The following is a 267,481-nucleotide window of genomic DNA, read 5'->3' as shown; positions in this document are numbered from 1 at the left end:
ACTTAGGTCGAGCTTGGTAAACTGTTTGCCTTCTGTCAGTGAATTGAACAGGTCTTCCACTCGGGGAATTGGGTATTGTTCCAGTGATGAAACCTTGTTTACTGTTAATTTATAATCACCACAAATTCTGACAGAACCATCTGGCTTTAGAACAGGCACAATGGGCGCGGCCCACTCTGCATACTTCACTGGGGTTATGATACCTTCTTTTAAAAGTCGTTCTAACTCAACTTCCACCTTAGACCTCATGGCATATGGAACTGAGCGGGGCTTGTAAAATGTAGGATGGGCGTCAGCAGATACACGAATGGTTGCCTGTGCACCTCTTAACTTTCCCAATTCTTCTTTGAAAACCTCTTCATGTCTCAAGAGAACCTCTTGTAATCCTTGAGCTTCAGTTCTCACGTGTCTAATCTCATCCCACTTGAGTTTCAATTTCTCCAGCCATCCTCTGCCTAGCAGATTTGGTCCAGTTCTCTTCACGACCACCAGGGGCAGTGTTTTCTTCTGGTTTGCATATCTCACTTCAACCTGAGCTACACCAACCACTGTAATTTTCTCTCCGCTGTACGATTTAAGAGAGAGTTTACTTTCTTTAATCTGGGGTCGACTGTCTTTATGCCACAACTCCAAAAAGTGGTTTTCATTCATCTGCATCCTGTGTCAATTTCAAACTTCACTTCTTTTCTGTTAACTTCCACTTTTACTTCGAAGGGCTCAACTTTCTGAATAGACGTTTCCGTTGACAAACATGCTAGAGTGAATGCTTCTTCATCATGATCTGAACTATCTTCATCCTCTTGTTTTTCACATACCTTGTGTGATTTGTGTGACCGTCCTTGGCGCCCGCCTTGACGTGCTCCTTTTTCCTTAAGACTAGTCTCATCTTCCTTTTTATTTTTAGACCAGCACGCCCTAGCAATATGTCCTATTTTTCCACAAATGTGACATTTGGCGTCTTTAAACTTACATCCAACCGCACTGTGACGTTTGCCATGACATCGGTAACACTCACTCTCTCTATTTTCCCAATCTGCTCTCTTTTCTTTTCTCTCTGCCACCATGCTGTGACACGCCGCTGACTGTTGCAAGTCTGAAACGTTCCTGTTTGCAGCTTCGTCGGCTACAGCCATCTGAAATGCTTTTTCAAATGTCAGGTCACTCTCCGACAGCAGACGTCTTTGAATCCTATCGTCAGCGATTCCGTACACGAGACGATCTCTCAACCGCCGTTCCAGCGTAGCTCCAAAATTACAATCTTGAGCCAGGCGTCTGAGCTCTGCCACATATGCACTAACGGACTCAGCAGGTTTACGGGAACGAGAATCAAACTTGTATCTTTGCACAATCTCACTTGGTTTTGGATTAAAGTGCTCTTTCAGCCTTGTAACCAACTGACTGTACGTTTTAGAACTGGGCTTGTCCGGGCTCACGAGGTTTCTCATTAGCTTATACGTGGCTGGTCCCACCACGCTAATAAGTATAGCCCTCTGTTTAGCACCATCATCAATGTCATTTGCTTCAAAAAACTGGTCAAGAATCTCACAGTATTCTTCCCAAGTTTGTTCCTTAGCATCAAATGCTGACAGAGTGCCGAATGTCGCGCTCATGGCGGCCTTGCTAATCACCTCCTTTGGCAATCTCTCCTCCTCGTGTGTCTCCACCCGACAACGTGCGTCCTTTTCTTCCTCCGTCTTGACTCCAGTGCTTCCCGTTTCTAGCCAGTATCCTCGTCGCCAATATGTGATACCTTCACACTTAAGAAGTAGAGTCACTCTTAGCAGTTGTCTTTTATAGGTTTATTCTGTCTTGAACACAACTTAACACTACAGGCATCAACGTCTTCTCAACCTAGTCTTCTTCTCTAGAACTCTCCTCTAGGCTATTCCACTACTCCCTCTAGTGGACTGGGGTAATACAACTAAACTCAACTGAGTAACTAACTCAGTATACTACATGTGACAACCTTCCTGGCACTCCTGATCACCTGCGGTTGCTGCTGTGTTCCCTGTCTGAGGTCTTTAGCTGTAAGGTGCATAACTTCATCTATAGAGAAAGGAAGCAACAGTGATGGGAAGCCCCCTGCCTATCAGATGGTTTCTCAGAAACGTAAAACAACCGTGAACCTGCAACTTTCCAGTGTAATCCTTTCTGGGTGTGTCCAGATGAAATTGAGCCATCTCGACACACGTAGAAACCAATTTGCTGTCACATGATGCCAGGAGACACTGTTTTGAATAACTTTTTAGATCTCATTAAAAAAAAAACTTTATCCTGCTGACTTTCTAACATTTTGCCACTATCATTACATTGGGTTTTGAATGACTTTTTGCCTAACACATTGATTTGCATATTTTGAGTGTGTTTCTTTCATATTATGTGCACTAAACATTTCTTTTCAGTTGGTAAGTTCGCATCCCTTTTTGACCATTAACCACTTTCACATTTTGACCTTAGGGATTTCACCTCTCAAGTAAAAACGGGATCTTCACACTACTTTGTTTAACATTTTATTTGCTAGCATTATACCTAACATTAAAAGTTTTTTATTCTCATTGAGTTTTGGATTACTGAAGCTTGCATATTAATTAACATTTCATTCATTTTGTAGTATTCACTTTATATTTTACCGCCATTCATAGTATTAACCTTGCACCGTATTAAAGTTACATTTTATTGTTTGTTCACAGCTTACTAATTATTAAAAATAAAAACGCCGGCGTAAACTCCTAACACTTATTTTTACTCATTTAACTTTATTCATTAAAGGATTACTAACATTCACATAATATTTTCGAATCACATTTTACTAATATTAATTAACATGAACAATTTGGTTTAAAATTTCATTTATTTTTACTTTATTTTTACCTTATATTTTTTTGTTCCTTTTCAGCCTGTAAGAGGAACATTGTGGCGTCAACCCGCCGCCATTTTGGGGCCAAATGGGGCGCCCTGTTCGTTTTTACCTCCGATGAATGAAATGAAATGAAACCAACAAGCACCATAATGGGCCCGGGGGATGTTTTCCGAACAGTGGGCAATGTCTTCCTCAGGATGTGTTGCTCCCCGAATGTATGATGTTCTTTCAAAGTTGTGTGGTCTCTTAGATACCAAAAGGGGGAGTTGTTGAGACGTTTGCTCCAGACACGCACCATACATGCACGCACACACATCTACGGACACAAAGATTCTGCACAAAAGCCTTTTGTTTCATACGGACACTTTCTGTAGAAACGAAACTTAACTTTAGCTCATCGTCTTACCACTAGGCAGTGACGTAACACATCAGCAGACCAGGAGGCGGACTTTAGGATATAAGCAAGGTTTCTTCCGTGTTTGAGCAGATGCTGTATAGATTCGGGTCTTTACTATGAGGGGCCGTTTAGGACAAAATTTACGTTTTGTCTCTCACACACTACCAAAAACTCTCGCATACTCCAAAAAAGTAGCCACGCACACTCCAAAAAATTACGTTTTGTCTCTCACACACTACCAAAAACTCTCGCATACTCCAAAAAAGTAGCCACGCACACTCCAAAAAATTACGTTTTGTCTCTCACACACTACCAAAAACTCTCGCATACTCCAAAAAAATAGCCTCGCACACTCAAAAAAATTACGTTTTGTCTCTCACACACTACCAAAAACTCTCGCATACTCCAAAAAAGTAGCCACGCATACTCAAAAAAATTACGTTTTGTCTCTCACACACTACCAAAAACTCTCGCATACTCCAAAAAAATAGCCTCGCACACTCCAAAAAATTACGTTTTGTCTCTCACACACTACCAAAAACTCTCGCATACTCCAAAAAAATAGCCTCGCACACTCCAAAAAATTACGTTTTGTCCCTCACACACTACCAAAAACTCTTGCATACTCCAAAAAAATAGCCTCGCACACTCAAAAAAATTACGTTTTGTCTCTCACACACTACCAAAAACTCTCGCATACTCCAAAAAAGTAGCCACGCATACTCAAAAAAATTACGTTTTGTCTCTCACACACTACCAAAAACTCTCGCATACTCAAAAAAATTACATTTTGTCTCTCACACACTACCAAAAACTCACGCATACTCAAAAAAATAGCCACGCACACTCAAAAATTACTCACGCACATTCAAAAAATACTCAAATTGCGTATACACACACTACTAAAATGTCACACACACACACACAAACGTTAACTTTCTCGCTCACATACACTACTATCAGCTCGCTCACATACACTGCTAACAGCTCGCACATTCACAAACGTTAACTTTCTCGCACACATACACTGCTAACAGCTCGCACACACACAGACGTTTATCTCTCACATACACAAGACTAAAGTTGAACACACACACAGTACTAAGACTCGTTTTATGTATGTGTGAGAGCGAGACTTTTTATGAATGTGTGAGAGCGACACTCTTTATGAATGTGTGAGAGCCAGACTCTTTTTGAATGTGTGAGAGCGAAACTCTTTTTGAATGTGTGAGAGTTGTCACGGAAGAGGCGGGGCATAATTTTTGGATCAAACTGCGCATGCGTAGATCCTAAACTATAAGTTTCGATTGTTGACTCACTGTATGTTCTATTACTTAGTATATTTGTGCTTTTAAATATATATAGAACGTTTAACTTTCTTGTAGATTAAATGTGCTATAGAAATAAATGAATCTGATTGATTGATTAAAAATAGCAAAATTGCTGTAGTACAATCTGTCCACTGGGTGCCAGATTGTAGCACTGCGGGCAGTCGTTGAATCGTTTAATGCGCCTGTCAAAGTGCTGGTTGCCTCCGGAGAAGATAGAATGGTGTTTAAAATGGCAGCTGCCTGACCAATTCTCTCTCGTTTCGAATTAGAGTTAGCCATGTTCGGTATAGCAAACTCTTTCTTCTTCGGCACTAGTTGGCGCCGGTTAATAATTCCTGTAATACTGGCACCCAGTGGACAGATTGTACTACAGCAATTTTGCTCTTTTTAATCAATCAATCAGATTCATTTATTTCTATAGCACATTTAATCTACAAGAAAGTTAAACGTTCTATATATATTTAAAAGCACAAATATACTAAGTAATAGAACATACAGTGAGTCAACAATCGAAACTTATAGTTTAGGATCTACGCATGCGCAGTTTGATCCAAAAATTATGCCCCGCCTCTTCCGTGACAACTCTCACACATTCAAAAAGAGTTTCGCTCTCACACATTCAAAAAGAGTCTGGCTCTCACACATTCATAAAGAGTGTCGCTCTCACACATTCATAAAAAGTCTCGCTCTCACACATACATAAAACGAGTCTTAGTACTGTGTGTGTGTTCAACTTTAGTCTTGTGTATGTGAGAGATAAACGTCTGTGTGTGTGCGAGCTGTTAGCAGTGTATGTGAGCGAGCTGATAGTAGTGTATGTGAGCGAGAAAGTTAACGTTTGTGTGTGTGTGTGTGTGTGACATTTTAGTAGTGTGTGTATACGCAATTTGAGTATTTTTTGAATGTGCGTGAGTAATTTTTGAGTGTGCGTGGCTATTTTTTTGAGTATGCGTGAGTTTTTGGTAGTGTGTGAGAGACAAAATGTAATTTTTTTGAGTATGCGAGAGTTTTTGGTAGTGTGTGAGAGACAAAACGTAATTTTTTTGAGTATGCGTGGCTACTTTTTTGGAGTATGCGAGAGTTTTTGGTAGTGTGTGAGGGACAAAACGTAATTTTTTGGAGTGTGCGAGGCTATTTTTTTGGAGTATGCGAGAGTTTTTGGTAGTGTGTGAGAGACAAAACGTAATTTTTTGGAGTGTGCGAGGCTATTTTTTTGGAGTATGCGAGAGTTTTTGGTAGTGTGTGAGAGACAAAACGTAATTTTTTTGAGTATGCGTGGCTACTTTTTTGGAGTATGCGAGAGTTTTTGGTAGTGTGTGAGAGACAAAACGTAATTTTTTTGAGTGTGCGAGGCTATTTTTTTGGAGTATGCGAGAGTTTTTGGTAGTGTGTGAGAGACAAAACGTAATTTTTTGGAGTGTGCGTGGCTACTTTTTTGGAGTATGCGAGAGTTTTTGGTAGTGTGTGAGAGACAAAACGTAAATTTTGTCCTAAACGGCCCCTCATACTTTACACTTGACATCCACATAAGCCTGTAAGGGTAAGCGTCTCTTTCTTTTTAGCGCTAAAAAGAATAAAATAAGTAAACTCTGATTGTTCTGTGTTGGCTGATTTCCTGTTCGTGTGCTCACGTTTTGGGTCCGTCGAGTTTAAATCACAACAGTACATAGAAATTAGAAATACCTAACATCATGTGGACACAATAAAGGTCTGTTTGGACATTAGCCTGACAGAGTCTGAGGCTGCCCTCTAGTGGAAATCAGTGGAAGCGCATCACACTGCAAAGTGTTTAATTGAGTTGAGTCTTAAATGAAAGTGCATGAAAGGTATGAGAGTGGCCGTCACAGACACCAAGATAAACCAATGTTGAACTTTTCCCACCTTTATTGTTATCTATGCACTGTTGTACTTCATCAAATCTTTTTTTATATATAAAGGGCTTAAATAGCATAGCAGAATATGTATGTGCTCCTTTTCATAACTATGAAACTGTGTTTGGAATTAACTAGCCTGTTCAAACTGATGTCTAAAGGAGTCATGTCATCATTTAGGATACCTTTTATAAACACCAAACAAAGCAGGGCAAGTTCTGATATTTTCTTAGTCACATCTCAGAGCAAAGTCGTAATGGTACACTGACAGCTTCTATCACACAGATCTCACTGTCCATTAATATCAGTCAGGAGACTGATACAAACAATTTCCAAAGCTTTCAGATTTGCATGGAACAGCGAAGAATGCCATCAAGAAGTGGAAAAACGTTTGTGCAACACTGCCAAGACCTTTCCCTCCACAATGGATTAAAATCTGTAAATTGGTGTGTAAAGGACTATGTACAACGATATCCCTGAAATCTGACAAATTTGGAGCATTTTTGCTAAGAACATTGTGAAATTATTGCCACTGCCCACTTCATGAATAAGTCAATGTTGTATCTCAAAAGGCCTTCTGCACTTTGATCAGAAAAACATCATTAGGAATGTTGTTCAACAACTTCCTTTGCTTTTCCTCCTACCCAGTTTTCTTCCTTCACTGGTGACAAACGAATTCCTGTAGCAGCTCATCGTGTCACAATCTGTTTGCCTCACACCTCAAGTGGAAAGTGCCGTCTTCTCCAACACAAGACTGTTGGAACAAACTGTAAGTTTGCTTGATTTTAGGTTGTACTTTATCTTAAACAAACTCCTTCATTATTCTGTTTTATCATTCAAGGAGAAAACACTTTATTATTTTAACAGTTAATATTGCTTTTTTATTCTGAAGAGGAATACGGAGGATTACTAGAATATAGATGGACTTAAATAATTGTGGGTATATTTTTTCTTCATGAAACTGAATAATGTTTCTAATATCTTGAACTTCGTTTCACCATAAAATTCAGAAACAAAAACTTCCTGTTGACTCTGTTGAAATGGGTTTGATGTTGTTCAACAACTTCCTTTGCTCCTACCCAGTTTTCTTCCTTGACTAGAGACAAACGAATTCCTCGTTGAGCAGCTCATCGTGTCACAATCTGTTTGCCTCACACCTCAAGTGGAAAATATCGTCTTCTCCAACAAAAGACTGTTGGAACAAACTGTAAGTTTACTTGGTTTTAGGTTGTACTTTATCTTAAACAAACTCTTTTTAAAAATTCTGTTTTCTCATTCAAGGTGAAAACACTTTCTATTTATTTTAACAGTTAATATTGTTTTTTTATTCTGAAGAGGAATACTAGAATATACACGGACTTACATAATTGTGGGTATACTTTTTCTTCATGAAACTGAATAATGTTTCTAATATCTTGAACTTGGTTTCACCATAAAATTCAGAAACAAAAACTTCCTGTTGACTCTGTTGAAATGGGTTTGATTCTACTTAAGTTACACCTTAGTGGAGTATAAAATAGATGTTTTAGAGGTCTATTACATGGTTTCTTACTGGATATGCTAAAAGTTAATGATAGTTTTATATAAAAATAGAACATCATTTTAGTTAATGACTCTGAGATAAACAATGAAAACAGATTCCTGGAAACAACCGTTGAGAACAGAATGCTGCAGAACCTGCAACAACTACAGAAAGAAGGAACAAGTTTTCAACTGAAATGTTTCCTTGTTGGCACTAACTCTCTAACCACAAGAATTATGATGCACAAAAAGCCTCAAGTTGTGATCAAAGCACCAGGAAGCAATTTTATAACCAGGAACTGACTACAGAGATTGTTGGATGTGATGAATTTATTCATGAAGTTTTACAAAGTGTCTAATATCAAGTAAATGTCTGACAAATGTGTCTGGATGATGCTTTGGTGGTAAAAACTGACTCTGTAAGTGACCATATACTGTTGTATTTTCTGGTGATGTTGAGCCATTAATTAGTTTAATGTTCCTGGATTTCAGGTGGCAGATACATTTGAAACAACATTTAGTCTGACCTGAAGACAGAACTGATTTAATTTAGAGTAAATCAGTTCTCTGAATTAATATAATTATGCAATATTATATTAAATGCATAACAAAACTTTTAATATGGATACTTTTTTTTCTTGATGTTGAACTGTTACTGTGGAGTAGGTGTTATAGTTTGACCATGGAGGCTGCAGCTCCATGACTCCATCTAGTGGACTGATAGTTGAAGTACAGCAGTCTCTTCATTTGAACTGGCATTCTTTCACTACGCTTGATGTTCTTGAAACAACGTACTAGCTGTTTGCTTTCTTCCTGTTATCTAACATGAACGGAAAATGTTTCCTTGTGAATAGCTGGTACATGGACTTAGAAATGAAAGACATCATGTGGACACCACAAAGGTCTGTCAAGACATCAGTCTGGTACTCTGAGCATGCTCTCGTAGAAATCAGTGGAAGTGCATCACACTGGAAAGTGTTTTGTTCATTGAGTTGAGTTTTAAATGAAAGTGTATGAAAGGTATGATCATGGCCGTCACAGAGACCCAGACAAATCAATTTTGAAACTATCCACCTTTATTGTGCAACAGTGCCAAGACCTTCAACTTTACAATAGATTAAAATCTATTTGTAAATTGGTTTGTAAACGACTACACAGAAGCAATAACCCTGAAATCTGACAGATTTAGTGCATTTTTGCAAAGAACATTAAGAAATTATTGCCACTCCCCACTTGATGAAGAAGACTGTTGTAATTCATAAGGCCTTCTGCAATTTAATCAGAAAAACATCATTAGGAATGTTGTTCAACAACTTCCTTTGCTTTTCCTCCTACCCAGTTTTCTTCTTCACTGGTGACAAACGAATTCCTGTAGCAGCTCATCGTGTCACAATCTGTTTGCCTCACACCTCAAGTGGAAAATATCGTCTTCTCCAACACAAGACTGTTGGAACAAACTGTAAGTTTGCTTGATTTTAGGTTGTACTTTATCTTAAACAAACTCTTTTTGTTTGATTCTGTTTTCTGATTCAAGGAGAAAACACTTTATTATTTTAACATATTGTATTGTTTTTTTTTAATTCTTTAGAGGAATACAGAGGTTGACTAAAATATGGAATAACTTAACAAATCGTATTTTTTTGTTATAAAACTGATTAATGTTTCTAATATCTTGAACTCAACCTTTGGTTTCACCATAAAACTCAGAAACAAAAACTTCATGTTGACTCTGTTGAAATTAGTTTGATTCTATTTGCACTTTGACGGAGTATAAAATAGATGTTTTATAGGTTTATTACATGGTTTCTTAAAAATATACTGCATATGCTGAAAGTTTATGATAGTATTATATAAAAATAGAACATCATTTTAGTTAATGGCTCTGAGATAAACAATGAAAACAGAGTCCTGGAAACCACCGTTGAGAAGAGAATGCTGCAGAACCGCATCAACTACAGAACAGGAGGAACAAGTTTTCAACTGAAATGTTTCCTTGTTGGCGTTAACGCTCTAACTATGATTTATGTTATATCCAGGAACTAACTACGGAGATTTTAAGCTGTGATAAATTTATTCATGAAGTTTTACAAAATGTCTAAAATCAATCTGACAAATGTGTCTTAATGATGCTTTGGTGGTAAACACACTTTACTGCCATATTTTCTGGTGATGTTGATCCATAATTGAGTTTCGTGTTCCTGGATTCTAGCTAACAGATACCTTTGAAACAATGTTTAGTCTGAAGGTATAATTTATTTAATTCTAAGTGTATTATAGCCATTGCATAACAAAACTTTAGACAGTGTTATCCTCTTTGCTCTTTGAAATTTAACATTTATTTCTAGTCAGATTTTCTGTTATAAAGTCATCCAAAATCTAATGAGTAATTTTGAGTTTGATACTGTGAACATGGATAAAGTTCTTTCAGATGTTGAACTGAGTTATTGTGGAGTAGGTATCACAGTTTGCCAATGCAGGCTGCAGCTCAATGGCGCCATCTAGTGGGCTGATAGTTGAAGTACAGCAGTCTCCTCTACCTAACTCTTATCTGACTTAATTCAGCTGACACTGACTTTTTACAGCAAATCTGACCCAAAGAATGATCATAGCCACCGTGTGAAAAACTGATTTGTGTTTCCCCTGCAGATTAAAAAGGAAACTGTGAGCTGATGTGGATGGAAATTCAACATCATGGATCAGAAAAGAAACAAAAGGTCAGATGATCATCTGGTTCCTCACAGCTTTTATTTCATACACAATTCATATAAACAAATATGACAAAACAATAAATTCCCAGTATTTAACACATTTTTACATCTTTATTTAACAAACAGGTCACATAAGTGTTCTAATTTTAGAATACAATTAAAATTGTAAATGACATATTTTTATTTTTAAATGTGTTCAGCTGATGACTGTGATATTCATTTCCATGTCTGAAACCATTAATGTGTTTCAATGAACTACAACATGGCCCAGAATAAAGTAGTGATAACAACGTCTCTAGTTTGAGTTAACAAAATAAAGATTTATTAGTCCAGTAAGGAAGACAAAGGTGGAAGAATGTTGTCTAACAGGAAGTAACTTGGAGACCCAAAAGACCAGAACCAAAACCAGAAATCAAAAGAGCTCTCTTTAAATACTGAAATCATTTTTGAATGCAGGCAAGATGGGGTTTTTTGTTTTGTTTTTACCAGTAAAGTATATTTTAGAGTCAGATATTCTGTTGCGTCAAAATTTGGGTTACTGCATCAGTTTTATCAGGAAATTCTAAATTTGGAAAGATGGAATATCCCATATTTATAGAATCTCATTCAACACTTATTTTTTATTCAGGTCTCGTCGGCGGTCAAAAGCTAAACACAATGATGACTCCCCCACATCATCACTGAACCCATCAAAGGGAGACATCACTGGATTCAGCAGTGATTTGTCCAAAGACAAATCAGAACAAACTTCATCCTCAGACAGGTGAGCTGATTGTGACTGTGTAAAATTTAATTAACATGCATCTATATGGGCTGATTGATTTATTGCTTTGATGAATTTTTGACACTTTCAGAAGAGTTTTAACTAACAATTTGACAATTATTCTGTTTTTTAACAATGGTGCATAAAACTTTAATATAATATTTATTTTGTCTGAAATCTTTAATGAGTCAACAGTTCAATGCAATCGTCTGTCCACTGTCTCCTCATAGGACGTTTAACACAATACAATCAGCCTGTTTCATTTTCCAACAACTTTTCTTTTATCAGGATTCATCAGGATCCCAGCTGTATGTCCATCAGAAGTGATGTTACCAAGGACAAGAGTCCTAACTTTAGCTCAGAGATTCCGTCTCCACCTGAGAGGTGAGCTGTCTCTAATTTGTTGATTTACGCTGATTTAGCGGGTAATTTCTTGCTAGCAAGTTTTTTCACATGAGCTGACTCTTTTAAAAAACGTCTCTGTGTTCTTATGTGAAACTGTTTTGTTTTAACGTTCTACAAACAGTAAAAGTGTAAAGAAATAAGTGTTTTTACAAATACTACAACATCAAGTTTTACATTTCTGATCTGGTTTGTCCTGGGCCTCATAAAGTAATCTGTGACCCTAAAGAACTATTCTTTTCAGTTATGTATTGTTCATATGGTTATCCAGGGTAACACAATCCACCAACCACTTTGATCAGAGCAATTAATCTGAACTGATATAAACTGAATAGTAAAATATTTGAAGTATATTTAAGTATTCATGCAAAAACATTTCTACTGACTGTGAGTTAATATGACTTTTTATCCAACTAACCCTCACTTTCCAAGAGGTGAGCTGTTTCTAAAAGCTTTACCTAAATTTTTCCAAAACAAAATAAATATTATACTAAAGTTTTATGCACCATTGTTAAAAAAAAGAATAATTGTCAAATAAACATTTTTACAGACACATTTTACAAGAAAATAAACAATTTCACTGAAATAAAAATGATACAGAGATATATTCTAAACTGCATTATTTGATTTAGTATAATTATATATAATAAATAACATGTAGGATTTACAATGTTCACAATGTTTTGGAATATTTACATTAAAGGACAGGGGATGACTATTTTCTGGAAATTCTGGCTCTGTCACTGATATTTATGACAAACAACTAAATTGAGAATCCGACAAGAAGTAAAACGTTCTTAGTTATGAACCAGGTTGTATAAATATAATTTTTTTTGATGATTATGAAGTTATTTTACAGCTAGATTTTTTTGAATGCAAGCTCAGCTTCAAGACTTTTTTATGTTCTTAGACATTTATATAACCTGTTCTGACAACTTGGTTTCTTATTAGGATTCTTTAGGAACTCACATCCCTCAGAAGCTATTGGGTGGTATTGGTTTTACAAATAAGTAAATACTTAATCTTTTAACACGTCAGAATCAAATCATGAGTCACAGGACTTTGAAACGATTGTTTAGATAATTCTTTATTTCAAAGAACCAGTCTTGCTGAGGTGGTAACGTCAGCTTTTTTCTTATTCATGTATGTTTTTCCTCGTCTTAACGACTTTATTGTAGATCTGTTCTTGTACTATGACTTTTTGTGATACAAAAAGTGGGTATGCATTGTATGCAACACAAAGGCACCAAAACGATGTGAGAGGGGACATTTGTTTCTAGTCAGCATTTCTGTATTTAACAGCTGTTTGCTCTTGTATGAAATGATCAATTATAGAGGAACAGCACTGATTAGGCGCCCCTCCGCCTCTCCTGTCGCTTCCCATGACACACAGGTCGCATGGGCTCTCCCCTTTGAGAATGCACACAGGAAAAATCAGGACAGACAGGGGAAGACGACATGTTGGTCTAATATTAGCTGATTCTCCTGTGGAAGTGAGGGAACAGCTACTTAGTGCCAAACAATAATTTTTAAACACTGTACTAAAATCTTGTGAAGATTATCCTTTCTCCAGCTAGTTTTGCAATGTATGAGGTTGAAGAAGAGTCAGTGAGCTGAATTCATGATTTCCATTTATTAAGTCTAAAATGGAGCGTTGGTCCATTTTCATGCTTTTCTTATAGGCAAACACAGCAAAATGGCACCGAACAATAATAACCCAACTAATAAGTTGTTTATGGTGAATCATAAAGCTGGTCATTTATAGAAAATGGGTCACCAACGCTGTGTTTATTTTTATATTACATAACTGATATTTTGCCTTTATAAGACTTAGAAAAAAACAGTGGCTAGTATAAAAAGTATTAGGTGAAACTTTTATTAAGTTCCTTTAAAAAGTACAGACGTTATTACTTAATAAAAAAGATACATTTTAAATAAGTGTTACAAATATCTTAATTCCTAAACAGTAAAGCACGTTTACAAATGTTGCTGATTAAGGTTAACATCAAAGAAATAATGTTTTATGTTTAAATGTCTGTAATTGCTGCTACAGTAACTCATCCATAATGTGTCTCTTGTCGCTATCTGGGTTGGAGTGGCTGCTGGAGTCTCAGCTGCCTTTGAGTGAAGGCAGAGGACACCTTAACTGTTCTCCTGTCCAATACAGACACACTATGAAACAACCAAATATCCACACTTCTACTACCAGCTAGACAATATTTACCACCTAGAGGAGTCTCAAATAGGATTGAAACTGAGAACTCTAAACTAAGAAGTAAAAATATTTCACACATTTTTATATCTTTATTTAGCAAACAGATCACAGAAGTGTTCTAATTTTAGAATACAGTTAAAATTGTTTAAAGGACATCTTTTCATTTTTAAATGTGTTCTGTTTAGCTGATGACTGTGATATTCATTTTAGTATCTGAAGCCATAAATGTGGCTCCAAGAACAACATGGCCACCCCAGAATAAAGTAGTGATAACAAAGTCTCCAGTAATAGAAGGTAAAGATTTACATATTAGTCCAGTAAGGAAGATGAAGGTGGAAGATTGTTGCCTAACAGGAAGTAAGACATAAAAGACTAGAACAAAAACCAGACATTTCTGTTTGTCTTTATTATTTAAAGAGCTCTCTTTAAATAATAAAAGCAAGATTTATTTTTACCAGTAAAATATATATCAGAGTAAGATATTCTTCAAAATCTGGGGTACAGGACCTTTAGTTTTATCTTTAAATTCCACATTTCAATACCATTGATTATCCAATATTTATAGAATCTCATTCAACATTTGTTTTTTATTCAGGACTCATCTGCAGTCAGAACCTGATGATGTCTCCCTCTGCAGTAATTGGTCCAAAGACAGGCCTCCTAATGTTAGCTTAGACGAACCTTCATCTTCACACAGGTGAGCTGATTGTGATTGTGTAAAATTTAATTAACATGCATCTATATGGGCCGACTGATTGATCTTATAAACTTTTTGACACTTTCAAAGCACTTTTATCTGACAATTTGCCAATTATTCTGTTTTTAAACCATCTTACATAAAACTTATTTACTAATATTTATTTTGTCTCTGAAATCTTTAGAGTCAACAGCTCAATGCGTTTGTCTGTCCACTGTCTCCTCATAGGATGTGTAACATGATCCAGTCGTCCTGTTTACTTTAACAGATCACTAACTGATGTTTAATGATCAACTGAATTTAACTACATTGTATGAAAACTTCAGCTGACTTTCATCTGATGTGACTGTATGATTGGTTTGTATTAGAATTAGTTTTATTGATTTTAATGTAATTTGGACTGAAATGGATGAATACCTAAGAGGGTATTGCCACTACACAGTTAATCTGAACTGATATAATCTGAAAAGTAAAATATTTGAAGCATATTTAAGTATTCATGCAAAAAAATTTTTACTGACTGTGAGTGAATGTGACTTTTAATCCAACTAACCGTCACGTTCCAACATTTGAGTTTTTTTTAAACACTTTATCTAAACACTTTTTCCAGAACCTTTTACAAGGAAATAAACAATTTCATTGAAACAGAAAATAGTCATTGATACAGAGATCTATTCTAAACTGCTTTGTTCTATTAAGTACTATTATATATAATAAATAACATGGAGGATTTACATTGTTTACAATGTTTTGGAATATTTACGTGAAAGGACAGGTGGTTACTATTTTCTGGAGACTCTGGCTGTCACTGATATTTATTATTTATTTTTAACAAAATAGAGAATCCAACAAGGAGTTAAACGTTCTGTCATGGTTTGATTTAGCTTGCGGACCCACATGCAGAAACCACACGCTGGATGGAAAAGGTAAGTGATTTATTACAACAGGATAAATTATATTCAGTACTCCGGACTTCGGCAGGAGGGCGAGGGTCACCCGACCAGGTGACCTGAAACGAGAGCTGAATTATAATGGGCTCGGAGTGAGAGAGTGTGGAGGAGGAATCAGGAACTTTCTTACATTAGGCGTGGATCTTTCAGAGCGTGGGGGTGAGGTGCCAGGGTCCGGTGCGAGGGAGTGCTACGGTGCCAAGGGCGGGTGCGAGGCGGAATCGCGGGTGGTTGGAGCGAGATGGGGTCGGTGGAAACGGCGGAGCAGGCAGGCAGGTATTCTCGGCAAGTTCTTGAAAAGAGAAGACACAAAATTCTTTAAACAAACGAACAGGTCACAGAGAGCTAGTCGCTACGAGTTGCACAACAAAGTCCTAGAAACAAGATCACAGGTGAGGCCAGAGTGACTACCGGTATGCGTTAACCATCTAGCGAAGACTGAAGGGTTCTGCCGCTCCTATATTCCAGCACGCTGATGAGGCAGATCAGCTTCACCTGCGCTGGCTCCACAGACTCCTCACGAAGATCCTTGCTGAAAGAAGATGCAACACTCGCACTCACACTCTCATGCACACGCTCTCACACCGGAACTCTGACACTACCCCCCCTTCAAAGACCGCCACCCGGCGGTCGGGAAGATGACGAGCCACGAGATGCCTCGAAGCCCCTAATAAGTTCGGGATCCAAAATAAAGGAACGGGGAACCCATGACCGCTCCTCAGGACCATAACCCCGCCAGTCCACCAGATACTGAACCCCTCGCCCACGTCGGCGAACATCCAGGATAGCCGAAACGTCGTATGCCGGATGACCATCTATATCCCGGGCGGGCGGCGGGGGCTCGGAAGGAGGGCAAAGGGAACTAGAACGGACTGGCTTGATGAGGGAAACATGGAAAACAGGGTGGATCCTTAACCCCACAGGAAGCCGGAGACGAACTGCGGAGGGGCTGTGAACAGAAGTGATCTCAAAAGGACCAATGAAGCGGGGAGACAATTTGCGGTTAGAAGACTTAAGGTTGATATCTCGAGTGGAGAGCCAAACCTTCTGCCCCGGTGAGTACAATGGCGCTGGCCGTCTCTTTCGGTCCGCCCATCTCCGATTACCCTCTGCCATCCGGTTGAGGGCGGCTGTGGTCTGCGTCCAGATGTGCCTGCAGCGGCGGAGGTGATGCTGGACCGAGGTGACAGATGCCTGCTGGTCGTCCGATGGGAACAGGGGAGGCTGGTAACCGAGAGATGATTCAAATGGAGACAGACCTGTGGCAGCAGAGGTGTGAGAGTTGTGGGCATACTCCACCCATGGCAGGTGAGTACTCCAGGAGGAGGGGTGTGAGGAACAGAGACATCGGAGGGTCGCCTCCAACTCCTGGTTCAGTCGCTCAGTTTGGCCGTTGGTTTGGGGGTGGAACCCCGAGCTGAGAGTCACCTTAGCTCCTAAAGCGCCTCCGAACTCTTTCCATACTTTGGACACAAACTGAGGACCTCTGTCCGATAGGATCTCTGAGGGTATGCCGTGCAGACGAAAAACATGTTTAGTGAGGAGATGGGCTGTCTGCATAGCAGTGGGCAGTTTGCGTAGTGGAACCAAATGACAGGCCTTAGAGAAACGGTCTATGATAGACAATATAGTAGTGAAGCCCTTTGAAGGCGGTAACCCAGTAACAAAATCCAGTGCAATGTGAGACCATGGGCGTTTGGGAACAGGGAGAGGTTGTAGTAGGCCACTGGGGTGCTGATTACCAGTCTTATTGCGAGCACAATTCGGACAGGCTAGCACATAGTCCTTGACATCCTTGTACAAGGATGGCCACCAAAAGTGCCGCCTGATCAAGGAAATAGTCCTACTCACTCCAGGATGGCATGAGAACTTTGCAGTGTGGGCCCAATGGATGAGGCGAGCCCTGACGGTCGATGGAACGTACAGCCGGTTAGGCGGTCTAGTGGCTGGACCGGGTTCCGACTGTTGCGCCGCCAGTACTTCTTCCCTGATCCCCCAGGAAAGGGCGCCAACAACACAGGTAGGTGGAACGATGGTTGCGGGTGGAGTCTCTTGTTCCAAGGAAAACTGTCGGGATAGTGCGTCAGGCTTAGTGTTCTTGGATCCCGGTCTGTAAGAGATGGTAAAATTAAACCGGGAGAAGAAAAGGGACCAGCGAGACTGTCTGGGGTTAAGTCTCCTGGCCTGTTGGAGGTAGGCCAGGTTCTTATGATCAGTCCATACAACAATCGGGTGCTCGGCCCCCTCCAACCAGTGACGCCATTCCTCAAAAGCCAGTTTGATGGCTAAAAACTCTCTATCACCGACGTCGTAGTTGCGTTCGGCAGGGGAGAAACGGCGAGAGAAGAAGGCACATGGATGCAACTTATCATCACTGGATGAAATCTGTGACAGGACAGCCCCTGCCCCAGTGTCAGATGCGTCCACCTCAACTACAAACTGTTTCAACGGATCAGGCTGCATGAGGATGGGCGCTGCAGCAAACTTTCTCTTAAGCTCAAGAAAACTTTGCTCTGCTGCTGGCGGCCAACAAAAACTAGCCTTGGAGGAGGTAAGGCTGGTCAAGGGAAGAACTGTCTGGCTATAGTTTCTAATAAAACGGCGATAGAAATTTGCAAAGCCCAGAAAGCGTTGTAGCTCCTTTCGTGAAGTGGGCGTGGGCCAATCTAAGACTGCTTGGACCTTGGCCGGATCCGTCTTCACCTGCCCGCTCCCCAACACAAAACCCAAAAAGGCGACAGATGAGACGTGAAACTCACATTTCTCTGCCTTGACGAACAGTTGGTTCTCCAACAGTCGTTCCAAAACTAGGCGTACATGTCTCTTGTGTTCGGCAAGGGTTCTTGAAAAAATAAGGATGTCGTCTAAATAAACGAAAACAAACTGGTTTAAATAATCCCGGAGAACATCATTGACTAGAGACTGAAATACTGCAGGAGCATTTGTAAGACCAAATGGCATCACCAAATATTCAAAGTGACCGAGTGGTGTCCTGAAAGCTGTCTTCCACTCGTCCCCCTCTCGCATTCTGACCAGATGATATGCGTTGCGGAGGTCCAGCTTAGTAAATACGGTGGCTCCCTGAACGAGTTCAAATGCTGAAGCGAGTAATGGTAGGGGATATTTGTTCTTCACGGTAATCTGGTTTAGGGCCCGATAGTCAATGCATGGTCGAAGTGTCCCATCTTTCTTACCTACAAAGAAGAACCCCGCTCCTACAGGTGAGGTGGATGACCGGATTAATCCAGCAGCCAGGGACTCGCTGATGTATTTCTCCATGCTCTCTCGTTCCGGTTTAGATATATTGTACAATCGGCTGGTGGGTAATGGGGCTCCTGGAAGTAGATCTATAGCGCAATCGTATGGACGGTGAGGTGGAAGAGAGAGAGCTTTAGACTTACTGAATACCTGGTGAAGGTCGTGGTAATCCGACGGTACTCTGGCCAAGTCGGCTGGAGCGGGTTCCTCTGTAGACCTTGAGACGGCTGGAGGTTGAGCAGATTGAAGACATGTAGATAAACAGTAATTGCTCCAAGACTCTACCCGACCAGTCCTCCAATTGAGGTGTGGATTGTGGCGGAGCAACCAGGGATAACCCAAAACCACTGGAGACTGGGGGGTAGGGAACACAAAAAAGGTAATGGTCTCCCGGTGATTTCCTGAAACTAACAGTTCAATAGGAGTTGTTCGATGTGTGATGGCAGGTAGAGCCTTCCCATCCAGGGCCACGACCGGAACTGGAGCTGGAAGGAGAACAGTGGGTAATTGTAGTTGATCAACCAGGTTATTATCGACAAGGTTCTGCTCACAACCTGAGTCCACAAAGGCAAAAGTCTGAAAGGACCGGTTGGCAGTGAGTAATGAACAAGGTAGCGTGAAACGGGATATAGTTTTTGAGCCACCCACCACCGTTCCCGTAGCTAGTGGCGGGCTCTGGCTTTTAACAGACTCGGGCAGTTAGCCACATAATGCCCGACCTGGCCACAGTATAGGCAGGCTCCAGACCTTAAGCGACGTTGGCGCTCCTCAGGCGGGAGTCTGGTCCTCCCTATCTGCATAGGTTCTTCTCCGGTCTGATTGGCTGGGATAGGATTGAAGTCGGTCCTTCTTGGGGCAAAACTCGGCTCCTTCTTGGCCCGGGCCCTGTCTCGGATTCTATTGTCGATCCGAATTGCCAAGGCAACGAGTTCTTCCAAGGAACCGGGTTCATCCCTGAGGGCCAGTTCATCCTTCAGATCTTCGTTTAGAGCCTGAAGGAACGCCCCTGTTAATGCCCCAGCGTTCCATGTGGAAGCCGCGGCCAGGGTTCTAAAATCAATAGCAAAGTCAGCTACAGATCGATTACCCTGCTTTATACTCAATAAACTGCGAGAAATGTCAGCCGGTGACTCGGAATAACCAAAAGTCTGTGTAAACTCTAGTACAAACGAATCATAGGTTCGGTGAAAAAGATTGTGCTGGGCCGACCTAGCCTCTGCCCACTTTAGTGCTCTTCCTCTGAGGTTCCCCACCACAAAAGAAATCTTAGCACCGTCAGTCTGAAAACTCTGAGGTGAGGAAGAAAATACTAAGGAGCACTGTAGCAAAAATCCCCTGCATCTGTCGATCTCACCTGTATATGGTTCTGGCATGGGCGGTGAAACCTCTCTGAGACGAGCCGAAGCGGGGGGCGCTCGTTCCGGAGCAGCGGAGACGCCAGTCTGAAAGGAGGCGGGCGGAGCAGCGACTGGTGGCGGGTCTGCTGGAACAATTCTTTGGTGCAGGGCTGTGAGAATATCAGATAATTGCTCCAATCGCTGGTTAGTACTTCGTTGTTGATCAACTAGTGCGTTGAGCATGGAATCGTGGCGAGCGATGAGTGCGTGATCCAGACTGGTGTTATGTGGTGGTTCTGCTGGGTCTGACTGGCTAGATGGTTCTGTCATGGTTTGATTTAGCTTGCGGACCCACATGCAGAAACCACACGCTGGATGGAAAAGGTAAGTGATTTATTACAACAGGATAAATTATATTCAGTACTCCGGACTTCGGCAGGAGGGCGAGGGTCACCCGACCAGGTGACCTGAAACGAGAGCTGAATTATAATGGGCTCGGAGTGAGAGAGTGTGGAGGAGGAATCAGGAACTTTCTTACATTAGGCGTGGATCTTTCAGAGCGTGGGGGTGAGGTGCCAGGGTCCGGTGCGAGGGAGTGCTACGGTGCCAAGGGCGGGTGCGAGGCGGAATCGCGGGTGGTTGGAGCGAGATGGGGTCGGTGGAAACGGCGGAGCAGGCAGGCAGGTATTCTCGGCAAGTTCTTGAAAAGAGAAGACACAAAATTCTTTAAACAAACGAACAGGTCACAGAGAGCTAGTCGCTACGAGTTGCACAACAAAGTCCTAGAAACAAGATCACAGGTGAGGCCAGAGTGACTACCGGTATGCGTTAACCATCTAGCGAAGACTGAAGGGTTCTGCCGCTCCTATATTCCAGCACGCTGATGAGGCAGATCAGCTTCACCTGCGCTGGCTCCACAGACTCCTCACGAAGATCCTTGCTGAAAGAAGATGCAACACTCGCACTCACACTCTCATGCACACGCTCTCACACCGGAACTCTGACACGTTCTTAGTTATGAATCAGAATGTATAAATATACTTTATGATTATGAAGTTATTTTACAGCTAGATTTTGCAGATGCAACTTAACTTTTAACTGTCTTTTTTCTTTTTAAGAACTTAAACATTAATATAATCTGTTCCAAAAACGTTTTGTATTACCAGGATGTATCAAGAACCCAGTTTTATGTCCCTCAGAAGCGATGAAGGTTGTTTATGATGTTTAGGTTTAACATTTTTGACCTGGTTGATCTTGGGCATCAGAGTAATTTGTGACCCTAAAGAACTATTCTTTTCAGTCATTTATTGTTCCTAAGGCAACACAACCAACCAACCAATCAACCAACCACTTTGATCAGGAGTGATCACTGATTAGATTTGGAAAAAAAAAAAAACAGAGGAAAAACCCATTAGAAAGAACATTACGCTCCTTTTGAGACAAAGCATCAACTTACATCAGTAAATTCTTATTTTTGTAGGAAGGCTAACTCTGACATTGTCAAATCTATCGATTTGTTAAACTTCATGCAATTTCACCTGGAGGTCATCTTGAATCTATAAACAACCTTTCCAGGGTTTCCTCCAGAAAACTTCTTAAGCCTGGCTTGGCAGTCATTCATCTAGCTGCCCGTCATGTTTTTGAGTTGAAAAATGTTTAAAATGACGGGGAATTTTAAAGTATCACTTGATAATGATGTGTTATTGAAAGATTAGAAGATTAATATTTGAACACCAACTATCAAATCTTAAAAAATGCAAGCATTAAAAAACTTAAATAAATAAGCAATGTTTAGACTGGCAGTGACACAAGTAAAGCCTGGTGGCCTGCCAGGCTTATAATACACTGCTTTTTATCTGTACAGGAAGGTATAGGTTCATAATTCATTTCTGAGCACAATGCTGCACATTTTCCAATGACATTAGAAGGCAGAAATGGGATTGACAACATTGTGATACAAGTATGAAAACTGAACCTTTCAGAGTTTCAGTACGACTGATGGTGTTCTGAAAGTTAATCTCCTGCTCTCATATTTTCATCTGGAAATTCAAACACAGACATTAACTTATGAAACTTTACATTGTTATTGTTTTTTGTGGCCAGACAATGTGAGTTAATTCTTCATAATTTCTGCACAGATGGGACGAGCAGAACTCAGAGGTTCCCAGTGGCCAGTCTGAACAGCACACTGGAGAACTGGAATTTACATTTAAGGTCTGTACATCTACAACAACTACTTTATATTAGTCCTGTTCAGACATGATACCACTGTTTTATCAATCTTTCTAAAGTCTTAAATTTGGCACCACAATTTTAGTCTGATAATTCATTAATTTATTAATTTGTTCCAGCTGCTGAAGGAAAACATTGGAACTTATATGAATAACGAGCTAAAGAAAATCCAGGATATCCTGGATCCAAACAATACAGAATGTTTAGATAGTCAGTGGAAGTATGAGGAGGTGTCAGAAGATGAGGATGAAGAGATGATCAGGAGCAACAAGGAGGCACTTTTAAAGATCGCACTGAACTTTCTGAAGAAAATGAAGGAAAAGGATCTGGCAAATCGTCTGCAGAACAGTAAGAGAAGTTCTACAAATATTACACATGCTGAAGATGTTGGTGTCGATTCTAATGTGCATACTAACTCTAAATATTAGAAGATAAATCGGCAGGAATTTTTTTTTCTTGTTTCCTAAAGCTGTTTCACCTGTTATATGTACATAATCATAAATGCGGACAAAAATGTTTTGTATAAAAGGTGTAACATCTTCAAGAAACAAGAAAGAACATTCATTTTTATTTTATTCAACAAGCAATTTAGACATTAACATGCAATATTTTATTAAAGACACAAGAGGTGGGGCCACAAAGTCTGTATATGCATTATTTGAAAACATACAGAATTTTAATAAAATACTTATTTTTGTGTATATTTAGAACTTTATGCTGCAGTTTGCCAACGTCAGCTGAAATCGTCTTTGAAGAAGAAGTTCCAGTGTGTGTTTGAGGGAATTCCTAAAGCAGGAAACCCAACTCTTCTGAATCAGATCTACACTGAGCTCTACATCATAGAGGGAAGAACTGGAGAGGTCAATAAAGAACATGAGGTCAGACAGATTGAAATAGTGTCCATGAAACCACAGAGACCAGAAACAACAATCAGACAAGACGATATCTTTAAACTCCCACCTGGAAGAGTTGAACCAATCAGAACAGTGATGACACAGGGAGTAGCTGGCATTGGGAAAACAGTCCTAACACAGAAGTTCACTCTGGACTGGGCTGAAGATAAAACCAACCAGGACATTCAATTCATATTTCCATTCACATTCAGAGAGTTGAATATGTTAAAAGATAGAAATTTCAGTTTGGTCGAATTTGTTCATCACTTCTTTGCTGAAACTAAACATATCAGCCAGTTTGAACATCTCCAGGTTCTGTTCATCCTTGATGGCCTGGATGAGAGTCGAATTTCTCTGGACAACAATGAGATCCTGACTGATGTTACACAGTCTGCCTCAGTGGATGTTCTGCTGACAAACCTTATCAGGGGGAAACTGCTTCCTTCAGCCCGCCTGTGGATAACTACAAGACCTGCAGCAGCCAGTCAGATCCCTCCTGAGTATGTTGGCATGGTAACAGAGATAAGAGGGTTTTCTGACCCACAGAAGGAGGAGTATTTCAAGAAGAAGATCAGAGATGAGGAGGAGGCCAGCAAGATCATCTCCCATGTGGAGAAATCACGGACCCTCCACATCATGTGCCACATCCCAGTCTTCTGCTGGATCACTGCTACAGTTCTGGACGATGTGTTGAAGACCCAAGAGGGAGGAAAGCTGCCAAGCAGCCTCACTGAGATGTACATCCACTACCTGATCGTTCATGCCAAGATGAAGACAACAAAATATGACAAAGGGAAAGAAACTGATTCACCTTGGAGTCCAGAGAGCAGGATGATGATTGAGTCTCTGGGGAAAATGGCTTTTGATCAGTTGCTGAAAGGAAACCTGATCTTTTATGAAGAAGACCTTACAGCATGTGGCATTGATGTCAGAGCAGCCTCAGTGTACTCAGGAGTCTTCACAGAGCTCTTTAAAGAGGAGAGAGGTCTGTGCCAGGACAAGGTTTTTTGCTTTGTCCATCTGAGTGTTCAAGAGTTTCTAGCAGCTCTCCATGTCCATCTGACCTTCATCAAAGACGGTCATAATGTGATGGAACAAAAACAAGTATCTTCCAAGATTTTTACATTTTATAGCAAACCAAAACTAACAAATCTCCATCAGAGTGCCATTAATAAGACCATGACAGATACAAATGGACATCTGGACTTGTTCCTCCGCTTCCTCTTGGGTCTTTCAGTGCCGACAAATGAGAGACTTCTGGAAGGGCTGGTGACACAAACAGGGAGTAACTCACAGACTAACCAGGAAACAATCCAGTTCATTAAGAAGAAACTCAACGATAATTTGCCTGCAGAAAAAAGCATCACTCTCTTTCACTGCCTCAATGAACTGAATGATCACACCCTAGTGGAGGAAGTCCAGAAAACTCTGCAGTCAGGGAATCTCTCCACAGATAGCCTATCTTCAGCACAGTGGTCTGCTGTGGTGTTCATCTTATTGACATCAAAAAAAGATCTGGACGTGTTTGACCTGAAGAAATACTCAGCTTCAAAGGAGGTTCTACTGAGGCTGATGCCAGTGGTCAAAGCATCCAACAAGGCTCTGTACGTACACTTATTGTCAAACATGCACATTTTCAAAATACATTTAATTTTGGTTAACAAAGTCAAATTTATGTTAAAACAATTAAAAATTAATGTTTGAATTTAAATTAATTTAAAATGCCATGACCAGTTTTTCATTATTTGTCTTCATTCTAATTTAATCAATGATGTCACATATCTATTGGTGGATCCCAGGTTTAGCTGCAACAAAATCACCTCCTAAGTGGTTATTGGATCAGTCATAGTTTGTAGCTAAACAATAAGAGTGAATTTGTAATAAGGTTGTGACTTGACCGCAGCCTCCCACACAACATGTTAACTTGTTTTGGGCAAGAAATTCAACCCCAAGTTCCCAACCAATCTGTGTATTTATTTGTGAGCTGAAATGTAAAAGCACTTTTAGTGGTCAGTATCACTACAGTAGAAAAGTGTTTTATAAGTTCAATCTTAATCTTATGCGGCTTACAGATATGAGCAATATGTTGTAGTTATAAAAAAATAGTAAAACTAACTTTTTATCCAAGGTTTATGGATAATTGATGCACTTTATCTACAATGTTTCTTTAGTGCAGTATAATAAAAAAAATATGTGCTAATAGATAAGTCACATTTTCCCCTGTGATAAATATTTTACACCATTACCACAATGATCCAATTCACAAGAAAGACATCATAGTAAAGTAAAAACATACAATTGAATGTGGATGTTTATTTTACTGTTGTAGTAAAATCAATTATTTTTCTAATGCTAGTATTCTTATTTTTACTTTTAGGCTTGGTGCCTGTAATCTCTCAGAAGAGAGCTGCAAAGCTTTGTCAGAAGTCCTCAGCTCCCCGTCCTCCAGTCTAAGAGAGTTGGACCTGAGTAACAACAACCTGGAGGAGGAAGGAGTGAAGTTTCTATCACAAGGACTGAAGAGTCCACATTGCAAACTGGAAACTCTAAGGTCAGGATCACAACTTGCCAGGAAACTTTGTTTGTTCCATCTATATTTCTTCTACTGGGTGTTTTAAATTGTTTAATGTACCAAACACATAACCCTCTGTCATGCAATTCTTCTGCAACTCTAAAGTCATGCTTTAAAATGTTATTATGTCTACATTTACTGTATCTACCTTATTCCTATACTTGATGCTTTGCATGAGTTGTGCTCAATATCCAGAGCAGAATTCTTACATGTAAACATAAGATCTGCTGCAAAACCTATGCATAGGCCTGTCACAATAGCAAATTTTGCTGAGCGATTAATTGTCTCAAAATGTATTGCGATAAACGATAATATTGTTTGAAGATCTTTTTACACTGATTTAATGGAAATGACATAATAATCCATGCGATTTCCTGCCAAAGATAGATACACTTTATTTTCAAAAGAACACTAAACATTGGAACTGATAAACAAAATAAACAAAACAACCAAAAACAAAAATAAAATGGATTCTCAGTCTCCATTAACAAAAAACTCACTTGGAAAAAAAAAATTAAACAACATAAAGCCAAAGTGGAAATAAATACTGCATTCAACCAAAAGATTATGAAGTCTGTATATTATGTTGCCCTTCAGTAATAATTATATTTAAATAGAGAAGATGGGCACATCGACTACCTGATGCAATAGTTCACACTACACGATTTTTTGCTCCTATTTTTCCCCTTATGACAATCTTAGAACGTTGGTCTTTCTAAGATTGTGTGGTGTGTTACGGTAGATCGTCGTTGCCGCTCCGATCTAAATCAGGGATTTTCCCTGACTGGGAGCTTTAACTACACCCGTTGAATGTGACAGGCAGCCAATCAGAAAGCGCGGATTCTCCTCGTGCTTTCTGAGGGGAAATTACTGAGGGAATCCCAAACAGCTGACACGACGCAACCCGAAGTCCAGCGGACATTGGAGATGATATGTGGAAACAACATTAATGTTTATTCAACATGCAAAGAATATAGAAATGACAAGGGGAGGAGTTGGAGCGAAATTGCTTTTCAGCTGTTCTTCCTTAACGTGATGTAAATAGGTTATAATGATTTTCATTCAGTCAGGACTTTACAGCTGACACTAGCCACATGCATTACAGGTAGATTGTAGTAAAGCATTGATTAATGTCTGGTTTTAAAATTAGTTCACTGGACTTGTAGCCATTATTTTGTGCCCATTGTTGGACACCATACGGCAGGACCGAACCCGATGGAACCGTTGTACCTAGGATTTCTGTCGGCTAATGTGTGGTCTGTCAGGTTTTGAAAATGAGCCGACAATCGGCTGGCAGCTCTAAGATCGTGTCGTGTGCGCTGGGCTTTACACTAAGGAAATGAGGAAGGGAGGGTCAGTGGAGGGCACCGGAGTTGAGCCTTTTTTCATTCAGTCTCATTAGCTGAAAGAGAAAAAGGTCGGAAGAGACGATAGTGCCGATAATTAAAATGACGTCGATAGTTTTAAGTTATCGTACGATTAATCGATTTATCGTTTAACGCGACAGGCCTACCTATGCAGATAAAAACATATGGAGCTAAAACAGTCTCCTTTGTGGTTCTTGTGCATTTGTGAATCTTGTGCATTTGTGAATTATGAGACTGTTTCAGCTCCATAAAAACATGATGTAACATTCATTTTTACATTTAATTGGCAAAATACAAACATATGAACATGTTAATGCCCACATCGCTCAGCTTGGATTCTAGGGTTACAGTCATTAATATGCAAATGATAGCCTGCTAGTATGTTGTGGAACCAGACTTGTAGCTGCAATATTCTGAAGACATAAAGATAATATAATCTCATACTGATGTGGAGATTTCTATGCTTTTAATTCTGCTAAGACCACAGCAGAATTAAGTACAAAGCTGAATGTTTTAAGGGCTTATTTTAATTGTAGGTTTGAATGCAGTCTAGTATGAACAGATCAGAATGTCAGGCACTGATATAATTTTATTAATATCATAAAATGATTCAACTACAATATTTATATAATTGAATTATAACTTAACCCATAAAACCTAACAATGTTTCTTTGGTGGTTAATTGTAGCCCAACCACATAATGCAGTTTAAGAGTTTCCTCCTTGGGTCTTTTGTTTAGAAGGGGAATAGATATCCAGAGATAAAATTTTAAATTTTCCGCCACATTAATTCTTATTCTTGATTTATTTAAAAGCAATGGAAACTAAACCAAGGTTGAATGAACATATTTGTTTTACTTTGAGTAGGATCAACAACAGAACTTCTGGAAAGCTCTCTCTTAGGTCCTTTCCACTGCAGCCTTCCTCAGTGTAGAATCCACAACGTCTCAATTTTCTGACCAATCAAATTGTTGCTTTTTAATGCAAAACAATACAAAAGTTTTCACCAATGATGTAAGAATGACATGGTTCAAGAAATGATTGAGAAAACTGAGAAAGAAAACACAGGTTTTTATTCAGTGTGTTCAGACCATAAATCCTTATATTGTATGAAAGGTAGAAAAGCAACTTAATAGCAAATTTCAACAACAAAGTGATTCAAACTGCATGAATACATGAAACTTCAAAACAACATGACATTCCCGTAAAGAAATGAAATGTAGGAATACAGACTAATTAACAAAGATTATTATTATTATTATTATTAGTATTATTATTATACTAAATTGAAAGTAACACCAAACAGATGAGTATTTCTTCTTTATTTAAAGGAACTCAATGTTGTGGCTTTTTTGCAGTTTTCTTTAAATTTATAGGAGATTTTAGGAGCATAACTGAAAACTGTCTCTCTGTAAGGGTATTTCTAGCATCTAATCACACCTTAATATTCATCTATTTTTCAACAAACATAAAAAATAGTTTCATTCTTAACCTACAGAACATCACTTTTTTCTTATTTTTTTATGAATATCTATTTTATCATAGCTACTGTAATGTGATCATCTTTAAATAATTTGTTTTTCTGTAGGTTGTCAGGCTGTCTATTAACAGAAGAGAGCAGTAATCCTCTAGCTGAAGCACTGGGTCCCCGCTCCCGACTGAAAAAGCTGGATCTGAGCTACAATCATCTAGGATCCTTTGGGGATAAGATTCTGACAGATAAAAAATCAGAATCCAAACTGAAGACTGTCATCAGGTAGGCCCATAGAGATCCGTTTAAGATATGCATCAAGTACAGGTGTATTAATTTGGTATTTAGTTTTCTATTCATTCAACTCCTGTCCATATATAAAATAGGGCTAATATACCCAATATAATATAGGACTTAGGTTATTCGTCAAACACCAACAAAGGACTATGTCCTTCTTTGAAATTGTTTTTTTTTTCTGGAAAGCAAAATTATTGCTAAATTTGTTTCATTCTGACATATTGTCAGGTTTGACACCTATTAAAGACAAGTTGAACAAACACTTGAAGAGAGTTAGATTCTTTTGTACTCGCGAGGATAACGGACAGAGATGTGTTTACAGTTACAAATCTCCAACCGCTCTGAAACACATTTGTCCGCTCCTCTCTTTTTATTACTATCAGAGTCCCTATCACAGCAGGCACTGCAACTCTAAGGGGTGGGGACAGAACATGTAGTTGCAGTGCTAATGACAATCACTAACTAAACACATGTTATCTTGCATTAAAACACAGAATAAGAACAGAACAGGTCGTATATCTTCAAGGCGACGATTCTTCAGCTATCTAACAGCTCAAAGGAAGAAGAAGTCCTGCTGAGCAATAAACCCCGTGAGCACGGTTATCACTCTTCTCTTCAAGGAGGCCCTCTTGTGAAGAAGGAGATAAAGTAGATCAAACAATACAGAAACAGTCTTTATGATGAAGGAAAAGAAAACAATCAAGGAACATCATATAAGTAACACTATTGTTATAAATGAAACAACAAATATATGATAATATATATACATTTCACCTAACACATATCAACGTGTTACATGGTTATTTCAGAAATTCAGCTTCATTATTTCCTCCTCAATAGTCTTTTGTGTTTACTTACAGTCTCTAAAACAGCTGACCTACTTTAAAATTACAATTTCAGGTTCCCAAACAATACTGCTTGGACATTCATAAATGTAATTCTTGCATCTCTTAGAAACATTAACCATATCAAACTACAATGTAATGTAGCAACCACAGGACATAATTATTCTATTCAATTCTTGTACAGATTTTCTCTCAGTGCAAACTAATCCTTGTCCAAGATCTTCCACTAATAACATTGTTTCCATGCTGAATTGATGGCCTGACATTCACACACAACCCTATTCCCTATAATTTTGTGCTGCAGATTGAGGCCTGCAGGACCGAAATGGTTGAAACCTGGTTTAAGAAAATGTAAGTATCCGACTATAATACAACCCACATCCACATTCAAGCTGTTCAATCTTTTATTTCTGGAGTAGTCCAAGAGTCAAAAATAATTACTAACTGCAGGTGGATTGTGGTTTTTATCTCTTCTTTAGATTCCGTTCAACTCAAAATTGACGCAAACACAGTCAGCAAATATCTCAAAGTATCTGAGCAAAACAGAAGAGTAACAAACGGGGAAGCAGACGTGCCTTATCCTGATGATCCAGCGAGATTTGATCATCCTCAGCTGCTTTGTGAAAATAAACTGGAAGGTCGCTGTTACTGGGAGGTCAAATGGAAAGGGGCGGTTTTCATATCTGTGAGTTACAAAAATATTCAGAGGAAAGGACATAAGGATGACTGTGTGTTTGGAGGGAACAGTCAGTCCTGGAGTCTGGGCTGCTCTGATAGTGATGGTTACTCTGTTTGGCACAATAATGAGAAAACACCCTGCACCCCTACAGCGGTCTCTGAAAGAGTAGCAGTATATGTAGACTATGAATCTGGCATTCTGTCCTTTTACAACATATCCTCTGACAAACTGATCCACCTCCACACCTTCAACACCAAGTTTACAGAACCTCTTTATCCTGGGTTTACGTTATGGATTTCCGGTTCCACTGTGTTACTGGGTTCAGTGTAAAAAACCTCATTTAGTCAGAAAACAAACCCTTAACATCTCTAGCTAATGATGATAAAGTCCAAACATCACAGTACTTCAGACACATTTGTTTAAAATTACAGATTCCATTTTTATTTTTGAGTATAAATATCTGTCCCTAAGCTTTATCAATAGGCAATTTTAACAGAAATCTGTTTTATTTTCTGTGTAGTAAATATATTTTGGGGGGTTTTCTTTATACAATAAAATCCAAAGAACGGAGGGCAGAAGTTGCTTCAGTAGAAAAACTAGAGTCTATATTCAATTCTTAATATGTATTAAGCTGGTTCCCTAATTATTATTCTGTGAAGAAATAATTTGGCACTGGAATCTCAACTCCCAGAAAAATGCCATGTTTAAACATACTGCCATACAACAGGTCTCCCAATAATGGTGTAAGAAGGAATTCATGAGTCTGTGTGTAAACAAACCTTCAGGTCTGTTTGTTTCTGTTTGTCTTTTTAGATAAAATTTTAGTGTTTTTGAAAGTAACATTTTTATATGTCATGGTATGCTACATTTCGAGTTAATCACAATATCTTATGATTTATATGTTTTTATCGTTATTGTTACTACTGATGATATATGGTTATTTTGACCGGGATATATTGAAAACTGTAATGTTGTGGCTATTATGCAGTCGTTCATTTAATCAAACATGTCGTGACGCAGTTACATAAAAAATATCTTAGTGCTGTTAGTCAGAAAGGAGGACTTTCTCCTCTCTAAAGGATGGAACTATGTTAGAGAAAATGTTTATGTATTTTACAGAATAGTGTGCCTTTCATTTTCTTTGCTGTTACTGGGAGGTCAAATTAAAATGGGGAGGGGTGTTTCCTTTATAGTAAGTTTTTTTGAATCAAGAAACTATCTCGATTAAAAGTGTAATGACATAGCAACAGTGGCATGTTGCTATTCTATTTTCTCGCCTTGTCAGGATGACAAGAAGCACAGATAATTTCTGGCTACATATCTATATGTTGGGGTTTCTGTTGTAAAATTTATCTGTGAAGTTTAATCTTAAAGCAGTGTTTATTTTACTAACTGTTTTTCTGTTTATTCATATAATACTGTCATTAAACTGTGTTCCAGCAAAATAACTGTCAATCTTTCCCACCAGCTGCGCTATCCTCTGCTCTCATCAGATCCTCACTCACTGCAGCCAAACAAAACTCTCACAGTGGAGAGCTACTGTACATAGCTCACAAATACTTCTGTGTTACATTCACTTTCACTCAGTCATCTTATTTAAACAGTAGGTCATACGACATATGTATTTCACTGTTAATACAGACTACAACTAGTGATAGCTAATTATGGCTTTGTTGAAGCACTAACTGCTGATTCAAAACATGATTCCTCACTTGAGGCTTCAATGACACAATGCTCAAGTAGGACAACAAGTGGTTCATAAAATTAAGTACAGCTAAGACATATTGATTCTTTATCAATTTCCATCAATTTTCATAACTCCTATATACATTTAACTTATATTTTATGCAATGAAACAAATAGTGAAACTGTATTCATGAGATGTGCTTTACTAATAGACTCAGACTAATAGTCTTTATACGGAACTGGTATAATTGAATATTATTTTCAGGATTTTGGCAAACTATGTTTTGAGGTTCTCAATTGATTCTCTACAAAATACAAACCTTTACACTTCTAACTCTCAAGGCAACCGATAACAGCAACCGAAGCAGCTTACTCTGAGAAAGAAAATCTAATGAGGGTCTCACTAAAAGATTTACATATCGTAATCAATCAGGGGATTTGTGCAACATCTGAACTGCATCAAAAGTCCCTCAGGTGACGTCAAGGTCTATGTTACCAAATGATGCTGGTGGTTTAAATACAGTAGCTTTATACATTTGCTTACTGAATTACAGAACATAAATATCTCAGGTCTTGTGTGTCAGAACACCTCATTAATTATGACTCACAGTGAACTGAACATTCTCACAGCAATGTTGTCAACGAGTTACAACAGCATCAAAGATTGTCTGTCATTCTATCACAAAAAGCCAACCCAAAATTTAAAACCATTTTTTGTATGAATTCTTGTCTGACTGAGACTCTGACCAATGCAGATCTAGTCTGATAATATTATCACTAAGAATAAACATACTATAGGTGAGGTTGAAGAAGGAAAAAGAAATTTAAAACAAAAATCAATTTATACACCAACAGTAAAAAGCTGCAAGACAAGTATGTTTATTTTCAAAGTACTTATTTAGAGGCTGAAGGAGGGAGAAAGATGAGTAGGAGGAAAAACAGAATCTAAGTCCAACCAAAAATCTAAAGAAAGAGAAACAGTAATCTCAGTTAAGATGTTCAAATCAAGAGTAAATGAACTAATACAAGGAATAAACTAAAAGGGCAAGAGCTACATAAATAAAGAAATTATCAAAACATAAACAAACATTCTAACACCTATGATTTATCAATCATGACAAATATGTTTTAATTAAATCTAAAGTTTTTCATGAAACAGGAGAAATATTATTAAAAGCACTTGGCAGACGCAGCCTGGTTTGAGCGGGGAAGGTTTATTAAAGGCACTAAAGTTGGGACAGAACCATGTCTATATAGTCTATAAAATGAAATTAATTTTATAGTCTATATAGACTATAGACTAAGGGGAAATGTGTCCTAAGTAAAAAAACTATAGACTGAATTCTTAATATATTTGCTGAGCTGGTTACCTGTGAAGAAATCATTTGGCCACTGAAGTCTCAACTTCCAGAAGTGTGATCCTTAAAAATACTTCCATGCAACAGATCTCCTGACAGTTGTGTAAGTTTTTGAAATTACTTCTTGAAGCTACTGATTGTGTGCGGGAATCAGACCAAAATGGAGGTCAGAGAGGAGGAGTCTCATGGTGATAATGTTTAATAAAAAGAGGAATGAAAGACGTACTAGAAAGAAAACCAGACACCACGGAACAATAGGAACAATCCGACAGTGTCACAGGAAACAGAAAATCATTTGCAAAACTGTCATGATTTATGACAAGTCCTTGTTTCATTTGTAAAAATAAGACAGTCAAACTGATTAGTCATGTTGCAGGTATAACTGTGTACTCTGGAGGGATGTTCTGTTGTAAACTATGAATGTTGATCACAAGTATTGCAAATTGTAATTGAGAGATCAATGACATGAGACGGGACAACATTTAGATTTTGTTAAATAAAAAATATAGTTCCTCTGTTACAGCATGTTTACATACATCATTACGTTTTGGTTCTTTGTTGCCTTTTTGTGTAATAACAGATATTTCTTGTAATATATCTAAGTATTTACCTGAATTGTTGTTCGACCTTTAATATTTGAACATGTTCGTTATGATCATTATTCTCTTATAGAATAATGTTCAAATCAAGAATAAATGAACTAATACTTTTATTAGTTCATTAATAAATTGACTAATAACATTTGGACACATTTCTATCCAAACTAGATAGAAATGTGATATTAATTTACATGGCACTAAAAAGATAATATCTCTTCTCACACGCTCTACTGAAGCAGAAATGCGCAAACGTCTTCAATATTTCTGTTCAGGAAATAGCTTAAAGAAATTCTGAAAATGCAGATTAGACAACAGTTGACTGATATTTCTCCAACTGTAACCAGGTAACATCTCAGGTTGTTGTCACAACACCAGTCAGTCAGAAACAAATGATCAGAATATTTATTTATATCTGAATCAGAAACGTTAAATAAACAATGGAGAAACATTGTGCTGGTACAGACAATTATAAAACACAAAAAAACAAAACTTCATCGTAAGTTATATAATATTACATAAAGAGGTCACATGACTGATATGTTACTGCTGTGATGAACTGCTGAATCACATGATGAGGCAGGAAGGAAGGAAGGAAAAATGAAGGAAGGATGAAAGAAAAAATGAAGGAAAGAAACAAAGAAGGAAATAACAACTGTAGGTAGGTAGGTAGGTAGGTAGGTAGGTAGGTAGGTAGGTAGGTAGGTAGGTAGGTAGGTAGGTAGGTAGGTAGGTAGGAAAGAAGGAAGGAAGGAAGGAAGGAAGGAAGGAAGGAAGGAAGGAAGGAAGGAAGGAAGGAAGGAAGGAAGGAAGGAAGGAAGGAAGGAAGGAAGGAAGGAAGGAAGGAAGGAAGGAAGGAAGGAAGGAAGGAAGGAAGGAAGGAAGTTGAGTTTCCAGCAGAGAGACGGGAGGGCGCCATCCTTAAAACGCAGCAGGAGAGAGTTGATGGATGGAGCTGCTGCGGTGGGAAACTGCAGGTATAGTTTGAGGAAGGAAGTTTAGACGCCCAGGTTACAGAAAGAGGGCAACAAAGAGAGAAGTTTATTCAAACATTCACATCCATTTTTTATGTTTTCAGCAGATCAATCAGCTCATATTTCATCTCTGGACACGCACAAATCAAACTTCTACTTCTGCTGCTGCAGGTTATTTGACAGGAGTCTGAATTCAACAAGAAATGAAGCCACTGTAAGATTTAATTCATGAATTAAAGCATTGCTAACCCTTATGAAATTTTTATTAAAATAAAAAATATAAGGAGAATTTACTCTTTAGGGACATTGTCAGCGGTGAGAGACATAACAATATTTATTTATTTATTAAAGCAAATTAAAGTTGAGATAAAATCTGTTTCTGGTCCAGCACTCTTCAAAACTATAAGGTATAAACAAAACCTGAGATTCAGAACCACTTCTTGGACTACCTGGTCCATCTGTGACCTCAATTTAATCAGATGAACTCAACATAAATCAGATAAAATCACATTTTAATAATGAATATATTAAGCACAATATTTATACTGTACTCTTTCACTACACTTAGTGTTCTTGAAACGACGTACTTGCTGTTTGTTTTCTTTCTGTTATCTAAAATAAATGGAAAATGTTTCTTTGTCAATAATTGGTATATAGAAATTAGAAATGTCTAACATCATGTGGACACAATAAAGGTCTGTTCCGACATCAGTCTGACAGAATCTGACGCTGCCCTCTAGTGGAAATCAATGGAAATACATCACACTGCAAAGTTTTTAATTCATTGAGTTGAGTCTTAAATGAAAGTGCATGAAAGGTATGAGAGTGGCCATCACAGACACTAAGATAAATCAATGTTGAACTTTTCCCACCTTTATTGTTATCTATGCACTGTTATACTTCATCAAATCTTTTTTTATATATAAAGGGCTTAAATAGCATAGCAGAATATGTATGTGCTCCTTTTCATAACTGTGAAACTGTGTTTGGAATTAACTAGCCTGTTCAAACTGATGTCTAAAGGAGTCATGTCATCATTTAGGATACCTTTTATAAATACCAAACAAAGCAGGGCAAGTTCTGATATTTTCTTAGTCACATCTCAGAGCAAAGTCTTAATGGTACACAGAGAGCTTCTATCACACAGATCTCACTGTCCATTAGTATCAGTCAGGAGACTGATACAAACAATTTCCTGACTGATGGAATGTTTGTTTGACAAACATTCATTCTCCTGACAAATGACTGTGTCTGGCATATCTGAAGTCCAGATCTACTAGATCTGGACTTCAGATCTGCCATGGAACAATGAAGAGTGCCATCAAGAATTGGAGGAAATTTTGTGCAACACTGCCGAGACCTTTCCCTCCACAATGGATTACAATCTGTAAATTGGTGTGTAAAGGACTATGTACAACGATATCCCTGAAATCTGACAGATTTGGAGCATTTGTGCAAAGAACATTGTGAAATCATTGCCACTGCCCACTTCATGAAGAAGACAATGTTGTATTTCAAAAGGCCTTCTGCATTTCCATCAGAAAAACAACTTTGGGAATGTTGTTCAACAACTTCCTTTGCTTTTCCTCCTACCCAGTTTTCTCCCTCCCCTGGTGACAAACTAATTCCTGTAGCAGCTCATCGTGTCACAATCTGTTTGCCTCACACCTGGAGTGGCCAGTAACGTCGTCTCCAACACAAGACTGTTGGAACAAACTGTAAGTTTGCTTGATTTTAGGTTGTACTTTATCTTTAACTCTTTGTTTGATTCTGTTTTTTGATTGAAGGAGAAAACACTTTCTCTTTATTTTAACACATTGTATTGTTTTTTCTATTCTGAAGAGAAATGCAGAGGATTACTAACATATAGAATAACTTAACAAATCATGAGTATTTTGTTTTCTCATAAAACCGATTAATATTTCTAATATCTTGAACTCAACCTTTGGTTTCACCATAAAACTCAAAAACAAAAACTTCCTGTTGACTCTGTTGAAATTAGTTTGATTGTACTTAAGTTATACTTTGATGGAATATATAATAGATGTTTTAGAGGCCTATTAGGTGCTTTTTTAAAAAATATACTGAATATGCTGAAAGTTCATGATAGTTTTACATAAAAAATAGAACATCATCATTTCACTTAAGGACATTAAACGTCAACAAGTCCTGTAATGAGTCCTGGAAACCACCGTTGAGAACAGAATGCTGCAGAACCGCATCAGCTACAGAAAGAAGGAACAAATTTTCAACTGAAATGTTTCCTTGTTGGCACTAACTCTCTAACCACAAGAATTATGATGCATAAAAAGCCTCAAGTTGTGATCAAAGCACAAGGAAGTGTTTTTATAACCATGAACTGACCACGGAGATTTTAAGCTGTGATTAATTTAATCATGAAGTTTTACAAAGTGTCAAGTAAATGTCTGACAAATGTCTGGATGATGCTTTGGTGGTAAACACACTTTACTGCCATATTTTCTCATGATGTTGATCCATAATTGAGTTTCGTGTTCCTGGATTCCAGGTAACAGATACCTTTGAAGAAATATTTAGTCTGAAGGTATAATTTATTTAATTCTGAGTATATTATAGCCATTGCATAACAAAACTTTAGACTGTTATCCTCTTTGCGCTATGAAATCTAACATTTATTCCTAGTCAGATTTTCTGTTATAAAGTCATCCATAATCTAATGAGTAATTTTGAGTTTGATACTGTGAACATGGATAAAGTTCTTTCAGATGTTGAACTGAGTTATTGTGGAGTAGGTATCACAGTTTGCCAATGCAGGCTGCAGCTCCATGGCGCCATCTAGTGGACTGATAGTTGAAGTACAGCAGTCTCCTCTACCTAACTCTTATCTGACTTAATTCAGCTGACACTGACTTTTTACAGCAAATCTGACCCAAAGAATGATCATAGCCACCGTGTGAAAAACTGATTTGTGTTTCCCCTGCAGATTAAAAAGGAAACTGTGAGCAGATGTGGATGAAAATTCAACATCATGGCTCAGAAAAGAAATAAAAGGTCAGATGATCATCTCTGGCTTCTCACAGCTTTTATTTCATACACAGTTCATATAAAGAAATAAGACAAAACAATAAATTCCCAGTATTTAACACATTTTTACATCTTTATTTAACAAACAGGTCACAGATGTGTTCTAATTTTATAATACAATTAAAATTGTAAGACATATTTTTCATTTTTAAATGTGTTCAACTGATGACTGTGATATTCATTTCCATGTCTGAAACCATTAATGTATTTCAGTGAACTACAACATGGCCCAGAATAAAGTAGTGATAACAACGTCTCTAGTTTGAGTTAACAAAATAAAGATTTATTAGTCCAGTAAGGAAAACAAAGGTGGAAAAATGTTGTCTAACAGGAAGTAACTTGGAGACCTAAAAGACCAAAACCAAAACAGAAATTAAAAGAGTTCTCTTTAAATAATAAAATTATTATTAAATGCTGGCAAGATTTTTTTTTTTTACCAGTAAAATATATTTTAGACTCAGATACTCTTCTAAATCTGAGGTACTGCACCTCCAGTTTATCTTTAAGTTCTACATTTCAATAACATTGATTGTCCAGTATTTATAGAATCTCATTCAACATTAGTTTTTTATTCAGGTTTCATCGGCGGTCAAAATCTAAACTCAGTGATGCCTCACTGAGTTTATGTCTCTACCCCACATCATCACTGAACCCATCAAAGGGAGACATCATTGGATTCAGCAGTGATTTGTCCAAAGACAAATCAGAACAAACTTCATCCTCAGACAGGTGAGCTGATTGTGACTGTGTAAAATTTAAATAACATGGATCTCTGTGGGCTGATTGATTTATTGATGGATTTTATGTTTTTTTGACACTTTCAAAAAACTTTCTCTGGCAGTTTCCCAATTACTCTGTTTTTAAACCATCTTACATAAAATGTATTTACCAGTATTTACGGTTCAAAGTGATTGTCTGTCCACTGTCTCCTCATAGGATGTGTAACATGATCCAATCGGCCCGATTCCTTTAACAGATCACTAACTGATGTTTAATGATCAACTGAATTTAATTACATTGTATGAAAACTTCAGCTTTCATCTGATGTGACTGTATGATTGGGTTGCAATAGAATTAGTTTTACTGATTTTAATATAATTTGCACTGAAATGTATGAATACTTAAGAGGGGATTGCCACTACATAATTAATCTGAACTGATATAAACTGAACAGTAAAATATTTGAAGTATATATAAGTATTCAGGGCTGCACAGTGGCACAGTTGGTTTCACTGTTGCCTTGCAGCAAGAAGGTCCTGGGTTTGATTCCCGACCCGGGGTCTTTCTCTGTTCTCCCTGTGCATACATGGATTCTCTCTGGTTTTCCTCCTATAGTCCAAAAACATGACTGTCAAGTTAATTGGTCTTTTCTAAATTCTCCCTAAGTGTGTGTGTGTGTGTGTGTGTGTGTGGGTGTGTGCGTGTGGGTGTGTGGGGGGGGCGGGGGGGTGCATGGTTGTGTGTCCTGTCTGTCTCTGTGTTGCCCTGCGACAGACTGGCGACCTGTCCAGGTGACCCCGCCTCTTGCCCGGAACGTTCGCTGGAGATGGGCACCAGCACCCCTCCTGACCCCACTAGGGACAAGAGTGTAAGAAAATGAATGAATGAATGAATGAATGAATGAATGAATGAATGGATGGATGGATGGATGGATAAGTATTCATGCAAAAACATTTTTACTAACTGTGAGTCAATGTGATTTTCCAACCAACTAACCCTCACCTTCCAACAGGTGAGCTGTTTCTAAACCCTTTGCCCCAACACTTCTTCAGACACATTTTACAAGAAAATAAACAATTTCATTTAAATAGAAAAAGTCTTTGTATATGTACTGTATATGAAAGGACCACGGATTACTATTTTCTGAAAATTCTGGCTCTGTCACATATTTATGATTTATTTTAAACAAAATTGAGAATCCAACGAGGAATAAATGTTCTTAGTTATAAACCAGGTTGCATAAATATATATTTTTTTGATGATTATGAAGTTGTTTTACAGCTAGATATTTTCAGATGCAAGCTTAACTTTATTAACTTTTCTTTTTAAGTTCTTAGATATTTATCTAACCTCTTCCAACATTTTTTTTTTATCAGAATGCATAAGACACGTCTCCCTCGGCCCTTCAGAAGAGATTTCTCCAAGGAGAGGAGTCCTGACTTTAGTTCAAGGGTTCCTTCCTCACCAGTGAGGTGAGTTGTAATTAATTTGATGTACGCTGATTTAGCGGGTAATTTCTTGCTAGCATGTTTTTTCACATGAGCTGACTCTTTTAAAAGACTTCCCTGTGTTCTTATGTGAAATTGTTTTGTGTTAACTTTCTACAAACAGTAAAAGTGTAAAGAATGAAGGGTTTAACATTTTTGATATGGTTGATCTCGGACCTCACAAATTAGTGTGTGACCCTAAAGAACTATTCTTTTCAGTCAGTTATTGTTCCTATAGTTGTCCAGGGTAACAAGATTCACCAACCATTATGGTCAGGAGTGATTGATGATTAAGTTTGAACAAAAACAGAGAAGGAAGCCAATTAAAAAGAACTTCAGCTAAGCATCAGTTTACATCCGCTAGTTTTTATGTTTGTAGGAAGACTAACTGGCATGCACAAATCCATCGATGGATGACTAACTTGTTAAATCTGAGGCAAGATTCTTGTACAGCAATGTTCGCGCTATTGCAAAGCTCATAATATTTAATAATTTATTTGTACTAATCACGGCCACCTTCTATGATGCGAATATCAAAACAGTTGAAATGTGTGGTAGTAGCTCATTTTATTGTTTTAAGTCTCAAAACAATTTCCAAGTTTAGTTAGTTAACTCAATCAGTAACATTTAATCAAGACTGCTCAGTCTGTGGGACTCTCAACAGAAAAAAAGTGTACATGATTCACTGGGATGTAAATTTTTAAACTAACAGTAAAACGTTTTAAAATTTATAAAAATTATTTGACAACTTTTTCAGCTCGGTTATCAAAAGGTATATTTTTGTGAAAAACTTGCAACAACATTGATATATTCCAGCTTGTCAGAAGAGATGAAAAGTGCATATCATTTTACGATCACAGTAAAAAGGTTTCATCTACTGTATGTCTTGGCCTTTTTCTGAGAGCTACAGTTACTTGATTATGACAGACTACGGCCAGACCAAGAGTTTTTTTTTGCTTGTTTGCTTTAAATATGACAGTAAAGTTGTAATAATACAAGAATATAGCTAGTTTTATGAAGATTGACTCTTTTAACACATCAGAATTAAATCATAAGTCGCAGAACTTAGAATTGATTGTTTAAAGAACTGTTTATTTCAAGGAACCAGACTTGCTGAGCTGGTAACGTCAGCGTTACCAGCTATTAAAATTATGTTTTTTTTCTCATCTTTTAATGACTTTATAGTAGATCTACTCTTGCAATATGATTTTTTTGTGGTGCAAAAAGTGGGTATGCATTGTATGCAACACATAGGGGCGCTGCACTAGAGTGGGCACCAAAACGATGTGGGAGGGGACATTTTTTTCTAGTCGGCATTTTCTGTATTGAACAGCTGTTTGCATGTATGAAATGATTAACAGAGGAACAGCATTAATTAGGAGCCCCTCCGCTCTTTTACCTCCTCTCCCGTCGCTTCTCCTACACAGGTCGCTTAGGCACACACCCCTTCAAGAACACACTTAGGCATGTTTTTATTTTCTTTTAAATTAGAAATGTTTATTTTACAACAGGGATCTAAAGAGGGAAAAAAAACTATCCAGGGAGCAAAATAGAAAATGGTAGAGGAATAAAGATGTTGGGAGGGATGAAGAAAAGCTTTTCAAAGTGGTTGATAGACAGTAGGTCATGTTATTATCGACATATTCAGGTTAGCTTAAGCCAGTATAAAATGACAGATTGCTGTTGTTGTCTTGCAACTATTTGCATAGTTATTGGCCTATTTATAATATAACAGATAATAAAAAGCAAAATAAAGATTTAGGTTTATGTGTGTATTAAACAAATTAGTCTACAGTGTCACTACAGCCTGTAGACTCATAAAGGTTGGTGATGCTTGTTATAGAACTTGGCAGGAGGACACTTGAGTTTAAATGTCTTTACTCAGGATAGCATCTCTGCAGTGGTGTTGTCATATATCAGAACAGATGCAGTGTCCAGTCAGTAATTGTTATCCAACAAGGATATCAATTAAAATTAAAGTTTCATTTTTCTATATGGTTTGACTGCTGTATTTTTAAAACCTACTTAACACAAAATTCATGTCATTCAGCTTTGAAGAAGACATGAAAAGAGGACGACCAAGGAAGAATCAGCACAGACAGTGAAAGGCAACAGGTTGGTCTAATATTAGGTGGAAGTGAGGGAACACCTACTTAATGTCAAACAATAATTTTTAAACATTATTTTTAAAAACTGTACTACGGTCTTGTGGAGATTATCCTTTCTCCAGCTAGGTTTGTAATGTATGAGGTTGAAGAAGAGTCAGTGAGCTGAATTTAAGACTAAAATGCAGCACAGGTCCATTTTCATGCTTTCCTAATCTAATAATAATAACCTAACTAATTTGTTTATGGTGAATCATAAAGCTGATCATTTGTAGAACATGGCTCACCAACGCTATGTTTCTTTTTACATTACATAACTGATATTTTGCATTTTTTTTCAGGACTCATCTGCAGTCAAAACCTGATGATGTCTCCTACAGAAGTGAGGGAGACATCACTGTTACACGTTTCAGATGGATCGAAACAATTGCAACAAGTGATGTTTATTGTGATGTCTCCGCTTCACCTTTCCTTTGAATGGAAAACCTGGAAACATTAATAAATTGCCTCAGTGAATGAAGGATCGGCTGCTGTTTTCTTCCCCAAACTCTGTCTTTATATTACAAATTCTGAAAATTATGAAATCATGAAATCATAAAATCGTACAATAAACATTCCTTGGTGTAATCATGTCCAGTGTCCTTTTGTTATTTTAAAACAACCATAAAGCATCCACTTCAATGAACAGCATCAGTTCCCATCAGGAGTGACAGCATCAAATGTTAAATCAAAACATTTCAACAATAAATTTAAATCTCATAGATTTACATGAAAAAAACCCACCCATTTCTCAAGTGCAGCAATATTTTTAGGGTGCTAATTCCTTTGAATTGTAATTATGCTGAAAGCGTTAATCATGTTACCACTTATATAATTAAACATGGACATATTTAGATGACCGAATACATTTTAAGCTCTCATTGGCTTTGAATAAGCCAATAAGACTGACTGTAGAATTAAACAGTGAAATCAATTACACAGTGAATTTAGAGTAAGCAAACACGGATGACGATGTAGAAGCAATAGTGAAGTCTCTGGACTCATTTTAAGCAATAAAAGACGTAACAAAAAGAAAGGGTGTTGAATAAAAGACTGTGGGAGCAGCAAATCTATTTGCTGCACTATGCACTAACCTGGGCTCTCGGTTGCGTGATGTTAGCTGTTTGGGATTCCCCTTAGTGCTTACGTCACCGCGCTTTCTGATTGGCTACCGCAGGCTGAGTTCTCCCTCCCAGTCAAGGAAAACCACACATCCTGCGATAATCGGGCCAAGACTGAATATGCCCGATTTTAGATCGAAGTGGCCGTAATGTTCTACCGACTGGACCAGATCAGTCCTGACACACCTCACACTACTGGAGGATCGGTTACGATTATCGCAAGTGGCAACCTTAAAACTCCGAACGTTCTAAGATTGCCATAAGAGAAAAATCGGGGCAAAAAACTGAACTTATGCTAAGTTCCTAAAAGAGATCAGAGAAAGAAAATTTGACACAAGCAAAAAACAAAAAGTCAACTTAACCCTGGCTACTAGTCAAGAATATAGCTCAACAAGTTCCCATTGCTCCTCCTCCCACCTCTAGGTGACATTCCTGTAAGCAGCTCACCTGTTTCACTGTCTACTGGGCTCACACTTTGAGTGGAGAGTTTCTTATTCTTCTCTTTCAATGCTTAAGACTGTTTGAAGTAAGTTTGCTTTGTTTTATACTGAACTTTGAATTAAGGACTTATAACTCAAGTTACTGAATGTGCTGAGTGGTTGTAGTTCTTGTTAAGCTAAAAACAATAAGGTGATATTTGTAAAAAAAAAAAAAAAAATTGTCAATGAGCCTCTTAAAAGTTAAACCCATGGGAATACCAGACTTACAGAACAGGAAAAACTAGTTTAAGTCTGGCTTCTGAGTTTCAGTATGTTGCTCATTTTGATTAGAAGAGAATAAATGTAGTCATTTTATCTCCTTTATTTAAGGCCCTTTACCTGACGAAATCCATCACTAATTGCATTTCCAGTCCTAAAATCAGCAGCAAACTAATTGAGTATGAGACTTAGAACGTCGATAAGTCTTTAATGTATCATCTCTTGCCTGAAAAGGTTCAAATGGTAATTTGAGTAAATGTGAATAAACTAAAGCTCCACTTCAGTATAAATCTCAGTGGCATTTTTGCTTGAAAGGAATTGGAACAATAATCATCTCGTCATGGTTTGAGTCTTCTGTGTGTTTATTTTTGAGTTTCTTTGTCTCTGAGCCTCTGTGTTGTCCTGTCTCCCCTTGATTATTCCCAGGTGTGTCTCGTTCCCTGATTACCTCTTGTGTATTTAGTGACACCTGTGTCTCTGTGGGGTCCTCCGTGTCTGTCTAGTTTCCAGTTGTGTTGTGGATTGTGTTGTTCATTGCTCTCTGCTTCTCTGTGTTCTGAACTTTTGGATTTGCATCCTATTAAATCATCTATTTTATGTCTACCTGGGTTTGCTGCCTCTGCCTCACCACCACTCACACCGCTAAACCTGACAGTAGGACCCGACCAAGTAACTATGGTGAGGCATGCCGTTCACGGAGAATTTCATCTCAAATATGGACCCAGCGCATTGGGATGATTTATTATTTAACATCAGAGACTTTGTAGAGATTGTTGCAAAGCCATATTTCGCCCCCAGACGCCTCGGGGTAGCCACCAGGCTACTCCTGGTACTGGAAGGATGGTCAGACCAACTCCAGTCCCTGGGGTTGGCAAGGCTACAGCAGGAGGCAGAGTAGGAACGCCAGGCAGCTCTAGCCTTCATGGCTGGCGACCCTCTGCCTCCAGAGCCGGACTTCCTCTCCACCAGCCCAGCTCCAGCGTCTCCGGGACCAGCACCTCCTCTCGCTCCAGAGATAGCTGCCACTCCTGCAGCTCCCGCGTCCCCGGAGCCCGCATCAGCCACCGCTGCAGCCTCCGTTCCTGCCTCAGTTCCTGTGGCTATGGGCTTCCAGGTGGCCAGGCTGGCACCTGGCCGACAGGCGTCCAAGTTGGTGGCATGGCCTGCCCCAGTTAGTGGGTTATCGCTTTCTAGTGCTTCATTCGAGTCCCCGCCTCCTGGTGTTTCCAGTGACTCCATGTCTCCCCGTAGTGGTTCCAGTGCCCTCTCTGAGTTTCTGCCCCCTAGTGGTCCCTATGTTCCTTCGTCGACCCCTAGTGGCCCTTCGTTGCTTCCTAGTGTTCCTCTCGAGTCCCCGCCTCCTAGTGCTTCCAGTGACTCCCCGTCTCCCCCCAGTGGTTCCAATGCCCTCTCCGAGTTTCTGCCCCCTGGTGCTCCCAAGTCTCCGCCCCCTAGTGCCTTCTGCGTTTTCCGCCCACCCTGGTTGGGCTGATTTTTTTGTTGTTTCTGGACTCTTGGCCCCTTCCTGTGCCACCGCCCACCTTTTTGGGTAGTTTTTTGTTTTTTCGGACTCTGGCCCCACTTTTCAGTAAGCCTAGATTGTTGTATTTAAAAGCTTTTCTTTCTATTGGTTCAGAGTATCATTTTTGGATTAGCTGTATGCAAAAAAAGGTAAACATCAGACATACTTGAGGTTCCATATATAAGAGATTTTTCCAGCAGTTTCACATGCTGCATTAAGATACAACTAGTACACCAAGTTTTCTAAATGCCAAACAATTGCCATACTTACATTTCTCAGGAAATGTAAGTATGTTTTTCATTTGATTTCAGAAAACAAAGCAGCACACGGTGAACCATCTTCACAGTTTTACATCTCCAGAAGTCATCTCATTTTGAGGTGTCAATAAATTATCTTTTATTGTCTTCATTCTCTCCATCAGATTCCTGTCAACTCACAATCGATACAAACACTGTACACCAAGAACTTCAACTCTTTAAAAACAACAAGAATGTGGAACACAAGGAGGGAAAAAATACATATCCTGATCATCCAGACAGATTTGAAGATCTCTGGCCTCAACTTCTGTGTTCAGATGGTCTGAGTGGTCATTGTTACTGGGAGGTTAAGTGGAGTGGGACTGTTTTTATATCAGTGAGTTACAGAAGCATTGCAAGGAAAGTAGACAATGAAAAATCTGCATTTGGATGAAATGATCAGTCCTGGAGTCTGGAGTGTGCTGATCGTCATGGTTACTCTGTCTGGCACAATAACAATAAGACATGCATCTCATCTTCATCCCCCATGCTTTATTATCCTTCATGACCTTCTCTTTCTCTTAAAAAGTAGGAGTGTATGTGGACTGTGATGCTGGTATCCTGTCCTTCTACAGAGTGTTATCTGGAAAACTGATCTACCTTCACACCTTCAACACTTCATTCAAGGAAACTTTATCCTGGATTTACAGTCTGACCTGGTTCCTCAGTGTGTCTTTGTTGAGAAAAAAAATCTCCACTTTCCTTCATTTCTCAAATCATTTGCAAAACTATATGAGCATTTCTCAAAACGTTTAGTACAAAAAGCAAAACAACATGAATTGCCTGCAAAAGCCATTTCTCATTTCTCTCTTAGATGATCTTTCAAAGGTCAGTGCCTGCTTATGACAAGTCCTTGTTTCATTTGTACAGATGAGACAGTCAAACTGATTACCGTAGTCATGTTGCAGGTATAACTGTGTACTCTGGAGGGATGTTCTGTTGTAAACTATAAACATTGATCACAAATATTGTAAATTGTAATTGTGAGAGGTCAATGGCATTAGACTGGACAACATTTATATTTTGTAGAATAGAAAATGTAGTTCCTCTGTTACATCATTACTTTTTGGTTTTTTCTTTGTTGCCTTTTTGTGTAATAACAGACATTTCTTGTAATATATCTAGGTATTTACTTGAATTGTTGTTCGACCTTCAACAACAATTAACGAACATTTCAACATGTTCGTTATGATTATTATTCTCTTGTAGTCTGTGATCCTTTTTTGTTTTAGATAGAAATGTGATATTAATTTCATAAACACTAAAACATCCTATTCTCCAAAAATGATAATATCTCTTCTCACATGTTCTACTGAAACAGAAATGAGCAAACAATGTCTTAAATATTTTTGTTCAGGAAATAGCTTAAAGAAATCCTGATGATGCCGATTAGACAACAGTTGACTGATATTTCTCCAACTGTAACCAGGTAACTTTTATCAACAACTGTAACCAGGTAACATCTCAGGTTGTTGTCACAACACAAGTCAGTCAGAAACAAATTATCTGAATATTTATTTATATGTGAATCAGAAACGTTAAATTAACAATGGAGAAACATGGTGCTGGTACAGACGATTTAAAAAAACAAAAAACAAAACTTCATCGTAAGTTATATAATGTTCCATAAAGAGGTCACATGACTGATATGTTACTGTTGTGATGAACTGCTGAATCACATGATGAGGCAGAGCCCATCAGGGTTCAGTGTGGTGGCACTGGAGACTAAAGGGCATCTTCAACATGATCACCTGCAGACAGGTGAGCTGTGGTGGGTGTGGCCAGCCTGACATGGAGTTACCCTGCTGCAGGCTGAATCAGGATAAGTTTGGTATTAAAGTAAAATCAAGAGCAAACAGCAAAACACTACAGAGTCTTCATGCTGACTGAAGGTGGAGTTCTCCAGTCAGCGTTCGGGTCCGTCACAGTCCCGGTTCTTATGTGGGAGGAGGCCCGTCATAGCGCAGCATGACGTTGAAGGATCGGGCGAAGTTGTTGGAGAGCGAGCAGCTGTTCCCGTCGTCCATGAGCGGCAGCAGGAAGGCGAGGAGCAGCAGAGCGAGGAAGAGGAGCCACAAAAGAAGAGCCAAACGACAAATCCTGTAGAGCAGCCCACGTTTCTGAAAACAGAGAGAAGATGGAGCAGAACAACTCCACATGAAGCAGTGATGAGATGATGCGTTTAGATGTTTAAGTGACGTAGGACGGTGTTACCACGGTAATGTTACCTTTTCTGTTCTTGTTTCAGAGACGGTTCCCTTTACATTCTCTGCACCTCTCTGCAGAGGCAGAACATCAAGTATTAGATCGTTTATCTTGACTCCGTAACTCAGAAACAACACAAACCAATTCTGACCAAACTATCTGCAGCAGACTCACTGGGAGTTTACTGTTCAGATCGGGGAAATATCTCTGATACTTCAGAGTGGGCATTTATTTTATCCTTCATCTTGTTAAATTTATTATCATGGTAGGTATTTTGATTTATTGTTGTAAGAAAAAATTCCAATTAATGATGTCTAAGGCAAAACTTATTGTCGGGATTAATTTTTTTAGTACTTTTTTCCACAGTTTGTTCGATGAAAATCTCAATAAATGCCAATGAATTAAAAAAATTATTAAATATAGTTACTGTGTGCAGTTTAACTATACAAATAACACTTCTTTGTGTGACTGGTGTCCTAAAAAAGAGTATTATAAACGCGGATGATCAGTATTTGTGTTTGTGGGGCCATAACTGCAGCCATACAATTACCCAAAAACAAAGTAATTAATAGTTCTTAATGTCATTTTCATCGTTATCACAAAAGTACCACAAAATAACGTGATAAAACTTTATGTCTATATTCATAAGGTTTCTCTACACAGAATAAAACCTCTTTAGCAGCAGAAGTAAATTTGCCCTGCCCCCTGGTGGTGCACATAAACATTGCACCAACAGCTGAAGCCCATTCTACCAACAAAATATAAAAGTATCTATTGTAATATAATATCACTGCTGGGAATCATAAGATACATAATTTCTAACTTTTTGCTACAAAACTGGATTTATTTGAGGTGAATTTGGCCTCATTTATCTACATAATGGTTGTGTTGTGAAAACTGACATTATGGTGTTCTGGAGTTATAAACAAATAAACTGAACTGACCCTAAGCTCCAGTTCTTTCCTCTCCTCGAGTCCCGGTTTAGTCATGATGAGGTTGTTCTCCACTTCCTTCAGCTTGGACTTGTAGAGGGTCCAGCGGTATCGGAGGTTCTCCAGAGTTTCATCCTCACCTTGACTGCTCTGAGTCTGCTGGAGCAACAGCTGAAACATCTGCTGACCTTCAGGCAGCCTGGATATCAAAGCCTGTAGCAGAAGAGTTAATTACATGACATTAATAACTAGTCTATAATTAAGATATTAATAACATTACAAAACCATGTTTGAATAATAAACAAAACTGACAGGCACTTAACCCCAAGCTGCCTACGATCTGCATATGTGTGTATAAATGTGAGTCTGAATGGATGAACGTAAAACTCTGTGAATTTTCTGTCAATATGAGCTGCAACATGTTTGAACATTTCCCTAACATCAAGCTAAAAAATAAGTCAAAAAGGAGGTTGGAATTAAATTATGGAAAGATGAAAGCAAGAACTTACCAAAGTGTAGGTCATTATTTAGAAAAAATGATAAGAAAATATTTGATGGTTTCAAGGATAAATAACTTCAAATTGTGTTGCAGCTATTTTGGTTTTGTTTTCTTTCCTTTTATGCTTCTGTTTAGTGATTTTTACATAGAAAAAATGAAATATTTTGAGATAATTATATTTTGTAATGATGTATAAAGTGGTAGTTTAGTGGTGGGGATAAATATAAGCCTTGTGCTTCTGTCTGCATCTTTTCTATCAAGTTTTTAAAATAGTTGCAATATTTTAAAGTATGGGTAACAAATTATTAGATGACTGAATAAATAAATAAAAAAATTAATAAATCAAATTCTCTACATGTTATCTACCCTTTACATATATAATTACATTGTTAGCATGTTAATATAATACTACTTACATGTTTAACATGTTAAGATATGAACAATTATGGTTAGCAATACCAATATATGATTAATATGTGATTATGTTGTCAATATTTGGTTATACATAATTTATATGAATAATGTAATAATACTGCTTCACAATTAGATATGTTATAATTAAGAGACATTTCAGCTTTTTTAAAGATTTCACTTCATTTCAGTTTGTTACCTGCAGCGTTCCCCGTCGGGTCCGGATCTCCTCGGCACTGAGGGAACTCTTATCGGTTCTGGTTATCTTCATCAGAACTTCATTCTCTCTGGACAGCCACGCCTCAAACTCCCTCCAGTTGATTTGGTTTAGATCTCTGCTGCCCTGCAATGGCCAAACACAACCTGGGTCAGAACCAGAGCTGCTACTTCACGTTCTCTACCAGTGTGCAGCATCGGTACGTCTGTCATAGATGGAAAAACGATCCAAACAGATCCGATTAAATCCACTCAAACCTCAACAATAAAATCAGAAGAGGTGAGATCATCAGGCCTCATGTTTTTCACTATACAAATATCAGAGGGTCAGTATCGGCCGATACAACCCGAAACAGAAAAACAATGCAGAACTAACTTTTATTTTTTAAAAACACAGACATAGATCTACTGAGCTACAAATTTATTGGCTAAATTTTCAGTATATCACACTTAAATGCACCAACAACTCCACATGTCAAAACACAACTTTAATGTGTTCAGTCAATGCAAATAGAAGTAGAAGCCAATGTAAAATAAGTAAGAAAGAGAAAAAACCTTTTAAGTCAATTCAGCACCATTTTTCCTGTATCGGATCGGAATCAGCCGATACTAAACCTCAGATATCTGTTTTGGTATCAAAAGGGGAAAAAGTGGATCGGTGCATCTATAATCGTGTGTTTGTAAAGAGATTCAAATTTTTGCAAATTTTTCTTTTCCAGAATTTTAAGGCATAATTGAGAAAAACACTGTTTGGTTCTGAAAAGTTCTATAGAGCCAGTGAGGAATAACCAGATCAATATTCTTTGACAGGGACAAAGAAAAATATTTACCCTGCTATCATCTTCTCCTGAAGACGAAGCCGTCGCCTCGCTTCCTTCTCTTCCTGCTGTGAGCCTCCGTCTGGGTCCGTCTGTCTGACAGGTACCGGACAGATCCACTACCTGCATTATATGATCTGGTTCTGATTTAAATCGTCCAAAGCTCGCTGCTGATCCAGAGTGAATCTCAGTGGAGCCGCCCTGCAGCCTGACAGAACAAAAACACTCAGTCTAATGCCGAGCAGAACCTGATCAGAACCAGGGTTTGGGTTGAATCAGTTACCTGTTCAGATTCAGGCTCAGTGTGAGCAGGTCGTTCCAGCGCTGCCTCAGCCGCTCCAAGTCTTTCTGAATGTGGACCCGGCCGTCCGTTGAGGTTCTCCTCAGAACCTTCCCACCCTGAGCCTCAATCTGCTGCAGGTGGAGCTCCTTCTCTGGGAACTCCCCGAGGAGTTTCTGAGGAGAAACATGGAGGAGAGAGGAATTCAGGTTAAAAACACATGCATAAAAAATTAAACAAGATAAAATAAATATCTTAGTATGTAATTAATATAGAAAATGAACTTTTTAATTTCTAATTTATTGAATTTAACCTTGACTAATGAGTCTGTGAGGCAGTCAGGAGAGGAAGAAAAATGCTCACAGGTGTAAGATATTATTTTATGTCTTACTATTTTTTTTCTCCTCCAAAACCTCCAAATAATCTGAGATAATGCTCCTTCATCTGACCTGCCTCGGCATCGTTGACTGTTACAACATTCAGATGTTTAAATGTTAAACTGAGCTGAAGCCTCAGAGAAAATATCTGACTGATTCCTAAATCTGGAGGTTTTCTATAAAACATCACTGCTGGACTTTAACTTTAATTCTTCCATCATAAAAACTGTATGTCAGAAAATCTCAGAGTTCATTATGTTAGGTTGGAGTAGCTGTGCCGTTACCGTGGTTACCCCTAACTTTTGTTTCTGAGAGGTCAGAAGGTGAGCCATGCTGAACAGCTGAGATCCAAACACAGAATTGGATCAAAGCAGAATCTGACCAAACCTTTTAGGTCCAGTTATCAGAAACCGGTCAGAACCCACTCAGGTTCTGGGGATCGGTTTAGCTCAAAAACATGCAACTTTCTCTCTTCTTCAGAACCAATCAGAAAGCTGACCTGGGCTTCGGGTCGGCGCCCCTCCACACTCCATCCTCCTGTCGGGCTGCAGAACGAATCCAACTTCTGCCTCATGACCATGATCCACTTCTCCATGTTCAGAAGGTCGCCGTGGAAACACTCATGGTCCGAGACAATGTCATCACAGTCCTGAACTTTGACCTGGACAAGAAGGAAACATCAGCTCTGATTTGTTCACTTGTTTTCAGAAAGAAATAAACAAATAAAAAGATAAAAATGGAAGGAAGAATGAGTGGCTGAGTGGAAGGATGGAAAGATGGAAGGGAAGAAAAGAACAGGACAGAAGCAAGGAGCAACGGAAGAAACAGAAAAGGGAGGAAGGGAGGAAGAAAGGAAGTTAGGAAGGAAAGAATGAAGGACAGAAAAAAAGGAAGGAAGGAAGAAATGAAAGAAGGAAGGAAAGAAGCAAGAAAGGAGAGACAGAAGGAAGGAGAGAACAAAGAAGAAAGTAAGGAAGGGAGGAATGAAAGAAGGAAGGAAGGAAGCTCTATCTCACTGTGACTCTTCGGTGAAGCTCGGACCAATCAGCACACAGCTTCTCGTATTGGGTCCGGCTGCTCTGATTGGAGGAAACCAGCGTGTCCAGAACCGTCAGCTGGGCCTCACCGTCCTCCAGCTCCTTCTGCAGAACCTGAGCCCAGAAAAACACCAGGAGAGTGATGATGTCACACCTCAGAACAAAACTGTCCTTCAAAAAACAGGGCTGGTTGAGACCAAAGCTCCAGAATCAAGAGTTTTGATTCCAGTTTTTGGTAGAAAAAGAGAGAAATTATAGAAATTATTGAGCTTGTTTTAATTTTTCATGCAATTAATTGATTAATTGCTTCTTACGGTAAAATTAAAGCGCCTCCTGAGACTTTGTTTGAACTCACCAGCATCTGTTCCAGCTGGCTCTTCTTGGCCAGGATGTCTGGCTGAAGAACATCAGCAGCCAGCAGCCGCTCTCTGAACGCCGACAACGTGGCGAGGATCTGCTTGTACGCTTCGTCAAAGTCTTTGGTTCTGGAGATTAAACTCTGACAGACAAAGGGAACATCAGAACAGGTTGGAGAGAAACTGTCAGGTTGAAGCTCTGAGTGGTTTCGTGTTTAGTTCACTGACAGTAGGAGATAAACTCCTCAACCCATCAGACAGATGACTCTGACTCTGAGAACAGGTCGCTGCATGTTTCTGGATCATTAAGTTTATTATTGACCCAATCAGTTCGGCTGAAACTTTGCTCAATCAGAAACCGGAGAGCTGTCAGAGATCTCTCCGTTAGCAGCAGCAGAGCCCAAACTGAGCAAATATCAGAGGAGTTTCTGTTTCCTCTGCGAGAAACAGGAGCTGCAGGCTCTGAAAACCAAACATCAGCTTTCTGACGCAACTTTGACAGAGGCAGAGGAAAGAATACAGGATGAGTTTCCAGCAGAGAGACGGGAGGGCGCCATCCTTAAAACGCAGCAGGAGCGAGTTGATGGATGGAGCTGCTGCGGTGGGAAACTGCAGGTATAGTTTGAGGAAGGAAGTTTAGACGCCCAGATTACAGAAAGAGGGCAACAAAGAGAGAAGTTTATTCAAACATTCACATCCATTTTTTTATGTTTTCAGCAGATCAATCAGCTCAAATTTCATCTCTGGACACGCACAAATCAAACTTCTACTTCTGCTGCTGCAGGTTATTTGACAGGAGTCTGAATTCAACAAGAAATGAAGCCACTGTAAGATTTAATTCATGAATTAAAGCATTGCTAACCCTTATGAAATTTTTATTAAAATCAAAAATATAGCAAAGACAAAACTGCTGGTTCACAGACTCGAAAACAATTGATCGGATTAATTTTGACGAATCGATAACTGGAATAATCACCAACTAACTAACAGAAGTAATAAGGTCAAAACTGTGCAAAAATAAGTACATTTTGCACTTCAGATAAAAAGCAGCAGTTTTACCTTCACCTGGTCCAAATTCTGTAAAAACAAATCTTTTAAGAACTTTATGCTATCCAAATATGAATCAGTTAATACAAAAATAATCAAAACATCAGGTGTTTTGATATTAAAAGTATTTTTTTTCTTAATCAGGTGAGCACTAAAGGAATAATATGCTGCTGAATTTTAGGCAATAAAATATATCTATTTTTATTTAAAAATTGAATTTATTTATTTATTTGCATCTCTTAATTTATTTTTAATATTATATAAATAAGCTTAAATACAAAAATGTGCCAATTAAATAATGATTTACTAAAACAATCGTCAGTGGCAACTTTACTCAAAATGTTGGCCGTTTTTAGTTCTGTTGCATTTATTCAATCAGGGGAAAAAACACGTTTTCCAATGAATGGTCACAGCTGATTATTGGAAAATTTACCAGTTCAGATCAATCTTGCTTGATTGATTGCTGCATCTCTACTCATCTCCACCCAACAGAGACATAACAGAGAAGAGGAAACATCTTAGTTTTTTGGGTGTTACAGTAGGATGTTCCCCTTTAGTGGCTTTTATTTGTTTTTTTCCAATAAATGTAAACGAATCTAGTTCACATTTGTGCATCTCGAAAATATAGCATGTTTTAAATATTTTATGCCACAAAATGAAACTGATGATCGAGCATTTGAAGTTCATTTTCTTGACCACTAGGTGTCCTTCTTCAACACTGTTATTAAATAAGCAACAAATTGATTTATTTTTTTAAGTAAAGGTCACAGTTTTAGCCACAACTTAAACCAAGTTATAGTTTAAGTGGGATGAGTGGGCAACGTCGAGTCGCCCACTCATCCTCCTTCCCTTCCCACCCAGGTGGGCTCAGGTACCTCCAGCCTGTTCTTCCTCTCCAGCAGCTGGTTGTGCAGCAGCTCTCTGGTTCTGACGGCGGCGCTCAGCTCCCCCTGCAGATCGTCAGAACTCTCAGTACCGAACACCGAGTCCAGCAGGTCTCCTTTCACCTGCAGCAGACTCAGACGCTCCTGCAGCTCGGTGCTTTTCTGCAGGAGACCCTGAAGGAAACGGAGGAGGAGACAGAAATGATGCAGTTAGAGGTGAGACACAGAAACACTGCGTCAAACTTTGAGCTGAAGCCGATTTCAAACTGAACAACAATCAAACGGAGCTGCTGCACAGAAAACATTAAAACATTCCTGCTATATAAACTAAAGACATGAAGAATATTGTCCATTATGCTTCAGTTTTCATCAGATTCTGCAGTGAAACTTTCAGAGTCTGAATGTTTCTGGTTGCTTCTTTTTACATTTCATCATTTCCATGTACATTTTATGACTAAAATCAATGAAATACTTGCTTTTTACTAGTCCTGGGTGATATGGCTTAAGAATAAAATCTTAATTTCTGATTTCTTTTCCTCACTTTTCTTCCTTTAAAATTGCAAATGAGAGAAAATATATTTTATTTCAATAATTCTTTGTGTGACTTGACCTCAATTCACAGTTAAAATAAATGGAAGCTGTAAAACACTTTTGTCAAACAAGATGGTAAATTTTAGGTGAGTTAACATTATTCTAGAATCCCAAGAAGTGCATTGTTAAAAAATAAATAAATAAATCAAGATTTTCAAAAAATTTCATTTTCCAAGAGAGCATTAGTGAGGTCAGACGCTGATGTTGGTCGCTTAATTTAATCTCTGAGGTTCTCTATCAGATTGAAGCCATGGCTTTATTAGTCTGTCAATCAAGTTCCTCCAACATAAACTTAATCATTTATGTCCTGGTAAAGCTTCCATTTTACAACAGAAAGGGCCCACCCCCAACTTGTTTCTGCATTAATTTGAATCTCAATAAATGACATTAAATCTGTCAGTAACCAGATTCAAAACATAAAACTTGCATCACAGAGAGTAAATATATTTTAATTCCTTATTTCTGTTGATTTTGATAGGATGCAACCAAGGAAAAACCAAAATGTAGTTCCTGTGGAAAGAATAATATTACATAACTTCAATTAATAATTTATTTTTAATATTAAAATTTTGAAAATGTGATGTAATGGCCTACATATATAGTGCAAAGCATGCTGACTTGATAGTAGACAGTTACTGACACCTTCAGCAAGGAGGTAGATTGCTAAATAAGCTGAATGTTCACACAAAATGCTTTGAGCATATTAAGGGAAAGTTCAGTGGAAGGATAATATTTGCTAGAAACATCATCAATATCATGGAGCAATTAAAAAATCTAAAATTAATTATAACTTTACATAAACTTAAATTGTGATAAGGCAAATTAAATGTTAAAGACATGAAATAAATATAAATCATTATAAGACATTCAATTTTTTTTAAATTTATTATTATGACAAAGGAAAAGAATCACATCAAGGAACTCAAACTGTTCTCTGAACGTAGTTCATATATGTTCATACTTATCCAGACTTCAAAAACAATCAAATCAAATATCATAGTTTAAAAGACTCCGTAGGAACTCTGCAGCACAACACCTGCACATTAAAGATTACGTATCAGTGTGTGTGTGTGTGTGTGTGTGTGTGTGTGTGTGGGCGTGATTGGGGGTGGGGGTGGGCGTGGGTGTGTGTATGTGTGTGTGTGTGTGGGCGTGATTGGGGGTGGGGGTGGGCGTGGGTGTGTGTGTGTGTGTGTGTGTGTGTGTGTGGGCGTGATTGGGGGTGGGGGTGGGCGTGGGTGTGTGTGTGTGTGTGTGTGTGTGTGTGTGTGTGTGTGTGTGTGAGGGGGGGGGGGGTGCTATACCTGGATCTTCTGCAGCAGCATGGCCGTGTTGGAGAAGTCGTTGACGTTGTTGGAGGCCTCCATCACCTGAGAGACGGAGTTTGCCCACTGAGAGAAGCTGAGCAGCGGATCCTGGAGGAGACTCCTCAGCTCCAGCTCCGACTCCGAACAAAGTCTGGAAGCTCTGCTCTTCACACTGAGACACAGAGACGGGAGGAGGACGAGACAGTGGACACAGTGTTTAACAGACAGCTCTGAGACCGCACCAGTCTGTGTTTCTGACGCTTCGCCTTCAGACTGCAGTGGGATATATTCCTCTTTGTTCAGTCAGATGATGAGCGCTCTTTAAAGTTCACTTTGCAGCTTAGAAAGTTCGGCATAACTCACCACTTCATGAACTCTCTTTCCTTTCAGAACAAACAAATCTAGACGGTTCGGCTTTAGCTGCTGAAAATGAGCCTTTTGTCTCCGTCCAAGGTGAGAATCAAAACAAACACTAAGTTGTTATTTTCTGTTTCTCCATGGAAACGGAAAAAAAGACTGGAGCTTGTGTTTAATTCATTAATCCCTAATAACCTTCAGCTTTGTTCAAACCCGACAGATTTCAGAAAAAAACATCAAGCTGAAGCCGCTGAATAAAAAAAAAAACATGTTTATGTTTGACAACAAATTTAAAAAGTTTTTTAGCTAAATAAGGAAGGAGTCATTATGAAAAACAAAGTTTAGTGACACAGAACACTGAACATGGATCAAGTCTCTGGTTCTGGTTCAAATCTGATCGGGTCAATTTTGGTCTATTTTGGTAAAATAAAAAATTGCATAAATATTTAATGGGAAGAAACAAAGTTAAAATTCATGCTACAATTAGATCAATGATTATGTTTTGTCTTTTTGGTCAAAAACAGACCAAATAATAATATAATAATAAATAATGTAATACATACAGTTACAGGAGATTCTTCCTGTCTTAACATGAGTGGCAACAACATTATTTTCTCTTTTGGATCAATAACATATTTTTCAAAAGAATTGAAATAGAAGATTTTTCTCTTTTCTGTTAATGCTGTGTGGACTTAACTAAAAGAAAACATTTTTATACTGTTTATTTAACTATGTATTTCACTTTGAGCAACATAATACTTAGTTTGGCCCAAATTATTCATGCAGATCTTTAAGTGATATGAAAGATGACAACATCTTCAATCCTCAAAGACCCAAAGCTTAAACATAAATGATGAAAATAACTGAAAATGTGCAAAAAAAGCTGCTCAGCAACTATGATAATGGACTAAAGATTTTAAAAAGTATGGTAGTATAGTAGTTTTTCAGTCTACTGATGTGTCTTTCATATAATTTTATTGTCTTGTCATAGCCTTTGATACTATTTTTATATAAACTATAAATAGAGGCTAAACTGCATCTACTGGAGTTGCAGCAGCTTGCAGGTCTGAGCTCAGCTTCCTCCCAAACTGCGATGTTATTCAAAATTAAACAGAATGCAAAAGAAAAACCTGAGAAAGTTGCATAACTTTTTACTGGAAAGTGTTTCTTAAAAACAATTCAAGATTCAATTTGCCTCCGTGTGTTAAACAGGAAGCTAAATTACAACTGAACTGAAAAAACAGAAGCATAAGAAGCACTGCAACGTGTAATGACCACACTAAGTCCTCAGTTTCTTTAGAAATGCTAAAATGCTCGCCTCGACTCGAATAATTCGCCTGTTTGCTGAGCTTTTAACAAGTTCAAATCAAATGTTTCCCATTACTGAAGAAATTTGCTTTAAGAGTCACTTTTCAAGGCTGTTCCAGAAGCTCCCCCTGGTGAATGACGCAAGCTGTGGAAATAATAATGATGCTGCTGCACAAGTCAACAAAAACACACTGAATATAAACCGCCTGCGTCTGACAGGATGTTGATACTTGTGTTTAGACTTTCGAGTTTTACTTTAATGTGTTAAACGTTTCCTCAAAAACACAAGTTGTGGCAGAAAACCCATAACTCTAAGGAAAGTAGTTTTCTCTGGCAACTTGCATTAAATTAACAGATTTTTAATTGATTTTTCAGCTTTAGCAGTAGAAGTTGACTCAGCAGTCAGTAACAATAGCAGCATCTTTTATTCCACAGCAACGTTTCTGGACAGCAGGGGGAGTTTGTCTTTGTAATTTGTTTAATCTGAGGGTTTATTGTGCAACCTGGATTGTCAAACCCGAAAAGTCCTTTTTGAAAATAGGAAATTTTATTTTAAACTCCCTTTTCCTAATTTCCCAAAAATAGGATTTTTTTTATTTTTTCCAGGTAATAGGAAATTAGGAAATTTCCCCAAAATGTCCTATTTTTAAGAAATTTAGAACATTCGAAATGCACCGATCAGAATTTTGTGGACAGTTTCTGATCTTTCCGTATGCTGCTACAGATTTTGGGTTGATTTTGGCATTTTTTCATGTTTTCTTCCAACAATTTGTAAATGTATGTACAACAATATTTCTGAGCAATTCACTGTATGGCTCTGATATGTAAACAATCAATCAAATCCGCTGAGGTAACCAATTAAATAAACATCAGACATAATGAGACGGATCGGCTTCAGCTCAGCTTTACATAAATTTTACTCTCCTTTCTGTTAATAATTTACGTTTCATGGTTACAGCATGTTTTACAGCTGCTTTCATCAGATCAGATCAGTTAAATCAGCTGAGAAAACACGTTTCCATGGAAACGGCGGGATTTTTGATCGCAGAAATACACCAGCTGCGGCAAAACACCTCAGCTGAAGGTTTGACCGCAGGTTGCTCCTACCTCTGATGTTCTTTAACAACAGCCAGGACGCCGTCTGTGAGGTGGCGAGGATCCTCCGAGAACCTGAAGAGATCCTTCAGCTGAGACTTCAGCAGATCCACCTGAGTCTCTTTACCTGCCAGCGTGTTCCTCACACCCTGAAACACAGAGGAGCGACTCTTCAGGTTCCTGGGCTGAATCTCAGACAATCCCATCCATTTCAGCATCCCCGCCTCAACAGTCGACCCCACTGCCTTCTTCAAATCAAACTAAATTTTTGTCAAATGTTTCTGCTGCAAAAAGTTGTTTGTGCCGCTATCATTTTAAATGCTATTAATAAATATTTCCAGAGGTTATTAAAAATGTCTTGTTTCAGTCAAAGTCTGTGGTACAAAAATCTTCGCTGCACAAACGAGCACAAACTTAAACATAAATTAATTCAAATAAATTTTGTTTGATTTTGTCAATTTGGAGGCCAGTTGACCTTTGATGACCTCTGGAGACATTTATTTATATCTGTAACAACGACATCGGCAAAAACTAGAATTTTAGCTGCCCAAACATTTAAAAAAATTGGATATCCATTTTGTTTTATTTTGTTAATTTTGGGGGCTTGTTGAACTTTATTGACCTCTGGAAACATTTGTTAATTTAAAATGATAGCAGCATAAACAAAAATATTAGCAGCACAAACTAGTACAGACATAAAAAGAAATATTTATATCAATTCTGTTTCTTTTCTTTAAGTTAATCTCTGGTGCTCGCTAGAAACTTTTATTTTTATTTTAAAAACTATAATGGCACAAAAACATTTTTGCTGCACAAACGTAGCACAGTTGATTGACATAATATTTCGTTTGATTTTTTAAATGTGGACAGGCTAGTTGACCTTTAATGACCTCTGGAAACATTCATTAATAATTCTAAAATGATAGCAGCACAAACGTTTGCCACCAGGTTTGTTTAATATGAAGAAGGTGTAGAGGCGAACTTCACTGTGAAACCCCAACTTACCGAGTATTTCCTCCACCGACCCTCCATCTGCTCCTCGGTCATCTCCTTGCAGCTCTTGGACTCCTGGGTGTCGACCAGCTCCTGGTCCAGTTCCTGCAGCATCTCCCTGATCCGGCCGATTTCATCCCCCAGCCGCTGGCACCGGGTCGCGTACTGACTGTGGGAGTCCAAGCTGCAGCGCAGCCCCTCCTCGGCCTCACAGAGACCCTGCCGCAGGCGCTGCCAGCCCAGCCGCAGCTCCTCGGCCTCCTCCTGCACGGCCTCGGCTCCCGCCGGGGACGTGTTGGCTCTGACGGCGTCGGCCATGCCTTCGATGTGCTGCAGCGTCTTCTCCTCACAGTCCACGTTTTCATCCACAGTCTGAGATAAAGCAAGACGTTAGGACAGAGGGTTTACTTTCTTACCATATTTAACTGACTTTAATAAAATAGATAAAAGTCCATTTGGGTGCAGCAAATTCTGCTTTTCAGTAAAAGTTTCTGCATAAATGTGGCTTTACTAATTATCTTATCTTATCTTTACTCTTGATGGTAAAAACATTGACACTTTGTGTCTTTCTTAATATATTTTTCATTTTAAGAACATTATGTCAGCAGAAATTTTATTGTGATTAAAAATAAAAAGTCAACATTTGCATCAACAATTCTTTTGCAGCAGAAAAACTGCAGGTGCTCCAGAACCACCGAGTGTCTAACAGGGACGTACTGATCCACTTGTTCCCACTTTTGATGCCGATACAGATATCGGAGCTTTAGTATCAACTGATACGATACAGAAAAACAGTGTTTAACTGACTTGAAATGTCTCTTTTTTTAAACTCTAGTTTCTCCCTCTCACCTCTCCTGTCACTCTGCGGACCTGGAACCGACCAGCAGACGCTGACATGCTGTTGGCAGCGGTTTGACTGACCTTTAATGCTCTCAGTTTGTTCTCCGGCGTTTCTTCCAGCTTCATCAGCTCCGTCAGCTCTTTGGTTTTAGACACCAACCAGGACTGGAACTTCTGAACGTGGCTGTGGAACATGCGGTGCTCTTCGCTGAACTTCTGCAGCAGCATCAGTCGCTCCTAACCAAACAGGAAAACATTTTTAAAAAAGCATTCAGCGCGATGCAGAGGTGTTTTATGACCCGGTCAGGATGATCCGGGGTAAATCGTGTCTCACCTGGGCTCGGTCTCGAACTTCCACGTAGTCCTCCTGCAGCCTCTGCTGGGCCTTTGCGTCCACGCTGGGATCCTCGGTTCTGCTGTGCAGCGCGGCCGCCTCATCCAGCAGCCTCTCCAACAGAACCGCCTGGCTCTTGATGTCGCTGACAATCACCATCTGCTGCTCCACCTGCCACAGCTTCTCCTTCAGGCCCATCTGCAGCTCCACATCCAGGTCCAGGCTGCGGCGCTGCTTCGCCAGCCACAGCTCAAACTCCTCGTACGCCTTCAGGTACTCGCTCCAGTGGAGCCACACCCACTCGATCCGGCTGCAGAGACAGATATGTGAGGTAAACTTTACTTTAGCGCTGCAAATAAATTTTATTTTAGTAATCAATTATTCTGATAAAGAAATCTGAAGATTTTTATTTAACTATGTTAGCCTTTATTAATCAATGTTAGAAATGCATTAAATGATTTTAAAAAACAATTAGAATCTTATTTATTTAAAAAAATACATTTTCTTAATTTATTTAAATAAATAAAATTAATTTTATGTAAAATAACATTAAAATTAATTCTAATAAAAATGTATTTTAATAAATATTTTTACATTTAAAATAAATTTTAAAAAATTAAAATTTTTTAAATAAAAAATTTTCATTTAAAATTTGTTTATTTTTAACTTTTAAAAAATAACCGGTTTTTAAAAGTTTATATTCCAATAAACTTTTAAATAAAACTATTTAAAAGTTAACAGTTTGTTGATTATTATTATTTGGGGATTATCAGATTAATAACTAGATATCAAAAGGTGTTTAATAGGATAATTTTTTGTTCGTTTTTTATAAAATTTCAAAGCTAAAACTTCCACTTGAGGAATTATGGGTTTTCAAAAGAAGTTTTTATTCATATTAAAGGCAAAATGTATATATTTTTGTACAGTTTTGCATTAATTAATGCTATGACATTGTTCTATCTGCAAAGTCTGTTAACGATTAATTTATCACTAAATTAGTTTATGGTAATTTTAATAATCGATTCATCAGATTATTTCAGCTCTACTTTACTTCATTTTAACTTCCACTCTGTAAAATAATCAGCACCTTTGATCAGAGTCAGAAATCTCACATCATCTTTGTTCTCAGCTGGAATCTGATTAGTTTCTATTAAAGACTTGAAAAGGTATTTAATTCAAATGTTATTCATGCGGCTCCTTGTTTAACTCAAATGTTGAAGTGACATTTTGGAAAACATCTCGGTTGATTTGACATTTAGCTGGACTGCATGCCGACAACGTGACATTACAGGCTCTTTAGCAGCCGCCTCTCTGTTATCTGTCTGTTTCACATGCGAAGCCCTTTGAGATGTTTATGCTTCCTGCCGTGAGACTATTAACCTCTCATGATGTCTTCCTGGCATTTTCCTCCTTTCTAAATTGTTTTTTATTCCCAGAGTGAGAAAATAAACCCGGTTCTTTTATTTTACAGGAAAACAAGCAGGTTTACAGGAAAACAAGGAGGAATCAATGGTCTGATTTACTGGAGAATTATTCTGTAAGACGATTCACAAAAAACTTCTGCAGACAAACAACTGTGAAAACGTATTTCAGAGGCAAACTACAACAAAAATAAGTTGTATTTTCATCTCTGATATGTGTACATTTTTTGAAATTTCTGTTTTTATGTCAGAGTGTGACCTCTTCCTCTGAGAGGATCGTGAATATGCAGCTTGCTCTCTGATTGGTTGATGGATTCCACCTGACAGGTGATTGTTTCTCTGTGTCAGGCGTTTTGATTCATCTGAAAACAATCCCAGTATTTAAATGTTTCTGCCAACACTGAATTCAGTGATCCTTCCTCTTTTATGTTTATTTACATTAATGTCTCTCTGGATGTTGTCTGACAGTTCTCCTGAAACTGTTTGAGGAACTGAAAGATTAATATCCTATTAGCTGAGTTTTTAATCCTAAAAGAGGTTTCCTCCACCACACTGAAGGTTATATATTATGACTATACCTTCATCATAATATCAACATGTAAAACTAGGCATACATCACAATATTTTCTAAAACTGTGCAGCACCAGTGCAAATGTTATTTTTATTTAACTATTTGGTAGGAACATGTATTTTTAGATAGGTATTAAAATTAAGTGAACATGTGCAACAGGGTTTGATTTTAACAATATAATGGATGTGAAGTTTGTCTAAATGTGTTTATTCTTTGAATAAACACATTTTGCTTAGTCAATAAGTTATCGGTGTTTTCAGTTCTGTTATGTTGCTCTTGACAGTTGATGGTTACCATAGTAACCGGTAACTGACAGCTCCTCCCCCTCTTTTCTGTTGCCGTTGGTAACTGTGGTATGTATTAGCTTTAGCTCAGTGTTTTCCTTTCAAATATTATATTCTAACATATATTTTAGACAGATTTAATCATATATTTTGTAATATTTGTATATATATTTTTAACTGTTATTTTTTGTCCATTGTTATTGCTGCTAACTGCTGCCAACTGCTCATTGGGAGCCATTGCTTCTTTAGGATTATTTATGATATTTAATTTAATGTATAAGGGCAGAAGCTGCTGGACTGATGTTAACCACAAACTTGATTTCCTCTTTTCTTAGAATAAATACAGTGAACCTGAATGTGTCGGTCATGAAGGCAACCTACTGGAACTGAGATGAACATTGAAGGATTACACATAAATAGAAACATAACCAAATGTTAAAGAGAAGGGGGAAAAAAATCATTGCAGTTTGTTAGGTATTCATAGCCTGGAGAGTGTTTTTGTTGATATGGTAGAGGAAGGATAAATAATATAATAATAATAACGCTTTAGGGACAAGTATAAGCAATTAGCATGTTGTTTTAGCATTTAGAGCCGTAACTAATTTGCAGTGCCCATCCCTAGAAGAGCTTTTAAGTAAACAATCATTGAAATGCACAATTAAACACCAAACAGAAGGCAAATCAACATATCATTATAGAATTTGCTGCAACTAAAATGCCACAAAGTTTACCTCCAACACACTGATGCACCGAAGGTTACCTGTGACAGTGGGTGATGTAGGTGGTGGTCTCATCCCACTGGTCCTTCAGCTCCTTCAGTTTGATATTGGTGCTGTTCCTCAGCTCCTCATCGCCGCTCTGCAGAAGCTTCTCTGCAGCCATCAGAGCCTGGTCCACTATCATCCGACCATTGTGCGCCGAACTGTGGATTTTCTACAAAATCACACGTGAAAAACTTTTAAAATCCAAACACCTTTCAGCATTAAGACTCCTATCTCTAGCGACAGGAAGTTCTTCAATTATCACACAAAACCAACCACAAAGAACTTAACAACAACACCTCCTTCTTGTTTTTATGTTCCTATAACTTTGTTCAAATGTTCAGGTTTATTCTCCCCTGAAAAAACTACAAAAATCTGATTTTTCAAAATCTTTAAATCTGATTAAGATTAAAATATCTTTTCTCCTGAGATCAGATTAACAAGTTCAGCTCACTTAGATCCTGGATGTGAACCTCTAAATCTGTTGCAATAAGCACTGATTAATACTTATTGCAATTAATCAATGCAATACTTATTGCTTAAAAGATTAAGTGATTAATAATTTATCACTAGATTAATGAGCTTCATTAATCTAGTGATAAATGAGCTTCATCATTTCCATTTGCATGTTTGTTTTACTCGAGTTCTTCAGGCATTAAACTGGTGATTCTACCAAATAAAACTGAGATAAAACTAGATCAGAGAACAACAGAACACAAACAACAACATACTGCAGAGATTTGCCTTCACCATTCATTCTTGTCCTTCATGAGTTTCCTCAGATTCATTACTTTGTGCAACGCCTGAAACTCAGTGCAACAGCAGCCAGAGCCTAAAGGAAAATGTTGACAGATCTTCAGGAAGCCTGGAGACTTATTTAAATTATTTATAAAGATCATTTTAAAAGGTAAAGTAAAGGAAGCCTTTCTGCAGCAGCAGCAGGTTCAGAGTGAGGAGGTTTTATCCCCGTGTGAGTCGGATGAACATAGAGAAACAGGAACTCTTTGTAATAACAGCTTTTAGAAAAAAACAGACAAGAAAAACACTGCGGTCTCCTCAGAAACAACGTCTCTAAGACAAGAACATGTACTCAGATTTAGTAACTTTAACAGAATTACAACATAAATCATGAAGAATTTTAAACTGGTTCTGCCGCATGTTTCTGCAGAACAGCTGACAGACTGCAGTTTTCATGAGGGCGAGGCCTTAAAGTGAAAACAGGAGGCGCAGCGACTCGATGCTGATTGATGTTGTCATCAGCTGCAGGAGCAGATCTCTATGCTGGTTATTCACAGCCTGCAGCAGCTCTTCATGGAAAGTTTAAGATCTGCAGGAGCAGCAATGCAATTAATGAGTCCGACTTCAGTTAGGACAAAGCCAGCGGGGAGCGGCTCATAAAACTGCATGCATTCATGCAACCGGCTGTCAGATTGTCTCTACGGCTGCTTTAAGAATACTGATTTAAACAGAGATGAGATTCCCAGTTAAAGCAAATCAAACTGCATCTCTGTTTCCTGTCAAGGTGACTATTGTGCTTCCTTGAACAAGTTACAAAAGGTTTATGGGCATTATTTTTGCACAAAATCATTTTTAGATATTGAGATTTTAGTCAGCTCAGTTCTGCCCATCTTGAACTCCTTTCACAATGAGCTGAGTTAGGTTCTGTACCTTTAAATGCAAATGAGCTGCTGCAGGCCACGCCCCTAAATACTCAATGTTTGCACTTGCATGTGAAAATGGCTGCAAACTTGTCAGCAATTATACAATTGACTTATCATCCAGGTTACTGGATGATAAGTCAACATCAAAACACCTGTCTTATCCAGCAGCCATTGTACAGTGGTATAACCAGCTGACCACACTTGCTGGAGCTTCAATTAGGTTGTTAGGTGACGCCGCATCGATTGTGATTTAACAATCTGGAGGTTTTTGAAACAACTCCTTTTCCAGACACCAAAAACATAAACTTACTTATTTTTACTTATTTAAATAGTTGGGATGTTTTTAGAAGCAGTTGAGACCCAAATGAAAGTTAAAAAATGTGAATTTTTCATAAATGGTCCTCTTTTTTCAGCAGATAAAACTGGCTATAAAGCAGCTGAAGCCCACCTGAGAGTAGATAACCAATCTGAGAACAGGTAGACCTGGTGCTTTAGCAGGTAAAACTCACCTGAGAGCTCATCTTGCTAAGTGAAAGCAAGATGAGCTCTTGCTCATTTGTGACATTACATTCCAAAGGTTTTGGAAATGGCTCATCTTCCAGTCATCACTAAATTATTACTTACATAATTACTTATTTTTTTAAGCACTTTTTAGAAGCAGTTCAGATCCAAATGGAAGGACAAAAACGTGCAAAATGTGCACCGCAGGTTGGGGTTTGTATAAAAATCCTGCCACATATCCGACTAAATCCTACATGCAGACAGCATAACCCCATCAAAGAAAACCCGACACACCTCGGTTTCCCTGAGTCGGGCCTCCAGGGCATCTCGTGATCCCGCCGTGTTGTCATTAGCCTTGAGCTGCTCCTCGATGCCCTTCATCCAAGCATCGGCCTCCTGCAGGCGGGCGGTGAACTCCTGCTGCTCCTGCTGGGTCATGGCCGGACCAGAACCTGCAGAAAGAGGAATAAATCAGAACCAGCAGGAACATGAAGCTGTTCCGTCTCGGGTTTAATTCCCTGCCCAGTGAAAGCATCAAGGTGTAACCTTCATGTTGTGAGTCAGAGGTCTGCATTCTTCTTCTTCTTGATTGTTCTCCAGTAAAAACTTCATTAATTCTCCTGCAGTTTGTTGACGTGGGACAACAAAAATCCCAGGAATACTCTGTGTGGCTCTCAGGTCTGTGGAGGAACTCGTTGTTCCCTCTGGAGCTGGAACGTTAAAAGTTAAACTGCAGCGAAACACGAAGCTGGGAGGAGCCAACGAAACGACTTCTCCTTTGAGAGGCAGCAGAGTGAGAGCGGTTTTCCTGAATGACTCACTTTAACCACAGCAGCATTCCTCTTGGTTCTTTCACACCACGACTGCAGAAATTCTGAGTAATAAACTTAAATTTGGTTCAGATGGTTAATCCGTTTCCCTCAGGCTTTAACTTTGTAACTCTGTAGCTCTAAAGAAACAACCAGAACTCTCAGTTTGGATCTTTCTGAACTCGGCTGCTTCCAATTAATTCAACTGTTTTATTGTTGTTGCCTCACAGTTAAACATCACAGGTTAGAAATGTGTTTCAAACTAACAAAAATAATCTAAAAAGTTCCTCTCAACGTCTGGTTTAGTTTTCAGACATTTCTAAACAATCAAAAAGAGAAAAAAAATCTTTCTAATCCATCAAATGCACATTGACAGACGTTTGTCCTTCCAGAGCCACCGTACTTTCAGTTTCAAATCTGTCAAACACTTTAATTCAAACTGAAGAAAACATTTTTTTTAATCTTCACCGTAATTAAAAAGCTTTCAAATCTAAATATGAACATGAGTCTCCTCCTTTATATTAAATGTTATGTATGTTTTGTATAGTCTAAGAATTCTTTCCTTCAATCTCAGAATTCCAACATTTTTCTCAGGAATCCTGGGAATTATTATTTTAATCTCAGAGAATGTGCTTTTAATCTTAGAATTCTGACTTTTACCTCTGAATATCAACGTCAATCTGAATAATATCAACTTTAATCTCAGAAATCCTGCCTTTTGCCTCAGAATTCCTACTCTAATCTGACAATCTTGATTTTAATCTCAGAAATCTGGCCTTTAATCTCAAAATTCCAATTTTAGCCTCATAATATGTACTTCAATCTCAGAAATCTGGCTTTAATCTCTGAATATCAATCTTAGAATGTCAATTTGATATCAGAAATCTTGCTTTAACTCTCATAATTCTGACTTTAATCTCAAAGTTCTGGCTTTAATCTCGAAGTTCTGGCTTTAATCTCGGAATATCGACTTTAATCTTACAATTCTGACTTTTATTTTAGAATTCTGACTTAAACTTTAGAATTTTTTCAAAATTCTGAATTGTGAGATTAACGTCAGATTCCCCCCTCCAGTTATCCTAATCCTTATTTCAATATAACTGATAATAAATGACTTTTTAAAAAATTTAATCTCTTAATAATTTGATGTCCTGCACCAATTGGATCAGGCAGATGCATCCGGTTCTGTTATCAAAGGTCCGAACTGACTCACAGCAGCTGTCAGAAGATCAGAGGAAACAGGAAACTCTACAGGAAGCAGACCAGACCCATCCTGACCTTCAGTCTGCAGCCAGAACCGGAAGCCCAACGAGAGACCACAGTTTGGCGGCTACCCGTTAGAGTGACGCAGCTCTGTGACGTCATGTGTGTTTTGATGTTAATCCACCTGAGCCTGAAGGACAGGTGAGCTTTGATCTCAGCTGATCAGGTGTAACGGAAACTCTTAACAGGAAACATCTATGAAGCGATCCGGAACACACCGAACAGCTGCTGCGGCGGCAGCCCGAACTCTGTCTGTGTTCGGTCAACAAACAATAAGCAAACAGCGTGTAAACAGGTCCAAACAGAACACAAGCACTCACAGCTTCCGGCTCCGAGCGGTTCTCTGTCCGGCAGCTGCAGAGAGTTATCAAAACAGTCCGGGTCGGCGAGGACGGGAAACTTCCTGCTGACAGGAAGTGGAGCTCTGCGCTGCGTTCACTGACCGCTCGGAAATGAGGGAAAAGCTTCAGATATTACTCATGACTACAGGATTTTTTCACCGCAAAATAAAAGATGGTTGAAATGAGTAATGTTTGAGAGTCTGAAACAAAATATAGACGCGCAGGTTAATATTGCTGTTCCAATAATAGAAGAATAAAATAAGTCAAATTCACATACTCACAGAGGAATCTGAGGATTTCAAATGCATCAGGTTACACTGATGTGAAACAAAACAATGTTTTTGATTGTTTTATTACTCTACTCAAAGATTAATCAGCTATGTTAATATCAAGTAAATAAAGTTTTTGATAAATAAACGAGGAATTAAAAACCGATTTAATCATTTTATGTATCTCCTTTTCCCATTGTGTTTACTTTTCTCTGTGTACAGTTTCTGTTGTATTGCATTAGGTCTCCACCTTATTGGGAAAACATGCAATATGTGGTTGCACTGGTGAAAGTTGCTGTAAAATGAGCAATTAAAAAGTGTTATATGTAATTTTAAAAAATCCATCTAAACAAAAAGGTTTTATTAAAAATTTATTTTTCATTCTAATGTCTGCTGTTTGATTATTGAAATAATTTAGATTAGTAAATAAATTACTACCATTTTACCACCTAGTAAATTATTTTTAGACTACACTAGCCAACTGTTGTCAACCAGAATCTGAATGCATGATCAATAATTAACCAGCAATGAGTCCATGCAGTTGTGCAATTTGTTATGCAGATAGTTTAGAGCAGCGTTTCCCAATTCCGGTCCTCAGGCCTCCCTGCTCTGCATGTTTTAGATGTGCCTCTATTCCAGAGCAGCTGATTCAAATGATTGCATGACCATCAAGTGCTGCAGAAACCTGTTGATCACCCATATATTCAATCCAGGTGTGTAGCAGAAGGGAAACACCTAAAACATGCAGGGCAGGGAGGCCTGAGGACCGGAATTGGGAAACGCTGGTTTAGAGTGATATGGCTCATTGGATTAGATGAGAAGATTAGAAATACCTTTTGAAAATAACAACCTTAAACCAGGTGTAAAACATTTTCCTTTAATCCCATATTTCTCTGTTAAAATGTTTTTTAGTGGTATAATGGTTTTCATTAAGTGGAAAGTCATCACAGTTAAGAGTATCTACATATTGTGTTTTAATGAGTGATATGAGATACTTTAACAAAATAACTTTTCAATAAAATATGCAGTTAGCCAGCTAGCTAGCTAATGTGGTGAAAGAACAAATCATTGTGCTGCAGGTGGCCTGAAAATATTTATCAGATTTGGTTCCAGTAACTAAGATATTGTAAATTAACAGAGGAGGCACATGTGAAACATTTTGCCAAGCTTTGTGTCTGATTTTGTCTTGCATAAAGCAAATAGCATTTCAGAAACAACAGTACTTTTCCTCGAGGAAAATGTCCATCTATCAGTTCCAAACCGCCTTAGACACTCTTGGATTATGCAGCATAACTATTGTATTTTGTCAACCCTAATGACTCAAGATCTAGGAGTGTCTTCTGCATTTTTTGCAAAACATCTTTTTGTATTTTCTTGTATTAAAATTACTTTCGAGATTATACCTGATTCACCTTATAGGTCTGATATCTGGCAGAGTTTGATGAAACGACTTTATCGGGTTTCTCTGTGGAGAAAGACTAAGATGTTAGAGGAAGAGTGAGAGCAGAGAAGTCGGTTCAAATCCGTCTGAATCAGAGGCAGAGTCAGTATATTACAGTTATATTTAATACATCTTAACCAACACAGAAACATTCTTTATGTCAGATTTAACCAGTAGAAACATTTCACCGACAAACTCAAACACACAGCTGGGCATCAAACCAAAACTCTTCATCACCTGCAGATCTGAGTGTCTGCAACAGGATTCGATCTCAGTAAACAGTTTCCTCTGACACATCCACATCTCGACAATTCAAAAACATTTCATCATCTGTGGTGACGATAAATGCTAAACATTCATGTTTAAAAATAGATTGACTGCCATGTTTGGTGGAAAAGCACCAAGACCTCCTGCCAGCTGGCAGATGTGATGTCCAGATGTGCAGCTAGATGTAGAGCATCCACTGCAGAGCTGTGCTGCTGTGGAGAGACGTAACCAGATGTGTAGTCAAAGTAAAATCTGACACTGCTACAACCTTTGCAGACAGATGTTGAGCCATAGACTGATGTGAAGCTGCAGAAGCAGGTGCAGAGTCAGACAGATGCATACAGATGTGTCGCCTGGTCTCTGCAGTTCATCCAACGTTGTTTTTTCTTCTCATAAAGAAGCAGTTCGTACTCTTTAAATGAGCCACCATCAGTCATTCTTGATCAAATATAACCTTTAAAAACAATCACTTTGTTTCAACAGGTCTTTAATCTACACAAATACAAACTTTATTTTATAATACAGTGAGGTTTAGTGGAATAAACTAGTCCAGTAAATAAACACAATAAGTGTTTGGCCAGATTTGACAAAGACTTTTCAGCCATCAGATCTGTGTTCAGGCTCCATCGATGCTCACACGATGATCGACTCGCTTTATAAAACAGAATTAAAAGGAGCAGCAAAAGCCGCAATTGCTGCAAATCTTTGTACTCTGTGAAAACATTTACCCAGAAATGAATAAAATGTATTACTGTTTGTGTCTCCTCAGCTCTGAAAGCGGTCCATTCCTTAATGACGAGTGAAAAACTCTTCAGGGTTATGATTTCAGCTGTGTTTGTTTTTCTAGTTAAATATCTTCTGTAATAAACACCATCGTCTGTGAAGGACTAACAAAATAAAGCATCCCCATCCTCTCCATCAGAAATAACTCACGTTACCGTGACAACCTCCGCCCGGTGCTCCGTACCTGCTGCCGTCTTTCACATCTGAGACTTTAAAATTTCCTGAGGTTGAGCTCAACATGTTCATGCAACTCAAAAATTGAATTCTACAAAAGCCAATAAACCAAATCTGAGCGTTTTACATTCAGCTGGATTAAAACTTGGAATTTGAACAAAACCAGTTAATTTTCAAACCTGAGATGTTTTTCTTTTTTCCTGTAAATCATCTCTTCAGTTGCAGATTTTAGTTGTCCTGAACCCAAACATTCATAACTGACTGTAAGAAGTAACATCCGACACAGTTTGTGTGTTTCCTTGCTTTTACTGTACAATATTTATGAACATTCAAGCTGCTGTTGGAAAGAAATGAAACCCAGAAACAGAACTCTGGAGATGTTTTCAGTACCTCAGGTTCTGCTGTACTCCCTGTTCTTCCTGTGTAAGATAACCAACATTATTAACTCTTCATCTCCTTCAGGTTCATCACCGCTATTAGTTTCCACCCATTCACCCCCGGCTGTCAATCAGCAGTAAACCGACCAGTAGATGAGGTTGAAGAAGATGTACGATCCGGGGAAAATCATCCGGGAATATTTATCGATGGCGTGCGTGTTCTGGATGATGTTGAGGGCGCGGAGGCTCTTCCTCTTCTTGATGCCAGCGGACTCGGTGCTCATGGACAGGTGCACCACCATGTGCTCTGACTTCTCGGGAACTTTCTGCTTCTCCTCGGGTTCGTCCTCGGGAACCATCGGCTCCTCGGTGTAGCCGGCCAGGCTGTTGGTGTCCGCCTCGCTGTAGGTGCCGTCCAGCATGGTCATGGTTCGTGTTTGGGAGATGCTGCAGGTGCAGGGCAGCGACTAGGAGGGTAAAAATCACAAATCATGAAGACAACTGTCAACAAAATCTAGCTTACATTGACAGATTAAAACTGCAGAATTTTGATTTATTGTTGTCAGATAGATTTCAGTTATTGATGGCAAAAAAAAACTAACAGTAGGACCAGAATTATTTTTGTTATTTTATCTATTGTTTGTGCCAAGAGAAAATTAAAAAATATCAGTAAAATTCAGTTACTGTGTGCAGCCTCGTGGTATAAATCAAAGTTTTTTAGTGTAAATGGGAATATTTATCAAAAACAAAATTTGTGTTTGTGAGGATATACTGTATATGATTTGCCATTAAGTAGCAGCCATATAGTTGCCTAAAAAATAAGCAATAATTTTTTTTAATTGTTTTTATTATGTAAAGTACCTTGAATTGTCTTACTGCTGAAATCTGCTATGCAAATAAACTTGAGTGATTGATAAACTTTACCCGAAACTTTAATGTAGGTAAATTGACCTTGAAGAAGAAAGAACTGATTAGGGATAAAATATTACACTGCAAAAAAACAAAATTTTATAAAGTATTTTTAATCTAGTTTCTAGTGCAAATATCTTAAAATACTTGAAATAAGACAAAACGTACTTACTAATAGCTTTTCAACGAGATTTAGGAGATTATTTTAAACCATTTAAAATAATGGTTTAAATTACTTTAAACCATTAAAATTAAATTCTTGGCCAGGATATTTTTGCTTTTTTTAATTGTACAAAGTTCCCTAAATGTCCTGTGAGTAAATATTTTCCCCCACTTCTCCATAACAACTGGAACTTTCAATATCTAGCAAGTTATTTTCGAAATGTACCATCTATTAAAAGAGTGCCCCTCAGATTACAGGTGTAACTCACCTGGGAGCGCGCCCTCTCCCTCATCTTGCGCTCGCGGCGGTCCTGGACGGTGGACAGGTAGTTCACAGCCGCATACTCCAACACAGAGAGGAACACAAAGACGAAGCTAACCCACAGGTAGATGTCCACGGCTTTAATGTAGGACACCCGCGGCATGGAGGCGTTGACCCCGGTGATGATGGTGGACATGGTCAGCACCGTGGTGATACCTGCACACACACACACACACACACACACACACACACACACACACACACACACACTTGCTCAGTCTGACCACCAAACCACAGCCGTGTCTTCCAAACAGACAGCATTCCCCAAGAAACTCCTCAAACAGTCGGCGTCTTGGTTCTGTCAGGTGTTTTTACCTAACGAGACTCGGGCCGGCACGGCCCGTCTGTCGATCCAGAATGAGACCCAGGACAGCATCACCATCAGAGTGGCGGGGAAATATGTCTGGAGGAGGAAGAAGAAGATGTGGCGCCGCAGCGTGAAGTTGATGTAGAGACGGTTGTACCAGCCTGCAGACACACAGCGAGGGGTCACAGGTCAGACCGGACCGTTTGTTCCCTGTTTTCACACGTGTGTTAACAACACACCGAGTTTGTTTTCAAAGATGCCAGAAGCTTTACTTTAAGAAGAAGAAGCTTTATCATCAGCATGACACGAAATGATCAAATATTCATCACAATCTCTCAGAACCTGTCTGCCCTGCTCTTCGCCGCTGACTGAAGAACTTTCTGTGTTTGTCAGATGAATGCAGATTTATCAGTTTATGTTGTTCAGATGTGATTTGAGACGTGTTTCATTTCCTGATGCGATAATCAGGACCGCTGGTTAATTAAAGGGTGACCTTTTATTGAACAGGTTAATAGCCACCTGACTGGTATAGTGTTTAGTAGGTAGTATTTGATATTGTTTTGTGTTTATGGGCTTCACAAAACATGTTCATCGCATTTCCTACAAAAAAATCATTCTTATTTAATCAGACTTTAGTCTGCTCAGTTCTGCCTATCTTGAGGGTCTTCTGTCTCTTTAAATCCAAATAAGCTGCTGCTGGCCACGCCCCCAAAACTCAACAATTACACTCACATAAAAATGGCTGAAAACAGATGTGCAATTATACAACCGAACATCTTTGAAAAGTAGAAGTGGAGCCTCCTGCACAACCAACAAGAACACAGAAAGTGGTTTTCTGGATAAAAAACCATTTGTCTTTTCCAGTAGCCATTGTACGGCAGTAAAACCTGTTGACCAAACGTCAGCTTGGGTGATTGTGTCAATTGTTGAATGTGACATAACATTTATATCTCATTTTCCAGACACCAAAACACATTAACGTAAAAAAAAGATCTGGGTGTGCTGTTTTTAGAAGTAGTTTAGACCAACATGGAAGGTGCAAAAAGTGAATTTAATCGACATTTTATCCACTTTGTTCTTAAACGGCAGTTTTTTATTCTGCAGGTTGGTTAAAGGAATGTTTTCTCCTGGGAATAAAACATGATTATTCAACTGCAACAAACATTTTCATTCATTTTTAACCCTCCTCTTATCTGCTTTACTGTCTGAACTGCAGAACCCGCTCTGTTGTGGGTTTCTGTCAGACTGGAATGAAAAAAAAAGCAGAGAGGTGAAGCTAAAATAACAACTTTAATAAATAAAGAGGCTGTTGGGTAGAAAACCAAACAGAAATTTTAAACTAAGACTCGGGAGTAAGGTGTAATGCTACAAACAGTATGATCCAACAGGGGGAAAAACAAGAATTAGCAGAACAACAGAGCTCAGGTCCAACAGGAAAGAAAACCAGAACAGAAAAGGCAACAGGATTCTGCTATATACTCTGAACTAGATTTTTATAGTTCAGTCCCTTTCACAGCAGGCAGTAAAAAATTATTACCTCCGGCTGTTCTAGTTTCAAGATTAAACATGCAGGCAGAATGTGATAAAAGTCATTTTCATGTGATTCCTCCCAGGACCGAGTTGCCGTGGCGATAATTAGATCCGTACCCGTGCTGCTGTAGAAGGCCAAACGGGACGTGGTGTGAAACTTCTGGATGAGGAACTGGGACAACGAGATCCTGTCGTCGGTGCTCAGAGACTCATCGCCGCTCTTCCAGTACAGCATCAGGTCCTCGTCCGTGTACGCGTCTGGAAAACGTCACAAAAAAAAATGTATCCCGTGCATTAGGCAGCGTTTATCTGCAGGAGTAAAACAGTGAAGATGAGACAGAAATTAAAAAGTAATTTAATGATTTTTGATTCCAGAAACATGGTGAGTTTTGTTTGCAAACAAGAGCTGCTGCATGTTCTTTGGAAAAACTGTTTATTCTCTGCAAAAACACAAAATTCTACCAAGTGTTTTTGGTCGAGTTTCTAGCGCTAATATCTTATTATTCTTGAAATAAGACAAACCAACTCAAAAAGTAACTTTTCAGGAAGATACAGGAGCTTGTTTTAAGTAAACAATTCCTTATTATTCATGAAAAAGTACTTCTTCTAATGCCAGATAAATTAACTTATAACATCAAAAAAATGTCATGTTACAAGTTAAATAATTTTCCAATGGAACTAGTAATTTTTTATCAATATTGAGGAATTATTTACTTAAAACAAGCCTCCAAATCTTGCTGAAAAGTTACTTTTTGAGTTGGTTTTCTTATTCCAATATTTGCACTAGAAACTAGACTGAAATAATTGGTAAGATTTTGTGTTTTTGAAGTGGATTTACTCCTGAAACGACATCTCCACTTTGCTTTGCGGATGATTTTGCTCCGTGTTTCAGGGCTGAATCCACCGAGACGTTGCTTTACATCACATTCACAAAGCAAACAGCACTAATTACACCCTGGTGCGAACATGTCAAATCATGTGAACAAATTATGAATAATTCACACTTCTTTTGCATCAGACTTCAGCTTTCTTCCTTTAAAAATATGATCATGACTTTCCGTCACAAACACGGCTGATAAATTCTAGTTATAGCACTCAAAGAAATCTGAAGCTTAGTTCAGTTTTTAGACTTTCTTGTCCATGAAGGACAATTTGCTGCAATTAAAACACAAATTAAAAAAACAGAAAACAACCTCATTAACAAAAATCTTTCACAACAAAAAAAAGTGGGGTCATTGGAGTCCTAAGCCGGTGAAATTTAACAGTCAAGATAAAAAGCATCAGATTCTGCTTTTCTACATAATTCATACAACATGCTGGTCAGGGGCACCACGTCTATTCCTCCAGAGATACTATTCTGCAACTTTTATATGCTTCTTCAACATGCCTCAATCAAATGAATATTTATTGGGGAAAAAAGGTTTTTTGGTTTCTCTCATGGACAAAATAATGTTCAGTGTTGGCTCTCTCAGCTTCAGTGTTTCCAAGACTGGCTGGACTACGAAGCAGCCATATTATTTTCATAATTAATTTGATTTCAGTGCTGGAAGTGAAGCAGAGTCTGCTTGATTACTCTACAGCCAAAACATTTGAATTGTGAATTTACAAAAAGGCCCCATGAAGGGCCCTAACAGGCAGTTCAGGCATGAATTTTCATCTATTTGTGTTTGAAATATTGTAAAAGACCAGAGTCATCAAGTAGATGGAACATAAAAATATTTGCTGAAAGTTGGTGGTTAAAAGTGTTTGCAATGCAGGCTTTACAAAACACAAGTTAGAGATCAGAAGGTGACTTCATCCACTGATTTTCAAACTTTTTTCTAGTCTTAATCATTTTCTGGTGTTTTGATTTGTAGGTAAGACAGAAGCACTCCCAGCTAATATTATCTATATTTTCTTTGAAGTTATCTCATTATATTTGGATTTTCTATGAACAGTGTTTATTTGAAGTGATTTTTATCTACCGATGACTCAGTCAAGGGTCTGCATCACCTTTGCAATCAGCAGCTAAGAGTTTGGTTTTAGAAATGCTGCTCTGAATAATATTCCTCTGGTCAGACGTTTGTGTCAGCCCAGAGTACTCTGGTGAATAAAATATTTAAAAAAATAATGTTTTAGTATTTTATTATGTTATTTCCTTATGGTTACATCAACACACCTGCTGTGTTTGTGGCTGAAATGTGATCTGATGCAAAAAATAGATGCAAACTGCTTCCTTCTACTAGTGTTTGAGTTTGCATGCATTTAATGCAACCAGTTCCTGAATCCAGTGTAGAAATAAAGCAACTGATAAAACAGAGGAGATTGTACTGCTATGGATATTTTCCATTCCTCAGGTTTTGATTTAAATGGTTCCTTATGCATCTTCTCATGCTTTTATCAGTTGGCTTTTGCAGATCTGGTTAAAGAGGGAGAAACCAAGCGAGCTTAAGTTTTTTCGGACTGAAAACTACAAAAATCCAGAGATTAAAGGAGCTAATGAAGCTGATAGTGAATCATCTGCCACCTGCTGAGCCGGATGTAACTTCAGCTGTCCGATCTTGAATGTCTCTGATGGTTCAAACTGTGCCTAACATGATGTGGAGACATGAGCGGAGCTCCGTGTGGTCAGATCCTCACAGTTCAGACTCTTAGAGACCCACTGAGATGTTAGGAAGAGCTTCAGTCTTCAGCGGCGCAGCCTGCAGGCCTGTGCATGCTACATGCTGCAGGTCCAGCAGAGGGGAGCTGATGGATCTCCAGCAGCTCGTCGCAGTGACAGTGATGTTCTCTGAAGCTTGTTTGTTAGTAATAAACATGCTCCTGCAGCCATCTTCTTCTTCTCTGCTCTGGAACTCATTAGGAATGTGAGAGTGTGGCTCCCGCTGTGAGCTGCTCTGAACTCCAGCTGCTGCAGACGCTCTGCGAATTTGGGCTTTTATCTCTGTTTCTGCTAATTTTACAGCTTTCCAACTTCTGTTGATGTTTTGAAGCTGCAAAGAGCTTAGACTGGGGGAGGGGAGAACACGGGTGGGGCGGGGGGATCCTCGGTGAAACGGGCCCTGGTGGCTGCTGGGAAAGTGTTTGATGTCTCAGAAATAAAGACATGAAACTCAGAAAGTTTGTGCCTCATGTTTAGTTTTCATGTGTGAAGGTACCAACCACCTTCCATCTTCTGGTAGCATGCGTCAGCCTAACTGCTGGAAATAAACACCGAGAGATGAAGACGGAGATTTTTAACTCATAGTAGTTCATTTAAAGATTTTTAAATTCATCATTTCAGTTCAGACGACATGAAAAGCTGCAAATCCACTTCGGTTTGACTTTGCAACACCACAGATCTGTCCTGATGGGGGATCAGAGGTTCCTCTTTAATTTTAGTTTTATAACTACAAAACTGTGTTAATGCACAGAAGCTGAAATGTGTAAACATTATTTCTCCAGCTAGATTTCAAGTTCAAAAGCATTATACATTATATAAAAATGTACAGCTAACACTAAAGGCAACATTTTAGATTGAATCCTATGTATCCATTTCTGCTCTTCTCAGTTTTATGAAATGTTCATTGAGAAATATTTTTTTCCAACAAATAACACAGAAAAAATTACAAAATACAAAGTTAATTGATTTTAGATTCCCAAGAAACAAACTCAGAGCTGTTCTCTAAAAATGTGTCCGATGGCCTAAGGCAGGAAACCCAGAAGGTTTTATAGTTTCAAAGGCAGTTATTATCCCTGAGGCCGACCATCAGAAAAATTACAAAAAAACATCTCTAAAAAATGTTTACACTAAATTTTCTATCATCTAGCAAATAGAGCTAATTTTGGTAACTCCAACTAAGCTAAAATAAGAAAAGTTCGGTCTGATTTAACTTCAGAATGTGAGAAAAAAAGCGTATGTCTGTGCCAGTTCTCGTTAACTAAGTTGTTGGCAAAACCATTATAAGGTTAGGGGGCAATTACATTTTTTTTTTACTCAAGGTAAGACTGGTTTAGTTTAGTTTTCATTCTTTAATAAATAAAATTTGCTGAAAAAATGTATTTGCTCAGATTCAGTTAGTCTGATTGAAAGAAAAAAGAAGCAAAACCAGTAAATCTGTAAATATTATTCCAGGTTATTGAAGGTGTTCACCTCTGGAGTGCAATGAGGGTGAAAGGTACACAGCTTCAGCGAACAAAGCTGTTGACTCACAGCATTGCTGAATTGTGCAATGACAATGTTTTGGCACATTTTCCTGACATTTTGAAACGCAGGCAGAAATGTCTATAAACAGATTTCCTCCTAATTGGAAGCCTGCAGAGAGTAACGCGGGTTCATCCGGCTCTTCTGTACACCGTGATGAGAGCGATGCCAGTACTGCTGAAACTTGTGGGCGTTGTGTTGGGTGATGGGCCCAGATCAAAATCCCCTAATGCTGGAGAAAACCCAGCGATGAATCCCTGAAGTCATAATCAGCGACGCGCCGAGAGGAAGGTGCTCGAGGTTTGAAAAGCAGCCAGGCAGCACGAAATATTAAACGGCAGACGGATCAAATCCAGCCAGGTTAAAACAATAAAACATTCATGAACATGAGGCATGCAGGGATTTGTGAATGCAGGTGCACCGGTAGTATTTTTATTGACTTTCACATTTTATTGATGAAGCAAACTTCAAGAAAGCTGAGCAAGACTTGGAAAATGTTATTTATGTATGTATTTAAACCCCAACTTACAAATAAATAATTTTATGACCTAAATTTCAAATCTCTGCCTGGATATTTTGGCTTATTTTAAATGTACACAGTTCTCTAAATGTCCTGTGAGTAAATATTTTCACCCATTTATCCATAACAACTGGAACTTTTAATATCTAGCAAGTTATTTTCGCAATTTATTATCTATTAAAAGAGTATTCTTCAGATTAATTTCACTCCCTGTTATTAGTGTGAAATTACCGTAATAACCCGATATCAGCTGGAAAGCGCAGCGTCTCCCCATTCAGCAACCGTTGGAATTTTTCAGATAGCGCAAAGTGTCGCGGCGTTACGGTGCTGCAAATGTGACTGGATTGTTGGCGCTGCGTTCGGTCTGAAAGGCTTAAATCATCAGTTTTCCTGTAATATTAGCTTGTTTCTCCTCCATTAGCACACCTGCAGCACACTGGAAATCTTGGAAATGAAGGACAGTAAACGCTATGCTGAGGAGTGTGTGAGCAGCGCACACACAAGCATGATTGGCAGTGCTAAGACTTTCCTCCTGGCTCTGATTGGTTGTTTTTGACTGAGAACTGTAATTCTGCAGAGACAGAGAGGAAGCAGAGGAGTTTTATAAACTTCCTGTTTGATATTATAACAGTTTTTTACAAATATGTAAAAATTAATTTTTCTAAAAGCTACCAACTGCACCTTTAAAGTAACACTTTATAAATTACACTTCCTCTTGTGTTCCTCTACTTTCACAAACAAACTTCCTTCACCTCTCTGTCATCTCAATCATTTCAGCTACAGGTGATAAATTCACAGCTTTTTATCTTTATTATTTATTATCTTAATAGATTAGACAATAAAAAAATGCTTCTAGCAATATTATTCAAAAACAAACCTCTGTTGTGCCAAAAGAGACTGACTCTGATTGTTATGAATGATATGAGGGTGAGTGAGTTAGAATAAATGCTGTCAATTTCTGTTGTTTTTAACGGAGAAAACTGCTTTGAAATGCAAATTGAAACAAATTAAATAGTATTCAAAGGTTCCACTTTTTCACCTGTTTGTTGTCAGAAGACCTTGTTGCTTTGGCTCCACGTCGAGTTTAGCAGAAAAGCACTTAATTGCGTTGTTGATAATGAAATGAAGGCCATTTTTCTCTCACTGTGTTCTGATAATTAAAGTCATGTTTCATCTTCAGAGTGACAGAACCGAACCCGTTTACTCACAGCTCTCCAGCTCCAGCGAGCAGGTCTGAGAGTCCAGAGGAAACCGGCTGAAGTCCATGTTACAGGCCGCCGTCACCGTCACTCTGCACAGACACAAACAGCAGCAGAAACTCAGGCAGGAGGCAAAATCTCAGAGAAACTTTAAATGCAGATGTAAACGTCAGAATATCCCCCAAAAAATCATATTTCTTTCAGAATATTTTGTCACATCATAACCACAAATTTCACTCACAATACTACTACACAGTATTTTTATAGGCAATAATTGTAGATAGTTTTTCTTTTAAAGCTCAAACAGACATGAACATTTTGTAAATCTTGTACTTGACCAATTCAGTTGCACATTCCTCTGGACTGGAGTTTTTTGTATAATTACAACTTTTTAGTATTTTACACTTTATTCTGTTGATGTTTGATATTTTTGTGAGACTATTTCTTATTATTGCCTGTCACTTTGCTGCTGTTGCACAAAATTCCCCCATTGAGGGACAATAAAGGACATTTCTATTCTTTTATAGTTTATCATGATTACAAAATATATTTTTGGAAGTTGTCTATGTTTCTTCAACTGAATTATTACTATTTTGCAGCTAATAGGCTACTAATAGGCATCCATTTTTCTCTATCATGTTTTTACTCTATTTAGAGGATTCCGATCTTCGGACTAAATTGATTACATTTTAGTGACATTATCAGTTAATTTTTGTTAACATATTAAGGCTTTAGGAGAAAAAAATGTTTTCTAACAGAGTGTATTAATTAAATGTTAATTAAATTATTTCTGTAAGTTGAATAATAAACACTGATAAGGGTGAGTGAATGTAAATTGAACATTATGTCTTCATCTCTCCTGCTCATCACTCATTGATCTCAGATTATCAGGAAACCAGATGTGAGAACAAGTCATGCATTTTGATGCTCATGTTGCTCCGTAGTGCAGAAAGTTCACCTGATTGAGCAAAACCAATGTGATTTTTGGATTCAGCACATCAAAATTACCCTAAAACAGTTGAAAAACCCCAGTGTTGTATGCAATAAACACAAAGATCAGTGATATTCCTGAAACAAGCAGTTCCAGCTGCAGCTCTCTACCGTCTTCAACATCTAGAGACTTAGATTTTTACCCATTCATTTTTGTAAAGCAGCTCAAACTCAGACGGAGAGTCTCTGTAAACACCAAATTTCAAGTCTTGAAACAGATTTTCAATAAAAATTTCTGTCCAGTATGTTTCTTGCTGATGCCGTTTGTTCAGTAATGTTCTGGAAATAATCTCTGAGGCCTTGCATTGAATTTTTAAAGGTATGAAAATAAACAGGACTGGATATCGATGCAGAAAATCATCTATTATTTAAATTTTTTTATGTTGAAAACTGTATAACTTCCAATCCTAAACAACTTTCACATAAAATCACAATAAACTGCACTAAATTGAAATGTCAAATGCACCGATATGAAGCAATGGCATAAAAAAATGTTTTATTTTTTAATTTATGTTACTTTTGAAGATCATTTAATGCATTCCTCTAATTGTCCCATAGGGGGCGCTTCCCCCCAGTCGCTCAAAATGCATCAGTTCCCGCTCAGCTGGAAACACGTTTAGTTAATAAAAGTCTCAGCAGCAGCATTTAAGCAGAGTAACAGTTAACGGAGCCCCGGACGGAGTCCTGCTGTTCGTTTCTCTGAAGTTAAATCCTGACAAGATGAAATTAATATTCAGCAGATTTCCACCGTGGACTGTAAACATACTCAGCTCATCGCTTTGCCACTTATTGATCTTTAACTCATCTGATTTCTGCTGCCTGTCGAAACTGGGACAGATTTCCCGTCACGCAGCGGGGCAGCTGGAGGCCCTGAACGGATCCGGAGCAGCGGAGAAACCGAACCCGAAGCGTCACCAGAGCTTCCCCTTCACACCTCAACGTTTTCCCCAGACGTCTGTCAAATTTCGCCCCTTCTTCACAGGTCGATAACCTGTGGATCCGTTCCCATAGCAACTGTTACGATGGCAACTGGGAAGCTGAATGCCGGCACTTTTCTCCTGCCGATCCGCAGGGCGCAGCGTTATTGTGAGCTATTGTGCGTGGAAACTTCTGCAGGTTTAATGCGCTCGGTAAATTGTTGAAGTGGATCTGTGCAGCGGGAAACTGCAGGAAAACCATCAACAGAACAACTCCAAACTGTAAACAGGTAGGTGGTTTTCTTCAATCTATGCGAACCAATTACCTCAAAAAAATATATAAACACAAAAACAAGTGATTATGGGGCGCGAGTTTGAAAAGTTACACATAAAAACTAGAAAATTTCGGAAGAAATTTAGACGGGGCCTGCCAAGGCGCGCCCGTGGGTCTGGGCCCGGCGTTGTCACGCTACAAATCGGCATCGACGCTAAAGAACGCCGCGACGTAATCAGTGGCACGCGGAGAATCGCAAGAACGTTAAGTGAGGCGGACGTGCACCATTCAGTATTATAAAGTAAGTATATCAGCTAAAATCAGCAGAAACGCTAATGTTAGCGTCATTGCTTTCATCAGCATGTGGGAAATCACTAGGATATTTTCTGTAATTGATTTACTCCATTCAGTATACTAAACATTGCTAAAAAGTAAAATAAATAGCTAATAGCTTATTGAAGCTAAAATGCTAACGCTAATTAACCTTGCATTGAACTGTTCACAAACAGTTCAATGCTCATAAACTGCAGGAAGGCAGTTCATTAGCATTTACCTACTGATCGTGACAAATAAAAAATTTCAATAACACACACACACAACATATTACAGTTTAAAAATATATATTGACCTTATGTTAAAGATTTCTACAAACTTTTTACAGGTAAAGTTTACAATGAACCAAAATTACAACATTTAAAGAATACCATAAATTTAAGAATCTAATGTCTCTGCAATAAAAAGAAATTGCTATCTTTTTTATTTTACATGTGTCCTGTCCGGCCGTGTGGCACTCAGGGTTGTTGCCTGAGTGTCAAGGTGAGGCCTGACAGATTTACTGTCACAAGTGAAACATTATGGCTTTGCCATGATGATCCACTTGTTATAAATGTGAAACCTTTATAACTATATACATACATGAAAACATATTTTAAATTAATCTAATGTAACATATTGCAGTCTCTATACAATAAATGAAACCATCTTAAATATATACATACATCAAAAACTATTTACAACTATAAAGAATAACAACAACAAAAAAGAATCGCTTCTCCAAAGCTTTTTGATTTTTCCCAACTTCTTCTTAGGCATCCAATCTGGTGTGACACATCACAGACTGTATTAAAAAAACAAAAAACAGACAAAAACCAAATTAATATATATGACATTTTTAAACATTTATGTGATTTATGAATGAATAAACTAAAAATTAAACTTTGTTTAAACTAAGGTTTAAGAATGATTAAGATAGATATAAACACCAATGTCACCTAAGAAAAAAGGGCATATATCCACTGGATTCCTCCTATCAAACTTACATATACAACATCATCAATTTCAAATTAAAATAAACAAAATTAGCTTTAATTTGTTATCTACCTATCTAAAGAAACAGGAACTCCATCTTCTCCTCAGATTGGGTGTGGGACCAAGTCTATGAGCTAGGCAAGGGTTGTCCTGCACTAAAAATAAACAAGTCATTCCATCAATAGACATCTATTATCAACAACAACAAAAATGTAACTGCTTTTAAGGTTGCTACAATTTAGATACATTTGCTAACTCTCATGCGCCAAACCTCCAGGTCTCGTTTCCTCTCTCTTCTTAGCAGCCTCCAAGGATTGTTTGTTTGGAACAACCTGCAAAAACAGACTAAAACTGGGAGAAAAGAGGTTAATTCCATCAAAACAACACAAATTCTCAGTATGTGGAGGGAGTCCAACAGGACAAAAGTGAGTTCAACTTTTGTCCTTCTAGTGAAGTAACCCCTAGGGGGCTGCAGCAGTAAAAAGTGCAGTATCATTGGGGAGAGATGAAACAAGGAGAGCTTTAATTGAATGACGCAAATTGTGAAGAATAAAAAAAGAGTTTTGCAAAAAATTAACTTACTCAAAGGGTAACAGTTACTCTAACTGCATTAGAAAAATGAGGAAAATGCTATGTGCCAGATTGAAGACCAATTTGAAATAATTTTTATTTCAAAATAGAACAGAATATACGTGTAGTAACTGATTTTTTAATCTACCGCTTCCTGGTCCAATATTTCCAGCAACTACTCTGACAGAGAACCGATAAGTGTTTCAAGATCAGCCACTTTCGTATTCCCAAACCTCAAACAAAGTTTCATGGGCACATACAAACCCTGGTTATGAAGCCTCCTTTCTACGGAACTAAATAAGTATTGAAAAGATTTGCAAACTGTACAAGAATATTTTTATTCCTACAACAAAATCCACAAGCTACACTATAATTCACAAATGTGTACAATGAATAAATATATATCAAACCCTCTGCAACAATGATAGAGAAAAACAACCCACACTGCTTTCTCATTGCTGGATATACAAAAAAACCCACAGTCACATAAAATGATGCAAGATCTTTACATGTTCTCCAAAAATAATATCCTGTCATGAATTCAGGATTAAGATTTACAGTGCTTACAAAGTAATCATACTCCTTGAACTGTTCCATATTGTTACATTACAACCACAAATATATTTCATCGGAATTTAATATAAAAGATCAAGAAAAATACCCCTTATGAATAGGAAAATTTCAAGGAACATAACTATTTTTGGAAGCCACTGTAGATGCAGTTTATACTGAAGCTAACACACAGTATATAGGATTGTGGTAGCTGTAGTAAGCCTGCAAGACACCTGATTGGATACAGTATTCTGGATTGGAGATGTAAATGTGATCAAGGAGGGTACGTTTTTCTGTGGTTGCATCAGAGATGAGTTGCATAAAGCCTTTTGCTCTAAACAACTCATTCATGGCTTTTTTCCCAGGAGGAATAAGGTCCTCATTGAAGTCTCCCAATATGACAACGGGCCGAATATCCATTGAATTCAGGCCATCCAAGAGGTTCTGCAGATTTCTTAAAAATGTTCCAAGATCATAACTTGGTGGCCTGTAAACTGTCGCAATCAGTGCTCTGATTGGGGTTTCCACTTTCACAACGTTGAATTCAATATCTGTAACCTGGTTGAAGAATCTACGTTCCTGCGGTTGGAGAAGACTCCGGCAGTAAGTCGCTACTCCCCCACCCTCTTTGGTAGCAATGTCGACTCTGTTTGAGTAGGAGACATGTCTGTTCCGTGAAAAGAAAGAATAGCCCTCCATTTGGCAAGAAGCTGGAACAGAAGATCCAAATAAATGAGTCTCCGTTAGGCATAAGACATCTGCCAGCATAAGTTCATGATGTTGTTTCATGTCCTCAGAGTGACAGACAAGACCTTCGACATTGTGGTGGACAATTGTTAATGTTGCACCTTGATGACCAGACTGAAAATGCAAGAGTGGTCTGATATGCAAAAACGATGCTGATCTCATTGATTCCATAGCTGCTCTGATGTTTTTGTCAGCGTAGATCTTACTTTCATCAAAATCAATGATTTTAAGTCCTTCCAGGGAAGTTGTGCGACTGAGTGCCACATATGCCATTCCCGGTTCAAAAATACGCTTCAAAGAAATAACCGCAGACTTCATGGTCATCCCTTGGACTTTGTGTGCTGTACACCCAAAGGCTAACCTGATTGGAAATTGCCGTCGTACCACTCCCTTTACGCTACTCTGTTCCTCAAATCTCTCAATGTAAACAAAGCTGTCTGGTTTACCCTGAATCTTTTTTGTGTGTCCAGCGAGGGGATTGTCCAGTTTGAGTCCAATTAACTTTACACTATTCTTTCCATCTTTCGTACTGGTGACAATATCCGCAATGGTCCCAAATGTTCCATTAACAAGACCATCCTCTACATCCAAGTTTCTTATAATCATTACCCTAAAACCCAAACCAGCCTGTATGTTGTTAGACAAGTCTCGTTTGTTGCCCGCTATGCAACAGCCCAGATTAATCATGTTTCCTGTCTTTGTAACCCTTTTGTAGTCCTCTGCCTCGATATCAACTGTTACTACACCTAAAGAGGTCACAACTGCTGCATTATGGGTGTCCACCTGTTTGTTTGTTGCAAAAATGTGCAGAACATCCATTGGACACTCTTTTGAGTCAGTAACAGCTTGGATCAAAAGAGTCTTGTCATCCTTACTAAGTGAATCGGCTTTACCTTTAACTCGAATCCTGTTCAGGAGCTCTGCAAACGTTCGGTCATCTTTCTGCCGCATGATTTCTGTCAGGCTGATCATCTGGAAATTCTCATTCCAGATATCAAGCACGCCATCCTCGGCGACACAAAGCGGTTTTGATCGTCCAAGAGGAGGAAGTTGGAAGAAATCCCCCACAGCCAAAACAGAGACCCCACCCATGAACCTGTTGTTCCCCTTGATTTGTTGAAATCTCCAGTGAACATATGCAAGTAGGTCTTTGGAGACCATGGAGATTTCATCGATGATTAAGATTTCTACATTAGAAAGAACTGCCCTCACTTCATCCAATGAATTTCCAAGTCCCTTGTATGGTGGTTTTAAACTTTTGGGTAGCTTCAAGATGGAATGTAAAGTCTTCCCTGATATGTTGTACGCTGCAGTACCAGTAAAAGCTGTGAGGAGCACAGTGGGCTTGGACATGTCACCAATATCGAGAATTCTCGGAAGCTGGCGCAAGAGCTTGGTTGCCTCCTGATAAACACATTTGATGACATGAGATTTACCACATCCGGCTCCTCCCGTCAAGAAATAAAAGAATGGTTCTGGTTTCTCACCCCAGACGCGCTTCAGACACCAATCGCGAATGGCGTAAAACACGGACGCTTGAGTCTCATTTAAACTCCTGTACATTTGTCTGATGAAATCAGGGCTCAGTTTAGGAGCTTCAATTTTTGGCATGTCTACAGTGCTGACATCAATTTCATAATCTGGAATAGGGTCTTGCTCTTCATCTTCTTGCAATGGTGGTCGCTCAGCAGCGCATTCTAAACTGTCTACCTCAACCTCTGGTGCAAAAGTGTTCCACGCATTACGAACCGGTCCTTGCTTATTCAGATCTTCCATAATCTTATCAATTTTCTTACCTTGCCCTTCATACCTTTTGCAATTGAAATCCACATACTGTTTAACCCGATATCTACCACGAAAACCGTTGTTGTAAAAGGCTTCGTAGGTTGTGCATTCCTCATTTTTTAGGTCCTCATCTCGTCTATGAGGAAAATACAACTTCAGAAGCCGTCTGTAAAACTTTTCGGGTGTTTTTTTCTCAGAGAAACGAGTAAATCTAATAACTGCAGGTTTGCCGATAGTTCTTTTCTGGATGTATCCTGCATCATTAAGGAGGGCAATTGCATTTGGCCCTTCAATTTGCCTACCATATAGAACCCGGTATTCTGATGCAAATTCTGCCAGGCACATGTGTTCGAATTCTAATGTGTCTGGTCTGTTGAGATATTTTTCCGGCAATCCTTTCATCCACACATTCTCTTCATCTGGGGACATGTTTACGAGTTTACTCATCGGAAGACTCATTTTTATACCGTCTTCATCTGTTTGAAGAAAAAGGACACTACGAGAGGACTTTTTGAGAGGTAGGCTACAAGTGCGCGCAACGGATTCTTGAGCACTAACCTCTCTCTGTTTTGAATAAGCCTGCATGATCTTCTTCATCTCATCGCGTTGGCTAACATTGGCCGTCTTTAAATCATCAACAACAGACTTGAGGAACTGCGCCATTTCATGCTCTGGCTTGGCTATGTAGGACATCATGTACTCAATGCAGGTGTACTCATCAAGCACATACTGAATGTCCATGTTAGCATTCCATGCACGAAGGAGATCGGGGTTGTACCCATTGACCCAGCTATCTTTAGGATCCCGTTTCATCATTACCACCATTCCAGAAGTGAGAGCATCAACATGGCCATTGTACTCTATTTTAGTCATATTACAAGCCTGGAGTAACTCTGACAAATCCCTGAAAGATGATTTGTCATCTTTCAGTAAATCTCTAACTGTTTTCAGTTTCTTCTTAGCCTCTCTTTGTAGGTTTGAGACAAATGGTGATCTCGATTTTTTGGACTTTCTCCTACCTTTTGGCTTACTTTGCTTTGGTGTTTCATCATCAATTTCCAAATCAAAGTCAATTACTGGGACGGTGATTCTGGTGCGGTCCATTGCTAGTTTGGGGAATCCAAATCTGCATTCAACATTACCTTTTTTGCATGATTTTGAGTGCTTTTTGCTGTGCATTTGAACCTCTGTGACTATTTTGTGAAGCTCTGGATCTCTGGTTTCATCAGGCAACTGACAGGATATGTGACGATCGATGAACTTTATGACTTCACCGCAACATGAGGGGTCTTCCATTTCAGGTGCATCCTTAATCCATATCACAGCATGTATGTGTGGTGAACCCCTTGCCTGAAATTCTACACGATAAAAGTAATCGTCCACTGCTCCAAGGGGCTGTGCAGGGGAAAGAATGAGGTCTCTAAACAGTGCATCCACTCTCTTTTCAAACATGCGCATGACGGTTACAGGGTTGCTTCTAAGAATGTCACATTTTGCATTCCAGTCAAGCTCAGAAAAATCTACCTGCTCGCCATGTTGACCTTTGATGGCCTCAATGACTTCTGGCCATCTCATTTCAGCAGCAGAGAACGTGCAAAAGAAAGTGGGCTTTCCAAGTTGCCTCACCATGGCGTGCAAATCACGTAACCCTTTCTCCCAATAAGCTGGAGTTCCTCTTAAGGGTTGCATGAAACGGGTAGCCTCTTTATTCTGGATAAGTTTTTGCAACTCCTCTTTATCCTGCAGCATTTTGCTGGAAATATTTTTCCCATCTTTGGTGCTTGGTTTCCCTTTTCTTCTCTGAATGGACATACTACTATTGGCAATATGAGTTTCCGTGACAAACTGAGCAAAGAAAAGGTAACTCTGGTCTTTGGCAAACCGAGTATCTATTGAGAAAAGTCGTACATTGAAATACATACTCGGTGAAAGTGCAACACGGCGGGCTTCATCTAATGTGTTTATTCCAGTTGGGAAATGTACGGGATAAGCATTTGCTTCAAGTCTTGGAACACTGAAGAAGGAGATGGGCTTGTTCCCCTGAGCCGGCGCAATGCTGAAAATCCCTTCTCCATATGACAATACTTCCTGTGCTATGTCAGGAGGCTGCATGCAGGTGTCCAAGATCAGACCAGGTCGAAGTGCCTGATGCTCTATCCCTATGTGGTCAGGTTGCTGGTCTGCTTCTATATCCATTTCAGTCTCCGCTGCTTCTGTTTCCAAGTCCTCAACTGGCTGATCCTCTTGGAAATCTTCAAATGTTGCACTTTCATTTATACTTACTTCTTTGTAATCCGGATGACTCTCTTTAAGCTTGGTCAGTGCAGCTAAGACATTTTTCATGTTTACTGTGTAAAAGTATTGGTATCCTTTATACTTGGTTTTTCTCTTCAGCTTCACCTGTAAAAGCTGGGCTTCCTCACGGGGCCTCGGAAGACTGTTTACGACTGTTTCCATTTCAGAAGGAACACAGACAACCGCTCCATGTATTGCCCTTTGCTGTCCTTTGGGCAAGGAAACAATTTTTGCAAAAGGTAGAATTTTTGCAATTAATTGCCGTTCAAGTACATTCAATTCCGCAAGCTCTGGTGGAACAGAAGCTAGGTGAAGGTTATTAACAGCAGCAATAGATGGCATCTTTCCTCTGGTTAGATGGCTGTCACATGTGTAGCAGATCCACTCCCCCATCCTTTCTTCGGGTACAGAACATGGGGTTGAGCATGCAGATCCACACACATGAACATATGTACCGGTTAGACAATCAGCTACTACACGCATATTCTTGGTATATTTATCTCGTTTACAGCGCTTTACTTGATTGGGGAAAAGAGCTCTGTGACACACGGTGCAAACATATGTGGGTCCGTTTTTAATGTTCTTATAAAAGTTTTGTATTGCAGCTTTCATTTCCTCAGTTATCAGAGAGCTTGGAGTTTCAAGGTGGAAGCTTACGTTTCTTTTATACTTCCTTGTGATTCGCAAAGCATGCTGCAGTGTTAAATTTTGGGAATGTGCTTCTCTTGATAGTCTGCCTCTTCTGTTGGCAGCACATTTTTCTTTATGTTTTGCTCGATAAGCAGGCTCACTATGATACTTCGCCTTCATATATTCACGCATTGTTTTTTTGTGTTTGCTTCTGAAGACCGGATCGTTTCTGAATCGATTTCTGATATTTGATTTTTGTCTGCTTCTAAAGGCCGGATCATCTCTGAATCGATTCCTGATGTATGCTTTTTGTCTGCTTCTAAAGGCCGGATCATCTCTGAATCGATTCCTGATGTATGCTTTTTGTCTGCTTCTAAAGGCCGGATCATCTCTGAATCGATTCCTGATGTTTGATTTTTTTCTGCTTCTAAAGGCCGGATCCTCTCTGAATCGTTTCTTCATATACTCAGCCATCTTGGCTTTATGACTGTCTCTGAAGCTACGGACAAAATCGAATCTGTCCTTAATGTAATTTATTCGTCTCTTCCGGAAAAATGCATCTGTTCTATATCTGTTATTTAACTGATCCTTCCTCTCTACTTTATGAAGAATATAGTTTTCTTTTAAGGCCTGTAGCTTTTTGGTCCTAAATGTTGGAGATGTCAGATATCTTTCTTTTTCAGATGAACTTTGTTTCATTTTACTTCCTACATTCTGTCTCTGTTGTGTTTTGATCCTGTTTTTAATTTTTCTTCTATCGGTTTTTGGCACTTTTGACAAATTTGTAATGGTTGGAGGTCTCTCCTCTAATACGTTTGCAACTTCCCTAAGCCAAGGAGGCATTTCCTCATCAGACGGACTCTCTGATTTCAAAGCAGTTGGACTTACCTGTGTTGCTACAGGTGAAATGTTGTCAAAAGTCAAGTTCTGAGAATGATCTTCATTTTCCCTGTCAAAACCTACTGGCACAAACTCATAGGTGGCATTGGGGCCGCGATTTCGAAAGAGCTTCAATAGATGGCTGACCAAGTCAGACAGGTTGCAGAAAGTCATCATTACTGCAGTTCCACTGGGGTGGGGCAGGCCTGCTGAATTTCTTGAGTGGGAATCAAAAACTCCAAACCGACCGCTTCTGTCCCTGAAAACTGCAATGCACTCTGGAGTCACCAAAAGGAAAGCATGGGTTACATTTTCCGACAGACATTCCAGTTGCAGGGCAAGATGCAAACCCAATTGTCGAGATCCTTGAGTGCTCCTGCTACGAGCAAAAACATGACCTACCCTTAAACCAGTTGTGTGTACTGCATAGATGTTCCTATCGGTCAGTACATGGTCAGGCATCTGTTCAAACGTCAAGTGATTGTCACGAAATGTTCCATCACTGATCAGTTGCTGTTTAACGCCGGCATAAAGTTGGTCTCCTTTTTCAATCACTCTATCAAGCATCACTGTGTCAAACTGCAACCCCTCATTGTGGTAAGCTAAAAATGTGAGTGCCATGCATGTGCACTGGTGATTACGGGAAAATGCAGCATACCTCTTGTCGGCCTGGGAATGTGTAGCACTTACCAACAGGACAGGTGGACTGCTGATCCTGACTTCTAGTGCAGAAGCCTGTAACATAAAAAAATTTTAAAAGTCAGTATTTATACAAATATTCACCTTATCACTATCTACCACCAATTAGGCCTGTTGTAAACACATATTTTGTAATTGAGTAATCAATTATTCTGTTGTTAAATAGATTAATTGATATAAAATGTTGATAAATTAACCTAATGGCAAATACTGTCATTACACTAGTATTGGGTGGGATTTCAATATAAATCCATATGTTCATATTTGTGCATCTCAAATTTACTTTTCTGTAATTCAGAAATTAATCTTTAACAATATTAGCGCACTTTTTTAGCAAACCTGGAAAACCAAAAAAATTTGATATTATATTCAATTTTATAAAAATAAAAAATGCACAAATAATAAAGCAGCACCTCTACAAAGTCAAAAGCTGTGAAATACAAATTTCTTAAATATGTAAACTCACTTTGCACAGCCATATGTGCTCATGTGAGTGACATAATCTTTGGCACCCTTCTCATGAACAGAACCAAGTACGCCAACTTTCTCCACAACACGTTGCACTGCTCCACCCATTTGTTGTGACTGAGATGATAGGAAACAGTTACCTTGCAGCTCCCATCCCAAAAATGTTCCTCCTGTGGCACGGAAGAGGACTCGTCCTGGACGTTCATCGGGGGTACAGGACTCTGTGCCTGGCGACGAGCTTTGCTGTTGGTCTCTCTCGGCGCTCCCTCCATCTATAAATCAACAGAAGATATCATTTTTTGTGCAAAGTCAACATGTACTGTACATTTCACTATCTTAAAGTCTGATATATTTTCTGAAACGGTGTCACACCTGCTGCTCCACTGGATTCAGCTTGGAGGGGTAGGAAATTGGACGACGCCTGACAGTCGCCTTCTAATTAAAAAAATAGAAGAAATTATATAATTGTTAAAACAAACTTTTGCACATCAAATTCAAATCATTATATTTGTTAACATTAAATAAAATACCTTTTTCCCCTTTGGAGAACATGTAGGTAGCGGAGTTTCAAGGCCAGACGCAGGAACGATCCGGTCCATCTCCTCCAGCAACGCTGGGCTGAAGCACACAGGATTGGGGGGGATGGAAGAATCCAGCAGGTCTCCCTGTAAAATCAACTTCCATTTACTTTATAATCTGCACTTTAAAGAAAAGTTCAAATGTACAATCAGGGAGGCGGACACAAAATAAACATGTTAAAAAGTGAAATACACACATTGAAATATACAGTTGCAAAATTTTCATTAAATCAAATAAGCATGTATCCAGTACCTTCCGACCACCACCAACCACAGTCCAGGCGAAGGACTCCGAACGACGCGGAGCAGCCTCCTCGCTAACCACAACCATCCGGGGCAGGGGACGTCTCACCGGGGGGGGGGAAGCCGTCCCAGGAGGGGGATCAGCCAACATCACAGGAGCAGGAGATTTCGATGCACTTAACTCAAGTTGCGAGCAGACCGCCGCCTCAAGCAACTGAGCAAGGACCTCCATCCCAGGATGGTCGCTCAAGTGAACCTGCAGTTATAAACACATTTTATAAAATGCAGTATGCCTCAATAAAATGTTTACAATAGAATTATAAAAATCAATTCAACTTACGCCATCCCTGCTCCACAATGCCAGGCAGCTCAACGGGAAGTGTTCAGTGACAGGCAAGTACCGAACACCTATACGGAAAAGAAAGAAAATTTCATTCTAATTTTTAGTCACACTAACGATGTTCTAATTTGAGATATAGTAGATACGAAAGGAAAAATAAATAATTTTTTCATAGATCTGAACCCTGAAAACTATAAAATGTAAATTTGCTGAAGTTTTAGTCTAAACACAAATTGTGTGTGTCACTTACTTCTCTGACCAGCCACACGTTGAAACTCCTGCCGCAGCAGCTGTTGCACACTGACCTCCACGCAAAGGCGCGGTGGAAAGTCCACAACGACCACCTTTAAATTTCAAACCAAATAAAGGAACAAAATTAATATACGCCACGTTTTCTGATATATTTGATCATGGATAAATGCAGTGGATGTTATACTTACATTAGCAGAGAGGTTGCAGACGGTACTCAACAAAGCGTCAAACGCTGCTCCGGCCTCCACGACAGTCCTGCTGGCGGTTAAGTTGTTACTTGGGGCCAGAAGACAGATCACCTCGGGGGGCCGAGGCAGAACTGCATCCAGCACCTCAAGCCGCAACTCTTCCGCAGAGGCACCGGGGGATGCAAGCACCCCTAAGGAGAAGTCGCCCTTTGGCATGGTAGAATACCCATCCACAAAAGCACGCAGATGGGAATCACCAACCAAAAGAGCAAACTGAAAAATAAAAACAAACATTAAAGTTCGCTTATAGAATTTTTTCATGCAAACCAATATTTATATACGAGTTAAAAAAAAATAAAAAAATACCTTCTTCTCCAGAGCCCCGGCAGTAGGCAGAACCAACTTGCAGCTCCGTCTGGTCACCCGGGAGGCTGGCCACGTCTCCACCCGATGGCGACGCCCCGTCCCACGGCCTGTTTAGAAACGTTTAGTTATCAAGATTAGGCTTTTATGCAGGTGAAAATGTAAGAACAAAACAACAAAGATTTTATCTACATACGTAACCCAGGAGAGGTCGGTGGCACACGGGGCTCCTCCTGACGCACCACGGGAGGCGACATCTGCAAAAGAGTTATTTAAAAAATGTATAGATTAACTACAAACATAACTTGTTTTGGTTATTCTAAATAAATGATCCTGAACTTTTTATGAACATACTTGGTCGTGCAGTTCACCCTCCAGCAGTCGGGACATCTAAAGAGATAAGTAAAATTAGTAAAGAAAATAATTGTTATCATCCAACAGTAAGTTACTAAAATTTAAAATGACAGACATACCTTCTTTGGCGGAGACCGAGTTGGGTTCCAAGCGCTGGGTGCGAGCGGTGGTGTCCCAGGCTGTAAACACAGAAACTATTATAATCATGCCTAAAGTCTAAACTACATTAAGAACTACAGTTAGACAAAAACAATTACTTCAATGTGTAATTGTTATACCTTTGCGTCGACCGGCACAATCTCCAGCTTTCTCCATCTCACCTTGGCAGCCTCGGAGCGTCGTCCTCTACGTGGCATCCTGTAACAGCAGAATGAAAAAAGAAGACACCTGGGGGGGCGGAAAGCTGGTTATTCAAACAATATTATATGTGTTTGTGAATGCTTTTAACTCAATGTTACTATGTGCTTTTCTTAATATCTAGATAAAATATATCTCTATAGGATCAACAGGTATCAGTATAAGTGAATTAATTAGATGGTGTGATGATGCAGAGGTCAGATTCGTAGCAGGCAGCAGTGGAAAACTTCCAAATCACAAAGTCTCGCAGAAGAGAGAAGCTGTAAATACAAGCAAAATAAATTTCAATTAAAAAACAACCGTAAAAATATATCTATGTTAAAAATAGGTGAATATTTATTTTCTTAAATACAAGAATAAAGTTAAAACTGTTCTAAGGTTTCTAAACAAGGACAATATATTTTTCACAACTGGTGCAAACATAAGTACACTTTACAACTTGGTTAAAAATATACTTTAAAAAAACAGAGATGTTACATGTGAAGATACGAACAAAATTACGAGACTTAAAAACACTGCAGCACTTAATTAGCTTCCTGTGGGTCTAAAACATTTATCTTCTTTCCAGCAAATTTCTAGCTCCCATGATGCTTTGTGTGATTTATAGGCGTTACTTCCGCGCACATGTGTTTACATGTTAACAACTTGCTAACTGGCTTTCTTCAGAGTGTTACACTAGAAAATATGTGGGAGTTATTAGTGTTACACTACAAAATATGTGGGAGCTATCACAGCTTAAACGTGGCAATATGTGGAAATACTGTTTTACCACTGTACCACAAGCTGTTTTATTGGGGGAGGGATGGCAACTTGAAGAAATGGCGGCAAATAACCTGAGCTAGCATAGTTAGCTACTTTACTGACTCAGTTTCTGCGGCTGCGGGTTTTCTTCAGGTGGCTTTTTGTCCATACAATCACACTAGTACACATAAAGCATTTTGTGTTCTCTTTTCAAGTTCAGATTTCTTTAGCCGAAATCTCTTTGCTTCCTTGTCTTTCGTTAGGCGATGAAATACGTTCATGTTTGGTTCGGTTCAGTTCTACTCTAGTGGGCAGACTGTACCGCAGCTGCTGTGCTACAGATATTTCTCCGCTGATTTTCAGTAAAACTCTACAACGGAGAACCTGGAGGTTCTGGTTCGGATGAACAAAATAAACCCAGATATTTTATGTTTTATTATTTGAAATTATTGATAGGCCAAACATAATGAAAAAAACTCAGATCATGAAGTTATTTTATGTAATTCAAACAAAAATTATAATTTACATCATACCAAGCTAATATTATGTAGTTCTGCTGTTTTTCACTGTCGGCACAAGACGGCAGCTGAGAGTATCTGTATCCGAAGCAACTGAGTCAGTGAAGTAGCTTAATATGCTAGTTCCGGTTATTTGTGACAATTTCTGCAAGTCACAATAGCTCTAGGTTGAGGTAAAACAAAATTGCCTTATTTCAGCTGATCAGATTGATGTTAACAGAGATTTTATAGCCTAACAGGTTTCACGAAAGCCAGTTAGCAAAGTGCTAACATGTGAACAAATTGCGGTTCCATCAAGCTAGCAGCTACGCTATCAGAGCCACAACAAAATATCCCACAGCAGTCAAACTTTTAAAATCGATCACATTTCTTAAAGAACACATTACATTTAACAACTGTAAGCAGTTCTAATAATATAGTAATGAAATTAAATAGTATATTTTATGGACAGAACACAAACACTTCTTACCTTAACCAAGGAGAGTCGGAAGCAGAAAGCTCTTCTTCTTCTTTTTGTTTTTAATGGCGGTTGGCAAGCAACTTAATGGTGTGCATTACCGCCACCTACTGGTATGGAGTGTGGATCAGGGCGTGCATTACCGCCACCTACTGGTATGGAGTGTGGATCAGGGCGCAACTTAAAAAAAAAAAAAAAAAACCCAAAATATCTGGAATTTTTAACTGTAACTTATTCTTTAGAAGCCTATTATTATTATGCTTCATTTTAAAGTTCCAAACTAATTCCATGTGTAACAGTTACTCAGTTAACCGCTCCCCAATCTAAAGTCTTACATATAATCCTGTTACCTTCCAAAATGTAATAACCGCTTTATTTATTTTGTGTTTAATTAATATCTTATTAAGTTTAAATGTCTCTATATCATGTTTCCTTTGATGTTGCTCTTAATAATTCATTATATTTTTTCCAGACTTACAATACTTTATTTCCATAATTCTACTTTGTTTTAAGGACACCTTAGGTAAATGATCTTCCATTTCATTTCCTGCTATATCTTTATGAGCTGGTATCCACATAAACCTAATCTCTATTTTAGAGATGCTGGGTTAGACAATTCTCTTTTTGAGCCAGCTGGGGGAGACAATTCTCCGTTTTAGCCAGTAGGGTATTAGGGTGTAGGATTTGTACCATTGACTTATAATGGGTTTTTTTCCGTAGTTTTTTGCGAATTATGTCGCCATGTTAATCCCGAATCCCACCAAAAGTAATAGCTGGAATGGCGTGAATTTTCTGCACGTTTTGATACCTCTTTTGTAGGTGTGCACGCAGCGGTATGAGCCGCATTAACGGTTACGGATGAAAAATAAAGAATAACTAGAAAATTTCGGAAGAAATTTAGCCGGGGCCTGCCAAGGCGCGCCCGTGGGGTTTTGGGCCCGGCGTCGTCACGCCACAAGTCGGCGTCGACGCCAAAGAACGCCGCGACGTGACCAGTGGCACGCGGAGAACCGCAAGAACGTTAAGCGAGGCGGACATGCACCATTCGGTACGATTTAAAATTTTCTCAAGGCTTTTATTTTGGAAGTTTTGTTAAACTTCATTTCAAAGGGCCAAACTAATCCCATGCGTAATAGTCCTTGGGTTAAAATAGTTATATAATGCTGAAAACAGCAATTACATGATGTAAAAGTATTCAAGGCTTTTATTTTGAAATTATCAGTATGCTTCATTTTAAAGTTCTGAACTAATACCACGTGTAAGAGTGCTTTGGATGAAAAAGTCAAATAAAGCCAAAAAGAGCAATTACGTCATGTAAAAATATTCAAGGCTTTTATTTTGAAATTTTCAGTATGCTTCATTTCAAAGGGCCAAACTAATACCATGTGTAACAGTGCTTTGGATGAAAAAGTCAAATAAAGCCAAAAAGAGCAATTACATGATGTCAAAATATTCAAGGCTTTTATTTTGAAATTTTTGTTAATCTTCATTTCAAAGGGCCAAACTAATACCATGTGTAACAGTGCTTTGGATGAAAAAGTCATACAAAGCCAAAAACAGCAATTGCATGATGTAAAAATATTCAAGGCTTTTATTTTGAAATTATTATTATGCTCCATTTTAAAGTTCCAAACTAATCCCATGTGTAACAGTGCTGTGGATGAAAAAGTCATATACGGCCAAAAAAAGCAATTACATGATGTAAAAATATTCAAGGCTTTTATTTTGAAATTTTCAGTATGCTTCATTTCAGAGGGCCAAACTAATACCACGTGTAACAGTGCTTTGGATGAAAAAGTCACATAAAGCCAAAAACAGCAATTACCTGATGTAAAAATATTCAAGGCTTTTATTTTGAAATTATTATTATGCTCCATTTTAAAGTTCCGAACTAATCCCATGTGTAACATTGCTTTGGATGAAAAAGTCATATACGGCCAAAAAGAGCAATTACTTCATGTAAAATATTCAAGGCTTTTATTTTGAAACTTTTGTTAAGCTTCATTTCAAAGGGCCAAACTAATACCACGTGTAAGAGTGCTTTGGATGAAAAAGTCAAATAAAGCCAAAAAGAGCAATTACGTCATGTAAAAATATTCAAGGCTTTTATTTTGAAACTTTTGTTAAGCTTCATTTCAAAGGGCCAAACTAATACCACGTGTAACAGTGCTTTGGATGAAAAAGTCAAATAAAGCCAAAAAGAGCAATTACATGATGTAAAAATATTCAAGGCTTTTATTTTGAAATTTTTGTTAATATTCATTTCAAAGGGCCAAACTAATACCATGTGTAACAGTGCTTTGGATGAAAAAGTCAAATAAAGCCAAAAAGAGCAATTACGTCATGTAAAAATATTCAAGGCTTTTATTTTGAAATTTGCAGGATGCTTCATTTCAAAGGGCCAAACTAATCCCATGCGTAATAGTCCTTCGGTTAAAATAGTTATATAATGCTCAAAACACAAGTAGCTGATGTAAAAATATTCAAGGCTTTTATTTTGAAATTTTTGTTAAGCTTCATTTTAAAGGGCCAAAGTAATCCCATGTGTAACAGTGCTTTGGATGAAAAAGTCAAATAAAGCCAAAAAAGAGCAATTACGTCATGTAAAAATATTCAGGGCTTTTATTGTGAAATTTTCAATATGCTTAATTTTAAAGTTCCAAACTAATCCCATGTGTAACAGTTACTGAGTTAAATCAGTTATATACAGCCCAAAGCAGCAAGTAGTTGTAAAGGCCAGTTCTCAGTCCTGATCTGTTTCAACTGAGGATAGATAGAACTACAGTGATGCGTATTCGTAGTCCTAACCAGCAGCCAATAGCCTCTTGAGTTCCGTTGCTATGGTAAATAATGGTCTCAGCAGGTGTGAGCTCTGAGCTGTGAGCTCTCAAACACACAAGTGTGTTTGAGCAAACACACTTTACTGAAAAAAAGCATTGGAAACAAATCCTTCTTGTTCGGGAACCGTAATACATATTCGAAAAGCGTTTGAAGCGTATGACAGTTCAATGTGTCTTCTGCGATAGTCCCGAGATTCATATCTGTACCTCACTCAGAGCATTTACAGTGATGAGAGAAAGAAATGTTGTGCCCAGATATGAACCGAGATGGGCTGTCACTCTAATTTGAAGAAAAATGAGAAACTTTGGGTCGCTTAGAGGCAAATTGTGGACAAACCGTAACTGGTATCGACGAGCCGTCTTCACTTTCGAAGAGATCACAGACGTATCTACAAAATGAAATTTGAATGGCATTTCTAGGTGAATTTGTGACGACACAGCAAATCCTCAAAAATAGGGTATTTCTAGGATTTTTCCCATTGAGTTATAATGGGGTTTTTTTCGTAGTTTTTTGCGAATTATGTCGCCACGTTAAGCCCAAATCCCACCACAAGTAATAGCTCCAATGGCGTGAATTTTCTGCACGTTTTGATACCTCATTTGTAGGTGTGCACCCAGCGGTATGAGCCGCATTAACGGTTACGGAAGAAAAATAAAGTTCTATAATAATAACTAGAAAATTTCGGAAGAAATTTAGCCGGGGCCTGCCAAGGCGCGCCCGTCGGGCATGGGCCCGGCGTCGTCGCGCCACAAATCGGCGTCGACGCCAAAGGACGCCGCGACGTGATCAGTGGCACGCGGAGAACCGCAAGAACGTTAAGCGAGGCGGACGTGCACCGTTCGGTACGATTTAAAATGTTGTCAAGGCTTTTATTTTGGAAGTTTTGTTAACCTTCATTTCAAAGGGCCAAACTAATCCCATGCGTAATAGTCCTTGGGTTAAAATAGTTATATAATGCTCAAAACACAAGTAGCTGATGTAAAAATATTCAAGGCTTTTATTTTGAAATTTTCAGTATGCTTCATTTCAAAGGGCCAAACTAATACCACGTGTAACAGTGCTTTGGATGAAAAAGTCAAATAAAGCCAAAAAGAGCAATTACGTCATGTAAAATTATTCAAGGCTTTTATTTTGAAATTTTCAGAATGCTTCATTTCAAAGGGCCAAACTAATACCACGTGTAACAGTGCTTTGGATGAAAAAGTCAAATAAAGCCAAAAAGAGCAATTACCTGATGTAAAAATATTCAAGGCTTTTATTTTGAAATTATTATTATGCTCCATTTTAAAGTTCCAAACTAATCCCATGTGTAACAGTGCTTTGGATGAAAAAGTCATATAAAGCCAAAAACAGCAATTACCTGATGTAAAAATATTCAAGGCTTTTATTTTGAAATTTTCAGTATGCTTCATTTCAAAGTTCCAAAGTAATCCCATGTGTAACAGTGCTTTGGATGAAAACGTCAAATAAAGCCAAAAACAGCAATTACCTGATGTAAAAATATTCAAGGCTTTTATTTTGAAATTATTATTATGCTCCATTTTAAAGTTCCGAACTAATCCCATGTGTAACATTGCTTTGGATGAAAAAGTCATATACGGCCAAAAAGAGCAATTACTTCATGTAAAATATTCAAGGCTTTTATTTTGAAATTTTCAGTATGCTTCATTTTAAAGTTCTGAACTAATACCACGTGTAAGAGTGCTTTGGATGAAAAAGTCAAATAAAGCCAAAAAGAGCAATTACGTCATGTAAAAATATTCAAGGCTTTTATTTTGAAACTTTTGTTAAGCTTCATTTCAAAGGGCCAAACTAATACCACGTGTAACAGTGCTTTGGATGAAAAAGTCAAATAAAGCCAAAAAGAGCAATTACATGATGTAAAAATATTCAAGGCTTTAATTTTGAAATTTTTGTTAATATTCATTTCAAAGGGCCAAACTAATACCATGTGTAACAGTGCTTTGGATGAAAAAGTCAAATAAAGCCAAAAAGAGCAATTACGTCATGTAAAAATATTCAAGGCTTTTATTTTGAAATTTGCAGGATGCTTCATTTCAAAGGGCCAAACTAATCCCATGCGTAATAGTCCTTCGGTTAAAATAGTTATATAATGCTCAAAACACAAGTAGCTGATGTAAAAATATTCAAGGCTTTTATTTTGAAATTTTTGTTAAGCTTCATTTTAAAGGGCCAAACTAATACCATGTGTAACAGTGCTTTGGATGAAAAAGTCAAATAAAGCCAAAAAAGAGCAATTACGTCATGTAAAAATATTCAGGGCTTTTATTGTGAAATTTTCAATATGCTTAATTTTAAAGTGTAAAACTAATCCCATGTGTAACAGTTACTGAGTTAAATCAGTTATATACAGCCCAAAGCAGCAAGTAGTTGTAAAGGCCAGTTCTCAGTCCTGATCTGTTTCAACTGAGGATAGATAGAACTACAACGATGCGTATTCGTAGTCCTAACCAGCAGCCAATAGCCTCTTGAGTTCCGTTGCTATGGCAAATAATGGTCTCAGCAGGTGTGAGCTCTGAGCTGTGAGCTCTCAAACACACAAGTGTGTTTGAGCAAACACACTTTACTGAAAAAAAGCATTGGAAACAAATCCTTCTTGTTCGGGAACCGTAATACATATTCGAAAAGCGTTTTAAGCGTATGACAGTTCAATGTGTCTTCTGCGATAGTCCCGAGATTCATATCTGTACCTCACTCAGAGCATTTACAGTGATGAGAGAAAGAAATGTTGTGCCCAGATATGAACCGAGGTCGGCTGTCACTCTAATATGAGCAAAAATGAGAAACTTTGGGTCGCTTAGAGGCAAATTGTGGACAAACCATAACTGGTATCGACGAGCCGTCTTCACTTTCGAAGAGATCACAGACGTATCTACAAAATGAAATTTGAATGGCATTTCTAGGTGAATTTGTGACGACACAGCAAATCCTCAAAAATAGGGTATTTCTAGGATTTTTCCCATTGAGTTATAATGGGGTTTTTTTCGTAGTTTTTTGCGAATTATGTCGCCATGTTAATCCCGAATCCCACCAAAAGTAATAGCTGGAATGGCGTGAATTTTCTGCACGTTTTGATACCTCTTTTGTAGGTGTGCACGCAGCGGTATGAGCCGCATTAACGGTTACGGATGAAAAATAAAGAATAACTAGAAAAACAAAATTTCTGAAGAAATTTAGCCGGGGCCTGCCAAGGCGCGCCCGTCTGGTTTGTGCCCGGCGTCGTCACGCTACAAATTGGCATCGACGCTAAAGGATGCTGCAATGTAATCAAGTTCAGATTTCTTTAGCCGAAATCTCTTTGCTTCCTTGTCTTTCGTTAGGCGATGAAATACGTTCATGTTTGGTTCGGTTCAGTTCTACTGTAGTGGGCAGACTGTACCGCAGCTGCTGCGCTACAGATATTTCTCCGCTGATTTTCAGTAAAACTCTACAACGGAGAACCTGGAGGTTCTGGTTCGGATGAACAAAATAAACCCAGATATTTTATGTTTTATTATTTGAAATTATTGATAGGCCAAGCATAATGAAAAAAAACTCAGATCATGAAGTTATTTTATGTAATTCAAACAAAAATTATAATTTACATCATACCAAGCTAATATTATGTAGTTCTGCTGTTTTTCACTGTCGGCACAAGACGGCAGCTGAGAGTATCTGTATCCGAAGCAACTGATTCAGTGAAGTAGCTTAATATGCTAGTTCCGGTTATTTGTGGCAATTTCTGCAAGTCACAATAGCTCTAGGTTGAGGTAAAACAAAATTGCCTTATTTCAGCTGATCAGATTGATGTTAACAGAGATTTTGTAGCGTAACTGGTTTCACGAAAGCCAGTTAGCAAAGTGCTAACATGTGAACAAATTGTGGTTCCATCAAGCTAGCAGCTACGCTATCAGAGCCACAACAAAATATCCCACAGCAGTCAAACTTTTAAAATCGATCACATTTCTTAAAGAACACATTACATTTAACAACTGTAAGCAGTTCTAATAATATAGTAATGAAATTAAATAGTATATTTTATGGACATAACACAAACACTTCTTACCTTAACCAAACAGTCGGAAGCAGAAAGCTCTTCTTCTTCTTTTTGTTTTTAATGGCGGTTGGCAAGCAACTTAATGGTGTGCATTACCGCCACCTACTGGTATGGAGTGTGGATCAGGGCGCAACTTAAAAAAAAAAACACTAAATCCTTTCTATCAGTTTAGTTTTCTTAAGAAATTTTATGAAATAACATAAATATTCATGGGGCGTGCTGTGGTGGCGCAGGGGGTTAGCACGCCCCACGTTTCAGTTAACCGCTCCCCAATCTAAAGTCTTACATATAATCCTGTTACCTTCAAACATGTAATAACCGCTTTATTTATTTTGTGTTTAATTAATATCTTATTAAGTTTAAATGTCTCTATATCATATTTCCTAATTTATTGTACTTGCTTTATATTTTCCACAATTAATTATTACATGTTCTACTGTTTCCATATCCATACCACACTCACATCTACCTGTTGGATGTTTACCAATCAAATTTAAAGTTTTGTTTAATCCAGTATATCCAAGGCACAATCTTTTTTTTTTTCATACTTGCTCTTTTCGCTTTTCAGACTTACAATACTTCATTTGAGCCAGCTGGGGGAGACAATTCTCTGTTTTAGCCAGTAGGGTATTAGGGTTTTCAATGGATTTTCCCCATTGACTTATAATGGGGTTTTTTTCGTAGTTTTTTGCGAATTATGTCGCCATGTTCATCCCGAATCCCACCAAAAGTAATAGCTGGAATGGCGTGAATTTTCTGCAGGTTTTGATACCTCTTTTGTAGGTGTGCACGCAGCGGTATGAGCCGCATTAACGGTTACGGATGAAAAATAAAGAATTATAACTAGAAAATTTCGGAAGAAATTTAGACGGGGCCTGCCAAGGCGCGCCCGTGGGGTTTTGGGCCCGGCGTCGTCACGCCACAAATCGGCATCGACGCTAAAGAACGCCGCAACGTGATCAGCGGCACGCGGAGAACCGCAAGAACGTTAAGCGAGGCGGACATGCACCATTCGGTACGATTTAAAATTTTCTCAAGGCTTTTATTTTGGAAGTTTTGTTAAACTTCATTTCAAAGGGCCAAACTAATCCCATGCGTAATAGTCCTTGGGTTAAAATAGTTATATAATGCTGAAAACAGCAATTACATGATGTAAAAATATTCAAGGCTTTTATTTTGAAATTATTATTATGCTCCATTTCAAAGTTCCAAACTAATACCATGTGTAACAGTGCTTTGGATGAAAAAGTCAAATAAAGCCAAAAAGAGCAATTACATGATGTAAAAATATTCAAGGCTTTTATTTTGAAATTTTCAGTATGCTTCATTTCAGAGGGCCAAACTATTCCATTGTGTAACAGTGCTTTGGATAAAAAAGTCACATAAAGCCAAAAAGCGCAATTACCTGATGTAAAAATATTCAAGGCGTTTATTTTGAAATTATTATTATGCTCCATTTTAAAGTTCCGAACTAATCCCATGTGTAACATTGCTTTGGATGAAAAAGTCAAATAAAGCTCAAAAGAGCAATTACATGATGTAAAAATATTCAAGGCTTTTATTTTGAAATTTTTGTTAAGCTTCATTTTAAAGTTCAAAACTAATCCCATGTGTAACAGTGCTTTGGATGAAAACGTCATATACGGCCAAAAAAAGCAATTACATTATGTAAAAATATTCAAGGCTTTTATTTTGAAATTATTATTATGCTCCATTTTAAAGTTCCGAACTAATCCCATGTGTAACATTGCTTTGGATGAAAAAGTCATATACGGCCAATAAGAGCAATTACGTCATGTAAAATATTCAAGGCTTTTATTTTGAAATTATTATTATGCTCCATTTTAAAGTTCCAAACTAATCCCATGTGTAACATTGCTTTGGATGAAAAAGTCATATACGGCCAAAAAGAGCAATTACGTCATGTAAAATATTCAAGGCTTTTATTTTGAAATTTTCAGTATGCTTAATTTTAAAGTTCCAAACTAATCCCATGTGTAACAGTTACTGAGTTCAATCAGTTATATACAGCCCATAGCAGCAGGTAGTTCTAAAGGCCAGTTCTCAGTCCTGATCTGTTTCAACTGAGGGTTCCACTATAGATAGAACTACAATGATGCGTATCTGTAGTCCAAATCAGCAGCCAATAGCCTCTTGAGTTCCGTTGCTATGGTAAATAATGGTCTCAGCAGGTGTGAGCTCTGAGCGCTGAGCTCTCAAACACACAATTGTGTGTTTGAGCAAACACATTTTACTGACAAAAAAGCATTGGAAACAAATCCTTCTTGTTCGGGAACCGTAATACATATTCGAAAAGCGTTTGCAGCGTATGACAGTTCAATGTGTCTTCTGCGATAGTCCCGAGATTCATATCTGTACCTCACTCAGAACATTTACAGCGATGAGAGAAAGAAATGTTGTGCCCAGATCTGAAATTCTATTCAAATACATGGGAGAGAGCCTCAGACAGCCTCAGAAAATCCTGTCGCATGACTTTGCTCTGAAGCACCGTGACAGAAAACCGTACGGTCTAGATAAATTTCGAAAACATTTTACCGGAGCAGACAGGCGTATCAATGTCAGGACCGATTTTGATACTAATCGTGCGATATTTGTGGGCGTGATGGCGATTTCAAAAATGATTTGGGTTGAAAAAGTTGTCTTCATCTCTCACTCTAAGCAGCCAGAAACGCACTCTAACTTGAGCAAAAATGAGAAACTTTGGGTCGCTTAGAGGCAAATTGTGGACAAACCGTAACTGGTATCGACGAGCCGTCTTCACTTTCGAAGAGATCACAGACGTATCTACAAAATGAAATTTGAATGGCATTTCTAGGTGAATTTGTGACGACACAGCAAATCCTCAAAAATAGGGTATTTCTAGGATTTTTCCCATTGAGTTATAATGGGGTTTTTTTCGCAGTTTTTTGCGAATTATGTCGCCACGTTAAGCCCAAATCCCACCAAAAATAATAGCTCCAATGGCGTGAATTTTCTGCACGTTTTGATACCTCATTTGTAGGTGTGCACCCAGCGGTATGAGCCGCATTAACGGTTACGGAAGAAAAATAAAGAATTATAATAATAAAGAGACGCTTGTTGGGTGTAGAGTAATAGGTTCCTGCCATTGCTTTGCATGGCAGGCCCCAATAATAATAAAGAAACTTTTCTTGGGAGAATAGCAATAGGTTCCTGCCATTGCTTTGCATGGCAGGCCCCAATAATAATAAAGAAACTTTTCTTGGGAGAATAGCAATAGGTTCCTGCCATTGCTTTGCATGGCAGGCCCCAACTAGAAAAACAAAATTTCTGAAGAAATTTAGCCGGGGCCTGCCAAGGCGCGGCCGTGGGGTTTGGGCCCGGCGTCGTCACGCCACAAATCGGCGTCGACGCTAAAGAACGCCGTGACGTAATCAGTGGCACGCGGAGAACCGCAAGAACGTTAAGTGAGGCGGACGTGCACCGTTCGGTACGATTTAAAATGTTGTCAAGGCTTTTATTTTGGAAGTTTTGTTAAACTTCATTTCAAAGGGCCAAACTAATCCCATGCGTAATAGTCCTTGGGTTAAAATAGTTATATAATGCTCAAAACACAAGTAGCTGATGTAAAAAAATGCAAGGCTTTTATTTTGAAATTTTCAGTATGCTTCATTTTTAAGTTCCGAACTAATACCACGTGTAAGAGTGCTTTGGATGAAAAAGTCAAAAAAAGCCAAAAAGAGCTATTACCTCATGTAAAAATATTCAAGGCTTTTATTTTGAAATTGTCAGTATGCTTAACTTTAAAGTTCTGAACTAATACCACGTGTAACAGTGCTTTGGATGAAAAAGTCAAATAAAGCCAAAAAGAGCAATTACGTCATGTAAAAATATTCAGGGCTTTTATTGTGAAATGTTCAATATGCTTAATTTTAAAGTTCAAAACTAATCCCATGTGTAACAGTGCTTTGGATGAAAAAGTCACACAAAGCCAAAAACAGCAATTGCATGATGTAAAAATATTCAAGGCTTTTATTTTGAAATTATTATTATGCTCCATTTTAAAGTTCCAAACTAATCCCATGTGTAACAGTGCTTTGGATGAAAGAGTCATATACGGCCAAAAAAAGCAATTACATGATGTAAAAATATTCAAGGCTTTTATTTTGAAATTTTCAATATGCTTCATTTCAGAGGGCCAAACTAATACCACGTGTAACAGTGCTTTGGATGAAAAAGTCACATAAAGCCAAAAAGAGCAATTACCTGATGTAAAAATATTCAAGGCTTTTATTTTGAAATTTTCAGTATGCTTAATTTTAAAGTTCCGAACTAATGCCATGTGTAACAGTGCTTTGGATGAAAAAGTCATATAAAGCCAAAAACAGCAAATACATGATGTAAAAATATTCAAGGCTTTTATTTTGAAATTATTATTCTCCATTTTAAAGTTCCAAACTAATCCCATGTGTAACATTGCTTTGGATGAAAAAGTCATATACGGCCAAAAAAAGCAATTACCTGATGTAAAAATATTCAAGGCTTTTATTTTGAAATTATTATTATTCTCCATTTTAAAGTTCCAAAGTAATCCCATGTGTAACAGTGCTTTGGATGAAAACGTCAAATAAAGCCAAAAACAGTAATTACCTGATGTAAAAATATTCAAGGCTTTTATTTTGAAATTATTATTCTCCATTTTAAAGTTCCAAACTAATCCCATGTGTAACATTGCTTTGGATGAAAAAGTCATATACGGCCAAAAAAAGCAATTACCTGATGTAAAAATATTCAAGGCTTTTATTTTGAAATTATTATTATTCTCCATTTTAAAGTTCCAAAGTAATCCCATGTGTAACAGTGCTTTGGATGAAAACGTCAAATAAAGCCAAAAACAGCAATTACCTGATGTAAAACTATTCAAGGCTTTTATTTTGAAATTATTATTATGCTCCATTTTAAAGTTCCAAACTAATCCCATGTGTAACAGTTACTGAGTTAAATCAGTTATATACAGCCCATAGCAGCAGTAGTTCTAAAGGCCAGTTCTCAGTCCTGATCTGTTTCAACTGAGGATAGATAGAACTACAGCGATGCGTATTCGTAGTCCAAATCAGCAGCCAATAGCCTCTTGAGTTCCGTTGCTATGGCAAATAATGGTCTCAGCAGGTGTGAGCTCTGAGCTGTGAGCTCTCAAACACACAAGTGTGTTTGAGCAAACACACTTTACTGAAAAAAAGCATTGGAAACAAATCCTTCTTGTTCGGGAACCGTAATACATATTCGAAAAGCGTTTCGAGCGTATGACAGTTCAATGTGTCTTCTGCGATAGTCCCGAGATTCATATCTGTACCTCACTCAGAGCATTTACAGTGATGAGAGAAAGAAATGTTGTGCCCAGATATGAACCGAGATGGGCTGTCACTCTAATTTGAAGAAAAATGAGAAACTTTGGGTCGCTTAGAGGCAAATTGTGGACAAACCGTAACTGGTATCGACGAGCCGTCTTCACTTTCGAAGAGATCACAGACGTATCTACAAAATGAAATTTGAATGGCATTTCTAGGTGAATTTGTGACGACACAGCAAATCCTCAAAAATAGGGTATTTCTAGGATTTTTCCCATTGAGTTATAATGGGGTTTTTTTCGCAGTTTTTTGCGAATTATGTCGCCACGTTAAGCCCAAATCCCACCAAAAATAATAGCTCCAATGGCGTGAATTTTCTGCACGTTTTGATACCTCATTTGTAGGTGTGCACCCAGCGGTATGAGCCGCATTAACGGTTACGGAAGAAAAATAAAGAATTATAACTAGAAAATTTCGGAAGAAATTTAGCCGGGGCCTGCCAAGGCGCGCCCGTGGGGTTCGGGCCCGGCGTCGTCACGCCACAAATCGGCATCGACGCTAAAGAACGCCGCGACGTAATCAATGGCACGCGGAGAACCGCAAGAACGTTAAGCGAGGCGGACGTGCACCATTCAGTACGATTTAAAATTTTTGTCAAGGCTTTTATTTTGGAAGTTTTGTTAAACTTCATTTTAAAGTTCCGAACTAATCCCATGTGTAACAGTGCTTTGGATGAAAAAGTCATACAAAGCCAAAAACAGCAATTGCATGATGTAAAAATATTCAAGGCTTTTATTTTGAAATTTTCAGTATGCTCCATTTTAAAGTTCTGAACGAATCCCATGTGTAACAGTGCTTTGGATAAAAAAGTCACATAAAGCCAAAAAGCGCAATTACCTGATGTAAAAATATGCAAGGCTTTTATTTTGAAATTATTATTATGCTCCATTTTAAAGTTCCGAACTAATCCCATGTGTAACAGTGCTTTGGATGAAAAAGTCACATAAAGCCAAAAAGCGCAATTACCTGATGTAAAAATATTCAAGGCTTTTATTTTGAAATTTTCAGTATGCTTCATTTCAGAGGGCCAAACTATTCCATTGTGTAACAGTGCTTTGGATAAAAAAGTCACATAAAGCCAAAAAGCGCAATTACCTGATGTAAAAATATTCAAGGCTTTTATTTTGAAATTATTATTATGCTCCATTTTAAAGTTCCGAACTAATCCCATGTGTAACATTGCTTTGGATGAAAAAGTCATATACGGCCAATAAGAGCAATTACGTCATGTAAAATATTCAAGGCTTTTATTTTGAAATTATTATTATGCTCCATTTTAAAGTTCCAAACTAATCCCATGTGTAACATTGCTTTGGATGAAAAAGTCATATACGGCCAAAAAGAGCAATTACGTCATGTAAAATATTCAAGGCTTTTATTTTGAAATTTTCAGTATGCTTAATTTTAAAGTTCCAAACTAATCCCATGTGTAACAGTTACTGAGTTCAATCAGTTATATACAGCCCATAGCAGCAGGTAGTTCTAAAGGCCAGTTCTCAGTCCTGATCTGTTTCAACTGAGGATAGATAGAACTACAGCGATGCGTATCTGTAGTCCAAATCAGCAGCCAATAGCCTCTTGAGTTCCGTTGCTATGGTAAATAATGGTCTCAGCAGGTGTGAGCTCTGAGCGCTGAGCTCTCAAACACACAATTGTGTGTTTGAGCAAACACATTTTACTGACAAAAAAGCATTGGAAACAAATCCTTCTTGTTCGGGAACCGTAATACATATTCGAAAAGCGTTTGCAGCGTATGACAGTTCAATGTGTCTTCTGCGATAGTCCCGAGATTCATATCTGTACCTCACTCAGAACATTTACAGCGATGAGAGAAAGAAATGTTGTGCCCAGATCTGAAATTCTATTCAAATACATGGGAGAGAGCCTCAGACAGCCTCAGAAAATCCTGTCGCATGACTTTGCTCTGAAGCACCGTGACAGAAAACCGTACGGTCTAGATAAATTTCGAAAACATTTTACCGGAGCAGACAGGCGTATCAATGTCAGGACCGATTTTGATACTAATCGTGCGATATTTGTGGGCGTGATGGCGATTTCAAAAATGATTTGGGTTGAAAAAGTTGTCTTCATCTCTCACTCTAAGCAGCCAGAAACGCACTCTAACTTGAGCAAAAATGAGAAACTTTGGGTCGCTTAGAGGCAAATTGTGGACAAACCGTAACTGGTATCGACGAGCCGTCTTCACTTTCGAAGAGATCACAGACGTATCTACAAAATGAAATTTGAATGGCATTTCTAGGTGAATTTGTGACGACACAGCAAATCCTCAAAAATAGGGTATTTCTAGGATTTTTCCCATTGAGTTATAATGGGGTTTTTTTCGCAGTTTTTTGCGAATTATGTCGCCACGTTAAGCCCAAATCCCACCAAAAATAATAGCTCCAATGGCGTGAATTTTCTGCACGTTTTGATACCTCATTTGTAGGTGTGCACCCAGCGGTACGAGCCGCATTAACGGTTACGGAAGAAAAATAAAGAATTATAATAATATTAAAGAGACGCTTGTTGGGTGTAGAGTAATAGGTTCCTGCCATTGCTTTGCATGGCAGGCCCCAATAAAGAGACGCTTCTCTCCGACAATAGTAATAGGTTCCTGCCATTGCTTTGCATGGCAGGCCCCAATAATAATATTAAAGAGACGCTTCTCTCCGACAATAGTAATAGGTTCCTGCCATTGCTTTGCATGGCAGGCCCCAATAATAATAAAGAAACTTTTCTTGGGAGAATAGCAATAGGTTCCTGCCATTGCTTTGCATGGCAGGCCCCAAAAATAACTTAGATTTATTTAGCCTGTAAAAGGAAAAAAAAATGTGCACATTTATCAAAGGAATTACTCAAAGTCAAAGTTATGAACTAAATTTAGTTTTCAAATTAAATATTTAGTTAGAGAGCTAAATATTTTGTTTGGAAAATAAATGTTTACTTTGAAAATCAAATGTTAAGTTTGGAAAATATTTACTTTGGAAATAAATATTTTGTTATCAAAATACATTTTTAGTTTCAGACCAAAAATTTTGTTTGAAAACTAAATATTCAGCGTCGACTTAAACATTTAGCTCGGAGCTAAATATATAGTTTTAAACTAAATATTTGAAAACTAAAACTAAATACTAGTTTGGAAACTAGATATTTATTTGAATATTAAGTTTGCAAACTAAAGACTTAGTTAAAAAGTAAATATTTAGTTTAACAACTAAACATTTAGTCTGTAAATATATGCAAACTAAAATTAAATACTAGTTTGTAAACTATATATTTATTTGCATATTAAGTTTGCAAACTAAAGATTTACTTAAAAAGTACATATTTAGTTTATGAACTAAATATTTAATTTCCAAACTAAACATTTCGCCTGTTAACTTATTTAAATTGCAAGCTAAATATTTAATTTGAAATTTAAACATTTAGCTTGCAAACTAAATATTTAGCTAGTGAATTAAATATTTAGTTTGTAACTCTGACATCATAAATGAATGAATAACATGGTGAAAACATGACTTTGAATATAAACGCCCACATTTTTTCTCTATGACAGGCTAAATAAAGCAAAATATTACTGTTAATTAGTTACTGTGTGACTTTACAAATGGTGCGCAATAAAACAAGTTACGTTTTGCAATTTAAATATTACAAACCTAAAATAACTTGATACATTTTGTTTAGTTAATATAAATAGCAAAGACATTTTGACATCATAAGTTATGGTGCAAATAAGACATTTGGTTAAGACTTTAAAACAAAACTCTTAAATTAATCTGAAGTGTCATTCTCATCATATTTCTTTTTTCTGCCTTATCAACAAAAACAAAAGAGTTTTATTTCTTAGCCTATTGAAGAAACATGGTGTCATCAGAGCACATTTTATTTTTCACCAGTGAAATCAGTTGTATAAATGTTCAAAATGTTTCTTCAGTTTGCAGGTTTGCTTGAGCAGAAATGGAGAAACGTCTTTGCAATCCAGAATCCTCAACACTTTCAAATAAATAACTTTTTTATGGACTCGACTTAAATTGATCAACTTGAATGAGGTTACGTTCCCCTGAAATCTTTAATTAAACAGGATGATTTGTGCTGGAGTGGACGGAGCTGGGAAGAGTTTGTGTCTGGAAAACTATGGTTTCGTTCAGCTGCTTTGTGAAGTGCAGCTTCACGTTTCATTTCTGGACCTTTTTCTCTGAGGATCCTCTGCCTGAGAAGACGGTTCCTCCTGCAGGGCTGCCTCAGGACGTTTCTGCACACTAATTACATCAGGTTTTCTGAATTATTCTTACTTTAAAACTGCAGACACTCAAAGATGTCCTTCATCGCTGTTTCACACAGAAATATTTCTCAGTGCTCATCCACATCTCCAAAAGCCTAAACCTTTATAGACCTTTCTTTTTATGTTTAATCCTAACTTCCTGTGGAGAAACTGCCACTCATTTTCACCTCTGCTCTTTAAACCAGACTTTCTCTTTTCTCTTTCTTTATGTCAGAGAACATCGGTGAAGAAACAGAATCATAAAGTCCAGGGAGTACAGCGGACAGGAAGGTGAGGAGAAGCTTAAAGCAGTTTAAAAAAAAAAAGAGAGAGATTCTCCAATCTTTGAACATCAGGGTTCAATCCAACACATAGAAATGGAAAGAGTACAGCAAAACAAATTATGGCAAATAATCCAAACTTACAGGCTTTAGTCAGAGAAGCAGCCAAGAGGCCCATGGTAGCCGTCTAATAACGTTGGCTAAAAAATTATTTTAAAAAAGCTTATATTTAAATATAGATGCATTAACAAATGCAGGTTTTTAACCATTTTATTATTATTTTCCTGCAACATCTCCATTGAATTTCTACAAATAATTATACTAAAAGACCTAATAATATCTTATATATCTGTTTTTCTTGTTATGGGGTTGGAATTTATATGCTTTTTTATTTTTACACCATTTCTGCCCTGCAAAAAAATGAATAAATATCCATCCTCTTTTTGCAAAATACTTTGTTCATCTTTATTTTAAATCCTAAAAGTAGAGCTACAATGGTTGGTTTTTAAAAATTGCAACTTTCCTAAAAGTTGTAATTTTAGGAAAGTTGATATTTGTAGATATGTGTCTACATTTATAAGATGTTAAAAGAAAAGTCATATGACAGTTGTTACCCTAAAAAAGTTTTTTTTTGTCTGTTTATTTGCCTGACCTGAGGACAAAATAGTTCTTCGGGTTGTAAAGGTTGCAGACTTGTGGCCTAGACAAAGTCCATCCGTAAATCAGATTACGAATCTGTTCCTTACATTCTAACTCAGTTTAAAATATTTTCTAAAGAACAACAGAAAATTTCAGACAATTATGTGCTAAACTTGTACTCATACCAAAATCCCAGCAGCTGTAGCAAAAGCTGTAGCTACACGCCACACTTTTCAGTTTTTTGTGTAAAAAAAGAAAGTTAAGCCATGTATCCCATTCACAAATGCACAACTTTGTGTTGGTCTGTCACATGAAATTGCAATAGAAGTGCAGGTTGTGGCTGAAAGATGAACAAACCTGGGATGATTTGAGGTTATTAATACTTTTGCAGTGTTTTAGTTTTTCTGTAATCTGATAAAAAGTCAACAAAGCAGCTCAGAAATATTTTACCTGTGCTCTGAAAGGCCTTTCACGGTACTCAAGGTTAACACAGAAAGTTTTGAGTATCTATCCACACAAAATTGATTCGTTCAGAATCACTAAATCAAATGGGGGATTTTTTTACTTCTTTGCCTTGTTGTATTAGCTAAGCTGCCACTAAAGACTTTAAACGTTTATGAGCAAATCACTCATTCGAATCCAGAGGGGAACATTTCCTAACTAAGACGACAACTCTACATCATCTTCACCCACCAGCCAAATATTCAGCTATAAACTTTTGCTTCATAACTTCCTTCATTCTTTGTGGCAAAGGTTCAATGAGATGCCTGACACACACCTCTGAGATTTCAGTTCATGCTAACATAAAAACAGTGGCTGCAGATTTGTTGGCTGTACATCCATCATGGGGAGCTGCTGTTCCACCACATCCCAAAGGTGCTGTGTTGGATCTATATCTGGTGACGGTGGAGGTCTAATTAGGCAGGTCGGCTGTTTCTGAAACACTCCTGCCAGTTTCTACAGCAGCTCAACAATTAAAGGCTCCAAGTCTCTCGCCGTTTTCCCCTTTATGATGCTCATTTTGAACTTTAGCAAGTCATCTGTGAATGTTTGGAGTCGCTGCTACGTGATTGGCTTATTAGCAATTTGTGTTAAAGTAATTTCAATATTTAAAATTGACATTTTATGTGTTTTTACTACTTCCGTTTGAGTGTCAACTGCTTCTAAAAATAGTCCAAGTGCTTAAAAAAAAACACCCAGACGTTTTGTTGTTAACAAATTAATATTTTTTGGAGTCTGGAAAATGAATCGTTTTAAAAGCCTTCAGAAAGTAACGTCGCACTGCCGTTACCTAGCAACCCCAGCCAAGCCAAGCCTGTTACCTACACTGTAAAAAGAAAGTAGCTGAACCAGCTTAATTGAATTGATTCAACTGGTAACAATAATTCAATTAAGTTTATCCTCCTTAAGTTTTTATGTTCATTCAACTCAATTTACTACGTTTATCCAACTCAATATATTAAAATCATCCAAATCAATTCAGTTTTTTTAAAACTGAATTTATTAAGTATGTTTAAAATGACAAAATTAAGTCAGTCTTACTCAAATCATTTAGTTTGCATCAAATAAAGACTTAAACTACAGGATCTGTCCCTGGCGAAGCATGAGTCAGACATAGGACACGAACACGGCATTGTTTCAAATACACTTTTGAAAGTGCACTCTTAGAAGTTTACTCTAGATGCACACTTTTTAGAGAATACTCTAAAAACTGTATTTGAAACAATTAAGTTCTGGAAAATGAGCCATTTCACTGTGTCGTCACCTGTGGAGCCCTAGCAAGTGTGGTCAGCTGTTTTTACTGCTGTATGCTCTGCACAATGGCTGCTGGAAATGTCAAGGGTTTTGATGTTGACTTACCATCCAAAAACCACTTGCTGCATTCTTGTTGGTTGTGCAAGAGGCTTCACTAATGCTTTTCAAAGATATATGGTGGTATAATTGCTCACATGTTTGCAGCCATTTTCACATGCAAGTGCAAACGTTTGGGTTTTAGCAGCAGCTTATTTGGATTTAAAGGTACAGACCCAAAATCTGCTCATTCTGAAAGGAGAACTGAGCAAACTAAAATCTCATCTTAGAATGATTTTCTGCAAAAACAAACAAAATAAAGTAATGGATATTTTTTGTATAACCCACAGACCTATCCTAACCTCTTCAAGGAACTATAATAGGTCTCCTTTAAACATTTTAATAGGTGCTCATAATTAAGTGACTGGTGAACATACTGTATATGCAAAGGATCCCAGAATAAATATAAGCAGCATTTCCTCCAGACTTTAACAAAAACCTAAAACCAAAGAGGAAGCAAACAGCTCTACTCCTCCACTCAGAGGATTGTTTTTTTATGTGTATTAAAACCATTCACCCATCTAAAACAACAGCTCTGATGATTTTCACAGTACATGTCTAATAATATAAATTACCAGACATATTCTGTGCACTGCTGGAGCGAGTTAATGTTAACATCCACAGCTCGTTAAAACCTAATAGGAGAAACTGAAGCCATAACTCCGAACACGTCTGAGCCGTGACGTGACTCGCCTCCTCGTCTGCAGATGTTTCATGTTGCTGAAATATTAAACAGAAGCTTTGTTTGCTGCAGACGTTCAGAGGGAACAAGTAAACTTTTCAGGATTGCAGCTCATTTATAATACTTTCTAAACTACAGAAGTACAACCTGTTTTGTTGTGACATCTCCCGTATGATTTCATCCGTTAAAATCTGAATATTAATCTGCAGTCTTGGTTCGTGTAGCACTAAAAACACCTGCAGCGGCTCTTAGATCCAAAGAGGAAGCAGATGTTAGTTACAGCAAGTTCTCAAATTAAAGTGAAACCTTCTGTTCTCCATGAACTCTAAGAAATGTTAGTTTGCTTCTGCAACAAGTTCCCAGTGAATAAGTGGGTTTCAATCATGCACCACTGCTTTGTTTCGCTCCCATCTGCCGATTATTTAATGATTCTTTTAGAAAGTTGAGAACGAGAAACAGCTCATGCACAAACATCTTCTGATAACAGCTCAAGATGAGACCCAGAACACCTCAAATGTGATTAAATAAGAAGCTGGAAAGTCTTACTGAACATTAACAGCTTAGCTTGATTTTACTTCCTTTAAAAAAAAACATGAAATCTGAATGTTAAATGAGTAAAATCTTCGCTCTTTTCAGCTGTCTCTGTGCTTTCAACCTCGCCTACATCAGATGAAAACTATCATGCAGCCAAAACATGTTCAGTCTCTTGGAGAAATACGTACAGCAAATTTTCTGCAGGAAAATTTTAAAGATTTATTTTCATTCTGGCAGCATGCCTTGCTTACGTGATGGATGTAGTGAGAGTGCACATGGGAAGCTCAGAAATAAGGAGAAAAAAATTGCAAGTGCGGACTAAAAGCAAAGCAGCATCATGATTGCTTTAAAATTGGAAAAAGTTTCCTTAATTTTCTGCAATCTCAGAAAATCAGCCTGAGATTTTGATGGGTCCTGTGAGTCATGAAGGCATATTGAGGTTGTAGATCCAAAAAAAAGAAAAGAAGAAGTTAAATCTGGACCAAAAATCAAAACTGAGTTTAAAATTATTTAGAAAGATGGTTCCTAAAATCAACAACAGTGGAGTCTAGAAATGTTTTCTGAAACCAAAGAAAATAAATTTAATGTAATAAATATAGCATTTTTGTGCTAGAAATGTTATGACAATTAAAACAAGTCTCTTCTACTGTTATTTTATGAGCCAGAAGTCACAGAGTTTATGTACCACTCATTTAAAACACTCAAACTACAAAATCCTAAATACAGGTTTGACAAACTACAATAAGAAATCAAATATGCAAAGAAGAAACTGTATGCAGAAAATGAGATTACGGATGTAAAGAAGTGTGTCGCAGCCTTCGGTTCCAAAAAAGCAAAAATAAACTCCAATAAAGGCTGTGGGTGGTAACGGGTGGTTTGGGCTTTGTACGCACTTTTACTCATTCATTTATTGTTAAAGTTGAAATAAAAAGTCTTGTAACTTAGTTGAAATAAAAAAATAGTCTCGATTTAATGTTCAACTGTTCCAGTGTTCAAGTGTTCAAGTGTTCAAGTGGTCAAAAAATCATTCTACCAAAGCCTCCCGTCCACACCAAACATTCACCAAACAATCCACCAAACAATCCACCCCGCGCCCAGCACCCGGTGTGTTCTTAATCGCTCAAATTGGTGGGCGGGTCTAACAATTAACAATGTAATCTAAATAATTCCAAATATAAAAATGAATTACAAATTTTGAATCTAAATTAACTTAAATATATTTCCACTACACAAAGAACAAAACAAAATTGGTAAAAATTATAATCTACAAAACTTTTACATAAATGGCCACGACATCCCGGCCCCTAATTCATGTACAAGAATTACATCTAACATCTGCATAAGTGGCCATTAATAAATGCAAAATTAATATCATTAGCAGACTTAGCTCTTCAACAATATTTTCTATTAACAAATACTTCATTTTAAACATTAACTTATGCAGTATACAATTTTTTTTTTTTTTTTTTTTTAAGTTCATATGTCTTCTTAGTGAAAAAATTAAAAAAGGTAAAAACAGTCAATGTTCCATGACTTCCACGTTCTTCTATTGTCCATGTGCATGGTCTGTGTGTGTATAAAAGTGTAGGTAGTAGAATGAGATGTTCAGCATGTCAGTAAATGAGTATCAGTGTAAATGTAGAGCCAGAGGTTCCAGAACTTAGCTCAGTTGGAGACAAACATTTGCTGTCGTCTTTACACAGCCTCCAGCAGGAGACATATCTTGTTGATCGGCTTCTCCAGCTCATTTGTTCTCGTCTTGACTCGAACACGTCGAACCAATCCACTTGCATCTGCCATGGTTTCTGTGATGCGTCCAATAGGCCAAGAATTTCTTGGTGCAGCCTCGTCAACAACAAGCACCACATCATCAATGGCAAAGTTCCTGCGAGTCTTGTTCCATTTCCGTCGCTCTTGCAACATAGGGAGATATTCTTTCACCCACCGTTTCCAGAACAGGTCCACAATGTATTGGGCTTGCCTCCAACGTCTCCGCGTGTACAGGTCCTCCTTTTTGAACAAACCTGGTGGTAGCACAGGCTTACCTTTTAACTGGAGCAAATGATTTGGAGTAAGAGCCTCTAAATCATTGGGATCTTCAGAAGAAGGTGTAATCGGGCGATCATTTAATATAGCCTCCACTTCACATAAAACTGTGTGCAAGCCTTCATCATCTAGTACTTGCTGGTTTGTGATGGAGCACAGTATTTTCTTTATTTCCTGCACCAGGCGCTCCCATACACCACCATGATGGGCTCCATAAGGAGGGTTAAAAGTCCACTTTATGCCATCTTGTGCTAAGCATTTTTGGTGGAAAATGGTGGAAGATCAGTTGAGATTCTGTCAATAGGAAGATCTGACATTTTTTGCTCACCTGGCTTTTGTCGTTGCCTTTGACACACCATACAGTCTCTGATGATCTTTCTGGCTGCTGAATTAGCATGAGGGATCCAGTACTGTCGTCGAAGGGTAGAAAGCATGTGATTTCTTCCTCTGTGTCCAACCTTTTCATGGATATGTTGAAGAATGAGCTTTGAAACATGACTTCCTTTAGGCAATATTGCAGGATGTTTTGTTTCTTCAGGTAAGGCTGCTTTGCTCAGTCTGCCTCCCACTCTCAACACACCATCATTAACAACAGGATCAAGCTTGTACAGATGACTTGACTTCTTCACTGCACCAGAGCTCAGAGCAGCCATTTCATTGCTATAGTGTTTTCTCTGCACAACTCTCACTATGGCTTCCTCTGCCTTGGACAGATCATCAGTTGTGAGCTGAACATCTGTTTTATTGTCCTGTTTATCACACATTTGATTTCCACAGTGTGCAGTTAGCAACTTCTTTGTTTGTAGCATTTCTTTTAGTTTCAGGAGCCATGCTACACATCTTTTTAGCTTTGTCCAACTGGAAAAGTACATTAGCAGCTTGGTGGTGGGACACACTTCTTCCAGCACAGCTGCACATGTCAGAACTTGATCTTTAACCTCTGGATCAGTTTCCAAATGGACAGGTAATTCTTTAATCACTGCTGGCCATTGGATCTCAGGTTTTGTGAGGAATTCTGGCCCACTGATCCAGGTGGAAGACTTTAAAAAAGAGCCAACCTTCATGCCTCGAGAGGCTGCATCAGCTGGATTCAACTTTGAGCTGATGTATCTCCACTGAGTAACCTTTGTAAGATCACGAATGGTGGAAACTCTATTAGCTACATAAGTTTTGAACCGTGTTGTTGTGTTTGCAATGTACTGCAGGACGGTTGTGCTATCAGACCAAAAGACTGATTCACTCAGATTGAGTCCAAGTTGAACTAACAGCATTTTGTCCAGACATACAGCTAAAACTGCAGCAGCAAGTTCAAGTCGTGGTATAGTGATTTGTTTTAATGGTACTACCCTTGCTTTACCAATAACAAAGGTAACGCACACTTCCTGTTTGCTATTAGTTAGCCTAAGATAAGACACGGCACCAAACCCAGTTTCACTGGCATCACAAAAGTGATGCAGTTGTGCACTTCTTATTTCCCCAAATCTTTTGGGTGTGATGCATCGTCTGACACTAAAGTTGTCAAGAAGAACTAAATCTTTGATCCATTTTTTCCAAACTTGTGCCATTTCTGGTGGAATTGTCTCATCCCAGCCAAACTTCAGTTTACATAAATGTTGAAGAATCTGTTTAGCAGGGAGAATAACTGGAGCTAAGAAACCCAAAGGGTCATAAATAGAGCTGACATTGGACAAAATACCACGTCTTGTTAGTGGTTTGTGCTTGTTTACAATGCTAAAGGTGAAAACATCTTGGTCAACATCCCATTGTACCCCCAGGGCTCTTTCAGTGGGAAGCTGGTCCCGGCTAAGATCTAGCATCCTTACACCTGTTGCTCTGTTTTCCTCAGGGATCTGCGAGAGGACAGAGCGCTCACTACACACCCATTTATTGAGCCTAAATCCCCCCTTGGCACACACCTCAGTGAGCTGTTGATAAAGAGAAATGGCCTGCTCAACTGTCTGTACAGACCTGAGACAGTCATCTACATAGAAGCTGTGTCTGATTGTATTAATAACCTCTTCTGGGTACAGATGTTGGTTGTCATCAGCAGTCTTTAAAAGTGCATATGTGGCACAACTAGGGGAAGAGACTGCACCAAAAATATGGACCAACATTCTATGTTCAACAAGCTCTTTTGTGATGTCACCGTGGGGCCACCAGAGAAAACGTAAGTAATTTACATGTTCCTGAGCAACTTTGACTTGGTGGAACATCCCTTTAATGTCCGTCATGAGGGCTATTGGACCTTGCCGAAAACGAATGAGTACACCTAATAAGGTGCTAGTCAAATCTGGTCCCTGTAACAGCTCTTTGTTCAGTGATGTTCCAGCAAACATTGCAGCACAATCATAAACAACCCGCAGTGTTTTCTTACGGGGGTGGTAGACCCCATGGTGAGGTACATACCACACCTTTCCTTCCTCATGTTCCATTTGATCTTGTGGTACAATTTCTGAATGCCCTTCCACACTAACATTATGCATAAATTCTTTGTACTCTTCAAAGAATAACTTATCCTTCTGAAATCGTTTTAACAGACATTGCGCCCTCTGCTGGGCCACCTGTTTGTTGTTGGGCATTTTTACTTCAGGATTACGAAAGGGTAACTTCAGGTAATAATGACCATCTTTAAGCACCGCTGACTCTGACATGATATCCATGAACTGTTTGTCTTCTACAGACATTTCAGTTCGCTCATTGCACTTGTGCTCTATAAAATCCTGATTATACTGACTGACCAGCATTTCTTCCAAACTGCTTATTGAGATACGGTTCACCTGAATAGAATTAGCAACATGTCCATTTCCTTCACTACCCTGATTGAGTGGACCATTAACAACCCAACCAAGGCGTGTTAGCACAGCATAAGGCCCACTACCTTCACTGTTAACTACTTTCCAAGGTTCCAATGCTTTGGGAGAATTTACACCAATGAGCAGCCCAATGCCAGCATCTATTGGTGTCAACTCAACAACTTTCAGATAAGACCATTTTCTTAAGTCTTCTTCTTTAGGGATGTTTTCTTTAGTGACAGGAATGGACTGTTGAGTATAAACATCAGGCAACTTCAAGTACTCATGTTCTTTTAAAGCAGCTACTTCCAAACCAGATAATCTATAGCTACTTGCGGGTTTTTCCTGACCCATGGTTTTTAGCATGATTTCCACTTTCTTTCCAGATGCATTTAACTGCATCATCAAAGCCTCTGTACAAAATGTTGCAGAGCTGCCTGGATCTAGAAAGGCATAAGTCTCCACAATCTTTGTCCCCTTTTCCAACTTTACTTTTACTGGGACGACTGACAGAACACACTCATTAGACCCGGCCCCAGTGTAGCTACCAACATTCAAAGATACAAGAGCATTTGAGATTGGTGACTCTTTACCCTCAGCCTTAAATGCTTGGTACTGCTGCTCTGTTGGTTTAATATGCAGAACAGTAGGGTGACTTTTATTACAGGTGAGGCATGTTAGACGTTGTGGACAGGTCTTACTCATATGTCCCTTCTGTAAGCAACCAAAGCATAAACCTTTACTTTTAAGGAATGTCACCTTTTCTTTGTTGGCTTTCTGCTTAAATGAGTCGCATTTTTCCATGCAATGGTTTCCATCACAAAATAAGCACCGAGCTTGAACCAGCTTTGTAACCTCATGGTTAAACTGGACCTGTTTGTCATTGTTCTGTTTAGAAACCACAGCAACAGAAGTGGCAAAACTGCTGCTTTTAGTTTTAAAAGGAACCTTTGATGGTTTTAAAGCCATCTTTTCTTTTGCAGTTTGACCTTCTCCATAAACAGGATCTAATGCAGCTTTTGTTTGTTTTTCCAGAAAATCAAGAAGATCTTTAAACTTTGCTCTACGATCATACTTTTCTGCTATGTCAACCACAATTAATCGCCATGTATCACGAAGTCTAAAAGGCAACTTTGAAACAAGAATTCTCATATTGGTTGAGTTTTCAAGCTCTTCAATAAACCCAGCTTCATCCATTGTGTTGAAACAACTTCTTAAAAAGAATGTATAAGCTCTTAAAGCTGCAGCATCATCAGACTTTAAGACTGACCAATTCAGAGCTTTGTCTATAAATGCAGATGTTATTTTTGATCTGTTACCAAAGTTCCACTCAAGCTGTCTTTTTGCTTCCAAGTAAGCAGTTTGTGGACTCATGTGCATACAACTTCTCACTAAAGCTCTAGGCTGACCTGTGGTAAACTGTTCTAAGTAATAAAGCTTGTCCTGCATGTTATCTGTCTTAGTTTCTATTCCTTGCTCAAATGCCTTAAGAAAGGACCTAAAATGCAAAGGATCTCCACTAAAAACAGGGATTTCTACAGATGGCAGGAGTGACAGTCTTTGTTGTTTTACAAGCATCTCAGTGATTTCATTCTGCTTCATCATAATCTCTGTTAATGCACTACTATGAACATCAACCTGAGAAGATATTCGTCTTGGGCTTTCCCCTTCTGGTTTCACTTTTAATGTTTCATTAATAGGTGTATCTTGGGGCATTGGCAAAGGTACAAGAGTAGACAATTGTTTCTGTGTTCTTGGAGCCTTTTGAGCTGTAGCAGCGGGTATGAACTCAGTAGATATCGCAGAAACTGATGTATCCTGATTTATGACACCAGAGCTGGAAACATGACTTTTCTGATCTTGCGTAGAGTTGTAGATTTTCATCTTTGCATCCGCCTTCACCAGCTTGGTTCTCAAAACCAATGCTTCTTTTCTTGTTTTTAACTGAAGTTCTTCCAGCTCAAGCGCATGCTTTTCTTGCAGCGCATCCACCTCCGCCTTCAGAGTGGCTCTTTCCACCTCGGCTTCCATCAGCGCCATTGAAGCCGCACGGGAACTTTTACTCCGCGAACTAGAAGCCTTACTCACTATACTGGGCGCTGTGCTGACTGGTTTAGCTGCGGACCCAGATAGCCTTTCAGAGTCTTTGCCGACCGTTTGTTGCGCAGTCTGTGAGACGCTGTCATCCGGCTCAACGTTACGGTGATGAGATGCCGCCTTTGATTCAAAGTTCAATGCTGAACATGCTTCGCTCTTCTGTGCATCTCGATCGCCATCCATCCAATTTTCGATGTCATCCAAGAACTCTTTAAAACTGATCAGCTTTGGTTCGTACCAATCGCCGTGATCAGTTTCTTTTTCTTCATCGCTAAGCAGTCTTTGAACTGAAGATTGCAAGTCCATAAACTCCGCTAAATAATTATTAAAAGTTTTCATATGCTCCTCTATGGAGGTTTTTGATTCTCCCGCATCAATTAAAGCATGAATGTCATTTCTTTTTCTTGTCAGCACGCTGAGTTTGGCTCTGCGCCTTTTAATTAAATTAAAGAGTTCTTTTTCCTTTTGAAATCCTTCATCTTGTTCATCCATTTTCAACACAAATTTCGTTTCTCCAAATCCAAAGGAAAATTGTCCAAAACAAACTTTTCACTTTGCAGTTCAGGCTCTGCTCTTTCCAACAAAGCACCGCATTTACTCACGAACTTTGCGTCTTCTCCAAGTCCATTACGTGAAGTTTCAGTCCTCCAAGTTCGATCATCCAAACGTTCCAAGCCAGTCCAAGAAAAATAAAAATATAATGATTTTTTGACTTAAATGTCGCAGCCTTCGGTTCCAAAAAAGCAAAAATAAACTCCAATAAAGGCTGTGGGTGGTAACGGGTGGTTTGGGCTTTGTACGCACTTTTACTCATTCATTTATTGTTAAAGTTGAAATAAAAAGTCTTGTAACTTAGTTGAAATAAAAAAATAGTCTCGATTTAATGTTCAACTGTTCCAGTGTTCAAGTGTTCAAGTGTTCAAGTGGTCAAAAAATCATTCTACCAAAGCCTCCCGTCCACACCAAACATTCACCAAACAATCCACCAAACAATCCACCCCGCGCCCAGCACCCGGTGTGTTCTTAATCGCTCAAATTGGTGGGCGGGTCTAACAATTAACAATGTAATCTAAATAATTCCAAATATAAAAATGAATTACAAATTTTGAATCTAAATTAACTTAAATATATTTCCACTACACAAAGAACAAAACAAAATTGGTAAAAATTATAATCTACAAAACTTTTACATAAATGGCCACGACAAAGTGTGTTAAATGGTCAAAAGATACAAAAAGAAACTTTCAGGTCTTGCAAAAACAGAGAATAAAATATTCTTGTAATGAACAAAGGAAATCTGTTAGCTTTTTACCAGAAAAGAAGCTCAAACAAACCAAAAACCCAAGGAAAGATAAACACTGAACTAAGAGAAATACATTTTAGTATGAGGAACATAACAAAAAATAAATAAGAGACGAAACATAAAGAAATGAACTAGTACAGCAACACCTAAACAACAATAACAGAGAAATTAGCCAAATACGACAAGACCAGAAGAACGTTAATAACCCACCGGAAATTGATTAAACACAAACAAAACCCAGGAATGGGACAATTGAAGACACTTTGGTGGAAACAGATTTTTTTATTTCTGCAGCCAAATTGCAGAATTTCAGTGTTAATTTATATTTACAATGAAGATCTAATAGCAATATTTACCTTAGTTTGTTTTGCCTCCGAGTGAAGGGGTAATGAAATAAAATAAACTACAGGAAAACAAACATCTTCAGTTTAGATGAATAAGAAATGTTTAAATGCCCCTGGATGAAGTAAACTATTAAAGGAAATGGAAAAACAGTGTTGTGCAGAAATGAACACGATCAACTACAGAAAAACTTGACCAAAAAAAAGGTAGAAGTTGTTTGTTGTGTGAACGTTGAGAGAAATTTGTGTAATCTGAATTAATTTCCCGTTAAGAGGAGCTAAATGTCTGCAAACTTTGAGCAAACTGCTCGCGTTCTCACTAAAACCAGGAAGATAGAGCACATAACACCAGTTTTAAAGTCCCTCCACTGGCTCCCTGTAGCTCAAAGAATAGACTTTAAAATACTGTTGTTAGTTTATAAATCACTGAACGGCTTAGCACCACAATACATTAAAGATCTGCTGTTATTGTATCAACCTTCCAGACCTCTCAGGTCTTCCGGTTCTGGTCTGCTCTGCATTCCCAGAACCAGAACCAAACGAGGAGAAGCAGCTTTCAGCATCTATGCACCACAAATTTGGAATAAACTTCCAGAAAACTGTAAAACAGCTGAAACACTGACTTCTTTTAAATCTCAACTGAAAACCCACCTGTTTAGATTTGTATTTGAAACGTAATCAATTACAAATTTACTGATGGAACTTGACTTAATGATTGATTCTATATTGCTTTGTGTTTCTGTGTTTATTATGATGTAAAGCACTTTGAAATGCCTTGCTGCTGAAATGTGCTATACAAATAAAATTTGATTGACTGACCGATTGAAAACGCCTCCTCCACAAACGCACTTTCTGGTCTCCAAATTAAAACACTGAGACATCACTGACCTTAAACTGTAGAGGACATGTCCGTCCGGAAAAACACGCAGCATAATGTTGTCTGTTGTCGTGTCGTGGATGAAGGACCTCTTGGAGTGGACGAAGAAGACGTCCGGCACCCAGATCTTCTTCACCAAGCGGCCATCGAAGGTCATGCTCTTGTTTGTGCTGCTGGAGAACGACAGGCGCTCGTCCTTCCAGTAGTGTCGGAGGTACAGCGTCATGGTGAAGTCCTGGTGGGATCACAGGGTGGGGTTGAACCGCCAACGTGAGCAACAATGGTGGAGCTCTACCACCAAAACTGTCCTTAAATTCAAACTTATTCAAACTATACAATCCTGTTCACAAATAGACTTTAAATTGTCTCAGAACTTATTGCGATAAACGATAATATTGTTGTTTTGAAACCATTTTCTAGCAATATAATTGCAATAGTGGCATAATAATGCAATAACACATTCTCAATTATCAATAAACTTTAAATTCTAATGAACATTCAAACAATGGAACTGGAAGATATTTGAAATATCCAAAATAAGTAAAGTAAACAACAGAAACGACAAATAAAATGAATCATAACGTCTCTGTAAGCAAAATTATCTTTCAAAAAAGGGATAGTTGGGATCAAAGCACCAGACTGAAGACTTTTATCATTCAGTTTTTGGTAAAAAGAGAGAAAAGAGAAAAAAATAAATAAATCAACCAAACGAAAATTATTGAGTTTCTTTTCAATAGTCATGCGATTAAATTATTTATTGTATAATTTCTGATAATCTGGAAAACAACTCTTACCATGTCAACTTCAGAGATGCTGTCTAAGCTCTCCACCTGAACGTCCACGCCAACAGGGATCGCAGGACCTGCAGAGGGCAAAAGGTCACAATGTCAACAAAGAAAATAAATCAAAAATACTTGAGTTGATGGGATCCAAACCGCTGTGAGCACCAGAACCGGTGCTCCAGATTACAGTGATTGCACAGGGTCGTTTAGTTGGCATCATTTCTGTAAGGCTGAAATTGATGGTGGAGGCACAGAAACCTCCAGTATTTCTCAGACATTCTGCATATTCAGACAATTTAAATTAAATGAACTAAACTTTTGGTAGCGTTTGTCGTCAAGTTCTTTAACACTACGAGTCACATTAGTCCATTTGCAGCTTGAGGTTCAGAGCTTAGTCCTACCCAAGAACAACTTTGTCAAGTTACTATGACTGTGCTATTCCCACCATGTCATATTCTCTCCAAGTCTATGGGGGAGTTTTGCTGCCATAATTCGAGAACACACATTTTCAATTTGAAAGCAGGATTTCATGTGTTTTAACACTTGTTCTTACATTTTCAGTTTCAAAGCAAGACTTTATGTCTTTCTGCTTGTACTCCAAACTTTTGTCTCTTTCAAATATTCACTGTGCTTTCTCAAACCTTTCTCCTCACGTTCAAAACTTGTCTCTTCTCAGATCAAATCTCCACTCGCAAACCTCTCTGCTCATTTTGTGCTTGCGCTTGGGACAAAAAAGTACCGTCGCCTGCCAACCTCAGCCAATTGAATGATAGTAGCCCCACAGGCACACCCACTAGAAGGAAGCAAACGTACCAGGTAGAATACTTTCACTCTATTGGCTGAGAGATTGCCAGGCAACGGTACTTCTCCGTTCCAAGCACAAAATGATTCACAAGCGAGCAGAGACACGTTTTGAGCATGGCTAGACAGGTTTGAGAAAGCACAGTGAATATTTGAAAGAGACCAGAAGAATTTTGAGTTCAAGCATTAAAAGTTTTCAGAATAAAACACATGAAATCCTGCTTTCAGACTGAAAATGTGTGCTCTCAAATTATGGCAGAAAAATTCCCCCAATCAAGTCATCTAGGCCTGTCATGATAACAAATGTTGCTGGACAATAAATTGTTCCAGAAGTTACTCCGATAAATGATAACATTGTAGTTTTGAGACCATTTTCAAGTAATAAAATGGTAATAATGGCATAAAAATACCAGAACACACTCTCAAGGATCAATAAATTTAAATTCTGATAAACATTTAACACTGGAACTGGAAGACAATTTAGATAAACAAACAAAACAACGAAAATCTACCAATGAATTTGGCTCTCTAGTGAGGAAGCAGCAACTAAGATCCAGGTCTCAGAAAAACACTAAAAGACAACTCCTGTGTTTCTTTCTGTTTAAATCCAACAAGAACAATGTTGTGCGAAGTTGGATGAGAATGTTTTTGGACTACAAGGCTGACAGTAGGAGGCGATTACGGTGCTTTTTTTCAAGAAGCGAGGTAATCGCCTCCTAAACATTGTCGGACACATTTAAGAGTTGTGATGATCCTCAGACATGTTATATTGCCTCTTATAACAGACTCTGGGATTATAAAACACTGGAGAAAAGCAGGGTAATCAGTACAGACATGTGTTTTAGGTGGTTTATTCTCTTACTCAAGCTTTCCAGAACATTTTATCTAGAAAGCCTCAGAGCATCAGTCACAGCAGGCTTCAGAAATCCTCATGTATCTGAAACAATAGATTACGAAACGAACAATGAGTGTAAAAAGGCCAGTCCTTCAAACAAAGAGAAACATTCAGTCTGATTAGCGCTCAACTGCTTTCAGAACGTAAATCTCGCTCAGACAGGCTGGATGTGGTGCTACCGCCAGTTTCTGGGTCCCAGTCTCATTTTTCTGTCTGCTCTGGAGTTTGCGGGGTGACAGCTGTGGGATGGTGGAACAGATTGGTGCTAATCTGAGCTGTAAACAGAACGAACCGCCTCCAGCTTAAATCTGCAGCCGCTGGGCCTGGCATGCCGCCTGGCAGAGCTGCGATCAGCCACACCGGCTGAAGCTGACGGTCTCTGCAAAGCAGACTGTTTCTGGATGAGAAAGACCCGTCAACATCCATCACCGAGAAAAACTGTTTCAGCTCCACAAACAGGAGGGGAAAGACAAGGCTGATTAGATGAAGTGTTTTACAGCCTCACTGAAGAGCTCTGCTGTCTGCCATCAGCTCTTCCCCTCAAGTCATTACTCTCACTTTTAACCATTTCAATCTGAACTGGAGTGATCAATGACAGTGTGATTGTTTCATTTGACGTTCAGAGTTTGACTCAATAATGTAATTAAATCTTCACAGAGTTCAGGCTGGAGCTGCAGCTGTCTCGCATTCCCTCGCATCATCTCTAAAATGAGCCTCGAACGGCAGATAAAAATAGGAGGGAATTTGTGCATTTCAGTGATGCATTCATGGCCCTCTAACCTTTTTATGAATACTAAGAGATTAGAAAATGCTCAGTGGCAGCGCTCCCACAGTGAGTGTGACTGATGGCTCCGCTGAGTGTTTCTGAATAAATACTAAAAGCAGAAAAACAGAGAATCTGTGATAGGGTGGCCGGAGTGTAGAGAATAAACTGTTAGAGGATCGGTCTGTGACGCAGATCTAATAAACGCCTCAACTTTTATTACAGAAACGTTGAAATGTTTTTGTTCACAGCACAGCTCCTTAGATTCTGTCCCAATGTTACCCATTTTTATTGCTTTTTGCAGTTAAGAAAGGGGTTAAAATGAGGTTTTAAAACCCAAAATAGGTTTGCTGGAGGTTAGGAAATCTGAAATGGGGTAAATCTGTTGATTTGCCATTGTGATGGTCTGAAATTCTGCCAGCTTGTGAGGACAAGACGGGAATCTAAATGTAGAACCAGGAGAGAGATGCAGGTTCACATCATCGAGAGGGGTGACGTACTGAACAGAAAGTCAACAAAGAAAGTGGCATAAGATGATCAGATGGACAAAAATATAAGCGTGAATTCACACCCTGTTAGGTTCGTTTTAATTGAACTCTAGTTTTGTTAGGGAGGTGTGAATGTGTAACTAAACGCTACTTGTGGACCAAAAAGGCAAACTCTGTCTGCCTAAAAACCTAGATCTTGTGAACTCTGGTCCGGTTCCAATTCATATGTGAACGCCAAGCAGACACCGCTGCAAAAGCAGAAAGATGACTATAGTGCAGGGCATTCTGGGTAAATACAACCAAAGCAAACACAAGAGTCTAGCAGTAGCTGGAGAAATGGCTCGTTTTCTTTTACCAGCGACAAAAGAGAAATCCTTCAACCACAAAAATCTGACACTACTCCATTTTTGTTTACATTTTGCAAAGGAGAAAGTTGCCACCTGAAAATGTAACAAATATTGCAATTTTTTCTCCAATCAAACTGAGTTTAACAAACATCTCAGCGCCGCAACTCAGACGTGGTGAATATGGTTTGCTGATGTCCAAGTTCAGCTTTTAGACCTGTAACGCAGCATCATTAGTTTTATCAAGGACTTTGCTCGGAGTATTTCAGAAACTGCTGGTTTTAACAAATCCCAGAAGGTTCCCAGAGAATGATCAAAAACGAGAGAATATCCAGAAAGCCGCAGCTGTGAGGCCAAAAATGTGCTATTGATGTCAGAGGTCAGAGGAGAATACAGGCAGGCTGGTTCAAAATGATGAAAGAAAAAAGTAGCTTAGATAACTACTTGCTACAACCACTGCTGACAGATATGAACACCTGAGGCTACAATTCAGACTCTACAAGATTGGAGAAAAAGGGGATGGAAAAAATTCTATGTGGTCCAATGACTCTTGATTTCAACAGCCCTCAGCATATGAACAAACGCATCAATTTTGCCTGCATCAGTAGTTCAGACTAGTGGTGGTAAAAAGGTGTAGAGATATATTCTTGCTTCAACTGAGCAAAACCTCCCTGAGTATTCCTGACCGTTTCTATCTCTTTATGACAACATAGTACCCATGTTTTGATGGCTGCTTCCGGCAGGATGTCAGAAAGCTCAAACAATCTCAAACTGGTTTCTTCACTTTGATAATTAGTCACCAAATACAGGACAAATGTGTGACGTTATCATATTAAAATGGACAAAAATCTCTGAGGAAGTGCAGCCTGTTGAATTTATGCAAAGATTTATGCAGTTCTGAATACAAAAAGGGATGTGATTGTGCTAACAAAATGTACCTATTAAAGTGCCTGACAATCAGGGGCCATTGATTAGAGAGGGAAACGGGAAAAGCAAAAACAAGAAACTAGATTATTAAATTTCAACTCAATAAAAACAGATTTAGACATGTCCACAGTTTCGCAGTTGTTAAAATGATTCAAGCTTTAAGTTTAATCAGATATTTTGTTATTTTAACTTCATTCTAGTGAATGTTTATGATATTACGCAATAAAAAAAGAGCTTTAATGACGTGCAAAACACATTTAATGGATCGATCAGAGCACACATGACAGGAGTCACAACTCAGATCTGGGAATGACGTCACTCCGACCCTAACTGTGCTCCAGTTGCAGGTTCTGGATGATGCTCAGGAGTCTGGATGTGTTATTTCTTTTTACAAATATTTAGACATTAAACAACAGAAATAGCTAAACATAGGACTTAAAGACCAAAACAGCAGCAGAGATAAGCAGAAAAATAGCATCACAGTTTTTGCAAAGCATGAAACACATTTATCTAGCTAAAGCAAGCAAAATATCCCGATGTTTCTCCAGTTGTCCTAAGCTAACAGCCTGGTTTAAAACACACTTTAATCATTATATTAGCATGATAATTAAAGATAGAAGGGGTTAAAGACAGTTAAGGTAGAGAAAATAGTGAAGAATGAGAAACAAGAGGAGCTTAATCAAATGAAATCTGTGCATCTCTGATTAAATTTGTAATAACAGGGAGATGCTAAGGCTGGCTCAAATGAGAGTTCAGATAAATCTCAGGACAAACGCAGTGCCGAAAGTCGACTGGATATTCTGTCAACATCACCAGCAGAAAAATATCCCGGTTTCTGCCTCCAGCTCAGTAATCAGCAGCTGATTATATCACAAATTTTTACACAGCTGCTAATATCCACTTGGGAAGATGAGGGAGCAATTCTGGGCATGATTTCCCCCATAATGTTAATGGTTTCTCCCGCTGCAGGACCCTGGTGGCTAGGCTGAACATTTACCTTTCAAACACAACACTGATTACTGATACGGGACAAAAGGCCTTTTTTAAACCCTGATTGCCGACTAACTTGGTTCTTGGTTCTGCTCTCCACAGGTTTGCTGCCACCTTTTGCTTTCTAGATTTGTTTTACTTGCACATTACAATATATTCACATTAATCCTCCATTCACCACTGATTTTACGCTTCATATTGAAGGTTTTGACCTTAATTAGTGTTTATAACTGTTTATTTCAGAATACATTTCGTGTCTGCCTTTTTGACTGAATTTGAAGTCAATAATACTGTAAATTATCCCTTTTTTCCCAAATAACATTCTTCTGGTCTCTCTGATAACATTACCAAAAAAACAACTTGGCAGAAATTCAGAAAATTTAGGAAAAAAATAAGCAGTTTTTAATTTATTTTTCTTGCAGTTGTTGTAAGATTATTGAATGTTGTAGAGTTGTGTTGTTTATTTAAATGTCTGCTGAATATTTTCCTATTAGACATTCATGTTGACTGACTTTAGTATAAGTATTTGCCTCTCCTGTCACAATTCAATGCTTTAGATCACCAAATAACTTTTAATGTAAATAGAAAACACCCAGTGAATTAATATTGTGGAGGAATTTTGATCAAAATAGTCTTAATTCAGACACATTGGATAGTTTTCAAGCATGAATAACCCGTTTTAGGTCATGTCAAAATGGTTTGAGTTGACGTTAATTTATGAGAACAATGTCTGTCTTTGTGACGGCTAATTATGTTGTTCTTTTTGTAAAAGAAGTGCTTCATTTAGTGAAACACCAGGGTGTCCTGCTGGTTTGATGAAGTGTTTTTAAAGAAATGGTTTTGTTTTCAAAGTTTTGCCTTCAAAAAGCTTTCTATGCCAACGCTGCAGCAACATGTTTAGGTCCAGAAGCTGGGCAGGATTTAATTAGAAACATTCAGAGAGAAGAGTAAAGAACCTGCAGATATCATTATGTTTTAGGAAACCTCCAACTTTCCAAAACAGAATTTCACCTTCGGAATAATTCTCCCACTTGGAACTGTGAGACCGTAACACAAAAACTGAATTGAAAACAGCAAAACAAATGATTGTTGATGTAAGCTCTCATGATGGAGGCCATTTTAACCCTTAACTCCAGTAACTTCTAATCCAAACTTGTAGGATTAACAGCTTTTTATTTCTGGTAAAGTTCCCTGCTGAGCTCATCTCAAACTGCCTGGTTAGACAGAAAAGCAGCAGCATTACGTAACGACATGACTGCAGCCATCGATAGTCACGCTGTCCTCCTTTCTGGACGGTTTTTTTTAAGTGAAACACAGCGGCTCATTATTCATTCTCAGCAGTCTCCTCGGTAGACGGCCTCCCCTTGCTTCTCTCCGTAAAAACACACGGTGTGAACACCTTTCCATTAGCGAATGTGATTACTGATGTGGGACAGCTCAGCCAGAGCCATGGCTGACCTCAAGCTCCCCAGATAACGATGAAGCAGCTGGTCACTCTTGCAGGAGATGTATGTTAATGTCTTATCAGAAAACTGAGCTGAGCAAATAGTTTGCATCGGTTCAAATCCCCTTCAGGTGTTTGTGGCATAAACAAAAATCGCTCTTTCATCCTGGGAAGGGTTGCAGAATCTATAAAAACTTGTCTGAGTATATCACCAGATGACCAACACTAACTACTAGATCCAGACTCAATTAATGAACTTATATCAACATTTTTCTATGGTTTTGTTTTCGATTTGGACTGGCAATGTTATGCCCATGTCTGGAATCTGGATATACAGCTCTGGAAAAAATGAAGAGCCCACTTAAAAGGATCAGTTTCTCTGATTTTACTCTTTAAACTTATATGTTTGAGTAACATGAATGTTGTTCTTTTATTCTCTGAACTGTTGACAACATGTCACTGAAATTCCAAGCAAAAATCTTGTATTTATTTACAGAAAATGAGAAATGGTCAAAGCAAAGAAAATGATGCAGTGCTTTCAGACCTCAAATAATGCAAAGAAAACAAATTCATATTCATACAGAAACAACAATACTAATGTTTTAACTCAAGAAGAGTTCAGAAATATTTGGTGGGATAACCGCAGGAGGTTTTCAGTGGGGTTCAGTGCTGTAGGCTCTTCAATTTTTCCAAAGCTGTTAGTTAAAAAAAAGGAAAGTGTGGAAGTAAAGAAGCTCAAAGCAGACGAGAACGCAGCTGAAAGTTTCAAAGAGTGTTGAAGTTATGTCCAGAGTTTCACTTAAATCAGACGCAGCAAAGTTTCCAACTCCGATGTGAGTTCATTGGTGATTTGTCAAGAGAAAAGGAGGACAAGCATTGTTGCTCTGATAAACATGGGCATCAATATTCACATTTCTCCAAATAACTGTCACCAGAAAACATTATCAACCTTTATTTAATCAGGATAAAACTCCTGAAGCACCTTTGAGTCATCAATTTCTCTCTTATGAAAGGGGTGTTACACTTTCCACGAGGACTTTCCATTTTATAGGATATGTTTTGAAATTATCTGCTTTAAATACATGATTTGTGTTTCACATTCTCAGCTTCTCCTGCTCCGAAATACTATGGGTTCAAGTCAATAAAATGCTGCGAAATCAAACAAAAAGTTGATATCTGGAAAATTTCTTACATGCATCCTCCAACCTTGAATATCAAGCCGCTTGTACAACACAAACAATAATTGCGCTGCTTTAATTTTTAACAAGAATAAGAATATGGCAGAGTAGGAGTAAAACTTTGCAGAATAATCCTACTGCACCAAAAACTTCTTCAACACCAGAAAGAAAACACAATACCAGAAGGACATGTCACTATGTGTCACACAGTGCAAGCTCAATATCATAAAATATTAACAGTGACATATTGTATGATCTAAGTTTTAACAAATGTCAGACTGCACAGTTTTTTGCAGCAGCAGAATAAAAAATCCAGAGTCCAACAATGAATAGCAAGCAAGTACAGGCGTTAATGTCTGATTATTAGATTCAAACCCAAAAATTTAGGGGAAGGAAAACAAGGCAGCAGAGGAAGCGTTAATTATTAGACAATAATACAATAATATGACAATATTGGTCATCAGAGTGCTAAATCAGCATTTGGTGAGCCTGTCACACAGAGACAAAGCTGGGTACAATTGTACTCAAGTAAGAGTAAAACTACTTCAACATATTTTTATTCAACAATAAACTAAACATGTGCAACCAGGTGAAAAATGGCTTCCTGTAAATATATATTTTGCAAACCCTGTTTAGTTCTACTAACAATGTGGACTGGTTGCAATCAGCAGTCCGATCATTAGATCATTCACACACCTGCTATAAACGTATTGCATCTCTGGCAGAGCTGTTTACATTATGTACGTGTATAATATAGGATACATTTATTGGCCAACTGATTTATCGACCAGTTGATTTCTGGGCGCTGATTTCCTTAATTTTGGGGGATTGTGATCGGCCAATACTTACATGCTATCCCCATCTTATCCCCTAATCTCATCTTCATCACCAAAGGTTTAAAAATCGGCCTCTGTCCTCTTCTGCTCCGCAGACCGGCCCACCAGGTCAGGTCTGAAGTTTACAGTTAACAATATTCACCCCACTGTTGCCAACTCAGTGACTTTCTTGCTGTATTTAGTGACATTTCAAACAAAAAAATTCATATCAGCCTAAATCAAAATCGGCAGGTCAGGCATTTTAAAGATTGGTAACCAGAAAACTGCAATCGGTGCAGCCCTACACACATATACATGACATTCTTTGATTAAAGTAATTTCTCTTAAGCGTTACTCCAATAGCTACAAATTTTATTTATACCAGGTGAGTCTTTCTGCCCTGAGAATGTGGACCAGTACCGGTACTGATTCTGTGCCCTCAAATGATTTTAACAGAAGTTTCACATAACTTAGAAGTTGATGTAAAAATAATGTTTGTTTTAGTCACAAAATGATTATGCAGTAAGTAACAAATCCCCACCTACAGCATAGAGTAGCTCATCTATGTAGCAGCTGTGTAGCCTGAAGTAAAAACATTTTGCTAGACAATGTCAAACATTGAGAAGTTTTAATTATTGTTATCAAACATTATCAAACATGGCATTTTGAAGCCAAAAATACCTCAGAAATATACAGAGCCAACCATGAAAATCAACTAATTTCTACATACATTATCAAATATATATTACTGTAAAAACAAATCACTTCATAGTGAAATTGTGCTTTTGATATTATAATGACATAGAAATTATTACTAAAAAAAATAAAACACCTCCATTGAGTGGGCCCCATAGTGGCCCAGGGGCCCTAAGCGACTGCTTAGTTTGCTTATGCCTTGGGCCGGCCCTGGGCAGATGATTAAAGACATTTAACAATGGTTGGATATATAATGGATGGGTGGAAATGAATGAATTCATAGGCGATGGGCATGCATGCACCCGATGGATGATGGATAAACATCGTATGATGATAGATGGATCCATTAAACTAATAGGAGACATGAATCCACCTCTGACCTGCAGTAAATCCTCGACACTGAGCAGCACACATCCGAAACTCTGCAGTCACTTAGCAGAAAACAAGTTGGGAAGTGGACAGACACGGTGAGACGTAGCTGAGGGGCTTTCATCTGGTTCCTTTCAGCTCAGATTAACAACAAGCTTAATGTGTTATTTTACCCAGGATTAAGAGCAGTAATACACCCCACATGCAACCTCCAACAGCGACTCAGTCTGAGCTTGTTAAATATGTCTGTGTGTCCACCTACATAGTACATGTGCAACAGTCCTGAGTTTTCATGCAGAGATGATGAGGATTATCTCTTTGGTTGCATAATGGGACATGTTACTACAATGTGAAAAGCCATATGCTGTGTGTAGACTGGTGAGTTCAACTCTTCAAATTATTCAGAGGTCAGAGATTTACAAAAATAATTCAATATAATAAAATAATAAGTCTGTTAGCAGGCAATTTGTAAGAGTCTAGAACGTTTTTAACGTCTTGAATCTGCTGAGAATCAAACATCTGATTTATAGTCTGTTCAGATTAAGGGTGTTTTTACACCTGATGATCTGGTGGATTTGGTTCAGTTGGGGAGCAAACTCGCAATACTTGTCATATTTTCCAAACCCTTTCAAAAATCGCTTCCCCTCCTCACCTGTGGTGGCGCTGCACCAAAAACCACTGAAGGAAACGACAAAAACATGCGCAACTTCCTTCTTTACAAAATGTAAACAAAAGGCAGTACTGCCAGAGTTTAGCAGTTGTAGGATTTCTCTTTTGTCTTTGGCAAAAGACCGCAACTCATTTTTTTCTCTAGTGCTAGTCTCACTTGTTTGTTTTGGTTAGGTTTACCCAGAATGCCCTGCTGTACTGTTTTAGTTCCTCCTTCTGAAGTGGTCTCCACTCCGCTTGAATCCACATATACACTCGAACTGCGCTACAGTTCACGTTAATCAAACTGAGACTTAGGTTTACAGGTGGACCAGATTTCGCTCTTTTGGTCCACATCAGAGTTTGATTGCGCATTCACACCTCCCCAAACGAGCCAGACTTTCTAAACAAACAAATTATAGTTTGACTAAAGTGGACTAAACAGGGCTGTTGTGAACGCATTCTAAGAAATCAGTTCTACAGTTCGTACATGAAGGTCACCTCCTCCTTTTGTCACCCACACCTTTCCATTAAAGCCCCACCTTCGTTTTTGCTTTGGCGTTTAGTCTGACTCGAGCAAATTGATCATAAAGAAGAACTTTTCTGGTGATATGCTGGGTTTGAACTTTTTAAAAGTGTAAGAAATGCAGGACTGATTCTGTAAAAGCCATTTCTTAATGCAAATGTGAAGGCTTGGGTCTTCTGATGGACTCTAATGGAGTTAGTTATCAGCCCATTTCCTCTCTGACCACAATTTTTATGCTTTGAAGTATCTGTATCACTTATGAGTAGGGCGCCTTCACCATCAAGGTTTACAAACTTCAGAAAGGTGACCACACTTTGCTTGTCCGACATGTGGGAGTATCTCAGAGTCCAAAGTTTTACCTCTGAGCAGAACCAACAAGTCTCCTTTGATTTCTCCACAGACTGACGAGAAGCACCAACTTCTTAGTTGAAAACTCTGAGCAAGTCCTCTGAAGTTCCTCACTGATGAACTATGTTTAGATCCAACTCAGCCCTTTAAAACCTAAAGAAGCGCAGATTAAACTGGAGTGTGTGACGCATCTTCAGATCACACTCAGAACAAAACCAGTGGGACGTTCTGAAAGCGTCTGAAACTGGAGTTAAAAGGAGGAACGGATCAAGGTTAGTGACACTGTCAGCTGGAAAAGTGTCTCGGAGTCTGTTTTCCTGGTGATAACAACAACAACACGGAAGGGAGGGGGGAAAGACCAGGAGGAGCAGCGCAACGTGGGAACATCAAAGCAGCCACCATATCACAGGTTCTGGAAAAAGAGGACCCGCGGGCCACCTAACATCAGGTTCTGGTTTATTGATACCTGCAGGTCACCACAGGTTCTGACCCAATTTAAAAGCCACTTCATGCTGGTCTTCTCTGAGGCAACTGAAGGCTTAACGGGCATAGAGTCAAATTAAGGCTTTTTTATTTTTCCTTTCATGGAGCCGTTTAAATATATTTTTATGTATTTGTATGCTTTTACTTTTATATAACACTTACAGTCCAGTCAGCTAAGAATACCAAATAATACTAAATTTGTAGATGTTTGCGAAAGGCCATAACTGGTTCAAAATCAGAAGTTTACACAAATTTCCTTTAATATTTGGTACACTGAAAAAGAGAAAAGAATTTATGCTTCATTTGGTAACAAGTAATTCAATTAAGTTTATCCAACGTACTTTATTAAGATGGTTTAACTTGACAAATTTAAGTCAGTCTTACTGAAATCATTTAGTTTACTTCAAATAAAGAAGTAAAGTAATAAAAGATCATTTATGGAGGTTTTTTTTGTCTCAGGCAACCTTTATTTGACAGCAGTTAGACAGAAAAGTGGGTAACGAAAGAAGGGGAAGACATGTTGCAAAGGACGGGTTACTTTCAGGACTAAGGTCTCCTGATGTGGGTTCTGCTTTACCGCTGCACCACCACAGCAGCACTTAAAGTTTCTTTAAGTTAAAATTTGCAACTTTTAAGTTAATTCAACATTTTAAAAAAGTACGTTGTCATCACTAAACCAAAAGAATTAAGTGAGATTAATGCAAATTATTCCATAATGTGAATATTGAGTATTTCTGCAGTAAGTTCTTTCTTCATGTTGCCATTTGTTTTGTTTAGTGTTTCTAAAGCACAAAGCACTGACAACTGGCATGGTCTTTTTTCTCCAGATGGACATCATCTTCAAACTTTTGAAGACATTTTGCACATGTTTGTACTTCCATTTGGGTTTTTCCTGCTTCTAAAAACAGGCAAAGCACTTAAAAAACAAAAAAACACAGCCATTTTCTGGCTGGGTGTTAATAAATAAGTTTATGATTTTTGGTGTCTGAAAAATTAGCTGTTTTAAAAACTTCTCGAATGTAGCGTCACAAATCAGCAGGACCTACCTCTCACCTACCAACCCCAGTGAAACTCAGCCGGGCGGAATTCCTCTGCGGTTGCTAGGTAACGACCTAGCAAGGTAACAACCTAGCAACCGCAGAGGAATTCCGCCCATCTCCTAGCAACCCAAGCTGAGCTCAAAGACCTTTGGTGAACTATTTCTGCACAGATGTTCTATTCAATGTCACACGTTAATAAAACTGTGTTTTATGTCTTGCCTTGAAATATATCAATCAGTGTTTCTACAGTTTATTCAGATGTTGTAAATAACCAGAAACTCAAAATATGAAACTTATAAAGCCATGAGTTCATCACTCATTCTTTATCGAATTATTTAAATGCATAAAACCTTTGGTGCATGTAAAATTCTGCCATTAGTAGAAAGTTACATAACTCTGAAGAAAGGTCGTTCTCGTTATTTTGACTTTTAGCGATCCGACCGAAAACAGGAAAAGTTTGGTCTGATAGATAGAAAAAAAGACAGAAATAAAAATGTTATGTATATTTTTACACATTTTATTCAAATATCTGATTTAAATATAGTCCACAATTCTTTTCTACTGGATAATTCATTTGTCTTACTGGGCATTTTACTCAGAACAGGACAGAAATAAGAGCTTAAAGTCCTGTTGCGAGCCGGAAATAAGACATTTACTTTGTTTCTATGTGAGTGATGGGACCGTCGCCGTTTGATTGCGGACCCACTTGGATGTGATTCGGATCATCAGAGCCGAACATAAAAACTGACATCAGCTGCAGCAGCGCAGGCAGATGGAGGATTAGCATCAGGGAAAAGGTCGGAGCAGCAGACGTAATCTGAGAGGCTGAGAACGGGTCATTTCGGGTCAGAACCATCAGAAACCGTGGAGATTTCCTGCTGAGAGCAGTCGATAGTATCTAAGTAGAGGGTCAAACCGGGTCAGAACCACGGGGTCGATGTCTCCCGATATAGTTTGGTGAATAAATGTTTCTCTGCTCAAAACACTGACTTATTCAGAGTCTTGACACGTCTGTTTCCTCTTCCTACCAGCAAGAACTCCAGACTGGATCAGCACCCAAATTCTCTCCTACGGTAAACATGCCCTGAGCATTGTAGCTGCAGGAGTTACTGTATATATTCAGTTTGGTCTTCGGCGTAGCTGGGATTTAGTCGGATCGGTTCATCCTCAGTTTTTGCTGTGCTTTTGTGTTCAACAAGTTGAATCACCTTTGCCCATGAACACCGAAACTTTCGTTTGGACCAGACTTTGTCTGGAACCTCAAAGTAGGGACGAGGCAGCAAATCACAAATGAGTGTGGAGGTTTATCTTCAAGCAGAATGACGACCCCAATTGCACAGCCAGAGCTGCAATGAGATGATTAAAACTCCATCTAATCTTATAGCTTCATCTCTTTTCCACTGAAGAAAATGCAGAAATCTCTTTGGCAGTCTCCGGACTATCCCCAAATCCCTTTAAGATGTAGCTGAGGTAACAGGTGACTCTACAAAGCATTGATCTTGAGGGGATAAATGCCATTGCACAACAAAATTATTTAGATTTTTTTAAACATCTATTCGCAGTTCCGTATTTAGAGATTCACCATTACTTTTGTGGATCAAAACTCCTAATTATTCACGCAAAATTCTGCTATTTGAGTATTTTTTATAGATCTCAAATCAGAGGTTGTGCTAAACTTTTTTGCAGTCTGTCATTTTGACTGTCGGTGTCAAAAAATCCTGTCATAGTTATAATAATGACATATTCAGTGCTACATATTTTCATTCCTTTTAACTAATATTCAACTCAAACAACCTGAACAGAGTCTATATTGTGCCATCACACATCAAACAGATGAATACATGAATTTTGACTAAAACCACAGACTGTTGCCCCAATGACCAAAAGACGTGGCATTTTCTGAACTCCTTCTGACCGTCGCGCTAAGACCTCTGGAGGGTTAACATTTTGTTTTATGTTTTGTTACTTTAATAAATAAGATCCTAAACAAAATATTGTACTTTGTGGTTTTGACTTCACAAAGGTTTGCTCTGAACATCATGTTTTCTTCAGATTACAGCAACTTGTGTTTTTCGTTCTGTGCAGATTTTATTGAACCTCTCTGTTCTGTGTTGATGTTTCTCAGCCTGTTTGGTTGGTTGATAGTATCTCTATATAGTCTCACCTTCCGCTTGAGTCAACAATGTCTGTTTAATCTGGTATTTCACACCAACAATGGATCTACCAAACCTTTTAGCTAATCTTCTATGATCTTCTTAACGATAGGCGTCCCATCTAGCAGCTCTCCCTTACCTCCAAACGCCGGCCTCATGGTGAAATCATGATCATCTACTTTGAGAAGATGCTCCGTCTTGGTTTTTCTGGACTTGGTCACATCTGGAGGTTTCTTTGGCAGAGAGCTGGAGGAAGAAAACATCAGAGTCAAAGAGATAAAGAAACAACTACGGAGAATAACTATGAAAAAAAAAGGCTGCTGCTACTGCAGCTGTGCTCATCACAACCAAAACCACAAATTGTTTCCTCTCAGGATGAATCTCCCACTCATGATCACAGGAAGTCTGATCTCCAACAGGGTGAAGTACTCCATAGTAAAATTACAGCAGCTTTACACTGCATTTCATCATAAATAAGGTTACTTTTGCACATTTCACATTCAGTCAGCAGATAATTTATCAGCATGAAACCAGAACCTCTGCCAAAGCTGCTGGTTTTCCTAAAAAACAGAAAACAACCAAATATTCCTCAAACACTTGAAGCAACCAGATTAAAACATCAAGGCTTCGAAGTATTTCAGGAAAAACATCGACTCTGATGAGTTCTTCAGAAATAAATGACGAAAGCAAGAGATGAAATGAGTTCAATTACCATTTATCTTTTACACATGCGCTGTGATATCCAAGTTAAGAAAAAACTACCTGAAATGTTTTTCTTATTTTATTACAAATACATTTTTAACCTTCACATGTAATCAATAAAGTCTTTACTTCAAACATGATTAGATGCATTTGAACAGAGTTTATTTGGGGCCTGGAATCCGTTCAGAATATGGGAACTGATCCCATATTCAGGTTCTGATTTAGACTCAGAATGTTCTCAGATCAAAATATGAGATTTGGTCAGATTTGGAATTTTTTTCAGAATAGAATCTAATCAAAATATAAAACGTAAGCATTTTGTTAAGACCTTAAAGAACACAAACTTCACACTTTGCACGTTTTTGAACCTCCATTTAGATCTCTACAGCTTCTAAAATCAACCCAAGCGCTTCCTCCTCCATTTCCCTTCTCCGGATGTTCATCATAGGAGAACAAAAAGGGACATATGATGCAAAATTTACATTTTGCACATGATTGTTCTTCCATTTGGATTTTTATTACTTCTAAAAACAGGCAAAAAACTTTAAAAAAAACACCCAGCTGTTTTCTGGCAATAGGTTTTTGGTATCTGAAAAACGAGCCATTTCAAAAACCTCCAGATTGTTATGTCACTTTCCATGGGCACTGCACCGTTACCTAGCAACCCCAGCTGAGCCCAGCCCATCACCTAGCAACCTGAGATGAGTTCCAGCACATTTGGTCTGCTGGTTTTACCGCTGGATGTGTTTTGTTGTTGACTTACCATCCACAAACCATTTGCTACATTCTTGTTGGTTGTGCAGGAGGCTCTACTTCTCCTTTTCAAAGATTTACGGTTGTATAATTGTGCATCTGTTTGCAGCTTTTTTGAAGTGCAAGTGTAGACGTTGAGTTGGAGGTAGGGGGTGTGTCCAAAATAGGCAGAACTGATTAGAATAAAATCTTATTATTTTGTGGTTTTGTGCAAAATATTGAATGAGCCTGTTTTGTAGAGACTATAAACTTATTCTAACATGTTCAATGTAGCATAATAGGTCACATTTAATGCCAATATTGCTGACTCCGTCTCTTGGAACAGAAGAAAGAGGAAAGGGAGGGGAGCTCAAAGATTCATTAGTGTCCTTAAACTGCTATATTTCCAGTAAAAATCCTCACACCATCTAGAACTTTCTGTTGCTATGAGGCATCCAGAGCCTCACCTTGCTGCCTGCTAACTGTTGAAAATGCTTTACTATTGTCGAGATAATCCAATTCTGCACTTATTTTATATTCTTATTAACTTTTCACACTGGTATGTGAAAGATCTGGAAGAAATGTGTTTGAATAGCATTCATTATACTGTGAAATAAAACCGTAATGAGATTCTGCAGATTAAACCTGTGAACCCTGCTGCTGGGAGGCATGAAACGAATAAGAAGCAGAGTATTTATTTAGAGAAATGTTTGCTTCCATCAGGTCCCATTTGTTCACGCTCAGCTGTCGATAATCCATCTTATCCATGCAATTATTACTGGAACAAAATATTCTGCTGATTTTTAGAGCTCAATAAGTTAGAAATAACAGAATCTGAACATGAACTGCAACTCAAACTGATGAATCTATCACCTGCGACCTCAGGATTTGGATCTGGTTTATGATAAACAGAAACAATAACTTTGGATAGATTGCAGACTTCTTTATGTAAGTTAATGGGCTTATTTTTATAAATAACTCTATTCCAGCTGGCTTTATAAACTGACTTTTGCAGCACTATAAAATAACAGATTTGGATTGTAGCAAATAAAATTTAATTTGCTCATGTTGGGTTGCATTAAATTTATTTGACTGCATATTTCTGGACATAAATTGGACCCATTTATCTTTTAAAGATCATTCGAAGACATTTGTAGTGAGGCCTAATTGATGTCTGAACTGAACTGTGTGAGTGTAGTGCAGTCCCACACAAAGCATGTTAAATAATCTTCCTGTTCTCAGCAGCAACCAAGGATCACCAACTCCCCATCAACTGCACAAATTTAACTCTTATTTGTTTTGGGGAAAATGTCCTTATGAGTCATGCTTAAAATGGAAACAGTTATTTTTCTGAATGCTGATGTAACATGATTAGAAACCTTGCAAAAGAAAGTTCCACTTTTGGCTCATCAAAAATCTCCATTTGTGGATAAAGATTCTCATTTCGTGTCACTCAAATGTCCCTGTAACTCTTTCCAGATGGAGACCAGTGAATGTCTTTCTTGTCTATTCTTGAATTTCTTTCAACTGGGGAAGGATGTGTTGCTCGTTGATGTCTCTTAGCCTACTTGTTGGCTAAGAGACAACAAGTAGGGTTTGAACCAATCATGTTGTCAGATTGGTTCAAACAGTAATCATGACTGGAGATCAGTAGGGAAACTAAACTCAGCAGTCCAGAAACTCTGGTTAATCACAGTTAATTCATTTTCTAGAAACGAGAGAAACAGATTCTAGGTTGGTTTGGACTCAGTGTTTTTGTTCCATTAATGAAACAAAAATCATCATCTCAAAACTGCCTGTTGTTTTCATTGATTTATCTTCGCTTGACATTAAAATTGTCTGACGATCTGAAACCTTTAAGTGTGACAAAAATGGAGAGAGGGAGTGCAAATAATCTATGACTTCAATTTAAATGAAAGAAACTGATAAACCAGATCTATTCAGTCTGAAATTTGTTTGAAAAATGAATTCAGATCACAATTTAATATATTAACATTAATATCGCAGGTTGTGACTCAAACAGCTGAATTCAGCTTCTCTCACCAGAAGATGAGCGTCTGATTAGGAAACTCTTCAGTTCAATAACTGCAGCATTCATTCATTCATTCATTCATTCATTCATTCATTTCCTTTCTTTATACATGCGGTCTCATTCTGAAGACAGACGTAAAACCATCAAACAAATTGGCATTAAAAAGATCATGCAGATATTCTATCAAATTAGGCGATTTAAATCACTAATAGCAAAACAATAATGTAAAGCTCGCTCTATACATATACATTTTTTTCTTTATTTAATATCTTGATCATTAATAAAAATCATTAGAGCTTCTCACCTGTGTCAAGTTCTGATCTCATTTTTTATTTATTCGATCTTTATTTCACCAGAAAAATTCCATTGAGATTAAAAATCTCTTGTGCAGGAGAATCCTGGCCGAGGATGTTAACATTTTAGCAGCTGATGACCAATTAGGGAGCCTGGTTGTTGTTTTAATCCGGAAGAACAGGTTGATCTTTCTCCCAACATCAGATTACTAAAGAATCGTTCAGGGGTTCTGGATCATGTGCTCGGAATAAGTCACATTAACAAAGACATCCCGCCAAAAGAAAAAAAAAACTATGGAAATTGGAGTCTTATGGAAGAATTCCTGGTGGTTCGACCCAAAAGCCGTCCAGATGCTGAGTGTGACACTAATTTGAGTTACGGAGCTAATTTCATCTGAAGGATATGCTGGTTACTTCCAAAAACTGAAAAAGAAAAATCCACCCGGGATGTTTTTTAGTCAGACATTAACTAACAAGAGAACTTGTTGAATAAAATTGTATCCAATTACGCCGAATGCATTTAATTTACCCAGAGATGTTTAAATATAACTACTAAAAACTAAAGAGCTGGTAAACTTCTCCCTCCGCTCTTATTAGCCTGATTAAACCCTGACAGCGCTCCATTTCTCATTCTCCCCCTCATCCATCTACATCATTTATCTGCACTTACGCGCCGTGCTTCTGGGTCTCCTCGGTTCCCGTCCATCTGCGCACCCGCTGTCGGTGCCTGCGCGCCTCCGCGGTTCGGCTCTGACCCAGCAGCAGCAGCAGGAGCAGCAGCAGCGAGAGGAGGAGCAGAGTTCTGTTCAGGTAAGGCATCCTGACGGCGTCCATCCACAGGTGAGTCCCTGCAGGAACATCATCCTCCTCCGCACACGGACCCAGTCATGGTCTCCGTCACGGTGTGATGTCTCTCAGCATCTGTGGACACACTCAGGAGCGCGCGCACACGCCCACTGTGGGATTATTCAGATTATGGCTCCTCATCATCATCATCACCATCACGGGGCGGGGTGAAACATTTCCGACCTTTGCAGGGGCGGAAAGAGACTCTGTGCGGCCGCGGGCACCAGAAACCCACCAGCCCAAACGTTACAGACTGTTTTACATCTGGACATAAAATATCATGGAGAAGTTTTTTCACTTTTCCACCTTTTGTCACATTACAAACGTCAACATGCTTTTCGAGCCTTTTTTGCGATAGATCAACACAAAGAAATGCATAAGTGAAAGTCATGATTTTCAAAATGTTTCAATTCAATTTCATTTTTATAGCTCCAACCAACACCAACTGTTGTGTTGCGGCACTATCCAAAGAAATAATTTCAATTCAATCGTACATTCATTCCTATTGTTCGTAATGGTAATTCAGTACAGTAAGCCAAGTTATCTGGATCTAAGGAAACCCAGCAGATTGAATCAAGTATTTTACTGATAAATATATAAAACTCATGGAAGGCTTATCTCTTCAGCCCCTCAGGTCAATATTTTGTAAGAAAGAAAAGACGAACCATTTGCTTCAGTTATAGCTACAAGTCCTTTGGGGGGCTGTCTCTACTAGCTTTGTAAGTTTAGCTCAGTCAAATTGGATGGATTAGTTCAAGTCTTTCCACAGACTGTGGGCTTTGATTTGAATTTACATTTCTATAGACCAATCTATTGTGGCTCTGACTGTAAGTTTTGGGTCTTTCTACTGCAGGGAATGTAACATTTTCTCCCCGAGTCTCATCACTTTTTCAACCTCTATTGGATTTTCTTCCATCAATAGTCTGCTTTTACCTCCATTCATCTTCCTATCAACTCTGGTCAGCTTCTGATCACTATCCCCACAGCATGATGCTGCCACCGCCATATCCTACACAGGGTCTGGCTGTTAGATTTCTACAGAGCGTGTCATTTTAGATTACCAATACAGGCATGAATAGTTTCACCTGAGTTGTTTGATCTTGTGTTTTGTTTTTTTGTTTTGTTTTGTTTTTTTTAGCTACTCTTGTTTTTATATTGTTAACATATTTAACTGTTTTCTTGGTGATTGTAATTCTAGCAATGTCTGTGTCAGCTACTACATTGTATGTGGTTTTGTTTTATTCTGTGTGTTTCTTTCTCTGATACTTCCCTTCACAACAACCACTTATTGTGTTGATGCACCTCCTAATCACCTCCCCAGCCTTTATAAGCCTTTCAGTTTCTTGCAGATCCTTTACTGTGTTAGACCTTATGCTACGTCTGATATGTTTGTTTCTTTCTGAATATTTCTTTGGGAAATGTTAAAAGTTTTGGGCTATTGTAAAAAAAAAAAACAAAGCTAATGGTTGCAGTAGATTTGTTAATTTGGTTGATTATTTATATTATTGTAAGTGAAAACTGAATAAAAAGGCAAAAAGCATGTTTCATATTATTTGTATAAAAATGATTCTCTGTTATCTAACTACTGCAATTTTTATTTGATTTCTACATTTGATCTATGAGTTTTTAAGGCTTGTCAGATTGATGATGACTGCACCTTCATCACTGTTCATTTTTTAAAAGGTAACACCCCCATTCCTGCAGAAATTACTCTGCTCACTTCCTGCTGAACTTTCCTATCTATCCAATTTTAGAATAATTTATCATCATTGACTCATTAAAAGCATGTTTTTCCTTTGCGTTCCATTATTACGATTTAGCTGCTTCTTTCTGTCAACAAATTATTTTGCTGCTGTTCTTCTAAACCACCAGAAAACATCTTTGTCCAACTATGAAACACTTCCTTCCCCTTGCTGTGAAAATCAATGCTTGTTAACTAAATGAGGACACACATTCATGCAACACTGGATCAATACCTAATAACAGGAAGTATTTGTCTGGATTTTTTAAACTGTCACATCTGTTCTATCCACATTACTTATATTAACTGGTTGGTTTCTCTCCATCTCAATTGTTGAGTTGTTTCCCCCACATAAATTTGCTTTGTGAACATCGCAATAAATGTCTCACCTGACAGTTTGCACACCTGGATCTTTCAGTCTGCAGCAGGTTGTGGCGCTCCGTTCTACCAGAGTAGAAATTATGTAAAAAAATTCAGCCTGTGGTGTCTAGATTAAAATGGGCTGAAGCCTTCTGGTTAATTTAGCTGCAGAGCTCTCAGCCGCCGCTTTTATTCTCTGGCTGGCTGTTAACGGGTTTAGTTACGGGTTACTGTGAAGCGGCACAAAAACTCTGAACACACAGTTTCTGATTCCTGCAGCAGCCTGAATCATCCAGCAACGTCTCCAACTCCAACCTCAATGTGAACATTTTAACTTCCAAGGCCTGTTTGAGGTTATCAACTCCAGTAGAAATGGCCATGGATGAGATATTTATGGTGAAGTCATCCACATTTTAGGGTCAAGCTCAGAGCAGGTTTGGTATTATTGGTCAGAAACAAGTTCTTAATATGTTATACGTTGCCTTTTTGCAGACTAGCACAGTGCCGCCAGGAGGAATATGGAGTATTTTGCCAACAGCTGAAGTAAACTGCTTGTGTGGGGAAGAAAAACAAAATCACATCAGTTCAAAAGGCTAATAAATAGATTCGTAAGCACAAAAACAAAGGATATAACTATGATTTCAGTATATTTCAGTTTGTTTTATAAATACAAAATATAGTTCCAGTTAGTTATATTTTTTCCTCATTAATTACTGTTTTTATTTCTCCCAGTTAACAAAAATGTTTTCTAAATTTTGATTTTCATTATTTCCTTGGTTTTAAGTCAGAACTCAATCTTAGAAAAACAGAAATCTGAAACCTCAGAACTTGAGAAGTTGTTTTTTTTTACCTATTGTGAACAGGCTGCAGAGGATTTCTCCAACAATCAAAACAAGGACGAAGCAGAACACTGGACTGTAGCAACCTGAGCTGGAGGACAACTTCAGGAACGACATAAGTAGGAGAAGGTAGGTCTGATCAAAACAGTCTCATAAAGCTATGTTCACACAGCAAATCCGATTTTTAAAAGCCAAATCTAGCTTTTTCGTTGCAGTCTGAACGGCCCGATTCTGATCTATTTATCCCCCCAAAAAATCTGATATGTGCCACTTTCACATGTGATAATAATTCGGATACTTATCCAATTTTTTTCTAGGCATCTACTGTTTGAACGGTCATGTCGCTTTTTTATCATTGATGTGAAACATAGTCATAATTCCGCACCAAAAGTAGCCATACGCGGTAAATCCGGACGTAAAGGTGAAAATTATGATCATGAAATCAAATCGCAATCCCACCACATCTGGCTCCAACTACAAATCCGAACAAATTTCTCTATAATTGCAGTCAGTGCTTTACAAAAAGCCGTAGGTAGTAGATGTGCTTTCCTTTTATTAGTTTCCTTTGTGTTGATATTATAGTGTTGGCTCCTATTGCTGAATCGATCCATAAACGACTCCATCCATTATTACTTCCGTAAACAGTGCTCTGCTGTGTGACGTCAACGTTCTGTCTTCTGCGCATGCGGGTGGCTTTGGGCTCAGAAACATTTCACACAGCTGTCTTCGTGTTGTTATTACTTCGTGACGACACTTTCGGCTGAATAAACTTTAAAATTGAACAACTCCCATCCTTTGCTACTTCCGTAAACAGTGCGCTGCTGTATGACGTCAACGTTCTTCTGCGCATGCGGGTCGCTTTGGAGTCATAAACCATTCGCACAGAAGTCAGATTGCGGTCGCGTTTAATTAGTAGTATGAACCACCACGCAAAATCAAATAGAATAAAACCGGATTCAAGCTAAAAAAATTGTAAGCGACGATTAAGATGAACATAGCCTTATGATGGATGGATGGATGGATGGATGGATGGATGGATGGATGGATGGATGGATGGATGGATGGAGACCTGCTCTGATTATGTCACCATCTTCACAAATATACACATTTGGTTGGTGCGGCAGTTTGTTTGCAGAATGTCCTGAATGCATTTAAATCAGGACATTTCACAGGTGAACCAACGTAGCATTTGCATGCTGTGTTACTGGATCACTTTGCAGATCATCACACTTACAGATAATCATCCGGAGCCTGTTAAAGTTCCAGCTCAGGTCAACGGTCACTCGCCCTTCCAGTCATTTCCTCCTCTTACCTGACAGCTGCGTGATGAAACTGCAGTAATTATGTGTCTGCAGCTGAATTAGCTCCATTCACACAGACGACAGCTGTAATTCTGCCCTGACTGATCAGAGAGCCTGAATTAAAGCTACTGAATTTCATCTCCGACGTCTCTGACGGAGATCAGATCATCTGTCGCATTTGAATAATTATAATGAAGCTTTTGATTAAGTCTTTATTATTCACCTTTCTATTATTAGAGGACATTCCTTCAGAGCCTGCAGAGACATGTGATGCGATTCGAAGTTCTTTCAGCAGAACATGAAGAATTTCTTCGCCTTCATTTGTCAATCCAGATTAGTGATGGGATTTCAGACCAGTCTGCAGCTGCTCTTTCTCTTAAAGACAATCATCTTCCTCCTCAAGCTCACTTTACATGTGATCTTATGATATCCCTGCAGACTTATGACAGACTAAAGGATAAATCACATTTCTGCTGTTTTATCTATTCTTTGTTCTTTTTGAGGCTAAAGTAAAAAAATTTCCTCCCACATAAAATGTCTTGAAATTCTTTCACATTCTGTGATGTTAAAAACACCAAAATTATTACATTTTATTGAGATTTAACACAAAGTAGCACATTCATGTTTCATGGTTTAAAAATGACATCTGGAAAAGAATTTTGTGAATTTCTATTCAAACCTTTTTTACTTTGACTTATTAAGAAAATCCAGCACTAGATTCCACCTGTAGAAATTTAACTCTTTTGTAAATGCCTCAGAGGTTTGTTGAAAACTTCTGCTTCCTGTGTGGGTTGCTCCGCGTCATTCAACGAAAAGTTTAAAGGTCATTCCACCTTAAATTCAGGTGAAAACTTTACCTCTGCAGTCGGATCTGACAGATTTCTTCTCCTAACATTTTCAGATCAAGTCAGGACGCATCTGTTAAAAAATAAAAACATCAGGTTGCTAACATCAGACATCTCTGAGCTGTCACAGGTTTCTGTGTGACTGACAGTTATAAAACACAGTGTTTCTAAATGGTATTTTTTCCGTTTTCTTTTACCAGATCCATCCTCACTGTAAGCCACAAAGAAATCTGTTTGTTTTTCTGTCTTCGAGTTGCTTCAGTTAAATTTTATTGTTTAATCTACGTTTAGTTGTTAATCTAATCTCCAAAGTTCACATCTCTGCGCTTTAACTCTTCAGCTGGTGGACAAAAACTCAACATAGCTATAGATTATTATAATACATTGTGATTTTATGTAATCGCTCTCGTGTTGCTCTGGCACTGACCACATGAAGCAGCAGATTTGTATAATATCCAGATGTGCTGTAAGGACACAATAACGTCAGGATGATTTGACAGATTTACAGGGAAACCTCTCATTGCTTCCCTGGTGCAGAAAATGTCTCAGTGGATGAGTTCAGCTTCTGACCATAGAGAGACCCACAGTGTCGTGCAGGATGGTGAGAAATAAAATCACATCTCATCTGCAGTGAAAAGTGTCTATTTTCAGATCTGGGTCACAGCAACGAACTGCAAAAAGCTTCTGTTCAGAACAAAAACAGTGATGATCCTCCTGGGAAGAGTTTCAGATGAGGAATATTTCCCAAACTGTCAGTTACCTCGGATGGTTCCCAAAGGGAAGAAAAGCTGTCAGACCGTTACAAATTGTTCAATAATTCAATTTTTTTTGTTGTTAGTTTATTTTTTTGGAATATTTGCTTTTACTTTTTTTAATTGGTACAAAAACGACAACAGACAGACAGACATAAGACATCAACAGTGTTACGTCATGCAAAAATTAACGAGGACAATAAAGGTATAGGGGGAAAAGGAAAAACAACCCAGAAAAATGTACATATCCCAGTGTACACACTGAGGTATAAGATCCTGGCAACCTTATCTCATAGTGACAGAGTAGTAAACACCATCTGTGAATGATAATGTATTAAAAGTGACAATCTATGGGCTTCACAAAACACGTTCATTATATTTATTGCACAAAATTATTATCAGATAATGAAATTTTAGTCTGATCAGTTCTGTCTATTTGATCTCATTTCAGAATGAAATATTTTAGGGCGTCTTGTCACTTTCTATCCATAAAAGCTGCTGCTGGCTGGGCCCCCAAACTCAACGTTTACACATGAAAATGGCTGCAAATAGATGCGCAAATATACAAGTACATATTTGAAAAGCAGAATTAGAGCCTCCCGCACAACCAACAAGAATGCAGCAAATAGTTTCTGGATTGTAAGGTCAACAACCAAACAATTATCTTTTCCAGCAGCCATTGTACAGAGCATACAGGTCATCAATGTTTTAGGTCTGATTTCTAGTTTCCAGCTGTAATAACTGAAGCTGTACGTTGACTCTAGATTGTTCCTCTTTTGATACAAAGATGATCATTTCAGTTTTGTTTCTGTTCAGAGGGAAAGTTATGGCACTTCCACATTTGTTTTAAGCATCTGTTCAGTGCTGATAAAGTGATAAATTCCTCAGATCTCTTGCAAAACTCCTCAGGCCTCCTGCAGATCTCCTGTAGACTGCAGACTTCCTGGAGTAACCTGGATGCTTTTCCCCTGACGGGTCAGCATCATTTTGGAAAAAAAGAAAGAAAGAAAAAGAAGTGCAGTGCAGAGAGGATGTTGGGTGGATCTCTGGAAACAGATAAAACACTGAAAAAGGTCCAGTTGTGCATTTGTTCCAGTTTCTACTCATCATTTCAGCCCTCAGGCTTCAGCCAGATTAAACTGCTTTGATGTGAACGTCATGCATACATCAGTACAACATCTATACAGCTTGACGGACGTACTGTGGTCCTGAATGGCTTCATTTAGAAAAACAGCCTTATTGGACACCCTTCAAAGGAACGTCCTGACGAATTAACTGAAGTTGGATTTTGAAACGAAATCTTTTTCTCCTCGCAAGCAGAAACCAGCTGCTTGTTCTTTATCCTCCAACATGTCAGCGAGTTTATTGTGTTCAGAGGTTCAAACAGAATAAGTTCCTACAGAAGAAGTTTATTTTACACATGTTCTCACAGGGTTTATGGATGAAGATCAAAAAAAATTCTGTTTTAGATCATGTAGGGGATCATGTAGTCACACAATGAGAGAACTGTCATAAACATGTTTTATTCAGCTGCGTTTGCTATTGGTGAATTCATTTCATGATCCAAATATTGACTCTCAGCTTAGATGAGTTTGTTTATCTCATTAAACAAATTTTATGTTATTCCAAAGCTTGAACGTTTTCCAATTAGCATGATGTTTTAAATTATTACACATAAATTCAAGGTGAGTGTTTCCTCTCAGGGTTGGTTTAAAATGTGTCAGACAGAAAATCAAAGTCAAGCTGAGATCTGCAGCCCAACTGTGGAGATTTAACCCCTCAGATGCTCAATGTGAGAATAAAAGGTGAACAAAAACGCACTTTGCTCTCAGCTGACCCCGCGGATGATGGTGGAATGACAATCTCACCTTGTTGGAGGTTAAATACAACCTGGATTTCACTCAGCTTCAAAGAAAAACGTAAAACTATTGCTTTTGTTGTTTCTGTAGCAACCTGAACATCTTTAAAATGCTACAAGCTCATCATTTTTCAGAATATCTATAGATGTATTTAAATATTTAAAGGTCCAGCTCACCTAATGAACTGAGCTGGGTGCAAACATAACTTTAAATTAAACCCTGCAGCCCAGTTCAACAGTAATCAGCATTCAGTTTACAGGGTTAAAACAGAAGTTTTGCCTCCAATAGACAGAAAAGGAAACCTGCAGAAGAGCTTAAAGAAACTTGTTGGGTTCTTTAAGAGAAATTTGTTATGTAACAGTATAAATCATTTCTGAATCATCTGGATGATTCTTTGCAGTCGTCTTACATCATGTCACATCTTAAAGGGTGCTAAAGACGTCAAAGCTCCACACTTCAATCTCTTCTCAAACATAAAACAATAAGACAGCTGCCCATCTTCACAGGAGTCTATACTGACCTTGAGATCAGACCATCAGAGAAATACAGAAGAAAAAACTCAGAGCTTAATTTCAGACTTTACAGACCTTAGGTAGCAGACTAAATGTTAAAGTTTGTGACGGGACAAACAGAAATGAACTGAAGCATTAAAGCCTGTTGGGAAAATTAATCTGAATGTGTCTGGATTGTTTTGGATGTAAACTGTGTAATTCACAGATTTTTAGTGTGTTTTCACACCTGATAGTCCGTTAGACTCGGCTCATTTGGGGACCAAAATCACAAAATTTGTTACATTTAAAACATAAGATAAAAAACTGTTTCCCTCCTCGCCTGTGGTGGCGCTGCACCAAGAACCACTGAAGGAAACAACACAAAAACCTCAGAAGACACCAGCGCAACTTCTTTCTTCACAAAATGTTAACAAAGTTGGAGTAGCATCAGACTTTAGCGGTTATAGGATTTATTTTTTGTATTTGGTAAAAGAACTATACTCGCATGTTTGCTTCGGTTATTTACCCAGAATGCCTTTTGCCTTCGTCTATTTCCTGCTTTTGGAGCGGTCTCCCGTCAGCCTGACATTCATATATGCATTCGAACTGCACCAAAGTTCACTTGAGCCGAACTGACAGGTTTTTAGGCGGGCCGGAGTTCGACTGAACATTCACGCCTCCCCCAAACGAACTAGAGTTCAATTAAAGCTCACCATATAGGAGTGGTGTGAATGAACACGTTTTTCTGTGGCATGAAATGGGTCCAGAATATGTCTGTGTGGCTTTGATTGGGTCAATTTTGTCATAAATGAGTCCTGGAAAAATACATATGTGTAACTCTTACGTTCGGCTCAGGTCCAATAAGTTGACTTCACGACAGACGCACTCAGGCAAACTGTATTTATTTTAAGAAAAGCAGCTTCTGCCCCACAGTTACAGAAGGTAACAAAAAATGGAGAGGAGCTGTGGGTTACCGGTTACTATGGTAACCACCAACCGTCAAGAGAAACAACTTATTGACTGTACAAAATAAATTCAAAGGATAAATAAACTAATTTTGACAAGCTTTGTTAAAATAAAATTCTGTTACACGTGTTGACCCTAAATGGGTTTTTAATGTGTGATTTTGGTCCAGAATGTTTACTGAACCTGTCCTTTACTGGAAAAACAGAAATCTTACCTAGTAATTTTACATGGTAAATCTTACCAAGTCTCTTGTGCAAATATCATAGTACACTTGAAAAGAGACAAAACTAACTTACCAATCACTTTTCAGCAAGATGAAAGACATTGATATTGACGAAAAAAGTAATAGTTTTTTTAATTTCTATCTTGCATTGTGTTTCTGTGTTTGTAATGATGTAAAGCACTTTGAAATGCCTTGCTGCTGAAATGTGCTATAGAAATAAAATTTGATTGATTGATTGTTCCACTGAGAGATAATTTCACTTATAACAAGACATTTTATAAGTGATGTAATCTACCAATGGAACAAGTACTTTTCCATCAATATTAAGAAATTATTCCCTTTACACAAGCTCACATATCCTGCTGAAAAGTTACTTATTTCAACTCTATTTGCACCAGAAATTAAACCAAAAATACTTGATTAAAATTTTTGTGTGGCTTCTTTTGAGGACCGTGCCCAGATGTGTTTCGGGTCCTGATGTTGGGACCCGCTGCTGGGTAATTAAACACCTCTTCCCTGTGGGTTTATGGCTGTTGATTAATTTAAACATTTTCAGACACAAAGTGACAATAACCTCTGCAGATTAATTTAATATCACACCACAAAGTTCAGATCATACTTTTCTATTGCAGATCATGCTTAACTCCATCTGGGATCAGAGTAAAATGACCGTTAAGTCTAAAAAATAAAGAAATGGAGTCAACAGACCTCCTTCCCTCATTCCCACTCCCACCTCCTCTGCATCTTTAACGGCGGCAACAGATGTGAGGCTGAACAACCCGTGGCACCAACATGTGCCGTGTCTGTCTCTGAAATCCCTCAAACAGAGTTTTCCTGTGAATTCAGAGAACAAAGGAGAAGCAGGTGTGACAGTTTCAGGACAGTTGGAGGTGATTTGGGTCCACATGGTACCAACAGCCCTGCAGAGGAAAGCCATCAGAACATGTTTCAATTACTGACACTGTTTTTTCAGGTTGGTCAGAACCAAACAGAACAAGTAAAAATGAGTCAAAAGTCAAAAAGGTTCTTGTTTCTATAATCAGTGATGAAAAAATCACTCCAATAGGACTTTCTGTCTGGTATGTTTCTCCTAAAAACTTCAAAACTTCATCTTCAGATTTAAGTTTCCAGACCTGATTCCACTCAGTCTCAGTTCAGTCTTAATAAAAATCCCTCAAATTATTTAACGGAGTTTCCTTAACATTTTCCTACCACACTTTTTCCTTCCACTAAACTTTCTATTAGTATGCTAGAACTTTTTCCACGATATTCTAATTTGGGGTTTTCATTATTCGCACGCTATAATCATTAAAATGACAAAAATAAAAGCATTTTCTACTCTATATATGAGTTTTGCTCTCTGACGTGATTGACAAGAAATGTGGGAATATGCGACTGCCAAATTCAGAAAGAATAAGTGAGTGTAAAGAAACGATAAAGGTTTAATGTATAGCTCATAAATGCACAAAGATTTAATCAGCAACATTTTGAAAAATGTAAACTTACGTTCCAGAAATTTAACTGTTAAAATTCAAAGGCTGGAATTGTAGATTATTTTCTACATTTCTGTCACATTATTTTTTCCAACTTTGATGTGTTTGTTTGGGATTATGTAAGATAGACCAACACAAAGTAAGGCATAACTGTGAAATCAAAGGAAAGAATGCATTGTTTTCAAGATCTTTTGCAAATAAGACCTGAAAAATGTGGCATATAATTTGTATTCATCCCCATTAGTCTGATACCCGTAAATCAAAAACATGACACCTCTCCAATCCAAACAGACATTTTTGGTCTCTGTCAAACTAAATACAACTTTAAAGACAAAAATATAACATGACCTTTTTAGGAAAAAACGTCGATCCAAACCTAAACAAAAGCATTCCCACAGCATCACACTGCCTTTACTATGTTTCACAGTGAGGATGTTGTTTTCAAGGTGATAAACAGTGTTAGTTTAGGGACAAACGTGTTTTAAAGTGTGACAAACTAAAGAATGAAAGTTTGTGACCCAAAATGAGCCGCCTGGTTGAATTTGAATGAGAGCAAATCTTTGCTTGCAGTGAAAATGTTACATAATGTTTCATACTTCTTTTGATTTATTTAAACAGAAAGGCACTTAGCCATGCACTTCATATAATTTTAATCATTTTATGCATCCATTCTTGTCTGTTTTGTGAGCTCTTTGGGTTTTAAGAGCTTGATAATGTAAACAACACCTCATTACGTCTAACTAAACCTGCAGGAATTGCTCTGATAAATTACTAGATTTTTTAAAATCTGCATGTAATTTATCTCAGGACATAGAGACAAACTCCAACATCCTAACTGAGGCGAGAATTGGTCGTGTCCATCCTTTCTGCCATTAAGTCCCCCTCTGTGACCCGGGGAAAATCTCCGAGTGAGTAAGGCGAGTGCAGAGCTCAGGATGAGCTGGAAATCCCAGATGTGGGAGCGCTCAGGCAGCACAGCCGGATTATAGCCCCGAACATCAAATTGTCTTATGTAACACATTGTAATGCTGACAGCAGCAGCGGCGATTACACAATCTGACCTGGAAAGGAGGAGACGGCATGCACGTGGGCGTGCACGCTCACTCTGGGAGATCAAACCGCCACCATATGACCCGATGCACTCTGGACTGCAGTCTGGGACAGTTTTCCATCAAAACTGATGTGAGTGTTTAGCTGCAGAAATCCCAGAAACTAAAACTGTGTGTAGGTGTGGATTCATTATCGGATCAGAACTCTGCAGCCTGAAAGTCCGGAAAAATAACACCAGAACCTGACTATGAACCTATAAAGGATTATTCCTTCCTCGGAAAATGTTTTAGTTTAGCACAGTAAACACATTGGATGCCTTTTGTAAAGTAACGGTTAAAAAAAAATTAACAGCAATAATTTGGTTTATTTATTCTGTTACAGAGGAAAAAAGTGTGTTCAGTTTTCAAAACAATATTTTCTACATGTTATTCCTATAAATGTCAGAATTCCTAACAAAATATTTAATTCACAGGATAACCATTTAGTTTACAGATTAAATATTTAACTTTCAAATAAAAGTTTTAGTTAGGCAGCTAAATATCTAGTTCTCAACTAAATGGTGAGAGTCTGAGCTAAGCATTTAGTTTGGCTAGACCTAAACGTTTAGTTGGGAGCTAAATGTTTAGCTTCCAAAGTAAGTATTTAATTCACAAGCAAAATATTTAGTGTACAAGCAAAATATCTAACATTCAAATTAACCACATGCTAAATATTTAGCTTAGTTAGGAAACTAAATATTTAGTTCCCAACTAAATTTTGAAGTCTGAGCTAAATAACTCCAAATTAAATATTTGTTTTGATATCTAATTATTTAGTTCCAACCCAAATATTTATTTCCTAAGCTAAATATTTAGCCCAAACTTTAGCTTGATAAATATTTGCTAAACTAAATATTTATGTTGCCAGCTAAATATTTAACTCATAACTAAAAAATTTAAGTCCAAGGTAAATATTTGGTTGCAAAATAGACATTTAATTTGGAGTTAAATATCTAGTTTTAAACTAAATATTTGGTTCAGAAAAAATATATGTAGGAAAATTAGCTTTCTAGTTAAATATTTATTTTGAAAGCTAAATATTTAACTTGTTAACTTAATATTTACTATGGAACTCTGACATTTATAAATGTAAGAATAAGATGCTGGAAATATAACTGAAAAATGAAAACCCACATATTTTTCTTTATGACAAACAAAAAAAAATCTAAATACTGATGTTAAATCTTTACTGTGTAACTTTACAAACAGCATCCCGAGGAAGCTTTGGTTTGCTAAAGAACGTTCAGTCCAAAGCATTTTCAGCCACAGTCTGCAGAATAACAAGGGATTAGTTTCTGTTGAAAGAAAAATCAGCTGTCAGAGGAGTTTCACAGGGATCTGTGCAGCAGATTAAATCTGACAGAGAACATCTCTGGAAAATCGCAACAGCAGCACGAACCTTGCTCACGCAGCTGGCATTCATGGACGAGTTTTATGTTGTTTCTATTGGGAGACATGTTTAATTTAGTCACAGCTTTACTAACAAAAAAACTCAGCCTTGAGAGAGACTGGAAATTTAGCAGTTTCTGCACAGATAACACTGAGCTGTGTGATGATGATGATGATGATGATGATGATGATGATGATGATGAAGAACATGCCAATGATAGACAATGGTTGTGGTTGATGATGATTGTCTTCATTACAATGACGATGAAAATGATACTGATGATGATGATGATGATGATGATGATGAAGAAGACGATTATGATAACAATGATCATCATCATCATCGTGAAGAGGATAGCACTGAGGACGATATGATTGTGACCTTGATGGCAATAACTAGGATGATGACTGAAGTCATTAATATTGATGATGAAGAGGAGGATGATGATTAAAATCACGAGAATTATCGTGAAGACGACATTGATGATGGTGATAACGACATGAAGAATGATGGAGATTATCAATCAATCAATCAATCAAATTTTATTTGTATAGCACATATTAGCAGCAAGCCATTTCAAAGTGCTTTACATCGTATCAAACACAGAAACACTACGCAACACAGAATCAACAATCAAAACACGACATTAATTCAAGTTCCATCAATAAATTTGTAATTGATTACGTTTCAAATACAATCCTAAACAGGTGGGTTTTTAGTCAAGTTTGCATCCATAGAAGGTTTAGCTGTTGCACTCCTACTGTGTTATATGGAACAAAATACCTGTTGCTATTTTTATTCACGCTCACAATCACACAGTTTAAAACGATGTAAACAGCATTTTAATGGGCTTCCAGCACAAGGCTCCTCTTTCACTGAATTTCGCTCTGGGACTCCGCCGTTCCTCACGGATTTTTGTGTAATTCTATGGTACCTGTTAGTGTCTAGAATTTACAGGGTTTGTGTTACGCACAGTGACCCTCAGTCACTCGCCGTTTTTCTTCCGGCACCAGGCTCCGAGATTATGATGATGATTATCATGATTTTTATATCATCATCAGATAAATCATCTTCCTCTGACTTATTCTGTTTTTATCCATAATGGGAACTATGATGATATTGATGATGATGGTGGTGATGATGATGATCCTCTGTGATTCAGCCAATGAGAAGCTGGCTCTCTTCCTCAGTCGTTGTGGTCTCAGTATTCAGATTTCCTTCATTTAAATTTCCTCTGTGACGTTTCGCTGACGTCACGTCCTGAACAAATCAAACGATCCCTCCGCTAATTGTTAGCATATGAAATTTTTCCTGCATGTCTGGAGGCTCAGACTCAGCAGATTAAAACTGGATTGAGTCTTTTGAAGACGGGTCAAGCTTTTAAAGGTTTCTCTTCCCATTAAAACCGGTGCAAGCCCCCCCTCCTCCTTTAATCTGCCCTGCTCTGTAACATCTGTCCCCGTCTCTGCAAGTCTTCCTCTCAGTGAATGATCCGCCTGCTGTTGTTGCTGCTGCTGCTGCAACTGATGCTGATCCTCAACACAACCGGCAGAAAACGTTTCTTCTAAAAAAAAAAGGGAAAAAAAGAACTGATGCTCCTTTTTCCTGCTGAGGAATCGGCCGTCTCTGTGCAGGATCAGGTAAATCAGCTTCCTCTGGCTTATTCTGTTTTTAATGAGAAGTTCAAAGGTTCAACTGAAAATCCTGAACGGTTTGTAAGAATTTAATCAGAACTCCTTAGATACATAGTTTAGGATGTAATTATGCAAAAGCTTCGTGAATTGTGTCTTTAACTGGAGTTGAAGTATGAAATATTCTTTGTAGTGGCTTTTAACTACGCCTTAAAGTTTCGGCCGCTATTAAGGGATGAGGCGTTCACTGACATCACGGAAACGGGAATGATTTCGTTTGAATTTTATTCGTTTCCTCTCCAACTTAACACTTGTTTAATTTCATTCTCAACTGGCTGATTTTATGACCGGTGAATGACTTTTAGAAACAGCAGAAATAACTTAAACAAAACATGCTAACCTCACATATGTGAAAAGTACAACAAAAACCTGAGAAATAAAATATCTTATTGTTGTATTTACCATATCAATCAATACACATACAGATCTTTACATAATTAATGCACCACACTGGGGTTAGTTTGATTATATTTCTGCACTTTTTACATCTTGTTCTGGTCTTGTTTGTGTTGTTTACATCAACATAAGGGTAAAAAAAGAAAAAGTCCAATAAATGCCACTGCAGTCCCGCCCATAGAGATGACAGAAAACAACAGAGGCTTTACTCATTACACCGTTCTGTTTGGAGACATGTCCAGGATTAAAGGCTCATTCTGACCATCAGCTCTGAAATCCTTTATATTTCTGATGTGAAGAGGAAGATTAAAGGATCTGACCATCAGAATCTCAGCCTCTTGCAGAACATTTACAGTTTATGTTTCACCTGTTTGATCAGGAACCTGCAGCATTAGGCTTTTACAGAGTTTTCCTCTTCTCTTTCCACTGTTTCTTGGTTTGCTCGGAGATTATTTCTCATTTTTCTCTTTCTCCTGCAGGTGCAGCAGCTGAATGGCGGCATTCTGCAGCAGAGACTCTGTCAGATCTTCAGACGTGGAGAACTTGGTTTGCACGCTCAGTTCATCTGAGGTGACGCCTTCATTTAGATGGATTCAACAGCTACTTACATATTAATACAAAAATCTGCTTCTGTGTAATTAACAATTTATCCTCACTTCACTTTGTTTGTACAGGGGAAAAAAAGATTTGAGATTTTTCTCAAAATTCTGTTTTCCTTAGAATTCTGTCTTAAATCTCAGAATTCTGACTTTTATCTCAAAATTCTGACTTTAAATTCTAAGATTTTTCTGAAAATTCTGATTTTCTTTCTCAGAATTACAAGTTTAATCTCAGAATTCTCACATTATATTCAGAATTCTGACTTATTTCCCAGAATTTAGTTTTTTTCTCAGAATTCTGACTTTTTCTCAAAGTTCTGACTTATTCCTCTGAATTGTGATTTTTTTTTTCTCAAAATTTTGTCTTTAGTCTTAGAAATTCAAACTTTAATTCCAGAATTCCAACTTTAATTTAAACATTTTTATTTCACGCTGAGAATTCTGACTTTTTTCTCAGATTTCTGTCCTTTTTTTCCTAGAAAATCAAAAGTCTGAATTATTTTTGTTTTTTTTCCAGTGGCCATAATACTATTCTGTATGTTTCTGTGACAACAGGGAGTAGAAAACCCCCCTGACATGAAGGTCCACTGCAGACCTGGAGGCAATGAAGTGGTCCATTCAAAGGTATAGAGGACTCACGAGTTTCTGCAGATTGAATAATTGACAGGAAACCATCTAAGGGTTTCCTGTCAAGAAATACCAAAAGAAATTCTGGTTTGGTCCAAACAGGATTGGGTGCTGAATCGATTTTACACTTATCCGCTGGCTTTGACGTTATTGAACTTGGACTACTTGGATTTGTAAAACTGTTAGCCAGAAGGTCATGACCTTGTTTAGCAGCTTGCAGCAAATTCTGTAACATAATTGTTAAAAAAAACATAAGAGGAAATAAAGAAACCTGAACAGATTGAAAAATATGACCCAACCAGATTATAAAAATATCTACGCTGCACCAGGAAAGACTAAATTCAACCTTCCTACAGGTTCTCTGAAATATAGATGCAGGTGTTGGCGGAGGACAAATGTGCAGCTGTGAAGATGTACAGAGGTTAAGACGTTCAGTCAAGAAACGTGAAGGAGTCCAGTTGTGAATGTGTGCAGGAATACATAAATATAATAACATTCTCATATTATTAGGATTTTATTCATGTGATTTTATTCATTTTATTTTATTATTTCTTAGTATAGCCCTAATACTCTGTTATAAAAACAGTAGAGACCCCAATTTAAGTTAAAAATGTGCAAAATATGAATTTTGAGTAATATTTCCCCTTTAAAGCTAAAGGCACAAATATTTTGACACATTTTTGTCTTCCAGGTGCATAAATTCATGTGTGCATCTGGTTATCATGTATAAATATAATTTACTGTGAAATCTTTGACATGCATGCATCAGGCTTGGTTTAGAAGTGTGGTGGTTTTTGTTTCAGAGCTCCGGGTGTCAGACGGCTCTCCACCGCAGCGCCATGGTGGGGAACAGTGAGACCACGGCCGCTCTGATCGCTGGAGGCTGCGCTGTGGACCTGCAGGACCCAGTAAGTTCTGGTCATCAGATCACCAGTTCTGTTTCGTGCTACAGAACACGTTCCTCCATTCTGACTGCCATGTTCTGTTTGTTTGAGCTTGGAAACACGGCGCTCCATGAGGCGTCCTGGCACGGATTCACACAGTGCGTCAAGCTGCTCGTTAAGGCTGGCGCTGACGTGCGCGTCAAGAACAAGGTAATTAGAGGAAAACTCGTCTCAGCAGAGACGGAGAGACTGAATCTTCAACTCTGAGATTTCCACAACCAAGAACAATAAAGCCTCTATTGTTGAAGGGGAGGAAAAAGCTGGAAAATCTATCAGATCAGCTCCTGAGTCTGAAGTTTTAGAGTTCAGTAAACATCCATCTTGTTTTCAGTTTAGAGATTATAATCCTGGGGTTGCGGTTTTCCAAACATGATTGTGTAATATTTTTACTGAATAAAGTCAAGGCTTTGATAATCCGACATTTCTGTTACTTGAGCCTCTGATTGGACCAGCAGAACACCAATCTGATGCAGTTGTTCTTAAATTAACCTGCCAATCAGCGGGGGTTTGTTCTGACCGAAATAAACCCGCCAATCATCCTCACTTATTCCTGCAGAGCCTCTCAGGCCGACTGTGAAGTGATTTCTGATCTCTACCTGCAGCAGGAACTGAAATGACCGCCCAGGGTTCAGGTCTCGGTTTTGTTCTGAGTGTTTCAGGCAGGAAACTCGGCGCTTCACCTGGCCTGCCAGAACGCACACGCTCCCACCGCTCAGCTCCTGCTGCTCGGAGGTTCAAATCCCGACGCCAAGAACAAGGTGGGAAAAGATAACAGAACCTTTTATTTTCCCAAATAAAACACATGCATCTGGTTAGCATGGACAAACTATGCAGAAGATTTGTTTTCTAGTCGCACGATTAGCCTCGTTAGCTTAGCATAGCTTAACTGTGCTTTTATGCTAACTCTGTTCAACTTACTCATCAACCTAAAGTCAAAATTACTAAACCATTATTATAGATTTCAAATTGCAACCAGCTGCTTAAAGCTTCAGTATAATTTTTATTTAATATGAGATGAACCATCTGTGAAACAATAGTGGTGCTATTATTAGCCCCGCCCCCGATCAGAAACAACCAATCAGAGCCAGGAGGAGGGTCTTAGTGCTGTTAATTATGCTAGTGTGCAGAGAAGCAACTTAATTTTCCAGAAAATCTCCTTATCAACCATCATTTGTGGCTATGCTAACTAGCGCTAGCATTCACTGCAGGCTAAGGAGTTGTAGTGTAGCAGAGCACAAGGTGGGAGGGAAGATGGGAGGTTGTGAGCAGTGCATATACTAGCATGTTTGACAGCACTAAGATCATCCTTCTTGCTGGTCATGTATTTACATGTAAATAGGAAAAAATAATTTATAAACTTGCTATGAATCTTTTTTAAGTTTATAATTGCTGTTTGATGTATCATTCCATCTAAAAGATATATAGTGGTTCTAGCAAATCATTAAAAGCCAGAAATATGGCGCTTATGGGAATGAGAATATTTAAGCTGCTGAGCAGTGCATGTACAAGCTGATTGACAGCGCTAAGACCGTCCTCCTGGCTCTGACTGGTTGTTTAGAGGAGCTTGATTTCTTCACAGATTATATGTCTCATACAATACAGTCACAACATAGTAACAATTTTAGCAAATATGTAAAATATATTTTTTATTAAAGTTACATACTGCAGCTTTAATTCCTCCTTTTCTCCTTTATGATGAGTTTGTTTGTGTAGTAGTCTGAGGCTACTAGAGCTGGCTAATGCCCCATTTTTTAAAAATAAATTGGAAAAAAATATACATATAAATAAAAAATAAAATTATTTAGGTCAACAAAAGAAGCATTTCTGTTTCCAGTCGTCCCAGTCAAATAAAACCAGTGCTGCTGCTTCAGGTGGGCGATACCTGTCTGCATGTGGCTGCTCGCTACAACAACCTGAACCTGCTGAAGATCCTGCTGAGGTCGCGGTGCCGCTTGAATGAGACCAACCAGGTGACAGCATGCATTCTTCCTGAGACTTAAAGACAATTCAACATCAATCGATTATTGGAATCATCCTCAACTAATTTAGTAATTGATTAATTGTTAAGTGGCCTTTTTTGGTGCAGTCTTAAATGGGCAATTTGCTGAAAGACCAAGATATTCAAAGCAATAATTAAGTTAAAATTGTACAAAAAATACATATTTAAAAATTAGAAAACCGTTTTTTGTAAATATATTTTACAGATAATCAACACTACATTAAATGAATGCCCTGCTATTTCATTTTAGGCAATAAAATGCTTTTATTCTTACTTTGGTTCTGGTTCTGTTGGACTGCAGGTTGGAGACACAGCTCTTCACGTCGCAGCAGCTCTGAACCACAGGAAGGCTGTTCAGCTTTTACTGTCAGCCGGTCTGGATGTGAGAGTCCGGAATAACGTAAGAGTTTTTCATTATACTTTAGTTTTATTTCATTATGACTTTTGTCTAATTCAGCCAGTTTTAATTAGTTTGCTAGTATTTATGAGTCAATATTAGTTAAATATGATTTAGTTTAGTTTAGTATTTACTTCCTGCAGTAGCAGTTTTAGTTTTTTCATATTTGGTTAATTTTTAGGTGAAGAATTGAAGAAGATCAGTGTTATATTGTGATTCTGTACACATCAATTGGGAAATGAATACTACAAGGAATACATTTCAAAAACTATATTAAATGTTGAACAACCAAATGACTGGTGATTTATCCCAACTTTTGCGGACTACTTGCCAAAAGCCGACTTAAACTCCTTGTGTGGGCAAAGAATTAATTTCTCATCATTCTGAAAAGCTAATAAATAGATTCATAAAGGAAATTCTGTCTATAACTTCAGTATGTTTTAGTTAGTTTTACAAACACAACATAATTCCAGTTACTTATAGTTTTCCACCATTAATTACCGTTTTTATTTGTTGCAGTTAATAAAAATGTTTTTTTTTTTCAATTTCAGTTTTTGTTACTTTGTTAGCTTTAGTTAAATTGGTAACTTCAACTGACGAACATAGGAACATCTAAAGCTGATCCAGATGAATTCATATCAGAGTTGAAGTGTTTCCTGGCTGACATGTTTTCCTCCTTCAGGCAGGAAAAACAGCGCTGGATAAAGCCAGAGAGCACCAGAGCAAACATGTGGCTCTGCTGCTCTCCAAAGTTCCTCAGGTTCTTTAACTCACCTATTAATCAATATTATATCAAAACATGTCACCAGAACGAGTGTTCCTCTCTTCAGGTACGTTACATGAGGAGAAAGACGATGAGGAAGCCCAGACTGAGAGCGCCGACTCGACCCGCCAAAGTAAGAAACAGAAAGTTTAGGATCGGGTTCAGAATCATTTGAGGAGCCTTGCAGCATTTTTTTTCTCTGGTTTCCAGGTCGGCGCCTTGAAGATGGAGCAAACAGAACCCAGATCAGACGGTAAGGTGAGTCATGAGCTGAATCAGAGTCAATCGACTTGGACTCAAGTCGGATTAGAGTCACATGACTTGGATCAGGCTGGAGCCAAATGACTTAGAAATCAGACACACAGGAAAAAAATTGCGAACCAAAAGCAGTTCCACCTCTTGGACTGGAGGCCTGTTTGATTGTTTTAGTTTTAAATTGGCAGTATTACATATTCTCCAGACACATAGTGCCATCTTACAACACAATCAAGTAACCACGCTACTTTTAGTTGTTATAAAAATGCTATATGTAAAAAAAAAAAAGACTTAAAAGTAAATTTGACTTTGTAATTTAAACACCTTGAAATTGGGCTTTCGTCTCTTTAAAAATTCTTGCTCTTTCTCAAAATAACCACAACGTGGCTCCTCTATTAACCCTTTAACAACGACCAGCGTTTCACAGAGAAGTAGCTTCTATAATGAGCTCAGCAGTTCCATCAGTTGCTTGCTAATTGCTGCTGGCTAGTCTGAAGGAACTGAGTCGAAGAGTTAATGGGGAAGAGTGTTCTGTAATATGGAAGCTCAGAAGATTGGAAACTGCAGCTCTGAGGAGGAACTGCGTGTAAAAGGCGGGGCTTGGTCCCCTGAGTCGTTTTGCACAGCTGAATGGTTACCATGGCGATTAAACGATTTCTCAAATATGCATGAAAGAATCAAAACAAACAATCCAGGTATGTTTTTGATTAAGGAATAACATTACAACATGATGCAAACCTCAAAAAAGTTGATTTTATGTAACAGTGCCCCTTTAAACCAGTTGAGAAACTCAAATTACAAGAAATACCCTAGAAAATCTTCAGATTTTCAAATATTGTGTAGCCTTATTAGGAATAACTCAAATTCACCCAAAAATCATACTTGTAACATTCACAAAAAATATGGAAGATCAGTGCAGGTTTACTGTCAACAAGATGATAAACTTAAGTTGATATTCAAGTCAACATTTTTTTATTTTTCTGTATTGTAATATATATCTCAAGATCAGAAAAAAATTGCAATGTCAGTTTTTCTAATATTGCGCAGAAACTTGGGTTATTTATAGTAAAAGGTAAACAAAGACTGAAATACAATAAAAAAGGATAATTTTGAAGTTCAGCCAATTAACAACTTACATGTTTATGGCTAAAAATTCTGAGTTTACAACCTGAGACTTGGTTCAAAGCATTTGTTCACGTTAGACTCAACTTCGATTTTGCATGCCTTTAATTGACTTGAGACTCTGGACTCATTTCCACTTCTGAATTCAAAACTAACTCATTAAAACGCAGAGAATAAACTCCCTTCCTAATCCTAACTGTGACACAATCCTGCAAGCAGTGAGACTTTGACATCTCTGCAGGAACTGGATGCAGAAGATCTCACCTCAGGAAGGAAACACAGTAAATCGCAGAAGGACGAGTTCTGGGATGAGGGTGGAAAAACCTTTCAGCTGTACACTCTGTACAGAGACAGGGAGGGCAGAGTGCGGCAGGTTGGTTCAGTCCAGTTCAGAACTTATAGGTTCCTCAGGAGAAGATTGAGTGAATCTCCGTTTCCTTTTAGGCTCCTGCCAGCGGCTGCATCTGCGAGTCGCTCATAAAGAAGCTGCAGGGTGATCTCACGACAACAAAGCAGGAGCTGAGGCTGCAGATCCTGAATGTCCAGGAGGAGCTGCACGGCCAGATGGACAGGATGGAGCGCCGCAACAAACACCAGGTTAGCCTCTAATGATGCGTTTCAGTGACATGGGAATTGGGAACTCGGATCTGGGTTTGACGTCAGAACTGAAGTAACAACTTTCTCGTTAAGAAGTCAGAATTTCAACATGGCGGCGTCCATAAACGTTGTTTCCAATCACTCTTAGGAAGATGATTTTACTTCATATTAGCGTCATGCTAATAGAAAATTTTAAAATAAAATTACGAGAACAAAGTATTAAAATATCTGAGCAGGAATGTTTATAAGGAGTAAAATTATATAAGGGTGCATATAAATTTAAATAAAATTATATTTAGACTCAAGTATACCTGCTGTGTAAAAGTCTTACTACTAACTTGTGTAACTTCTAAGTAAGTTAAGATTTCCCTTCTTTATGTATTTAATAACGAGGGTCCATTTTGAAACCAAAATATGAGTTTATGGGTAGAATTTCCTAAGGTTTTTTTTTCTACTTACTCCTTCCTTCTCCTTTTTAGAAATGGTAAAATTTCTGTGGCTACAAAAAATATGTTTCTTTCATTCCTTGTTTATGTCTGTAATTTTATACAGCTATCATGTTCAAAATAAAGACATAAAGAAAAGAAATAAGTTGATGTATATGGATGTTGTTCACATAATTTCATGACTTTATTGTTGTAAATTTATTACGTTTTATTTTCCTTGCATGATCCTAATATTAGTTACTTGATAACGTTCCTTAAGCAAACACCATTTTTAATTTTTTGCATTTAGAGTTTCAGGCACGACATGAAACATTAATTTTAGAAACACTTTTATATTTGTTTCTTGTAAATAAATACATTTCCACCACATCTTAAAACTGTTGATGCAAGGAGCGGCCATATTGAAACGCAAAGTCTACTTACAAGTCATAACGCCATTCCAGTTGAATATCCCAGTTCTGAGTAAACTGGATCAATCTGATTGCCCAAATCCATGAATATCTGAAGATTCAAAAGATTGCGAGGCTGTTACGCCTTCGTCTGCTTTGTTTCTTTGAAAAGCTCAGGAAGTTGGAGATGTTGATCCAGGAGAAAGCAGCATCTGAGAGGAGGAGCCTTACATCCAGGATGGAGCAGAGAGCAGCACAGGACCGAGCAGAAGTTCTGAGGAACCAGGTACCATCATCTGACCCAGTTCAGCACCTGATCTGCTGGATGTGAAGGCGTTTAGCATCTCTTTGCTCCATCTCTAGGATGCTCTGAGATATGAACTGAAGAGCTGGTGTCTGTCTCTGCTGGAGGACTTGGACATCTCGGTTCCAGCTGAGACCGTTTACCAGAACCTGCTGCTGTCTCCGTCCGCAGCAGAAACGGATCTGGAGTCGGTGCCGCTGCTGTTTTCTGGAGACAGCAGCCCCTCTGTGTCCGCCAGCACCCTGAGACCAAGAGGATCTGAGAGTTTGAGGCTGGCCGAACCAACCGGGGCCAGAACCTACTTCGAGATGAAGGTGGACAGGTGTGCAGGTACGTGTGACATTTATAAATTAATAAATACCATGGTGAAAATATTACCTAGGAAAATAATCCTCCTTTTTTATATGTTAGGCCAAATTATTGCTGTTACACATTTTTGACTGTGTACCTTTACAAACGGCACCACATAGATGAGCACAAACCTAAAACAACAAAAATGTAAATTACTTTTCCTCAATGACCGATCAGAACCCAGAAAGCTCAATGGACCTCTCCACAGTCTCTTCTGCCCCCTCCTGGCTCTCAGCAGTACTGCAGAACCTTCCTCTCTTTGTAGATTACACAGAGGAACGCTCCAGCAGCACCAGCACCGGCCCACAGGAAGAGGTCTGGGGCCCCAAGAACGACACCATGACTCTGGAGTTCCTCATGGACCGACCCGCTGAGCCCACATTCATTCAGGAGAGGAAACACCTGCACGCCGTAGAGGTGAGATTCCCAATTGATTTTAGATTGGGAATTCAGTTCAATTAAAGGACTAAAGCTACAACATTTGTTACATTTTGAGCTGGTGCGGTTTACTTTCTCACTACGCTGTGTCAAACGACCCAAACTAATTAAAAACCTGTTCCCCTTCTCGCCTGTGGTGGTGCTGCAACAAGAACCACTGAAGGAAACAAGAAGAAGAAAACATGAGCGCAACTTCCTTCTTTACGAAATGTAAACAAAAATTGAGTGATGTCAGAATTTGATGATGTATGATTTCTCTTTTGTCTTTAGCAAAAGACAATGAGCCACTTTTCCCTCTAGTTCCAGACTTGCATGTTTGTTTTGGTTGTATTTACCCAGAATGCCCTGCGCCGTAGTCCACCTCCTGACTCCTGATCTCCATGGGCCTCCAGAGTTCTCTTCAACTGAACCAAACCTTGGTTTGTACGCGAACCAAACCCTGTATAGAAGTGAACTCGTTTGCAGTTTAAATACATGTGTGAACCACAGCAAAAGCAGGAAGTGGACTATAGCACAGGGCATTCTGGGTAAATACAACCAAAACAAACGTTAGAGTCTAGCATTAGCAAGAGAATTTGTTCATGGTCTTTTATCAAAGACAAAAGTGAAATCCTACCAACGCTAAAATCTGATGGTACTCCAGTTTTGATTAATTTAGCAAAGGTAGAAGTTACACGCATGTTGTCTTCTTCTTTTCTTCAGAAGTTCTTGTTGCAGCGCCACCACAGGCGAGTGGGGGAACAGGTTTTTTTAACTAGTTTGGGTCGTTTGACAGTGCAGTGAGAACGCGAACTGCAGCAGCTGAAAACATAATATGTTGCAATTTTGATCCCCACTTGAACCTCGTATTCATACGAGGTGTGGTCTTTGACTAGGCCATTCTAACACATAGATATAGTTTGATCTAACCTAGCAGGTCTCCGTTCTGGTCCTCAGGACCCAATGTTCTGCATGTTTTAGGTGCTTTATTGATACCTCATCTTACCTGAATAAATTATAATTGACATATTTTTGCAGTACTTTAGCTAAGCAGCTAAAGCAGTTATTTGAATTAATCAAGACATGAAGCACAGCAGACCTTGAGGACCAGCCAGTGAAATTCTGCTGACTAACTGAAGCTGTGTTTTTACTTTAGGTGACTCAGCAGTTCTTTGACGCCGTGTCGGCTCAGCTGGAGCGCTGGTGCTCCAGGAAGATCCTGGAGGTGGAGTTCCAGTCGGAGCTCAGGGCCCGGGCGGAGAGGAAGGAGATGCTGCAGCGAATCAGAGAGCTGGAGGAGGAGCTTCACCGGCTGCAGACCAATGAGGAGAAAGAGAGCTTCCTGAGACCGAAGAAATCAGATTTTAATTGAGTATTGATACAAAAAGGTCTGGCAGCAGAATTTAGCTTCACGTTTGTTGGAGATCTTCATGTTTGTATGGTTTTATCAGGAGAGTCAGTTCAGACTAAAAGCTGATCCTGATGGATTTCACTTTGTCTCCAGTAGATGAGGTTTCAAAGGGGATGTTCATCACATTTTTTGCACAAAATCAGTTTTAGATATTTCTGCCTGTTTTGAGCTCCTTTTAGAACAAATAGATGTGCAATTATACAACCATTCAGCTTTGAAAAGCAGAAGTGGAGCCTCCTGCACAACCAAAAAAATGCAGAAAGTGTTTTCTGGATTGTAAATTAACAATAAAACACTTATGTTTTGCAGCAGCCATTGTACAGCTGTAAAACCAGCTGACCAAATGTGCTGGAGCTCATTTGGTAGGTGACAGGCTGGGGTTGGCTAGGTAGCATTTAGTTACCTAGCAGTTACTTGTTGAATACGACTTAACAATTGGGAGGTTTTTTGAAACTGCTCATTTTCTAGACACCATAAAGCATTAACTTATTGCCAAAAAAAGGTTGGGTGTTTTTTAACCACTTGGCAGGGTTTCCCCCAGTGTATTATAAGCCTGGCGGGCTGCCAGTGTTTACTTGTGCCCCCACCAGGCTAAGTATTGCTTATGTATTTAATATATTTTTTTATGTTTGCATTTTTAAGACTTTATACTTGGTGTTTAGGTATTAATCTTCCAATTTTTCAATAACACACAATTATCAAGTGATATTTTCAAATTTCCTGTCAGCTTTAAACATTTTTAACTCAAAACACAAGCCGCTGATTGAATGACTGCCCTTGTACCCAACCACCAGGCTTAGAAAGTTTTCTGGGGAAAAACCTTGCACTTTGGTTGTTTTTTAAATTAGTTGAGACCCAAATGGAAGCATAAAAACATGCAAAATGTGAATTTAGTATGATAGTTCCCCTGGATAATTGTGACAAACTCTTCAGACTTTGTAAAATCCCAGAAGGTTTCTCAGAATCCACTCCATCAAGTGTCAACAGGAACCTTCAGAAAAATAAATAAACCCTCTAAGTGTTGGTCTATGTAAAAAAATAAAATAAAATTGTGAATATTTCAAGTTGTGTGATCACTATTTTTCTTTCATCACAGTCTGATGCATAGTCTCCTCCTTGTGATAATGAGCTGAGACAAGTGTAGAGCAATGTTTTACTGTATTTTATGTTGATTATTTGGTTGTTATCTCTGCAGAAACACGAAGCAGAGAAGATTTTGTTTTCCTAGTAACCTTGTTTCTGTATTTTCTGTGGAACAACACAACTTTGCTCAATGCATAAATAAAAGCTGCACAAAATAAAGTAGGTAAATATTTGTCCTCTGTGATTTATTAAGCGATAGTTAAAGGTTAATCTGAACCACCGCCATCACGTTTTGATTTAAAAACTGTAAATCTAGTCTGATCTAAATCTAGTCGCTACGTTTTCATGGGTTTTTTTTCTCCTTTATCTTGGTCCTTTCGGGTCGGATCCAAACTGACCAGTATCGGTCATTGTTTTTTTGCGGAGCGGGGAAAAACAGTGTCGGACCTGAGCAGGTGAGTTAGGGACATTCAGCTGCATTAGAGCTTTGCTCACCTGCGCCCCCCGGTGTAGATATTAAGCACTGCAGCAGGAAAATCATCCCCTCCATTGTCCATGCCGATGCCAGAGTACCTGGAGGAAATCTGCCCACGCACTGGGAGAAAAAGCAAAGTCCATTCAGAAAGATCACTGGTTGTGATTCAGACCTGGAACCTTCTTGCTGCAAAACAACAGTACAAACTGCGCCACCGTGTGGCCTGCAGGAGGAGGAATGAGAAACAATGAATGCAATTTTCAATCCAACTCCTGAAAATAAGTAGAACACACCAAAACATGGCCGCCCGCCCAGACTGATGGGCCAATAACCTCTTAAAACTAAAACTATTTGCCCAAATTTGACCTTTTATGGCGATAAGAAAACATTTTTGCTGAAAGAAAACACACGTGGTGTATTTTTTTTTAAAGTTGTCCTCTAGTCAGAGAAGGTAAAAATATATTTTTTTTGGCTTACTTGCAAAACGTTACATGAGGCAGAAATCTAACTCAGCACCCTAATGATGAAAGATGGCGGTAGCATCATTCTGTGGGGCAGAGGTGGGAATTTATTGTGTCGTTTATCAACTATTGTATTCATAAGAATTTTGATTAATTATTGTCTTTGTGGATTTCAGTCAATTATGTAAAATAAAAACTAAAATACATTTTTTTTTGCAATTCTCTCCACTGAAGTCAGTAAATCCGGTTACTGTGAGCATCTTATTGCTGTAAACCATATATCTTACAGTACGTGGCGTCCTGAAGAAGCTCATTTCAAATGGGAATTTTTTCAAAACAGTATTTAAGTTTGTGGTGATATGAATGCTGGGAAATGCAGTAACCTAAAAAAATAAGCAATATTTTTTTGTCATCATTTTTAACTGCAATGTTGCGATAAAATTCAAAGTCCATAATAATTATATCTACTATGGTGCTGCCTTTTTAGTTTGTGACTTTTTGAAAGTTAGAAATGTCCATGTCTTTTCTAGAAAATTTCTTAGATTCATTAAAATAAAAAAAAGTTTTTTTATTCCCTACCAATTCTGACTTTTCAAACTCAGAAATTTTTTTTGTCTTTTCTAGAAAATTTCTGAGATGAATCTAAAAATTTCAGATATTTTTTCTAGCAACTGTTTGACTTTTCAAACTCAGAAACGTCCGGAATTTTTCTCCTTTTTCCTAATACGCCTCAGTATGAGTGCATATTCCAAATGCAGTTTTTTTTTTTTTATGATCTGAGATTACAGCGCAGAGAATGAGTGGGCGGGGCTTCCGTCCAGTGGGCGGGACTCTGGTTGTGTAACCCAATGATCCTGGTGTGACATCTGGCGTCGGGCCTCAGCGACCACACCGCAGCTTCTGAAGGGAAAATCTAATCAATGCTGCATCGACCGCATGGGGGCGCGATGGAAACCTAATTAAAGGCCCTGCAGGCACAGCTGGTCGTTTTCATGCAGACCGAGCTGGAACATGTGGCTGTACAGTGATGGAGGGCTCAGCGCACAGCAGGACGCAAGGTTTAGTTTGAGCTCATCACGGGATTTCAGGAACACGTTGATCGTCTCTGTGGTCAGCTGCAGCTAGAGATGCAATAATTAATCACTTCCTGTCTGAGCATTTAATGCAGTGTCATTTAAAGCCTCAATGAGGCTTCATTATTGATGAAAATGCATCTTTCTTTAGATCAGGGTCCCCAAACGTTTCAGCCTGAGACCCAAAAGAAAAGTTATTTCCCTCTATTTATTAAAAAAAATATATATATATATAAATAGAGTATAACATCACTATACTTTTTTTTTCTTTAAAAATGATTGACATTTTTCTCATTATTTCATGAGACATTTAACTGTACACTTATTATTAATCTGCCAGTGGAAGTAATACTTTTTCATCAGTATCAAGGATTTTTCGACTTTAAGCAAGCTCTTATATCTTGCTGAAAAGTTAGTTAGTTTGATCTCATTTCAAGTTTATTACAATATTTGCACTAGAAACTAGACAGAAATACTTGGTAAGATTTAATGTTTTTGCAGTACATAATGTTATGGGTTTTTTTAACATTTCTTCTCAGAAGAGGCCATTTAATGCTCTAATTTCTCAGATTTGAACAACTGCTCTTTCTTTTCTTTTTTGTTTCTCAGATCAAATTTTAATTAAAAATAAATAATAGTTTACTGGCAAATTATTTTGCTTATAGCACGTGTGTTAAACGCAAGGCCCGGGGGCCTAATTTGGCCCGCCGTAGATTTTTATGTGGCCCTACAGACTCCAAATTACATCAATAAGTTGCTCCAGTTTTTCACAAATCTGCAAAATTCACACAAAATCAACAAATTTCCACATTTTTTTCTGATTTTACTGCACATTTATTGACCAAAATGGACCAGAAACATTGGGCTTCAGTAGACCTTACTTGATGTCAAGTTATAGTCCATAACTGATAGACGAGTAATTAAAATCACATTTCACATCATACATTAGAGAAAATATCATAAAAATTTCTTACAAACATTTCTAAATTGGCACCACAAAATCCCTAAAACAATCATAAAATTGTGCAGAAACAGCTATTTGTTTATTGATATTTTAAGAGTTTAAAATATCAATAAATACATTCTGGCACAACCGGCCCTTTAAGAACATTTAGATTTTTGATTCGACCCAAAATGAAAACGAGTTGAAAATGTCTTGTTACAAGTGAAATAATCTGCCAGTTTAACAAATACTTTTTGTATCTATCTTGCTGAATAGTTCACTGTGAGTTAGTTTGTCTTATTTCAATTGTTCCAAGATATTTGCAGTACAAAAATACTTGGTAAGATTGTGTGTTTTTGCAGTGCATCCTCAGTTTTTTCATATTTCCTGTCACTCAGATTAAATCTGAGCTCAGAACTTCACCTGGCTGAGGTGAATCTCCAGGATGTGAGTGAAAAACGTACCTCAGTGTCTCTGAGGCCCGTATCGACGGTCCGGACCGGAGTTGGCACCCCTGCCATGGGAGCAGGGAGCAGGGTGGGGGCAGTGTCCCGGCAGCAGTTGATCAATGCTCACATCCTGTGAACCCTGCATGTAACACGGCAGAGCGTTCCCAACACACACCGACACACAGCTGCACGGCAGAGGGAACGGCACGGCCGCTCGGGATTAGAACCCAGGGAGAACCGAGCAGCCCCATGGGGTAGAAGCATCCCTAATTGGCGTTTTCCCAGGAATTACCAACACGATGCCGTTCACATGGAGGCCCAGAGGGACAGAGGACCTGTGAGATGTAAGCTGCTGTTTGCATGTTTGTGTCATGTTGTGATGTTAGATGTTTAGAGGAAGCAGAGAAGACAAAGTGAACACTGAGGCGCTGATTCCTGCTATTTTAAAAAAAGGTTTTGATGTTTTCTTCCAACTGTTGCAGCATCTTAGTTCAACCACTGACCTTACGTCATCCACTGCCCAAACAAAGCTCATACTACGGTGGCCCTGAGGGCCAAAGCACTGCAGAAAACTCCTTTTATACCATTTGAGAAAACTTGAGACAAACTGCCAACATTTAAATAAAGAGAAAAACACACGTGAGGAGTTTTGAGAAAGCCTTTTCCATTGCGTTGGGATTTAGAAACAATATTTCTTCTGAATTTACTTTCAGGTTTAGGTTTTGTTTGTTTTTTTGATCGTTGAAGCTGAACCAGAAACTGCAGCTCTTCCAATAAAAGTAAATTAAACTGAGGTTCAGAGCTGAACCGGAGCTTCTGCTGGTGAAACTGAGCAGCAGCAGATTATATAACATCCAGCACACAGCTCAACTATGAAGGTCGACCCCCCCAAGCTTTCCAACAAGTGATCTGTCAATGTTTTCCTCAGCAGAGGTTTACCTTGACGGCTTCCCCTCACCTTTATCTCAAACCAAAAGCCTTCAGATGTGATGTTTTTAATCAAGATTTGGTCTTTTAGACTCATGACTCTTTTTAAAACACTAAAGGATGATTTGAGTTACTTCTAGATAAGAAACGTTATCTAGAAATCCTATTTTGTGGAAGTATTTTAAATATTTGAGATGTATGATACAGAACGGAATTTCATACCATTTATTTATTTACATAGAGACAATATACCACATTTCATTGACATTAACAGCAAAAAAATGCTAATTTTCACCTGCAGGTTGTAGATTGATATAATCAAGTACAGTTTAATAGATTAAAAATGGTGATTCATTATATTCGTATTTGATAAGTCATTTTTCAGATCTCACTAAAGCAAAGCAAACCAAATAATTTATAAAACAATTTCTTTGCCTTCATCAATATTAAGTGCAAAAGTGATTTTTTAACAGCCATATTTTTGCCATGTCTACAAATATTTTTCTTCAAGTGTCATTCATCCAGTCCCATTCATTCCATGTTACAATTAGAAAGTTATTTTCTTAAAAAGTGTTTAAATTAAATAATACCTGGGGTCTGAGATGCTCCCCTGAGGGCTACAGAGTTCTGATACTCATGCTTTCTGAAGCTTCTCCACATTTTGGATGCATGTTTTTATTTTGTTCAACATGTCGAAGTCATCAAATTAGTAAACAGACTCCAGCTGTGTGTAACTGAGATGCTCTGTGAAGATCTCAGAGGTTTTATAAGAGAGTGTTTTGGAGAAGCTTGAACCAGGTTTGTTTAAAAAAACAATATTCCAAGCAAAAATGGAAAGAATGTGACAAGACGTGACCGTTCACCTAAACAGACTAAATAAACAACAATCCTGGATGAAAACCTGTTGGGAATCAAAGCATATTTATGTGTTAGAATGATGATGAAAATTAAATGCCTTAAAAAGATTACAAACTGGTTAAGAAACAGAACTCTCTTCAACTGGACAAGTTGGACAATTAAACTTAGAAATATTTTTGTTGTTTTCACCCAACCTATAACTCTTCTATCATTACCACCCAAAACAACCGAAACACATTTTTTATTTTTATTATTTCCAAATATTTCCAAAACAAGAAAGTAGGTGTAGAAAACAGGAACTTGAGATCATCGTTCCTGCTTTTATTTCCTCTTGACTGTTAAAAGACCATTTTCACATATTTCACCTTTAATTGATGAAACTCTGCAGCAGTTAACTGGAACAAGCAGAAGAGATCATAATACTCCGTTTTTTTCTTGCACTTTAATCTAATTTTAAAATCCAGAATTTATGGTCAGGGTTAGGGTTGACACGATTAATTGGATTAATCATGATGAAACGATTATTGAAATAAACAACTAATTTAGTAATCGATTAATCGTTAACTGTGTATTCAAACCCAAACAAATAAAATATTCAGAGCAGTAATTAGGCAACGTATTTTGTCTAATTGTATTTTGTGGTACAAAAATACAATATATGAACCATATGTTTAAGATGTATATAAAAAACTTTTTATTGAAAACAGGTAAACAGGTTTTAGCCAATACACCTCAAGTGTCCTAGTCCAAATTCCCCAAAGAAATGCTATTTTACTGCATTTTAGTTAATAAAGTGCTTAATTTCTTATTCAAAAAAAAGGAATTGAATTATTTCTTTATTTGTATCTTTTAATGTATTCCTAATATTGCATAAAAAGGTATTAAATGGTTAAACCATTTTTTCCGATTAATCGATTAATCATCAGAATAATCGCTATAACAATCGATTACTAAAATAATTGTTAATAGACAATAGACACTTCCTAATTCACCTTCCTCTGTTTTTACGCCTTAACTGTCTTGATGTCTCTAGCCAAACATGCTTTTCTTTGAGATTCATCTAAACAATATTATTTATTTTCTGTTAACTATGCCCTGCGACAGACTGGCGACCTGTCCAGGGTGAACCCCGCCTCCCGCCTGGAACGTAGCTGGAGATAGACACCGGCAACCCTCCCGACCCCATTAGGGACAAAGGGTGAACAGAAAATAAATGAATGAATGAATGAATGAATGAATGAATGGATGGATGGATGGATGGATGGATGGATGGATGGATGGATGGATGGATGGATGGATGGATGGATGGATGGATGGATGGATGGATGGATGGATGGATGGATGGATGGTTAACTATGTATTTGTAATTTATATCTGAGAGCGGTGGATATATGAAAAAAAGAAATTACGTATTTTATTCACTTTTCTCACTGAATGTGAGCTGCTTTACAAAGAGGAATGGAAAAAATTCTTAGATCTCTCAAGAAAAGACTTTCAGCAAAAATGTTTCTGTGAGGTCCTGACTCAGAAAGGCTCAACATGCATCCACATTTTGAATTATTTTCCTTATACAGCAAAATTATATGAAACATTATTGTCTGTTAAATAACATCCCTGTAAAATACAAGTATAAGCTTGAAACATGACAAAAATGTGAAAAAGTACAACACATGTGACCATTTTTGAAGCGTTATTTCTGACATGATCTGATAAAATAATTGGTTTAGAAGCTGTGAACTGAGGAGACCCTAAAGGAAAGTCCTGGACCACTGCAGCAGCCAGTCAGGGACTCAGAGGGGAAGTTTGACTGACATGGTTTGTATCCAGCTGTGGCCTTAAAGGGAAGGTCACTGCAGATCAATACAGTGCTGTTCACAGTGATCGCCTTTATCCTGTGATGGCAGTGCTTTCCTATGTGGTGCCAAACCAGCCATCAACACATCAGATTATGGGATATTTATTCATCAGCAGTCATTTCATCAAATTTTTTGCCAAAATCTATTAAAAAGAAGGTTGTTTTCCCCCTTCAGCAGATTAAATATACCAACAACACCTCAGTGTTTACCTCTGATCATGTTGGTAAACTTTGCTTTTATCCAGTTCAGACAAATACTGTTAAGACTTATTTAAGTTAATTCAGTCAAATAGTTTGTTTCTGATTGGAAACAATGTAGGAATCCCAATATATTCACATTTTTATCAATATTAGCCGATCACATAGTATTTGTTTGCTCATGTTACAGTAATAATGATGCAGCAAAGAATTATGTGATGTTTCACTGCAGCAGAGAAGCAAAAGTAATTGGTGTGGTATTTTTAATGCTGTCAGAAAGGTATGAAAATATATTTAATATTGCTAAATATCAGGTATCCACCACAAAAGCAACATATTGGTCCAACTTTTTATATCGGTGCATCCCTAAGACAACATAAAAGTATTTTGTAAACAATATATTTTAAAAAGATATAGAAAAATACATTTTTATGTGTTGAAAATTATTATTTTTTTCAATAATCAATGGAAATGCTTTACTGATATTGTGGCATTAAAAGCCTTCTTATAATTGCTGACCTGCTTTTTGCAAATGTCCACAGGTATTTTCACAAGTTATTCCACAGACTAAAGGCAGGACTTTTGCAAGGTCCCTCCAAAATGTTAATTTTATTTGCCGTCAGAAGAAACAAGATAACGCTAAATCTAAATCTGCATAAATAATGTTAGCCTTAAATGTATGTGAAAAATGAAAAATACAAATTTTCTTGCAGTTCTTTTGACTTGGAAATAAAACTACAAAGGCTCTGAAGAGTGACGAAACTCTGCAGGATTTCTAAATATGTAATCATGAAAAAAGAAAATGTGTGTTTTATTGCATGTCATCCTTTAATGCAATGTTTTTCAAAGTGGGTGCTGGTCCTGGGGGAAGATGAGGACACAGCTGCAAAAAATGCTCTGAACCCAACTAAAATCAGAAGGCGTGAGATTGCATTTATGTTAACAAATGTCATAATTATTAAATAGTGAATAAAAATTAGGAAAAAACATTCTAAAAGTTGATGTTTCTTTATTAATTTTGTTGCATTGTCTGTATGTTCGCAAAGGGTTCCCAACCCAGAAGCTTTAATTACTTCACTTTAATTTTTAATCTGCTTTAGCCTTCTGAGATCAAACATCAGAATTAGAGTTGATAAACAAGAGTTGCCTTGACGGCAGCTACAAAATACCTATTTTGAAACCCATCTAGTGTTTAGGACATGGACTACTGGTTCCATTTTTAGCATTTTGTCAAGGAAAACTTTCTGTCATGTACGGTTATGTCTGTTCTAACTCATATTTTGAAGAACATAAGGTTTATTCAAAGATATATGAACTGTGATTTCTTTCTGAACCAGCTAAACTGCAAAAACACACAATCTTACAAAAACTTTTTTTTCAAATATATTTGAAATAATTCAAAATTAAATCACAAGTAACCTTTTGACAAGATGTTGGAGCTTCTTTTAAGTCAACAATTCTTTAGTTCTGGTAATTTATTAGATGTTATATGTGATATAATCAGTGAAACTGGAACTCTTTTTTCAATAACAGGGAATTATTGATTTAAAACTGCAATATGTAACTTTTACAAAAATATGTATTTTCTATAATTATTAAAACTGACACCACATTGTGACACTGTAGTACGAGACAGATAAATCGAGCTTTTCCACCTCTTCCCTGAAATGCAAGACTCAAGGCCAAAAACAACCAATCAGAGCCAGGAGGCGGGTCTTAGCGCTGTCAATCATCCTCCTATTTGCTGCTCATTGTGCTAATGGTTGAAAAACAACTTACCAACCATTTATTCGCCATTAACTCAGTGGCTATGCTAACTAATAGTATTCACAAAAGGCAGCAAAGCACAGACCAAGGGTAGAGGAGGGAGAGGTGATTGACAGCACTAAGATCCACCTCTGGATCTGATTAGTTGTTTCTGGTTAACACTGGGATCACTGGGAGAAGTATGCAAAAGATATTTTTAATAAAAGTTACATACTACAGCTTTAATCTGTTTAACTAAAATGAGCCTGGACCTCTATTTGAATCTAACAAGCTGCGTTTGTGTCCTCAGTTTGACTATGTGGCATTAAAGTGGTGAAAATCTGACCATGGGTGACTGGAACCTGCTGGGCAGCATCCTAGAAGAGGTCCACATTCATTCCACCATCGTAGGGAAGATCTGGCTCACCATCCTCTTCATCTTCCGCATGCTGATCCTGGGAGCTGCAGCTGAGGACGTCTGGGATGACGAGCAGTCGGAGTTCGTCTGCAACACGGACCAACCAGGCTGCAAGGCGGTCTGCTACGACCGGGCCTTCCCCATTTCCCTCATTCGCTACTGGGTGCTGCAGGTCATCTTTGTGTCTGCGCCCTCTCTGGTCTACATGGGCCATGCTCTGTACTGCATCAGGGCGCTGGAGAAGGAACGCCACCGGCGGCGGATCCAACTGAAGGGGGAGATGGACGAGGCAGAACTTGAGGATCACAAACGCATAGAGAAGGAGCTGAGGAAGCTGGAGGAGCAGAAGAAGGTGAAGAAGGCTCCTCTTAGAGGCTCTCTGCTGAGAACCTACATCATCCATATCCTTACTCGCTCTCTGGTGGAGGTTTGCTTCATCCTGGGCCAGTATATCCTGTATGGAATCCATCTGGAGCCTCTGTATAGGTGTGAGAGGCTACCATGCCCCAACAGTGTGGACTGCTACATCTCCAGGCCCACAGAAAAGACCATCTTCATGTTTTTTATGACCATCATTGCTGGAGTTTCACTCTTCTTGAACATTTTGGAGATTCTCCACTTAGGCATCCGTAAAATCAAACAGACTTTGTATGGAGAGAGGTACACTGAGGACGACAGTCTGATCTACAGGTCCAAAAAGAAGGCATCCTTACAACAGCTCTGTGTCATGAGCCATGTTTCCCCTCACAATGGGCCTCTGACTCAGACCTTCAAGGTGATTCAGGAGGCTGACATGAAGCCTCTTCATTACACAATCCACGATCCGCCAAGACACAACAGCTTGGTTCATCTGGGTCAAACCGGCTATAGCTGCCCTCCAGCAAGGATGACACCCAGGTCTGTTGAGATCTGTGCAACTCCACAAACCACTGAAGGTCCAGAGGTCCACACAGTGACCCTGGACCACCATCCAGCCTGGAACTCTGCCATGTCAACAGTGGAGGAGGACACAACCAGCCAAGCAGAAATCCAGGAGGAGCAGCATCCTCAGCCCAGTCATGTGCTGTCTGGGAGCACCATAAGGCCTGCAGCCATCAGAACCATCAATGAGGAAGAAAGACGACAGTCTGCGGTCAGCGACTTCCTGATTCCCAACCCCAGAAGGACCAGCTTCATGATCAGGCCTCCATCCGAAAGCCTGTCCTCCATGAGCGCCTCCACCAGCCAATCCTTGCACAGCTCGGAGGAGTCCGATGAACTGGGATCTCTCCAGGGAGACATGCCAATGATGCCGCCAGCCGGAGGCCGACGCATGTCAATGGTAAGCAGAGATGCAAAAGGTTCAGAGAATCTGTGAAATTAATACAGTGGACCCTTGCCTATTGGCTGTTTTATTTTTTAGAAACACATCAAAATATGCTCTGAAAATGCAGTTTGCGAAGTTGAAATACAAAGACAAAATGCTATTTGACAGGCTAATAGCTAGCATTAGCAAAGAAGCCAATCTAAGAGCATGTTGCATCTTCCTTTGCACTAACTGACTGTACCGCCAAGAGAGTCATTAAGGAAGACGGCAAATATTAGCTTCTGCTGTAGTGCTAAGATGGTTTCCATGGTGTGTATTAAAGTAAATCAAGGCATATTTAATTTTTTACTATTAAAACAGGCAGCTATAATCATATTTTAGCTATTTGAAGGCGTTTGTGGTTCTTAACCTCCATGAATACTCTTCACTGTAGAGGAAAAAGTGTTTTTACTTTGTCAGCTGTTCTGTTGACATTTAAGAACTTCTTAAATCATTCATACAGGTATACTATGGTTCAATCAGTGACTAACTCTGATGAGAGCGAGTAAAGGTACAGAAATGATCTTCTTTTGTAAGTCAATAAAGACTAAACCAGAGGGAAGAGACCATCTTGCTTTTTGAGAGAGCAAAAAGAATATCATCATTAAATAAAGCACAGCATGGAAAAGACTAAGGGACGAACATGCCTCTGAAACTTGCTCTAAGTTGCCAAGAGAAATCAACAACTAACAATCTCAAAACAGACTATCGGTATGACTTTGAGGATGGCTTTTGAAAGTTTATATCGGGAGAACTGTTCTTTTCTTCTACGCAGTAAAGGTTTTGTAAGAGCATTTCATTCACACAGATAACCTTCAACAACTAGGAAAGTCTGTAGCTCTCAGCCTGACAGTTCAGCGTAATGCGTAAGACTGTCCTTGAATTCACACCACATGATTTATGTCAGTATGTCATAACCAGCGTCTCCCCTTAAACCAGAGCAGCCTTAAAAACGTACAGTATACGAGATGCTAACCAGTTTTTTCCATACATGCTAGACTACGTGACCATGGGGCCTTGTTTCCATGGTTACTGATGGTTAGACGCGCATCTTCGCCATAATGCAATATTTGATAATCTATCTAATCATACTTAAGAAGTATATGAACGTTAATCTTCTTACCTTGTTAAAAGTGTTGGCTGCAAATCCACGGTTACACCGAAGGCTGCCAGTCATTATCATTGACGGCTGATATTCATCGCCGCCATCTTTCCTCATTAAAGGTTACACAATAAAATGCCAAGTTCGGTTTGTATTCTTGTCTGTTTGTGCAGCCGACTGCGCAGCACCATTTTTACTGTGAAATCAACTAAATAAAAGTGACATTAGGCTACCAGATGTGCGTTTTTTGACGGACTTAGTGGATGAAACAAGCTTTCTCTGTTGATTTCTTTGCAAGAATCAAGTACTATTAGGATCTTCTAGGAGAAGATGAAATAAGGGAAATCTTGGTTTCCTTGTTGACAGACAATGAGACAGAGGGTTGTAAACAAACCTTTTTGAAAAGGTCCAGTTGTTGAATAAGCACTTTAAGTGACCCCTGCTCGTCTCCCTGTGTTGTATATGCAACTCTATATTGGAAAAATCATTATCCTGCTGCCAGACAGACGATCTACTCCATGCATTAATTAATCCCCTTAACATGTTTACCAGAAAGTGATCTGATTAGTCTGCTGGTGTGGTGTAACATCCAATGTGTCTGCCTCTTTCAGAGCATGTTTCTGGATATTTCCTCAATCATGAAGAAGTGAAGAGACGAGGCTGAGTTACAGCAGCTGGAGACAAACTGTATCAGCGATCCATCAATTCTCAGACCGAGTCACATGCGGCCAGGATCGGCCATGATGAGGCAGCGGATGATTCAAAGCACCTTACAAAGTCTGCTGGAGTGTTTCACTGCCAACAGGATCGGGCTTAACGAGGATCTGCTTGATTGTGTAACTCTGAGTTTTTACGTCAAGGACAGATTCGGTCTGTGTAAAGTCACTTATATGAAAACCCCTTCAGCTCATTCAGATTTAAAACAAGAACAGAACCACTTGAACATATTTAACCAGAACACACCATCAACAGTCCTCATGCTTTTATTTCTCTACAAAAACAGGGTTTTTTTGTTCCTGTCAGACCTTTTTTTTTCTTATCAAATAAACGGGATGTGACATGTTGTTCAGTTTTTACAAAAGCCAGAGAAACCTCATTCAGAGACTTAAAAAGAAAAAGCTGCAAATAACAGTCATCGGTTAACAGTTACACAAAACAGGTAAAAATGGTCCACAAAACCTACAAAGAAGTACACAGAGTAAAAAGTTAGAAACACAGAGTCTGTCGCAAAGGAGGAATGCTGAAAATCCAAACATGGATTCTTCTTGTTTTGTTTTTTTGTATCTGGTATCAAGTCCAAATGCCCCAAAAGTTCTCCAGAACGGCAATTCTGCTGCAGAATGTTCAACTCAATAACTGAGCTGCATTTCAATCCAGAAATCCAGTTCGTTTAGCCATGTTTATGGAGTAAAGTCAGAATGTAAATTGGCATAATTTTATTTTAGGAACTCCTCCTGAAGCAAGAAAAATAACTAGCCAACATGTTTATGTGGGATCTAAGTGGAATTTGCTCAGAATCCATGTGGGTTGATTGTATGCAACTTATTTTGGCAACACCTGTTGGGTAACTTATGCAACAGTATCTATACAAGATACCCTGGGTCTTCAATAGGCATAATGGAAAGTAGTTCAAATTGCAAAACATATTTAGGACTCGTATGGGTTCCACTTTTTACCCAGAGTTTCTCAATACCAAACCTGTTTAAGCTGCTACGTCAGGGTTAATATTTAACTTGCCAATAATGACATTTGTACCAATTTTTAGCCCATTTTCAACCACCTATATGCAAAGTTATTTGATCAGATGACTGAAGGAAGACTTTAGTGTTTTTTCTCAAAAAGTTATCAAAAATTGTATATTTTAGAATAAACAAAATTTAGTCTGAATTATATGTTACAGAAGAAAAAAGAATAGAAAGGCGTCGTATTAGGGCGATTATAGACGGAAAAAAGGAGGAGTAAATTACTGCCAAAAAACAAATCTTGGAAATTTTCTAGAAAAAAGCTTGGAAATTTTTGAGTTTCAAAAGTTGAACATTTGCAAGGAAAAACTCAGAATTTTTTAGATTATTTGAAATAGTCAAAGAAAATTTACTTCTGAAATGCTGAAATTTCCAAGTATTTTGTAGAAAATTTTCTAAATTAATCTAAAAAATTTATCTTTTTTTCTTACAAATATTTCAACTTTTGGAGCTCAAAAAGTTCAAAGTGTTTTTTTAATCTAAAAAGTTGAGTTTTTCTGGAAAATGTTTAAATTTTGGAACTGAGACATTTTCTGGATTTTTCTAGAAAATTTCCCAGATTCATCTTAACATCTCTCAATGCTTCTTCTAGCAAACTTTCAACTTTTCAAGATCAGGCATTTCCAAGCATTTTCCCAGAACATTTCTAATATAAATTACACATTTTCTGAAGTTTTTGGCAGAAATGTACTATTTTTTTTCTATTTGCAAAGGCTAGGGCCTTTGTTGTGTACGTTGTTGTGTAATAGTCAGGGTTGGAGGAGGTCAAATATTACAACCAAACAAATAAATAAGTCCAGATTAACAAGAATTTCATCCTCAAAGAACCCAAATAAATAAATCGAGGTGAATACAGCAGCTTCAAATTGATCACATCTCCCACCGTGGTAAACATCTCCAGCTGTGGGTGGGTGTCCACAGTGACCCTGTGACCCTACTGTGGACAACAGGAGGCCAACTGCAGCACTGCAACACGTTGGAGGCTGAATCAAACAGCAGCAGCACTCTGTGCAGCCACGTGCTCCTGCATCGACTTTTCAACACATGAATTTGGCATCCCAACGATCAATACTGTGCCACAGTGTTTATTTAGAGCTCTGGCTTCAAACCATCCACCATTAGACAAACTGGTGTGTCAGAACAAATTGATCAGCGGCTCGACAAATTTACATGATATGTGAATTTGAAAGTTGATATGAAAGTTGCACCGACACGGAGAGCTGGGTGTTTGGGTTTTATTTAGCAGCTGCTGCAGAAACTGGGAGCAGAAACGGAAACATCTACTCTGGTGAAAGAATATACCTGAATTCCTGAATGAGTTAATCCTAATCCTAATAAATCCAACCTGCACTAATTACGCAAATCTTCTTTCTACAGATATTTACATAAATTCTGGCTGTGAAAACAAGGGGAGTTCCTGCAAAACTCAAATATCTGAACTCATCGTGAAGGTATTGGTTGTGTTTTTGAAGCCTGATGTTTTCCCTGGAACACAGGGAAAACCTTTTTTTAATCAGAATGTTAAACTGCAGCTTAACTATCAAATCTTAAAAACACATTTGTAAAACCCTAGTAGACACGTTAAAATGAAACAAGTAAAAACACAAATCCATCCATGCATTTTGGGTCCGGTTGAATCTTATTCTGCATTGATATTTCCTTATAAATTAGATTAAATTGTGTCACCTTCCTAAAATATATGGCCTAAGTTATTTTTTGCCAGAAGTGATTTTTTTAAAAAACATTTAAAAATCACCATCTCTTTTGTTGCCAAAAGATTATTTAGATTTTTTTATATATATAAATCACTTGGCAAAAGATTACTTGTTTTTAGGAAGTTGACAATATGAAAATATGTGTAATGATGTTTCCAGCAGGGGGCAGCAGTGAGAGTCTACAAAAACCAGGATGTGCTTGATGATCAGAGCGATCAGTTATCAAATGATTTCGTTTAGAGGATTGATTTCATGCTTCCGGTCAAGCTGCGACAACAACTGCTTCACTAAACAGAAAAAAACGTGACTTTCCATCCAAGTCTTCCTGTTGTTGAAACGCCACTCTGGCCGTTTCGAGGTAACCCCCATTTTCCAGAAAGTCCCAATAAACTGCGGCAGTTTGTAAAAACAATTTAACCGCTGCGATGCACACATTGATTTTCATACTGAACAGATGAGAGTGAACTGAGGTGAGAAATACTGAAAACACCGAGCCGGAATGTAAACCGACTGAGTAGCGGGCCGTTGCTAGGGCCGACCCACAGATGTTGCCATGGCAACACTGTCATTCCTCTGTTTCAGCCGGTTTTTTAAATATAGATTAACCGAATGTGTTAACGCTTAAGATCTAGCTTGAACCGATATTTAGCTTTTAGAATAAGTGACTAGAAGGCGTCATCCGTCCTCCACCACCGTGCTAAACAACTGGTGTGTGAAGAATTGTGATGATTTTGCAGATTTTTTTCTCTCGTTATTTTCAAACATAGTGGCGTCCATTATAGCCAAACATTGCTATAATGTTTGGCTATAACATTATGTTTGGCTATAATGTTATAGCCAAACATTATAGCCAAAAGAGCAAGATGGGAGTTGTTCTTTTGCGATATATTTTCACATTAGTCTTCTAATTTTGCAGATTTATTGGGGGTTTTTTTGTTTTGTTTTTTTGTGCTGAATTTGCTCCTTATGAGGCGATGAGAATTTAAACTTAAGTTTGATGAGGTGATTTTTGTTTTCATAGGCAATGGTCATCTCAGTTGTTTGTATGCTGTTCAAGGGACATATTCTCAGTTCATACAGACTTTTTATATTATATGTAGTCTACTGTAGGGATTTTTTAAAATATCACCTTAAAAATAATGATATTTGCCAACAAAAGGTCACCCAAGAGATTAACGTGGCATATTTTATAAGAACCTTTTGGTCCAAATTGGGATGAAGTTACAGACCAAAATTCACATTTTCAAACTCTATAATTCATGAAAATATTTAACAATAATGAAAAGTAAACTGACTTTTGATCAGTTTAAATCGGTCTGTTTGTTTACAAATACAAAATGGAAGTAGGCAGAATTTGATTCAATCTATTGTGCTAGTATCACTGCAAAAACACAAAATCTTACCAAGATTTTTTTTTGTCTAGCTCCTCATGCAAGACAAAACTAACTTACAAGTAACTTTTCATCAAGAAACAGGAGCTTGTTTAGGTGAATACTTCCGTAATGTTGATGGGAAAAGTACTATTTCCACTGGCAGATTATTTCACTTATAACATGGGGCAAATGTATTGTTATAAGTGAAATAATCTACCAGTGAAACTAGAACTTTTTCATTAACTTTAAAGAATTACTGACCTATTTCCTGCTGAAAATGTACTTGTAAGTTAGTTTTATCTTATCTTACTTGTACTAAAGTTTTTGTACTAAAAACTAGACCAAAATACCTTGTAAAATGTTGTTGTTTTGCAGTGTATATGTCAGTACCTCCATGTTTTCCAAGAAAACTGCTCCACCAACAGCTGGAACCTCTTTGACAGACATCAGCAGGTCAAAGTTGAATCGTTTTGTAAACAGCAGCTCTCACTGGTTTTAAACTGGTTTTCTTTTTAGACCTACATGCAGCTCTGAGGCTTCCTCACCTTTACAGAATCTGGTTTGGTCCTCAGGTTAAACCAGTTACACTTATTTTTGTTATACTTAAAGAGAAGTTAAGGAGGAGAAAACTGAACAGTTTGTACATTTCCTGAGAAAACAAAACGAGATAAACGGGAGAATGGATCGTTTAAAAATAGGAAATAAGCTGCCGACTTGCTCATTCTCACCTGTCCAAATAAAAAAAAGCCCACCTCCATTAGTACTAATGAGATCACAGGTGTGTCAGACAGGTAAACAAACCAGTTCTGCTCAAGACGAGTCCTGCGTGTCCGGCTCTTCCGTTGTGCACTTCACCGTCATCTCCTGACAGAAATCCACTGTCACTGTGGGGCTACACAATTCCTCACTGGATACCAGAACCACTGGACCGTCTGAGTTCTGCTCCTTCCGACCGAACACGTCCTGGACTTTCCGTCTGCTCTCCAGCTCTTCAGAGTTCTCGCCAACCATGCCGGATCTGGGTTTCACGGGATCCTGGTCTGAAGAATCTGAGGTGAGGTCGATGGTGGTGGAGGCGGGCGGAGTCTGGTTGGTTTGGACCTCTCTGCACACCTGCTGCGAGAGGAAGGAGAGGTTCTGCCAGAGCTCGGACATGCAGACCTGCAGCTGGTTCCTCTCACTCAGCAGCTTCTCCTTCTCGGACACCTGCATCCAGAAAACACACAACTGGGTCAAATCTCAAAGTCAGAACAAAGAAACAAACTGAGTTCAACTGCAACTAACGATTACTTTAGTTACAGAATAATCCATCAATTATTCTGACGATTAATCAATTAATCAGATAAAACAAACTGACAAATTCTGCATTTTTTATTTAATTCGTTACATTAAAATATCCAAATAAGTAAAAGGACTCAATTCAAATAAGAAAATAAACCTTTTATTGCATAAAATCATAATCATTTGTAGCAAAGGATGCACCTGCAACTAAAAACATACTTCCAAGCCCTTTCACTTGACGTAACATCAATGCAGTATATAAATTTTATATTGCTGACCATTTTTTTTTGATTAATCGATCAATAATTTGATAGCAAAAGGTGCGTAATAGGGCTGCAACCAATTTTTTATCAATTAATCTATTGATTATTCTGACGATAAGTCAGATAAAGGAAACTTGGCACATTTTGCAATTTCTACATATAAACCTTTTTTTATACAATATTAGAAAAACATAAAAACATGCAAATAAGAATAAATAAATTCCTTTTTTTTAAATAAGGAATTTTATTGCCTAAAATGCAATAACATAGTATTTCTTTAGTGATTTTTGATTATTTGTAGCAAAGGATGCATCTGCAGCTAAAATAAATACTTCTAAAAATACTTCTAAGTTCAGCCTTTTCTTCTTTTCTTAACATCAAAACAAAGTGGAGTTAATTTGCATTTATTGATTTATAAGAGGAGAGCAAAAACTGTCTAAGAGGAGTTTTATTTTAGAAAATCTGAGTGATCAGGTGAAGCTAAAACTAAACCACTTGAGGAGCTGTTGTTTTTTTTTTTATCTTAAACACTAAATATGTACTTTTTTGTTCACTTTTGTACGCTTTTTCAGCAAAAGATCTTTCATTTAGTCTCTACTCTAGTTAACCGATTACTAAATTAGTTGACAATTATTTCAATAATTGTTTCAACATGATTAATCGCTTCAGCCCTAGTCCAGCCTTTGTTAGAAGTAACTCAGAGGTTCATAATCTTTACTACGTAGGTTTTGGGTTGTTGGGGTAATTTTATGCTAAGTGTGTGTTTTTAAGCCCGTACCAGTTTTCGGATCTCCATCTCCAGGTTCTGAATGCAGTCCAGCTTCCTCTTGCGGCAGCGCTGAGCAGCGATCCGGTTTTTGCTGCGCCTCCGGATGTCATGGATGAACTCCAGCTGCTCTGAGGTCAGTTTGTGCATCTTGATGAGGACCTGGAAGTCGTTGCGAGGCAGGTTGGAGATCTGATCCACAGGGAACGGCAGCTTCACCTGAAAGAACCGAGGAGTTCAATCTGATCAGGTCCGGTCTGACGGCAGGAAAGTTTAAATTCATGATAAAAACTGCAGATTCAAACCACATTAACATCTTTACTGACAACTATCTCAGGATCCACTGACCAAAAATATTTTGACGTGTTTCTGCACCAAAAATATATGACAGAAATGAATGTTATTAAATTACCTCTTCGGCTTAAGTTCAACAAGAACTGATAGCAGAGAAGGATTTAAACTACGACTGAGTGTAAAAAAAGTAATATAATTACCAGAATGAAGTCCAAACATCACAAGAATACGTATTAATATTAACACATTAGTCATAATATTACGAGAATTAAGTAGTATATAATAAAGTCCTAATATTTCGACTTTATTTTCTTTATATTGTGGCTTTACTCTCGTAATGTTATGACTGTATTTTGGCAACACCACGACTTCATTCTATTAATATTTTGACTTTATTCTCGTAATGTTATGTTTTTATTAATTATTTCTTCTTATTGTAAGCCAAATTCTCCGTCGCAGTAAGAACCAGGGCGCAGAAACTCTGACCTTAAACAAGATCAAGAATCGGAGAAAATCCGCCGCATGAAGGCAGGTGAGTGTAATGCGGTGTAACAGCCAGCAGGTGTCAGTATCAGACTAATCAAATCCTGTTTGCATCTACGGATCATCTGCATTCTTCAACCACTCTGCAGCTAAATTAGTAATTAGCGTACAATAAGATTTGTAAGCGCACAACATAATTCACGAATGTGTATAACACAATGCATAAATCCATACCTCAATAAATATAAGCTAGAATATCCAAGAATAAATATTGTTAATGCTGCGTTCAAGGCCTGCTAGGAAAGCTAGGATATCTGAGCATTACCAGATTTATTAGAAAAAACTTGTTTTTTGTGCAGTTGCTCAAAACCACAATATTAAAGATATTTACTTACATTTAAGTAACTAGATTATAAAAATATGGATTTAGTAGAGTTTTTGTTTTCCGGAAAAACAAAAACTGTGAAAACTAAGAACAGCAATAGCGCCATCTTTTGGCAGCTTTTTAGCCTCCATCGCGCACATGAACACAACGCAGTCCATCTTCTGAAGTGTGATCTTAAAATGCGAATAGAAAGAAGCTAACTACTAACCTCAGGGCCAGAGACTCTGGATCCACCTTCACTGTCATCTTCTGAGAATGATTCGGACTCATCGCTGGAGTTTCCTCCACTGGTACCAAACTCCTGCTCACTTTTGATCTTGATGTGGCCCTGGCTGAAGACAACCTCACTTCTGAGTGGCGTCCGGGCTTCCACCACTCCGACCAGACAATGAGGAAGAGCCGAGACTGAGCTGACATGTGGGGCAGAAGAGAGGTCAAAGGCCAGGCTGGACGGCGAGCTACCAGTGGCTATGTCATCTGGATATGAGGAGTGGGAGCTGGGAGTCTGAGTTTGGGATTCGGATGGTACAGGAGACGCAGCTAATGTCTTGATGGAGACAGGAGAGCTGGTGAGGCATGTCAGATGAGGTGAGGAAGTCTCCACTTGCTCCATGGCTGAGGTTTTTTCTCTGTTGGACAACAAAGGTTGCTCACCAGCAGCAGAGGAGAAAATGACGGTACATCTGTCCGGCTCGCCTTCATACCGAGACGAAGACGTCTTGGATTGCTGCATGTCTCTATCATTGAGGTTGAGGTTGGATTGGCTTAGAGAGTCCATCTTACTCCTCTGCCTGTCTTTGAGCAGCTCCCTGTAGTGGCTGATGGACAGATGGTTGGAGAGAAGCTGCTGAATGGTGCTGCCAGTCATGGTGCCAAGATCCAGGCCGCCTCGCTGGAGGTATGAACGCAGGCAGGACGAGGCTAATTCTCCATCCGCAGACGGCTTATCTGCAACTGGAACTCCCTCCACTTCCAGCTCCATCTCCAGAACCTCTTCAGTACCAAACTCTGCGTTGAAGCCGTTCCTCTCGTGTCCTGATTCATCAAAGGGCTCCTCTTTAATCCTGGAGGGGTTGAGAAGGGTCTGGGGAGCAGCACCGGAGTCTGTCGACTCTGAACTGGTTAGAGTGGGAATGGTCTGTTGACCTAATCCATTGTGCTTGTCATCGCAAACCTGTTCCTGGTACTTCCAGGACTTTGGACTTTGTGGAAGATCTTCATGAGGAGAAGCAGCATCAGCTGTTAGAGAGCTTTCCTTCTTTGTCTCTGAACCGCTATCAAAGGAAACGTCTTGGGAAAAGACGGTATCCTCTTCATCGTATTGCACCTTGCAATTTCTGGAGTGCTGTCCGTCACTCTCCAACTGAGCCTGAAGAAACTGGAAGCAGGAATCCTCCAAGTTGTGCACACCAAGGAGGTCGGCACACCGAATGACCTCATGGATGTTTTCTTGACTTAACACCAGCTTGGCGGTGTAGGCGAACTGGAGCAGCGGAGCAAAACCATTAGCTGTCACCTGCAGAAAAATAAACACAGTTTATGTGTAAGGCATATTTAGGTCTAGGGATGCAAAAAAGTAAGAGAATTACAATTAACTGTCGATTAATGGTTTATTAGATTAAAATTAATTGAGCCAATTCAGTAATAATGCCTGATTAGATATTCTTTTAGTGTTGTAGTTTGGCCGCCATCCAGCAGAGGGCGCCACTGGTCATTCATTAGCGGATTGACACAAAGATGACGGTCATACCAGAATGGAAACGGTCAAAACAGAGCATGCAAAAGAGCAACGACCGACGGTACTTCTATTAATATCTATGTTCAAGGGAGTTTAAGGATATATTTTCATTCTTTTAATTTTTTATTTTTCTATTCAGCAACTTAGGAGGTTCCTGTTTTGTTTTATTTTTTAAAATATCTTCGTATAATAATCTGGGTGGGAAACACAATTTTCTGTTTATTACAGTACTTGATTGACTCAAATAAAATGAAAAATGTTATGTTTTCCTTAAATTCAACATATGACAAATTTAGCCATGTATGTTAAGTAGGGTGACCATATTTTACTTTGGGAAAACGAGGACAACGTGCAGGGGGCGGGAGGGAGGGGGGAGGGGGGAGGGGCGCCAAGGGGTATCTTTACTTTTCCCACACACACTCGCACACATAATGCAACGTGATTGGATTTGGGGAGAAGGGCGTGACTAAAACCTGGAATGGAGTAGTGGAACGGAGTGGCAATGTAATCACAATGCACTGTAAGCTATGTAATGTGTTTTGAGGCAGTTGACCAAAATCCCGGACGATTTTTAAATTCCCCCCGGACATCTTTTTAGGTCTGAAAAGTAGGACATGTCCGGGATAAAGAGGACGTCTGGTCACCCTATGTTAAGGAAAAACGGTTGAGCCTCTTGATACAAGAGAAAACTTTTAAGAAAATGGTTACTTATCAATTAATCGCTAGCTCCATCAACTTTAGATAACTTTAAATGAAAACTTGTGTTCTTAAATTGGTCTATTACTTAAAATCCTGCTAATTGTCCTCCTGTTTTATGTTGTATACGACTGCAAAAAGGCACTGTGAGGTATAAATAGTTGAAAAATAAAAGGAGGTGCTTTCAGAAAAATCAAATATTCGCCATGTTTTCCTCTTCCTGCTTTGTTGATCTTTTGTGTCCTGAATGATTCGGTCTCTTTCAACCTTCATCATCCTCTGCTTCCTCCTCCTTCACTGTTGTCAGCATCATCTTTGTCCATCTGTGTGGTTTGTGCTCACATCAGCATCCCTTCAGGCTTCACAGCAGACCAATAAGATCATGAAACACGGAAGAGAGCTCCGCTTTAACACGACTGGACAGATGGAGTTCAGCCTGTCTGTTGCTTTGATTTAGCTCTGCTTGCTAAAAACTTCACAAAAGGAAGAAAAGCATCATCTCTCCTTCCTGTCATTTTGCCCCTCACCTTGTCTGGCAGGCTGATGATGGGTTCAGCGCTGCCTGGCGACTCGCTGTGTCCCAGCAGGACCTGTAGGAAGTAGCTGCTGCTGGCAGCCAGGACGGCCCGGTGGGCCCGGACCTCCCTGCCCTCCACCAGCACCGTGACATCACAGAGGAGCCCCCGCCGCCGCTGTTCCTCCAGGCTCAGCAGCACGTTGGCACAGTGCACCTTGGATTCGTACACGTACACCGGCGCTGACGCCTGACTGTCATGCTGCTGCTCCGACATCACTTCCTCTGACACCCTGCACAAACTACATGCAGAATGAAGACACAGGAGTTATCAGTTTACTATAAATCAATACAGAAATTCTGATATAACTCGGGTTGAAGCATATCTAAACGTCTTGTTCTCTGTTCAGAAAGCCATCAGATACAAACAGACAGAACACATCTGTGGTGTGAAAATCACATGCTAAAGTAGGCCTGTCGCAAAGTGGATTTTTCTGGATGATAAACTGTCCCAGAAATTATTGCAATAAACAATAATATTGTTGTTTTGAGATCATTTTCAATCGTAACGGGATAAAAATGCAAGTACACCCTCTCAAAGCTCAATAAACTTTAATTTCGAATGAGCATTTTAGCACTGCACTGCAAAAACGGCAAGTATTTTTGGTTTAGTTTCTAGTGCAAATATTTTAGTACATTTGAAATAAAACAAAACTAATATACAAATAACTTCTTAGCAAGATATAGAGGCTGGTTTTGCGTAAATAATTTCTTTATATTGATGTAAACATAATGGTCCCATTGGCAGATTATTTCAGTTATAACAAGAAATTTTTTCTCATGTTATAAGTTAATTTAAAGTACTTTTTCCTAAATATGAAGAAATTATCTACGTAAAACAAGCCTCTACATCTTGCTGAAAAGTCACTTTTAAGTTAGTTTGTCTTATTTAAAGTGTACCAAGATATTTTCACCAATAATACTTGGTAAAATTGTGTGTTTTTGCAGTGTGGGACTGGAAGACATTTTGAATATCCAAAATAAATAAAACAACAAAAATAAAATGGACGATGAAGTCTGTCAGCAAAATTACCCATTAAAACCGGGACTAGTTGAGACCGAAGCACCAGACCGAACCTTTTTGTCATCTAGTCTTTAGTAGAAAAAGAGAGACAAGAAAAACAATCAAGAAAAAAAAAATTATTGCACTCATCTTAATTCATCATGCAATTAATTGATTTATTGCTTGTTGCACCAGGCTTATGTCAAAGGTTTATACCCAACATCAGGCTCCTGCATCCTGCTGCATATCCCTTCATTTTGTTGCATCTCACTGTGAGAAAATACTTCCAGCTGCATCCCGCTACACCTTCCTCCACTCATTTGCATTCTGCTGCTGTTTTCTGTTTCTTACTACATCCAGCTTCATCATTTTGCTCTCTGTTTAAATCCTAACACATCCTACACTGCAAAAACACAAAGTCTTGCCAAGCATTTTGTCTAGTTTCTTGTGCAAATATCCTAGTACACTTGACATTAAACAAACTAACTTAAAAGTAACATTTTAGAAAGATATAGAACTAAGTAAATAATTTAATATAGTTTTTTTTTTTAAAGTACTAGTTCCACTGGCAAATTTCTTTCACTGGAATTGGTACTTTTATTACCTATATTAAAGAATTATTTACTTAAAACAAGTTTATCTTGATGGGAAGTAAGTTTTAAGTTAGTTTTGTCTTATTTTAAATGTACTAGGATATTTGCACTAAAATAAAAATACTTGGTATGATTTTGTGTTTTTGCTGCTTGCTGCTACATTGTAATCCTGCTGCATCCCTCTGTATCTTGCTACTCGGCCCGTCACAATAATCAATAAATCAATTCATATGACAAATTTAAATAATTTACATTTGCATGATTTATCTTTAACAATTATTTTAGTAATTCTATAAATTCTATAGATTATTTTGACAATCAGGTTAACATTCTGCTGATTTTTCTTTTGTCCACTTCAGCTTATTTTATATAATATTAGAAACACATTAAAAGATGCAAATAAATAATTTAATTCCTTTTTAAATAAGAACATAAACATTTTATTGCTTACAACACAATAATTGTTTTGTGTATTATTGATCATTTGTAGCAAAGGATCAACATGTGAAAAGCTCAGGCCTTCTTGTTCAACTGATCTGATCAATTTTTGGATTAACGATTTAATAATAGGATAGCAAACGGTCCTGAATAAAAGATTTGTTTACAGAATTTTAACCAGGCGAAGCTAAAATTATGCCACCTGAGGAGTTCTGGGTAAAACATATTTTCAGATAAAAAATTTTTTTTTTATCCTAATTACAAAATGTTTAAATATTTTGGACAGTTTTGGTTTAATTTCTGCTCTGATTGTGTTGTTCTCTCAGCAAATTGCCTTTTTTGAGTCTCTATTTAGAGATTAATTGATTTCTAAATTAGTTGACGATTATTTTTAAAAATTTATTAATCGTTTCAACCCTAAAGCATGCAGTTGTAGATCTACGTAGAGTTGAGCTTTAAAGAGAGCGGCAGCTGTGCACACAGACTGCAGGCAGAGCTGCTTCTTTGTGATTCAGCCGTTCATAAATCCTCCCTGCAGACAGCTGAGTGTGCAGTCTCTGCGTGTGTGTGTGTGTGTGTGTGTGTGGGCGTGTGTGTGTGTGCAGTCTGTGGGTGTGGGGATGCGTGTGTGTGTGTGTGGGAGCGTTGTGCTGACTCAGACCTGCTGAAGCAGCCCACCTCTGAAGGCTCACTGTGAATCCACATACTGACCATCATCATCATCATCATTTGCTTAGACTATCTGCTGCGTCCGTGAGGATCACCAGAACAGCCACGCGTCACGTTTCCATCCTGATCTTGTGTTTTGCAATCTGTCTCCGCTCCTTTTCATCCAATCACACGGCGGGTTAGAGGAGGAGTGACCTCTCAGGACTGACTGTTATTGTTCAGTTTCCATTCAGGGTGTTGCTTTCATTTAAAATGGCAGCATAATGTAAAATCAACCTTCTTATTCCATCATCAGAAACACACCTGGACTGTTGCCTTAATCCTTTCACACATGTTTGAGAAATCCTTTAATCTCCATGGCAACCATTCAGGTTTGGAAAACGCCTGGATGGACCTAGCCCCACCTCCAGCCTTCCCCGAAAATGAGCTCCTTCAGACTAGCTAGCAGCAATTAGCAAACATCTGTTCAAACTGCACATCAGCTGAGCTCATTTCACAAGCTACTTCTCAGTGCAACACTGCAAAAACATAAAATATTACCAAGTATTTTTTATCTAATTTCTAGAGCAAATATTTTAGTACATTTGAAATAAGACAAAACTAACTTACAAGTAACTTTTCAGCAAAAAAATCTGAGCTAGTTTTAGGTCAATAATTCCTCAATATTGATGAAAAAGTACCAGTTCCACTGGCAGATTATTTCTCTTAAAGCAAAACATTTCTACTGAGTTATACGTGAAATAATCTGCCAATGGGAAAAGTACGTTTTACATCAATATTAAAGAATTACTTTTAAAAAGCTCATATTTCTTGATTAAAAGTAACTTCTAATTTAGTTTTATTTTATTTCAAGTGTACTAAAATATTTGTGTTGGAAATTTGACCGAAATTACTTGTTTTGATTTTGTGTTTTTGCAGTGAACGCTGTAAAAAACAGTTAATAGGGGAGTAGGGATGTGATAACTCGCTGAAGGCAGAGTGTTTTAAAGAGCAGGACTTTCTTAAAGCGACAGAGCCCCAATTACAAAATCAAAAATTGTTCAAATATATAGCAGTTTTAAAGCAACTTAAGTTAACATTGTTACTTGATAAATTGCCACTATTTGCCTGAAAAATAAATAATACCGCTTTTTTAAAACATCCTCCCGTAATGCACTTCACATCTTCTGCCTCCATCCAGCTCTACGTTGCTCTAATGTGCTGCATCTTGTTCCTTCCCACCCCTGATTCATTCTAGTCCATTAAAATCTACTCTCTACATCCAGACACATCCAGCAATATTCTGCTACAACCGGCTGAAACCTGCTTCATTATGCTCCTAGCTAACTCTGGCACATTGACAGAAATGTTATTAACATGCACTGTTCCTGTAATGAATAAAATAAATTACACCCTGTTTAAGACCGTCGTGACTAGGGGATATGTATTTAAAATTTTATTATAATATTTTGTGGCTCTATTGAGAAATACATTTTTAAAATTACGACAAGAGTAACATTTATTACTTCTATTTTTTTTTAAGTAACTCACAAAAGTACTTTCTGGTGCAAATGTCTTAGTACAGTTAAAATAAGAAAATAAGACAAAGCTAACTTATAAATAACTTTTCAGAAAGATATGAGCTTGATTAAAGTCAATAACTCATTATTGATAAAAAAAAATATATATATATATACTAATTCCACTGGCAGATTATTTCACTTATCACTACCAACAGTCATAGAGCTGTTACCTAGCAACCCAAGCCAAGCCCCGCCCATCACCTAGCAACAAAGTTCTAGTTCCACTGGCAGATTGTTTCACTTATAACATGGAAAATTTCTTACTATAAATGAAATAATGCACCAGTGGAACGAAAACTTTTTCAATTTGAGGAATGTTTAATTAAAAACAAGTTATTTTATCTTGCTGAAAAGTTACTTCTAAGTTAGTTTGTCATATTTCAAGATTACTAAGCTATTTGAGCTACAAATCAGACCAAAAATAACTTACTGTATGGAATTTGCAACACATGTTCATATACTGTACTTCAAAAAGCTAAAATTATATCACTAAACTACCCTGGATTTAATTACATTTTCTAATTTACTGATTCTTATTGACAATTTCTTAATACAAATGGTGGATAAAAAAGTAAAAACACATTTTGTAGCTAATTGTTAGTTTTTTTTTTATTGACATTAATAGAAATTTACTGAGACATATTGTCAGGATTGCTGGCTTTACTATTTTCTTCACAGTTTTTTCTATGAAAGTATCAATAAAGATCAATAAATACGACTTAATGCAGTTACTGTGTGCCGTTTAGTGATATAAATCTCACTTCTTTACAAATGGGAATGTTTTTCAAAAGCAGTATTTGTGTTTACGGAGCTATGCTTGCTGTGATATTATCACTTTTAGCACAAAATGTTGTGATAAAACTTTAAGCCCATATCATCCACCAATACGTTCCCTTTCACCCTGCAGTAAACGTAGAACAGGTTACCATATTTTTCTCCATTTGCAGCAGTGAAATCCTCAGGATTAATTAACCAGCAGAAACGCTGCAGAGCGGCAGATTAACGGGGAAAGATGCTGGTAAATCTGATCCACAAATGACCGGCAGACATCCCAGAGGAGATCCTGATAAACATCCTGCTGTGACATCATCATCTCCTTTTCTGTTCGCAGACACGCTTCTTGCTGGGATCCGGAAACCTGAACTCTGAGGTCACCCAGAACCTTCATCCTGAGGGCTGCCGATCCCTCCTCATCCTCTCCTGTATAGATCTGATGACACAAACCATCGACTGCTGAATCAGATGCAGGACGAAAAGTTTTTGTTTCTAATATTTCTCTTCAGCTCAGATAGAAAGAACCAGTCTGTCCAGGTTGGAAACCATCAGTTCAATGCTAACACTGTGAAAATACAAAATTGACCAACTAGTTTCCAGTGAAAATATCTTTGTACACTTAAAATAAGTAGCTTTTCAGCAAGATATAGGAGCTTTTTCTGTGTTTAAGTGAAATAATCACCAACTGAACCGAAATGTTTTTATCAATATTAAGGAATTATTTACTTAAACAATCCCATATATCTTTCCGAAAAGTTACTTGTAAATTTCTTTTGTCTTATTTTAAGTGTACTAAGACATTTGCACGAGAAACTAAACCAAAATTACTTGGTAAGATTTTGTGTTTTTGCAGTGAACCCTTGGGTTCAGTTTCGCCTTGGTGTTGGATGGACTCGGATGAGAAAACCCGGCCTGCAGGCGGCTGAGGAAGTAGAAAATGGATCAGACACCTCAGGTTTCAGGGAAAGCAAAGTGACACGAGTCACACATTAAAACCCTAATAGCAGTCAGACAAGAGCGAGAAGCTGAATCAAAACAAAACCTGGAGAATCCAAACACAAACTGTTAGCGGTGTTTGTGGTTAGTGGTGTTTTCAAGGCAGAAAAAGTACCAGAGATCATCAAGATTTGTTAAAAGAACCTGGATATTCCTGCAGTTCCACTAGTTTGACTTTAATAAATACAATTAACTTCTCCAGACGCCGCAGAACCGAAACATCGACTTAAAACTCAGTGCGAAAAATCAGGATCCGATGTTTTACTGCAACACTAAAGCATCACCCAAGAAGCAGATAAACAGCAGAAATCAGCCCATTTGTGTTTCTGCTGTTTCTCTCTCTGAAAAACATAGAGATGTTTACAAGACCATGAATCTTAAAAATCTTCACAAAATGTAAAAAAAATTTAAATTTTTTTACATTTTGTCTTGTTACAACATAAAGTGGTGCTTATACATTAATGGGACGTAAAATTATACATTATAATACGTCATGAAACCAAGGAACAGGGATTAAGATGTGGGGAAGTTTAAAGGAGGGTTTTGGATTGGAACGATTAATTTGATTATTCGTGATTAATTGATTAATCAATTAATTAAGTAGTTGATTAAAAAATGAACATACATACTTCAGCAAAAAGACTATTTGTGAAATAACAACACACTCAATGCATATTTAAGCCAAAATGTTGCAAAAATTATATATATTTTGGATTTACCATTTAAAAAAAAATCTTTTTCTGTAAATATATTCTACCCAAAACTCATCTAGTATCATAGTTCTAGCTTTATTTGGTTCAAAAAGTGCATCTTTTAATGTTTCTTATATTGTAAAAAAAAAAAAAGAAAAAAGGCTAAAGTGATCAAATAAATCTGCAGAATGTATGAATTATTTGATTTATCAATTAATCATCAAAAACTATGTATTACTACTATAAGCGTTACCTGCAGCCCTGAAAGGCTAGGCTATAAAATAATGGCTCAATAAAAACAAAACAAAAAAATCAGCATCCATAGTAAAAAACATTGTTGTGGTTGTATCATGGAAGGGTGATGCTATTCTTCTTCTCCAGCAGGAACATGTAATAAAAGTACATATCCATGTTAGAATGTCCTAATCAAAGCTCAGGCCTAAATCCAACTGAGAATTGAAGAGAATTCATTTCTACAGGCAATTTGCATCCGATCTGTCTGAGTTACATCGCTGGTTTTGCAAAGAAAGGAGCAAAACATAAAGCTTTATATCTGCATTTGAAAAGCTGGTGGAGACAAAAGACTTGCAGCTGTAATTGGATCAAAAAATTATTCAACAAAGCATCGACTCCGGTGGGAGAATATATCTGCAAGCCACACTTTTCAGATTGTTATCGACAGAAGATTTGAGACTGTTGAGTTTCAATTTCCAGAAAAACTGCTACCCTACACATACAACCAGAGCTACAATGGTTTTGAATCAAAGTATACCCATATATTTTAATACGTCCTAATCAAAGTTCAGACCTGAATCCAACTGAGAATTTATTTTTAAAGACAATTTTCATCCAATCTGGTTGTTTTTTCAGACAAAAAAATGGGTGGGGGGTCGAATCTAAATTTACAAAACTGACAGCAGCTGTAATTGGAGCCAAAGGTGGTTAAATAAAACGTCTACTCAGAAAAAGTCAATATATCTGCAAGCCACACTTTTCAGATTTTATTAATAAATACTCTACCATCTACTTCACAAATAAGTGTTTGGTCTATCATCATTTAAACTTTCCAAGTTTCATTCTGAAGGAATTTATGGTCTGCAAAAGAACAGAGCGATCCTAAACAACAACCGCACTGTAATTATCTTTTTACAGCTCTGACGGGTCCAAACTTAGCAACACGAGCAGCTGGGATCCAGAACCAGCCCTTCCGGATCTGGACCAGCACCTGGACGCTGATCTGGATCCATCCTGGCTGTGTTCATGACCAGCAGAATCACCCGCAGCTCCGAGGAGAAGCTGGAAAACAAAGAGCTCATCCTGCACAACCAGGCGTGTGCGCGACACATGCACGCTGTCAGGCGCTCAGACGATGCGGTTCTGAGAGCTGCAGCTGCTGGTTCTGGTTCCAGCGGCTCGCCGCGGCTGCTGCACCGGCCCTCAGCGCTTTGTTCCCCCGGCTGAGGGCGGAGCGGCGGCCGCTTCCTTTGTCCTGCTCCCCGCGGAGTAAAACAACCGAGTGAACCCGCCAACACAAAGACCCGCAGCTCCCGTGCACGGTGGCTGGAGGCGCGTGCACAGCCTCGTGTCAGGCTTGTAAATCACACCCACGCACGGTTGGGTCGCAAGTTCCAACCGGACTCACCCAGCGGCTCCGAACCGCCGAGGAGACACCCTCACTGGGACGCATGCAGCCGCAGCGGCCGCTTCTGGAGACTCACCGGCTCCTCCTGCGCGTCCACGGCCCCGTCACAGATCACAGCGGGTCCGCATGGTGCCGAACCGGGGTCTGAGTGTGGACCGTCACCGAGCGCTGCGGGTCCGCATGGATCCGAACCCGGGTCTGAGTGTGGACATGGAGCGCGTTCTGTGATTCAGGAGCTGCTTTGTTGACATCGGTTCGATGACGTCATGGTTTCCCTCATTCACAATAACAACCCCCCCCACCCGCTCCTCACTCAGCGCCACACACACACACACACACACACGCACGCGCACTCAGCATCTCTGAGGATTTATAGCAATAATATGACAGCAGAGGAAATAAAAAGATTGTTTTAAGTTTTTTTTTACAAGTAAATCTCAGTAATAATAACAAAATGTGATATAATATTAATGCATAACCAGAATTACCCACAAATTGTACTAAAGTAAGAGTAGCACTACTTCAATATACTTTTAATCAAATAAAAGTAAAGTAAAATAGTAAAATTTAAAACATAAAATAGTAAAAACGCTACTTAAGTAACTGATCAACAAATTATTTAATATTGAAAAATTATATCATCAGAAGGCACAAACTATTAACTTATGTGGACATTTTTGTATTTTAAGGATAAAATTAAAATAATTTATTTTGTAATATAAATCAGGCAAAATATATATATTTTTTCGAATCGGTTTCTTTCCAAATAAAACTTTAGCAGAAACTACAGGTTTTTTTTAGTTTGAAATAAATTTGTTCTTCATTCAGTGAAGTCATCCATAGTGTGTAGAGCAGAAATTAAACTCATGTAAAAGAAGCGATACTTCATAATAAAATTAGACAAGTAAAAGTAAAATGTACAGCAAATTAAAAATACTCCTAAAGGTAGTTTTTCCCCCCAAAAAAGTCACTTAAGTCGATCTAAATGAGTAAATGTAATAAGTTACTACCCAACTTTGTCAATAACGGCTTAAAGCTAATGAAGCTTCTGTATCCAACCAGAAAGTTTAGTGGAAGGAAGAATTGTAGACAAAGTGGTATAATCCAGTCCCTCCAGGGAGATTTTACGATTCAAAGTTTTTACATTTTGCGCATACTTGTCATTTTCACCAGTCACTGAAACTTTTCGATCGATCGCATGTATTTCCATCTTCTCTGACTATTCACTGCAACTCGACTGAATTTTGATCAAATCTCTTAGCTTCCTTCTAATTTAACTTCTTGTTTCACAATTTGCAAGATGACAGCATGTGTGCGGGGCCTTTTTGGGACCCTAAGTATATTTTCATTTGCGGCCCCCCATATAGGAACAAGTCAACACCAAATGCTTCATGATTCCTAAGCTACTATACTAGTTTGTGTGCAACATACCTGCTATCATTTGTAATTAGCTTAGCACTGATATTAAGGCTATTGGTTTTAATTTAACTGGAGTAGCAAACTAAAAACAATTATTTACATTAATTAGGGACAAATTTACCCATTATTTGTGTACCAACCATAAAAACAATATGAAAAAAAAATTTATTCAATGTTATTTTAACATTTTAGATTTTTCATCATGCTAGCTTGGTGCTCTTGGGGGCCCCCTGGTGGTGTGCTGCCCGCTCTGCATGTGTGACATGCAAAATTTGATTCTGAAGGTTACATCTGACTGCAAATTGAATGTGGTTGTAGTATGACGTGATTTAAATGGTTGTTATAGTAAAAATTAGGTTAATTTAATATAAATACAAGCAGGCAGAACCTGCACTACTTCAACATATTTTTACCCAGGTAAAAGTAAAAAGTAGAGTTCCAAAAAAGTAAAATTAAAGATGTATTTTATAAAAAGTAACTTGACAGGCTGTCGAATTTATTATCTTTTAAAGATTCTTTAAACAGACAAATATAGAAAATGTATGTGCAAAGTGGAGTATTCTTAAGGGAAACATAACCTAGTTACAGAAAACAAATTTAGACAAAAACTCCAGATCTGTTTTTCCTATATAAAATGTCTGAAACCAAAACTCAAAGTACTTGTTTTTTTATTTATAATATTAGGACTGGGTAAAGTAGCAGTATAGTGACAACAAAAACCGTTTACTGCATCATTTTGATCTCAAAATAAAACATTAAAACCTTTGTACAAACCTTTGCTGCATCTGCCGTTTTTATTAAAACATGTTTGTTCTTCATTTAGTGAACTTACTTGTGGTGGGTAAAGTATCCAGAAATTAGTAAGTTTAAGTATACTTTATAAAAACATTACTCAAGTAAAAGTAACAAAAAAATGTTGCTCACCACTTATAGAACAAAAAGTTGTCCAAAAAGTTAATCGAGTAAATTTAACTAGTTTCTGCGCACGTCAGACTCAAAACTTTTCTCTAAAAAACTTCTCCAAGATCCCATGAAGAAGAAAATTTCAACGGTTTCAGACTGAAAACTGAAAGGTTATTGTTTCTCCAGGAGATTCAATTTTAAAATGTTCCGTACGAAAGAGTGACACCTGCTGGTCTAAAACAGAATTACAGGAGGTAAATAAAGTTTGGTGTAAAATTTATTTTGTTCAACATTTTGTAAAGGAAAGTTTTTTTCTCTTTTGCAGTCAGTTTGAATGGGTAAAAATAAAAAGTATAAAAATACAAAAGTATAAGTAGATAATTTAAGAAGTTCAGTGGGGGAACCTTAGTAAAATCAGTGCTCACATTTCTCCAGCTTTTAGATCTGTAGTTCTTTAGCTGATCTGAGGATGATCAGTTCTTTCAGATCTAATTGTGAAGTTAATCTCTTCACCTCAGGATCAGTTTCGCTCTGGACCGGCTCCCCTACAAACTGCTGGTGAGCTGCTGAAGAAACAGCTCCAGGGTGATGCAGATTTGGACCTAATATGTTACATCTGAGCAGAATCAGAGGCAGGAACATGCTGGGCCTCAGCTGTAGGGCTGGTTCTGACTCTGGATCAGACTCAGTCTGCTCCTCAGGTCCTGGCAGACGGCTGACAGGCTGCTGTTGTCCTCCAGCAGCTTGTTGTGTTCCTGTATGAGGCGTGAAGAGGTCTGCTGCTCCTTCTGCTCCTGCTCCAGCTCCGCTATGAGCTCCTCTCTGAACAGAAACCAGCAGAACCGAGTTGGTTGGAAAAACTCTTCCATTAGTGCAGTAGATAACCGAGTGTTTCACCAAAAATCTTTCACATGCAGATACAAGCCAGGGTCTCGCTTTTTTGAAAAGAAAACTATGTTAGCCACTAAAAAAAATTCAAGATGGCTGCCATGATTTTGCAAGATAGCCACTAAAGTTCTCATAGAAACTAAATTTTGCATTAAAATCACCAACTAGATGAATGTATTTGGTGTTAAATCATAGTCTTCATACTTTGAAACATAAAAATCTTTTAGATTTTCTTGATCTAGTGTTCCCTTTTTCCATTTTCAAAATAGTCACAAAGCTTGTAATGGAGAATACATGTTTACACTGAAGCAGGCAGTAGTTTTCCACAGCTAACCAAAAAGTTAGCTTCACTAACCACTACTTTGTTAAACAACAATCTTAGCTCTGGCAATGCTAACCCGCTAACCTCATAAAAAATTATGAGAAGCTAAAGTTAAACATTTAAAAAATACCATAAGCTAATTATAAACCACTGAGCACATAAAAATATTAAATCTATTTAAAAAAAATAGATCTATTTAAAAATTTAAAAAAAATTAGCATAAGCTAATGTTAAACATATTAAAAAACTAGCAGAGGGGGCGTGCCGTGGTGGCGTAGGAGATAGCACGACCCATGTTTAGAGGCCTTGAGTCCTCGACGCGGCCGTCAAGGGTTCAACTCCCGGACCCGACGATATTTGCCGCATGTCTTCCCCCCTCTCCTTACTCCTGCGTATTAGGGACACTAGAGCCCACACAAGACCCACTGAAGGGGTAAAAAAAAAAAAACTAGCAGAAGCTAATACTAAACCAATAAGCACATAAAACTATTAGCTGAAGCTAATGCTAAGTCGTAAACATATTAAAAAATTAGCAGAAGTTAAAGCTAAACCCTTAAATGCATTGAAAAATTAGCAGAAGCTATCGCTAACCCTATAGATGACTGTCTGAGTTTATGTCACATATCTTCATTTGGTGTGAAACTTGCAAACGACAAAGTCCTCAGTGTCTGATTTTGCGGCATATTATTACTTTAAATTGTACGAGCGGGATAACATGACATAAAGTTCACCCAAATTATGAAATTGGGGAATATTTTAAGGCAATTATTGGTTTAAAAGATTCAAAAACGGCAGCCATCTTGAAAAATGAGTTCTAAACTCTAACATCGCAGGAAGACATAAAAAGCTCCATTAGGTGGAGGAAAACGTACTTCCTGTTCAGCAGGTGTGCGATCTCGGATTGGACTCTCAGATACTCCTGAGCCATTCGTATGTGCTGCTCAAACACAGTCATGGACTCCCGGGAGTTTGGACAAGGAGCCAAAGGCTGGAGACAGAAACAACAGAGACAAAAACACAACAAGAAGACGGTGAAGACTGAGAATCCAAGAAGAGTTTTTGTTAATCAGACGTTGATGCACCAATAGATGGGACATTTGGTTACATTTAAAACAAAGTGTACAACAGTGAGAACATATGGAAAGTAATCTACAGTTCAGGACCTTTAAGAAAAACCCAGTGATGTGAACGTACCTGCAACTGATGGTCCAATTTCAGGTAGACGGAGGGAACCGGGCTTTCTGATCCCTCGGTACCTGAACACAAAGTAACACATTAATGTAACAGTAAATATGAGTAATGGCAATGTAGCGGTAACCGTGAAGTAACAGTCACAAAATGACATTACATTAGCGCAACAGTCACTGTAAATTAATAGTAACATTAAATTAAAGTTAATGTAAAAGCAGAAGTGAAGATATGTAGCAGTAACTGTATCAATAAAAGTAACGTAATAAACAGTAACGTTATTAAAAGTCACAATAAACTAACATAATACAAAGTCATTAATAAAAAGCATAAAGTGAAAGTATTGCTTTCACTTTATTGCTGCTTTACAGTAGCTGTAAAGCAGCAATAAAGTAAAATAACATTAACTGGTAACAGTTAAAGTTAGATTTAAAAAGTAGCATTGATAGCGGGGCGTGTTGTGGTGGCGCAGGGGGTTAGCACGCCCCTTAGTCCTCGACGCGGACGTCGCGGGTTCGACTCCCGGTATCGACGACCTTTACCGCATGTCTTCTCTCCTCACCCTCCTTCCTGTCTGCCTACTGTACAAAAAATACGAGCCACTAGCGCCGCAAAAACTCTTCGGAGAAAAAGAAAAAGTTAAAAAAAAAAAAAGTAGCATTGATAGCAACGTAACAGTAAAATAACAGTAGCTAAAGAAGCAATTTATGGCTAACAGTAACAGTAAAGGTAACTTACATGACAATAAACGACGGTTATAGTAACACTAAGTTTGTGTTACAAAAACATAAACTTAGTTCATTAGTCTTTGCTTTTATAAACCTCCATCTGACCCGATGCGCCTGGAGGAGGAGCTCTAAGTGGACCTCACCTGTGGGGCTAATGGTCATCCTCAGCTCTGATTGGCTGCAGGTGTTGACAGAGCTGCTGAAGTGGGCGGGGCTTTGACTCTCCAAGCTGGAGGTTCTGGAGACAGCGGCCCACCGTGACGCAGTCTGGAGGAAAGAATCAGAACATCAGCTGCGTCTCAGTTACTAATATTCACAAATCACTGGCTGTACTCTGCTAATGTCAAAACACACAGCTTTGCAATTGTGGCATTTACATTAAATAAGAAATTAAACTAAAATCACACGTGATGCATGTCGTGATGCGTACAGTTTTGCAAAATCCATCTAATTTGATACGGTTGGAAAACTTCGTCCTATCAAAAACTGTGAGATTTTTTTGAAAGTACCGCGGTCCCATTCAGCGAGTTTATTTTTGTAATTTCAATCTGTGTAATTCTAAAGTTGATGGAAAAGCATAAGCCTGAGGAAGTGTCTGTTTTTTTAATTTCCTGTTACCTTTGGAGTTCTGACCTGCAGCGGGATTCTGTTCTCAGAGCTCTGCAGCGTTTCCTCGCCACCAGATGCAGATCTGTGTTTGCTGTGAATGGTTCCATCGGCACACGAGCCTGAAGACACAAAACCCACAGAATCACTGATTATCACCAGGAAACAGAAACAGATTCTGCTGAGCCTCACAGACACAAAAAGACAATTTTCCTTCATACACTTCATCCGCACAAACTTTAAACTTCAAATTTCAGCTCAGTTTTCTCAGAATAAAAACTCTCCGTTGTTCGAGCATTTCCTCCAGGTGGAGGTCGGATTGGGTTTCGGTCAGAACCAGAGACCCTGGCAGCTGGGTCTGTGGTCCGTTTCGATGAAACATCTGTTTTTAGTTTAATCAGAGCAAAAACATGAACATTTCTGCTCAAATATGTAAATATTTATAACCAAAAACAACTGAGCATTCTTTGGACAAGCTGTCAGAGATTTAAAGGGGCAGCATAACATATTTACCAGATTCATGGAGCCATTTTATATCACAATTAAATAATTATTTTCTCTTTCAGTTGTTATAAAAATGCCACATCAAACATAACTTAAAAGAAATTTGACTTTATAATGTAACATCTTGAAATTGGGCTTCTGTCTCTTTAAGAAGCTCCTGCTCTTTCTGCTCGTCATCACAATGCTCCTCCATGAAGCCATTTACAACCATTCTTACGACTGAGCAGTAGTTTGTATAAAAAGTTCTGCAGACGTGCCGTTACACCAGGTGTTTGTTCATTGCTGCTGCTGCTAGTCTACAGGAGCCGAATGGAAACAGCTTTGTGAGATGAAGCTTTTCAGCAACCAGAGGGATTGAAGGAGTTATAATAATCAAGGTATGTACTAAAGGTATGTTTTGTTATGAGGGAACAATATAGTAAAATTATTTAAAAATGTTAAAATATTGATTTAAATGAACACCAAAAGCTACAAACCTTTTTATATGATTCAGTTCCTTCAAAAACTCAGAAAGGTGAACGTTTTATAGCCCAGTTTATTCAGGAGAGCGTTTCCACTACCAGCTGGATTCTGACTGGGCAGGCGGGGGTTAAACGGTACCGTACCGCTGTGTTTTGGACTTACAGCAGAACATTTTACAGTGGAAACGGACAGTACCGCACCGACCCGTTCGGTGGAATCGTTACCTGTGCTTGTTGCGGATGAGGAGCCACTTCTGTTGGATGATGAAGACTGGTGAGGAAGATCGAGGGGTTCATCAGAACCTGGGAAGTACTGGAGCACACAAACATGGAACGAGTTACATTTTCCTGAGTAACCTTAAGAGCAAAAATTTACTTTTAAGAGTATTTTTACTTTTACTTGAGTAACTTTATTATGAAGTACCGTTACTCTTACTTGAGTAAAATGTCTGGATACTCGACCCACTGCGAGTAACTAAACTGCAAAACTCATCTGCAGTTTTGGTTAAAGTTTCCTAAATTTTATATTCACAGAACCTGATTTTGTTATTTTGTAATTATGTTATTTATCTGAATTGCTTTCCTTTTGGTCTTTAAAATACCAAATTTGCCACATAACTTTATATTTTAGTCAGTCTGATGACATAATTTTTAAATACGAATTGATTTATGTTTTGATCGGTTACTCTGTACTTGTGTAACTTTTTATCAAATACTTTTTACTTTTACTTAAAATATGTTGAACTTTTGCTACGTGGGTACTCTACCCACCTCTGCATGTGATTAGAGAACGTAACGGTGGTAATTGAATAAGTTTTATTTATGCAGTTTAAGGCGAGGGTGTTCAAACTGGGGCCCGCGGGCCATTTGCAGCCCTTGGACTGATTTTTTGCGGCCGCACAACCAAAACTCAACAATAACTTCTGACAAACTACGACTTTTAATTCAAAACCTAGTTACAGAAATGTTAGTAGATTAAAGATCTTATCGTCTTTTCTAAGCTTTCTGGTTTTCTTCTGTTGTCATGGTAACTAGGACCACGTCTACTCATTGACTTGCACTCTAAAATGCATTTTTGTGAACCCAAATCCGTGTTTAATTGCTTTTTTTCAGTTTTCTTCAATCGAGCCAAGGAAAGCATGCAAAAAACATTTTTTGCAACCACATTGCTATTCCTACAAAAAAATCTGATTATTTCTTTGATTAAAATAGTTTATGCTAATTTTATTGTTGAAAAAGTTTTTAAAAAAGCAAAATTTTTGGTGATTTTAGTTTTTAATATGATATTTTCTGACCTTAAATGTGACCAAATGTTTGCACATCTTTGATTTAAAGTTTGTTGCAGTTGCAGGAGAGAGTTACCTTCATCAAGCTGCTCATGGTGTCCCGGATCTCGCTCATAGACGGCCTTTGACTAGGCTCTTTGTCCCAGCAGCGGGTCATTAGTGTCTCGATGGGTTCAGGGAGATCCTTGATCAGAGGAGGACGAGTTCCTGCATCACAACAACCTGGCGGTTAGCTTCGTATGTAGCAACAGAGGCTACAGTCATGGGACTCTAACCAGATTTTTTGAACTCATATACAGTAAACGCGTCATAATTCTGTGCCAGAAAAGATCAGATGTGGTAAATTAGGACGTAAACACTGGCTGAAAATTATGATCATGAATTTATGAATGAAACCTGTGTCACTACATCACATCATAATCCCACCGAATACACATCTAAACAAACTTCTCTACAGAAGTTGATGTGAAATCTCTAAAAATGCCTCCAATATTAGAGTTGGGTAGTTACTAGTTACATTTACTTGAGTAACATTTTTGAAAATTTACTTTTAGGAGTATTTTTACTTTAACTTGAGTAATTTTATTATGAAGTATTTCTACTCTTACTTGAGTAAAATTTCTGGATTTTCTACCCACTGAATGGAAAACAAACACATTTGAACCAAATCTTCACCAGACACACATCTCCAATTTTTGTTAAAATTTTATACGTTTTTTATTGAAAGAAACTGAGAAATTTTTCTTTGGTCTGATTTTGTTATATTTGTTACTTATATCAATTATTGTCATGTTGATCCTTAAAATACCAAAGTTTCCACTTAACGTTGTATTTTGTTCCACTTGGTTACATAATTTTTAAATATTAAATGATCACTAATTTGATTAGTTACTCAGTACTAATCAAATTACGGTAGTACTGAGTCAAATTAGATATTTGGTCAACTTTTTACCAAATATCTTTTTACTCTTCCTTGAATAATTTCTTTAATGGCTACTTTTTACTTTTACTTGAGTAAAAATATGTTGAAGTAGAGCTACTTTTATCATTTTTGTGTACTCTGCCCACCTCTGGTATTTGATGTGCTTCCTTTTATTAGCTTCTTTTAATATGTTATGATCTTGTGTTAAAACAGTCATTGCTGAATAAACATCGAAATTGATCCAAAGACAGCGGCGGCCATTACTACTGTGTGCTGCTGTGTGACGTCAACGTTCTTCTTCTGCGCATGCGGGTCGCTTTGAGGTCATAAACACAGAAGTCTTGTTGGGGTCAGGTTTAGTTAGTAAAAAGATTAGATTTCAGGAAAAACAAAAAATCTGAATTGAGCATGAAGACGTGCTGTGTGAAGTTGCCATAGTAACCCACCTCTGTGCACCGCCCACATGATGCAGAACGCCGATCCACCGATCTCCTCGAAGGGCTTCCTGCGGGCGATGACCTCCCAGAGGATGATGCTCCAGCTGAACACGTCACACTTCTCGCTGTAGTTGCTCCCTGAAACACCAGACAGGAGGAGAAGCTGGAGCTCAGGTAACGATAGAGCTGTGCTTCCTTCACAGATACGATCAAAACTTTGATGATTTTCCGCTAATGTCCAAAAAAATTAACTTTCACAAGTGCAATGTTTCCATTAAATAAGAAATGCAATTAAAATCACACGTGAATATGCTTGTTCACAGGATAAGTCATTAAAATCATGCCGCGCCTTCGTCCTCCAACAACTTCCTGCCGTCTTTTCCGCTAGTAGCAGCATCCGGCTGCTGATCACTTACGTGATGCAAAAAAATTTATTACATTGCAGTAGAAAAAAATATTATGGGAGAAACGTTTTTACATAAATCTGACTTGATCTCAGAAGAAAAAAATCAGAATTCTGAGAAAATAGTCTAAGAAAAAAGGAATTCTGAAGAAATGGAATTCTGAAAAAACATCAGAATCCTGAGGAAAAATTTTAAATTCTGAGATTAAAGTCCGAATTATGAAGAAAAAAAATCCGAAATCTGAGAAAAAGTCGTAGATCTAAGAAAAAATGTTGGAATTCTGAAAAAACGTTGGAATCTTGAGAAAAATGTCAAAATCCTCAGGAAAAAGTTTAAATTCTGAGACTAAAGTCAGAATTCTAGGAAAACAAAATTTTTTCAGTGGCGCTAATCCTCGTCCGTAAAATATACTTATTTCAATATCTCAACTGAGTGCAAAAAAATTAGCTTTCTTTGAAATTGGTGAGTTTCCATTAAGCAAATTGATTTTCGTAATTCCACTTTGTGCGATCAGTGGAACCGCGGCTAGCGGCAGAAATGCAGCCGACGCGCCTCGGACCTTCAAACACCTCGGGAGCCATCCAGGCGGCGCTGCCCTTGTTGTTGGTCATGTAGGTCTGGATGTCGCACGCTGTTCCAAAGTCACAGATCTTCAGCACAGTTCCCCGAGCAACGAGCAACAGACTGAAACAGAGACAGAAATCAGAAGAAAACCAACGAAAACCACAGGATCCTGATGCATCATGGTCCACCGATGCTTTTACTTTGGCGGTTTGAGGTCTCTGTGGATCAGAGCTTTGGGCTTCATGTTGTGCAGGTAGGCCACGCCGTCCGCGCACTGCAGGCACCAGCTCATGGCGTGGGCGGCCGTGTAGTGAGGCAGCGGGTCGGCGCTGTGCAGGACTGGAACACAACAACAAAACTAAACTTTTTCCTCAATGATAAATAAAACCAACTTTAATACCAGACAAAGGTAACAAATTTTAAATGTTATAATTTCATTTACTGAGTGAAAAAAAGCTTTCCAATTCGGCAAAGTGTGGAAAAGTGACAGTAAATTTAGTTGATAATCTGATTTAAATGTGACAAAAGAGACAAAACTAGAATAAATCTGAAATCTATGCATCTTTTTCTGTTTTGTTGTGTGTTTCTCTAAAGAAAATAATAAATAAGTAGCCATCCAAGATATTACTTCGGTAAAAAGTCTACTCAAGAACTGAGTAATTGATCAAATTAACAATCATTTAACAGTTGAAAATTACATCAGCTGAACCAAAATATAAAGTTACTGGGGAATTGTTGATATTTTAAGGACAATAATTCATGTAAGTAACAAAAAAATAACAAAATCAGACAAAATCATTTTTTCCAAATCAGTTTCTTTCAATAAAAAACTTATGAAACTTTAACAAAAACTGCAGGTGTGTCTCTGTGTCTGGTGAAAACATGTTTGTTTTTCATTAAGTGGGTAGAAAATCCAGAAATTTTACTCAAGTAAGAGTAAAAAGTACAGCGTAACAACAATACAAATTACCTTTCACAAAAAGTCACTGAAGTAATTGTAACTGAGTAAATGTAACTAGTTACTCTGTGAATGAGACGATAAGATGAGACTCACGGTTGTATAAAGAGCCACATTCTGCGTACTCCATCACCAGACAAACCTGACGACACAAAAGAAAAGATAAAAGAAGGAAACATGAAGCACCGTGTAGCAATTTAATTCTCTATTTGTTCAACATTTTAATGAAATATGGACAGAAATAATCATTAAACGCTCAAATCTGACCTCTATTTGAATCTAACTGTAATTATTTACTAAATGATACAGATTTATTGTTATCTAAAGAAATATGGCAGATAATGACTCAAATCTAAACGATTTAAGCATTTAATTTACTCCAGAACTCTCAGCTCATTTTATATTTATAAACAGAACCTGGTGCCAAATGTTTCAGTAATCTGTCGGGTTCTCACCGGGTCGTCACAGGAGCCGTACAGCTTCACAATGTTGGGATGACTGACCCGGGAAAGCTGCCGGAGCTGCACACATGCAAACACAAACAGGTCCAAATAAAAATAAAAATAAAAAACAATTCACATCAGCAGCAACAAAGACACAAAGATTAATCTGGGTTTTCTAAGTTTCTGTTCAGAACCCAAATGAGACGTTTAGTAATAATTAAATCTATGGATCAAATTAGTTGATATTAGAAATTGGTTCAGGATATTAGGATTTCTAATTCATGCTTGAACCATTTTTAGTTTTGTAAAATAAAATGAATCATTATAAGATATAATGAAATTGTGGAGCATGTCCTTCACAATGCAAGAATGTTTTTATTTTAAGATTTTATTAGATAGGATAATAAAAAAAAAAGTATATTGTTTTTATGATTTTCAGCTCAAATAGTTCCTTTAGATAAACAAAAATATTTTCATTGCTTACAGTCACCTTTGATTTTTGACTAATAAACATTTGTTTCTTTTAAGCCTCTAATATCAACATTTTAACATTGGTTTCTTGTTATTTTCTTCCTGCTTTTTGGATGAATGTTGGTAAATAAATAAACATATCTTACCCTAAAAACCATAGACAGTCATTTACGGCTCAATAGGTTCTATTTTACCCCAAAAAGTACATTTCCTACATTAAACTCCGTATATCATAAACTATACTTTAAATAATTGATATTTTCACTGAGGTTCAAGTAAGTTTTGCAGCCCTGTGTAGATTTTATTTAGTAAAAATAAACAAAAAAAGGGCTTTTTGGTTAGTAAAAGGATCCGAACTGGCTCCCCATCAGACATCAGCGTTGGTTAAACTGGACTTAACCTGGATCTCACCCCGGTCAGTGTCGGTTCTGACCCATAAATCATTGATCCGTACCTCCACCAGGAAGGCGTTCCTCTCTGCGTCGCTCTCGATGGTCTTGATGGCCACATCTTTTCCTCTCCAAACAGCCTTGAAGACCACACCGAAGGTCCCTCTGCCCACAGCCTGTAGCCACACACACGGAACCTGATGATGGAACCGCTGATCCGAACCGTTCGCCGTTATGCAGGAACTTCACAAGCACGGCCCTGAACCTCGCCTCGAACCTCTTCTCGACTGCAGAACCAGAACTTACCGCTTCGAACAGGATATCATCGTACTGGATGTCCTCAAACACCATGGTCCCCCCTCCTCTGGGCCGAATCGGAACCAAACCACTGCTCCGTTGCAAATCCAAAGCACCAAAACAAACTATCTGCAGTTTGAGGAAGTGGAGTACTTTAGCAGCCTGGATGTTTAAATTCCGGGTGTTCCTGAACGCCTCATGGAGGCGGAAGAGAACAGTGCTCCAGGTCATCACGTTCATACATCACATCCATTCCACACGCTTATCTTCGCGTTACGTCTCTGTGATCTGAGAAGATTTATGGAATTTCCGTGATTTAATTTAGGTTCCTAAACGCAGCTTCACTTAAAGTCAAAAACATCCGCTAGGGGGCGACAACACACATTAAATTTCCGTTTACTTGTACAATATCTCCATTCCTAAAATAATGGTCATTTTTTTTGCCAAAAGGGATTTTGACGAAAATAAAATAATAATAATAATAATAAACACCTCTTTCTTGCCAAAAGACGACTAAGGCAAAAATAAAATAAAATTACAAATAAAGATAATCACTTTTCTCAAAAAATGACTTGGGGCATTATTTTAGGAAGGTGACGATTTTCTTATTAAGTTTCAAATCTTAAAATATATACATTTGCTTTATGTTTATACAAGCTATGTTTCCGTTTTACAAAAAGAAAATATTGAACTTTTCCTGAATACATTGTTCTCTATTTATGGTAAAAGATTAATACGTTTTATAGCTTGTAACTTGATAATAAAAAAATAACACTAAACAACAAGCACTTCCTTTGTGCTGTTAGTTTTTATTCTTATGCATAAAATACACAGAAAATCTGCTGATGTGTGCCTTTTTTATTACTTTGGAATAAAGTTTTGGAAATAATTAACCTTTCAGTTGTATTCAGATGTATTAAAGTGTCGGTGTGTATCAAAAAACAAGGATGTGATTTATAACCCATCAAAAGTCAGCCGTGTTTACTCTCTTCCAGCTCAGGAGAATTTTTATTCAACACTCAGTTTATTATGAAAGTGAGTCATAGAGAAACAGGAAACAGTTTAACAACAGAAATAAACATAAATCAGGCCAAGAACAGGCACATTATTATTTAAATATACAATTTAAAAATTCTTAAATTAATGTATGTAAAACCATCATCTTGGAATATTTTGTTCATTATATTAACTGATTATAAAACATAATTAAACTTGTTTGATAATTAATCAGACATAAATACGCATTGATAATCAACTGATGGTTCTGTTATTGCACGTCCCTTTTAGAATCACGAATATAATGACGAAGTGTTTTAACAAACAATAAATAATTATAATTATAAACAGACCCGGTGTTTTCACTGTCAGGTGGATTGGTGAGAATTATTTTATAGTTTTTTTCTAAATATTTCAACTTATTCTTTGATGTGATGAAAGACTTAAAATGCAGTATGTAACTTATATATATATATATATATATATATTTCGTATATATCAGTGACGTGCGGTCAGGGGAGGCAGGTGAGGCAGAGCCTCACCAGCCATCATGGAAAGAAAGAAAATATATAATCATAAAGTAATTTAAATTGTTATATTCATCCGGTGGTTTGTACTAAAAAATATTTATTTTTCATGTAGCTTCACCAATTTCGATTTTTATTTGTTCAAAATCGCTGAATTTTCTTATTTTCCCATTCAAATGCTTGGAAGCGATGCCGGTGAGGCAGCAGCGAGCTCTGCCTCACCTTGGATTGCGCAACCCCTGGCTCTGCGCTGGCTGCTAAGCGGAGAGAGCATGTTGCTGTACGGCGTCAATAAAATGGTTTAAACAAATTTAATATGTGAACTTATTTCCAATAATTTAGCTTATGTATATAATGTACAGTGCTTTTTGTCACCAACTGTGTTTGTGTAACGTGTTTCGTGTAATGAGCGATTATAAACGGCAGAGAACAGGTTCGAGGTGAGGCAGGCAGTTCTCTTGCCTCATGGCAGGGGGCGCTCAAGATCCCAGACGTTCGTCTTGTTCACTCCTCAACTGCCGAGTAAGTGACAGCGAGCTAGGCTAAACGATTCGGGAAGCAAGTCAAGTGCAGCGATAGATTTTGTGAGCTACAGTTTGTATGTGTAAGGATGCAGAAGTGAAACATAACCTGTAAACTGCTGTCAATCTATGCATCTATTTGCAAATCTGATTCTGATGACGTCAGTGCCTCACCAGCTATGAACCTCACCGGTATATATATACATATATATATACTTTATATATATATATATATATATATATATATATATATATATATACTTTATATATATATATATATATATATATATATAATTTTTTTTTTTTTATTGACACTGTCACTATGGTGTCAGTTTGATTTGAGACAGATAATCTGTGGGGGAAAAAAATCAAGCTCCTCTTTTTCTCCAGTGCAAACTAGAAACAACCAATCAGAGTCAGGAGGCGGGGCTTACCGCTGTCAATCACCATATGCACCTAGCAAAGCCTGTTGTGATTGCTGAGGCCAGTTAGCATAGCAACTATTGACTGTTTTCTGTAATAGTAAGTCGTTTCTCCATGAGGATGATTGACAGCGCTAAGCTCCTCCTCCTGGCTCTGATTGGTTGTTTTGGTGGGCAGCGGTGCATTTCTTCAGACAGCAGTAGCAGCTCAGGGGGGATCAGGAGAGGATTGATCTTTTCACAGATTATCATTTACATTACACATGAGTTTTAACAAATATGTAAAAAAAATATATATATTTTTATATAAAAGTTACGTACTGCAGCTTTAACTGGTCTCAGAAACATATCAGATGTGATGGGAATGTTTCAGCTCTTTCTGGGTTCGTTTGAAGGTGAAATGTGAAGAAATTTAGTTCCATTAAAATGGCCCAGAATGTTTTTTTAGAAACAAACTAACTTGAGTTTTTATATTTTCCATTTAAATGTTTTGCTTATCAAGCAAAACCATTTCTTCAGGGTGAAACCATCGTCACACCAGTGAGCTGGTTCTGATGAACATTATGTTCCAGTCACAGTTCCAGTTCCACAGTTCCAACTGGTTCCGTCCAGTTCCAGTGAAGCTGTCCTGGTTGTGAACTGTTTCTGTTTCAGCTCCAGTCCCAGCGAGCCAGTTACTGGTTATTACAGTCATGACACTGGTTCCAGTTAACCCGGTTACTAGCTGTCCTGGTACTGGCTGAAGCTCGACGCCGGCCTTTGTCTTTGCTTTTTGTCTTTGGCCACTTTTTTCTCGAAGACCTCTCCGGATCGCAGCGCGGACACCAGGTCATCAAACTCTCCTCCTTCCTCTTTCTCGACTGACGTGGCCTTCCTCATCCTCTGCTCCCGGTCCTTCTTCTTCTGCAGGGACAAACACAAAGAGCCGGATTCCGGTGAGGTGATGAAGCTTCTGAAGAACGTCAGGCAGGATCTCCACTGACCTGAGCCTCTGCCAGGGCCCGTTTCTCCTCCTCCTCCTGCCGTCGGGCGATGTCCTCGTTATCCTGCCGGGCTTCAGAGTACGCCGAGAGGAAAGTGTTGAAGACCCCAAAGAAGTCGTCTGGCTGCTGCTTGGACGAGTCCTCTCCAAAGTGTGTCAGTGCTTTTACAAACTTCAGCAGAAAAACACGAATTCAAGAGTTTGTTGACAGCATGCTGACGTCCTGAAGTTCAGAGCTCTGCTGTTTTCAATGTCAATGTTACATTTATTTAAAAACAGCTTGAAACTGCACTAAATTGCTGCACAGGGACTCATGAAAAATATGAAATCAGAATAAAATAAAACATCACAATAAGTTTTAAGACTGGGGAGATCTAATTTGAAACTTATTAAGAGCAACAACAGAGGAAGCATAATCTCCTTTGCTCTTAAGTCGAGTCTGAGGGACATTTAATACCAACAGATTATTTTATCTCAGAGTTCTGGACACTAATTGTTTCAACCTTCCAGGCCTCTCTTGTCTTCTGGTTCTGGTCTGCTCTGCATCCCCAGAACCAGAACCAAACGAGGAGAAGCAGCATTCAGCTTCTATGCACCACAAATCTGGAACGAACTTCCAGAAAACTGTAAAACAGCTGAAACACTGACTTCCTTTAAATCTTGACTAAAAAGCCACCTGTTTAGAGTTGTATTTGAAACGTTATGAATTTAACGACTTAGTGTAATGTTTTGATTGTTGATTCTGTGGCATGACTTTGTGTTTTTGTGTGTGTTATGATGTAAAGCACTTTGAAATGCCTTGCTGCTGAAATGTGCTATACAAATAAAATTTGGTTGATTGATAAGAAGTCACCAACCCACTTAAAACTTTATAAGCTGTTAAAAGAATCTTAAAATCTATCTGATACAAAACAGGAAGCCAGTGTAAATAATTCAATCATGATGTAATAAATTCAAACAAAAATAAGATTAAACTTAAGAACTGAACTAACTCGTTTGTCTAATTTTAATCAATTATCAAAACTAATTTTTGAAATAAATATTCAGTCTGGATCACAAACTGTAAAAGGTTAAGGAAACTGTACTAATGCAACAATATGAGGAACCTGCAGGACAATATTTGACAATAACTCACCAGATCTTTAGCTTCTTGCAAAGAATCTTCTACATCTGAGAAGTTGAGGGAAGCCACGGTGATGAACTGACTGACCACAGACACAAACTTATCCACTGGACGCTGGGAAGATTGTTCCTGCTGGTACTGCAGCTCCTGCACACAAACATGCATATAAATATAAATCCTGCAAAGTTCAGCAGGTATTTCATGCTTCTGTTGAGCTTACTGCATCAATGCTCTTCAGACCAGACTTCAGAGTGTTTATTTCCTTCTCCAACTCCATCATACTGCACAGACATTCAGGAAGGCGGTGATATTAGTGATCACAGTTAAAGCAGGAACATAAAAGTGCTCCAACATGTGTATTTGGGTGTGTTTTCTATTTACTTGACTTTAGAAGCTTCTGGAACGTTCTGCAGCTCTTTGCGGAAAGATGCGGCTCTTGGAAACTTTTCCTCCAGCACAGTGATCATGTAGTGCAGCAGAGTGATGTTTCTGCAAACACAGCATCAGTCAGTCAGACCTTCACACCATCAAGCTGCAGATCTGCAGGGATCTGAAGGAGTTTGGAGTCAAACCTGTCAATGCTGGACTTGGTGTCAACCATCTTGTTGAGGCTAGAAACTTTGAACCCATAGGCGTTTCCCCGTTGTCCTTTGTTCATGTAGTTCCCGAGGGCCAGAACCACCTGCAGGAGCTGACGGAGCGCCTGGCTGTGGATCACCTCCGTGGAGGCAAGTTTGAGAGCTGGAAGCGGAAAGAGGATGAGGAAGAGGACAGCGAGGAAGGAAGGTGCACTGACCTCTGAACTCCTACCTTCAATTTTAGGCTTGACTTCGGCCAGTCGGTCATTGAACTTCTTCTTGAAGTGAAGAGCCTGGAGTCTCTGCTGGTAGTGGTTGATTCTGGTTGAGCAGAAGAAAATATTTAGTTGGTATAACTGGGAGAGATCCAACTAGTTCCCACAAAATAAGTGACATTTTCTTTTATAATACTGATATCTTTGAGCAAGTCTAGCGAAAAAGATCTGATGGTAAGAATAAAACTGGACGGAGGGATGGATTAATGTAATTCTTGTTCATTTTTATTAGAATACTCCAACAAGTTGAGACTAGTTCACATTTGAATCTGTCTTGTGTTCTTTCTTAATATTTGCAGGTTTAAGGTACACACAGTGACAAGGAAGCTGGAGTGCCCAAAAATAAAATGTTAACTCCACACAGAAAAACCCTACAAATCTTAAAGAAGACCTATTATTCAAAATTCACATTTTTGTTCTTCCATTTGGGTCTCTACTTGTTCAGAAAAAAGCCCAAGAGCTTAAAAAACACCCACATGTGTTTTGGCAATAAGTTATTGTTTTTTGGTGTCTGGAAATTGAGCCGTTTCAAAATTGTTACATCACATTCCATTGACAGTGCACCGTTTCCTAGCAACCTCAACCAAGCCCAGCCCGTTACCTAGCAACCCAAGCTGAGCTCCAGCACATTGACTCAGCTGGTTTACCACTATATGCTCTGTACAATGGCTGCTGGAAAATACAAGTGTTTTGTTGTTGACTTACCATCCAGAAACCACTTTTTACATTTTTGTTTGGTTGTGTGTGAGGCTCTACTTCTGCTTTTCAAAGATGTATTTTCATGTGTTGAGTGTAAACGTTGCGTTGGGTGGGGGGGCTTATTTGGATTTAAAGTGACAAAACGCCCTAAAGCAGCTCATTCTGACAGGAGCTTCAAACAGGCAGAACTAATCACACTAAAATCTCATTATCTAAGGATTACTTTGTGTAAAAAATGTAATGACCATGTTTTATATGGTCTACAGATTATCCTAAGCTGTTTAGGGAAGCATAACATGTCACCTTTAACCTTCTTGAAGCTCTCAGGTCCCTTTCTTCCACCATTTTTCGTGCCTCTAATCAGATCCCACCTTCTTATGCCACTATCATGGAGTACATAGTTCCTTTGGGACTACAAACGGACTCTTTTCCTGCCCCAGAGTCAGTTAGCAAACTCACTCCCCGACCAGGTGTTGGTGATGTTACACACCTGCTCATGTCATACAGGAAGCGGTCGGCTCGGGCCATGCGCTCCAGCTCGTGTTTGTGTTCCTCTAAAAGATCAACGTCACTCTTCTCAGGTACAAACTTCAACAGCTGAGACACACACAGCAAGAAAATCTCTGTTTATTTCATCGTCTGAGTCAATCAAAGTCTGAAAGACTCGAGCTTCGGTCTCTTCGGTTTCATACCTGCTCCAACATGTCTTTGGGCAACTCCTCCTGATCATCCATGCTCATCACGGCCTGGCAGATCTCCTCGTTGGTCATCTTCAATCTGTCACACACAAACTCAAACACTGACCCAACCCGCCAATCAGGATCCAAAACTGAGCAATACTTAGAGAACTGACCCGGCCCCACGAGCTGCAGCTTATCAGAATGAAAAACCATCAGGGGAACTGACCAAGATCCAAAAAAAGGATATGAGATGGATCCTGAAACTGATCCTGACCAACCAACAGGACCTGAACTAGACCAGAACCAGAAGAAAGTTCTCAGACTTAACCCCCAAACTTAAAACTTGACCCAGTTCCAGAAACAGCATCTTGGATTGACCAACATATTCTCAAAAGGCAGAGTAATAGATTCTTACTCTGACCCAGAAACAGGAACTAAGACTGACCCAAAGTTGCCCACACCCACAGCCAGAAATTCATACTGACTTAGACAACAGGATGTTGCAATTCTGCGCTCGACGGCCGTCGATCACCGACAACTCCTTGACTTTTTTAACAGACTCAGCTTCACCAGTTTCTTTCTGTAAAAACACACAAATAGCTCCAACAAAGGCCAACAGCTCTGTTTACAAAGAGACAAAGTCAGTGCATGTAAACTGAGTTTATTGTATGTATGCTGTGTTACCGTTGGTCGCTGGTAAGCTGAAAAAGTCTTCTGAAACTCCTGCAGATCCAGAACTTTGAACACATCTTTATCGTCGATTTCTTTCCAGATGGTGCCTGTTATCTTCGCCTGAAACAAACAAACAATAACCTTAATAAATGTCATCGCCATCAGTGTAGTTTAATTTCAAAACAATCTAAGCCCTTTGACATCAGTGGAATCAGTGCAGAGTTAGTGGCTCTTGTCACTTAAAATCCAAATAAGCTGCTGCTGGCTAAGCCCCCAACTCAACGTTTACACTCGCACTTAAAAATGGCTGCAAACATTTTTGCACTTATAAAACCATACAACTTTGAAAAGCAGACGTTGAGCCTCCTTCACAACCAACGAGGATGCAGCAAGTGGTTTCTGGATAGTAAGACAACAACAACAAAAACAGCTGACCTAATGTGCTGCAGCTCAGCTTTGGTTGCTAGGTAACAGCACAGTTTCTGTCAATAACAACTAAACATTTGACAGGTTTTTGATTAAAAAATATTTTTATTTATTACCACAAAAATGTCTGGGTAATTTTTGTAAGTGCTTGGGCTGTTTCCAGAAGTAGTTGAAACCCAAATGGATATATAAAAACATACAAAATATGAATTTTGCATAATAGGTTCCCCTTAAAACAGTTCCAGTTGTTTCTGGATGTACATGGATGGCATGTCACTTATGAGCTGGGAATGCTTTGGGATCACCAAGAAGGACCTGGAGGAATTTGCTGGGATTCCCTCTTGGATATACTAACCCCCCATCCCAATCTTGGATAAATTCAAGACAATAAATGGATGGATGATTTATCCATCCACAGTTGCAGCTTGAAGAGGATGCTGAACCCATAAAAACATCAGTATCTTATTTGGTCTGAAAAGTTAAATCTGCAGCTGCTTTGCACAATGAACTAACTCAGAAAAAAATAAATCCAGAAGGAAGTTAAATTTACCTCTGGTAATTTACTCCAGTTGAAGGACTTCAGTGGGCTGGACGGTTGAGGGATGTTCTTCTTCTTCTCTGTCACCCCTAAAGTAAGTCCTGGGGCAGGAGGAGGAGGAGGTGGTGGAGGTGGAGGTGCTCCAGGAGGAGGTGGTGGAGGAGCAGAACCAGGAGCAGTGGGGGTTGAAACAGGTGAAACTAAGCCACTAGGGGTGATTGGAGGTCCTCCTGGGATGCTTGAGCTCTAGAACAAAAGAAGAGCTTCTTCAGAGCCACAAAATGAAGAAACAGAACAGGATATTCAGAGACTGAGACTTTAATCATGTGAGTTTAAATGGTTGAGCTTACAGAGCTGAGCTGTTGCAGTCGAGCGTTCAGCTCCTCCACTTGTAGCTTAGTTCGTTTGTGCTCGTCGCTTTCTCGCTCCAGCTTGGTTTTCACCTTGTTCAGCATCTCAAAAAACTCCTCTTTTTCTTTATTCTTGCTTTCACACTCCCTCTCTTTCTTCTCAAGGCGTTGCTGCAGCTTCTGATGCTCTGAGAAGGTGACACATCGTTTATTTTTCTGACATCCGCAGAGACTCGCAGGTTAAATGTGGAGAAATGTTTGTTTTACCTTTTCGCATTTCATCTGCTTCTTCTTTCCACCGTTTCATCTCGTTTTCTTTCACCAGCCTGTTAAAGCGCAAAAACACAGCTTCAGGTTAATTCACCTGTGATGTAATTCTGGTATTTAGCAGAAAGTAATCAGTACTGAACTCTGTAGACAATGCACAACACCACACTCAGGCCAATGTAAATGAAAAAAAACGAGTAAATTCCACCAAAACTGAAAAATTTTCATTTTTATCATAGAAATTTCCTTGACAAAAACAAGATCCAAAAGTCCAAAATGTGCAAGAAAAAAAAAGCCTAAGACATTTTTAGATTAATGTCAGAAATTTGCTAGAAAAGAAGTCAAAAATTTGCAACAAAAAACTAAGAAATTCTGAAATTAACCTCAAAGATTTCCTATAAGAAACTTCTGAGATTTTTGAGTTTCAAATTTGTAAAAATATTTTTCAAACTCACAAAATTTTCAAGTCAAAAATCTTCAACTTTTGAAACTTGGAAAATTTCAAGTTTTTCCTAGAAAACTTCAAACCTAAAGTTCTTAGGAAGTTCTTAGTTTTTCAACATTCTCTGTTGTGCTTTCAACTTTTTTCCTGCTCGAATGTCTGAACTCACATGCTCAGAACATTCTTCATGTTGAAATCCCCCAGTGGTGCCACATCTGGATCTTCGCCTTTATCCGTCTGCAGAACCAGCTGCTGAATGATCCGGTCCAACAGCACCCAGTACTGAACCGACATCCTGCTGTTATTATCTGCATACAGAATCGAGTAAATACGTTAAAATTAATGTTGCTCTTAGCTGAGGAGATAGAACAATATAACAACGTAAGAGTTTTACATGGAATTATGAGGCAGTGCTGCAGAGCAGACAGTAAATGAGGGTAAGCTTCAGTGTGGCTCAGTTTACTCGTGATCACATCAAACATCTGGCTCGCACTCTTAGTGTCGATGTGGGTCTGAGGAGCAGCAGAGAACATCAGGTTATCAACACAGTTTCCAATCTGAACCGTCTAAATGTGGGAGTTACTTACAGTTTTAAAGCGTTTAGCAATCTGAGCTTCATCTTCAGTCCTCTGCTTCTCAAAAAAGTCTATGTGCCTGAAAAGAAGCAGATTAAGTCCAAAGAGCAAACACTGACTCGGTCTGCAGGGCGAACACCTGACCTACCTGTCCAGGGTGCTGTCCTCACGGGACCGAAGCTTGTCGAGGATTGGTTGGATGCCCAACATCAGGAACTCGTAGCGCAGATGGATCCGAAAGTTCAGATTGTCCTGAGATCAGATTTAACAGAAGACCTGAAGGAGACGAACCGATCAAAGAAGAGAGAAAAAAGAAACTTTGCTTACCTCTCCTGCTCCCTGACTGAGAACAGCATTGATGAAGGACATGATGGTCGTCTTCAGGCTGATGTCACTGTGGCGACCTGTGGACCGGTCCAAGTCGATCATCAGGTTCTGCTCACAGGAAACATGTTAAAAATGACCCAATGTGCTTCCTTGAACAAGTTAGAATAGCTTTATGGGCGATACAAAATATTCTCATTACATTTTTTGCACAAAATCATTCTTAGATAATGAAATAATAATTTAGTTTGGTCGGTTCCGCCTTCCTTCAAAATGAGCCGCTGTCACTTTAAATCCACATGAGCTGCTGCTGGCCACGCCCCCTAACTCAACTTTTATGCTGACACATAAAAATGGCTGCAAACAGATGCACAATTATACAACCATACATCTTTGAAAAGCAGAAGTGAAGCCTGCTGTGCAACCAACAAGAATACAACAAGTGGTTTCTGGATTGTAAGTCAACGATAAAACACAAGTGGCATTAATTATCTCTCTCACTCTTTGGTTACCTAGCAACAATCTGTAAAGTAACTTCCACAGATATGTGCCTAATAACTTACTAAGAATAAATAAAACAAGGGTGTGGAAGGGAAACTATGGACTAAGAAAGGTTACACCACCAGATATTTTAAACAAAAAATGAATCAATATTTTTCAATATCGATTGATATGAAACGCTTATATATTTTATACCTGCTTTGTGTTGGCCTTTCACATAAAATCCCAATAAAATACACTGGCCATCAGTTTGTGTGAAGTTTGTGTGTGTAAATACTTTCACACACACAAAACTGTTTGTTTTTTTGTTTGAAAGACTCATTTGGGTTAAGTGAGTGTTTTTATTCTGAATGTATTGTAAATCCAAAATTATGTGCTTTGGGTCTCAGTTGGTCTCTGAAATGGGTTGAGTGTTTGCGTTTCAACATATCCAGGATACACCGCCTCTCGTTCAGGGACCTCTAGAGATAGGCACCAACATTATCACAACTGCATGTTTTCCCTTTAAAAGTTAACCATTCACTTCCTGTAACCTTCATTTTGGAGTTTAAAATTGCTGTTAGTCAGTCCTCTGCAGATTAATTAGCACTCTTTGTCTCTGTTAGCATTCAAATCTGTATGTTTTTGCTCAATTTAATAATTAGTGAATAAATATGAGGTTTATTAATAAGTTTAATTCTTGATTCCATTGATCACCAGCTCCAATCGTAACTTGAAGTGTAATTTCTAATCCTGAACTTTCTTCTGGTTCTAATCATGCAAAGAAAAACACTTTGTAAAAACACTTAGTAAAAAAGCACCAGATTCCAGGAGAACTCTCCTGGAATCTGGTGCTTTCTTCATATGAGACAAAAATACTGAGGTTTTCAGAAACAATTATTCCAGATAGATCATGCAATTTTAGGAGAGTTTAATGAGATAGACTTTGCCTTAAAAGTGAAAATGTGTTGTAATCTGATCGGAAACATGTCCAAATCAAGACAAAAACGGTTCACCAGAAACAAAATCAACTCTCTGTCAGCCCACAGACTCGTTACTATTCAAGTTTTCAGATTTAAAAATCAAAAGTGAGATTTCTTTTTTCTTCTCTACCTTCTAGCAGGGGACCAAACTTTTATTTTCTAGTTGTATTTGTTCAATGCTTGCATCATGTGAATGCCTTTGGTTGAATTCCTGTGTGTGCAACAGCAGACTTACCAAATAGAAGCTGTTCATCCGGACTCTGAACTTTCAGCTGCAGTTTGCAGATTGTTGAAATATTTTTGTAGATCTAACTTTCATATCTGGTTCCCATACGTAGAATTGCAGAGACCAGTAGAAATCTCTCAAACTGATAAAAACTTCCCACAAGGTAACAGAGATTTGGTTTCTGTACAGTTAGGGTTGGTTAAAAGCCAGAGGGAAAAGCAGACCTGGAAGCGGGTCCTCTCTGAGGCAAATGTCTGGTAGTGGACCATGGCATTCAGGACCTTCTTATGGCCTCCTGGGACCAGACACACAGCGCCGAGGATCTCCAAGACGGCCACCTTAGGATACAGATAAAAACAGCCAGACGTCAGACACGAGATCAGCTTTTTAAAGGTCAACCATTATGCTTCCTAAGTTAGAAAGTTAGTCTATGGACTTTATAAAACATTTTCATTACATTTTCTTGCACAAAATCATTCTCATACAATTACATTTTCATCTGCTCAGTCCTGAACTCCTTTCAGAATGAGCTGCTTTACAGCATCTTGTCACTTTAAATCCAAATAAGCTGCTGATGGCCACACCGCAACTCAACGTTTACACTCATACGTGAAAATATTTGCAAATCTATGTGCAATTATACAACCATACATCTTTGAAAAGCAGAAGTAGAACCTCATGCGCAACCAGGAAGAATGCAGCAAGTGGCTTCTGGATGGTAAATCAACAACAAAACCAGCAGCCATTGTACAGAGGTAAAACCAGCTGACCAAATGTGCTGGAGGTCCACTTGCATTGCTAGGTGATTGATGGAACTCCAGTTGGGTTGCTAGGTAACAGGCTTTGATTCCCTGGGGTTGCTAGGTGAGGGGCAGGTGCCTGCTGATTTCTGACGTTACATTCAGAAGGGTTTTTGAAATGCCTCATTGTCCAGACACCAAATAACATTAACTTGTTGCCTAAAAAAACATCTGGGCATTTCTTTAAGCATTTGGGTTTTTTGTAGAAACAGCAGAAACACAAGCAGAAGTAGAAAAATGTGCAAAATGCATGGTAGCTAGCCATTTACATGCATGTTTTTCTCATTCCCCCTCCAGCTGGCCTGATGAAGTGAAACTTGCATCTGACTCTCATGTTTATACTGGCAAATAAATTCTAAGAACAAACTCTGACTGCATAGCTGAAATTCCCCCAGAGGTTTTGGGTCTGGGAATCTATCAGAGTCAGGATTTTACAGGTTTGGTGTGTTTGATGTTTAGGTGAGGAAGGGAGGGGCCAGATGCTGTTCTGAGTCTATGTTTAGTGCGTAGATATTCAGTGAGCAACAGGAAATTACAGGGTTAAAACTACGTATGTCTACATGCCTACAGAAGCAGCTATGGGGTAGATTTTACGTCATCCTGTCTAACATGTCTTTAGGTGTTTGTCGGTGAATTTATTTCAGAAAATCAGACTTTCTGAACATGTCGCAAGGTTCTTGGAGAACAGGAAATGTGAAAAGTGGGTGGAGCGCAGCGTAATACAGGTAAAGCAGGAAGTTCCTTACCTGTCCAGCTTCTCTCTACTGTGGCGTAATCAGAACAGCAGCTGGGAGAAAAGACTGAGGGAACTGAACACTTAACACTAATTATGTCTATTACATCAATGAGGCAAAAGCACATTGACAAAGTAATGTGCTGAAAAAATGTCGAATCACACGGGGCACTCTGACCTCTAACAGCGTTGGAACTAACGATTATTTCAGTAACTGATTAATCTATCATTTTTTTCTGACGATTAATCGATTAATTGGATTAAATTGGATTTTTCATTCATCCACTAAAGCCTTTTTTATACAATATTAGAAATATATTAAAAGAAACAAATAAATTTTTTCTTAAATAAGAAAAGCATTTTATTGCCTAGGTGTTATACCTTTAGTATTTGAACAAGGTGAAGCTAAAACTATCCCACTTGAGGAGTTTTGGCTAAAACATATTTACAAACAAAGCTGTTTTTATCTTAAATGCAAAGTGTATATATTCTTGTAATCTATTTTTAAAGCTTTGGCGTAATTACTGCTCTGCATATGTTGTTTTTGTTTACTAAATGGCCTTTTTAAAATCTGTATACGCCACGATTAATCGATTACTAAAATAGTTGACGATTATTTTGATAATTGATTAATCGCGAATAATTGTTTTGTCCCTAATTTCTAATCTTTTCAGCATGTTTATGTTTAAAAGGCTGTAAAAGCAGCATCCACACACCTTGGTTTTGATGTTGTCTGCAGCTAGGCTTTGAGCGATGATGTTGATGCTCTCTGGGTGTTCCAGGACATGAGTTCTGCCCTCAGAGCTGTTCATCAGGGCCTTGATGCAGCCGATCAGAGAAGTGTGGATCTGGGATTCAACCGTTTCGTAGTCCATGGACTTGAGGAAGTTAAGGATGCAGGAGAGCCCATCCTGGTTAAGGAAGCTGGTCACAAAACTGCAGAAGGTCAGTGAAGTTAGTTAATCTGAAATTCTCTGGAGGTCGGAGAGACGTTGATTCCTTTGAGTAAGAAGGTAAACCTTATTGGCTCAGTCCGCAGCGCTGTTTTCAGACCATTAACCTGTTTCAGCCTGACTTGCTCTTCTTCTTCCAATGCCACCACAGGCTTTATCTAAGAAATCAGGACTCACATCAACACAACACCTCAGTGTTTCAAACAGTTCAGCTAACTTAGTTTTACATCCTTCTTTTGGTGGTAGATGGTGGAAAAAATGTTCAGAAATAACTCACAACAGCCATGGAGTTGAGCTGGTTGATGTAATACTGAGGCCAGCTGGTTGCCCCTTTATCCTCAGCTGCATCCTAAAAACACACACAGTATAAAAACACCATACAGTCATCAGCATACACTCTAATGATGCGTTCAAGTTGTACTTGGAGCTGGGAAATTCCAACTTCCCAGTCAGAAAAAATCAACTGGAACACCCTTCAAAGTCAGATTTCCCACATGGGAACTGGGAGCAACTCCAACTATCTCCAGTTATGACTTGTAAGGCAAACTTGGCGTTCCAATATGGCCGCTCCTCGCATCAACGGTAGTAAGTGGTGGAAACATGTTTATTTTCCAAAGCATGCTTGTAAAAGTGCATCTAAACATGACATGTAACGCCTGCAAATCTAAACTGAAAAAATTCTAAATTTTACTTATGGAAAATAAATCTTAAAATTGTTTACGAAAAATTGTTTTATCTTCGTAATTAATGATGTAATCTCGAGTCTGACATCAAACCCAGCTGCATGCCAAGTAACTGGAATGCAACATAACACTGGACTATATTAGATCCCACACTAAACCAGCCGTGATGCCATTTTTAACTAGGCTCTAAATATTTGTAAATATTTCTCTTACCTTTAGGTTTCTGCTCAAATATTTAAATCCATACATAATTTATTTGTATGTTTGTAAAGTTTGTTTTTTCTTGGAAGAGTTCTTTTACCCAGAGTGGAATGATACAAATAAAATTTCAATTAATTTTAAACAATATGTTAATATTTAATGTGGATTTTTTTTGCATAATTATACATCAAATCCATAAATTAATTTAATTATTTTACCAAATGCTGGTAAAGGTTATAGAAAATGTATTGACTGGAGAAGACCAATGCCTACAAACATCTGGATAGTGGTGATGATGGAGTGCATCCAGTTGAAAAAAGGATTTGACTGATAGTTCTTGTTGGATTGATCAATAATCAGAAAAATTTTAGAAATTCAGCAAAGATCTGAAATGGAAAACTCAGATTTGCACAAGTTGGAAAAGTCTTGATTATTTTTCTAAAAATGATAAATTTCAAGATAATCAGTTCAAACAACTAATACTGTCACAATCCTTGAGCATTTGGTTTTCATCTATGTTTGTGTTTTTACCATTTATTTTAGTTTTTTACATATATATCCATTAGATCGTACCATATTAATTCCTCTGTGACACAGTTCAAGAGCTATTGCCATGTAGGTAAATTTTTTGGAGTTTAATTTCTGACTTTATTCTTGTGTTCTGTTCTTTGTGTGGCTGATTTTATTATTTTAGATCTGTGTTTATCTTTTTGTCTTGGTTTGTAGTTTATTTGAATCTTAGTTCAGCTCCAATGTGCTATTTAGTCTCTCCCTCAGTTTCCATGTCTGCATTCTGCAACCAACTCTAAAATCTACACCGTTAGCTGTCAAACAAGTGGTGGCAGCATTGTGATGAGGGCTTGTTTCACTTCCAGTTTTTCCAATGAAGTCACTTACGTTTTTATTGAAACAGTAAATCTCCCACTTCTTTTCTGGTGGCAAAGCAAACATGGCCGCTTTCTTCTGCTCTGATAACCCCAGTTCATTCTGCAGAAGAAACAGAAAGATTGGGATTAATGTCTGAAGCTGTAATCAGATTTCTGACAGAAACTGTGCTCCTGAACGCACCACAAGTTCAGCAAACAGGGAGTCCAGCTCCTGGGGAGGAGGCATGGGCTCCAACACCTGCATCGGCACGACATTTTCAGGGAACGATGTTCGATGATCACGTTCTTTGTAGCACCACGGAAACAGAGTGGTGAGGCTCCACCACTGTTGCGGTTTCTCCTCGGATGTCATGGTTGCAACACGTCTAGACTAGAGAGAGAAAAACGCGAAGACAAGTTCTGGTTTTAACTGGACCCGTTCTGCTGAGCTCAGCCTGACTCTGGTTAGCTTGGTCTCTGGTTTACCAATTTGGTTTGGCAGTTCAGTAGACTCAGATTAACTGGGGATCAAAGTTGTAACATTTGTTACATTTTTAGCTGCTGTGGTTCGATTTCACACTGCACTCTGTCAAACTAATTAAACAACCTGTTCCCTTCCTTGCCTGTGGGGGCACTGCACCAAAAACCACTGAAGGAGACAACAGAAAAACCTCAGAAGACATGAGTGCAACTTCCTTCTTTAAAAAATGTAAACAAAAATGGAGTACCATTAGATTTCGAGTTTGAAGGATTTCTTTTGTCTTTGTTAAAAGACAAGCCATTTCTCCCACTTGTGCGTTTGCTTTGGTTGTATTTACCCAGAATGCCCTGCCCTATAATGTACTTCTTGCTTTTGGAGTGGTTTCTGGTCGTCTTGCCGTTCATATATGCATTTGAACCACACCAGAGTTCACTTTAATCAAACTGAGAGCTAGGTTATTTCCCGAACTAGAGTTGGCTTTTTTTGTCCACATTAGAGTTCGATTGCACATTCACACTCCCCAAACGAACCGGACTCTGGTTCAGTTGGGTTAAGTTGATTCTGGTTGACCTGGTCTCTGATTTGCAATTTTTCAGTTAGAGTTTTTGCTCATTTGGTCTCAGTTGGACTCTCTCTTGCTGGTCCAGTTCTGGTTTTCCTGCTTTTATATGGATCTGTTGTCAGTCTGACCACCAAATAGTTTCAGTCAGACTCTGAGTCGCCTGGTCTTGGTCTAGTTATGTCTCCAGCTAATCTAAGTCTGATTATCTTTCTGGTTGAATCATAAATAATAATCACCCTGTAATCTCTCAGCAATGATTGGATCATGGACAGTTATCAGAACCAACTTTCACTCTGCTGTCGTCATGAATTTTCTGTCAACAACATTATCAGTTACTCAGACCTGTGATCAGAGATGGGTTGTAACGAGACACAATTAGTCTGCTGCATTTACTTGAGTAACTTTTTGGGAATAAATACTTTCAGGAGTACTTTTAACTTTTACTTGGGTAAATTTCTGGATGTTGTACCGAAAGGAAGAAGCTTATTTTAACCAAAAATTCATTAGAAACAGACACACGCCTCAGTTTTTGTTCATAAGTTCTAAAGTGAAAGAAATTGATTTGGATTTTTTTTTCTTTTGTTTGATTTTTTACAAAAAAAATAATTTCATTTCGGTCCTTACAAAGCCAACATTTTCACAGAACTTTTTATTTTGGTCCATCTGATTATGCAATTTTTAAATATTAAACAATTGATATTTTGATCGCTTAGTACTTGAGTCGCCTTTTTGCAAAGTAATTTCTTGAATGGTTACTTTTTACTTTTACTTGAATAAAAATGTATTAAAGTAGAGTACAATTTTTGGGTACTCTATACTGAATTCATTAATTTAACAGGACTACACTCAGTGAAGTGAATAATGTTCATGTACTGATTTGGATCAACTAAATACCTTCAATGCATGAGTGGACATAGAAAAAAAAAGGTATGCAAGTTGAATTTAATCACCTTGTGTTTATCAGGACCTTACCTGCAGTTAAACTGGCGCTAAATACATTTAAAATCAAAATAAACTGAATGAATTTAACTGATTGGCTAAAAACTGAGTTTAAAGGCAGAACAATCTGCCTACGTTATCAAAACACCAAAGTGATGGAGACCCTGAGAATCCAAAGTTCACTAACTTTGAAACTGTTGAGTTTCGCCTCGGTCATTGACCGATGTTTTTCAGACCAACACTCAATTTTCACCCTGTGTGAGCGATAATACCTCTGCTCTGTTTTTGATGCATCATCTTTGAATAAGAAATGCATTGGTTTGTTGATGACAGGTTCAGGATGGTCTCTGTTTTTTATTGAGGGCATGATGTGCGAGTCTCCTACCTGTGTGATACTCACTTATGTCACAGGTTATGAAGTCATTTTACAGCTGTGATTGGTCCAGTTCTTCCCTTTGCTGTCGACCTGCCATCTCCAAGACAACATGCTGAAGAAAACCTCCTTACATGTTCCAAATTATCTGGAAAAAGTTTTAAAAAATGAATCTGAATCAAGTTTTTAAGACTTTAACTCTGAGTTAAAGTTAAAATTGTTTCACTCCGCAGGCGAATTGACTCCACCACTGAGCTGATTCACGCCGTTTGTCCAGTTTCACAGAAACCTGCAGAACTGCAGCACCGTCCTCACAGTCACTTCATATTTACCTGATGTCACAGTCGCAGGCTGTATGGGTGATTGTGTGTGTGTGTGTGTGAGAACCTAATTCAGAGCCGCGGCGAGAGTTTGAAACACACACGACTGCATTCCTGCAGCTCCAGTCACACCCAGCCTTGCCTCACCCCTGCAGAGGGCGGAGGGTGAGGCACGGTGTGCGGTAAAGTCTCTCCACCTGATCCTGAAGATTTACCTGCAAATCAGCATCTGAACTGAACATCCTTAACTACAGGTTGAGGTGAAACTTCACTCATAAGAACTCTTTAATCACAACAGTAACTAAAAAATACTTATTTTTTTAATTAAAACAAAAATCAGATCTCATGCTTCTAAACATAGTTTTATAATGTGTGTGTTGTGTTATGAAGCTTGGTGACATTCCAACAACGGTTATCTGATCCTGCAGGAGGAAAAGTTGCTCTGCCTTCAGGAAGAAGGTCAATCAAATTCACAGTTAAGAATTAGAGCAGAGCCAGTTTTTCCAGGATGAAAACACCAACCTTACACTGGGGCTGTACTGGGAGAGGCAGAGGTGACCAGTTCAACCAGCAGCTTCACAGGAGCTAAGCAAGCATCAAACACCAATTGACCTGTCTAGACTCGTAAATTAAATCCAAAACATACAATAATTTACAAAAGAAAAATGGAACTATATTACATAACATGAAAGATTCGTTGCTCCAGCTGCATATTTTTGAATAGAATAGAAATAGATTTTGCAATACCATTGTGTACATTTTGATTAAATATTCCAAGTTTAAACCCTCCACTTTGTAGAGCCTACCAGAGTAGAAAAAATAGTAATATTGATGGGAGATTTATGAATTAATTCTCTTAGGTCATATTAAAAATCTTTTTGAGCTGCAAATATTATGTAACTGACAAAAAAGAACTAATAATTTTGGAAAAATATTGTAAGATAGGACATTTGTTGTCATTAAAAACACGTAATTTTATTTCTATAGTTTCTGAACTAATGACAAGAAAAATAATTCTTAAGGTAAATTCTGGTACTGTCATTCTGTTGTTGAAATTCCTTGCAATTATTGCAAAAAAAACGAAAGAAAGAAAAACAATCAAAACCCGCATTTGTTATGTCTATTTTTAAAAACATTGCCTTTCTCTTTATTAATTTTAACCAAATTTATTAAGAGCCATTGTGAAAGGTGGCACATCCGGGGTTTTCACACCATTCCCCCTTGCCATTGTCACAATCATGCTTAATTACATTTTATCATCTAAATGACTACGTTGCAAGCTAAATATTTAGTTCACAATTAAATGTTTGGCTTAATTTTAAATATTTAGTTCCAAAGTACATATTTAGCTCAGACCAAAAGATTTAGTTCGCTAACTACTGCAAGCTAAATATGCTAACTCATTATTGCTACATATCTAACTTTAGCAAGCTAACTTGAAATTTGTCTTTGGGTCATTTTTGGTATTGATAAAATGGGAAACATTTTATCTTATAAAGTAAACTACATAAACTCTTTAATCGACTGGTATTTGAAAGCTACTCCGTGTGAGAAAGAACATATTTTTCCGAGTTTCCCATGTCAAAGTGATGCAAATAAACTGCCAAAAACTGAAGGAAAAAACCGCTCTTCATTAGCATGTTGTCCTACTGGGCTAGTATTCGCTGTGAAATGCAACTGAAGTTTGGGACTTGAAACTTGATTTTATTTTTTTTTCGTTTTTATATATCTGTGAAAGAAGACTTGGTTCCACCTCTGATATTTCTGTCGATCTTATTCAGTTTGAGCAGTTCCAGAATGACACTAACAATAATAATAATAATAATAATAATTTTGTACCTGATAGTTGTCCTGCTAGAGGTCACTGCTGTGTTTGATAAAATCCTTAAGATATGAGCGTTTGGGACAAATAATGCCTTCACTGTCCCAGGAAATAATCCTGAATGCCATAAAATTGTCTCTGTACCCATCCCAGTTGTGGGTGACTTTCAGCGCCATCTGCTGGAGAAGAACTGCTACAAACCTTCAATGTTTGCAAAGAAACCGAGTAGACTCTTAAAATATTTTAAAAATCTTTATTGGAAATCTTTTAAAGTCACAAATTCAATGACAAAAGTTAGTTGTGTGAGACAAAACAATGTATCGTAAAAGTTAATCTTAGTTCATTTTTACTAAAATACTTTCAAATGGTTAAATACTGAATGTTTGTTCTGTAAAAATATGTTTTGAAATGTTTAAAATTCTTTAATTATGCAAAGTAACACCTGTTTCAGCTTTAATGTTGAGGGTAGATTCCTAAATCTGTGAAACTTTCCAACATCAGAGAGGGAAAACTGGTAACTTTGACTTCAGGCACCCATTTCAATTCATGAATAATTGAATAATTTGATGCAGCTCCCCCAAAAATCTCTGTTTATCGGCAGATCCAGGTGAAGGCACAGCTTTCAAGGATAATAATCCAGGAAGTGAACTCGTGTAGTCCACTAAGGAACCATAACCCTTAAAGTAAAATGAATCCCAAATTTCTAATTATATATATAATTAACCTTCCTCTTCACATCTGAAAACATTTTTCCTTTATTAACTCTTTTACTGTTCATGTTTTAGATTGAAAGCAGGTTTAATATTAATTTGATCACATAGTTTTTTGTTTTAATCTGCAGTCACCATTAAACCTGTAGATTCTTTTAGGAAACATTAATCATAAGATAACACAAAACTATTTTTCTTTATGAGTGCATGCTTCAGATGAACAAAAAAGGTATTGATTAATTAGGAGATTGATTTGATTTAGGCTAACCAATGAGATTGTTTGTGTTGTTTATGGGCACTAAAGTCATTCAAAGCAACTTCAGATGTTTAGTTTTCTGAAGAAAAAAGATGGGAAAAAACTCAGCATGTTTGGCAAATTGTAGAGAAGAGAGGTCCAGAGTCCTTTTTCAGATAAATCATTTACACAAATATTCTTAAAATTGTTGTAAAAAAGCTGCTTAAATCAATGCAAAAGATCAAAAGTCAAGTCATGAATGGCTCAGATTGTCCTTAAAGCTGCTGTATGTAACTCTTATGAAAGAAATATGTTTTTTACATATCTGTTAAAACTGCACCATGTTGTGACAGTTTGTTTAGAGACAGATAATCTGTGAAAATATCGACCTCCTCCCTGAGCTACTACTGCTTTCTGAAGAAATGAACCACCAAAAACAACCAATCAGAGCCAGGAGGCGGGTGTTAGCACTGTCAATCAACACATGAACACGCTAATATTGGAAAATAACGTACCATTATCTGTAGCCATGCCAATTAGGATTAGTATTTACTACAAAGAAGAAACTGTATTGTAATAGAGGGCAAAGGGGAGTGAGCGGCATACACTTTATGATTGACATCGCTAAGACCCGCCTCCTAGCTCTGATTGGTTGTTTTTAGTTAGCACTTAGAGAAAGTAGAGGAACTTCATTATTTCAGATTATCTGTCTCATACTATACTATGACAACATGGTAAAAGTTTCAACAACATTGTAAAATAAATATTTTTTTTTTTTATAAAAGTTACATAGATTAAATTTAAGCCAGAATTTTTCTGACCCGGTCACAGGCTGGTATCGGCCGTCTTTGTCTTCATCTCCCCCCCAGTGTTTGGCAGCGGTGTTGTGTCGTGCCAGGCGTCCCTGCAGAAGAACACGGCCGGGTTCTTGCAGGCCCACATGGCCACCTCTCCTCCTGCTGCAGCCACTCCCGTTTTTCCCGGACTGGAACTCGACAGCCGGCTGTTGTTGGGCCCGGCTCGGCTTACATAGCGGTCCCTGATCCTCTCCGCCTGGTTTAGCCGGACCTCTCGGTTCCGGCTCTGGCTGGACAGGTAGGCGGCAATGTTTCTGGTCCGGTAGCCCTCCTGTCGGCTGCGGCCCAACAGCATGCCGATGTTGGGGTTCCTCAGGGCGTAGATCAGGGGATTGATGGCGCCGTTGGCCCACGCCATCAAGATGGCGACCGTGTCCATGGCCGGGTTGAACCTGTAGTTCCAGATGGCCGTAACCAGGCCCATCAGGCAGTACGGCCCCCAGCAGCAGATGATGAACACGATCATGATCAGAACCGTGGTGGCTGTTCTCATCTCGCTGTAGAAGCGCAGCAGGTAGGCATAGGTGGTGACGGGCCGAACCCGGATCTCGGAGAGCCGGACCGTTTTACAGATGTTGTAGTGGCAGAAGCACATGAGGGAGAACGGCAGCAGGTAACACACAACAATCAGGCAGATGCTGTATGCAGTCCCTACGCCGGAACCTCCAGGGTGGAAGACGTACATGCAGTGGTAGAACCCCCGCTTATGGACTCCTGTTGTGGTTCCGACCAGCAGGTACCCGGGTAGCGAGAAAACCACCGCAGTTAGCCACACGGCCGCCAGCAGCTGGGTGGCTTTCTGGCGCCCGATCTTCGCCTGAGGCTGCCGGACGATGGCGTAGTACCTGTCAAAGGAGATCAGCGTCATGGTGAGCGTAGAGATAATCCCGAAGCAGGTGTTGAAGAAGCCGTTGGCCACGCAGAAGGCATCGCCAAACATCCAGACGCCATCTTTGCTGAAGAGCATGATGAAGGAGAAGGGGAGGCATAGCACAGCTGTTAGGAAGTCCGACAGCGACAGTGACATGATGAAGGCGTTGGTCACCGTTCGCAGCTGTCTATGTTTGATGATGACTAAGACCACTGCCAAGTTACCCAGACTGGACAGGAGGAAGATGAAGAGCAGCACCAGAGCATGAGCCGCGACCGCCACGCCCTGAAGAGCCGAGTTCCCGGCGACCACGGCGCTCAGAACCGCCGTGGTCGACGGCGGCTGGACCTCCCCGAAGTCGGTGTCCTCCTGCTCCCGGAGGGCCGACAGGTTTCCCGACGTTCCCACAACAGTCTGCGTGGTGGCCGTCACCAGGCCGGTTACTATGGAAACGACCCTGGAGACATCCATAAGAGATGGAGAAATTAATCAAATACTGATCTCTAACTTCCAGAGGTCGGTAAAGTTCCCAAAAACTGTAAGAGTAAGAGCAGAACTACTTCAACATATTAACTCACCACTGGATTTCTATACATCAATATTCCCCCTAGTACGTCTGTCTAAAAATACTAAGTTGTATATGTTTAGCAGTATATTATTATTTTGCATATTTATGTATTTATAATTTTCTGTGTTTTGTTTCCTGTGTGCTCCGGTGGCCAAGCGATGGCATTTCGTTGTCCATTTCACTGTTTCTGTGCAACGACAATAAAACAAGCCTAAGTCTAAAGTAACCGTCCAAGAAATTACTCAACTTAAAGTAAAAAAGCATTTGGTAAAAGTCTACTGAAATACTGAGTAACTGATCAAATTATCATTTAATATTTAAAAATTATGTAATCAGACAAGAACAAAAGATAAAGTGAGAGGAAATTTTGGTATTTTAAGGATGAAAATGACAATAATTCACATAACAAAAAATAACAAAATCAGGCAAAAGAAAATTTTGCCCAGTCAGTTTCTTTCAATTAAAAAATGCCAAAATTTTAACAAAAACTGCAGGTGTGTTTCTGTGTCTGTTTAATTTTTGGTTAAAATATGTTTGTTTTTCATTCAGTGGGTAGAAAATCCAGAAATTTTACTCAAGAGTAGAAATACTTCATAATAAAATTACTCAAGTAAAGGTAAAAAGTACTCCTAAAAGTACATTGTTTCCAAAAAAAAAATCTACTAAAGTAAATGTAATTGAGTAAATGGAACTAATTACCCAACTCTGCTAAGTTCACCATCCAATCAACTCAAATAACTTGAGTCAAATTTTCCTGATTACTTGTGATTAACAGAAATCGATTCTATTAATCTCTCTGTTGCATACTGAGTGAGTTTAATAAAGCTGCAACTAATGATTAGTTATCGATTAATCTATTACTCCGACGATTAATCAGATTTTTTAAAAATTAGCACATTCTGCAAATTTTTTAAGCCTTTTTATGCAGTATTAAAAATACATTAACAGATCCAAACTAATTATTCGATTCCTCTTACAAAGAAAATAAATATTTAGTGAATGCTTGATCAATTGTAGCAAAGGATGTAACAACAGATAAACAAACTGGTTTTTCCTTTAAATTATTTTGCTCAAACCTATAGAACAGAAGTTGGTCCACGTTTTGTGTACTAAATGCTTTAATAACATATTAATACGGTTTGTGTGCATTTTCCTAAATAAACAAAGTCAAAAAAATTATCAATTGATAGGAAATTGAAACTGTTTTGTTTTACGTAGAGATGAAAAACTACAATATAAAAATAGCTAAATTTCAAAGGGGTATTTGAAATTACAGCACCAATATTACTTTGATAATATTGATCTGACTCTGATACTGATTTGGTATTGATATTATCAATATTTTGGATTGATCTTTGCAATACTTTATCCTACAGATGTGCTAAACTGATAGCGACAGACCACAAAGAACATACTGTATATTGTTGACTGAAAAAAAACAAAAACAAAAAAAATTTTATGCAAAATTTACAATTATGTATTACTTTAGTTCGGTAGTAATGTTTGTGAAATATGAAAAAGTTTAATCATCTGGATTAGGTTATTAAATTATGCAAAACCAGATTTTAAAATCTGTTTGATGTTTTGTTGGATCACCTGGGTTCCACAGGTGAGGCGGTAATACTCGGACCCACAGAGTTGGCTGTGTAGTTGGTTCTGGACTGTAGGGCCACGCTTACAGGTAAATCCATTGGGGTTCTGCAGCCAAACTGGTTCCCATCAGCTCTTAGTTAGTTCTGCAGCTGCTGATCAATTATTGATATCGGTCCGGGCTCCATCATCATCATCCTCCTCCTGCTGCTGCTGCTGCTGCTGCTGACCTTCGTCTCCTGGCAGCAGCTTCCGGATGGAGAGGTCATGGACTGGCACTGCGATCGATCCGCAGGAGTCCTCATAAAATATAGATGTTCCCACATTTAGATGCAAATCACACAGAATCCCTCAGAACCGGTTTTCATTCAACTGGTGGCTTCGTGTGGACCCGGTCCAGATGTGCTGGATCATCTGCAGAGCAGCTCAAATATTTCAGCAGATGGTGCAGTCAGTTCAAAATGAATCAGAACAAAAACAAAAGAAACAGATCTGGATCAGACCCATAAACCAGATGGAGCTGATGCAAAGATCCTGGATCAGAACCGCAGAGCTACACGAGCCAGAACCCCGATCGATCCTGGACCAGAACCCCATCAGAACCGCGCTCAGCTGTTAAAGCGACCCTCTGGTTTAACATTTCTAATCACCTCCATTGATCCCCTCTCGATCACTTCCTGTGTCCGTCATCTCGCTCCGAGTCGAGCGCGCGCGGACCGGATATTACGCTGCGGGCTCCGTTGTGTTTGGATCAACACCGCAGCTGTCTTTACGATTTTTGGTTAAAAATAAAAAAATAAACAAATGGAAAAGTAAAAAACTTAAAGGATCTCCTGAGATTCTTCTGAAGCCACGGTCCCCTTGTGAACGCGCTCGCGGCTTTGTGACGGTTGCCACGGTGACCGCTGATGATGCAGAGGCTCCGCAGCAAGTCAGATAGCTGCTGGTTCGTCCCCGGTGCTTTACTGATCCACAAACCAGTTCAGACTCAATCACGTGATGACATCGGTCACGTGACCCGCGCTTCGTCGTGTAAAATTTTAATGAGGTCTGGTTCTCTTTGTGGTTTCCATGGTTACATCAGCTTTTGCACCATCTGGACCAGGAGAGGACGTGTTCTGTAGGGTTCTGAATGGTACCATTTGTGTTTTGGGTCTTGTTTTGCCCTTTACCCCGTTTATCTGAAAGGAATCACAATGCCTCTCAGCTTTTCATTTATTTGCTTTTTTATTTCTCATTCGCACACAAGTTAAAACTTTTGCCAAACATCTGTAACCCTTTTATGTTCATCACAGTTCCAGCAGGTTGACTTCACGACAGATACATTAGGTTCTCTGTATTTATTTTAACAAAAGAGGAAGTTAAGTTGTTGGTTCTACACAGCAGTTTCTACATTTTTTTGTAGAAGTTGTCTAAAATATATGTTAAAATATAATACTTGTAAAGAAAACACAGAGCTGATCCTAAAACATACCAGTTACAGAAGGCAACAGACAAAAGGACAAGGAGCTGTCAGTTATTAGCAACTATCAGTTACTATGGTAACCACCAACCGTCGAGGCCAGCGTAACAGAACTTAAAACACCAATAAATGTCTGGAGAAACTACTTGTTGACTAAACAAAACAAACAAATTCGGTAAAAAGTCCCATCTATAATATTGTTAAAATAAAACCCTTACACATATGTTCATCAAAATCAGTTGCAAAGTGAAAAGTACTTCGTTACTGAACTTAAGTAGATTTTTCAGATATCTGTACTGAGTATTTATCTTTCTGACGACTTGTTACTTTTACTTCCTCCATTTTAAGAGAAGCGTCTTTACTTTTGCTCCTTAAATTTTCAGATATGACTCGTTACTATGATGAACAAAATAATGACGTGGAGTCAAAAAATCGGAAAAAATCCATCGCTCGCCCAAAAGTGTAATAAATCAAATGCTTCTCTACTTTTCCTAAATTCCTCCAACATTAATATCCTATCTCACATCTCCTACAAACTTATATTGTATTGTTTAATTTTCTCCACAATATTTATAATTGTCCGTATTATATTGCTGTGATCTGAATGAGCCGTTAAGTGCAACGTGTCCAAATCCAAATATTGCTAGTAGTTTCTCTTTTGAATCCTATACCACCTTCCTCTGTTATCTTCATCCCATTCTTTCTGCCACTTTTCCTCAATATTTGCTTAATTATACTTTTTGTTTCTGATTTGGTTGTACTTACTGTGACTTGTCCTGTTGCCTTTTGACGTTTTCATTCTCTTAATCCCAATATGTACTGGAACCCAAAATAAATATAACCGTTAATCCCACCATCTGTATCCTAAATGATTGTTGCATTTCTAATGAAATGTCAGTTCTACTATCTGAATGACTGTTAAAAACTGGTTAGTGCTGAACATACAATATGCGGCGTCAAGCGTTTCTTCGCCGTTTTCACTGTTTCCGACGGTAGTCTACTGCCCCCTATCTTTAAGGAGGATACTGCAACACCGCGCGTCGAGTATAAGTGCAACACAGTCAAAAAAAAAAAAAGCGCTACTATAACTCAAACTTCAATCTGGGCTTTGTAGGGATCAGAATTCACTCAAGACAGGATGGATGGATGTTCATACTTTATTACAAACACTTTTTATGGTTCCAAGATTTGCAGATTTGAAATTAAAATTCTTAATTCATGTGAAAATAAAGTTGTCCCCAATGTTCATTTTCAAGGTTTAAAGTTGTCCCCCACTGTTAAACTTTATCCACCAATATTTGTCATATTCAATGTTAAACATTCAGCGTTACCCAGAATATTTAAGTTAGTTCCCAATTTTTTATTTAATCTCCAAAGCTTCATGATATCTTTGTTACACATTTTTAATGTTTATTGTATCTGGGATATTTAATGTCCCAAATGCCAAACATCTCCAGAAAAGTTTTGTTAGGTTAAACACTGGAGATAAATTAAACGTCCCAGATGCAATAAACCTCAGCAATAACCTTCAACATCAATGGCAATGTTAGAAATTAAAATTAAAATTAGGGGACAATATTAAATATCCTGGATGTTAATCAGTGGGATCAGGGATAACATTGTCCCTGTTTAATGTCCCTTTTTCTGTCTCATCTCAAAAGAATCTTCATGTCAAAGTTAAACATTCACAACTAAACTTCAAAGATTTTCTGGTTTTAATCATTTTTATTTCAGATTGTGAGAACATCCCTATAAAGGAATCAAAATGGTCATATCTCCCAGGACCTGGAGGGAGCCAGGACAATGGTCGGACCTGAAGGGAGGGCAAACCAGGACGATGGTCAGACGAAGGGAGGGCAAACAGCAGGAATGAACGAAGGTAGCCATGTTGAAGGCAGGGTACCAGGACGGATTAAGAAAGCCAGGGTCCATTGCGATGTAGTTTAGCAGTTCACCTGGGTCTGAAAGCAGCTTCTCATCAGGACGGCTGAGTTGATTCCACGTTTTCATCTCTGATCTTCCCAGTAGGAGAAGCTCACTGCGTCTCCTCTCTTCCAGCCTCCATCGGCTCGGTGTGACGGGTCGACTCAAACTGAACAGGTGAAGCCATTTTTAGGCTGTGGGATCTCAAATCTTCCCCCAGAAGTGGATGAGCAGTCATAGCGATGCACCGGTGACCCTTTTAGCTCATTACTGATGGTACTGGAGTCTGACTGCATCAAGCTGCTGCAGAACACATGATGAAATTCTCCCCCTGCTCACAGAACAGAATATTAGATACAGCTCCAATTATTTTAAATAGACTGTTGCAAAGATTGAAAATAAAAACCCAACTCAGGGTGAAGAAACTGCTGAGTGGAGGACAATAGGGAAGAAACGCCTCTTCAGGTTCCAACAGGAAGTAAAACACTGAAAATTGAGTAACTCAAAAAGGTATTTACAGCCAGAGGTTAGCTTGTCACAGTAAGCAATAAATCAATCACATAATTAAAACAAGCTCAATTTCCATTTGCATGATTTTTCCTCTCCTTCTACCAAAATCTGAAAGACAAAAGCTTTGTTTATTTTAGATGTATAAAATGTCTCCAGTTCCAGTGTTAAATGTTCTAGAATTAAAATTTTATTAATCTTCAACAATGTCTTCTCGCATTACTTGAAAATGGTCTCGAAACAATCATTTATCGCAATAACTTCTAGAAAAGTTAGCAGCAAAATGGGTTCTGTTAACAGGTAGGCCTGTCAAGATAAATTCTACTGGACAATATATTGTCCAGTAATCAATAAACTTGGTCAAAGATCAATAACCTTTAAATCCTAACAAACATTTACCACCAACTTGAAAACATTTGAAATATCCTAAACAAATAAAATTAATAATTCTGTAAACAAAACTGTCAAAAAATATATATATATATTTTTTTTTTAAATTGTCAAGACCAGATTGCCTAGTGACTTTTCTTTAAAACCAGTTTTTGGCAGAAATAAAAAAAAAAAACTTTATAAATTATGCAAATGGAAATCATCAAGCCCTTTTTAATTTATCAAGCAATTCATTTATTGATTATTGCAACAGACAAACCATAGGTGCCTTACCTGCTCACATGGGAACACTTCCTGGGTTTCCCTCAGAGAAGCTGCTGAGCCTGGTGGAAGGGTCACTAAGGTCATTCATCAGCGTCTCACTGGGTTTTTGGGTTAAAGAAAAATCCCTATTTAAAATAAAGCAAGCTTAGCCTGGTGGCTCACCAGGCCGATGACTCGGAGAGAAACCCTGGTTCTGTCAACACTTCTAAGTGGTCTTTGGGCTGCTCTTGGTCCGATCCCTCACCTAGGAGCCGTCTGCCCTGGCGGACCCGACCCAAGCAGAGGCATGAAGCCTCAGACGGCTTTTAGGATCACTGGGACACACAAACCCCTCCACCACGATAAGGTGGCAGCCCAAGGAGGGGAAAAAGATAACAAAGTTTTATTACAAACTGGACAATGAGTAGGAAAATGCAACCCGTCTATATGAATGAACAGTAGTTGTACAAACAATTAACTTTTCATTCCCAGTTTTTTTTTTTCCCCCCCCCATAGAAGCTACACCTAGTCTGGCGTTCTGATTGGCTGTAGTCCTTTCCTGGAGGAGCACATTGGCTGACATGATGCTGCCATCACCAAACAGTTCTCCCACTCCTGCTGTTAACTTGTCACTTCCATGAACATAGAAGGTTCTCCTGATCAGGTGACCCATTGTGTCCCTGCTCTGTCTTCTCTCAGCTCCCGTCAGTCGTGGCAGATGGCTGCTGGTACTGAGCCAGGTTCTGGTTCTGCTGGAGGTTTCTTCCTGTTAGAGGGGAGCTCTTCTCCCCTGTCGCTTCATTCGTGGTCTGTATGAGGGATTGCTGTGAAGTCAACAACTCAACACAAGTGAGTTGCTGTTGCCCCCTGCTGGTCAGGAGGAGTGAATGCTGTAGGTCAAAGACTCCATGCAATCTGAATGGGTTTCCTTTGGTACAAATCATTTACACTACTTTAATTAACTGAATCTAATGTATTGATAAGTAGAACCAATTGGAATCTATGACTGAATTGAAGTGACTTTGTTAAATGCTTTGACGACAACATTGTTGTGAATTTTTTGAGTTGGTTGTTGGGTTACCTTTGAACCCTTTTGGAGTTGGTTGTTGGGTTACCTTTGAACCCTTTTGGAGTTGGTTGTTGGGTTACCTTTGAACCCTTTTGGAGTTGGTTGTTGGAGTTTTGAACCCTTTTTGAGTTGGTTGTTGGAGTTTTGAACCCTTTTTGAGTTGGTTGTTGGGTTACCTTTGAACCCTGTTGGAGTTTTGAACCCTTTTTGAGTTGGTTGTTGGAGTTTTGAACCATTTGGTTTTTTATATTGGTTGTTTAAGTGTTCGGTTTTGTACAGAGCCAATTCACAACAAATGTTGTCTCAATACATTTTAAAACAATTTTAGTTGATCCACATATTTCAATTGCTATTAGTCAACAGTACAATAAGCTCAATTATTAAATTAGTTTAAATAGTTTGTACCAAAGGAACCCAGTCAGATTGCATTTAGTCTTCACTTGCAGCACTCACTCCTCCTGACCAGCAGGGCACAACGGCAAATCGCTTGTGTTGAGTTGTTGACTTCACAGCAATCCCTCATACAGACCATGCATGAAGCGACAGGGGAGAAGAGCTCCCCTCTAACAGGAAGAAACCTCCAGCAGAACCAGAACCTGGCTCAGTACCAGCAGCCATCTGCCACGACTGACGGGAGCTGAGAGAAGACAGAGCAGGGACACAATGGGTCACCTGATCAGGATAACTTTCTATGTTCATGGAAGTGACAAGTTAACAGCAGGAGTGGGAGAACTGTTTGGTGATGGCAGCATCATGTCAACCAATGTGCTCCTCCAGGAAGGGACGACAGCCAATCATAACACCAAACCAAGTGTGGCTTCTATGGAGAGAACAAACAAAAACACATTGATAAACAATCAATTCTAACTAACATTTAACACTGGAAGACATTTTAAATGCCCAAAATAAAAACAAATAAAATGAAGTCTGTAAAGAGTCCATAAACAAAATTCTCCTTCCGTCCATGGCGATGAAATCCATTTCCATCCGTGGTTGGGGCCTGGCGATGAATGGTAAAAGATGATCCAGGATGATTCCTGAAGAACAAGACAGGAAGACAACAGGATATATGCAGGTTTCAGGTCAAAACCTTTAACAACTCTGAATGAAATCACCACACTTGTAAAGTTTATCTAAATTCCAAGTCAAGTTTCAAGTCAAAGTTGATAACTGGGATCAGAAAGCATCTGCCTTACCTGCTCACATGAGAACACTTGCAGGGTTTCCTGCAGAAAACCTGCCTAGTCCAATGGTAGGTCATCCATCAATGGGGGGTCCAGAGGGGCGATGAAGTCCTCTTCTGTTCGATGTTCGGTGGAATGATGAACTTCTCCGTTGGTTGATGAAGAGCGAAATCAGACAAGAATCCAGGAGGATTCCTGAAGAACAGGATAGGAGGACAACAGGATGCTGCAGGTTTCAGGTCAAACCATTTAACAACTCAGAATGAAAGAGTCACTTTTTAAAAACTTGCACTTGTAAATATCACTCCAACAGCAAAATACCTGCAGCATTTCTCAAGGAAGACTGCTCAGCACAATGGTAGGGTCACGAAGGTCATCCATCAATGAGGGGGCGGCGATGAAGTCCTCTTCTGTCCGATGTTCGGTGGAATGATGAAGAACTTCTCCGGTCGATGGAGGGGCGAAGGGCGAAATGAGACGGTCCAGGAGGATTCCTGAACAACAGGACAGAGGAGGATTTAAGGTCAAACCCTTTAACAGTTCAGAAAGAAACTCAGGACTTGCAAGTGTCACTTAAACATAAAAATACCTGCAGCATTTCTCGAAGACTGCTCAGCCCGATGGTAGGGTCACTAAGGTCTTCCATCAGCAGTGGTCAGGGGTGAAGAAAGCCCGTCCATCTCAGGTGTAGTCGGTGGGCATCATCTGAAGAGATAATGGATTCTACACAGGTATTTCTAATACTATGACATATTACACGCATTTCAAACATTACTCAAGATCAGAAATTAATTCAAAATCCATTCCAGTTACCATGCCCATGATCACAACACATACATTTCATATAGCCTACCATGTTTTTCCTGTGTCTCCAAGATCTGTTCCAATTGCTGTACCCAAAATCAGAACACCTGCATTTCATATAGCCTACCGTGTTTTTCCTGCGCCGAGTGAATCCAAAATCCATTCCAGTTACCATACCCATGATCAGAACATACCGTTTTTTCGCGTTTTTCCTCCATGTAATGGATTGACCGCTTTGTTGTACTTGTTCCTTACCAATGTCCTTGAACTCATCCGATTACTTAAAATCCCTGAGGAGTGGCTACAGGAAGAAGCAAGCCACATTTCCTAATGTTGGGTTCAAAGTCCAGTACCACGGCGACCATTTTGATATCCATATTTCCTAAATGTTTGAGGCCATCACATGTCTGCAGAGGCTCCATCTCAACAAAAACAGTTGATCAGTTTCCAAATCTTCTCAGTCCAGATACCATGTGGTGTTGACAAGGCCTTAAATTCCCCAACCTTGAGCTCAAAACTACTCTCCATCACCAGAGACATCATGTGGTGTTGACAAGGCCTTAAATTCCCCTACCTTGAGCTCAAAACTATTCTCCATCACTAGAGACATCATGTGGTGTTGACAAGGCCTTAAATTCTCCAACCTTGAGCTCAAAACTATTCTCCATCACCAGAGACGTACTGCAGATGCATGTGGAGAGGAAAAGCTTCCCTTTAACAGGAAGACTTAAAAAAAAAAACAAAAAAAAAAAACACTGCAGTTATCAAATATTTGTTAAAAGTTGTGAGCTAAAGCCTCTCACTGAGGAGGCATGTGGTGACAGTGCAAACGAAAAACTTCCTTTTAACAGGAAGTTTCTCCAAGAATGTAAACACTGCACCAGTTATTTAAATTGGTTAAAAGCTACATAGGTAAGCTTAGGCAATGCCTTATACTTAACATGCATGTAGTTACAGTGGAAAGGAAAACTTCCCTTTAACAGGAAGATTTTCCAGAACTAGAAATAAACACCAGTTGTCAAACTTTATTTAAGTTACCTAAACTTAAGCAATGCCTCATATTGAGGCTCAATGTGGTGACAGTGAAGGAAAAACTTCCCTTTAACAGGAAGACTTCCCAAAGAAAAACCTAACACTGCACAAGTTGTTTAAATTGGTTAAAAGCCAAGTAAAATAAAGCTAAAGCAAAGTCAGCTAAATCCTCATATTGAGGCTTCATGTGGCAACAGTGAAGGAAAAACCTCCCTTTAACAGAAAGACTTTCCAAAAAGTAACACTGCACCAATTTAAATTGGTTTAAAGGAAAATAAGCTTATTGAGGATCCATGTGGTAAGAGTGGAGGAAAAAACTTCCCTTTAACAGGAAGACTTTCCAAAGTCTGCATCAATCTATTGGTTAAAATTAAAAGTAAGCAAAAGCAATGATTCATATTGAGGATTCTTGTGGTGACAGTGGAGGAAAAACTTCCCTTTAACAGGAAGACTTCCCAAAGAAAAAGCTAGCACTGCACCAACTATTTAAATTGGTCAAAACTAAAGTAACTAAGCTTAAACAATGACTCATATTGAGGATTCATGTGATCACAGTGGAGAGAAAACTTCCCTTTAACAGGAAGACTTTCCAAAAATAAAAACCGGTTATCATACATTGGTTAAGTTACCTAAACTTAAGCAAAACCTCATATTGATGATTCTTGTGACAGTCAAGGAAAAATTTCCCTTTAACAGGAAGACTTTCCAGAAATTAACACTACACTAATTGCTTAAAAGTAGAGTAAGCTTAAGCAATGCCTCATATTGAGGAACCATGTGGTTACAGTGAAAGAAATACTTCCCTTTAACAGGAAGACTTTCCAAATTAAAAGCTAATACTATACCAATTGTTTAAATAGGTTAAAAGTAAAGCAAGCTGAATCTATGCCTCATATTGAGGATTCATGTGGTGACAGTGAAGGAAAACTTCCCTTTAACAGGAAGTCATTCCAAAAATGAATACTGCACCAATTATTTAAAAGTTGAGTAAGCTAAAGCAATGCCTCATATTGAGGAAGCATGTAATGACAGTGGAGAGGAAATGCTTCCTTTTAACAGGAAGAACCCTCCAGCAAAACCAGAAGTTGGCTTTGTAAGAAAGGCCATCTGTCACTACCCCCAGGGGATTTGAAAGGAAAGAGCAGAGGGAGACAGAAAAAGAAAAACTCCAGGAGTAGTTCTATAGGAGAAAAGAAAATTAGTTGCAGTAGAAGCTCCTTTGGTGGTTTTATCTAAGAGAAACAATAGTTAAGTGCAACAAAAAGTCAGCCAGTGGCTTAGTCTAGGAGAGAAACTGGGTTAAAAACAGACATACACTGAAAGACAGGTCTCACTGGGTCATCTCTGTTAGAAAAACATGGAGTTAATTTCAGCTGAAAACCTGCAAATAAGAGATGGATTAGACAGTGTGAACATTACCTCTGTGACCTCTGATCTTCAGCGCCAGAAGATCTCACCCTTGGCTGTCGTCATCCAGAAGAAATTAAATTGCAGAGTTCTTGTCCAGAAGAAATGAAGTTGCACGAGGCCGCTCATGGTTTCGGCGCAAAACTAAATTGGTTTTTACTTTATAATTTAAATTGTTGAACGTAAATAAAATTTCTTTGAGTTTTTTGAATTATTAAAGTATGGACCCTGTCTCCATTTCAAATTATTAAGTAGATACAAAAAATAAAAAAGGTATGCAAGTTCAAATGTAAATGAGACCATTTTTACCCAAATACCAAGGCTTATTAGTGATATTTACTATGCCTCAGCTTAATGACTTAATCCTAAATTGTATTTGCCAAATACTTGGCAACCATCTTTCAAAGTATTAACTTCAGATTCTAACACCAATTACACCTAAATTTCTAAAGGTCATAAGACATGTGCTTCAAACGGCACAAACCCTCCCATAAACCTGAAGGATTGCAGCAGCAGAATCCTTCTCAGCTCATTGACCCACGGCGGAGTCAAAAAAAAAAAAAAAGCGAGAGGCCTAGCGTTGGCCGTCAACAGCGTTAGCTTCAGCAGCGTGAAGCATAGCGAAACCCACAACAGCTCCTACCCTGAGATGTCTTCTGGATCCGCCATTGGAACAGTTCTTTGATTTAACCAACCTTTGATGGGTTGGGCGGACCTTGTAGCGATTCCTCAGCTTGACGGAAGCGATCCTCAGCTTGATTGAAGGGATTCCTCAGCTTGCTTGTAGATCTTAGCATATCCATAATCGATCTGCGGCTAGTTCCATACGCCATTTTCGTCTCAGATATTCCAGGGACGCCAGCAGCCAAACAAACGCGGCACCGACAAGACGCCATTGCCGTGTCGCTCCTCTTCTGCTGCTGTTCTATTTTAACACAAAAATGGCTTTAATAACTTCATCAAGGACAAAAAAACAAACAACTTCGAGTAATGTTTCCGAAAAATAACTTACCAGATAACAAAGGCAGCCATTTCAAACATGGCGTCCCTGCGGCCTACTAGCCCACGCTAGCTGAGCAGGTCGGTGCCAAATTACAAAGCCGCGTCAAGATTTTGAGGTAGAGCCGCAAAGGTTTTCCATCATTTAGGCTGGGCGTCGACGATTCGGCGTCTTAGGAAATCATAAAAGATACTTTTTCTTAATCCGGCTTCCAGAATGGATGAATAGCGGAACGCTGGTTTAATGTCTCCGTGCGGCCAGGTGCGAGCCGGACCTTAATTTAAACGCCCACGTAGAAACTGCGCCATATTTGTATTCAGCATGGCGCATGCGCATTACGCTCATAAAAAGAAAACATGGCGCCAATGCAAATCATGAACTTGGAAAAAAATGATAGAAATTCTCTGTACTTTTTATCTGATCTGGACGTTGCTTCTCTATTGCAGCCCTCAGCTCCCCTCCCCCTGCTCTGCACGTTTTAGACGTGCCGCTATTCCAGAACAGCTGATTCTAATGATTGCATGATCATCAAGGCAGAAGCCTGTTAATCACCCACAGATTCAATCCAGGTGTGTGGCAGAAGGGAAACACCTAAAACATGCAGGGCAGGGGGGCGTGAGGACCGGAGTTGAGATGGCTTCTTTTTTTTTAATAGAAACAATATATGAGTGGCACATTTGGTTCAGAACGCCAATGTAGATAAAGATTTTTTTAAGTAAAAAAAAAATCACAAGTTTACATCAAAATAATTTTATTGAGTTATTCTGGTGTACAAAATATGTGTCAATTTTAGTACTAAGCGTGTATCTGCAAATAAAAAACACAGGGCAATCAATACGACCCAAAATGTTCTAAAAATGAAATTAAACGTGCTTTACCTCTGCTCTACTTAACCACTAAACAATGTTGCTAATTCAGTTTTATGTAGAATAACTACACTTGTTAGTTAAACCTGTATTTTTTTCTTGAGAAAAAATGCAAAGGGGTGAAACTCTAAACGTTTTTTCATATATAAATTACTATTGTGAATAATAATTGCACTAGTCATTTTAATGGTTCAAATCAAAATTCAATTCAAATTCAAAAATACTTTATTGATACTAAAGTGAAATTAAGTAACTGATTAAGAAGACTAACAAGAGTTTCCAAACAGCTTTTTACATTTGTATTTATTATTTATTTTGTTATTTATTCCGTTTTTGAGGAGCTGAGGGTGCTGAGATGTTTCCAGTGTCACAACAAAGCACATGTTCACACTGCTTTACCCAAAGACCTTATTTGTTATAACAAATAAAACAGTACATTTTCAACATCTCGATTTAATTTCAGGCTTTATAGATTTATACTGATAAGTTAATACAAATTGGGGTTTTTTAAATAGTGAGAAGGCAATGTTACTCCGGTCCAGACGGGGGCGCTACTGCTCCTTCAAGTCGGCTGGAAACAGTAGCAGGCGGAAGCAGGTCGAAGTGTATCAACAGAACCACATTCGCCTGGATTATTCCCTTTTATTAATTCCTGTTGGATTCTTGTTTGCGCGATGAGTTCAGGTGAGTTTGAGTTTCATTTCCTCTGATCAGTAGTGACCGAACCGGAGCTCCTAGTTCTACTGTTTGGACCGTTTAAGGATCATAATTCAGTTAGCATCATCCAAACCTGCTAACCAGAACCAGTATTTGCCATTCGAACAAACGGACCCTCGTTATGTGGTTCTGGACTTTCTGCTTCGTATCTGTTTGGGTCAAAATTTAAAAATAAATAAAAAAAAATTCGTTTAATTTCTCCGGATCAGGAACCGCAGGACTGACAAAATATGAACTGCAGTGACGTCACGCACTGCAGAGCAGTGATGCACTTTAAAAGAATCCAAATAAACTTTATTTATAAAGCACAAAACTTTGCAGCGCAAAACTCAAGGCGCCGGGGCCAAATATGGCCCGCCATAAGTAGGCTAGAGAGACGCATAAAGAGAGCCTCCAGGAAAGCAGATTTGTGCCTAAATATTATTTTAGCAGTCAAATAAAAATAGCCTTTAATCTACATTTTGACTAACTACAAATTATTTAAAAAGATATTAAATATTATTTAAGTTTAAGTAATCTGTAAATGCACATAATATATGATAATATTGTTGTTTTGGGAACATTTTCTAGTAATATTATAAAAATGACATGAGAACATAATCTGGAAGACATTTTTAATATGCAAAACAAATAAACAAAACAACAGAAATGACTAATAAAATTAATTTTGTCTCTGAACAAAGTTGTCCTTCAAAAAACGAGCTAGTTGATCCCAGAGTGAAGACTTTTACATCCAGTTGTTTTTAAAAAGAGAGAGAGAGAGAGAGAAGAGAACAATAAATCATGAAAATGGAAATTAGTGAACTCAGTTTAATTTACCGTGTCATTAATTGATTTATTGCTTATTGCAACAGATGTACTTGTCAATCTTTTAGGATTTAATGTCAGTCACATTTCTTTCCTGGAGACAAAGTTTAGTATTTTCTGCAACCTCTTTAGATGTTTTCTCTGTTTGATTTGATCCTTCTTAAACAGATTAACACAGGATGTGTCTTTTGAAATATTGGTTTAAAAAATTAGTAGCTACTCTTTTGCATCAGTTGGGGTTGAGTAACTTGTCAGGTGAAAAGAAATCACCCATGCCTTACTAATCCAGTAGGAGGCTTGTACCTCTTTGCTCAATTCAATCAGGGGTAAACTTTTTGTGTTTGGCTGTAAGCAGAAATCGTGAAATCCCTGAAGATCCTTAGGAAGTTTTCCTCAGAAAACAAGACAAACAGCAGCACATTTTGGCCAGTAGGGGGAGACAATGAGCTGAAATCTTATCTAACTAGTTTCATTTGGGAACCGCAGCGTGTTTTGTCTGTGCTTGTTTGTGTTCCAGGTGTGGCTATAAGCTCCACATGCCCCGGTCTGTACTGCGGTCGGATCATGGTGAACGGGACGGTGGAGGGAGAGTGTGGAGTGAGTACCTAACACCCACTTTCATGTTTCCAGTCTGAGCTGGGTCTGGACCTTTGAGGCTGGGACAGTCTGTTCTTCCTCACTAACAAACAAACAAAATAATCACTATTGTTTTCAGAGGCATTTGTTTTGTTTTTGTGTTTTATTTTTACGATTTTCCCATGCAGATCAGATCTGTTTGTGTGAATGTTTACCCATTAGTGCTGTTGGGAAATGCGGTAATGCGGCTCTAACTCCCAACAGACAGGCAGAGCGGGAATTGTTTTTGCTGCCTGTGGTGATGCCTCATCACACTCGAATTAGAGCTGTGTCCTCAGCAGTTTCATTGTTGTCTCTAAAGGTCCAAACCTGGCGGCTCATTTCATTGAAAACCCTAAACCTCAACAGACCTACTTCCTAAAGGAAAACCAGTAGGAGTTTGAACACCTTCTTCACCCTAATCTCCTCATTCTACCGAGTTAATTCCTAACAAGAAACTATTTAATAAAACCAATAAATAATTGCAGGAAAACCTACAGATTAAAAAAAAAACATTAGCTTTTCTGATCTTTCTCTAGTTTCATCAGGTACAAACAGCTTTTTTCTAAAAGTCTGATCATCTCTGTCGGAAGGTTTGTCCTCGAGGAGAGCGGGCCAACATTGAGAAGGTCTGCCAGCGCTGCACAGAGTGTCCTGAGCTCTACGACTGGCTCTACCTGGGCTTCATGGCCATGCTGCCGCTGGTGTTGCACTGGTTCTTCATCGAGTGGTATTCTGGGAAGAAGAGGTGAGACTGGACAAAGCACAAACCCAAAACATGCAGTTAGGGCAGAGTGATGAATCGATTTGATCAATTTGAAGATTTAATTTTTGGACAATCTGGATTTTGAGACTGATCAATATGAAATGACGTTCAGTGTTATTTAATTATAATTTAACAATAATTTAAGTGTTATTTAATTCTAAGTAACACTTATCAAATACAGAGACAGTTTCTCATTGACATTTTAACAGCATGTTAATAGGTTTTATCAATACATTCTGGTACAAAAAGCCCTTAACAACATTCATGATCTTAATACGTTTCCCAAAATGAAAGTGACTTTGACACTTGTAATGTAGACATGTGTGGACAAGTCCAAATGTGATGTGAACTGATGTGAACCTGGTGTAAACAAGTGTAACCCTAGTGAAACCTGGTGTAAACTGGTTTAAAACAGTTTTAGTGTAAAGTGCTGTAAACAAGAAAGAACATTTGGCACAGGTGCACTGATTATTGCAGATCAGGTTTCATTTTTTTGCGTCTTGTTGAACTAAACTAGTGTTGTTGTGGACAGTACCTGCAGACTGATGATGCAGTAAGAAAATATTCTAAAATAGATTCTCTTTCTGGTGTGTTTGCAGCTCCAGCGCTCTGCTGCAGCACGTCACCGCCATGTTGGAGTGCAGCGTGTCGGCTGTGGTCACTCTGCTGCTCACCGAACCCGTGGGAAAACTCAGTATCCGGTCCTGCCGAGTCCAGATGCTGTCCGACTGGTACACTATGCTGTACAACCCAAGCCCGGACTACGTCAACACGTTACACTGCACACAGGAGGCCGTCTACCCACTGTGAGAACACACACACAAACATACACTGCTGGTTAGAAAAGGCAGATTCAGTTTTCTCAAACACGTGATCAGCCAGGGTCAGAGTTGTCAGAGTTGATTTGAAGGTTTTTGTTTAATATGACTAAAGGTTTGGACACCCCTGCTCTGAACCCTAGCAGCTCACCACACTTGAGGTGTTCCTCAGGGATTACGTCTTGATCCTTTTCTTCTTCTGTTTTAATGTAAAGTTAGTTTGAGCTTAAAAATCTGTCCTATTAAAACATTGAATTGGTCATCTCATTCTGAGTCTTTAAATCTGTTTGTGTTGCTCAGCTACACCATAGTGCTAATCTACTACGCCTTCTGCCTGGTCATGATGATGCTGCTGCGCCCCCTGCTGGTGAAGAAGATCGCGTGTGGCCTTGGGAAGACGGACCGCTTCCGGAGCATCTACGCCGCTCTCTACTTCTTCCCCATCGTCACGGTGCTGCAGGCGGTCGGCGGCGGTCTGCTGTGTGAGTGTTTTACCGTTACACAACAACAAAACGTTAGCAGGATCTGAGGGCTTAAATAAGTTTCCTGTGTGGTGCAGATTATGCCTTTCCCTACATCATACTGGTCCTGTCTCTGGTCACACTGGCTGTGTACATGTCTGCTTCTGAGATTCAGGTAAGGTCTCACCTGTGCAGGTTACGGCTGGACTATCAATGGATTTTTGGTTTTGGAGATTCTAGATCTTCTTTTTTTTTTTACCAATGCATTCTTTGGGTTTCTGCAATAGAGTACTGGAGTCACACCAAGAAAATAAAAAATAAATAAAATTATGAGAGTAAATTCAGAATGTTATTTCATTCTGAAAATATTATGACTTTACTCTTGTAATAAATTTTTTTTATTTATGACTTCATTTTCAAAATATTATGACCTTATACTGATATTATTATGACTTTATGCACGCACAACTTTCTCCTCGTAATTTTATTACTTTATTCTTGTAACTTAATTTTAAGATTTTTCTATCAATATGGCCGCCAATTTGTTGGACAAGCGTATTTTTTTTCAGCTTCTATTTATTTGGACTTTGAATTGATGTCTACTCTTTGAATAAATATAAGGGCCTGGCTAAGTTTTTCTTTCATTATGAGAATAAAATCATAATATTACAATAACACAGTCATGGTGATACAATATGTAAATAATCAAAATAATGTCAATATTAACAGAATACAGTCATACTATTAAGAGAATTATGAGAACCCCAAAACAAAAAAATTAAAGAAACATTGTGAAATTATACTTTGGTGTCACTCTTACAGATGATTAAATACTTAATATTTAAACACATCAGCATCAAATTATTATCAATATAGCAAGGCTTTGAAATGATTGTGATCACATAAGATCTTGATAACTATCTACTCTCATTAAAAACTTTTTTTCTCAATTTTAAGATGTTCTGGTAAAATCGCATTTTAATTCAGCTGATATTATGACTATATTCTCGTAAATAAATAAACATTCTTGCAGTCTGGCCCTAATACTCCATTGTACAGTTCACAGAAGGGATGATTGAAATAAAAACACTTTGAAAATATTTTCTGTCATTTCTATTTTCGTTTTTTTGTAATAGAAAGCAATTAAATCAGATCTGGCATGAGAAAATCTGATTCTTTTATTCATTTCAAGTGGTGTTAAAATGGATCAGCAGCATCAAAACATCTTTAGATGGTAATAATTGTGTTTTCCCTGCAGTCCCTCCAGTCTCTTATCTCCAAGAAGAAGCGCCTGGTGGTTCTGTTCAGCCACTGGCTGCTCCACGGTTACGGGATCATCTCCATCTGCCTCCTGGATAAGCTGGAGCTGTCGCTGCCGCTGCTCGCTCTGGTTCCAGGACCCACGTTGTTCTACATCGCTACGGCCAAGTTCACAGAGCCCACCCGCATCCTCTCTGAGGGCGGCAGCAGGCACTGAGCGCCACCTTCAGGACTGATCTCCATCCTCGCTGCTCATTTAATGTTTAAACTCTGTCTTAGTGTAAATGCTGCTCACGTGAATCTGTAAATATTGACTTCTTATTCTTGTTGGGATTAAATGTTCACAAGTTTCATTGATGTTCCTCCAAGTTCTGCTGCTCTTCTCTAAAGTTCCCTGTTTCTGTAAATATGTTTATTTGTAAATATCAGTGTATTTATGTTTGCTGGTTATAATTATACGTTTCACAAAAACAAAACTCTCTGTTGAAGTTTTGATTAGGGCTGTTCCGATCCAATCGCGTGATCGGAAATCGGGCCCAATTGCATGATTTCAGACTCATTGGAATCGGGTGTTACAACCCGATCCTGCATAGAATATATATGTATCTTTATACCCAAATAGAAATAACTGTATCTACCATTATGTAGTGGTAGAGCAAGACTTTCTCGAAACGGCACATGCGCGGCACTTTGCAGCAGTGACAGCTGCCGTAAAGTGAAGCAGAACACGGCATCAGCTTCAAGGTGTAACGTTGTTGCTAACTTGGTGTCGTTGTCGCTGTATTTAGTACGGTGGCCGACAGGTGCAAATGCGCAGCAAAAGAGAAAACATGCAAACAAAAAAGAAGACACCCCCGAATGAAATGCAGCAAATAAAAAGAGAGACGCAAACACCCCCGAATGAAATGCAGCAAATAAAAAGAGAGACGCAAACACCCCCGAATGAAATGCAGCAAATAAAAAGAGAGACGCAAACACCCCCGAATGAAATGCAGCAAACAAAAAGTGTTGAAAACGGAAGTGCTCCAGACCACTAGGGGGAGTCAAAGAAAATAGTATTCATTTCTATGGGACCAGATGCAAGATTCTTCTTCTTCTTCTTCTTGGTATTTATTGGCGGTTGGCAACAAACTTACAGTAGCATTACCGCCACTTACCAATATGGAGTGTGGTTCGAGATGGTCTATAAACTTTCACTTTCTACCTTTTCCCTCCATTAACTCCTGATTAAACATACCCCCACACATACACACCTGCTTATATTATCCAACTTGCTTATAACTTTATATACCCCTCTTTGATATTCTTTACACATTCACACCCAACTTGCTCTACTCATATCCTATGAAATAGCTTTGTTTTTTTAAGATACCGAATAATTATTTGAATATGTCTACTCCCGAAATCTCTCCTCAAAAATTCTATTAAATTAAACCTTTCTTTAATACCTACACACTCTCTCAGCATGCATCTTCTCTCTTCTTCATACTTACAACACTCTAAAATAACATGCTCTATTGTTTCAGACTTCTCACAATAATCACACTTTCCAGATGCAAGATTCAGAGAGATACCTTTACTTTCTTTCAAATTTCTTTCTCTGAATCTTGCATCTGGTCCCATAGAAATGAATACTATTTTCTTTGACTCCCCCTAGTGGTCTGGAGCACTTCCGTTTTCAACACTTTTTGTTTGCTGCATTTCATTCGGGGGTGTTTGCGTCTCTCTTTTTATTTGCTGCATTTCATTCGGGGGTGTTTGCGTCTCTCTTTTTATTTGCTGCATTTCATTCGGGGGTGTTTGCGTCTCTCTTTTTGTTTGCTGCATTTCATTCGGGGGTGTTTGCGTCTCTCTTTTTATTTGCTGCATTTCATTCGGGGGTGTTTGCGTCTCTCTTTTTATTTGCTGCATTTCATTCGGGGGTGTTTGCGTCTCTCTTTTTATTTGCTGCATTTCATTCGGGGGTGTTTGCGTCTCTCTTTTTGTTTGCTGAATTTCATTCGGGGGTGTCTTCTTTTTTGTTTGCATGTTTTCTCTTTTGCTGCGCATTTGCACCTGTCGGCCACCGTAAATTTAGCGACTTTTCTGACCTCTCGATAGCATCCTTTCTTTCAAACAAGCGACTAGCGATAAATTTAGCAACTTTATGTGGTTTATTGGAAACTTGGGCCACTGATAGTTTTGCAGTTACAGTGATTAGTGAGAGAGGCAGTTAGCCTGGCCCAACTCCGAAGCACTTGCGGTTTTCCCAAGTTTTAATATAATTTTGTTGAAATTATTAAACCAATCTGAGGTAGATTAATGATCCACAGCAGGGGCGATTCTAGGATCTGACCTTTAGGGGTGCTTAGCCCCCAGCAGGTCTAAGACCCATGAGAAGAGATTCGTTGGTGCTGTTTTCTACATTTAACTGTTTATCTACATACATTCACAAACAAAATTAAGAGACATGTCAGTAATTCATAGAATAAAACAATGTTCATTTTACGCAAACATATAAAGAGTAAAATCAGAGAAACTTTACATTTTTTAAAGTTGTATGAACTCAATTTGAAACAGAATCTCAAAACCACATAATGCCTGCCAACATCTGCTAACATTAACGAGACACAAGCAGCTGTGGAGTGACATGGTGCGGCCTGCTCCCCTGGAAATTAAAATAATATCTACTCAAAACTGCATTTCCAGTTCCATCCTGGGAAGTGTAGTAGAAATGCATAAATTAGTTGATCAAAACATCAAAACAGTTGAGTAAAATATATCTGCCACATAGAAATCTGTCCTGACATGAAAGCACAGTGTAAACATGCCCAAAATCTTAAATGTATTCTGGCTACAAACGTTTTTCTCAGATGTTTCATTCAAACATGGCAGGAGGCTGTTCAATAACTGAAAAGGCTGGCTATAAGGGGAGGAGCTGCGTTACACCCACACATCACCTGAGCTAAAATATTCCCAACTAGACGTGCGGCTGCAGTTGCAGGGCGAAAACGTTAAAGTTTCCAGTTCTCTCAACTCACAGCCTGACAGAGAGACGACGCCCCGGGTGAAAACGACCAGAACTATTATTCTTTTAAAGCCTCTTTAACTAAGTTTTATTTTTAAAATTTTGAGGTATGTAACATCTGCTATTAATTGAAAACTAGTTAAAGGCATCATGTTGGCAACAAAGAAACCTTCATATCAGGATTTAAACAGAGATGTTTCAGTTTATTTCATAAAACCAGAACGCAGGATGCATTTTCTTGACATTTCATAAAAGCTGCTGGAATACAAAATACCTGAATAATCACAGTTACAACGGGTTTAATGCAATGTAAAACATACTGGAACAATTTAATATTTCCTAATTTCTTTTCTTTTTGGTCTGAGCGCGATCAGCCTATAAGACAAATTAAAATAAAGGTTAGTTTTCTCATTTCTCCTATTTTTGTTGTTTCCATCACAGGCAGAACAGAACTAGTTTTTATATTTATCTGTTCCCATCATGATGCGTAATGATGTTTAAATGTCACATCCCGGTTGGCTCATAAAGTTCAAAGAAAGACTTTACAAGAGGAGGGTCTCAATTCAGAGACTATATGGACCAGGTACATTTAGTT

At 38.4% G+C, this 267,481-nt stretch overlaps 11 protein-coding genes, 2 long non-coding RNA genes and 1 pseudogene across 25 annotated transcripts; 6 read left to right on the top strand and 8 right to left on the bottom strand.

Moving 5' to 3' along the window:
* The first annotated feature begins 7,377 nt into the window (after positions 1 to 7,377).
* LOC102232507 (NLR family CARD domain-containing protein 3-like) lies at positions 7,378 to 32,105 on the top strand. The gene is made up of 14 exons (XM_023352523.1): positions 7,378 to 7,395; positions 7,543 to 7,666; positions 9,320 to 9,439; positions 10,627 to 10,694; positions 11,317 to 11,451; positions 11,740 to 11,835; positions 14,664 to 14,765; positions 22,449 to 22,524; positions 22,662 to 22,890; positions 23,251 to 25,039; positions 25,813 to 25,986; positions 28,962 to 29,129; positions 30,291 to 30,337; positions 30,466 to 32,105. The coding sequence occupies exons 4-14, from the start codon at positions 10,672 to 10,674 to the stop codon at positions 30,993 to 30,995; spliced, it is 3,369 nt and encodes a 1,122-aa protein (XP_023208291.1). The 5' UTR covers positions 7,378 to 7,395; positions 7,543 to 7,666; positions 9,320 to 9,439; positions 10,627 to 10,671; the 3' UTR covers positions 30,996 to 32,105.
* Positions 32,106 to 36,894: 4,789 nt separating this feature from the next.
* On the top strand, positions 36,895 to 43,286 carry LOC102230768. 2 transcript variants are annotated; one of them, XR_002754464.1, is made up of 6 exons: positions 36,895 to 36,997; positions 38,242 to 38,309; positions 38,919 to 39,071; positions 40,439 to 40,534; positions 42,600 to 42,664; positions 42,996 to 43,286. It is a non-coding gene; the product is annotated as an uncharacterized LOC102230768 (long non-coding RNA). The 2 variants fall into 2 exon arrangements; XR_002754465.1 differs by having other exon boundaries at positions 38,907 to 39,071.
* Positions 43,287 to 45,434: 2,148 nt separating this feature from the next.
* LOC111612220 lies at positions 45,435 to 47,752 on the top strand (annotated as a pseudogene).
* Positions 47,753 to 47,828: 76 nt separating this feature from the next.
* Positions 47,829 to 69,922, bottom strand: syne3 (spectrin repeat containing nuclear envelope family member 3). Of its 2 annotated transcripts, none has more exons than XM_023352531.1 (18): positions 69,809 to 69,922; positions 67,711 to 67,868; positions 65,254 to 65,426; positions 62,218 to 62,527; positions 61,965 to 62,120; positions 61,056 to 61,415; positions 60,063 to 60,199; positions 57,288 to 57,462; positions 55,384 to 55,566; positions 53,461 to 53,604; positions 53,085 to 53,219; positions 52,568 to 52,729; positions 51,695 to 51,867; positions 51,424 to 51,619; positions 50,577 to 50,720; positions 49,480 to 49,680; positions 48,559 to 48,609; positions 47,829 to 48,450 (listed from the first exon to the last, which is right to left on the bottom strand). In XM_023352531.1, the coding sequence occupies exons 2-18, from the start codon at positions 67,852 to 67,854 to the stop codon at positions 48,268 to 48,270; spliced, it is 3,027 nt and encodes a 1,008-aa protein (XP_023208299.1). In that variant the 5' UTR covers positions 67,855 to 67,868; positions 69,809 to 69,922; the 3' UTR covers positions 47,829 to 48,267. The 2 variants fall into 2 exon arrangements, with proteins under 2 accessions (XP_023208299.1, XP_023208298.1); XM_023352530.1 differs by lacking the exon at positions 69,809 to 69,922 and adding an exon at positions 67,963 to 68,168.
* A 1,726-nt stretch (positions 69,923 to 71,648) lies between these two features.
* LOC102229447 (gamma-aminobutyric acid receptor subunit rho-2-like) lies at positions 71,649 to 149,134 on the bottom strand. The gene is made up of 9 exons (XM_023352468.1): positions 148,865 to 149,134; positions 144,575 to 144,681; positions 129,540 to 129,607; positions 128,757 to 128,980; positions 82,261 to 82,343; positions 76,488 to 76,628; positions 74,849 to 75,001; positions 74,481 to 74,689; positions 71,649 to 73,607 (listed from the first exon to the last, which is right to left on the bottom strand). Exons 1-9 carry the CDS (start codon positions 149,026 to 149,028, stop codon positions 73,272 to 73,274), a joined length of 1,485 nt encoding a protein of 494 aa, XP_023208236.1. The 5' UTR covers positions 149,029 to 149,134; the 3' UTR covers positions 71,649 to 73,271.
* Positions 85,127 to 98,036, bottom strand: LOC111612183. Of its 3 annotated transcripts, none has more exons than XM_023352465.1 (15): positions 96,962 to 98,036; positions 96,803 to 96,862; positions 96,684 to 96,719; positions 96,526 to 96,586; positions 96,333 to 96,439; positions 95,967 to 96,239; positions 95,777 to 95,870; positions 95,527 to 95,594; positions 95,197 to 95,442; positions 94,896 to 95,030; positions 94,738 to 94,800; positions 94,506 to 94,637; positions 85,987 to 93,933; positions 85,813 to 85,895; positions 85,127 to 85,549 (listed from the first exon to the last, which is right to left on the bottom strand). In XM_023352465.1, exons 1-13 carry the CDS (start codon positions 97,037 to 97,039, stop codon positions 87,034 to 87,036), a joined length of 8,253 nt encoding a protein of 2,750 aa, XP_023208233.1. In that variant the 5' UTR covers positions 97,040 to 98,036; the 3' UTR covers positions 85,127 to 85,549; positions 85,813 to 85,895; positions 85,987 to 87,033. The 3 variants fall into 3 exon arrangements, with proteins under 3 accessions (XP_023208233.1, XP_023208235.1, XP_023208234.1); XM_023352467.1 differs by having other exon boundaries at positions 85,127 to 85,529; XM_023352466.1 differs by having other exon boundaries at positions 86,012 to 93,933.
* Positions 149,135 to 152,010: 2,876 nt separating the features above from the next.
* LOC102232807 (ankyrin repeat domain-containing protein 6-like) lies at positions 152,011 to 175,268 on the top strand. 4 transcript variants are annotated; one of them, XM_023352394.1, is made up of 17 exons: positions 152,011 to 152,109; positions 164,955 to 165,045; positions 165,630 to 165,698; positions 166,505 to 166,609; positions 166,697 to 166,795; positions 167,305 to 167,403; positions 168,517 to 168,615; positions 168,946 to 169,044; positions 169,724 to 169,801; positions 169,872 to 169,937; positions 170,015 to 170,062; positions 171,423 to 171,554; positions 171,626 to 171,778; positions 172,786 to 172,899; positions 172,977 to 173,247; positions 173,534 to 173,685; positions 174,842 to 175,268. In XM_023352394.1, exons 2-17 carry the CDS (start codon positions 164,968 to 164,970, stop codon positions 175,055 to 175,057), a joined length of 1,878 nt encoding a protein of 625 aa, XP_023208162.1. In that variant the 5' UTR covers positions 152,011 to 152,109; positions 164,955 to 164,967; the 3' UTR covers positions 175,058 to 175,268. The 4 variants fall into 4 exon arrangements, with proteins under 4 accessions (XP_023208162.1, XP_023208160.1, XP_023208161.1 ...); XM_023352392.1 differs by having other exon boundaries at positions 163,861 to 165,045; XM_023352393.1 differs by lacking the exon at positions 152,011 to 152,109 and adding an exon at positions 163,220 to 164,028.
* A 4,568-nt stretch (positions 175,269 to 179,836) lies between these two features.
* On the top strand, positions 179,837 to 188,679 carry LOC102232540 (gap junction alpha-10 protein-like). The gene is made up of 3 exons (XM_005801153.3): positions 179,837 to 179,924; positions 185,475 to 186,903; positions 188,641 to 188,679. The coding sequence occupies exons 2-3, from the start codon at positions 185,512 to 185,514 to the stop codon at positions 188,677 to 188,679; spliced, it is 1,431 nt and encodes a 476-aa protein (XP_005801210.2). The 5' UTR covers positions 179,837 to 179,924; positions 185,475 to 185,511.
* Positions 188,680 to 192,658: 3,979 nt separating this feature from the next.
* Positions 192,659 to 207,977, bottom strand: LOC106699687 (transcription regulator protein BACH2-like). 3 transcript variants are annotated; one of them, XM_023353329.1, is made up of 5 exons: positions 207,785 to 207,977; positions 199,293 to 199,581; positions 196,540 to 197,847; positions 195,182 to 195,388; positions 192,659 to 194,065 (listed from the first exon to the last, which is right to left on the bottom strand). In XM_023353329.1, exons 2-5 carry the CDS (start codon positions 199,554 to 199,556, stop codon positions 193,670 to 193,672), a joined length of 2,175 nt encoding a protein of 724 aa, XP_023209097.1. In that variant the 5' UTR covers positions 199,557 to 199,581; positions 207,785 to 207,977; the 3' UTR covers positions 192,659 to 193,669. The 3 variants fall into 3 exon arrangements, with proteins under 3 accessions (XP_023209097.1, XP_023209099.1, XP_023209098.1); XM_023353331.1 differs by lacking the exon at positions 207,785 to 207,977 and adding an exon at positions 207,709 to 207,772; XM_023353330.1 differs by lacking the exon at positions 207,785 to 207,977 and adding an exon at positions 200,373 to 200,774.
* A 2,312-nt stretch (positions 207,978 to 210,289) lies between these two features.
* On the bottom strand, positions 210,290 to 221,144 carry LOC102232287 (mitogen-activated protein kinase kinase kinase 7-like). Of its 2 annotated transcripts, none has more exons than XM_023352212.1 (14): positions 220,908 to 221,144; positions 220,667 to 220,777; positions 219,754 to 219,819; positions 219,395 to 219,440; positions 218,541 to 218,679; positions 218,336 to 218,460; positions 217,382 to 217,510; positions 216,090 to 216,220; positions 214,953 to 215,040; positions 213,775 to 213,884; positions 213,300 to 213,423; positions 212,435 to 212,496; positions 212,113 to 212,228; positions 210,290 to 210,852 (listed from the first exon to the last, which is right to left on the bottom strand). In XM_023352212.1, exons 1-14 carry the CDS (start codon positions 221,136 to 221,138, stop codon positions 210,681 to 210,683), a joined length of 1,650 nt encoding a protein of 549 aa, XP_023207980.1. In that variant the 5' UTR covers positions 221,139 to 221,144; the 3' UTR covers positions 210,290 to 210,680. The 2 variants fall into 2 exon arrangements, with proteins under 2 accessions (XP_023207980.1, XP_023207981.1); XM_023352213.1 differs by having other exon boundaries at positions 213,790 to 213,884.
* A 2,083-nt stretch (positions 221,145 to 223,227) lies between these two features.
* daam1 (dishevelled associated activator of morphogenesis 1) lies at positions 223,228 to 240,022 on the bottom strand. Of its 2 annotated transcripts, XM_023353053.1 has the most exons (27): positions 239,908 to 240,022; positions 239,603 to 239,723; positions 237,423 to 237,611; positions 237,252 to 237,341; positions 235,748 to 235,819; positions 235,537 to 235,628; positions 235,234 to 235,453; positions 233,209 to 233,322; positions 231,299 to 231,406; positions 231,120 to 231,223; positions 230,984 to 231,050; positions 230,791 to 230,908; positions 230,566 to 230,704; positions 229,955 to 230,013; positions 229,688 to 229,875; positions 229,350 to 229,583; positions 228,386 to 228,493; positions 228,187 to 228,281; positions 227,714 to 227,798; positions 227,512 to 227,618; positions 226,280 to 226,368; positions 226,042 to 226,210; positions 225,851 to 225,958; positions 225,690 to 225,750; positions 225,482 to 225,616; positions 224,348 to 224,518; positions 223,228 to 224,267 (listed from the first exon to the last, which is right to left on the bottom strand). In XM_023353053.1, the coding sequence occupies exons 3-27, from the start codon at positions 237,591 to 237,593 to the stop codon at positions 224,085 to 224,087; spliced, it is 3,087 nt and encodes a 1,028-aa protein (XP_023208821.1). In that variant the 5' UTR covers positions 237,594 to 237,611; positions 239,603 to 239,723; positions 239,908 to 240,022; the 3' UTR covers positions 223,228 to 224,084. The 2 variants fall into 2 exon arrangements, with proteins under 2 accessions (XP_023208821.1, XP_005801208.1); XM_005801151.2 differs by lacking the exon at positions 239,908 to 240,022 and having other exon boundaries at positions 239,588 to 239,898.
* Positions 240,023 to 243,077: 3,055 nt separating this feature from the next.
* gpr135 (G protein-coupled receptor 135) lies at positions 243,078 to 247,491 on the bottom strand. Of its 2 annotated transcripts, none has more exons than XM_014469549.2 (2): positions 246,555 to 247,491; positions 243,078 to 244,847 (listed from the first exon to the last, which is right to left on the bottom strand). In XM_014469549.2, exons 1-2 carry the CDS (start codon positions 246,647 to 246,649, stop codon positions 243,488 to 243,490), a joined length of 1,455 nt encoding a protein of 484 aa, XP_014325035.1. In that variant the 5' UTR covers positions 246,650 to 247,491; the 3' UTR covers positions 243,078 to 243,487. The 2 variants fall into 2 exon arrangements, with proteins under 2 accessions (XP_014325035.1, XP_023208229.1); XM_023352461.1 differs by having other exon boundaries at positions 246,638 to 247,491.
* A 5,564-nt stretch (positions 247,492 to 253,055) lies between these two features.
* On the bottom strand, positions 253,056 to 255,058 carry LOC111612291. The gene is made up of 4 exons (XR_002754525.1): positions 253,916 to 255,058; positions 253,648 to 253,820; positions 253,339 to 253,521; positions 253,056 to 253,179 (listed from the first exon to the last, which is right to left on the bottom strand). It is a non-coding gene; the product is annotated as an uncharacterized LOC111612291 (long non-coding RNA).
* Positions 255,059 to 259,008: 3,950 nt separating this feature from the next.
* Positions 259,009 to 264,232, top strand: jkamp (JNK1/MAPK8 associated membrane protein). Its single transcript, XM_005801115.2, has 7 exons — positions 259,009 to 259,119; positions 260,477 to 260,556; positions 261,168 to 261,322; positions 261,940 to 262,146; positions 262,459 to 262,640; positions 262,718 to 262,794; positions 263,878 to 264,232. Exons 1-7 carry the CDS (start codon positions 259,110 to 259,112, stop codon positions 264,094 to 264,096), a joined length of 930 nt encoding a protein of 309 aa, XP_005801172.1. The 5' UTR covers positions 259,009 to 259,109; the 3' UTR covers positions 264,097 to 264,232.
* Positions 264,233 to 267,481: the final 3,249 nt, after the last annotated feature.

The sequence above is a fragment of the Xiphophorus maculatus genome, chromosome 19 (assembly GCF_002775205.1).
Source record: "Xiphophorus maculatus strain JP 163 A chromosome 19, X_maculatus-5.0-male, whole genome shotgun sequence".
NCBI lineage: Eukaryota > Metazoa > Chordata > Actinopteri > Cyprinodontiformes > Poeciliidae > Xiphophorus > Xiphophorus maculatus.
This window is presented reverse-complemented; position numbering and strand designations above follow the sequence as displayed.

Excerpts from the sequence above, each read along its gene's own strand:
- LOC102232540 (XM_005801153.3), top strand. The coding sequence starts at position 185,512 with ATGGGTGACTGGAACCTGCTGGGCAGCATCCTAGAAGAGGTCCACATT. Across the intron at positions 186,904-188,640 it reads GAGGCCGACGCATGTCAATG|AGCATGTTTCTGGATATTTC; the intron begins GTAAGCAGAGAT and ends TGCCTCTTTCAG.
- LOC102232507 (XM_023352523.1), top strand. The coding sequence starts at position 10,672 with ATGGATCAGAAAAGAAACAAAAG. Across the intron at positions 11,452-11,739 it reads CAAACTTCATCCTCAGACAG|GATTCATCAGGATCCCAGCT; the intron begins GTGAGCTGATTG and ends TTCTTTTATCAG. Across the intron at positions 25,040-25,812 it reads AAAGCATCCAACAAGGCTCT|GCTTGGTGCCTGTAATCTCT; the intron begins GTACGTACACTT and ends TTTTACTTTTAG.
- syne3 (XM_023352530.1), bottom strand. The coding sequence starts at position 67,990 with ATGCAGACCTCTGACTCACAACATGAAG. Across the intron at positions 60,200-61,055 it reads GTCGGTGGAGGAAATACTCG|GGTGTGAGGAACACGCTGGC; the intron begins GTAAGTTGGGGT and ends TCTGTGTTTCAG. Across the intron at positions 53,605-55,383 it reads AGAGGAAGAACAGGCTGGAG|AGTTTAATCTCCAGAACCAA; the intron begins GTACCTGAGCCC and ends TTTGTCTGTCAG.
- LOC106699687 (XM_023353329.1), bottom strand. The coding sequence starts at position 199,556 with ATGTCGGAGCAGCAGCATGACAGTCAGGCGTCAGCGCCGGTGTACGTG. Across the intron at positions 197,848-199,292 it reads TCATCAGCCTGCCAGACAAG|GTGACAGCTAATGGTTTTGC; the intron begins GTGAGGGGCAAA and ends ATTTTTCTGCAG. Across the intron at positions 194,066-195,181 it reads AGATGGAGATCCGAAAACTG|GTGTCCGAGAAGGAGAAGCT; the intron begins GTACGGGCTTAA and ends TTCTGGATGCAG.
- LOC102232287 (XM_023352212.1), bottom strand. The coding sequence starts at position 221,138 with ATGAACGTGATGACCTGGAGCACTGTTCTCTTCCGCCTCCATGAGGCG. Across the intron at positions 219,820-220,666 it reads GGAACGCCTTCCTGGTGGAG|CTCCGGCAGCTTTCCCGGGT; the intron begins GTACGGATCAAT and ends GCATGTGTGCAG. Across the intron at positions 212,229-212,434 it reads AATTGGACCATCAGTTGCAG|CCTTTGGCTCCTTGTCCAAA; the intron begins GTACGTTCACAT and ends TTCTGTCTCCAG.
- LOC102229447 (XM_023352468.1), bottom strand. The coding sequence starts at position 149,028 with ATGGACGCCGTCAGGATGCCTTACCTGAACAGAACTCTGCTCCTCCTC. Across the intron at positions 128,981-129,539 it reads GCATCTCTGAAGTTGACATG|GACTTCACCATGACGCTGTA; the intron begins GTAAGAGTTGTT and ends TGATCCCACCAG. Across the intron at positions 73,608-74,480 it reads GGGAGAGGGCGCGCTCCCAG|TCGCTGCCCTGCACCTGCAG; the intron begins GTGAGTTACACC and ends TTACCCTCCTAG.
- LOC111612183 (XM_023352465.1), bottom strand. The coding sequence starts at position 97,039 with ATGCCACGTAGAGGACGACGCTCCGAGGCTGCCAAGGTGAGATGGAGA. Across the intron at positions 95,595-95,776 it reads ACGTGTGGCTGGTCAGAGAA|GTGTTCGGTACTTGCCTGTC; the intron begins GTAAGTGACACA and ends TTTTCCGTATAG. Across the intron at positions 93,934-94,505 it reads TTTGGGATGGGAGCTGCAAG|GCTTCTGCACTAGAAGTCAG; the intron begins GTAACTGTTTCC and ends TTTATGTTACAG.
- gpr135 (XM_014469549.2), bottom strand. The coding sequence starts at position 246,649 with ATGGATTTACCTGTAAGCGTGGCCCTACAGTCCAGAACCAACTACACA. Across the intron at positions 244,848-246,554 it reads GCCTCACCTGTGGAACCCAG|GGTCGTTTCCATAGTAACCG; the intron begins GTGATCCAACAA and ends GGATGTCTCCAG.
- LOC102232807 (XM_023352394.1), top strand. The coding sequence starts at position 164,968 with ATGGCGGCATTCTGCAGCAGAGACTCTGTCAGATCTTCAGACGTGGAG. Across the intron at positions 166,610-166,696 it reads CTGTGGACCTGCAGGACCCA|CTTGGAAACACGGCGCTCCA; the intron begins GTAAGTTCTGGT and ends TGTTTGTTTGAG. Across the intron at positions 172,900-172,976 it reads CAGAAGTTCTGAGGAACCAG|GATGCTCTGAGATATGAACT; the intron begins GTACCATCATCT and ends CTCCATCTCTAG.
- daam1 (XM_023353053.1), bottom strand. The coding sequence starts at position 237,593 with ATGACATCCGAGGAGAAACCGCAACAGTGGTGGAGCCTCACCACTCTG. Across the intron at positions 228,494-229,349 it reads ACTGGAGTAAATTACCAGAG|GCGAAGATAACAGGCACCAT; the intron begins GTAAATTTAACT and ends TGTTTGTTTCAG. Across the intron at positions 227,799-228,186 it reads TGCAACATCCTGTTGTCTAA|ATTGAAGATGACCAACGAGG; the intron begins GTCAGTATGAAT and ends TGTGTGTGACAG.
- jkamp (XM_005801115.2), top strand. Across the intron at positions 260,557-261,167 it reads CGGTGGAGGGAGAGTGTGGA|GTTTGTCCTCGAGGAGAGCG; the intron begins GTGAGTACCTAA and ends CTCTGTCGGAAG. Across the intron at positions 262,795-263,877 it reads TGTCTGCTTCTGAGATTCAG|TCCCTCCAGTCTCTTATCTC; the intron begins GTAAGGTCTCAC and ends TTTTCCCTGCAG.